Source organism: Australozyma saopauloensis, chromosome 5 (assembly GCF_035610405.1).
Source record: "Australozyma saopauloensis chromosome 5, complete sequence".
Taxonomy (NCBI): Eukaryota; Fungi; Ascomycota; class Pichiomycetes; order Serinales; family Metschnikowiaceae; genus Australozyma; species Australozyma saopauloensis.
The window spans coordinates 1-269,417 of NC_086135.1; the positions used below are offsets into that span (position 1 = coordinate 1).

The window sequence follows — 269,417 nt, forward strand, 5'->3', positions numbered from 1 at the left end:
AAAAATGTATATCAATAGTGCAATTCTAATCTTCATTGGTTTAGCCTCAATTTCAGCCAGTTCATTGGGACCTGAAGCCTTGTAATGACATCTGTTTAGACCCGGTAAACAAAAAGATACATTCCCAAACGAATAAAGCTCCAATTCTTTGTAGACTTGGGTGCGTAGACAAGAATGCTGGGATTTCTGAAAATAATCTGTCCGGGAGTTAATATCTTCGATATTGGACAAGCTTGATTTTCGCAGGCAGAAAAAAAACGGATAAACCCGCGAAGAATGAGAGCTATTCGAACTCTAAGAAAGCGTAGACATGTTTCACTAAATAATTGAGCAAAAAATTATGGAAATTTGAGTTTTCCTTGTCTCTCGAGTCATCTTGTGTTCGCATTTTTTGCGGTTTTAGTTCATTCTTGCCTGTACCCCACTCGGCCGTATCTGACAAATTTCGAGGATCATTCTCACTTTTTTGGTATGCAAGCCCCAAACTCACACGTACTCAGCAGAAAAATAGGAATTTCCACAATCTAACTGTCCGAATGAAATATTTGGAATCTATTGTGTTATGAATTGAATCTTTTTTTACCAAATCTTGTTGGTTGGTTGCATATTCCACTGCATAAATGAGAGATTCAACCAGTACTATGGCACTCACCTAGGATTTGAGCGGCCTCTTTTGGATTCACGCGCGCAGTCAGTAAAAATTATAAAATTTTATAATCCTTAATGTTTCTGGAGGGCTGTGGCCTCATTTTGCACCTCAAGGCGCCCAAGTTCAGTCGCTAAGGCAGTCGTCACCTCACGTCCCTGTTTGCCTTCTTCAGGTCAAAGTCACATCAGCTCCGAAAAGTAACGAACTTCCCTAAGCACTAGGGTGCGCGATAGGTTCAAAATAAACATACCGTGGTTTGCCCTAGTATTCCACCATAACGCGCCGTATCAATTTGAAAAATAGATTGGCTACGCCCAAAAGCGCCCTTGAGTTGTAGGGGCGCGTCGCAGGGTCGCATCGGCCTTTTTGGGCGCACAAGCTCAGGTATGCCGATTATTGGGGATTTTCTGATATGGTTCCATTACTGTCACCAAGGCTTGTGTCACATGCCCCTGGGCGCTTTAATATTCTATACTTGGAGGGTCACTCTTTGAGTTTTGTTTCTCAGCGGCCTTTTAGGGCGCACGACATTCAATTTTGCATTTATCTCAATTTTTAAAGCCAATAATTTATGGAATCATCTTCTGTTTCGAGAATTCCGTGATTACATGCTCAAAACTCCATACTGTCTCGCTCTACAGGCTTTTTCTCAATTCCTGTTACGACCCAGTCAAACATTGAATCACTTATGTATCGCGACCAACGAGCAACGAGTTTCAATATGACATAATTTCGGATATTCTAGACTTATTTTTTCCATTATTGCAAGAACTTCGGTGATCCACAACTCTATCTAGTCTCTTGCCAGTCCAAATCGCTTATATACAGGATCATAAGAGTTCCAAACGGCCTTTTTTGTCTTACAGTCTTCAATAGGAGACTTTTTTAGAGAATCAAACTTCTAATCGGCTCAGTTTATACACTCAACTTTTAATGATACTAAGGAATTGATATAAGATCGATTCTCGCTCAGTTTAGTGGTCTTCAATGCACTGCAACTTGGAGCTGAGTACAGCTTAAACGTAGTTTCCGAAACAATTTTGGCAGTGAGGAGGGTGCTCACTATCAATTTTTCAAAACTTTGGTTAAATCTCCATCCTCTTCACTCCAAGGTGCCGCTCAAAATTCAACTTGACCACTACTGCGCCCAAAAGAGCCGTTGGGTACTGGAGGTGGATCGCAGGGTCGCGACGGCCTTTTTGGGCGCACATGTACGCTCAGAGACTTTATTGGAGGCATTTTGGTACCAAACAAATCTTCAAAGTGGCGCAAGTTTCGTGCGCGCTAAGGCGCCTCCAGATCTCGATGAATGAATCTTCTGTTTTGTGCTTTGTTGCAGAGCGGCCTTTTCGGGCGCACAAGCTTCAGATATCACTCTATGTAAAAACCTAACTTCCTCATAGGTTGAGGACTCTACTCTTTTATGCCTCCAGATTTATCGTGCTTTTGAGAGATACCCTTTTTGTTGTCCCGGCCATGGTGTAAATGTCCTGTTGGATGATGCAACTACTGCGTGCTTCATCTGAATCAATATAAGAAACCTGCTTTCTCTCTATCACATGGCTATAAATTCACTGCCATTTTTTAACTTCGACTAATTTTCTATTGGTGATGATATTAATCGATTCCTCCTGTAACAAGTTCCCATTCTTATACACAGGACTTTGCAGAATCAAAACGGCCTTTTCTGTTCTGGAGGCTGCCATTCGGACGCTTATGGATCGGAAAACATCACAAAATAATAAAATCAATTTGATTCTCGTGATAGTCTTTAAGGCGCCGCTCGAAACTTCGAGACGAAAGAAATCTTGAGTCTTGATTTGAGCTCTAAGAAGCCATAGGGACAATTACGCGCCAATTTTTTAAGAGAAGGGGGTGCGTGATCGTAAATTTTAAAAACTCCGGGTCAAATTCTATTATATTTTAGCTGATAATCAATAAAATATTGATAGGTGAAAGGGCTGTGCCCAAAAGAGCCGTTTGGTCGTCGAGGAGGTCACAGGGTCGCAGCGGCCTTTTTGGGCGCACAGGAACGCACGTTGACTTTAATGGAGTTATTTTAGTACCGAATGATTCTTCGAAGTTGCGCCAGTTTCGTGCGCCCTAAGGCGACTCCAGATTTTGATGACTGAATCTTCTGTTTCGTGTTTAGTTGTGAAGCGGCCTTTTAGGGCGCACAAGCTTCAAATTAGAATACATGAGAACAAATCAAACGAAAATCAATTTGAAACTCCGGTCTCTTGCACATCCGGCTCTATCGTGCTGTTTGGACTTTGCTTCCTCGATGAGTCGGCCACAAAGTGAATTCCCTGTTGGATGATGTAGCCAGTGCCTGCCCCACCCAAATCTAGCTCAACAAGTTGATGCTGCTCCATCTCATGGATATTAATTCACTGCGATTCTTTGGCTAGAATTAAATTACTTTTGGCTATGCTCTGAATCGATTCTTCATTGACAACGTTCGTGTTACTATACACAGGACATTTAAGGACCGAAACGGCCTTTTTTGTTGTGTAGACCGGAATCCGGGCGATAAAGGAGCAAACTTTGTCGCTATTGAATTAAATTGAGTAAAATGTTCTATTGGTGCCGGAGGCGCCTCTTGAAGCTTCGAATAGAAAGAGTTTATGAGTCTTCATTAATGCTAGATAAAACGCTGAGGACAATTGTGCGCCAATTTTATTGGGGAAAAGGGTTCATGAACATACGCTTAAATAACTCCGGTTTGAAGTTTATTACATATAAGCTCGTTATCCATAAAATATTGATATTTGAAAGCACTGCGCCCAAAAGAGCCGTTTGGTCGGGGAGGAGGTCACAGGGTCACATCGGCCTTTTTGGGCGCACAAGCTTAATCATGCCGGTTATTAAGGAATTAACGTAATCTATCGATTACTGTGGATCATAATTGTGTCGCACATCCTAAGACGCCGCAAGCTTCTACATTTTAAGTACCTTTATTTTAGGTTTATTACTCAAATGCCCTTTTAGGCGCACAGCATTCAATTTCACATTTAACATAAATTCAAGAATCAAAATTATTCGAAAACATTTCTTATTCTTAGAAATTTGTGATGATATGCTGGAGAACTACTGCTGTCTCGCTTTATAGGCGTTCTTTCAGTTTCTATTCCAGCTCTGTTTAACATCTTTAGACGTATGTAACGCTAGCAAGGAAAGGTAGCATCGAATTTGGCAAAATTTTGAATGAGTTTGATCTTTTTTTTTTCGATTCGCAACAACTTTGGTGATTTGCAACATGATGTTGTCTCATGACAGCCCAAATCAATTATACGCAGGACAACTAGTGTCCCTAACGGCCTTTTTTTGCCTCCAGTCTTCAATTTAAAACCGTTTCGCCTGAAACAAAGTTGAATCGTCTCTATTTGTACATTTTATTTTGACTAGTACTAAGGCACTGTGTCAACATGGATCATCATTCGGTTTGCTGACCTTCAAAGAAGTGCGTCCTGGACCTTTGCAAAGCTTGAACGAAGTTTACGAATCAATATGACAGTTATAAGGATATTCAAATACAAGTTTTCAAGACTTTGGTCGAATCTTTATATTTGCCACTCCAAGACGCCGTCTGAAACTCAACCAAACGACCACTGCGCCCGAAAGAGCCGTTGGCCTCAGAGGCACCCTCTGAGGGTCGCATCGGCCTTTTTGGGTGCAGAGGTACAATTCGCAGGTTATTTAAGGGGCAGATAGTATATTCCGATTTATTCATATCATGCGCATTTGCAAGTACTGATTTGCAATGAAATTCGTATGGTCAAGTGTCAACTCCTTCGGGTTGTTGAGTTATGGCTCTTTTAGGCGCACACGTCGGTTTTTTACGGTTAACAAAAAACAATTGATAAATTCTATAATTTTGAGTTTCGATCTCAATCATGTTATTGTGGCTTCCTAATCTGTCCCTTCTTCACTCATGAATTGGCTCTTGGGTGAGTTCCTGTTCTGGGTGTTCAGCGTCATGAGCTCGGATAAATGTGAGAAACGAAAAGTGAAATCAACGATTTCGAGTCTCCTCAAACTCTTTTTTTTTTTCTTGGTCCCAGTTTATTGAGATTCGGCTCTTCCATTGGAGATCTTGATTTTGAAGTGTTATATACAAGATGTTTGCGGATTGATACGGCCTTTTTCTATTTCTAGGTTTGAAATCATGAGATTCTGACAATAATTCGATCTTTATCAATTCAATGTGGTAACAAAAAAGTCTTGGATCCATATATTGCACACAAAATGTTGATCCTGATAGTTTTAGGTGCTATGATGTGATCATCAAACAAACAATTCTCAGGATTACTCCGCGAACTTGGCAGTTTAGAGTGTATTTATTTTTTTGAACTAAAATTCTAAGATTGATTCCTATTGTTTGAGACCCATAGCATCGTTTGAATTTATTAATTACGGTGGCTGCGTTTAAAAGAGCCCTAGGGTTCAGAAGGGCCTCAAATGGTCGTATCGGCCTTCTTGGGCGCAGAGGTACTATTCGCAGTTCATTCGAGAGACGGAAAGTAACTTTCTATTTAGTTACATCATAAAACTCTGGCAAGTCCAGTTGCGCTATATAAATTCAATGTTTAAGGATTTCATATTAAGTTTTGTTAAGAGACGGCTCTTAGGGGTGCACAGGTTGGAAGATGCCTTAAAGAGTAAAATTTATTTGACAATTCGATGACATTGAGTCTCGGAATTATTATTTGCTAACAGTGCCGTTATGTGTTGGGTTGAATTCCATGCACTGGCCCTATTCCTCATTTACTAATTTTTACAAATGGCACTGGAAGACGAGATATTCAGACTTTAAAAGGAGGCTAAGAAGTATTCACAGGCTTGAAGAGGCTAACTTGTACATTTTTCAAAACGGTCATAGCACTTCGCGTCTTGGTTTTCTGGGATTTCGATGTGGCTTGGTTTGAAGGTCTACACACAGGAGGTCTGGAGGTTGAAACAGCCTTTCTCTGACCCTGCCTTCTCAAGTTGGTACTAAAAGCAATGAATCGCTTCAGATCAAATTATTTTTGCTGTTTCAATGTATATACCTCTGATAGGCTGTACCAGGCAGCGACAATGGTGGTTCCGGAGGTTAAGAGAAGTCTTTCAGCAAAACACTTTTAATTTTTTATTTCACTCATATCAGTAATTGATAAACAACCGTTATCTTTTGAATTCCGGCATTTTCTTTCCTAGCCTGGGCACCAGAGATCCGTATTATAAAAAATACTTCGCCGGCTACGCTCAAAGAGCGGTTGGGTTCGGAGGGCGCCTCTGACGCCGCATTGGCCCTTTTGAGTACACTCGTGCACCATAAGGGCTGATAATGATACAATTTCTATCGTTCCATTGCTTGGTAAAGTGCTGGTGATCCACACCTCAACACAATCAATCCATATTTGAGGGCGTTCATTACGTTGCGGGGAGCTTAGCAATTTTTGGAGGAATGTATCAATTGATGTCTCCCGAAACAATAATCCATCTCTCAAAAATTTTTTGCAATTATTCAAATTACTCACAAATGGTTTTATTATCTAATTTCTATTCGATTGGCCCATTTACTGTGTGGAACTGGTGTTGGATGGCTAATAGTGAAAGACGACCTTTCTGAAGTAAAAGTTAGAGCAATATTCTTCCTTCTGATGTTGACGACAAGTTTCACCTCCCTCGTTCTTAAAAAATCAAGGTCATATGGTGCTTTTCGAATTTTTACAAGCACTTGTTAGTTCTGTATGATGTACGCAATCTCTTAGAAATGTTGCGAAACAGAAATTCAAAGCAGCATTTACCATTCACACTCATGAGGAGCGAAACACGTATTTCATTTTAGACATTAAAAAAGCGTTAGAAATTGACAAACTGTGTTCTGTTTCCAAATTCAAGCCGAACACTGGAACACGCTTGACGAGCCACCCTTCTAAATTCTTCTTTCAAACGCCTGGACGATCGGCAAAGATGCATCCGTCTAATAAAATAACAATCCTTTTTCTCAAGATAAACGAATAATTGGGTTTTCCAAGTGAAATCTTGTTTATGAAGAGCATGTGTTCAATGAGGCAGAAGGCACATATCGTATCTTATAGTTCTTGCAATCAAATAATCAGGAAGATGAAATCAGTGAAATTTATTTTCATCTAATTCCTCAAAATATTTTCCTCGAAAATTCAATTGTTATGCTTGAATTTACGAGTCTTGACTTACCTTGCTGAAGGTCACACACATACCCCAACATTTCAAACCAACTACTCTTCCGAAGTTGCTGCAGAAAAGACAATGTTCGAGAGCTATTACTCAGCTGCAGTAGATCTTCTTCGCCAGTATTTGGCAGACAAGAGCGTGCCTCAACTAGTGTCCTTCTCGGATTCTCAGACTGTTTACTCTGTTAATGGGAAGCCAGTAGTGCTATCACGCAATTCCGACTCCACAGTGTGTGTAAAATTCGGGAAGGATCCCGATCTGCACTCAATTGTCATTGAAATGACCCAATTTCCTTTCAAGTTGCCTATCGAATGCATACCCAGCAGTATATTGAGTAGCTTCACTAAATTAATAGACGAGGAACTTGCAGCAGCCCCAGGCTTCAGGGACTATTTTGAGACGGCTGAGAGAAGAATGAGTAGCTCTGGAAAACCAAGATTGGGCTTGAATGAAAGCAATATAACTCCTAGTCAGCGGGATAGACTGAGTATAGGAAAAGCTCCTGATCATTGTGTGCGTGGATCTCCACCACGAGCTGGTTTCCGAAGACCTCCAGACATGCCAGATTTCGAAGATGAATATGAGACTCGCGGTAAGTCCAGGCTTTTCGGAACATCTGGATTTCCTGTCGTTGGAGATAGGGATCTTCATCCTGCTGGAACAGGAAGATATCCTTCGACAAAACCATATCTTGATCCTATGGGGAGCAATCCACATGGAGGAATGTATGTAGATCCAAGTCATCCATTCTTCGGAAATGAAGATCTGCGCTCTCGTCCAGGGGTTCCTCCAGGGGCCCGGTACGATGAGCCTTTCGGAGAAGGGAACATGGAAGACACGGGAATGGGACTTCCAGGAAATATGAGACACGGTCCTGGCCCAGGTGGCTTTGGACCACCGGGAGGAATGGGAGGACCAGGAGGATTTGGCGGGCCAGGAGGATTTGGAGGCGGCAGTTTCTAGTTACTCATCAATTCATGCTATTTAATGTTTTCAAAATCTATGTATCACTTCATCTCATACTACCCGATCATAAGTCTCACCATCTACGTAGGAACCGCGCATTGACAGACGGACATTCTTCGTAAACATCTGTGGGTTCTTCACCAACATATTGGCAGCATCCTTGTTCAAAGGATCGTTGGGATTTGGCTCCAAAAATAGAAAGTTCAACCCGATCAATACAGAATTGAGTGATAGCACCGGCAGCCAATCCTCACGCAAAATATTGAGACACACGTTTCCCTCCAAGTCTATGTTGGGATGGTAGATTTTCTGTAAGCATCGAATCTTAGGTGGGTCAATTGGAAAATTCTGTGAAATCTCTACCACAAATCGGAACATTCCGCCATTATAATGTCCGGTGGTTGGACGGATCTCAATATCGAAATTAAACAAGTTGCTTGGGTCCGGAAATGTAATCCGCACCGTCAGTGGAAGCTCAAGCTCAGTCACATCTTTCTGCAAACGAATATATGCAGCAGAGGCCTGGCCATGGCCTGGCTGAGGCTGGGCGGATGCGTTTTCTTGTTTCTGTTTCTGGAGCTGACGGATTTTAAGCTGATGTTAGTAAGCAAGAACACGAGAGAATCGTGAGAGTGGAAAGCACCGCACAAAAGAACTACGAGACACAAAAGGACATACCATAGAGAGAAATGGATTTCACTCAAGTTGTGAAACAGCCGAAGTTTACAGAGGTTTCGTTTGAAGATGTACAATCGTAGATAACGAAATCCGGGGACATAGATGAGATGATGCGTGTAAATAAATGCAAGTATAGAAACGGGAATTATCGGTGCAGATTGATTAGATTACTATGTGAAACTTATTTGGGTATTCATGAAAATTTGTATGTTTTTTGCAACGTAGCAAGTGTCCGTTTGAATGGTTCACTGACAGAACTGGACAATTTCATCTGAACCTGGGCAGGAAATGAGTCGGGGACTCCGTTTCGAAGAAGTTGTAGGTAAGGAGTTTTATGTGGAGATTCAATGGTGAGAAGCCACGTTAGTAGCTCATTGGCGATGTCAGACAATTGACTACTCTTGAAGTCACCACCACAAGACGCCACCACTGAGGGAATTTGATCAATAGAGTCGCTCTCAGATAATTCGGATATGATCCTATCCCAATCTCTCTTCATGTAAACGTTGGTTTTGCCTAGAAGCACTGTTCCCATAAGCGTCCATAGTGAGATATCGGCGACGTTTCTCATACAACAATCCTTAATCATATTGAGCATGGCACCTAGGGAGATTGAATTCTCTCGAGCAACTTCAATGAGCCATACGCCCATGAACCCCGCCGCATAATTGCAGAAATGCGCCTCCATGGATCGGAGAACCTGCTCCATTACTCTGTTCAATGTGCGTTCATTCACCTCACCAAATGCACCCAATACCAAAAGTTTGCGGAGCCATAGAAAGAGAACCAGGCATTTGTTGATGCGCTGGAATCGAGAGGTCGCAAGGGCCATGAAATACGTGGCTTCGTTATGGAGAAAGGACGGTCCTTCACTTCGATAAAGAGCCCACACCACCTCCCTATGAATCTGCCAAGCCATCATATGTTCATTTGTGGTGGTAAGTAGAGCAATGGTGACATAATAGGCATTCCAGAGCTCGTCAGTGGTGCACAATTGGCTATAATTTTGTACAAGGTCTTCAATGTGGTCATGGCCCTCTTTGAATACAGCTAAATACGTTTTTTTTGACAAGCCTACATCACAGCAGTCCTCTTCATGACAAAGAATGTCTACGTCGTTGCCAGGAACAAATTGGAGACGTGCACTGGGTAGGGTGGTGGAGGTAATAACACTATACAATTTTCGGGTTAGAGCTAGCTTCATCGAAGTCTACAAGTTTAAAAGGTAGGCAATCGTGATAATATGTGTTTGCAGACTTCTCAGTTCCACGTTTAATGTCGCTACTATGTGGAAATTCGAGATGATTACCAGATATGGAACAGTATGGGGAATTACCATCTCTTACATATATACAGGCCAGTCAATAATCCTTGAATCTGCTACAACTACAAATCAAACCCATAAGTCTTCCTATCCGGGTATAATATCATTGAGAGCGGAGAATATATTCTATTTCAACTTGTCTTTTGGTAGCTACATTGACTATCGCTTATCATGGCTTCTCTACTATACCCTGATGAGACACTACTACCCACAGATGAATTCTCGGAACGCATGTACTTGAGCAAAAAGCTCGAGATTTACGACGGTCAGAATCAAGTTGACCCACTGGCGAGTTTCTCCGACTCTACAGCTGTTATTGGTGCAGAACCGGACCTCCTCACAAATGATGAGATCTCTAGCCCCAGAAGACAGCCTAGCAATTGGAAACCACTCCGCATCCTTGCCGGTGCACACCAAGGATGGGTTAGGAGCGTTGCTGTGGATCCAGGGACCAATCTGTGGTTCGTTCTGGGTCTGACAGACGCCCAGATCAAGGTTTGGGATCTAGCATCAGGGGACGTTCGAGCAACCATTTCGGGCCATATCATGGCAGTGCGCTCGCTTGTAGTATCGAAAAAATACCCCTATTTATTTTCAGGGTCTGAAGATAAGACCTTGAGATGTTGGGATTTGGAAAAGACAAACTCAACGTCTGGATGTCAAATCCGAAGTTATCATGGTCATGTTGGAGGTGTGTATGCTTTAGCCCTCCATCCAGAGCTCGACGTGTTGTTCAGTTCGGGTCGAGATTCGGCTGTTCGAGTCTGGGACGTGAGGTCTCGAGTTCAAGCAATGGCATTGACAGGGCATTCAGGCGATGTCACAGCATTGTTTGCGCAAACGGGCGATCCCCAGGTGGTCCTGGCTGGAATGGATGGAACGATTCGTCTTTGGGATCTTCGTAATCAGAAATGTGCGCTCACCCTAGCTCAACATTCGAAGGGTATTCGTCTGCTAGTGAAGCACCCACACGAACTGACCATGGTATCTGCAGACGCCACGGGAACAATAAATCAGTGGGTGTTGCCTGGAGGTCAACTCCTCAATAGACTTGTGACTCCAGAGAGCGCTCAGCATGACACTAATATAATCAACACTCTCGCGATCAACCCAGACACCAATGACCTTTTTGCTGGCTACGGCGATGGTCGCATGAACTTTTACGACTATGAATCTGGGGAAGTGATGCAACAAACAAAAACAAAGCCTACGGAGGGCACCCCATCATCAACCATCTACGCCTCGACGTTTGACATGCTGGGCATGCGTTTAATTACGTGCGAGAACGATAAAAGCATCAAAATTTGGTCCCAAGAACATCATTAATTGAGAAATATATAATACATTTAGGTCGAATCTCACCATCCGAAACGCAACTGGTTTGCAGTAAAAGAGGGCGGCGTCCATTGTAGTTTCTCTGGATCGAGCTCATGCTTCTTCTTATCCTTGATCTTTTTGATGAGTTTCTCATACAATGCCATTATATGGTCGGTGATAACCACAACGTGCAGCCCTCTATAATATTTGGTGATTTGGAGGGTTGAAAGGGTGTGTAATACATCGGTGGTGGTCATGTTGAGGGTGTTGGCGATATCTTCGATGGTCATTTCCAGCAGACCTGCCTTTGGTGGTGGCAGATCCGAAGAGGGATCCGATGCGGCCGGATTGTTTTGTTTCCAGAGATGAGGGTTTGCAGCTTCCACAAGAAGTTTCACAAGAACATCAGTCCAGTATGCACGGTATGACAAGAGACCTAAGTCGGATAATGGTTTTTCGGGCAGACCGTTTTTGTTCTCCACCTTGGAGAGCATGTACAGAAATTGGATTAGCATCTTACCATATCCCTTCTTTTGGTAGCAGGGTAGAGTCAAGATACATGCAACATTGTAGCCATCTGCACTCTCTTTCTCTTTGGAGAAATAGCCCACAACATGATGGCCCTGCGCCAGTCGCTTTGTCATGACGTAGAACAAAAACGGGTCAACATCATAGTACAAGGTCTTGTGATCTAGGAACAACTTCGACAAAAGACATAGGTTTCTGCACCACGTGCGCTGTCTACGGCCATCAATCTCCCAGAAACTGACCACGTCGTCTCGATAGATCTCATTTCCGGGCGGATGCTTCATCAGACACTTGGCACGGTGTCTTTCGAACTGTTTTCTTGATCCGAAGTACGAGAGCGTAAAGTCGCAGATATATATAGTGTCCTCCTCCGTAAGCTCAATTGGATACGGGGAGAAATACCATGGTTCGATGATGTGCTCGCCTAGAATAACTGTATCTAAGTTTCTCACCCTTGAGACCTCGCTGTAGTTTTGGGTCATAGAGCCACCCGTTCGGAGCTTTTTGAGCTCGTCTTCACGTGTCAACTCCTCACCCGGTCTCTTAAGACCTTGAACATTCAAGTTATCCAAGTCAACTTCTCCATCCTCCAACGTTTCTGCTGTGGTTGGCTGGGGAGTACCTGCGGCACTTGCACTCTTTGAATTTTTCAGATTTTTCAGGCTGCTTTTCGTGGAGTTCTTCTCCTCCACCTTCTCCTTAGCATACTCTAGTTCTTTTGAGTAATCGATGCGGTCTGCGCCAATCCATTCATCCAATCTTTTGTTGTAATCCTGATAGTGGACGTAGAACCGCTGGTTTCCCTTTTTGACATGCTGCTGGAGGATCTCAGCACGCCGCGTGCCACCTTCTTTGTTGACCCAGACTTTGCACCCGAGAACGATATCCGACACGGCGAATTTGGGCGTGGTATCGTTTTTGGTCATCGGGGGATGTTTGAGGGCCTAAATGTTGGAAGTTTGTAAAAGTGAAAGTATCAGTGTATAGCTACAGGCCAGGATACAGCAGAGAATTGAAAATGGTTTGAATTAAATGTGTTGGAGGGATATGATATGGAGTTGTATGCCGTTGTAGTCAAGTAGGTGAGACTGAAAAGTTGTGGGGAAATAATGAAGATAAACAAGATAATTTTTTTTAGTTCGGAGGAACACAATAAATATATTTCTCACTGGATTTATATCATATGAATTCCTGTTATTGTCCTTCCTTAGTTATTTACAGTAAGTGTAGTATCCACTTGGTCCTGGTCAAGAACAGTCTAGCAAAATTAAAGGCACCGCCTCAAAAAACTAGCGTCTCCATTCGAGCACTGCCTCGGTCTCCGTCTCGGGAAGCATACTCTTCACTGCCAAGTATCCGACATTGCACAGCTCAAAATTGGCGATGAACAACAAAAGATCGAGCCGCATAACATCCATGAATTTGCTCAACTCCTCTGGGGTTCCATTGCCGAATATCCTAGCCGCTTCTTTGGTGTCTTCGACCAAGTTTCTCTCCAAACAGGCTAGAAGAAGCTCTTGAGGTGTCAAGTCCCAGATGTTGCCATTGCCGTTGAGCCCGCTCAAATAGTAATTGTCAACCAACAAGTACAAGAAGTGTGCCTGAAGTCGATTACGCAACACCGAGTCTGGGAACAACGCGGAGGGAATGTACTTTGTTTTCAACCGGAGACACAGCGCCAATGCTTGGAGCACTTTGGAGGGAAGATTGTATGCGGTACGCATGGCGAAGTCATCCACAGAATCCCTTTTGATGGACTCAGTGACGGCTTTCTTCAATGACTGGCGTGCTTGCGGTCTCCAGATCTTAGGCAAAAGAGACGGAAGAATGCATGTCAGCGGGGTCACTTCAGGAAACGCATAGCAGAAGATTGGTGTCAGCTCCATGAAAATGGTGGCAATCACTGCAAAAAGCGGAAGCCGCACAAAGTCCGCTGGTGTTCTTCGAAGAAGCTGGTACTCTGCCCGAGTCATGGTATAGAGAACCAGCAGAGGGGCCGTCAGTGCCAGATCTCTACGCACCAATTCGCCAGCCTTTGAGTCTGCGTATGCTTTGTTCTCCATCGCCCGTATGTACACCAGTTGTGCCATAGCTTTGGTTAGTTCTGGAAAGGAAGGGACCGCTATTTCCGTCTCCACGCCCTTTCTATCCAAATAGCCTCCCAATTTATAGTCTTTTCTTCTGAGCTGACGCACTCGCATCTGGTTCCGCCACACTGTCATTACGCCATGCTTGTAAAATCCAGCTAGTTCCTTTCCGTAGGCAATGGCCAGCTTTGCAGTGATAGATGCTGAAAATGAGCCCTTGTTTGCCTCAGCCACATCGGCCCGAATTTGTTTCTTTGTCCGGATTGGTAAAGGAAGGGTTTCTGCGCAGTTTATCTGGTGATTCTCGCAGCTTTGGTTTTGCCAAAGACTATTTAGGGTGGGAGACGCCGCCACGCGATCGAGAAACGGTCTTTTCGAGGGACCAAAGGAAAGTAGCGCTGCACGGTTCATTGTGATTTGGTTTGGATGTGAATTTTTTGGTTGCTGGTGGTGCTAATCGGCTTTGAATGAAGGAGAAAGTAGTTCAGTCTGAAAAAACCCGTACACCGAAGCTTAGTGAGTGATAACCGCTGCAATTTAGTATGGGGTTATAAAGAACCAGGGCTCTTTCATACAAAACCCATATTCACAGAATTTAACAGAATCAAAAAGAAACAGTATTATCCGCTGATCATAAAACAGTTTCTGAAATTTTCGTTAGTCTAGTATTGGTCGCAAAAAGTACACCTTCTTACTAAACACAATGCTCTCGAAAAACATCGTCCTGAAGGATGATCTCGAGAAATGGACAAGTTCTGCGAGCTATAATAGCATAGTGCAGTACATTCTGCTGCTTCAAAATTCCGTGATTGGCTTGGCAAACGATGCAAACGTCGTTGTTCTGCCAAAGGTGCAACAGATCGAAGAATTGCTAGCGAAAGTGGACCAGACCATCGAGAAAAACCCCATAGTTAAGGACGCTGCATTGTCGCGGTTCGGAAAACCCGAATTCCGAGACTTTTACGATGAAATAGCGGCCAATTGCGGTCAATGGATAGCTGAAATCGTAGACACATCGGCTGAAAATATCGAAGAATTGGGTGGATACTTTACAGAGTCATGGGGGAACCGTACGCGTATCGACTATGGGTCCGGACATGAACTCAATTTCATTGCCTTCTTGTACTGTTTGAATGGCCCTCTAGGAGTTCTCTCTGCAGAAGACTACCCGGCGATAGTGCTTCGAGTATTCACACGGTATATTGCAACTATGCGTAGGCTACAGAAAACGTATTGGCTCGAGCCAGCGGGGTCCCATGGAGTTTGGGGACTTGATGACTATCACTTCTTGCCCTTTTTGTTCGGCGCGGCTCAACTAGCTACACATCCACATATGAAGCCGACTCTGGTGCATAATCGCGAGCTAGTCGAATGTTACTGGAAAAAATACATGTACTTGGAGTGTGTGCACTTCATCAACTCCATCAAGACTGTTCCTGGCCGCAGCGCTGAGGAGGTTAGTCTTCGTTGGTACCTGCCCATGCTAGACGATATTCTGGCCGCGAAGTCGTGGCAGAAGATCTGTGATGGGATGGTTAAGATGTACAAGGCTGAGGTTTTGGGAAAGTTGCCCATTGTCCAGCACTTCTTGTTTGGACAGCTCATCCCTGCTCCAGAAGGTACATCTAACCATGACCAACATGAACAGACTACGGACGCATGTTGCAGCACTACAGAACACAGAAACACATGGGGCGATTGTTGTGGCATTAGTATTCCTAGTGCTATTGCCGCTTCACAAAGCACACTGGGAGTTCCCTTCGATTAATGGTCTACTTAATGAATGCATTGATTTGATTTTATATTTGGAAATCATCATTATATTCCTACTATCGTAGTTTTTTGTTCAATGGTGGCTCACTAAATACTTATCTCATTCAAGTGTCAGACTCTGGTATGTAAATCCTACTCTACTGAACTGACAACAATATAAATCTACAAATACGATATTGTAGTCATGCAAATAATGATTCTGTAAGTATAGAGCCAGTTCTCTGTTTGTGTGATTGAGGTCATACGAGATCTCATGCTAAGTCTTTACTCCATGTATCCGATATCGGTGGCAATAAGAACATGGCGCGGAATGTTGTTTGATGAAGGAAATAACATCGACATCTTCTGCTTCGCATCGTCTACTTTCAGGACATGTGCATACCCTAAGACACTGGAGTCTAGAAGTTCCAGGGGCAGTACAACACCGTTCGCAGGGACTGGCACCAGCGTGATGACAATGATGGAATTTTCCAAGTTGGAGCTGTTGGGATCGTCGAGCTTGACGAAATACTTTTCGAGAGACTCCTCCTTCTGGGGTGCTTCCTCACCTTCAACATCAGCAGTATACGAGTCTCCCGACGGAAGAAATGCCATCTGTGAGGTGTAGTCCAGGAGGCGAGCCACCTTGTAGATGACGTATGTTTTCATGTCGACATCGAACTTGAGCGGAGATAGACGCGTGCGGAAATTACCGTTAAAGTACTCACGGATGGTGTCCTCCTGACATTTACGCACAAACGACTCTTCGATCTCGGTCACGGCATTGCAGCGGCTGATCTTGACAACTGCAAGGGCGTTTTGAGAGATTTGCAGCTCGAATTTCCGGCCTAGATCCACGACCAACCGGTCGTTTCCGGCCACCACTATAAGGTCGATGGAGAAGCTCAGAACAATGGTTTCGATGACATCGATATCCTTCATTGTCAACGGAGGGGTGTCGACCACAAGGCCACCCACACGCGCATCGTCATCATCCTTGAGTCTTGCAAGAGTAGCTCTACCTAGCTGTTCTAATTGATACTTGTATAGCTCGACGTTTTCGGAGACACCCACGAACCCGTAACTTCTCACAAGCGGCTGTTTGGGGATATGCGGCGTGGCACCGGTGGTGGGCGAGCCACCCCAGCCATTGACACTTTCTACATCTAAAAAATCACGGACGGCCGTAGCTGTGAGCAGCCCGGGAAGCGAAAATACGCCCTCTTTAGGGTCCAAATTGACAAGCACAGGCACACGCTCCATCTTGGCCGCATATGAGACCAAAGTCTTGGCCGCAGCCGTCTTTCCCGCCAAGCTGTTTCCCACAATCAACACCTTTGGTCCTGTTTTCTGTCTCAGACGGTCTGCCGCCGCCTGCAGACGCACCACCTCGAGCGCAAAACTTAGGTTGGCAAGCTGAGGCACGACCGTATCGGTGCTCACGTATTGGTGTACCAGCTCGTCCTCGTTGGAGGTATTTATGTTGTCTCTATTGGGATGTGTTTCGAATTGGAGCCGACAGCCCGAGGAAAGCGGCGCGTAAACGGCACCTTTACGTCCGGTGAGCCGAAGAGCAACATCGTTTGGAAGTTCAGTGCCGAAGATCTCGCCTACGCCGTCTTTGACGGTGAGAGTCATTATGGTTTTGTAGGGGACCTCAAACCGCCATTCTGCGCCGTGAGGAATCGAGATTTCGGTGGGAGCATTTTGATCTAGGTATGAGGGCACAGACATTCTCGATTTGTGAAAATTGAGAGTGTGTAGCGATTGGTGTGGGATTATAAGTGAAAGTAGTAGTGGTAGGACTGAATATTAGTGTGTAGGACTGAAAAATTATGTGGGGTATGTCTGATTTTAGAAAAAGTATGTTTTTGATTACTATATCGAGGATAAATAATTCTTTCCCGTGCGGAGAATTTCTTTTTGATTAGTTTGTGTGCGTTTGGTGGGTGCTCTGCTTCATCGTAGAATCCACTTGTCAGTATCCTTGTGGAGAGAAGGAAAGTCTATAAATGAGACAGAGGAATATGTCATGACAGGCCGATGGTCCAGCGATCGACTTGTATGGGATGAATAAATAGGGGCAGCTGAGCGACACGCATAGATGTGTGATTGAGGAGGGAGACCGCATTTGGAGACATAAGATTGATAATCGTGATAATATCAGACCTAATATCAGACCTAATATCACAATGAGTCCATATTGCTACCTCGTAGCATGCATTTAGCGTTCGAAGTGCTCTCAATGCATGTATGGAGCTCAGATTGCGCTGAAGTCGATTTTACGAGGACGGAGTTGTTTCTGCTCCGGAGAAAGCTCCTCCACATGCCGTTCGCCCGTGCGATGGTTGATGAGTTCGATGTGTGTATCGAAATTGACCAGGTCCATGTTTTGACCACGGGTCTTTCTGGAAGGGCTTGAGGACGAGGACGAGGACAAAAAAGGATTTCTGAGGGTATTCTTCGGGCCAGCCCAGTCTTCCTCGGTCAAAAAGTCGTTCTTCTTCTCAGGCAAGTGCCATTCGCGCGCCTTCTCCTCGGTTATCATCTGTTTCTGTGGAGTGGAAGGGTACACCTCAGGCGACGGCTCCAATACCACCGCCCTACGGGCAGCACGCGGCTTCCGGCTCGGACTGGCCATCAAGCTATCGCCATAGAACGAGTCCATGCAAAACTCGGTGTCGCTGCCCGTGTCTACATTGGATTCATCGTCGTCTTCCTCAAACGCCAAGTTCTCATTCAACAGCGCCAATTCGTCACATGCAAGCTGAAAAGGAGCCTTCAACAGACGGCCACCACCAAAGGTTTTACGCCCGCTGCCAGAAACCGCATGGTTTGGCAAGAGAACCGAGACAGCATCGGTGTTGAAGAGCTCACCAGGAAAGACGCGTCTTCTCCGGTGATGGGGCGATTTGTGCGGCGTGAACTGCGGCAGCAACGGGAACGCGTCTTGTGTGGGCGGCGCAAGGTCCACCACGCGACGGAGGCCGTGCAGAGCCGGCGTTTCGAGCTGTTTATGTGTTTCGTCTTTCGGCAAGCGAAACACGGGCAATTTCTGCAGCCCCGGTTTTTTCGTGGAGGTGGGCGGCGTCGAGGGGCCTTGGCGGCGGCTCAGGCGCGGCGTGGATGGGTTCAACATTGAAAAATTTTCTGGGTTGTGGTTCTTTTTGGCACTGATTCAAAACTGAAGAAAAGTCAAATTACACGGCCGAAACGGGAAATACCGAGCGACAAAAGCAGATGGTTGTCAATTTCGCAAGCAGAAGTTTAGAAATGTTTAATGGAAAATTTCTTTTTTTTCTCTTTGTGGTGTATTTTCCAGGACTCCAGTTTGTAGTGTGGAAATATTAGTAGCGCAAGTGTGATTCTGGTGCGTATTCGTGAATAGGGTGGCTGGCTGTAGAAGGATGAGGAAAAGCGGGTGGAAAAAGGATGAAATTGGGATTTTTTTTGGAAAGGTTTGTGAAGTTGGAGTTTCTGTATTTTCGTGAAAATATTTTTGGTTTGGAAAATTTCTGGTTCTGCGTTGTAGCCACCATTGTAGATTGGATATGAGGTAGGTGCCAGGGCTAAGAGTGAGAGTGGGAGTGAGAGTGGAAGTAACATGAAGATAGGAGTTGGAAATTGGGTTGAGAATTGATTTTGGAATTTATATTGTGTTGAGATTGTTCTAAGTGTATATGGTTGGAGAATAGATGGGGATCTGGCGGGACAAGGTAGCGCCCAATTATAAGCCCGAAGCTTCAAGTGAAAGTGGCTGAACAGTATTTGTGGTTTATGAACGAAGGATAAAATAATTTGGTTTACTAAACTTGAACTGATGTTGTATGCCTTGGAAAATTTCGGGCTACTGAATGACCTGGAACAGTACATATCCACTATGAAGCCATCACTCACTTTTAAGATATTCAAGGCATTCAAACAGATAAGATTCGAGGCGAAATTGAGTTCTTGTATGTGGTGACGAGCCAATTGTTTGGTCTTCACTGCCACTCATTCTACCTAGTAATCTGTATTTCATTTAAAATTCACCTATACCCAATCCATCAAACTTCTACCTCAACTAAAGAAATTTTCATCTTTCTCAATAAGTCAATCATTTCAAATCTGTCTTTATCTATTCGTGAGGAACATTGCTTATGTCACTTGGTAGTCTTTAAATTACTACAAGACTCCCGTCTGTCTTCTCCACGAAGACCCGAGAATATAGACGAATCAATGAATGACAAAACATTGAAATTTGCTCTGTAGTCTTACCGAATTGAGCGGTTCTCCTTGACTGCTCTGAAGGTCTGACTTTGCTACAACTAGACACAACTCTATTCCAGCCACGGAACTGCATTTCCATTCAAACTCTGTTCAGAATGTCTCAAAACAGTATCAAAATTAAAAATTTATCTACTATCAAGTAATGTTTAGCTCTACGGCAGGATCTATAGTCTTATCAATGACATACCGTTTACAATGAGCTACGAAAACACAGACTTGAGCCACAAAAAACTCAAGCAATTCCCAAATAACAAACACTCACAATCAAAATAATCCAAAAAAATCTCTTTTTCTCGAAAATTCCCTTTCGTATCCTCGACTCGTTCCTCCCAAACCGTACTCCACCACTACTCACTCAAAAACAGCCCAAAAAAAATTCCAAAAAATTTCCAACACACACAAAAATAATCTCCATCCAATACAACCCCCATTCCCCCACCTTTCCTACTTATCCATTCCAACACCCCCACAATCTGTAACATTGTCCACCCTCAACACTTCCAACAACCACCCGTTTCTTGCACTCTGCGCTCCGAAACATCGCTCCGTGCCCGCCAATCGGCTCGAAACCTCTCCAATCACTCGCTGACCAAGGCGTGACCCGCGTGCCCGCTTTTTCCCGGTCTTTTTTCGGCGGTTTTAGAGCGAAATCACGTCCTGTCTCGCTCGCCCGAAACCAAGCACCACTTTTGCGCCAGAAACACATCCCAGGTCCTACTCGCCTGTTTTGAGCCCCAGCAGTGCCTCCGTCGTTCTTTTCCGAGTCTGCTGCGGCCTTTTTTCGCTCTTCTATCGGCCTTCCTTATAGATTTACCCCGATAAGCAGAAGTCACCATTTATCGTGGTTTGAGGTCGTGTTACAGCCATCTAGACATCTTTAGCTGCATCTGGTGAAGTACATTCACAACATCCGTGCTTTTTACTCGTCTTTTTTCGCGAAGAAATGGGCATTTTCTCGTCGTTACTCTGTTGCGGCAGCGACACCAATGACTCGGCAGACGATAAGTATAAACAGGTCCCGCGTGCGTCGCTGAAGGAACCAAAGTCGCGTGCAAGTGCCAATGCATCGGCAATTAATGCCGAGTCCGAACACAGCCTGTCTGAAATGGACAAACCTCATGGCTCAGTTCCCGCATCTACAGCAGCTGTTGCGGCTGCCACTGCTGCCACTGCTGCGTTGGAAACCCAAGCGGGTTCAAAGTCAGCCAAAAGACGTAGTGGTCGTGCCTCCGGAGGCGATTCGTCCGACAAGTTGCCGAACACTTCCAATACCGACAACATCACTACCGAGAACAACAAACTACATACCGACCGCACGGGCACTCCAAAAGCAGCACCTTCCGTGGGTGTTTCTGCCACCTCAGTGCCCTCTGCATCTGTAGACCCTGATGCTCCCGTATCCCCCACTGAACAAACCAAAGAAGCTTCCACACAGTCCGGCAGGCCCGAGAACGCTGACCCCACAGCCAACAACACCGCAGGCACATTAGAAGACGGCAGCGCCAAGGAAGATTCATGGATTCACGATGAGGAGGACCTTAAGCATATGTCTGATGAGGAATCATCGCTTGACAATGACATCGACAACGTGATTGCGAATGCCGACGGAGAAGGCACAAATGAAGCAAGTGCAGGAGCTGTAGATCGCGACCAAGGTGAAGAAGAAGACGACGAAGACGATGAAGACGACAGTTTGCTTGACTTGACCAAGATCCAAAAGGACCAGGCGTTCAATCCAGAAACAGGGATGCTTTTGGGAGTGAAGGATGTGAAACGGTTCGGCAAGAAAAAGTGTCTCATTCTTGACTTGGATGAGACCCTCGTACACTCTTCGTTCAAGTACTTGCGCACGGCTGATTTTGTCATTCCCGTTGAGATCGACAATCAAGTTCATCATGTGTATGTGATCAAGCGGCCTGGTGTCGACGAGTTTTTGAGGAAAGTCGGAGAGTGGTATGAGGTGGTGGTATTCACTGCATCTGTGGCCAAGTATGGAGACCCCTTGCTTAATAAGTTAGACATCCACCAAGCAGTTCACCACAGGCTTTTCCGTGACTCTTGCTACAGCTACCAAGGAAACTTCATCAAGAACTTGTCGCAGATAGGGCGCCCACTTCAAGACTCGATTATCATTGACAACCTGCCTGCCTCGTACATATTCCACCCTCAGCATTCTGTTCCCATCTCCAGTTGGTTTAGCGACACACATGACAACGAGTTGTTGGACTTGCTTCCATTATTGGAGGATCTTTCGAAGCCAAACGTTGACGATGTGAGTCTCGTTTTGGATATCTCCATTTAATCTGCGTTCATTTTCCACCGTATGTATCATTATCATAATCAATTAATCAAAGAATTTTGTAAAAAAAAATCAAGAAAAGAAGTTTATCAGAGCCCAAATTGGATTTGGTATAGGTGTTTTCCTTCATTCCCAAAAATCCATTTGGTTCCTATACAAAAGAAACCAAAACCCTCAAGTATCAGAAGACAAGAGAAACAAACAGGAAACAAAGGACAAGAAGAGACAAAATAAAAAAAAAAATCAGTTATTTCATAGAAGCGTTATTCCTCCTTCATCTCATCTTCCTCATCACCCTCATCTCATCACTCTCATCTCATCGTCATCTCATCACTCCTCATCGCATCTCATCCCCATACTACTAAGATAACCCCAGACAAAACCAATTTGCACACATACTAATCATCGAGAAGACCCAAAGCAGCCACGGGATTAATAACAACAACATAGAGATTATTCCCCATATAAGAATTTATAAATAGGACAACTTCCTTCTCATTGAAATCCTCCTACTACAAAAAGCATGAAGATTAAAACAATCAGCAGATCCGCTGACACCTACGTTCCGGCAAGAAACACACAAGAATCAGCAATGCCGCGAAACCTTGACCCAGCTCTTCACCCCTTCGAAAGAGCTCGTGAATACACCAAAGCAGTCACAGCCACCAAACTTGAAAGAATGTTTGCACGTCCCTTTGTAGGACAATTGGGCGATGGACACAGAGACGGTGTTTACTGTATTGCCAAAAACTACAAGACAACCAATCAGATTGCGTCTGGTTCTGGTGACGGTATCATCAAGTACTGGAACATGACATCTAGACAAGAATCGCTAAGCTTTAAAGCGCATTACGGAATGGTCACGGGACTTCTGATCACTCCAAGAAGAGGCATGCTCAGTTGTGGTGACGACAAGAGTATCAAGTTGTGGTCTTTGGAGTGCGAGGACTTCGGTGAGGAAGTAGATGATTTGGACGTTTACAGAAGTAACAAGTCTTCGCAAGGTTTGCTCAAAGTCTTCGACGGAGAACACGGATTCCTGGGACTCGACCATCACTTCACCGATGACGTTTTCGTGACCGGTGGTGCTGCAATCCAGCTCTGGGACATGAACAGATCCAACTACGTTTCCAACTTGTCTTGGGGTGCCGACAATGTGAGCAACGTGCGTTTCAACAAGACCGAGACAAACATTTTGGCCTCGTGTGGGTCCGACAACTCCATCGTGTTGTATGACATCAGAACCAACACCCCAGTGCAGAAGGTAGTCACTGCGCTCAGAGCAAATGACATCTCCTGGAATCCAATGGAGGCTTTCAATTTCGCCACCGGTCACGATGACCATAACGCATACTTGTGGGACATGAGAGACTTGTCCAAATCGCTAAATATCTACAAGGACCACGTCAGTGCCGTGACTTCGCTAGATTTCAGTCCCACCGGACAAGAGCTTGTCACCGGCTCTTACGATAAGACCATCCGTATCTACCGTACCCGGGAGGGCCACTCCAGAGATATCTACCACACCAAGCGTATGCAGCGTGTGTTTGCAGTGTGCTTCACCACTGACAGCAGATACATTCTCAGTGGTTCGGACGATGCGAACGTGCGCTTGTGGAGAGCCAATGCATCGGAGAAGTCGAACGTGAAGTCTGCCCGTGAACAGGCCAAGCTCAACTACGACAACAAGCTTAAGGAGAGATATAAGTACATGCCTGAGGTGCGCAGAATCGCTAGACACAGACACTTGCCGATTGTGGTCAAGAAGGCGCTGCAGATCAAGCGTGTTGAGCTTGAGAGTTTGAAGAAGAGAGAGGAGAACAACCGCAGAAACACCAGGGAGGGCAGTGTGCCACGGGTTCCAGAGAAGGAGAAGCATATCCGCGGCACCGCTATCAAGGAATAAGGATTGTGTTAGGAGTCTTTTAATTCATCTCTTTACTGATTTGAAATAGAGTTCATCGTTTCCCATGTTTACGTTAGAACTAGCAATTTCAGAGAGTCTTCACTTGAACTGAGACTAAGATCGCACAGGTTTCACATGCACGACAGTCTCTCTATATACTTCTACGGATTCATGTTTTCTGGATTTCTGACGTTCCGTGTATGGACAGATATTCAAGGGTTCTTCTCAGATTGCGCCAAGTGCAAATAGCCGCAGAATCCGCTTCTGAGCGCCGCAAAGAAACAGGCCCATACAACCAAACAACGACTTTCTAGTTTTCAATACAAAATTAAATTTTAGAAGTTTTCACCTCTCCCTTTCCACACTCAAAATCTCCCACTCGCCTCACACTACCAAACCGAAACAAGAAAAATAAATAGACCTAAATTACCCAATAATTACCCTCAAAAAACCCACAAACAAAATCCCAAACACTCCGAAATAAAAAATCCTTGCGTTCTTTTTTAGTGCATGCCCTCACTTCTAGCAACGAAAAACCGCATAAAAAACATCCGTGCCTCCAGCAGCCAGTCGTTCTCCCCAATCATAAATCCCACCAAGACGTCCTCGAAACATAAACAAACCTCCACTGCCGAAACATCAATTGCCCGTGTTTCTGTGGTGTTCCCCGCGTCCTGTCTATAGACACACACAAAACTATATAAGGAGGCTGTTTCCCCCCTGAATTTCCACCTTCCGGCGAGATTTCCGAAGTCTGCCCAACCAATCAGGAACCGACCTCCCGTGGCTTCCCATCCACCGTCGCGTCAGTGAGTAGCCGCCGTCTCTAGTGAAGAAGCGGAATTGGTCCTTCTGCGCTTGTAAATCCCCCGTTTAGGCGGCCCTTTGAGTATATACTAGTAGCTTTCCCAGAATGCCTGATCGACACAAACTCAAGCTCTTTTCGCACTTCAAGCCCGGCCATTCGGCCACGAACTCGGCCTCCGACGAGCAGCAGCTCAACACCTCTGTGTCCAACCTGCTGTCGCACGGGCGGAAGTTCTTGGGCATCCATTTGGGGAAACACGACTCGCTGGAGTCTCTAGCTTCTCCCACACTCACCAACTCCTCCGATAGGCGCGAGCACGCGGCCGGAGGTGCGAGCGGCGCCGTGCTGCTGCTGTCGCCGAAAGCGCACGCTCCGGTGGTGCCTGTGGGTGCAGCATCCACGCCGCATCTGCCGATGAATCCGGGCGCACAGGCGTTTGACGATGCCCACGCCCCTGTAAACCGTACGCATAGCATGGCCGAACTCAAACGGCTCTTTAAACCGACCCGCAAGCTGTCCAAGCTGCAGATCGTGTCTCCCACCGTAAACCACGTAGCAGTCTCTGCCCAGACCTCCCACACCAGCAGCAAGGACCCGGCACAGCTCTATAGCAGGGAGCCGCTGTCGACGTCCTTGGCTGCGCTTATCAACAACACATCCACGCAGTTTCTCCACCAACAGCAGCTACAGCAGCATTTGGCCAAGAAACTGAAGGACGGCGTGGTGCAGGAGCCATTCACCCACGACGAGTCACCGCTCACGAAGAAGTACGGAAAAGTCGAAAAAGAATTGGGGCTGGGCGCCGGCGGCTCGGTGCGGCTAATCGTGAGACCGCTGGACGGGAAGACGTTTGCCGTGAAGGAATTCCGCCCCCGTAGAAACACAGAGTCCTTCAAAGATTACACGAAAAAGTGTACCGCAGAGTACTGTATTGGCCTGACGCTCAAACACCCCAACATCATCAAGACCATCGATATCATCCACGAGAATAATCGGTACTACGAAATCATGGAGTATGCGCCGATCGATTTCTTCGCAGTGGTCATGAGTGGAGAGATGTCGCGCCAAGAGATCAACTGCTGCCTCAAACAGATCTTGGAGGGCGTCAACTATTTGCATTCGCTTGGGTTCGCACATAGAGACCTCAAGCTAGATAACTGTGTGCTCACAATCGACGGTATCCTCAAAATCATCGATTTCGGCAGCGCAGTCATTTTCAAGTACCCTTACGACCAGTATGGCTCCAAGCAGGACCTGATCCACTATTGTCATGGTGTTGTTGGTTCCGATCCATACTTGGCTCCAGAAGTCTTGACGCATCTGAACGCATACAATCCACAACCAGTTGACCTATGGTCGATCGCAATAATTTACTGCTGCATGACTCTCAAGCGCTTTCCATGGAAAATCCCCCACCCTGACAAGGACAACAGTTTCAAGCTATATGCCATGGAAGACGACAATTGGCATGACTACGACATGTCGAATGAGTGCCACAAGTTGCTTCTAAGACAGCGTTATCTCAAGAACATGCTTGCACGTCTGAACAAGAAAAAGAAGCTTCTCAAAGCACAGGCGGAGCAACAACAACAACTCGAGTTGGAGGGAAACACGATTGAATCTCCAGCGGATGCCCCAGAATCTGTAATTCCTTCAAATGATGCAACGAGAGCCTCTCTGGCTGAAGTTGAGGAAAGACTCCAGTCTCTCTCCACCGTTGAAGTTCTAGACGATGAACAAGCACAACAGCTCAATGGCGAGTTGGAACAAATAGACAAGCAATTGGATGAGTTCGAGGACATCAAGAATGAGATGCGTGCCAAGTTCTTGGAACGGAAGCGCCGCAACGATTCGTCCATGGAGAGTGACCCTCAACAAGCTGGAGCCACCACTGCTACCGGCGCCGAAGAAGATGAGCACGGAGGAGCCAGCGATGCTGCAGGACGAGACGAAGCCTCGGTCAAGCGTAGTAAGACCCACAAACAGATCCATGGTCCGTACCGGTTGATGAGACTCCTACCACATGTGTCGCGCCCAATCATTCACAAGATGCTCTTGGTGGACCCAACCCGGAGAGCCACCATCGAAGAGATCATGGAGGACGAGTGGATCAGCAGCATCAAATGTTGCACGTTGGTGCTGGCGAACGAGAGCGAAGTCGACACTGCCTTTGACGAGGAGGAGATTGTGAAGTTGGTGAAGGGTCTGCCTCCACACGAGCACACCCTAGTGATGGACGAGGAAGAGAAGTAGTAAAAAATTCCCCTCTTTCGGCTTTTGCACATCGGTGCGTCACCACACGAGTTCTAGTACGTTTATGGGTATAATCCACAGAAGCCTGCGGCGATGCAAGCACAACAAAGAACGTGTAGACAGAGCCTAAAAAATGGCTGTTTTCTTTTTTTGTAACTTATTTATCTTCTCATTTGCAATTTTTTCATTTTTGTTCCACCTTTTTTCTTATCTTTGGCAGATTACCTATGCACATTGAAATTCCTCCATATAGTCTCCTATATTCCAATCAAAACTACTCAATTCCCACCAACACACCCATCTCAAGAGCTACCGCCCATTGAGTCACGCCAATTGATTTTTCTTGGCACGTAATATATAAGGAGCCCTTTCCCCCAGCAAAAAATCTCCCCGAACCGTGACTTTTCACCGGTTTAGCCCACTCGAACTAAAACCACAGAATGCCACCGCAACAGCCACCGCAAGTGAACGCCGTGCGCCTCAAAACAACGCTCAAGATGGCCATCTCCAAGCTCCGCTTCTTGCAGGAGAAAAAAACCGCCATTGCCAAGCAGCAGCGGCGCCAGTTGGCAGACCTCCTTTCCGCCGGGAAAGAGACCAGTGCCAAGATCCGCGTGGAGAATATCATCCGCGACGACATTGCCGTGGAGCTCATGGAGTTCTGCGAGTTGTATTGCGAGCTCATGCTCGCACGGGTGCTGCTCATTTTGGATCTTCAGAGGAACGAAAACGAAGGAGGGCTCCGCGAAGCCATCCTGCTGATTGTGTACTGCTGCGGCCACACCGAGATCAAGGAGTTGGCCACGTTGGGCGATCTCTTGAAAATGCGCTATGGAGGCGACTTTGCGCGGCGTGTAGCCGAGAACATAGCGTTTGAGTATGTTCCCGAGAAGATCGTCAAGCGCTGCGACTTTTCGCCTCCGCTGGAGACGCTTGTAGACATGTACTTGGTGGAGATTGCCCGCACGTACGAGGTGCCGTATCTGGGGCTCCCAGTGGAGGAGTTGAGCATGGAAGACACGCTCAAGGGAGAGGACGGTGCAAGCGATGACGATGGGGAGGGAGACGGCGGCGTGGGCGAGCTAGAGGCGCCTTTGGCGGCGGGAGATGCTCCTAAGCCCGTAGCCAGCCGGCCAGCGACCGCGAAGAAAGAGGTCAGTGATTTCGACGCCTTGAAAGCCAGATTTGCTGCGCTCAAGCGATGATCTGGCCGAATTGAAACTTGGCGCGAATTTCAAGAACCATAGAAACGCAAAAAGCGGCCAATTTTTACACTGCTTGGGTCCATATGATATGTTTCTAAGCGATTACCACTTAAAACTGAACCTACAACCGCAACGAAAACGAACAAGAAATGCCGAAAAATAAGGCGACCACAAAAAATGTAAAATCCCGAATATCTGAAAATTTCAAAACCTTTCCGGCAAAAAATCGAGTCCAGTCTTCTCATCCCCAGATTTCCACTCGCATCCCCCACCTACTGTTGACATCTTCTATTGTCTCCAAACAAAACACGACTGAAAGAGTCGCTGGGCTCAAAACCACTACCAACCAATACCAGAGCTCGAAACCAACAGCCAATCAGATTGCCGCATCTCAATCCGGGCTATGTTCGGCTCAATCTTGACCTCTCGTCAAACATCAGAACTCCACAAAGCCATCGTCCAGTACCTCGAACCGCTTCTAGAAAATGACCGTTCGGCTCTAGATACCGTGTCACGTGTACTCGACGTTTCCCCGGCATCAGGGGCTGCTGACGACGGCATAATCCCTAGATACTTGGAAAAGAAATGGTCTACCGTTCTACGGCTCCAGAAGAAGATTCTAGACTTGGAGAATGAAGTAAATAGCTACAAGGTTCTTATAGAGGCAGGTGCTGGAAATTTGAGCGGATCCAGCGGCGCTGGCGGCGATTTTTCAGGAAAAAATAGACTCAATTGGCTTCCGAGTGCCAGTACCATCCAACTCCCCACGCTTTCGACTCAAACGGTCAATTCCGTGGCAGTTCATCCGTTGCTACCGGTGGTGGCCGCTGGATGCAGCGACGGGTCGCTATTGGCGTGGAACTTGGCGGCAGAGGATCATGTAGGTGGCCAGAAACAGATAGCAGCCCATACTCGAGGAATCAACCGCGTGAGGTGGTCAGTTCTCCCAATAGATCTCACGCGCGTTAATTCCGAGCAGTATGTGCTTGCGTCGTGCTCTCTGGACTTGACCATTAAAATATGGGAGGGCGATACGCTCAAGCATGTGCGGACGCTCACAGGACACGACCATACCGTTTCCGGGGTTGCATTTTCGCCGGAAGACTCCAAGATCTTGTATTCGGTCTCGCGCGACAAGTCGGTGAAGATCTGGGACTTGTACACGGGCTACTGCATCCGTTCGTTCGTGGGCCACAGTGATTGGGTCCGTGATTTGGACGTGGTGCTGGTGAACAACAGCCTTGGGCTCGAGACGATGCGGCGGTCCACCTTGGGCGAGTTTGTGCTCACCTGCTCCAACGACCAGTCAGTACGTCTTTCGCACGCGCTGCTGGGGGTCGGGTTGGCGCTCTTGTTGGGACACACACATGTGGTCGAAGCCGTGCGTTTTTTGCCGATGCGGTCCAACAAGTATGTGGACAAGTACATTTTGGAAAACATGGACCGCTACACGTCGTACCTTCTGGACGCCATCGTCAACAACACTCTCTACGCTGATAGTTTGGGCTTCAAGTACTGTGTCTCCGCTGGCCGAGACAACGTCATGAAACTCTGGCTCCTCCCGCCGCCTGTACTCACACCTAATAGGGCTCCGCTCCCTTCTTCGCATAACAGCTCGCAGGGATGGCACATTGCTGATCTCTTGGGGCATCAATCCTGGATCAGAGCGATCGAGGTACATCCGAACGGACGCTATCTCCTCACTGCATCTGACGACAAAACCATCCGAGTTTGGGACTTGAAGAGCTTGCCGGGGCTGGGGAAGCAGACGTGTGTGCGAGTATTACAGGCACACGATGGTTTCGTAAACTCGATCAATTTAGCCAGTATCCCACAACCAAAGAAAAAGTTCCTGACAGCCGAGGACGCAGAGAAGTGGCTCGAGTCCAACATGCGCTGTTTGTTGGCGTCTGCTGGTACAGACAACACAGTGTCCATCTGGTCATAAACCTCCTAGGTCGAAGCTGAAGGTTCTGGTCATCTAATATTGCAGTTTAATTGGCCTAATTGTTAAATTAATGTACGTACACCAATCCTCTTGCCGAAAATCGAATTATTTATTCATCTTTGTCAATGTAGTCTGGCGCCCGCTGAGCCCACTCGGTCCAAGACCCATCATACACCCGGACAGGAATCTTCTCGTCGACCACTTTGATCGCCGTGCGAAGAATGACCGCAGACACTCCGGTGCCGCAGGAAACAATGATGGCTTTCTTTGCGAGCGGCTTCTCCAAGTCCAACCCAAACTCCTCCTTGAACAACGCCACGAGCTCCTCTCTCGACTTCATGTGGCCGTCAGAATCGAGAACCTTGGAGAATGGAAGCGACTGCGAGCCCGGAACGTGGCCGGACGAGATCTCGGGCCGTGGTTCCGGATCTTTACTGGTAAATCTACCATGACTACGAGCATCAAAGAGGTAATAGTCCTGGGTGAGGGTCTTGTTCTGGACCATATCGTGCAACTCCTCGAACTCAATTACTTGGTTCCGGTAGTTGTCAAAAAAGTCGTTCTGGCTAATTCCCTTGTATTCTACAGGTTCGGGAACAGACGTCACCGCGCCAGTTTCGACCTCAAACTCCCGCTTGAAAGATTCATAGTGATCCAAGAGATAGACGTTCTTATGACCATTTAAAGAAAACGTCCATGCGGCTCTAGGGCCAGAAAAAACTCCACTACGGTCATACACCAAAACTGTATCTGAAGCGCTGATTCCCAACTCTCCGACAGCTTTTTGAAACACCAGCTGCGAGGGGAGCATGTGTGGAAACCGGCTGGGCTTTGAAACGACATCCAAGTCGAAGAAAACGGCCAGTTTGATCCTGTCGTTGTTGGAATACTCGTTTTTCGCATTTCTCGGGTTGTTCGGCATGAACCACGACGCGTCGACCGGCACAACGCGTGCAGGGCTTCCTAGGATCTTGAACGCGTGTCCAGCATTGATTAATCTCACTTCGGACATTGGGAAAAGAAGAGATAGATTGGTATTACATAGATAGCGGGAGTGTACATAGGTGTCTGGGGTTGGGCCATTCTGCAGGAACATACCTCTTATGATGTTTCAGATTTGAAAAATCGGCATAAGGGCTTAAAACTGCTGAAAATTTAGAATAAATCGTAAAATTGTACTTTTGTTTGAATTTATTGTTTTGGGATATTCTAGTCTATTGTGCTTTCACGTCGAAATTGGCACTGAACCGACTGGTATCTGCCCTCATAAACTCTCTCAAGGCCATGGTGGCATAGCAGCTGACGCCCAAACGCATTTTCAAAATGACGGCGGTTCTCTCGGCAGCGGCGTCTTCGTTCACAACCACACGCTCCAACTCCTCGCCGGTCTCCAACTTGTGGTCCAAGATCTCCAAGTCGGTGCGGAGAATTGGCGCAACAGCATCATTATACTTCACAATTTGGTAGCTGAGATCAGTAGGCTTCATCATGATCAAACGGTACAGGCCAGAGAGAGAAAACTCCTTGATACGACGGGCCATCTTGTGGGGATCAAGGCCATCGCGCGCCATGACTGTCTCGTAAACCTCCATGAGTTTTGGATTGCTTGGGTATGTGATATCGTAGCCAGGGGTTGGAAGAACAATATCGAAGATGGTGTATTTGCCCAGCGCGACGTCTTCTTCGGTCAAAGCACGTACCTTGTCAGTAGTGGTACCAGCAACGTCCTCTGCAAACTCCTCTCCATCAACAATCTCAGTGACGATCTTGCTCTCGGATGACTTTTCCTCCACCATGATGAGGTCTCCAACTTGCACTTCCAAGCCGAACAATTCAAATCTGCGCGAAACGACGAGGTTCCAAATGTACGATTGGTAGGCATGCACGTAGATGAGACGGAGGTTACGGGGGATCTGCATGATGGCTTTGAAATACGAGTTGGCGTTGTAATTGCCATCTTCGTTCTTCTTCTCTTTGGCGAGCTGTGTCAAAACGTTGTGCTCAGCCAGACATCTACGAGGCATCAATTTGGCAGCAGCGGCAGCATCCTTCAGCGTGGCCCACACACGACGCGCCTCTAGCGAGTCAGGGAGAACACGGTCTTGCTCGGCAAGAATCAATTCGGCAGCGCTGGCCCAGTCGTCTTTCAAAAGATGGATTCCCAACACATGGGTGGAGATGGAAAAGGTACCGAACCGTTGAAGACCGAAATAGTTAATGAAACCATTCTCGGAGAGACTCTTGTAGGATTGCAGAACAATCTGCTCCAAGTTCTCTGCTGGTTCTCCCTCAGGAACTCTAGCGTCACGAATCACGATCTGGAACTCGTTTCCCTGCAAGTCGCCCAAATCGAGTGCTCTGTCTTCGTAGGAAAATGCTCCAAGAATAGCACCGTTCAATCCTTTGGTAAGCGTCGTGACACGTGCCACCTTACCCTTGTGAATACTGAAACGTTGACAAGTGACACCACGACGGTCCTTTGTGCCGGCGTACTTAACAGCCTTGTTTGGCACACGCAAGAACTTGGTGATAGTGGAGGCAATTTCCATGGTCTCACGGTTCTCCTTGTACACGGTGAAATGCAAGTAGTTTTTGAAGGGACCAAGGCCATAGTTGATGACACCCGAGTCATCCACATGGTTGACGTGGTTGTTTCGGCGGGTGGTCGAGTCAGCCTTAGCAAGTGCAATCTTGAAGGTGTTTTCAGGCGACGTGTGCGTTTCAAGCTTTCCCTGGAATGCTTGACGGAGCAATTGATGCAATTGTGTACGACTGGTCTTCTCGCCGAACTTAGATGTCGTCTCCATGTTTCCGCCGTTGGAAAAAAGCTCCTCAATGGTTTTGAGCTCCTCCTCAGTAACATATTGTAGAAGACGCTCGCGATGTGCTTCTGAGAGTTCATATTTAGGAGTTGTAGATGGACCTTCAGCCTGAGCAGTCTCAGATTCCTCGGTTTTTTCTTGCGCAGATCCTTCAGCGGCCTCAGTCTTTTCCAGTGTCTCTTCCTTTTGCAATTGGTTGCCTTCAACGTCTCCTTCTTTCTGATTCTGTCTTCTTTCGGCTCTTCTATCCCGCTTATTGGCTCCAGTATCCACACCCTTATCAGTCAAATGGGCCACAGAACCGTCAAGAGCAACCTCGAAGACCTGGAAATCAGCATATCTCTGCTTCACTGTACCGAAAAAGCCCTTTCCTGCTTCCAATGCGTTTACGTATTGTGTGACACCGACGTCTTGTTCCAGAACCACCTTTCCGGGCTTAGAGACGTTTGGTTTTTTCTCAGCAGGTGGAGTAGCTCCAGCCGCTCTTTTCAATGATTCCATTTTTGGGAAGAGTTTGAATTTATGTAGTATGGATGGGAGGTTAAAGAGACCTCTCATTATCTAGACACAGGAGATGCGATGCGATGAGAAGAGATGAGATGAGATAAGATGAGATGAGATAAGATGAGATGAGATCGGATGAGATGGGGTGGAGGCTACGGAAACAAAAGTGTTTGTTTCAAATTGTTTGAGAAATCTAGAGAATTTGGAAGCTTACAGCTTTAGATTTGGTTGTGTGTTTGCGTTTGTTTGGATTTCGTTCATTCCATGGAATGCTTGGAAAATGTTGGACTGATGCATTTTGAGACTTGGGTGCGATCTTTAATCGTGTGATTTTTCTGCTTTGTTGTTCATTTGAGAATACATCCCCTGTTCACTCTCACCTTTTGAGTATCGAATCAAGGTCTTACAGAGTACGTACCAATGGTGAGTAGAGTACTGTGAATTCGACGTTCATGCGAATCTATGGCGAGTTCCATAGAATTTGACCAAATGTGTTCAAAAGAATCGTATGTATATTCCGTAGAAAGGACATTCTTTGGGCTTCTGGCTGTATCATGATAAAACGATCCATCACAATTGCGTAGACTCCGGAATTCAAGGACTGCAATGAAGTTGAAATCTATCATTGATATTATTTCGATCCTCGATACACGTCAGCCAATGCTGTCCCACTCGGAACCGTAACACCAGTCCACAATCGTCGAAGCACATACAAAAGAGCAAGATCTAACTATTGGAGTATCAAATCTTCTGTAAAGGATCTCCTCTAAATTTTCTTTCCTGCTTCAAAAGTATAGAAAAAGCGAATCTATGTTGTCTTGCACTCTTTGAAGAAGGTGATCATATTAATAGAACAAGAACAAACCGTTCCAATCAAAGAGATCCCAAAAAACCTACTGCATTTAATAAAACCTTCCAGATTTCCGACCCAGATCTTCCTCGCATAACAATTTCAACCCGACCAATCTATACCTCTTTTCTAGTATGGCATAACGCTTCGGCACAATATATGTAGATGGCCTGCCGAAACTAGCGGCGCCTCAAATCGTTGCTAATATTTTGTCATTATTATCCGCACAGAATGGCCAACACACAGAAGGGCCCCAAAGATGTCTGGTGGTCCACTTTCACAGGCCATAGTAAGAAAGAGCGGGCCCTGACTGGAAGAACCGACGTCCCTAAGAAAGAAGCGCAAGCTGAGAAATCCGAAACAAAAGAGAAGCACAAGAGTGCCGAAGTATCGAAATTACCGACACCGGACCGGGAGCCTGCCCATGTTTCCACTGTATATACGCCTCGGTCTGTTCAATCCAACAACCAGACAATTGCCCGCCCGTTGTTCACCCTTCCAAATGGCCCGATTGAAAACGAAGTTCCCCGAAACAATGGCGGAGAAATATTCTACAGAAGAGCCATCAGTTTGAGCGGGTTCGAGCCGGGCACACTGGTGTCCACCATCATGTCTTTTGTAAGAGGTGGGCCATTAGAGAAGATCCTAGATGCCGAGTCTACCATTGCGTCAAGATTTGTGCGGCCAAATGCATACAAAAAGTCTCCGTATCTCCGAGCCCCCATGTTTGTATTCTTCATGACTCCTCAGGGGGCCAATAACTTCATGGCCTATGCTACCAACAATGCCCTTCTCACGTTCAACGGGTTGCGTATCCAGGTCGCTTGGGCCAACGATAAGATTTTGCTCAACGAGGAGTTGGACCCGCATGTGGCCGAAGAAGCAAAATATTATTCTGCGTCTCGGGTGATTGTGTTGAGCCACCCAATCAACAAAACTCCGCCAGAACCACTTGCGTCTCGCAAAATCAACATCAATGCGCGGGAGAACTACACCAGGTCATTTAGCTGCGAGTCGCTTAAACGAGACTTTGCGCAATTCGGCCAGATTGTCGATGTGACGCCGGTATGTTCGTCCAAGCTTTCGGTATGCATTCAATTTGCCGATATTCGGAGCGCAATGCTTAGCATGCGGACCCTCAACGAGAACAATTCGGTCATGAGAGCCAAATACTCTCTTTGGCGTGCTCGATACGTGCGAGATGTGACTTGTCGGCCCTGCTATCCAATATAGATGGGTTTGGAGATTGGGACGGAGAAGTGAGCTGAGTGAGCCTAGAGGTTGGAACCATGATACTCAGACAGCACAAAAGGGAATAAAAAGCAGACTGCTTCTGTGAATATCATAATAATGAAATGCTGCATTATACTTTCTGACACCATCTGGTAGTAGATGTCATATACCCACTGTAAACAACCGATCCATGAAACTTTCGCAAAACAAAACTACATAATCGGAACCACATACAAATGGAATACCGAAAGAAAAAATTTAATTCTCTCTTATCCCACTCCCAACTTGTCTTTCCTCGTCAATTCTACTTTTTTTGCACCCATTCCTGCAGCTAGCACCGCACATTATCTCATCTATAAACAATCCCCATTTCTCTGTTTACATCTACTGCAACTCCACAAAAACACACGCTAGCCGCCTCCAGACCCACCCAAAACCTTCCAAAACAAAAGTTCCGACCATGCGCCTGAGCTCCTCGCTCTCATTTTCCAGCCCGGGCGGCCGAACCACGCCAAGTTCGCGATCTTCATATTTGGACTTCAAAAGACCCAATTCCGCCTGGGACACCCGGCCGCTGTCGCCTAGAGGTATTCCGCCCAAGTCCAGACCGGGCTCTTCATGTGGGAGTCGTCCCGTGACTCCCTCGGGTCGTGTTGACTCGTATACGGGCACTATTAAGGTTAGTATAAGACCCAATCCATTGACGTATAACCCGCAGAACCGGCTGTGGGAGATTGACGAAACAGATAATCTGATTGGAAACGTGCAGGACGGCGTTTCCTATTCCTTTGATAACGTATTTTCGCCCGTTTCGGTGTTGACGAACCAAGATGTATACCAAAGAGCATGTTCGCATTTGGTGCGTAGTTTTTTAGAAGATGGATACAACTGTACGCTCTTCGCGTACGGAATGACCGGTTCCGGAAAGACTTACTCGATGCGCGGTGAAGACCATGACCCAGGCTTTGTTCGATTGGCTGTAGACGATATATTCTCTAAGATCCACGAGACCGCAATGTCCAAGAAGTACGAGTTGACGGTGTCGTATTTGGAAATCTACAACGAAAGAGTAGTCGACCTCTTGGGCCAGGGCCCCTTGGCGCTGGCCAACTTGCAGATCCGAGACGACAGTGACTTTGGAACCAAAATAATCGGCATCAACTGCCCTGCGATTCTGTCTAAAGATGATCTCTTGCAGCTCATCAAGCTTGGTGATGCAAAACGTAAAACTTCCAGTACAGATTATAATATCCGCTCGTCGCGTTCACACGCAATCGTGCAAATACGCCTCAAGACAGTGGATCTCATCTCCAATACAAGCATCAACTGCACGCTCTCGCTTTGCGACTTAGCTGGTTCTGAGAAAGCGACACTGAGCGCCGAGAGACGCAAGGAGGGTGCCTTCATCAACAAATCGCTTTTGGCGTTATCCACTGTGATCAACAAGTTGTCTCTCTTGTCCACCTCCGGTTCTTCTTCCTCTTACGAGCACATTCCTTACAGAGACTCAAAGCTCACTAGACTCCTTCAGCCTGCTCTTTCTGGCTCGTCTCTCATTCTGATTCTTTGCACTGTGCATTTGGGCCTGAACAACCCGTCCATGAGTCTGCAGTCCGTATCCGAGACCTACAACACCTTACGCTTCGCTGCGCGTGCTAAGGATATTGTTATGAACGTCAATACGAACAAAAAGGTTAATTTGGGTAATCCTGACAGCCAGCGCATCATCGAACAGCTTCGGGAAACGATCGAAAACCAGAAAAAGGAGATAACCACTCTCAAACTTACCGCTCAAACTTCACCGGGAGACCAAGAAGCTCACAGATCACTTCTAGCTGACCTACAAGCTGAGCTTAGGGTACAGAATGACCGTATTGAGCATTTGACAAAGCTTACCGATATACAGGCCATGGAAACAATGTTTCTACGGAACGATGTCATCAAGGAGATTTTGGGAGGTGAGATAGACAAGGAGTTTTCGCAAAAAATGATGACCAACCTAGAGGAATTCCATGGCCGTGTCAACTACGAGCTCGAAGAGAAGAAGCGCTATATTCAACAGTTGGAGACACAGCTCAAGTCTGTACAGCAACAACTTCTTTTGATGGACAAGCCTGGTATGTCCGAATTCTCGTCATCTTCCAATCACGTTGAAAAACTCTTGCAGGAACAGGAGGAGGAAATTTCTCAGCTCAGGGAGACCATCAAGGATAAGGATCAGATCATCCACAGCTTGATGAAAACGTCGAAACTCCGCCGGTTGGTGGATCAAAATGCCAATAGGGCCTCTGACCAATACAAGATTCCTGTCAAGCGTGCTAGTGTTCTGGAACACTCCAATGCTGCAGGAAAAGAGAATTTCTATTCAGACCCACGAAACACGACAAGTAATTATTGATGCTGAACATCTGATTGGGATCTTAGAGAACTACTAATTGTAATAACATTGTATTAATTGAGAGAAGTGAATGGTATAAAGTTGTACATACTTTCTAGTGCAGGTAGTATTAAATGTGCATTGGCGACCAAAATCAACACCAAGAATTAGAAGGTCTTTCCTGCCCGCTATGAAGCTGGGCTCTTTTGGTCAATGCGATGCGATTGAGGTCGGACTCACTCACAGACTGTGCAGCTCCATGAGAGGTTATGGGTTTAACGTCTTTTTCGGATTTCAAATCGATCCCATTATGATCAACCGCCTTTTCTTCAAGCTTCAGTGGTGGATTTTCAAACTTAAGCGGTGAATCGAACTCTGCGGGATCAGACTTATTACCGTCAGAACTTTTTGCCTTAGAAGACTCAGATTTGAGAAAAACAGTGGGCTCAGACTTGATGGGCGTACTTGTTTTAGACTTGGTGGAATCAATAGGCTCAGATTTTGACAATTCGGTTGCGGGTTCAGTTTTCAACTCTGGCTTTTCAACCGTGAAGTTTGAATTGGACAAATCTGATTTGACACTCTCAGATTTTATATGCTCAGATTTAACATGCTCAGATTCTTTAGCTCCTGAGTTGATTGGTTCAGACTTCAAAGCAGGCTCCGGCGTTTGTTCAGAACTTGCAACAACTGGTTTTGCAATGACACTTCGTCTGACAGAGGACAGCGCCAGGACCTGTGACAGAGGATGGAACTTGAAGTCATTAGTATCGAATTTCACGACGTTAACCAACGAGTGCTGATCTGGAAGCCTTTCTCCTCCGTTGAAGAGGCCCGTGGTATCATCAATGCGGACCAGGAAAGCCATGACCTGTTTTGAAGGCCTATCAACTATAAGGTCTACTCTGTCGCCCGAAAAAATTTGGGTCTTTCTATGTTTTCCAACCCGGACGCTGTTAACGTAACAGGAATTGGTACTGAAATCCATAAACCAGATATCCTCCAATCCGTGGGCAGGACTTTCATATATGGAAGCCTCGCCAACGGGATGACGCTTGCGCGTGAAAAGACAATGCATTCTGGACAAACGGTCATCGTTGATACAGATGTTCAAGTTTCCCTCACGGCCAAGAGTAAATGGGTTTATTCCTTGACCAATGTAGATAGGCGACTTCATAATCGATTCTTGCAAAGGAACCAACGTAATAAACGTACTTCTAGGCAGTTCTGGGAACACAGACAGTTTTGATTGGAATCTCACACGTTTTGCATCTTCATCAATAAATTCCAATGAGTGTTCGCGCTTCAATTTGTTGACCGGGGCCCCGTTTTGTGTTCGTGGGACTTGAAGATTATTGAGAGGCTGTTCTTGAAGCGGTTGCGATTGTGGTAGTGGGATGACTCGTTTAGGCACTTTGAATTGTGAGTTGGGGTTCTTTTTGGCCTTGAGTCGGTCTCCATCGAGCGGCCTGGTCATGATATCGTTATCCAATTTGCTAATCGATGCATTGACATGAAGTCCGTTTTCGATCTTGCGCAGCTGTTGCGAAGTAGATTGAGATAAACTCAATATCTTTTGCGAAGGTTGTGACTGGCTATCTTGGGTGTTGCCCTCTACTCCAGAGAGCCACAGATGTCTGAGAGCTTGTTTAGCGGTGAGTCGATTCCGTGGATCAACTTGCAAGCAACACCTCAAAAAGTCCCGACCTTCAGCAGAAATTTTATATGAGTTAAGAGGCGATTCATGGTACTCACCGGACTTGATCTTCTGGAACATCTGCGTCTGAGTCTTACCATTGAAGGGAAGATGAGAAGTAAGAAGGACATACACAAGACATCCGAGCGACCAGATGTCGACCAAATTACTGTAATTGTTTGCGGGATCTACCGGTTGCTGCGTCAGTTCCTGTTTGCCAGTGATAATTTCCGGCGCAACGTAAGCCAAAGTTCCACAGAAAGTCTTCATGAAGGTAGCATTGTCACTAATTTTCGCTAGCCCAAAGTCTGTGATCTTCACTATAATTGGATCATCCTGTTTGATTAGAATGTTGTCTGGTTTTAAGTCTCTATGGGAGATTCCTAGTTTGTGGACGTACGCAATGCCATCTAAAATCTGTTTCGTGATGACTTGAGTTGCGTCCTCACCAATGGCGCCGTTTGCAGCCACAAAGTCCATCAAATCTCCTCCAGGAACAAGTTCCATCACCAAGTAGTAGTTCTCCACATCTTCGTAAAAGGACTTGAGACGGACAATATTTGGATGATCAAGTTTCCGAAGAATCTGGAGCTCGCGATTGACGCCGGCCATGGCGCCTTTTCCTCCCGCATGGATTGCACGGCGCCGATTGATGATTTTGACAGCGTAGGAGTCGCCAGTGGAGCGCTCGATGGCCTTCTTCACGGTGGCAAACGCACCTTGACCAATTGTCTCGTTTTTCACTATGAAATCCTTATATATGCCCTCGTCCTTCAGCACAGCGTCCTTATTTGGCTCGGAGGGATTGTATTTGTCAGAAAAGAGTACTACAAAGCGAATGACATCGGACGCAACTCCCTCGCCGACAGAGATCTCGTCTCCCTGGTTGATGATATAGTTTGAACCTTTAACAATCCGGCTCCCGTTCAAGAATGTGCCGTTGGTGGATGTATCCTGAATCCACATTGTATTGTCGTTGAGACTAAACCATAGTCTGAAATGCTTATTGGAAAGACGCGTGGATGTGCTCAACACAAAGTCACAGTCGGAGTTACGGCCAAGGAGCCACGTTTTCCGATTGTTGGCATCTTGCGTTTTGGTGGGTTTACTACGATTTAGATCAAAGAACTGATACTGGCCCGTGGTGCAGATCAAACGACAGATATGGTTTGGGTCCTGGATCTGGTCCACCTGGGAAGTGGACGATTTCTGCGTCGGCTGCGTTTGCGTCGGCTGCGTGGGTTCCATTGTTGGAGACGCAAAATGAATGAAAGAATGCCCAGTCGGGAGTGGAAAAGTCGATTGGATTACTCAATTAGGAAAGGTTATGAGCAAATGGAAGCTTCGGCACAGAACCAGCAGATAGAGAGCGAGTTTTGGGCGAGTTTGGCCGGATTTACGTTGCTATCTGGCTGTAGATGGAGAGAGAAGGGTAGGTGATAGTACGCGTCTGGGTTCAAGAGATGAAAAAACGGGATTCATGTTGAAAACGAGGCACGAAAAAAAATGCAGAATTTTGCGAATATAGGGCATTTTTTGGATCTGAGTTCTGATTGTGTGGAGGGATTTTAGTGGTTCATTTCTTTGGTCTTTGGAAGAGGCTATGGACAATGGCTAATTATGACCTCAGATTTTAAAATTGATTGTAGAAAATCGGAGATTCTACTCAATTGAGAGCTGGAGAAAAGTTTTTCCTGAACTTGTGGGATTTTCGTGGAGTTGACTCATGTAGTAGGACAAGTTCCTGGAGTTCGAAAAAGAAAGCTGGTCTTAAGAAACCACATAAATTATTTACATTTTTTACTTTGAAGCAGTAAATGTTCAAATTTTGAACTTTGGCAAGTCAGTTGATATATCATGGGACTATCAACTGAATGATTCCTTGAAGGGTCTTGAAATCCAGATTACTTTTGTGGGTGATATGTTTCTGCCAAACGATAACTGTAACTTGAAAATTTAGGGATCTCTATCTTAGAAACATTGACGACATTGATGATCACTCAGATCCCCGTTCTGTTTCGATGACTTGTGTTCTCTTTTGGCAAGTCGTCTTCTAAGTCTCAGGTTGACATAAACAGAGTAGAAAATTGTATTATAAGGCAAGATGTCCATGCAGCTTCCATTGGAAAATCTCCCATTTTCAGTCTTATGAATGACACATCTCAAACATTCGCAACTTTTGATCTATATCAAACACCGAGACAGGCAAATTTTGCAAAACCGAAAACCGTTCAAAAGCAACTCAATTCTGTCGAAAATTAAACCCTGGCCTTCATTTAACAAACCTAAATTGTCATTTGTCGACTAATTATCTGTGGCTTCTTAGCACATGACACAGCCCTACGTGTATAGCCTTTCGAGCACAGCCTCCGAAAAACCAGAAACCGACTCGCTCATACCATGGCTTTTCCAATCTAGCAACTCTAAACTAAATTGTCTAGCCTTCAGTTCAGCTCTGCATCTGCTATATTTCAAATCGAGACAATCCAAAAGTCTCGTCAACTCTGACTCTGATGAAACGTAAGTTGTATCACAGAAACCCCTACTTTCTTCTCTCCAAAATGACTCACTTTTAGTCCTCGCCTTTATCACGAGCCCGGTGCTCAGTGGACTTATTAGCGTTTATGTCAAGACGGAATTTTGCACCCATTCTGCAGACAGACTACAGTAGTAGCCCTGGCGCATGCGCAGACAGTCTTATTTCAGATACTGTAGTTTCGCTAAAAATTAAACTCGATACTACGAGCTTTATTTTAGCCGCATTGTTTCGGATAGCAAAGTAAGAAGAATAACGAGACGCAGAGTAGTGCTGACATTACAATTGTTGATTCAAGCATCTGTCATACCTCAGCTATGGATCTTACTCAAGTTTATTATACTTATTCCGTGAAGTGGCTTAGCGACAAGCAAGAAGGACCCCACAAAAAGAGAGAGGCTTCTAGTATTGCAGCCTTTGGATCTTGCCACTTACTCTTTCTTATTGTGGCGTCCTGGCAAATATAAAAGCAAGGGCCAATGCTCGAGTTCTTCATGGTCCAAACTGAAGTTTGATAGTGAAATAACTTCTCAAATTTGTCTGAAAGCTAACGAAATTAATATTGTGGATCGAATTAAGCTAACTTTGATCCACAAAATGAGCTCTTCTTCGGTCGACAAACATGCACCAAATGATTCATCAAACGAGTCGCTTGTAGATGAGAGCATGAAGCTCCAGCGGCGATTATTCACGCCATTCTTGCTGAGATCGGTTCCTTCTGTTCCTCTTGAACAAGACAGACCATTATATCCTGACTATCCAAAGTATACTAAACCCATCGAATGGATCTTTTTCACGTGGATGTTGCCTGTTTTGAAGACTGGTTACAAAAGAACGCTCCAACCGGCAGATTTGTTCGAATTAAACGAACATGTAAAGGTGCAACCACTTGCCGAGAAATTCCATCGCAACTTTCAGAAGCGCTTGGCGCAGTACAAAACCAAACATATCCAAACCAAAGCTGAGCTTCGAAGCGAAACCACCAACAAAAGCTCAGTACTGAAAAATGAGGAAATGCTTGATTTCGAGCCAGGGCCAGGGCTCTCACTTCTTGCTACACTAGACACCTTCCGGCTAGATTATTTTTCAGCAGTAGCATTCATGGCTGCAGCTTTGGCTGTTCAGACAACAGAGCCGCTCTTGAGTAAACGTCTCATCAATTATGTGACCATGAAAAGCTTGGGTGTAGAACTGAATGCTGGAAAGGGCGTAGGCTTTGCCATTGGTGTGTCGGCCATGACCTTTTTCACGGGAATCTGCATCAACCATGCCTTCTATTTGTCAACCTTCACTGGCGCACGGATGCGTGGTGTTTTGACAAAGTTAATTTTGGACAAATCTTTCAAGCTCAGCGCCCGTTCTCGTAAGAAATATCCTGCGTCCAAAATTACTTCGATTATGAGCACAGACGTCTCTAGAATTGATTTGGGACTCGGCTACTCTCTTTGGACAGTTGCGTTTCCAATTCCCATCTGCATAGCCATAGGCATTCTCATTTACAACATAAGAGTACCCGCGTTGGTAGGAGTTGCCCTTATGGTCGCCTATTTGGTGTTTGCTGCTGGAATGGGTACTTTGTTGTACAAATATAGAACAAAAGCCTTAAAGCAAACAGACGCTCGTGTGGCTCTAGTAAAAGAGGTGCTTAACAACCTCAAGATTATCAAGCTCTATTCGTGGGAGATTCCATACTTCAATATGATATTCAAGACCAGAACCACCGAAATGAGGTTTTTGTTGAAAATGGAAGTTGTGAGAAGTGTCATCATCTCGGCTGCCAGCAGTTTGACGGCGGTATCGTCCTGGGCGGCTTTCTTGGTGCTTTATGCTATTGCCTCCGAAACAAAACGTAATCCTGCCACAATTTTTTCGTCTGTTGCATTATTTGCTATTTTGAGCAATGCATTGACGGTTCTACCACTATCCTTGGCTTCGGTGGTTGATGCTGTCATAAGTATGGGCCGTATTTCGAGCTACCTCTCCGCAGAAGAAGACCCCGTGCAAAATCTTGAATTTAGGCAAGGTGACAGAACTCCAGAAAAAGCTCATTGTGCAATTCTGTGCTCTGATGCATCTTTCGAATGGGAAATCTTCGAAGACGAATCTGAGGATGAAGAAGATGGTAAAACCGAGGCTGAAAAGGCAGATATCAGAAAAAGAAAGCTAGAAAGAATGGAGAAAAAAAAATCAAGAAAGAGGAATGAAAGAATGACACCTCAAGTGAAAGTAAAAGATAATTCGGCACCGTTTCCAGGTCTGGAAAGTAGTGACTTTTCTGAGAAGGGCGAATCCTCCAAAAAAGTAAAAAAAACCTTTAGACTTGGGCCAATAAGTCTTCAAGTTCAACATGGAGAGTTTCTTGCCATCACTGGCCAAATTGGCTCTGGAAAATCGTCCTTGTTGCTGGCACTAGCCGGGACTATGAAAAGTACAGGAGGACTGGTCAGTATCGGAGGAGACATAATATTATGTGGAACTCCATGGGTTCAGAATGCTACAGTTCAGGAAAACATTCTATTTGGACTCCCATACGATAGAGAATGGTATCAACAAGTGATCTTCAGCACTTGCTTGCAAGCAGACTTAGATATTCTTCCAGCCGGAGACCAAACAGAAGTTGGTGAGCGTGGTATCACCATCTCGGGAGGACAAAAGGCTCGATTATGTTTAGCAAGAGCCGTCTACGCCAACCCTAGTATTCTTTTGTTGGACGATGTTCTCAGCGCTGTTGATGCCAAAGTTGGACAACATATCATGGATCACTGTATCACTGGACTCTTGAGAAACACAACTGTGATTCTTGCTACTCATCAGCTCTCATTGGTTTCTTCTGCAAACCGTGTTGCGTTCATGGAGTTGGATGGGAAGATTTCGATAGGACTGTTGGAAGAACTCATGGACTCAAACTTAGCATTTAAGGACCTCATGCAACACAATACCCATTTTGGTCCAGGAAATATTGACATAGACGGAGCGGAGGATATATACGAAGACAATAAGATAGAGCTTGACAAGAGTCGTTCTTTCAAGAAGGAAGATGGAGTTCTTGTCAGCGAAGAAGAGAAATCCGTCAATGCAATTGGTATTGACGTTGTCAGCCGTTATATATGTACGGGAGCTCGAGGTTTTGGGTTCAATTGGATTATTATCGTGGCCCTCACACTCACAGTGTTACATGTCTTCTTTGAATTGTTCCAAAACACCTGGCTATCCTTCTGGGTCGAATACAAGTTCGGAACAAAAACAAACGGGTGGTACATTGGACTTTATACTTGTTTTGTGGCCCTATCGGTGATATTCAACCTTACTTCTTTCGCTTCAGTGATATACATCATGAACAGGGCTTCTCGCATCCTCAATATCGAAGCTTGCCGGCGAGTGTTTTATGTTCCGATGTCATTCATGGATGTAACTCCAATGGGAAGAATAATCAACAGATTCACAAAGGACACCGACGTTTTGGATAGTGAGATGGGAGACAAAGTTGCTCTTGTAACGCTCTTCAGCGCATTCTTGTCGGGAATCCTCATTCTTTGTATCATTTTTCTACCATGGATTGCATTTGCTATTCCGGTGTTAGCTTTCTTTTTCTTTCTCGTTGCAGGAATATACCAGGCTTCCGGAAGAGAAATCAAGCGGCTAGAGGCCATTCAGAGGTCGAAGGTGTACAACAACTTCAATGAGTCTCTCACAGGAATGGAAACTATCAAGATCTATGGCAAGACCGACAGATTTCTCCGGAAAAATGCCGATCTCATTAACATAATGAACGAGGCGTACTATCTTTCGGTCGCAAACCAGAGATGGTTGGATATTGCCATAACAGGGTTGATGGTAGGATTCGTGCTCATTTTAACATTTCTTTGCGTTTTCAAGGTGTTCAAGATCTCACCTGCCTCTGTAGGATTACTCTTGTCGTACATCTTTCAAGCAGCTGGATTGGTTTCGATGCTTATAGTCATCTTCACTCAAGTGGAACAAGATATGAACTCTGCAGAGCGTATTTTAGAGTACGTCGAGGATCTTCCACAAGAAGCTCCATACATAATCGCCGATACGACGCCACTGCCTAGTTGGCCCGAAGAAGGAAAAATTGTGTTCGAAGATGTGGATATGGTCTACCGCCCAGGCTTACCTCTAGTTCTTAAGAAGTTCACTGCCACTATCGGAGCCAATGAGAAAATTGGAATCTGTGGACGTACGGGAGCAGGAAAGTCTTCCATTATGACTGCCTTGTACAGACTCACAGAGATGAAAGGAGGCAGCATCCATATAGATGGAGTCAATATCTCAACGCTTGGTCTCAAGAATCTCCGATCTCGGTTATCGATCATTCCACAAGATTCTGTTCTCTTCGACGGCACCATCCGAAAGAATCTTGACCCCTTTGGAGAGAAGACTGACGACGAACTTTGGAGTTTCTTGCGTCGCACAAATATCATTCCAATGGATGAAATCGATACGGTGAAGAAGCAGCTCCCAACAGACCCCGACCTTCATCAGTTCCATTTGGATCGGGTTGTTGAGGATGAAGGCGCCAACTTTTCGCTTGGCGAGCGTCAATTGGTCTCGTTTGCGCGAGCATTGGTTCGGAACACCAAAATCCTTGTTTTAGACGAGGCAACTTCAAGTGTCGATTATGCTACCGATAAGAAGATTCAGGATGCGATAGTGTCTGAATTCAGCCATTGCACGATCCTATGCATTGCGCACCGCTTGAAGACGATTTTGAAATATGACCGAGTAATTGTGATGGACAAGGGTGAGATCGTTGAGTTCGATACACCCAAGAATCTCTTCCATTTGGATGGATATTTCCGCCAGATGTGCAACAAGACCGGCATAACAGCCAAAGACTTCTGATGTTTTTGGGTTCAGTTTTTAGTTTTGAAATTGTTTAGTTTGCTTATAATCTGTTTTAGTGACCCTAACCGAGATAGCTTACATAGAATTCAACAGGAATGAATATTGGACAGCAGTTCAAGATTACTTAAGGAACTTTGCAGTAGGTTTGATGCACACTCGTCTGATCATGAAGAAAAACAGATAACATATTGCATTCTAATTCTAGTACAGTGTTTCCCTGCTCGAGAATCACTCAATTTAGCTTCAATTGATTGATAAACACCATGCAATAGAGCCAAAAAAGAGATCTGAGAATGCAGACTGGAATTTTTTGGTTGCAAAGACTTTTGGAGTCTGCTGCCTCACAACCAAAACTAAACTATATGGTGGAATTGGATACAAGCCAAAGGAGCCTTCTACAAACTTAGTAAAATAAAAGAAACATACTGTTTTTTCAATTTACATCACTTCTCTGATCGTTCCTAACAGTCCTACTAAAAAGCAGAAGAAGCATGTAGTAACTACAGAAAAGTCAAGAAGAACCAACTCCAAACACCAACGACATCCCGAAAAAAAAAGCAAAAGTTAAAGAAAACCCAAATACCCAGTACCAATCAAATTCTCAAATTTCTCGAAAAATATCTTCCTCCATCGTTCAGATCAATCCTTATCGGTATATACAAGACTTGACACATTCTTTCCTGAAACAACTCTCTTTTCTCTCCCCACAACACATTATGGAGTGGGTTCTAGTGCCTGGACAGATCTTCAGTGGCTGCTGTCTCAATGTGTTTCTGTTGGAATCGCTTTTGGCCGCTCCCTCGGACACAGGCGTCGATTATGGTCCTGTAGTGACAGCTTGTCAGTATCTACTCACGTCAGCAATAAGTGTAGTTCCGCTTTTGGATTATTCGGAGGGTCTGTGGCGTCGTGGGTTTCTCCAAGAACCGCGACTTCCGCGTAGAAAGCTCGCGGTGGTCGTTCTTATGTACTTTGCAGTGTCGGTGTTGAACAACGCGGCTTGGAAATACGACTTGAGTGTGCCCGTACATACAATGTTTCGGTCAAGTGGCACCGTGGTGCTGCTTGCGGTTGGGTACTTGTTTGGCGGAAAGCTGTACTCCAAGGGCCAGGTAGTATCGTGTATAGTTATGACTACAGGAATCTTAATGGTAGTGGCTCAGAAACATGCTGGTCCGGCTACGAAGGATGCAGAGACCGGCAAGGGAATTGTGGGTGCGCACTTGTACTTCTGGGGTGTGTTTATGTTGTTTGTGTCATCCATTATCCTGGCGTTTATGGGGCTCTACACCGAGAACATGTTTCGCAGACACGGCCGCCATTGGAAGGAGTCGCTCTTTTACCTCCATTTCTACGGCCTTCCGCTATTCCTCATCTATTCGCGGACCATCCGAGATGGCTGTGTGGCCATCTGGTCCTCGCTGCCAACATATACTATTGTTCCAGGCCTCAGCTGGCAGATCCTGCAGCAATCGCTTCTTCTTTTGGTCAATGCTGTAACTCAGATGATATGTGTTCGAGGCGTCAATCGCTTGACGAGCTTTGCATCGGCGTTGACCATCACTGTCATCTTGTCTCTTCGTAAGTTTGCAAATTTGGTCATCAGCTCGATTGTATTTGGAAATACGTTCAACTGGCAGAGTATTACTGGCTCAATTCTTTTGGTGCTTGGGTCTATCCAATATGCTATCTATTCTATAAAGGAGAAGAACAAGAAGAAGGACATGCTTGATTGAGGAGAAACTGAAGTAAGAGACTTAGAAATCAAGGAAGAAAAACTCATCTGGCTGAAACTGATGCCACAAAATATGAGAAATGATAACTTCCTCTTATCTTTTGGCGGGTTCGCTCCAAAACGCTCTATCCCATCGTGTCACATTGAAAAAGCGCAAAATCCAACCAATGCGAAAAATGAATAGCTGAAATCACATCGAACCAACTGCGATACGAATCCCGTTTTTACCATTCTGTCCCAATTGGTGTTGGCTGCAAATATCTGTTACCCCATACAGACCTGCAGACAGGCCAATAAATTTCACCTACTGAACTACACCAAACGAGAAGTATGTTCGCCATTCCCAAGAATAGAACGGTGCCGCTACTATCACGCACTCTAAGGCTATTTTCCACCTCGCCCGTGCTCTTTGAGCCAAAACTCAATGCTGTTCCGGCAGAGAAAACGAGAAATATAGGCATCATCGCCCACATCGACGCCGGTAAAACGACAACGACAGAGCGAATGCTCTTCTATAGTGGGAAGACGCTGAGAATAGGAAACGTCGACAATGGTGATACCATCACGGACTACCTCCCGCTGGAGAGAGAGCGAGGAATCACCATTCAACTGGCAGCCATTTCGATCCCATGGAACGGCCATAAAGTCAATATTATCGATACTCCCGGACATGCCGATTTTACATTCGAAGTCACTCGGTCGCTACGTGTCTTGGATGGTGCTGTGACCATTTTGGATGCCGTTGCTGGTGTAGAAGCTCAAACAGAGAAAGTATGGCGTCAAGCGGCCGCTTTGGGCATCCCGAGAATTGCATACGTAAATAAAATGGACCGTTCTGGTGCTGGTTTTAGTCGAACGGTCAAAGAGATCATCCAGAAGCTTCATACACGCGCAGTCCTTGTAACTATTCCATATTGGGAGGATCAGGGAATCGAAGACCCTCGCTTTGCGGGTGTCGTTGACGTGCTCCATAAGAAGTTGCTAAGATGGGATCCAAACGATGAGGATGGAAAGCTGATCCTGGTAGTTGACTTAGATGGGAGCGACGAGTCTTTAGAAGAGGTGTATACATCTTTAGTCAAAAGCAGAGAGTCCATGGTGGAAACACTTGGCGAGCTCGACGATCAGGTTATTGAAGAGTTCTTTGAACATGAAGAAGATTACATGAAAGTCACTGCATCGACCCTCATTTCCGCTATCCGTAAGGCTACTATCGCCAACGAGCTCACTCCTATTCTTTGCGGCTCCAGTTTTAGAAATATTGGTGTTCAGCCCTTGATGGATGCTGTTGTGAGTTTTCTCCCCTCCCCATTGCAGACGGCGGTGCCAGAAATGTCGTCGCTGTCCGTAAAGAAAGTAGGTAAGAAGAAGAAGGATAACGTTGCCAAAGAGCTTGAGGTTCCGGCCCAAATGCACCCAAAACAGGGCCTTATCATCAACAAGAACCCAAATTTGACGGTCGCCCTCGCATTCAAGGTGATTACTCATCCAATTAGAGGTCCGATGACCTTCTTCCGTGTTTACAGTGGAAAACTTGCCTCGAACTCAACAGTCGTCAACAGCCGAACAGGTAATAAGCTTCATTTGAAGAAGCTCATGCTCATGCACGGTGACACTCCAGAAGATGTCCTGGCTATTCTGGCTGGAAACATTGGTGTTGTTGCCGGTACACATGACGAAATTATCACTGGTGATACATTGATCTCTCGAGGCGCCACTGGCTCCAAAACATTTAGTGAACTCGAAGCTAATTTGAAGTTGCACCCTATCGAGATCCCTCCTTCTTTGTTCAACTCCAGCATTGAGCCTCTCACCCTAGGCGATGCGAGACACATGAACGAATGTATCAGCGTCTTGCTCCGTGAAGATCCCTCGTTGAAGGTGCATGTCGACGAAGAAATGGGTCAAACTATTTTGAGCGGAATGGGAGAGTTACACTTGGAAATCATGCGGGACAGATTGGTGAACGACATGAAGGCAAAAGTTCGCTTGACAGATGTGGCTGTTTCGTACAAAGAATCTGTTGTACGTCCAGACGGAAACCCAGTCAGAATGTTTGGATCAAATGATGAACGATCGTTTGTGGAAGTGACCATCGACTCCTTCGAGGGTGCATCGAACCAGTCCGATTTCGCCGACGAAAATGGTGCTATCCTCTTGGATCTGGAGAACAATATTGTGATTTTGGCCCCTGAGGCAGCTGAAGCGGATATGACTCAGGCTGTTGAAGACAGAAGGTGGAAAACTGAGGCGTCAATGGAGGATTTGGAAGATGCAGTTGTGCAAGGATGCCATATTGGATTGCAGCTCGGAGGGCCATTGTTTGGTCTTCCATTGCACTCATGTGTTGTAAGAGTCACCAAGTGGAACTTTCCAGTTCAAGCCAACGACGAGCAAGCATCTGTGTTGATCGATGCAGCGAGAAGAGCTGTTGTGAAGGCTATACAAGACTTACACTCTGCCGCAGAGACAAATTTTGGCATTCTTGAGCCGATCATGAACGTGAAAGTATCTGTAGAGTCCGACATGTTGGGAGACGTTGTGCAAGATTTAAACAACCGATGTCAGGCCACAATCCTCTCCATTAACGACGAGGATTCGGCCAAAATGGAGGGACAGCACTGGGCTCACGCTGAAGCTGAAAAGATCTATGTGCCTACCGACTATACCATGAAGCGCTCTGAGTACACTTTTAAGAGCAAGAAGTTGATCAGCGCGCAAGCTCCATTACGCGAAATGGTTGGATACCTTCTGAGATTAAGATCGATCACTCAGGGCAGAGGCAGTTTTGACATGACTTATGAGGGAATGAACCGAGCCACCCAGACCAGACTCAAAGCCATCAAGAGTGAATTTCTGATCTTTTGAGTTGAATCCTTGAATATCTATAAATATTGTAATATAAGTGATATAGAAACTGTTTTCCGAGAGAACGAATTGTCGTATTCATCGTCTTCAAATTGACTATTCTGATGTAAATAAACTAACCACTTCAAGCGGAGAACTAGACGCAATTAAATTCAAATAAAATAAAATTTGCCCATCCTTCTAGTACTAGCAACGAAATTGAGTGATTTGACCTGAAGTTAGTGATTCTCAAAGCGAGCAATCCTAGGAATATGTTATGCCCTTGTCTCTATATTAGGCTTTGAAAAAACACTATCGAGAGAGCTATTTTTGATCCTGCGAAACAAAAATTTCGCAGTATGTATTACCGTACAAAATTAGATTCTAAGCAAACTGACTGTTCAAGCATCTGCATTGGATGTTTGGCCGAAAGAGAATGCCGAGAGCTAGCCATAACCAATGAAGTCTCTGAGCCTCTACAGAAGCGTTTCAGCGAGGTCCCTTTTGAAGAAATTCACACTTTTGTTGAAGATGAGATTGACAAAATGCGGAAGTCTTTTGATTCAGAGTGCGAATCAACGGCCGAAAACCTGGTTATGAAGTTTGTCTATACTTGGGCTACTGAGGAACTCATGAAAAAGATAAACCCAAAAACTAGGGATTTTGAGAATTGGGAGAAAGCACAAGTGCGAAGAATGGATATCATGATGGATGGCGAGAGAACAACGCCTGCGCCCATATATTGGGTAAAGATTCTTGATCAGCTTCGTGACGACCTCACCGCCATTATCTCTACCTCTAAGGCAGATGGCGCTCCCTTGAGCCCAAATTCGTTGACCGAAACTTACAAAATGTTTCATGACGAGTTACAAAGCTTTGTTGACCACTGGCTCAGCCGACTTAGGTCCCTCTATCAAAATGAATATCAAGGTGTGTGGACTGTTTTCTATATCAGAAATGATTATGGGCATCCTGTGAGGGAAGAAACCAGGTACTATCTTCGCGCTTTGCTTATCCTATGGCCAATATTCGTGATCCTGGTCGCTCTTTATGTGTTTGATCCCGAAGCCCCGCAAGACACTTACGAGCCACTAAAAATATCCCTTCTTATCTGGATATTCTTGATTTTTTGCTTTTGGAGGACTGGTACTGATGGCCGCGCTCTGTTTCTTTTGAGTAGTTATATTAGGAGAGATATGAGTACATACCACAAAGTGACAAAACTTATTGAATGTGCTCTCTCAAACTGGTCTACTGTTTTATTTGGAGAGCTACCCCCTGGTTGCTTCGGTCATGTATCTTGGGGGCTGAGATATTACGGAAGTTATGGAAGGACTCGGCGATAAAAGGCATATCAAAAATTACATCAAGTTGGATACTTTTCCTATTTACTGTGTAGGATCATCAGTTCCAGATGATTCACCAGTTTTGATACTGTTCCTCTAGTTTCTATTTTGAAAGAATAATACTCTCAATCCATTCGATTTCAGTCAGGAAAAAAAATAGAAAAAGAGCTCAATAAACAATGATTTCACCAAATACGTTATTCATAAAAAAAATCAGAACTTTTCAGTCCTTAAAATCCCCCGATCACATTCTCACCAGCTACCATTTACCCCATACTTTCTCACACTCATATTGCGCTACTACTACCGAAATGGATCCATCAAAAACAACCGATCCAGCAGAAATTACACCGAAATTGGATCCAATGGACTCCTCAGAACATGGGAAAGCCAGTACATCTTCTAATGAGCCAGCAGAGCCCGTTGCTGACCAATCAGAGGCCTCGCTGACGTCATCGTATGTTCCAATCGAGAATCTGACCGCTATTCAGCTCATAGACGAACACAAACAATTCAATGAAAGTGTCTTGGAGTATATTGGAGGCACAGGTGTGTCTGCCACTGGCGAGCACCGGATCGTGGCTGTTTTCGGGTCTCAATCGACTGGAAAGTCCACTCTCTTAAACCACTTGTTCAACACCAATTTTGGTGTTATGGATGAGGCTAGTAGACAGCAAACCACCAAGGGAATCTGGTTGGCCGTGAGTCCTGGCGTCAGCTGCACTGACGAGCGGAAGGCGGGCCCTACAGATGATAAGATCGTAGTTATGGATGTTGAAGGTACAGACGGAACTGAGCGTGGAGAGGATCAAGATTTCGAAAGAAAGGCTGCTCTCTTTGCGTTGGCCACCAGTGAAGTCCTTATTGTCAACTTGTGGGAGACTCAGGTGGGCTGGTACCAAGGTGCTAACATGGGTTTAATCAAGACAGTATTCGAGGTAAACTTGTCGCTTTTCGGCCGCATTAAGCTTGATTCCGCAAGTGACCATAAGGTGTTGCTTTTGTTCGTCATCAGAGATCATACTGGTGTCACCAGCAAGGAATCACTTTCGGCTACTTTAACTAGAGATTTGCTTAAGATCTGGGATAGTCTCAACAAGCCCGCCGAATTGGCACAATTACGCTTTGAAGATTTCTTTGACTTGGCTTTCCACACCTTAAGCCATAAAATCTTCCAGAATGATGCTTTCGTATCGGATGTGAAGCTATTAGGGGACCGCTTTGTCGACACCAAAAACCTGGACTATTTGTTCAAGCCCAACTATTGCCACAACATTCCAATCGAGGGGTGGACCATGTATGCTGAGAGCTGCTGGGAACAAATCGATAGCAACAAGGATCTTGATTTGCCAACACAACAGATCATGGTAGCACGCATCAAGTGTGAGGAGCTTGCTTCGGCTAGTTTCACGGAGTTTGAGCAGACATACGCCATTTTGTACTCTGAAGCGCAAAAGGCCTCAGAATCTCAGGTTCCCTTGAACTATGTGCATATCGGCCAGGCATTGGTTGCTGCACACTTGGGGGCTCTTTCGGACTACGACATTGGCGCTTCGAAATACAACCAGGATGTCTACACTCATAGACGCGAGCTTTTGTCCGAAAAGGTTCTCGCAAAGCTCCAGAACATAGTCCTGCTTTATGCGGAGCTGCTCACGGCCTCCACAGTGTCAGAATTCGAGGCCGCCTTAACTAAGCGCACTAAATCGATTACTTTAGTCGACGCCATTGAAGCTGCAAAAAAATCCTTTGTTGCCGACTACAAACGTGACTTGGAACTTCTTTCAGTCGAGGGACAAATCCCAACAGATTCTTATACCGAACGCCTACAAGCAGAGCTTCAGAAGATTGAGGGCGAACAGAAAATTGCAGAGGTCAATGCTTTGGTGAATAAGTACCTCAGAAAGCTCCAGACGTCATTGAACAGCGCTGTTCAATCTGAAATCAGCAAAGCCTCTGAAGAAACCTGGGACAATATCAAGGAACGCTATGAGAATCTGCAAAAGACTCTCTTGAGCAAAGTCCGAAATTCAGACGGTAAATACGATTTTGGAATTGGTAGCGAGTCTCCTGTCACAGAAATCGCTAGCCAAACAATCGAGTACAAGTCCTGGGAGACGCTTCTGGCTGCCATTGCCAAGTTTACATCCAAAGAGAATTTGTTCAATGTATTGAAGGATCGCTTCGATGAGAAATTCGGATACGATGCAAATGGGAACCCAAGAGTGTACCTGAACACAACTGAACTTGAGTCTTCGTTCGTAGCCGCCAAAAACGCCGCGGCGCTGGTGCTCCCCAATTTATCTACAGCTATTCTTTCCGATGGTAACAAATTTCAGCCCACGGTGAATCTTAACAGTTCGTTTTTGAGAAGAAAGTTTGAGAGCGTTGCTTCCGCACTCAAAGCTGGAGCTGGAGCCCAGGAAGACGAAAGCGACAGCGAAGATGAAGAGAACGAAAGAAACTTCATTGAAGTCGTCTCGGAAGACGATCAACAAGAAGTGTTGCGCAAGTTTAAGAGAGAGACTGACGCCATCTTTGTAGCCCGAAAGGGCGCCATTGTACAGAGCCGCACACAGATCCCCTACTACATCTACTTGGTGATCTTGGTGCTTGGTTGGAATGAGTTCATGGCTGTCATCCGCAATCCATTCTTCTTCTCGTTGCTTCTTGTGTTTGGAGCCGGCGCGTATCTCATGTACCAGACCAATCTTCTTGGACCTGCCTTGATTGTGGGTAAAAGAATGGTGGATGAGTCTGTCAACATGGCCAAACAAAAGCTCCGGGAGTTTGTGATCGATGACCACCAGACACATGGCCACAACTTGAAGAAGATGGCCAGCAAAGAGGCCATCGAACTCGATGATTTGAGTGAAGACGGAACGAGAAAGGAGGATTAATTATTCGAGAAAGAATGGAGCTGCAAAATGAGCCGGATGCGGCTGAAAAAGAGTATAAATTTACGAGCTACTTCCCATCGATCATGCACTCATTATCTGAGACCGTGAGCCAGACCCGTGCCATGTTTCAGCAGCAAAATTGATACCAAAACATCCGGAATTTTCTGAACGTCCCCACCGCACTACGGCCCACAAGAATAAAAGAAAATTGCAGCCATTTGCTTGAATTCAATGCCAAATCGCCTTCATTCCTGTAGCTTGCCTTGCTGTCAATTGTAGCCATGCGGGTACTGCACATCGCCGACTGTATCCTTATCCACATCCCAAAAATGCTACATAGGATCTGGCATAACTGTATCTACACCCCTCCCAAACAGCACCAAATCGACGGAATTTCGGTTGCAATTTCGCCCACTGCATTCATTGATAGAGCCACGATCTCCTGCGGAATTTCGGCCGGAAAGACGCAATTTCCGAGGATTTAGTGGTGGATTCATATTTCCGACATCGTTTGTCGCCTAAACTCCGCCACAGCGGATATAAACAGAGCCGATTTTTCTTGTAAAAGCATCCCGGGCGGCCAATATTTAGGCTGGTAGCCAGAAATTTTTGATTCAAGTTCTTTGTTCCCTCAAAAATTGCCATCGAAGTTCTATCCAAATACACAAACGTCAGTTTTGGCTGCGATTCACAACAAAAACGATTTTTTTTTATATAGAGAAGCTTTGAAATTGTGGGTTATATGGATTCAAGCAATTCGCATTTCCCCAGTGAGCCAAACTTGTCGCTGAGCTTCTTGTCTTCTGCATTAAACTTTGAAACTGGGAAAGTACTCCGAAATGGCCTTCTAGAACTTTCCCGCGGTGTCAAAACCGATGTCATCAACTCTCAATCCTCTGCGATGGAGGCGGACTTTATGGAGGCCTTGGAAGAGGGACTGAAGCTCTGTATGCTACCTCACCACAGTGTGAAGCCCACTGGTCTCGAGACGGGCGATTTTTTGGTCATAGATTTGGGTGGACTGACGCTTCGTGTGGCAGTCATTTCAATCCATCCGCACTCTGGCCTTGTAGATAGTTTTGAGAATGACAATCCTCTGGAATTAGCGCCGCGTTTGATTGCACGAGGTTCGGACTCTTCAGTGGCCCGTCGGGACCGTATAGAGATTGTGGTCTCCAAAAAATGGAATATATCCAACGCTTGTAAGGTCGTGGACGCCCTGTTCTTCGAGCTCATAGTCTCCAAGATCTTTGAGACGCTTCAAGACCAGAGTGTCATTGCTCTTGATAAAACAATTGTTGTGGGCGTGACCTGGTCCTTCCCATTGGAGACCTGTTCATACAATAGTGCCCGGATCCTGCTGATGGGGAAAGGGTACGATCTTACGCCTGAGTTTCGAGGCGCAAATATCAAAGAAATCATAGAAAGCACCATGACCAGGCTTCACGGGATCAAACTAGAAATTGGAGCAGTCGTCAATGATTCATTTGCTGTTTACGCTGCCGGGAAGTATCTTGATAGCACTACAGAGTTGGCATTGGTATTGGGCACAGGATTCAACATGTGTTATCAGTTGACTTCAGCTTCTAATTTTCATGACATCAAGAGACTTGATAACGAGCCCGATATTCTTTTCAATACTGAGATGTCTTTTTTTGGGGTTGGACTTGTTGACCTGTTCTCGAGCAAGTACGACTACTACATAGATTCTCACTTCGGCGCCACCCCGAAGTTCAAGCCGCATTTAAGTACAGATCCCGCCACAAATGCCATTTTCCAGCCATGCGAGCTTCTTTGCTCCGGTAGATACATTGTGGAGCTCGTACGGTTAGTGGTAGTTGACTTAATTAAAGCTGGAGAGATTTTTCCCAACCAAAAGAACCACAGCGCCACCTCCATACCTTATGAGAGCATCACTGGAGAGTTTCTTTCTCATTTGATGGACGTTCAGGGTACAACAGACCTCGTAGAGCAGTACTTCGATTGGGCTTCAGGGCTGGTTCTTGAGTCTGATGTCACTAAGTTAAGATCGGTAGTCCAGGCAATTATTCAGCGGTCAGCTGCAGTTGTAGCAGTTGCTGTCATTGCATCAATCAGGCTCATTACTCGATGCAATGGACCTTTCAGAGGTCTGGAGATAACTATTGGGTACATTGGCTCAGTGATCGAGCATTTGGATCACTTCCGAGAAACATTGACGAAATTTGTGAATCTGAGCCCGACTCTCACTGAATTAGGCATTAGCATCAAATTGAGGCATGTAAATGATAGCTCGCTTGTTGGCGGGGCCATCGCAGCTGCATGCAGCCTCCCTAGTCATGAATAGCATTACACAGAATAAACCAATTGCATGAACACAACTTTCCAATATATATTTCATTGCGAATTAAGACTATAACTTGCTTTCGGGCAGTGCCTCTTGGTCGCACACAAGCATCACATTCGAATGCTCTTTCAAAAAAGAAGCAGGTAAATTCGAATCTCCCAGAGCGCTCTCAAGGAGCTTATTCATAATTTTGCGTTTGCTAGAGCCAAACACGACGAGCGCAACCTCCGCGGAGTTGTCTATGATAGTGGATACACCCACAGTGAGGGCCTTTGTAGGTACCAATGTGCGGTCGTTCTCAAAAAACCGAGAATTAGCTTCAATGGTACTCTCGGCCAATGCAATTGGTCTTGTTCGCGAGTCTCGCGCCAGACCTGCCTCGTTGAAGGCTAAGTGTCCAGTGGGTCCCAATCCGCCCAAGAATAGATGGATTGGCCCGTACTTCTTAATGGCCCTCTCGTATCGTGCGCACTCGGCATCCGCATCAGGCGCAATACCGCAAAGAATGTGGATGTTCTTCCGTTGGAAGTCGGTGTGGTTGAAGAGCTTGTCATACATGTAATAATTGTACGACTGGGGGTGAGACGGCGCAAGACCCACATATTCGTCCATGTTAAATGTCACCACGTTTTCAAAGGACACGCTTCCCTCTTTGTAAGCCCTGACAAGTTCCTTGTAGACTCCTTCTGGAGACGAACCAGTGGGTAGACCCAATACAAATGGCTTTTCTGGTGATGGCCCAAAGGCGTTGATCTTGATAACAATATAGCCGGCCAAAAATTCTGCAGCCTCTTCTTTGGACGAGAATACCTTTGTGCTGAACGTCATTGGTTTTAAGGCAATGTAGTGTACTTCAGAACTCTCGTACACGTTTTGATTATATCTCAGAAATCTGCTTTTGAGACTGGAATTTCACACCAGTTAATTACGGACAAGCGTGTTTCCTATTCGAGAATCCAGAATCCTTTTAATGGAGTTTTCTCCGCTTTCTCAATGATGGATTCCTGAAACAACAATTTGCCAAATTGCCCGATTTGGCTTAATTCTTTACTACAACTCTACAATTTTCCAATCGGATTTCACGCCTACAGCCTAGAAATTGGGATTCCATGTGACATGTTGCAGTTTCCGAAAAGTACCCCAGGATCGGATTTATCTGCAGGATTTACCATTCTTTTTGAAAGTGTTACATTTAGTTTGCAAAGAAATTGCGAGAAATGACGGCATTATGTTTGTCATCTAAATTTGATCCTGGAATTCTGCTGTCTGTATGTTGTATTTTCCAGTCGCTAAGAATTATCGATAATTCTGGCTCCGAGCCAATGAACGAAGGTTTCGAAAGCACAAACTTCAAATAATTCATTTTGAAAACAATTACAAATTGATGTCTTCGAATCTGATCGGCCCGAATCTCTCGATATTGAAGTGTTGAGATTTGCTTCTCCGCATCGAAGCGGTCGAAGAAGACTAGAGGTTATCTCCATCTGCTATTTATTGTTTAAGATTTGTTTGAATCTTGAATTCGAAGGCTTTAAACCTTTTTGGAAGAGATAAGTTATTCGGCTTGAAACGGAACCATTGAATTTTGAACTGATACATAATTTGGCACCATATCTGTGAAGATGCATTTTGTCAGAAACTGAGAGTTTCCATAACCAATAAAGTATGCCAAGGGTTTCAACTCTGAAGAGCAATTTCAATGGAATATGATCAAAAGACTTGAGAAGACTGAAACGAATCAGAAGCAGTTGCAAAGAACTCATTTGTCGATAAAGCACTCAATAGATCCATAATTCTTTCAAACTCATACTCATCGTCCCATTTCTAATTTGCCATTGGATCCATAAATGAAATCCCTCAAATAATTGAGAATAATCATTTGTATGTTCAGCTCCAGACTCACAATCATGGAAGAGCTCTCTGTTCCGACAATGGGACTGCTGCGTCAGAATCTGCTCTGAAATAATTGACCTCCCAATTTACATAGAAAGAATACTCAGATAGTCAAGATCGGTTAACTGCGTGGATTCGAAATTTGAACTATGCATCGATTCGACTGGTGTTCTTGCAAAGTTGAGATCTTACGCCGACGGTGAGCGGCGTAGAACTAAGATAATTTCCATTCCCGTGAATGAAACTGTATTTTCACTTCAAAAGTTATCCTCCCAAGTTTTTAATTCTTTTTTGTTGTTGTGGAGGAGAAAATGCTAGATTAGGTGTGTATAGTCAAGGCAAATAACATAAACAGCCTTTGCGCTCGTAATTAACACGAAATATAATAAATTATTCATTTGTAAACTCTATGAAACTGGTATTTGGAGGATTCATTCACCTGAACGGAGGCTTGCATCTCTACTGATCTATCATCAATCGGAGCGTTCAGCTTTCATTTACCATACAAACCAGAATAAGGTTTACGAAGGAAAGCTCCCCAAGTGGGATCTCGTCCAAAATAGTACTGCGGCCAGTTTGATTGGGCTTTCTTGACACAGCTGAGTATTTCATTGTACCTATCTTTCCTCAGTTCATTCAGGGAGCTGATGCGGAAGAGATACTGCCCTGTGGACAAAGAGAGACAAATAAATACAATAAACGCCACGATTAGTCCTATAATCAAAAAAAGAAAATGATACCGTTTTGTTTTAATAGACCAATAGATGAGCACTATTGTTAGAAAAAAGGCTAATGACCCGTGAAAAATTAAGATCTCGTACTTCATCATCTCTTTTCTGATCTTTCTCAATTTTGGGTATCCGTATTTATTTCGTATGGCAAAAACATACCACGCACCTTGAAACTCATTTTCATAAAGAGCCTTCAAGAGCTCAATGTACTTGTTCAGTACGAGAATCACTTGATCGACGAGTTGTTGAAAATCTCTCCTCAAGCTTTCAGGATCTTCGCAATCAACAGCATCTAAAGAAGAAAGACAAATGTAATGGACTCTCAGTTTCAACCGATCGAGCTGCGTGACCCACTCTTTTGGCAGAGGCTGAGAAGATCCCACAACGCAATCACGCATCGCGATCATTGAAACAACTTTCAACTTTTCCCAGTCCAGTTGTAATTCGATTGTGAGTATAACTCGTAGCAAGACTCGCAGCGCAAGGTTTAAGTATCTCGGATACAGGGGAGTATAAATGTCTCCCCGTATTGGTTTGCAAGGAGGAGCACTAATGGCTAGGATCTCATTATGCCAGCAGAGATAGATGGGATTCAAGAGCCTATAGAGAATATGTTTGACTTCAAATACTTTATCAGTCAATGTACCAAGTGATTTTGGGTTCTTGTGATAAAATGCCAATCCATCTTGAGCACTATAGGCTGACTCGTAGAATTCTCCGAATGTCATTCAGAAATTGAGTTTGTCGATGGTCTAGTTTCACTTCTGGGGTGTAAAAGTGATTATTAATGAGTGGTTGTTGGTCAATGAAAGCTTCAAGCAACACAAGGGTGGAAGTGGATGAGAAACGTATCAATTGCAATAATTCCTTGCTTCCCTATTTTCAATGCAACATGACACGATATGCTTGTACTGCCAGACAACTCTAAACAGCATAACGATTAACGCAGTGATGTGATTGATTCTTCAATTCCAAATAATCTATTTGTTTATTCCGTGTTAGGAACGATGAGAAGAATGGACCGATCTAAAATTTGGTCCTTTGTTCATGAGAAGCAACATATTCGATGTTTGTTTAACACAATCTACCTTCTCTTTCTTTGAGAAGAGTTCAAGATTTGGCTTCAAAAATTATTCTGGCATTCGAATTACTCTATGCATAGTTGGCCCCTCCTTTCAGTACCAGCATATGGTATTCGAAGGTTGTTGTTCAACAAATTCCATGGCAGTTGTAGAGCTCAGTAACAAACTCGCAGTTAAGTGAAAGATGGCGGAATACCATAACATGATACCTCGCCCGAGATGCAAGGTCTATACTACTATTATGAAGAACCAGAAGAGCAATTATGGCTGCAAATGTCATTTAATTCGTGCGCTAAGTGAGCACTTTTCGAGCATACTAAGTCGGAAGGGATCTCAAACTTTTTCTACAATAAAATTCCGCTCAATGAGCCAGAGATTCGTCTTGAATCTATAAAAATAATTGAGTCATTTATAAGAACCGATATCATGAAACGAGTATGCTGGCTTGCGCTCACGACTCTCAAATTACACAAGGCAAGGGGACATCTAACCAACTGCAAACATTGACTAAAGGGGCAGTAGTAGTTTGATGTGCCCATGGATCCCACTCTGTTCGTTTCACTCTGTTCCACCATCGAATACCGGAACCCCACGTAGGATCAAAGCCAAACGGAGCTGGCCAGTCTAATAGGGCCACCTTCATTTGTTTTGTAGTTGACCTGTAATCTGCTCTTCTCAGGGGATAAAAAGAGTACAACCAATAGACAAATTGTCCTGATGACCACGACAAAACATAGAGAACAAAGAGAAAGCCAACAACACCAAAGATAACATATGAAAGAGTTGATACGCCATTCATAAGACATGAGAGAATAAAGAGCAGATACCCCAATGAAAAACCAGCCATCAAAATAGAACCAAAATAGTTTTCACTGAACGATTTTCTGATGTCTCTCAAATTTCTGAATCCGTACTTCTCTCTGATCTTCAAAACATGCGATACGCCAGCGAGATGGTTAGCATAGTACACTGTGCGTTCTTCAATCCGATTATGGAATAGCTGAGTCAAGTTTTCGATGGCACTTTTGCGAGAAGTAGTCAAACATGGCAAAGCGAGCCATCTGAAGTCTTTCTCCGTATCCTCGAGTCTCGCATCGAGATTGCGGCGCAATATGTCTAATTTTGAGATCCAGAGTTCTGGTGGTGGTGGGTGCTCAAGTTTAGTTATTTGACACAGAATCTTCACTTCCCAAACTCCATGATCATACAAAATTTTTTCAAGGTCCCTCAACAATTTTTTTGCGATCTGATCATATGTTTGTGCCGCCTTGCGCGTGATATTTGGGTTTGTGTAAGACTCTATCACAGATGCATCGAGGATATCTTGGGCATTAAAGTTGATATCGTAGTAGAATAGCAAGTTGGAGTCTTTGACTCCATAGTCTTGTCTTCCTCGCAATATTACATGCTCTCGATCTTGCTCTATTCCTTCCTGAATAGTTGCGTGATCTTGCTCTTCCCCTTCTTCGGTAGTTCTGGGATCTTGCTCCCTTTCTTTGGTAGTTTCGGAATCTCCCTCTTCTTCTTTGATTGTTTTGGGATGTTGCTTCTTGAAAAAGAGCAAAGTTTTACTTGCACGATTGCAGTGAAATATTTTCATAATATCTGAGTATTCTTAGGAACTTCGTTGTATCTGTTCACACTACCCTGCCACAGCGAAGTTCACAATAGTAATATACCCCCTCTCTCGCTTCTTTTATTCAGTCTATCATGCCAGTGATGACGATGATAATTTTGGGGAACATCTGCACAGCCATATAACTTTAAAAAGTCTGACTCTAGTATTTCACAGCGTTTGCCTAACATTCGGGTCAGATCACAACACATGAGCGACTGAGGTCTTTCGCTTCGGCTTTATGCACTTTAAAAAAAGTTGTGTTGGCTAATTTTGAGAATCCGCCTGGATGAATCCAATAGTGTGACACACTCTGGAACTCATTCACAGCTTAGTAGTTATCTGTGCCTGCACATTGTTGTTTCAAATGCTGTAGGCAATGACGAACAGAATTTATCACTGCGAAGACACTAACTTCAGGTTGTGTATTTGTGATGCTTCGAGAACTCTGCTGTATTTGTATGAATTAGTAGTGGTTATGGGAGCATCCTGTGAAGGGAGGTAGCAAATGAACATTGGAGCTGCAGAAAACTGAATCGGGTAGATCTTTGATTCTTTTTGAATTTGGTTGAATCGGCGCTATTTCAGGTATCAAATTCCAATTTTTGTTTATGCCAGCTAATTGAGGACTATTTGTTGACTGTATCGTGCCCATTAGGTAACTCATAGAGTATTGGCGCAACATAACTGAAGTACGATTATCGAGATGGATTCCTGCGACTTCAGGATAGTACATCAACTTAAAGCTGCTAAGATGGCTAAACCTAGCCTTGGATTGATCACCAGCTGCCTAACTGACTAGCTATGAGCTGCGTTGGTTATGTATAGAGCTAGGCACGATTAAATAGAGATCAACAAGATCAAGCTTCTCAACCAAAGTACTAAATGAGCACGATAATATTCAGCAGAGAATTAAGTGTCAAACATGAATGGTCGGCTCAACAGTGTCATAGCTTAGAGGGCCTACACCTCAAACACGACCATAGGAACGGGATCATTATCAGTGGAAAGGAATTCATTTATGTTTGAAATTCTTTTTTTGAAAAGTCTTTCGTTTTATCTGTTGCCACTGTATTGACATACTTAAGTTTTCACCACATCATGTTTAAGAATCATCCTAGACGAGAACAAATTTGAGCAGCTAGATGTTTATTTTTTTTTCTTTTTTTTTCCTTTGGAATCTAGCAGAACTACTAATTGGCTGTAGTCAATAACTACAGGTGTGTCGCAGGGCACATGGACGTTAAGGATTCTGACCAGCAGCTTCCTCATCCGCACCTTTATCGGCAGGATCATCCTCAATCTCAAATCCATTATTCCAGGTGCAGTACTGTGGAAGACGCCCTAACACAACCGCTCCATAGATAACACCGTGAGGAGCCCCTGGAGTCCTTAAGAAGACCGTGGGCCTTGGGTGATTGCGCGTGTAGAGGTTAAAGTGCCTCCAGAAGGCCCACGTAGAATTTGTGTCGAAAATTTCATGGATCCATTGCTGTTTAGATTCTGTGGCGATTGCCAAATTGATATCGCGTTTATCTTTCTTCTGTTTAGACGAGCACACCGTGGCGATTCTGTAGATCCACAGACCGTTAGCGCAAGCCATGACACTGAGAACAAAAAAAATTACCAGAAGGCCGATAAAGACCCACATCCATTTGGTCAAGTCGTTCTCCACGAATTTAGTGAAGTTCATTGTGAAAGTGGCAATAGCGCAAACCACTGATAAAGAAAAACCACTGGCGAACCAATGAAAGGCTCTTCTAACTTTTGGGAACGCATATGTGAGTCTAATTGCAAACACCAACCAGGCACCCTGGAAATCTACCTGATACATTTTGACCATGCCTTCTAGCCGACCGTCGAGTAGTTCAAACAATTTTTCGGTAAATTTCTGGAAGCCATCGTTGGCGGCTTCTGGAGCGCCAGGTAACCAATCTTGCAAAGTCCAGTCACGGTAAACATAGAGGTTATATCTCAATGCATAAGCAGTAACAACCCATGTTTTTGGTTGCGTTGACCAGGCACCCAGTTCCCCATCCCTCATTTTGAGCATCAAGTGTAATTTAATACTTTCACCCTTTTCATGTTTACTAATTGAGTTTAAGAACGCCAAACCGATAGTAAGTGTTGCCTGGCACAAAGCTTGATAGGCTTCAGCATCGAGTCCTCGGTTCCAAGCCTCTAAATTTGACACCCAAATCAATTCGTTGATATCATTATCCCAGTCCTTGTAAAAAGGATTAATGCTGTTCTGAAGGGACCCGCTCACACTGGCGAGCTCTACTTGAACTGGATGATTTTTATCTTGACCTGGCGCCACGACGTCAAGCTCCCTTGGCACGTCAAATGGAACAATTTCACCTTGGTCTGGCACTAAGACGCCGAGATCTCTTGGCTCGTTACCTGGAATAATTCCACTTTGGTCTGGTATCAAGGCGCCGAGGTCTCTTGGCTCGTTACCTGGAACAATTCCACCTAGGCCAAGCTCCAACCCGCCGGGCTCTCCCGGCATGTTAATTGAATTTATTCCTTCTCTGCGAGATAAGTCCGCAACAGGAGGACTTGAACTCATTGATGATTGCTTCTTTGCACTCGTTTTGTTTGCGTGGAAGAAAAAATTGGTGGTGTAGCTGTAATTTTAGGAGACACAGACATAAATTTGCAGCCACTATGCGCGAGCGATTTCAGAATAGAAGCCATTGTGTAAGCAAACGCAATCCAGAGAACTTGAAAAATGATTTCCAAATTTCTTCTAGGACTCCTAGTCTATCAAATAGGCCATCGTCGCTGAATGGCCACTTCTTTTTCCATGTAACCTTTCGTTTTGCTCGTGGCTACCCTAGCTTCTTTGAAAACGAGATGCAAATTTGAAATGAAAAATTCGGGAACTCTTAGAATGAGACATTTTCTCGTTTTCTTTCCCAATCTAAAAAAAACAACCCCAATCTCTACCTCTATTTTTCGCCCTATAAGCACATTTCTGTCGGATAACTAAGAGGCCCGGGTATTCGCGGCAGTGCGTTCTGCATAGTGGGTACCACAAAGCTCATAGTTAAGGTCATTCGAACTATGGGTGTGTCTTATCTTGAGGGAAAGACACTTCTCTGTCCTCTAAAATAGGAGGAAAAGGTCATAATTATATAGTTTTGGTAGCGATGTAAATACACGTAACTAATATAATATTAATTAGCACAAGTGCCACACGAGCGGAAGGAATGCGTATTTTAGGTATGAGGCTCAGGACTCCCGTACCTCCTAAACCTAGGATTGAATATCATATTCAGGTTCCAACATAGGTAACTCATAGAGTATTGGCGCAACACAACTGAATTAGGATCATCGAGATGTATTCCTGCGACTTCAGGTTAGTACATTAACTTAAAGCTGCTAAGATGGCTAAACCTAGCCTTGGATTGGTCACAAGCTGCCTAACTGACTAGCTATGAGACTGCGTTGATTATGTATAGACGTAGCTACGATTAATCAAAGATCAACAAGGTCAAGCTTCTTAATCAAAGGGATAAATGAGCACGACAATCATCAACATAGAATTAAGTGTCAAACATGAATGGTCGGCTCAACAGTGTCATAGCTTAGAGGGCCTAGACCTCAAACACAACCGTAGCGAAACGGGATCATTGTCAGTGGAAAGGAATTCACTTATGTTTGAGATAATTTGGCCTCTTCTTTTGAGACATTCTTTAACCAAATCTTCTCATTTGTTGCTACTTCACTGACACTTATTGATCCTAGACGAGAACGAATTTGAGCAGGTAGATATTCATTTTTTTTTGTTGAACTCGTACAGAAATGCTTATTGGCTGTGGTCAATACTAAAGGTTAGTTACAGGGCACATGAAGGCTAAGGATTCTGAGCGACAGGTTCATCGACAACAACTTCGAGTCCATTATTCCAAGTGTAATATCGCGAAAGGTTCTCTAATGGGCCCATTCCATAGATCTGATTAAGAGGAGCGCCTACAGTCCTCAAGAAGATCTTCCGTTCTGGAATTTTGCGGGTGTAGAGGTGCCAGTTTCTCCAGACGCACCACGTTGGGTTTCCGCCGAAAATTTCCCATTTCCATTTCTTTTTAGCTTCCTTGGCGATCTCCAAATTTATGTCGCGTTTCACTCTCTTCTGTTTTGATGAAAGTAGTGTGACCACGTTGTACCACAACAGACCCGTCGAGCAACCTAAAAGAACGAGTATTAGAAAAAATAACAGAAGGCAGCAAAAAACTATTATAAAAGGGATCGGATCTGTTTCGAAGTATTCGGTCTGTTTCCATACAAAAGAGCCGATAGCGCCACACATTGAGAAAGAAAAAAAAACGAGCACATAATTCAACCACTTTCTGATTTTTGGGAGCGCATAAGTGTTTCGAATTGCAAACACCAACCAGGCACCCTGGAAATCTTCCTGATACATTTTGACCATGCCTTCTAGCCGACCGTCGACTAATTCATACAACTTTTCGATGAATTTCTGGAAGCCAGCGTTGGCGGCTTCTGGAGCACCAGGTATCCAATCTTGCAAAGTCCAGTTACGATAAACATAGAGTTTCTTTCTCAACACAGAAGCATCGGCAATCCACGTTTTTGGTTCCGGAACCAAGTCAACAGAACCTCCATCCCTCATTTGGAGCATTAAGTGTATCTTAATACTTTCCAGCTGTGCATGTTCAGCAATTAAGAATAAGAATACAAAAGCGATGATCTCTGTTACCTTGCACGAAGCTTGATAGCTTTCATCATTAAGTCCTGGGTTAATAGCAGCCGCTAAATCTGAATTGCGGACCAAATCGTCGATATTTCTTTTCCAGCTTCTATTGAAATGATTTTTACTGTTCGAAAGACGGTTATTCACATCAGATACCGCTACTGGACTTAGAACTACTCTTTCTAGGCCTGGCGCCAGCGTGCCGAGCTCTATCCGCTCGCCAAATGGATTAATATCGCCTCTGCGAAATAGATCCCCAACAACAGGAAGATCATTCATTGATGATTGTTTTTTTTTGTACTCTTTCTGTTTGCACGGAAAAAAAAGTGGTGGTGTAGGTGTATTTCTGTATCAGATTTGCAACCATTATGCGCATTGCAGAACAGAAGTCATTGTGCAAGCAAACGCAATACAGAGAATTTTGAAAAAAGTCTTTCAAATTATTTCTAGGATCAAATTTATAAAATCGTCCCTGAATCTTTACTAAATCGTCACTTCTCTTTCCGTATACTCTTTCCTTCTGCTCGTGGCTACATTAGCATCCTTGAAACAACAAGCAAATCTGATATGGAACAGTTGAGAACTCTGATAATAAAATCTTCTTCTCGTTTTATCTTCCATTCGAGAAAAAAAAAACACAATCTCCATCCCTATTGTTTTGCCCTATAAGTGTACCTCCACATCCCATACAAAACCCTACTCTGTGACAAAGCACATCATATTCTTCCACAACCCACGCCAACACAAGAACATAACCGCCAATTTAAGAACACATGATGCTCCGCCGCCTCTATGCCACCTCAGCGCGGAAACCGCTCTCGCACGCCGCTTACAGCCTCCATCCATGGCCAGTTCCCATAAACCCATCTCCGCATGAAATCTTCGATCATAGTGCCAATAACTATAACAATACAGATGTCAAGCGGGGCGTGCGTGCTACCTATAAGAAGTTTGTCAAGCTCTACCACCCCGATTTGGCGGTGTCCAATGCTGTGGTAGACAACGACGGAAATGTTCTACTGATGGTGCCATATTGAAATTTTGACCACACTAGCACACTCAGAGGGATTTGGAACGGTATGTAGAATAGACTGTCCAAAATGATGGCTGTTGACATTGCATGGCCAAACAAAGTGGAGCATTCAATGAGTTTGTCTTCCAAAGCCATTGCCATCGGCTCTGTCAATACCGTCACTATAATGCTTGTTTCTCTTTTGAAGGGCATACGACTTGGTGACATCAAAATCACCATGCTGGAGATGAATAAGTGCATTGGCTATTTCCCATGTTGCATGTGAATTAGGTAATTCAGGACCATTTGAGCATAATCTTCGCTATAAATGGCCCTACGGAGGTCACTTTTCTTGCATGTTCCGTTGAGTTTGCACAGATGTAATTGTATGAACAGTTTAATTCTGAATTGGTAAGTGTTTTTCGGCTTTTCGCGGTTATAGTGGCTGCTAATCGCATAGTTGATACTGCAGATAACGCTGGCTGCAAAAAGGCGAAACAACGATCGAGATGAAGCAATTATGGGATACATTTTACATTGAAATTGATTTTTTATCTTCTGAGTTGGTCTTGAGGTGGGAGGCATTGTTTGGGAGGGAACACTTTCGGAATTGATGGAGTGCAGAAACTAGTTGTGAGATGGAAACAAGAAGATGTGTATTTGAAAGATTTATGGTTTTGAGATGAAATTCGAAGCAGGTTCGAATAGCTTTTCGTGTGTTTTTGTTCTGAACTGGTTGGGTTAGAGGTGGTCCGAAGCCTAGAGAAGGACGGTGCCATGTATATTAGAAAGGGATATACCACGAGAGGAAATATGAAATAGAAGTACGAAATTGTATGAATGTTGCCGCATTTGCATAGAAGGGGGACTAAGGTAGAACTATTACTAATAGACTAGCATTCCCCATTCACTGTATTAGAGTGACAGAAACAGACTCAACGGCACCGAAAAGAATAAAGAATGAAATCAGTAAATGTTAAAAACATTGAGTTTGGCCATACAAGACGTTCACAAGTTTTTGAGTCACCTCTTAGCAAGCACAAAGCAAAACAGCAACGGTCACCAGAACACACACCAAGCCAAAGAGAAATCAGAGGGAACTTTGAGGAAAGCTACATCATGGAAAAAACAAATCACTAAATACAAACGAGTCAACAACGAACCACAAATCAGTCAAGTGAATCTATCACACCGCATTTACCACAACTTATGCCACGACTTACCACTACTTATACCAATGCCTGTACCACTTCTTACGCCATCACCAGAGTATTGGATAGTAAAACAAAAAACAAAAAACAAAAACAAAAAGTTCCAATCTAATTCTACACCAAAATTCATGCCCCATTCTATTTCTCCCCCACTTAATTCTTATCTAATGCGGCACTGCATACAGTCTCGCCAATCTCACTCAACCTCCACACACCACCCCTAAACTACTCCAACCTCTCCTCCAAAACCCACCACTTCGTCCCATTCCCCCTCCCCATGTCGAAGATCGTGCGTTCTCTTAAAAATGTGGCCAACGGCTACTCGTCCACACAAATTTTGGTCCGAAACGCCACCTCTAACGACCCCTCCGGGCCAACCACGTACGATATGGAAGAAATAGCGGCAGCAACCAACACTTCGCAAACGGATTTCTTGGAGATTATGGATATGCTTGACCGTCGGTTGAACGACAAGGGCAAGAACTGGCGTCACGTCGCCAAATCGTTGACAGTCCTTGATTACTTGGTCAGATATGGCCTGGACAAATGTGTGTTGTGGTCCAAGGATAACTTGTACATTATTAAGACGTTGCGGGAGTTTGTTCACTTTGATGACAGTTCGCAGGACCAGGGTGCTTTGATCCGTGTCAAGGCCAAGGAATTGGTGGCCTTGTTGCAGGATGACGAGAGACTTACCCGCGAGCGACAGAATGCGCGCCAGAGACACCGTGGAGGCAATTCTTCGTCTGGGACTCCTCAGCGCCGTCGCTCGGATCCTTACGATGCGGAGTTGCAGCGCGCGCTAGAGCTTTCTCGCGAAACAGCAGAACAAGAACGTGCCCGCAACCAGCATGCACAGAATGCCGATGAGAATGATCCAGATTTGCAGGCTGCGCTCAAGCTCTCTATGGAGGAGGAGGAGCTTCGTAAGCTTCGCACTCAACGGAACGATAATCTCTTGGACTTGAACGATTATGCTCAACCTCAGCAACAGTACTACCAGCGACAACAACAACCATATTTCCAGCAGCAAGTTGACCCTACATTCTATTACCAACAGCAGCAGCAGCAGCAACAGCAATATGATATGTTCGGAAACCCTATCCAGGCTACTGGTTATTACCAGAACTACGGCCAGTTCGGTCAACCTCAAACGCAGCAATGGCAACAACCTCAGATTCCCCAGTATACTGGATTTGTGTCATCTACCGCCACTGCTGCTCCGGCTCCAGCAGAGGAATTGAAGCCCCTTAAAACTGGCTCCAATAATCCATTCGCATTACAGCAACAACAACAGCAACAACAACAACCACAACCACAACAACCTTCACTCAATACGTTGGCCCAGAGTCAAAGCCAAAGCCAGTTCGACACTCAAACGCCATTCTTCACTCAACCTCACCAAAACCAGGAACTACAACAACCTCAACAACCTCAACAGCCTCAGAAGTCCCGTTTCAACGACAGTCACGAATTAAACAACCTCTTGGCCTCCGGTACGGGTGTGGATACCTTCGGAAACACCGGCTCCTCCCGTATTCCTCATCAACATACGGCTAGAGGTAGCTTCGTTGCATCAGGTGGTGTAGACACAAGAAATAATGCTGACGTCAGATTGAGCTCCAACGCAACTGGAAACCCATTCTTGAACACTGGTATCGGTAACACCGCCACGGCAGCTCCTCACATCAATGCTGCTCCTACTGGTTATGGATTTGGCAACAGTAAAGACGAGCCAAGTTTGATTGACATCTAACATTAGAAATGTATTTAATGGATATTATAAATATATGTACGAGTCTAGGGTCCTTCTGTTCATTGGTATGGCAAGATTTTGCCATGGAATATACACTTTACGCACCAATTCCAATCAACAAGAACAACCCCTTCAATCTGACACTTTGGATCTTTTTTCTTGTTTGTCACGATCACCGCGTTACCATCAGGTGAGGTGAGCAATTCTCGTTTCGACATGGATGTCAGGACTTTGATGGTTTTAGAGGCACGCAATCCGTGAGCCCTGAGAATACTTTCAATCAAAGCGGGTCCACCATTGAGATTGGTAGAGAGATTAAATCGGAGTTGGTCGAAAATGAAGTTGCCGCTCTTGGCGCTCAATAACTCCGTTAATCCGTTCCCCGACCCCTCATACCCTAACTCTTCATTTACTTGTTTCACTGATAAAACTTTATCCAATGAGTAGTCATTCACACTGATTTGATTGTGTAAATCGTCAGCAATGACTTGTGTTCCGTTTACAGCAATATAGGAAAGAACGTCGGTCAAATAATTGGGGTGAATAATTCTGTGGGCTTGACTGAGACTCTTGAGAAACTTTTCGGTTCGTAGAACCTTGGGCGCAACGATGGTATCTATAACTTTTTTGGAAGAGTTAAAGTCGTTGACTATAGAAATGCCAACTTTCGCCAATTTAGCTGTGTCGGCTCTTGATGGAACAAATATCTGCTCACATCCAGTCAAGATAGTCACATATTTCAGTGCCAAATCTGTCTTGACTTTTTTCTTCGAAGGAACCTCTTTGACCTCTTGGATAGACGAATCATCTACCTCACTGGGTCTCTTCTTTGCCTTTTCTGAGGCCCGCTCGAGTTGATCCATGTAATCCTTCATCTTTTTGGATGATTTAGAGATGGTCATGTACTTATTGAGATCCTCCATGTCAGAATGCAATTTGAGAGAAGCTTTCTGCTTTGCAGAACGGCTGGCTCTAGCATGGATTGGTGAAGAGGACGTATCATTCAACTCAACCACGGAAATTTGTTCGGGGTTGGTTGATATTTCTTCAATTTGTGAAACGTCGCTGAATACCTTCACAGCTGCATTACTTTCTTCTTCGGTTTGGGAGACAACTTTAAAGCTCAAGCTCTCGTTGTCTTTGCTAGCGATATCTACCGATGGGACTAGTTGCTCTGTTTGAGCGCCATTCACTGCATTCGAGACCGAGTCCTCAGCGTTAGTCTCTTGTTGCACATCGTCTTCTATATCTTCTCCGATTACATTGTCCCTAGCAGCATTTAAATCTACTCCAGTAATATTGTCTGTAGCAATTCTCACATTCTCGTCAATATCCTCGGCAGCGCTATCATCGATGCCCAGGAGATCAGACGCTAGGTCAGTACATTTTCTGACAATTTCAGAAGAAAGTGTGGCATCTCCCAATGGTTGTTGTTGATTATCAAACAGCGAGTATCGATCTGCGGAAAAATCCATATACTTCCAATTGGCAAAACAATCTTCGATCCAGAGGTAATTCACTAGTTTAATATTAGACCAACGGTTCTGCACAGTTTGATGCTTTTCGCTAATTGCAGAGCCGCTTACGAGGATGTCGTTCTTGGCATCTAAGGTTTTGGTAAAGCTGGCGCCCATGGCTGTGATCAATGAGACGAGGTAATATCGGGCGTCGCCGTTGATGCCTGTTATGCTAATGCGGAGGTTTTTGAACTCGGGGATATGAGTTTTGGGTATCGGGTAGTGCAAAAGGTTCAGCAGCAATGGATTTATGTATCTTCCGCTACTGATAACATGGAACAACCACAGAATCAGGCCAACGTCTATTCGATCATCCGCGCAACATTGTTTGAAGCGGTCTCCGTCTCTATACTTCGCCACCAATATATCGATATTGTCTGGATCAAATTCGGAAACCACAAGACCACCATTTGAGGTGATAAGAGCCTCTACAGAATCCAGAAACATCTTGCTTATGTCGAAATCCGTGGAGATATGTACTCTTTTTCCGGCCAAAACATGAGAGCTGGAGACAATCTGCAGCTCATCTTCGAGAAGCAATCTACTGTTTGGCTGTCCCAGCTCGGAAACTACGGGGTCCAGTAATAGATACGGCTGGACTGAAACTATCCTCTGTAGCTCAAGACATCTCGCAAACCACGACGGAAGCACCACATCTATGGCCATATTTCTCTTTTGGACCAAGTGTGCAGTCACCAATGCCTTCCCATTTACTTGGTCTACCGAAATGAGATGTGTTGTGTGGCCGGAGAGCATATCTAGGTAATGGCCTCCAAACAGCCGGGTTGCAGTGTACATCAAGTCCTTATCGCCCTGTGGCAAGTTGTTAGCAGCACAGATCAAGATGCCTGCCATAGGAGGTGCCGGTGTAGGCAAGTATAAGCGGTAGTTTTTTCTCTGTTTGATTGCAATTGAGTCCGTGAGCCATTTGAACGATGTTATGGGCACTAGGCGCTTGCTGGCCTGCAAGTAGCCTGCAAAATGGTATGACTGTGTAAGAACATGGTTGATATTGTGGTCAGCGATGGAATTCAGTGAGTTTTCAGCTGTTTCTGTCACGAATGTGCCACCATTCGATACGATGAGATTCTCGATCTCTGAAAGGGACAATGGCAATTCATATGGGGTATCCGGGTCCGGAAGAACAACGAGAAAATGGGAATCCAGAAGCAATTGCGTTGGCGACATGTGCTTTTGTAAGTAGCAGGTGTTTCTTTACTTTGGATAAATAGACCGCTAGGAGAGGCAATATAGACCCTAGAACCGTTTAAGAAAAATCAATAGAATGTAGGAAACTATTGAAATGCAATGGTACTGGATTCAACACGAAAAAAATAGTGACAACGCGTTTATCTTCAGTATTGTTGGTGTAGATAGAGATCTATATGACTATATGAAGGAACACATAAATACTGGGGTATTCTTTCAAAAAAGAGCAAACGAATAAGAAAGCATGGTGTCTTGTTTATTTTAGCATGATACATGTGTGAAATGACTAATGAATCAACCCTCTTCTGTGCATGAGAGTCGATGTATGAGAAGTGAATATGCAAGGACTATTCCATCCCACGAAAGATCTGGTGTCAAATTACGATGCGCCCGGATTCTTCCGACAGGAGGTATTGAGGAGGTTTGGGATAGGGAAATTGATGCAATGAGAACCTAACTCGGAATGGTGGTGGTGAGAACTGCAGGGTCAAACAAGTCTTTGCGTTCGTTGACAAACTTCTTGGCCCAACTACGACACACCACACTGGCCTTCATGAATTTACGCGACGAATACTTCTTGTAGAACTCGTCATGCTCAATGGGCCCAATGAGATAGTTGAAGAGAAGCTCGACGCATTCCTTCATGTCCTCAACTCTGTAACCACCAGAGTAGTGGATGAGGTTCCCGTTCCAAACTGGATCCTTCCTTAAAATGAGCCGTGCAATATACATGGCAGCAGCCGAACATAGCGACGGAAGCTGGCCAATGAACTTGTGGTCGACTATGGTGACCTCAAGCAAGAACTTGCCCAAGGTACGCAGTTGAACGTCGTAGTCATCAGCCTTAGAAATGCGACGCAAAAAGTTCATCGGGTTCGGGTAGCTCATGTCGAAATTGAGAATGGTGAGAATGTATTTTTCAGCCTCCAAGATCTCCTCCTCAGTGTAGGAGCCGTCGGTGAAGTACGCGTAGTTCTTTACTGAGGGAGAAAAGACCTCCTCGTATTTAGCAGCAATGAACAACAGGCCCGTCGCCAAAAGCTGAAGCTTATCAATCTGCACCACCTCGACAGACATAAATCTGTCCATGATGTTAATGGCCAAGAACAAAGTCTCGGGTAAAAGACGAAAACGTTGATGCATCTCCACGAGCCAATCTACGAGGATGGAGCGCATGCGGGGCTTCATATTAGTTTGTTTGAGCAAGTAGCCCGCGTCGGGAAGCGTTTTCTTTTCTAGCTCGTGCAAGTATGGGAAGATGTCGTTGACATACTCACTGACCATGAGCGGGTCATCGAAGTCTTCCTCGTCGAGGTCCTGCCATTCGTACTCGGTTTTCTTCGACTTTTTATACTTTCCGTGGGTCAAGTCGCTGTTGATGATGTCGGCGCCACTGGCCCCACGGGTGTCATGGCTGTGAGTATGGTTATGGTTATTTGCTGGATGGAGTTTTTCTACTAGGTTATAGCTCGACTCCGACGCCTGTCTCTTCTGGGGCAAGCGGTGCTGAATAGGTTCCAAGGGCGCACGAGCGTTATTTACGGAGATGGCTTTTTTACTTGAAACTTTGGAGGACGCCTTTTGATCCTCAGGTTCGATGTTTTCCATGTCAACGTTCTCTGAGTCGGAGCCACTGATCGAGCCGCCAACAGGACCGCTAACGGAACTGCCACCACCCAACTTGGTCCCAGAAGAGCCCAATTGTCGTTTCTTTGGTGGCTGGAGCGGTCCTGTCTTCGCAATGCCAAATTGACGCGAGACATCTCGCAAATGAGGACGGCCATTCGCACCTCCAGCAGTGTCGGCGACAGCCGCAGCGGACCCTTTTAAAGAGGCTGGCTGGGAGTCTCGACCCCGCTCCACAAGCGACTCTTTTGACGCATTGGAGGCGGAAACGGACCCATTTCTGCCGGGAAGGGTATCCAAATGGACCAGTTTTGGATGCGATGGGGCGATGTTTTCAGCGCCTTTTGTTCGTGAGCGCGTGACCCGGAACTCATTTTCGTTGGTGAGCATGGACATTTTTTTTTTCGGGCGGTGGGCGAGAAAAAAAGTCTATGGTGGTGGTAGGGTTAACGCGTACAAGGAGAAGCAAGAATGTGAGTTCGCGAAAGTATAGGATGAGAGTGTGTGGAGGGTGGGACAAATGAAGGAAATGATAAACACGGGGAACGGAATGAAATTTGGGAGGAGCGAGTGGGCAATTTTTTTTTTGCGTGTGGATTTGGGGCTTTCCGCACGTAATTTTTTTATTTGATTTGGTGCACTTTGGGGGCTATTGTTTGGGGGCTCTTGCTAGATACTAGGGCTAGCTACTAGACCGTACTGGATGACGTAAGAGTCCGGGACGATGGAGAAGAAAAGAGAAAAGAGAAAGGCGTTGGATATATTTTGGGAGGATCGAAAAAGAAATTGGTTCTCTATCAGTTTTGCCAAATCTATTAAGTGGATCTTCTAAGTGAGCGTCAGAGATGAGTACACAGTGAGTGACGGCAAGAGACGGTCACTGGGAATGGCAATGTTCAACTTTAACCTCGAAAAGGCGATGGTTCTAACACTAAAAAAGTCACAGAAATTAACGCTGGGGCCGCGAACAAGATTCGAAAGCCAATTCTATTGGGTGCAAATTCTGAAACACCGACTGGAAACAGACACGAACGAGTGGACAAGAAGAAAAAAGATGGCACGAAAGTCAGGGTCTCGGATTGTGGGCCCAAAATGCGACACTAACGTCCAGGTTTTTTTTAGTTTTGTTGACGTCTGTGGGTTCCGCTCGCGTCCTGTCATTTACACCCAATCGGGCCTAGACGTAAACAAACCAGGTGAGGAGCCTTGACGCCTTATGTTTGGAAGACGGCCGCGAATGGGAAAAACCCTGTGCACAATACTGCTCGAATTCTTCCTCTTCCACGGTGTTTAGCAATGTTTTAGTCCTTTTCGTGTAGGAGCGCTGTGTATTTGTTGTGTTTCGTGTGCTTCGTATATTCTAGACAATGCCAGACTTGGCGCTCCAACGTGCAACATCAGAGTTTCGGGCAACTTGCGGGGCGTCAATATTTTTTTTTTTCATGCCTTCGATTTGCTTTAGCCGCGCCAACATACCTAGATCCCCCGCCTTGGCCTCATTGTTAACCATTGGATGTGTGTAACTTTAGCCCATCCCACATAGCGCCGCACTAAATCTCTGTTTCCAAAGAGCACTAAAATTCCGCTTGTTTGCATAGAAGATGAAATCTTTAGCCGTGGCGTATAACGTTTACTTATAGTATGAAGTCTCTCATGAAGTCTGTTTCCGGAAGTTTGACTCTGTTCACATCACTAACTTCTATTCATAATATTGGCTCTCCGCTCATCTCAGGATTCCATTAGGTCATCGCTCACTTTGATAGAGCGCTACCGAGATTGTTAATCAGTTCAGTGATATCGACCCTGTCGATCTCGCCAAAACTGCTCTTGAACTCCCGCCAACACGCTAAATTCTCCTCGAACAATTGTGTTCCGGCCTTCACGAGCGCCAACATTACCGTAAGCCATTTTTTCTCCATTTTATCCTGATATTCCTGTAGGTTGATCTCCAAAGAAGATGTGAGTTTACTCAAGTCGCCATTAAATAGATTAATGAGTTGGTCGAGCTTGTCAAGCTCCTTTTCGATATGCTCAATACGACTCTGAATGTTTCTGTCTGGTGACCCTTCGCCCGATAGAAGCGTACTGCTTGCTTCCATAGATGCCTGTGAGTGGAGACTTGAACGATCATCTGGTAGAGTAAACGATGCTGTTTTGTTACCTCCGAAGAGTCCGTACCAAGACTTCCCGGCTTGACTGCTCTTGAGCTTCAGCTTGGACTCAATGCGCCGAATGGCTGATTGAATAGACGGACTGTCGATATCCAAATCCTTGAGTCGTTGGATGGACTGTTGATTGTATGTGAAGCTTGCAAGCTCTTGAACCTTGCTGAATTTGAGCTTGTATAGAAGCTTGTATTGTAGAAGCTTATACTTGTAGAATTTGATGAGTTGTAATGCAGAGAAGTAGTATTGGATGAATTGAGTGATGGGTTCTTCCCATGCTGGAGTGACATGAGCGTACAAGAAGTGCTCGAAGTTGAGAAAACTAGAGTCGAGAGTTGACCCGAATTTCTCTACAGCATTGGATAGCTTGTTGTTGTCCACGCTGACCATCTCATGTATCTGAAGCGAGAAGTTGTTGAGATTGGCGCCCAACTCGATTAGCACCTTGATCATCAGCTCCAAGTTGCGAACATTCTTATTGTTGAGCTTATGCATTTCACTGAGCACTCGGATATTCTGATGGAAGTTCGTTTCAAAGTTGACGAGTTCTGTGGGGATATTGCTGAAGTCTTCTGTCATGTGTTTCAGTCCACCATTGCGGGTCTCTTTCAGATTATATAGACTGACATCTCCATAGAGCTTATGAAGATCGTCATTAATTTTACGGAGCGCAGGAAGGTTATCGGGCGCATTGATATCAAAGCCAGCGATTCGGGGCATGAGATAGTAGAGCCCATTCTGGTCAGTGGGATCATTTGGATTAGCGAGCAAAAGGTTCTGGGGAAGCAAGCTCACGGGGGGCTCGTGCATCGCATTTTCCCACGCGAGCTCATAGTTAGGATCCAAGAATTTAAGAAACAATGGACATTCTTTAAGCTGTGCGCTCAGCTCCTCAAAGACCACATCCTGCAAGAACTTGGCGAATTGCCGCCGCCGCACCTCCACCACCGAAACCTCGCGCGAGCTATCTATAGAATTGATCAAGTACGTGAGCAACGAATGCTTTTCGGGAATCGGAGGCACAACCGTCGTAGGAAAGAGCTTCACCAAGGTATCTCGAAGCGACTTAAACTCCAGATACCGTCTTTTTACAATCACTGGACCACCCAATTTCTCAAGCGACAACTGTATCACATACACCATCACCTTGGTCCCGGCTAGGAGTTCGCTGGAAACTACATCTATGCTAAGTTTGGGGCCTGCTGCCAACAAACGGCGGATTTTCTGCAGAAGGCCGAGCGAGTTATTCACTAGAGCAGTACTACTGAAGTCTACAAAGCTGTCTTGGAGTGCCTGGCCCGAGGGACTGGTTGTACGTGTTTGGGAAGATGGTGGCGTAACTTTACCAGGAACGGCAGAGGCGCCGGAATTGGCCGAGGAGGCATGGGCCGGAGCGGGCTGATGGAGCAGCGGATTGTTGTCCTGCTCGAACTCGGGGAAGATGTCGGAATCGTCCATGGAGAAAGAAGTGTGGAGATGTGGTTAAAGATATGCCTATAGGAAGTGTGCAGGTCTTATCTGAAATGTTGCTGGGGAAAATCGGTTCGGGGAAAATTGGGGTTTGGGCTTTTGCAAATGGGATTTTGAAAAATTTAGAATTCGCGATTGTCCAGATTTGCCGATTCTGTTCTTTCCGGTCTTAAGATTTGGATCTTGTACATGTTCTTGGGAGCAATGGAAACTTTAGAGATTACAGGATCTCAATGAGTCTTTCTTTCATAATTTCTTTCGAATTGTCTTCATTTATACTTCGGCTGTAGCTTCCATTGAAGTTCTTCCGGGAAATGAGCCCGCTGATTCTTCTCGCCGTAGATGAGTGAATAGTGTCGGAGCATAAGCGTAATTTCCTCCACTTCGTCCATCATTTCGAGGCTTGATATTCTCTGCACCTCCTCTTGCGATAGCCAGTTCAGATCCGGCACGGAAAAGCCTCCAACTGCAGCCATATCTGTGAGGTAAGCGCTAAAACCCAATTGTTCTTCTAAGAGCGCCTGGCGAGACTCCAATGTCGGGAATGTCTGGAACGTTTGAAGATCAATTCCACGGTTGCTGAGATTAGATACCATAGAGTGGCCAAACCCGTCTCCCAAAGACATGGGGTCAAAGAGTATGAGCGAAGGATGTTCCAAGAAGTCTCCAAAGAAGCGGAGCACACCAACGAAATCTCCAGGTGACAAATAGCATAGAACACACTCGCTGATTATGAGTGTAGGAAGGGATGGATCCAAGAACAGGAATGCCGCAGCTGCCTGAGCTTTGTCACCCTTGGAACAGAGCCGTAGATCAAATCCGACTAATGCATACCGCTCCGTTACAAAATCACTATACATATCGCGAAGCTCTTCCTTAGAAGTCACTTCAATCAGATCAATGCCTTCATTTGCACCCACTGCAGCCTGTAGTATTTCCAGCTTCAGAATGGCCAATTTCTTGATCTTAACCAGCTCCGGAAAGTCAACCTCCATATATTTCACCTGCGAATACTTCTCCAAAACACGAAACGCTCTCGTATCCGAGCCACCGCCTAATGCGAGCACCTGGCACTTCTTCTGTTCCAGCACAAACCGATCAACAACCATGTCAAGGGCCCGCGTGCGAAGAAACGTTCCGCGGTTGATAAGGGGGAATTTTGCGGTGGAAAATGCAGCACGAAGCGTCCGTTCGGCAGAAAGTGCCGTATATCCATCGCAGAATTGGAGATTTGATTTGTATGAAGCGACCAACGGAGCTAGAAATCGGTCTTTTTCCCCGAAATAGCCTTTGGTACTAGCGCAAACCTTACAGCTGAGGGCATCTAAATCCGTTGCCCGAACAAGTTTGTCCTGGCGAGCGGTAGGCAGCAACATACTTGTAATATAATGAATAGTAGTTACTTATCAGATAAGAGGGTGAAAAGTTGGGGAAGATTGGTGGAAAATAGGTTTTGCAAAGAAAAATAGGGATAAATAATATGATATGATTCCATTGGAGAAAATTTGTTGTGTTTGATTTGATGGTGGCTGATTATTTATGGTGCTTCATGATTGGAAGGTATACCAATGAGCCGCCTGATTGGAGATATGGTATCAATTTTACAGTGAAAGTCTTCTACGAAGAGTCAGTATAAATAATTAGGAAGTTGTCAAGTTTATCAATCCCGATACTATAGACCCCAATAGAGCATATGACGCTTGGTACACAAGAAGTAATCTCATGGAAAGTTGGCGTCATAGTACAAAAGATAAGTAGACAATGAAAGTGGAGAATAATTTTTAAACGTCAACGACTCGGACAGGACCTCGCAGTTCAATCGACTATCGATCTTCAGCTATACCCGCTCAATGATAGCCCACCAGTTGTCCTTCTCATATCCATGTTCCACCACCACGCCGCCGGCCTTGACAGCATTGTCTATGAGTTCTCCCTCACGATAGAGATGGTAGTAGCGATACTTGGTCTCCTGCTCAACCTTCTTCTCCTCCTTTTCACTCTTCTCGTCCGCTTCATCGGCACCCTTCAGACTCTTCTTGGTCTTCTTCTGAAGCACCCAGGGCACAAGAACATCCTGCGCGTCGCCCTCTTTATAGCCTCGACGGGACTTCTCCTGTTCCAATGCCCAGCAATAGACCAAAAGCCGGCCGCCCACGCGGATTTTCGAGAGAATGTGACGAATGGCATCGATTCTACGCTCTTCGGTTGAGAAATGGTGGATCACCGCGATCGAAATCGCAAAGTCGAACCGCCCATTCTCATGTGGAAGATGTAGTCCGTCGGCCACACATAACGAGAACAGATTCCCACTATTTGACTGTGCACAGTCGATGAGTCCCAGAGACCGATCCGAACCAATCATATACAATTTCTTGTTTACGCCCAAATACTTCCCGTTGCCGCAGCCTACATCCAATCCAATACTGTGATCAATCTGTTCTCCCAAGAACTTCTCTACAATAGGCCATGGCTTGTACCGTGTCAGCGAAAAATGCGGTGCAATTTCGTTGTATACATCATGCACCCACTGCTGTTCGTGGTCCTTTGGCGGGGCAACCGCTTCACTGGGTAGAGAAGGAACACCCATGTTTTCAGTGAATGTAATACTAGTTGAGCAGAACCAAAAGTGCTAGAATTTGCTTCTGGCCTGTATAAATATATCAAATAGATTGTTGATGGTACGCTCTATTCTGTTTCAATTTGTGTTTAGCACAAGAAATTGCACTGAAAAGTGTAGTTCGTATTTGGTTGGAGATGAGTAGAAAGTAAGTGATTATGTAAATAAATTAACGAGGAGGAAGTGAAAAATTGGGAAATCGGGGATTGTATAAATCCGAGAATTGAAAAATTCGACTCAAAAGTGAAACAAAATACAACATAACTGCTTCCTTTTGCATGGAAATTTATTCAAACCCTTGTCCTTTTTGGTTCTGTTTCCCCAGATTTTACCTACTTCTATACTAATTTTCGGTAGGAATTGGCGATACATAACTAGTTCTATAGTAAATTCGTAAACTCAATCACGCAAATATCGGTCTTTGGCAAATGCTCATACCGTCTTTGATCTCGCTTCTTCTAGCTTGGGTACTTCTTTTATGGAGTCGCCGGCAGGCTCCACATGAACAGGCAGCGCAACTACGACAATTCGTGCAAAACTATTTGACAGTCTGCGAGGAGGTGGCTGTTGTAGCCGGAAACCGCGGACTTCTATTGCCAGATTTGGTCACTGCTGCGCAGAAACAACTAGACTATCGGCTCAAACAAGACGCAGTGAGACTCAAATTCGAATTAAAGGATGATCTTCCCACGAGGATTAAACCTGCAACCGAAACAAAACCTATTCCGGGCTCCATGGCTACGGCAACGGTGGATAATAGTACTGTAGAGTTAAACAATCGCGAGGAGAATGGTCAAATTGAATCCCAATCACCTGAGGTGCCTTCAGAACCACAATCTTTGCTGGGAAGAACTTTGGAGCTTCTCTTCTATGATGTTCCCGACATGTGGGTAGACCTTGTTGAACCCAGAACGATCCTAGTGTACAACTTGGAACAGGTGCACCAGAACGACGTTCCATTCTACATGTCACAAGCGCTCTATGATGTGTTGCTTGAACCTGACTTAAAGATGTGGCAGAGCAGTAAACTGCTTTCTTTTGCTGACTACAGACAAGAAGTTACAGTCAACTTTGTCGCAGCTGAAGAAAGTAGCGAATCCCCACAACAAATTCTCGATAGCATCAATACATACATGAAGCGGTACGAGTTCATGGCCCCATTTCTACGGATCCAGTGGTCCGTCCAGGTACTTGACGTGTCTAAAAGACGAGCAGCACGTCATTTGACACACAACACCACACAACAACTCACATTCTTCTACCTGACAAGTCTCAAGCCATACGCAGATGCAGTGCAAGGCGTTCCGTTATATCATGTCTCACCTGCTGCACCAGAAAGCCCTGCGCTCCAGGACCACTATGGAACGCAGTATGAGGCACATCAAAAGCGATTGAAGACAACCGTGTACAACATGACCAGCTTTTTTAGCGGTGTTTCCAAGGCTATAGGACAGTTTGTATACCTTCCCGAGTCTTCATCAATGAACTTGTCACTCAGAGCTGCTAGTCTCATGAAACATACTACCCTCAAGGGAATTGAAGAGGTTCTTACGACTTTGCTGGAGCGCGAAAATTTCGAACCAAAGCTCTATCATGAGATTTGCACCATTGTCGATTCTATTGCATCCAATCAAAAGCATGATTGGCCTTCACATCTACAACGAGTCTACAAGGTATTCCACGAGCTCGAGGCTCAAAGATTGAAAAATGAGAAAACACGAGAAGGATGAATAATAGCATAATAGTTTCTCAGCAGCTATGCACAAAAGCAAAAGAATCTTCGAGTCCAGCATATGTGTGAGTCTTTCCATTTACACAAAACACACCGTATATTTTCTCGCAGATGAGTTTTAACTAAATCAATACAATTTTAAATCATACAAAACAAAGTAATCATAAATCATCGTAATTCTTCTTCTTTGAGCTAAATACATATTTCACGTACTCCACATTTCACTAGTGCTACTACCTAAACTGTCAAAAAGACATCTAACGCCCATGAGCGACTCCGAAAGCTTCCAGAGTGACGTCAGTTTAGATGAAGAAGACGAGGAGTTCATTTGGAAGGTATTCTACAGCAAATTGGAAGCTGATTCGGCTGGAAATGCCATTGGTTCTGGAGATGCCAATGAACTCGATCTATCTGACATTTCTGACATAGAGGAGGCATTCCCTGAACTTGTACAGAAATACAAACAACTAAAAAACAGAGAAAGTGAGCAGCTTACGGAAGACCAGCAGAAAGCCATCCTTATGTCGTCTTTGAGTCAGGAGCAAATGGATAGATTCGAAGCCTATAGACGTATGGCTGTAAACAAAGCAGGCGTACGGAAGGTCTGCAACGGTATATTGGGCAATACTATGCCTCAGAATATTGCGGTGGTGATGGGTGGTCTTCTGAAACAGCTCTTAAGTGAGATAATCTCTTTGGCATTTGAAGTCCAGGAACGTGAATACAAGGCACAGCTCATTTTGGATATAGACGAAAAGAAGAAGCGCAAGAGAGACTCTATCAAAAAGTTGGCTCTGGGCGATGAGAGTCTACCGGCAGAACCCGAGAGAAAGTTGGAATACATGGGAGACTACAAACTGCCACTAACGCCCGATCATATACGGGAGGCATGGAGAATCTTTCAGACACAGGGTAGTGGTGCATTCCAGTCGAAGTGGAGGTCTCAGGGCGAATGTGATGGCAAGTTCTTCAGATAATACAACACAGAGTCATTCTTTAGAATTCGAAGAGGAGCACACTTAATTGAAGTCTAAGGACAGTACATTTATTAAAGAACAGAGACTACAGCACAGAACAGAAGAACAAGGTCTGTTGAGGCCTTTTTCGATGTCTCATATTAACAAAGTGTTGATATCATTCTCACATCCACAATAATAGGCTCCTTTCCCAGACCACATTGACATAATTCAAGAAAAAAGGCATCCTACAAAGTCATATCTCAAATATGTATGCATCAACTATATACTTGTGCATCATCATAAGTACAGCTCTAAATCTTCAAGCTGCTCATACGACGCTGGGCCTTAGGAGCCTTAGGGTCGTCTTGCTTAGTACAAACCCAAGCAGAGGCATACATGTTGATTCTGTCAATAGACTCACCTGCATGTCTGATTCCGTGGGGCTTACATTTGAAGCCACATGCCTCAAAGGTCTTGATGTACCATGGGTATTGAGCAGCTGAACGGAGCATGACACGTCCACCGGGGACGAGACACTCCTTAACGGCCAAGATCTCGTTCTTGGCGTCATCCTTCTTAGGGTCGAACCAGTCCATGTGGTCCATAATAATGGCAATCGTGATAGACTTCTGGTTCAAACGAGAGAAAACATCATTCAACGTGTCGGTGTGAAGACGAATGTTGTCAATTGGGGCGGTGCCGTCAGCGCGTTTGGTAGTAAGGTTGCGGAAACCCTTCTCAGTCAAGTAGTCGGGACAGTTGTTGCGGGCGTACTTGCCCTTCAAGCACAAGTAGTAGAAGTAGTTGTCAGTAGAAATCAACGAACGGTGAACAACAGGATCTAAAGTGTCGACGACGTACTTCAAAACAGAATCACCGATCAACTCAGCCTGATTGGCTGGCACACCAAGAGCCTTCCACAAGAAAAGTGGGTTTCCGACAAGAAGCGTAGCCACAAATGGGTTGAACAAGGTGGGTTTTACTTTAGTCTCCCACACACGAATTTGGTCCCTCAAGTTGGTGCAGCTGCAAAGCTCGTCAATGTAGCTGTTGATTCCGAAGAAGGTGAACACAGCGCGAGCCAATCTCAACGCCCAACGAGTGGAACCAGTGTCGTACAAGCCTCTGCCTTTAGGACTCAAGGCCTTCTCACCCTTGTCCATCCAGTATTGGAAGGCGTTGGAAGACATTTCGGAACTTAATTGGTTGATGAGGAGCTGGCGGAAGTTTTGGATCTTACCTTCACCGAAGATCTTCCAGATCTGATCTTGAGACAAACTCTTGAAGGAAGCAAGCTTCAACTCCAAAAGATGGTTCTGACATGGGTTCAAGTCCACAGCGTGGATCTTGCTAGGTGGGTCAGGCAAGCAGGCATAGGCCAAAATGTTGTCACCGGCAGAGGTAATGGCCAAAACGGTATCCTTGCTGGAGAACTTCAACATCTCATGGTCCTCACGAGGGTCCTCCCAGGTGAAAGCGTAGATGTATTGGTTACGGAATTGGTGGTACAATGGGTTGATCTCGTTGAAGTACACTCTCCATGGGTTCTTCTGGTAGTAGATCGAGGGGAAGGGCAAGTTCTTGCGGATGTTGCTCAAAACAGCCTCGTGGCCCTTACTGACAGGAATGTTGTACTCGATTCTTTGCGTTTCGTCGGAGGGAGCAAGGTATGGAGATTCGGTAGCCAAGCAGTTGATTCTGTGAAGCAACGAGCGCGAGCGGTCCTTGTCACAGCCAACCCAGACGTAGTATGGGATTCTGCCCAACATGTTGTTGTAGGTGTTGAACGATTTGAGGGTTCCAAATTTATACTCCAAGTAGTTACGACGAGCCAGGTCCAAAAACACCTTGTCAGCCTCAAACCAGATACGCCAGAAGTTACGCAAGAACCAGGGCATGTTACGGTTAACCAAGCCTCCCACAGTGTTGATACGACCAACACAGGTGTCCAGACTCTGGATACCGAAGTCCACACAGGCAATGACACCGGCAGATTTCTCCAAGAGCGCCAGGGCATGGTCAATGACAGAATTAAAGGTAGGAATCATCAGCAACGAGTAGGAAAAGGTGATCAAGTCGGCAGTAGCATGGTCGATGGAGAAGTCGCAGGCATCGGCCTCCAAAACAACCACATTCTTGGCCCAGGACTTGCCAGCAAATCTCTGGCGGGCCACAGCACATAGCGACGACGACAAGTCCACAAGGTAGACGGCAGCAAAGTGCTTCTCGAGCGGCAAGATTTCGTTCATCATCTCGATGTTCTTACCGGTTCCTCCGCCGATGTCGACCCACACCAACCCCTTTTTAGTTTGGGGAAGATGGGAAACTGCCAACTGCAAGCACTCCTCGCGACCCTTCAACAACAATTTCCGCGTGGAATCGTAGATGTGGGCCTGGTTGCCGTAGAACAGCTCCAAGGCGTGCTGCTGTTGACTCTGGCCCAGAGTCTTGTCCGAGCCAGCCTTACCAAGAATAGGCTTGATGAAGCAAGCCCAGGCAAACACAAGCACAGACATCACCGCACGGTTGATGCGCGACGACACCATCATGAGCGCGACCATAGTGACGCTGCCGCCCAAAAAAATCCGGGAAATTCCGCTGTCAAAGATGAATTCTGACATGGCGGCGTTTGGTAGTGAAGTTCACGGACTCTATAAGAATGTAGAGATCTGAACAGCAGAAAAGACGAAAATACAAACGTGCAGAAAGAGAGATCTAGTATCGAGATTTAAGAATGTTGAGATTCCGATAATTTTCCAATTCTGCCAGGTCTCCAGCGTGTGTATTTATATGTTTTCCAGTAGTCCACGTTTCATGGACTGTATGTGTGGAAGTGGCTGCAAATTGATGGTGCTTGGACCTGCAGACTGCCTGGACCAACGTGTGCTGCCACATGGGAGCTAATACTCGTCAGATAACGAAGCGGCCCCATGAGAGAGTCGTAGGTTGGAGAGACGTGTGGGGCATGTGATTTGTGTCTGTAATTTCAGGGGAATTTATGATGTGGGCGGATGGAGGTGTGGTAATTGGTCTCGTGGGGGTAGAAAAATGTGAAAAGGGGAATTTTTTAATTATTCAGGAATAATAACATATTTTCTGAAAAGATTTGTTAATTGTGTTTGAATTCCAGGATTTCTCATATTTTTGCTGTTCATTGTTCTTACGGTATTGTTAAATGGTCCTGTAGATCACAATCTTGGGCGATTCCCCAACGTTGGAACACGCGCCGTGCTGTTCTGTGTCTGTCGACAATTTCCCGTTCTGCATGATGACGAAATTTGATGAAACACGGCTGTTCATTAACTATACATATGGGCCGGGATCTGGCGACTGTCAAGCCATTGGCGGGCCAGAATGGAGAATGTGGACATTGTCTCTGTAGTTAAAGAAGAACACCCGTTCAATTCGAGTAGTGTCTGTCTGTGTCGTGTTCTCAGTTACAAGGTCTTTGTAACCAGGATCTCATCCGCTGCATGGAAGGAAGAAACACACAATCTGCCCTCAGTCTCTGAAGATTTCAACATCCTGATGCAATGCCCCACAGAATCATTTCTAACATTCAATCTCAATTGTTGTCTGGAAGTCTACGTAAAAGATAGTCCACCTCGACCTTCTTGGTCAATGGAATGACATAGTCTCGGTACAAGCCAACGATTAGCTCCGGCTTGACCTTCAGTTGCTGTTTCTGCGAATATTTCAAGCTGGGATCTGTGCCGAATGTTTCGCACTTGGTCTTGATTCTCTCCAAGATCATGGCCTCCACGGTGCTGTTGGTGATGGAGCCTTCAATGCCTTCAACGTCGCGAGCAGCAATCAAGCGGTCGTACAATTCAGGATCCGCTCTGTACTTGGCCTCGGCCACAAACTTACCGAAATGGATTCTTCTGGAAAGCGCCTGTAAGCATTCCACATCACACACAGACACAGAGCCAGAGTTCTCCTCTTGGTCACCCTGACCACATGAAACCTCAGGAACAATGTGTTTAACGTAGAAGTCCAATATTTCTTGATTGTAGTTCACTTCAGAACTGTACAGCGCCAATACTGGCGGATATTTCAACGATGGAAGCAATGGCTTGAGAAGCTGGTCAGGAAAGAATGCAATTTCATCAGGAGCTTCATAACGACGCACCTGGGAATGAACTTTTTCCGTCTGGAGCAAAATCCACTCCATGAATGATCCGCTATATCCTTCTATGGGGTACTTGTCTTTGACATACACACTGGGCAGCAGAAAGAACTGGGATCTTTCAATGAGATTAAAGACAATGGTGTCTTCCATACGCACGAGAGAGGTACGAATGTTGTTCAAGTTGAGTACTGTCTCTGGTTTCATGAAATCCATGGTGAATGGGGATTTGGGGGACAAGTTGGAATCTGGGGTGCTGAGATGGGAGAAGAGGGTAGATAGGCGGAGGTCACGTGGCGAGGGATTGTTTGGAGGAGCATAATAAAAGTCAAAGACAAACTACCTTATTCAAGTAATTGTGTGAAAGCAAGCAAAACCTATTGATATTTCTTTTCTGTTTCATGGTTCTCGTTTTTCGGGTTTCGTAATTTCCTTAGTTGTCGGCGGTCAAGAGAAACAAAGTGTCTCAAATGACTCACTAATCCATACAGAGTTTTGACAAGAATATTGGTTTGGATCTTCATGAGTAAATCGATTTGATTTGCTTGAAAAGTGATCGGTCATACGAAGACGTCATTCAAAGTATTTAGTCTGGATGATGGGATTTAAAACACATAGCCCTCCGACAGACATTGCGTGGCCTACCGTTTAATCTTCATCACGATGTGACTTCTGCGCATATTTCACCAACATCTCATCATTGACCCGCATCCTCTCCTCATCAGGAAGAGTCAGACTACGATGGACCAAGAACCGCTTGATTCTGCCTAATTGTGTCAAGTCACCATCTCCATACAGATCCGCAAGCTGCGCATTTGCCTGGAGGTTCATGAGGTACGTCTGGCGATTGAACTCTTTTGCCCGTTCCACGGCAAGCATCATCTGAAGTGCCAGGTACACTGCCGCAAAGGCCACCACCCACTTCAAGATCTTCCATTTGTTAGCCTCGAGCTCCTCCATCGTCGGAGGCTCCCGCAGGTACTTCATCCGGTAGAACTCCTCCCATGTACCTGCGCGCCAAAAGTCCTGACTGCTGTAGTAAGCCGAATGGCGTGGGTTATAGGTAGCCTTCCGGAACGCATCAAACGTAGCTCCGGGGCCGTATTTGGTCTGTGCCGAGGCACCCTGCGTGTACCGGGGCATAGGCCGGACGTTTTTCTCGCTAATACACTCGTATGCGTGTCTTATCGCATCAAAACGAAGCCGTTTTTGCTCCATCAGTAGAATATTTCCGTCGTTGTCTACCACAGCATTGGACACCGCCAAATCGGGGTGGTAGAGCTTGACAAACTTCTTGTAGGTAGCACGCACGCCCCGCTTGACATCCGGATTGTTGTAATTATCATTGACGCTAAGATCGAAGATTTCATGTGGAGATGGGTTTTTGGAAACCGGCCATGGATGGAGGCTGTAAGCGGCGTGCGAGAGCGGCTTTTGCGCTGAGGTGGCATAGAGGCGGCGAAGCATCATGTGATCTGGAATTGGCGGTTATGGTCTTGTGTTGGCGTGGGTTGTGGAAGAATATGTTGTGCTTTGCTATAGATAAGGGTTCTGTATGGAGTGTGGAGATGCACTTATAGGGCGAAAAATAGAGGTAGAGGTTGGGGTTGTTTTTTTCGATCTGAGAAGAGAACGAGAAAAAGGTTTCAACCCGAGAGTTCATGATTTTTTTATGTCAAATTTGTATGTTGTTTCAAGGATGCTAATGTAGCCACGAGCAGAAGGAAAGAGTATACGGAAAGAGAAGTGACGATTTAGTAAAGATTCAGGGACGATTTTATAAATTTGATCCTAGAAATAATTCGAAAGACTTTTTTCAAAATTCTCTGTATTGCGTTTGCTTGCACAATGACTTCTGTTCTGCAATGCGCATAATGGTTGCAAATCTGATACAGAAATACACCTACACCACCACTTTTTCTTCCGTGCAAACAGAAAGAGTACAAAAAAGCAATCATCAATGAATGATCTTCCTGTTGTTGGGGATCTATTTCGCAGAGGCGATATTAATCCAGTTGGCGAGCGGATAGAGCTCGGCGCGTTGGCACCAGGCCAAGCAAGAATACTTAAAAGCCCAGCAGCGGTCTTCGATGTGAATTACCGTCTTCAGACCAGTATTAATCATTTCAATAGGACCTGGAAATATAACATCGATGATTTGGTCTGCCGTACAACTGTAGCGGCTGCTATGAACGGACTTAATCATGCGACCCATCAAGCTTTGTGCCAGGTAGCACATACCGTCGCTTTCGTGTTCTTAACCTTAATTGCTAGACATGAACAGGTTGAAAGTACTGATCTAAACTTGATGCTCCAAATGAGGGATGGAGGTTCTGTTGACTTGGTGTCGGAACCAAAAAGATGGGTTGCTAATGCTTCTGTGTTGAGAAAGAAACTCTATGTTTATCGTGACTGGAATTTGCAAGATTGGTTACCTGGTGCTCCAGAAGCCGCCAACGCTGGCATCCAGGAATTCATCGAAAAGTTGTATGAATTAGTCGACGGTCGGCTAGAAGGCATGGTCAAAATGTATCAGGAAGATTTCCAGGGTGCCTGGTTGGTGTTTGCAATTCGAAACACTTATGCGTTCCCAAAAATCAGAAAGTGGTTGAATTATGTGGTCGTTTTTTTTTCTTTCTCAATGTGTGGCGCTATCGGCTCTTTTGTATGGAAACAGACCGAATGCTTCGAAACAGATCCGATCCCTTTTATGATAGTTTTTTGCTGCCTTCTGTTATTTTTTCTAATACTCGTTCTTTTAGGTTGCTCGACGGGTCTGTTGTGGTACAACGTGGTCACACTACTTTCATCAAAACAGAAGAGAGTGAAACGCGACATAAATTTGGAGATCGCCAAGGAAGCTAAAAAGAAATGGATCTGGCAAATTTTCGGCGGAAACCCAACGTGGTGCGTCTGGAGAAACTGGTGCCTCTACACGCCCAATATTACAGAACGGGCGAGCTTCTCGAGAACTGTAGGCGCTCCTCTTAATCAGATCTATGGAATGGGCCCATTAGAGAACCTTCCGCGATATTACACTTGGAATAATGGACTCGAAGTTGTTGTCGATGAACCTGTCGCTCAGAATCCTTAGCCTCCATGTGCCCTGTAGCTAACCTTTAGTATTGACCACGGCCAATAAGCATTTCTGTAAGAGTTCAACAAAAAAAAATGAATATCTACCTGCTCAAATTCGTTCTCGTCTAGGATCAATAAGTGTCAATGAAGTAGCAACAAATGAGAAGATTTGGTTAAAGAATGTCTCAAAAGAAGAGACCAAATTATCTCGAACATAAGTGATTTCCTTTCCACTGACAATGATCCCGTTTCGCTACGGTTGTGTTTGAGGTCTAGGCCCTCTAAGCTATGACACTGTTGAGCCGACCATTCATGTTTGACACTTAATTCTATGTTGATGATCATCGTGCTCATTTATCCCTTTGGTTGAGAAGCTTGATCTTGTTGATCTCTATTTACTCGTAGCTAACTCTATACGTAACAGATGCAGCCAAATAGCTACTCAGTCAGGCAGCTGGTGATCAATCCAAGGCTAGGTTCAGCCATCCTAGCAGCCTTACATTAGTGAACTGTCCTAAAGTTTCTCCAAGGAATTCCATCTCGATAATCCCAATTCAGTTGTGATACGGCAATACTCTGTGAGGTTCCTATTGGGCACGATCCAGCCCATGAACAGTCTTGAAATAGCTGGCATAGACGAAAATTGGAATATAATATCTTGACTTAGCGCCAATTCAACCAAATTCAAAAAGAATCAAAGATGTACCAGATTTAGCTTCCTGCAGCTCCAATGTTCATTTGCAACCTCCCCTCACAAAGTGTTTCCAAAACCACTAGCAATTTATACAAATACAGCAGAGTTCTCGAAGCATCACAAATACACAACCTGAAGTTAGTGTCTTCGCAGTGATAAATTCTGTTCGTCATTGCCTACAGCATTTGAAACAACAATGTGCAGGCACAGATAACTACTAAGCTGTGAATGAGTTCCAGAGTGTGTCACACTATTGGATTCATCCAGGCGGATTCTCAAAATTAGCCAACACAACTTTTTTTAAAGTGCATAAAGCCGAAGCGAAAGACCTCAGTCGCTCATGTGTTGTGATCTGACCCGAATGTTAGGCAAACGCTGTGAAATACTAGAGTCAGACTTTTTAAAGTTATATGGCTGTGCAGATGTTCCCCAAAATTATCATCGTCATCACTGGCATGATAGACTGAATAAAAGAAGCGAGAGAGGGGGTATATTACTATTGTGAACTTCGCTGTGGCAGGGTAGTGTGAACAGATACAACGAAGTTCCTAAGAATACTCAGATATTATGAAAATATTTCACTGCAATCGTGCAAGTAAAACTTTGCTCTTTTTCAAGAAGCAACATCACAAAACAATCAAAGAAGAAGAGGGAGATTCCGAAACTACCAAAGAAAGGGAGGAGCAAGATCCCAGAACTACCGAAGAAGGGGAAGAGCAAGATCACGCAACTATTCAGGAAGGAATAGAGCAAGATCGAGAGCATGTAATATTGCGAGGAAGACAAGACTATGGAGTCAAGGACTCCAACTTGCTATTCTACTACGATATCAACTTTAATGCCCAAGATATCCTTGATGCATCTGTAATAGAGTCTTACACAAACCCAAATATCACGCGCAAGATGGCGCAAGCATATGGTCAGTTTGCAAAAAAATTGTTGAGGGATCTCGAAAAAATCATTTATGAGCATGAAGTTTGGGAAATGAAGATTCTGTACCAAATAATCAACCTTAAGCACCCATCACCACCGGAACTCTGGATCTCAAAATTAGACATATTGCGCCGCAATCTCGATGCGAGACTCAAGGATACGGAGAAAGACTTTAAATGTCTCGCTTTGCCATGTTTGACTACTTCTCACAAAAGTGCCATCGAAAACTTGACTCACTTACTTCATGATTGGATTGAAGAACGTTCAGTTTACTATCATGATCATCTCACTGGCGTATCGCATGTTGTCAAGATCAGAGAGAAGTACGGATTCAGAAATTTGAGAGACATCAGAAAATCATTCAGTGAAAACTATTTTGGTTCTATTTTGATGGCTGGTTTTTCATTGGGGTATCTGATCTTTATTCTCTCATGTCTTATGAATGGCAAATCAACTCTTTCATATGTTATCTTTGGTGTTGTTGGCTTTCTCTTTGTTCTTCATGTTTTGTCGTGGTCATCGGGACAATTTGTCTATTGGTTATACTCTTTTTATCCCCTGAGAAGAGCAGATTACAGGTCAACTACAAAACAAATGAAGGTGGCCCTATTAGACTGGCCAGCTCGATTTGGCTTTGATCCTACGTGGGGTTCCAGTATTCGATGGTGGAACAGAGTGAAACGAACAGAGTGGGATCCATGGGCACATCAAACTACTACTGCCCCTTTAGTCAATGTTTGCAGTTGGTTAGATGTCCCCTTGCCTAGTGCAATTTGAGAGTCGTGAGCGCAAGCCAGCATACTCGTCTCATGATATCGGTTCTTATAAATGACTCAATGATTTTGATAGATTCAAGATATATTTCCGGCTGTATGAAGCGAAATTCCACTGTAGAAAACTTTGAGACCCCCTTTGATTCAGTATGCTCGAAAAGTGCTCACATAGTGCACGAATTAAATGACATTTGCAGCCATAATTGCCCTTCTTGTTCTTCAGAATAGTATTGTAGACCTTGAATCTCGGGCGAGGTTAGCATTGGGCCGTCTTTTTCTTAACGGCGAGGTTGTTACTGAGCTCTACAGCTGCCATGAGAATTCGTTGAACAACAACCTTCGAATACCATATGCTGGTACTGAAAGAAGGGGCCAATTATGCGTAGAGAAATTTGAATATCCGAATAGTTTATCAAGTGAGCCTTAATCTCTTATTGAAAAAGCTAGGCAGTTTGTCTTGTTTCCACGAACATCAAATATGTTGCCTCTCATGAACGAAGGACCAAATTTTGGATCGTTCCATTCTTCTCATCGTTCCTATTTTGGACTAAACAAAGAGATTATTTGTAACCGAAGAATCAATTACATCACCGCGTTAATCGTTATGCTGTTTAGAGTTGTCTGGCAGTACAAGCATATCGTGTCATGTTGCATTGAAAATAAGGCATATTCTCTCTCTATAAAAATTGGAAACAAGGAATATTGCAATTGATGCATTATTCATATACTTCCACCCTTGCCTTGCTTGAAGCTTCCCTTAACAAACAACCACTCATTAATAATCACTTTTACACCCCAGAAGTGAAACTAGACCATTGACAAACTCAATTCCTCAATGACATTCGGAGAATTCTACGAGTCAACCTATAGTGCTAAAGATATATTGCTTCGTTATCGCAAGAACCCAAAATCACTTACTATATCGACTGATGATGTATTTAAAGTCAAAAAACATTCTAGTCATGCTATCTATAGACTCTTGAATCCCATCTATCTCTGCTGGCACAATGAGATCCTAGCCATGAGTGCTCCTCCTTGCAAGCCAATATGGGGAGACAATTCTACTCCCCTGTATCCGAAATACTTAACCCTTGCACTGCAAGTCTTGCTACGGGTTATACTCACAATTGAATCACAGCTGAACTGGGAAAGGGTGAAGGTTCTTTCAATTATCGCGATGCGTGATTGCGTTGTGGGATCTTCTCAGCCTCTGCCAAAAGAGTGGGTCACGCAGCTCGATCGGTTGAAACTGAGAGTCCATTACATTTGTCTTTCTTCTTTAGATGCTGTTGATTGCGAAGATTCTGAAAGCTTGAGAACAGATTTTCAACAGCTCATCGATCAAGTGATTCTCGTACTGAACAAGTACATTGAACTCTTGAAGGCTCTTTATGAAAATGAGTTTCAAGGCGTGTGGTATGTTTTTGCCATACGAAATAAATACGGATACCCAAAATTGAGAAAGATCAGAAAAGAGATAATGAAGCTTGAAATACTTGCTCTCCACGGGTCATTAGCCTTTTTTCTAACAATAATGCTCATCTATTGGTCTATTGAAACAAAACGTTATCATCTTCTTATTTTGATACTGGGATTCATTGCGGCGTTCATTGTATTTATTTGTCTCTCTTTGTCCACAGGCCAGTATCTCTTCCGCATCAGCTCTCTGAATGAACTGAGGAAAGATAGGTACAATGAAATACTCGGCCATGTCAAGAAAGCTCAATCAAACTGGCCACGGTACTATTTTGGACAAGATCCCACTTGGGGAGCTTGCCTTCGTAAACCTTACTCTGGTTTGTATGGTAAATGAAAGCTGAACGCTCCGATTGATGATACGCCATCGAAGGCAAATAAATCCGGACTGCCAAGCGAACTCTTACAAAATTTTTAAATGAACCACTTTTATAAGCTTCCCAATTTGAGAGGCACAAGAGTCCTCATTATACATATCATGATATGCATTCTGTCCACTTGAAGTGCTAAATCACATCACGTCACGTTTAGTTACGTAATTGCTAATACTATTTCATTATGATCTTTTCCTTCTCTCTAATCAGGCAGAGAAGTACCTTTCTTTTAGTATAGTGCATGAGTCTCTGAGAATGCAGGACGCGCTAGTAGGCAATGTGTATTCAACATGGTCCATTTGAAACAACAATGTGCAGGCCACGGGAAGTACGAAGCAGTGAAACAGTCCCAGAATCTGTCACACTCTTAGACTTAATACAGGCAATTATTCATGATTAGCTTATATACAAAGCCGAAGATGAAGACTCCCAGTCGCTCATGTGTTGTGGTCTCAATACCTCTGAGGTCGAAGGCGAATCCTCTTCAAAATCCACGATTCATCATAAATATCAAGGATCGAGAAAATCTTCCATGGACACAGCTATAGCTATACAATAAAGAAAATTGGAGTTACTACCGGTAAATTTCTTCTTAATGTCTCGGGTACTTTGCCTGGCCATGTTTCCATAGAAGTGGTTGTTATTTGAAACCACAGAGACTCATGGATCTGTAGTCAAGCAGACGACCTCAACTCAGACTCCGAAATTATACACCAAACCAATCCGTCCCTTTCTTTCGATGTTCGTTCCCACAATTTTGAAACTTGCAATTCAGGGTCGTGTCCTTCCCATTTTCCATCCTACTACCACTGCTACTTACTAATTTCAACTCCACAAAACACAACCAATCGTTCGTAAATACGTCTTCGAACCGGAATCCTCATACTATAGGAAAACCTATACCCCAGAATATTGGAACCATAATAATTGAAACCGTTTTATCTGAGATTCTGGCTGAATATCGAATCTTTTCAGTATTGAAGAAAAATCAACTGCACAACCTCTCTCTCCACTTAAAGATCTGCCTCTCTTTCTCCCCAATACAACTCTCCCAAGATGATGATCTATGATGATGTCAGACGGTGTCGCCGTTGCAAACGTAGAAGAATGGACGATGAGCCACCAGAAGTACAACAATACAAAACCTGTGCCAAGTGTCGGATCATCGAACGCACAAAGAAGAAGTCGCGCAAGCCGCTAGCCGAAGAGACCATGCGTTACGGCATGCGCCAGTTCCAGGAGCAGAACCAAAGCACAGAATTCATGGGCGATGACATGTTCGCCAACGATCCATATAATGATATAGATACGCCCGGAGACTCGGTGGTGGGAAGTCCGCAGCAGCCGTACCATTCTAAAACAGGCGACATTCTTCCTCACCAGGACGGGCATGTAGGAACCAACGGGAACGGATATGGGTATGATAGTTTACCTCCGCCACCACCGCCTCATTCTACGACATCAGCGTCTGCAATGCGGCCAGCAACGGTCATTTCGAAGCCTGCATCCATTGCGCCTTCTGGCCCTCAAAACACAGCTGCTTCGACTGCTTCCACTGCAATTGGCGGATTGAAGAACCGGGGCGCCGACTTCCTGAATAGACCAAAGCCGGTTCTGCGCCAATACAGAGACCCATATAAGCAATTTCTGCGGCTTCAAACCCCCGATCGGTCACGGCTTCCTCAGGTCTCCAATTGTGAGATCTGTTCTGCCCTGGTCAACCCGGATGTGCCCTTGAGTGCCATCTATCGATTATGTGATGCGTGCTACGCAGATCCATACTCACAACCTTTGGTTTTTGACGATTTCAACACGTTTTTGCTGAAAGCTGTCGCGGACAGAGAGTATTTGTCCTACAAGTATGTAGCTGAAATCCCCAAGGAGACTGTAGAATCGCTACTCAATGGTCGCCATATCGGGTCCGAGGACCAGTTCCGAAAAGCTCTCATGGAGTCGTTTGCCCTGATTTACATGGACCCGGTGTTGGCGCTGTTGGCACCGCTCAAGTTCACTCGTCTCGTGCAAAACGTCGGCGAGATGAACAGCATACGGCCTGTGGTTCTGCAGTACAGCCAGCAATTGCATTACCCCTTCACACTGCCCTTGCGGTTGGCTTACGGTGTCAATACCGATTCGGAGAAAACCCGCGTGGACATGCTATTTGTTCCCGAAACGAACATCATCATAATTAAAAAGAAGACCCAGGCCATTGCGCCCACATACAGCTCGTCGTTCTTGAGGAACTTGGATGAGCAATGGAAGAACTCGGGTCTTGGGTTCGATGCTTCTCCGCTAGACGTGTTTTCGGCGCTTAAAATCACTATAAGCCGTGACCAGTTCGTGCGTGATTTCCACGGCTTGGTAAAACAGATCAAGGCCCTTCGAGTTGCAGAAAACGGTGTTCACAACAAGCATCCTGTGGCCAACACTGTTGTCAGAAGTGAAGAGCTTGTCATTTAAGACGACTACCATTGTGATAGAGGAAGAATCAAGACCAATTCTCAGAACCATCATGCCTTTGAACTGAATAATTGAACTTATGATTCTCGAAGTAACTCTTTTTTTCTATACGAAATAATCCCAGTCCATCCTGCCCAAGAAATGAATTGTTTCAATAATGTCTAGTAATACTGTTAATACTACTACTATTCCTATCCCTACATCACCAAAAACCAAATAAATTTCAAAACATTCTCTCGAAAAATCTCGACTTATTGTTTCACACAAAAAAAAATACACTTTTGTGTTTCTTCTTTGCGCGTTCTTCGCTCCTTAATTCACGTCTCAGATCCGCGCTACCTTCTAGAAGTACGTCTGTTTTCCACCGCTCACAGCCCGAAAAATACATCAAAAGGCTCGCAGCTCTCGCCCGTTCGTGCACGTTTGCTACTCTTAAATAGACTTTTCACGTGGTGTCTGTTTTTTTGTGTCTCTATCGCTTTAAGCAGTGTATCTTTGGTCTGTCATCTCTGATCATCTCGGCCAAAACACAACTTTTGCGACCAATATTGGTACCATTGGAATCTTCGCGTCTGTAGCATCACGCTCGTCCAACTTTCATCTCGATAGCGCACTCTGTTCTCGAGCTAGTGCCATCTCTATACAAAAATGAAGCTCGCCATTTTCCTCCCCCTCCTTGCGGCTATACAAGTAGCGGCCATCCCGCTCGATACAAACAACGTCACAAGTATCAAAAACGCCTGCGCGTTGATCGCAGATGGTCTCCTTGACTACTACGATGGTAACAAGTATGGCGGTACAGTAGGTATGTTCACCTGGCCCTACTACTGGTGGGAAGCCGGTGGAGCGTGGGGCTCGTTGCTCGACTACTCGTATTACATGGAGAACCACACCTACGACGAGTTGATCAAGACCGCACTCACGTACCAGGTCGGAGACGACTACAACTATGTTCCACTTAATCAGACCACAACGGAAGGTAATGATGACCAGGCCTTCTGGGGAATTGCTGTGATGTCCGCTGCGGAACGTAACTTTCTGAATCCTTCCGACCCCAAGTTGGCCTGGCTTTCCTTGGCCCAGGCGGTGTTCAACACCATGAGTTCCAGATGGGACATGGGTGACTGTAATGGTGGACTCCGTTGGCAGATTTTTCAGTGGAACACTGGATACGACTACAAGAACTCTGTCTCCAACGGTGCGTTGTTCCACATCGGTGCTCGTTTGGCGCGGTACACCGGAAACAACACCTACGTCGATTGGTGTGAGAAGGTCTTTGACTGGATGTACGGTGTTGGATTGTTGACCGAGGGCGAGTGGTGGTTTGTGTATGACGGTGTGAAGATCTACAACAACTGTTCCAACATCACCAAGTTGCAGTGGTCGTACAACCAGGGCCTCATGTTGTCTGGATGTGCGTACTTGTACAATTTCACCGGTGACCAGAAATGGTACAACAGAACCATGAGTCTCTTGCACGCCACGACCGTGTTCTTCTACAATAAGTCCGAGGACGCGCAGATCATGTATGAAGCTTCATGCCAGCTGCCTACCTCCAATTATGCTACATGTAACAATGACCAGCGGTCATTCAAGGCGTATCTCTCTCGGTTCTTGGGATTGACGTCTATTATGGTTCCTGACACTTACGACATCATCCGCACCTGGCTCGTGGACTCTGCCAACGCCGCTTCGTGGTCTTCTTGTTCCGGAGGAAGCGACGGCCACACCTGCGGACTTTCGTGGACCAACACCACCTGGGACGGTTACTACGGCTTGGGAGAGCAGATGAGTGCGTTGGAGGTGATCCAGAACTTGCGTGTGCGCGATTTCCCTCCTCCATTGACTGCCAATACTGGTGGTTCATCTATCGGTAACCCAGCCGCCGGCTTTGGCTCGTCCAGCAACAGCTTGGCTCCTCTTACGCTCAGCACAAAAGACAAGGTTGGCGCTGCGATCATCACTGCGGTTGTAGGTGTGGCAATCATTGGAACCACTGCGTGGTTGCTTATTTAAGTTCAAACTAGGCCAGATCCCAATGTCATGTTTTTCTTGCCGGTGTAAAGGTTTTATCTAAACACCGGCTGTTCTTTATACATTCAAACAAATTAATTTGCTCTTTTTCCATGGGTGACGTCTCGAAGTAAATACAACAGAAGAGGCAATGAAGCAGGCAAAGAAGAAGAAAGAGAAAAAAAATCCAACGTGATGATATTCTCTCGTTTTTTCTCTTTATTTGATTTTCTTTCTTTTTTTCATCTTCGCTTTTTCCATAACTTTCTTCTCTCAAATGTGGCTCGCCCCGCTTTATCTCTATCACTTATCTAATCTCTACTTTTACCTGCTTCTTCTATAGCAACGCCACAACGCAATTGCACACCCGGAGAAACACATACAGTTTTATACCGCATTAGGAAGCGTTAAGCCGTAGCCGAATTGCTCTTTCAGGAAGTCAAGCGCATCGCTCGAAACACCTTCTGTTCTGTTCTCGAATCAACGCCTCTGTAATCTCCAATCTACCCCCAATCTCGCCACCAAAACTCAAGAATTCGTGGTTATGAGCTCGGACGACGCCTTTACTTCGGTCCAATGGGACCGTGAAGAGGCCCAGCCTCATGTTTCTGACGTGTCTCCCATCGCCGAGGAACCAGCGCAATTGGAGCACGATCTGCGGTCAAAAAGTCCCGAGAATACCACAGAATTGTCCCATGAGGCCACATCTACATCTTTAGGAGTCAAAACTGCTCCAGAAAATCATAAAAACGCCGAGATTGTGGGCTCAACACCTGAACCCAACAACTCGGCCAGAAATAGCTACGAGCAGCCTCCTCCCAGCTATACCCCGGAGGAAAGCTTCGGATATAACGAAAATACCGCCTCGTCGCCTGTAATTACAGCCGCTCCACAATCTGACCGCGTAGATGTAGAAATAGGTCAGACTCAGGGTGAAGGAGCGGAAGGAACCGCCCGCAACGACGAAAACGACGATAAGAAGGAGTTGCGTCGCATGGAGGATAATTTCAAGAAATACAAGTTGCAGCTGGAGGTCAGCAATCCTATTTTCGACAAGGATCCGCACGGAAAACTGTATATCTCGTATCTAATCATTACCAAAACAGACCATCCAGATTTCAAGAAGCTTCTGGAGCAGTCTGCAAAGACCGAGGGAATTGTTACGGTCGAGGTGAGACGGCGGTACCGAGACTTCCGCTTCCTCAGTGCATGTTTGACCAACGACTTCCCGCTGCTCATGGTGCCACCACTTCCTCCCAAACTGAACTTTAAATACTTGACGGGTGATACGTTCAGTGCGCCGTTTGTGAACAAAAGATTGTCGTCGCTTTCTCGGTTTGTATCCTTTATTTGCGAGCACAAGATCTTGTCGCAACTGGCCGTGTTCCACTACTTCCTCAGTAACTCGGCTGAATGGGGCACATTCACGAAGAACCTCAAGATCCTGAAGAACAGTGGCTCTGCGCCCGTTGGAGAGAACGATGGCGAGTCTTCGCTAGTCGGTAAAGTCGTCAACGAGGAGCTTTTGACCGAGACAGTGATGAACTTCTTCACATCCTCCAAACACAAGAGAGAAACAAACAAGGATATCATTGAGATCAGCGACAAGCTCAAAAAGCTCTACGAGAATCTAATCAAGCTCGACAAGATCTTTGCCCGTCTCAACAAGAAGAACAACGACCTCAAGAGCGACTACGAACAGTTTCTGATCCAGGTCAACCGTCTCGCTGCCATCCAGATCTCTACAGCTCGAGCCAACGACGGCGGTAAAAGCGACCCCAATGCTTCGTTCACGACTACCACCAGCTTCGATGGCATGCTGTCGTACGCAGCCAACTGCCGAGTATTTTCCGATTCACTTCTCTTCTTCTCCAACCGTTGGGGCAGCTTGCATCAATACATCGACGAGACCTTCTTGGTGCTGTTGAAGGATTGCGCCAAGTATATCATCAAGTTCACCGACTTGATAGAGTTGCAGCATAACAAAAAGATCGATCTACAGGTTCTCCAAGATTACTTGGTGAAGGCCAGGACAGAGTTGGCCAATTTGGGCGGCGCCACCAACAGTGCACTTGGCAATGCCGCACATCATGGACATGCTCCGTCGCCAGCGCTCATCAATCATAATCGCGGCGGTCTAGTCAACAATACTACGCAATTGATTAAGGATACATTATCGACGTCGGCCACGCCCAACATCGGATCTACGCAATCGGACCTGAAGAAATACAAGCTTGAGCAGCGGATCGCCAGTCTCGAAAGCGAGATCGCGGCCCAGACCACGGTGGTGAACGCAGTCACCAGTCAAATCATCAACGAGGAGTATCCCAACTGGGACCGTTACAACAAGAAACAGTTGAAGCAGTCAATGGTGGACTTGTGCGACCGCGAGATTTCATTTTACAAGGACTTGTTGGAGAATTGGAAGGGAGTGGAGCTGAAGTTAACCCAGAGACTTGATGAGTTACAGTAAGCCAGCTGCGCAGTAAAGAAAGCCGGCAAAAGGCCAGCAAAAGGCGAGCCCAAAAGAAATGATTAAAAAAACACAAATATTTTGCTATCAATTTGCAAAAAATATCTTTCCCGTCTCTCCTTTTTTGACTGAATCCCTGTTCGGCCCGTGTCACGTGACGCGCCTCACACACCCCCAGGTTCTAATTCCGGAAATCCCAACTGCTCACTATCTCCTCATTGATCTCACGCCAACACTCCGCTACTCCACAATGCAACGGTCTGGACTCAAAGCACTTGCGGTGTCGGTGCTCGCAACCACCGTTCTAGCGAATTTCCTCCCCATTGACGGCGACAAAAACCGTCTTGTCTGCGAAGGAATGTATGCCAAGAAGGACTGGGGTGGATCCATTGCGCCCCATATCGAGGTGACAATCAATCAAATTGGCGATAAAAAGTGGGATGAGAAGAATCCAGACGCGGACTTATCGGCCGACCACAAGGTCAGCTATGTTTTATTCGAGTTTAAGGATATAGATCGGTTGGGAAAAGATTACGCTAAAAGCGGACGTAGAAAGTATATATGTGACGATGTGGCGGTCAGTGCGGGCCTCTGTGAGCAGAGCGAATATGGCCAGTTCTTGTCGAATGGCGATTTGCTGAATACAACGGTCAGAATTGCCCAGTTTGACAAATTGGGGCCGGCAAAGCTCGAGTACCCCATTGGCCGCACCGGATACTACTGCTTGTCGACGTTTGCCGTCAGCGGTCTGTCCAAGTCCGATGAATTTAAGTATAGCGGTAAGATTGATTTCCAGAATGCGTTCGGTCAATTGAGTGCCTCGGAGATCCCCAAGTTGACTGCGTACGGGATTTTGACCGTTGCGTATGCGGTGACGCTTGGATTTTTCGGATTCCAGTTCTTTAAGAAACGTGACCAGAACCAGATCTTGCCCCTTCAACGGTACTTGGCGGGCATGTTGGGTCTTCTTACGTTCGAGACCCTTGTAGTGTGGTCGTACTATGACTTGGTCAACCGCACCACTGGAAAGAGCTGGTTTGTCAATGCATACGCCATGTTTTTGTCTGTTTTGAGCTCGGTGAAGATCACCTTGTGTCTCTTTTTGTTGATGCTTGTGTCTCTTGGGTATGGTGTTATCTCGCTTAAACTTCCCAAGAAGGTTATGCTTAGAGCCAAGATCTTTGCTGCGTGCCATTTCACCGCCACCATGATTTACTTGTTAGGAAACTATCTTACCGGTTCCGGTAGTTCGTTCTCCTCTTCCAACGGTGATGTCGAAGATGCCAGCGCCGAAGGCACTTGGATCCAAATGCTCATATTTATTCCAGTCACCATCACCTTGAGTGTGTACTACGTCTTTATCTTGTCGCACATGAGGGAGACCTCTGCCAAGTTGCACAAGCAGAGACAAGTGATCAAGTTGAAGTTGTTGGATAACTTGTTTAGTTTAGTCATCATGGCGTGGGTATTATCCTTCAGCGCGCTCTTTTTCCCCGTGATCTTCTACTTCAGCTACTCGGACACCGACGGTCTTGAGAGCAAGTGGAAGTTCTGGTTTTTCTTTGCCGACTTCTGGCCCAGTCTTTCGTTCTTCATCATCTTCCTCGGAGTCTCCTGGTTGTGGAGACCAACGGAAACCAGTTACATGTTGGCTGTTTCTCAGCAATTGTCCACCGCTGGCGAAGAGCCGGAGGAGGGCGCTGAAAACGGTGAGTTCCACAACCAAAATGAGTTCGAGCTCGACGACATCTCCTTGATGAGCCACAGTGACGATGAGGCCGCCCCTCGTAGAACCAGAGACAGAGACAGCTTCGAGCTTGAAAACCACCCTGCACCTCCAACTGCACCTCCCAATTACAAAGAAGTGGTGGACCCTGAGCCTCTGCACGAGCACGCCAGCAACACACTCTTCGAGCTCGATGACGACGAGAGCGTCCCCGCGAAGACAAATGCTAAGGTCGACTCCAAGTAAATGTAAATATAGTGGGCTGATTTTTATAGGTTACAAATATACTATTCTTCCGAACATATCTATTCATGTATGTGCTGCATGGAAGCTCATGGGCAACCAAATCTCTATCGTTTTTTCAAATGGCTCAGCCATCCGTCTATGCAATAGCCCACAAATTCCCTCCGCTCGAATACACCTCCTTGGACAAACCATCCACCTTGGAGTTCCAGTCTACCAAGCGGCTATACAAGTTCTTGACCTGGTCCAAGTTCAAGACACGCGGCTGCAACCAGGTGACGACCAACGTCTGCTGCAACTGGTTGATGTGGCCCTTGATCAAGCCCAAGGAGAAGCACTTGATGATGGAGAACTCGACGTCGTCCAAGGAGATGCCGGTGGCCGAGCTGATCTCCTGGAACAGCAAGGTCTTGTCTGGGGTCAGCTTCGACAGAATTAACTCCAACAATGCCATGATGACGATTTTCTGGTGCAAGAAGTCGCGGTGGCTCCAGACTTGCGGAGACTTGGACTGGGCGTCCTGGTTGAGCCAGCGGTTGAACTCGGCCAAGTTGCCGCAGTTGAGATTGAGAATAAGGTTGTACAACCAGAAGTAGGCGTTCTGCAGGTCGCTGATGGACTGCAAGATGTCGTGGAGGATCAACTCTCCAAAGTTGTAGATCTTGTCGCCCAACAACGCAGCAATGCAGAGATCGTAGCAGAACAGCACCCGCTGCTCGTCGGACATGGCGCCCTCCACGGAGGAAAGATAGAGCAAGCCGTTTGTGTAGAACAAGTTGTAGTTTTCGTAGTACTTGTAGTACTGGCACTTGGTCAAGTAGAACGCCGCATTGATCTGCGACGTGTAGTCGTTCTGCAACGTGGTCTCGAACTTTTCACTGATGGAGTCCAAAATCAGCTCTGCGCTGCTCAAGTCGCCCAACAACAACGCATGGCGTGCGATCTGGAGACGGATGTAGACCACCGCCTCATCGCCATTAATCTGCGACTCTGGGTCGTCCAAACGGCGCAGCGAGTATCTCTTGCCCAACTCGGCCACAATGTCCGCCTGCAACTGCTGCAACTTGGCCAAACACTCCTGTGGTTCTGGAAACGACAGTAACAAGAAGTCAATGACCCGGAGGTAGTTGAGCTTATTGTGGCACTTGGACACAAACAAGTCGAAGAGCTTAGCGCGTAAGGGGCCGTTCTGATTGGCCGGCGTCTCGTAGAACTGCTGGAGGGCCAACGTCAATTGGTTCCAGAGTTTTCTTTCGTAGAAATCCTCCAATTGGTACGAGAGTTCGAGGATTTCGGGCGCCTCGGTTTCCTGGCGGATCGCCGCAAGCACTGTGGAGATATCGGTGTCGAGATCCATGGCAGACATGGTTTTTTGGGGTGTTTAGGTGAGGAAAAGTGGAAGTTTGGAGAGATTTGGAGTCGGTGGTAGTGGAGGGCAATATGTGGAGAAGAATATGGTGGTGGGTGCACGGGTTTTCTGGTTTGAGGAGGTTTAGAATTGAGTGAATTTTTCAATTTTCAGGTTGGTTTTTTTTTTAGGAATTTTGGATGGGTGTGTGGTGTGGAATGGAGGTTAATTCTGGTGAAAGATGATGGTCTGGGGAGTGGAGTCATTCAGTGAAAATAGTTTTTGGTAAACTGTGATTAAGTAGGCGGGCAATTTTTGGATTGTTTTTGTTTTTCTCAATTTATCTCGAGGTCGCTCGGAATGTTGGCTATTCGCTGACGGATAAGGGTAGACTAGTCAATACTGCAATAACGAATGATTCAAAAGTATATAGCAAAATTTAAGTTGAAATACATAGGATGACGAAAGTCTACTGTTTGGGAAACTTGGCTGTTGTATCTCTCCCTTTCGTTTGAGACGGTCCATTTCAGAGGTATACCCTAGAGGAGTCGAGATGGTCTAAGTATTACAATGTGTATACTTTTAAGTTTCCGAATAAAAAGTTTCACTTCTATTTGTTGACAATTATTTCTTGTTCCTCTTCTTATGATCAGGGCCTTTGCTTTTGAAGATTCTTTGTTATTCTAAAGATTGGGCTTGCTTGTAAGAACTGGACTAGAGAAGTTTTGGAATCCAATTTGTTTTGAGTATTCCTCCATTTCTTGAGTTTTACGCCCCATTTTTGAATATTTTCATAACTAATCCAATACCCACTCATCTGAAATGTCTATTTGCCAATTTCTTCAATACTTAACTACTCAGAACCTCAGCCAAACAATACGAAATTCCGGTCCATACGATATAAAAGTTTGAACAAGACTCTCTAATCATTAGTATAAATTCACAAACCATACCTTCTCGACATTTTACACCAAATACAACAATCAGGACCTATATCACCAATCCTATCTTTCAACAAAATCAAACAACACTTCAAAACGCTCTTTCACAAAACATTAAAAACATTATGCCTCCCAATCTCAATACATTTCTCTAACTTGAATCAAATTTCCCAGCTCCATTTTTTTCACCGATCTGTGTCCCGCACGACCTCGGCCTATATAAGGACCCGTTCCCCCAGCCCTTTCCGGTTTTTCTTTTTTTTCTCATACTTACCTTGAGATGTCACAAGAGATCAAGTAGTCTTGTGACCGTAGGTTCTTGTTGGCATTGCACACCGCTGCAAGGTCCTGTCGCCAACGACCCTTTAACAGATGTCATTTTTCATACCCGCTTTCGATAGGTTTGGACAGGTGGCGTTTGTGGGCCGTGTGGATCTTTCAATTTTTGATTTCTCTCATTGTGGACTAGAATTGTATTCAGCCCTCTTTTAGTTGGATGCCGTCAGGTGATGGTTGCCGGATAAAACTGGAGAATGCACTTTTGGAGCAGCAATGGCTGGTAAATGCTTGAACTGTAGGATTCCCATACTTTTCAGAGTTTAAGAGCTCTCAATTGTAGTTATTATGTTGTCATTCTAAAGAATTTTCCTACTTCTCCGTGATAAAATGTTGATATAGTACAGAATTACAGAATCACTAAAAACCCACCCACTACAAAGTGATGCAGATAATTCAAAACATCTTTTGGGTCTACATCTAGCTTCTTTTTCGAAGACTCTCACTGTATTACTACCGGCTATGTCTGATACGTTCTAGTAATTCAATTGGTCTTCTTCCGTTGGTACATCAAAATGTAAGCGCTCTTGTCCCGCTCCGTCATCTCAAGAACATCCTCCGCATCGATGGCTTCAACAGCAGTGTCGTCAATGCGAAGCCATCTTTTGCCGGGCCGTAAGACGTCGCATGTATAGTGTCCGCCCTCGGCGTTCCGTCCGTGATGGTAGATGACCGCCGTCAAGCTGTAGTTATTAGTGTTCTCTCTTTTGAGCGAGCTCAGGAGACTCTCCGTAGGCACAGACAAATTGAGTCCGTACAGAATGTTCTTCATCACCTTCTCAATGGTGCCATACGACCGCAACTCGGGCTCCAGGCCGTTGTTGTCGCTTCCGTGTGGCTGCGTCGAAGATGAGGTGTCGCTCAGGTACGAGAATCTCTTGAGGTGGAGAATCATCACCTCGGGCAACTCATCAATGAATGTCTGCTTTTTGGCGACAACCTCTCTGTCGGCGTCGATTTTGTAGGGGATCTTTTCGATCTCGTTGAACTTCCAAAGGGCATCCTCGACTTTCTGGACATCCTCCAGCGAAATATCCAACAGAATGCATCTGAAGGGATCAAGGGTGATCAGTTGTTGCTCTTTGCTCTTGGGGACGGTCAACACACTGCGGAACCGTCCCCCAAACAAGGATGTGATGGGCGAGGGCTGCACCTCTACTACCCGCTTTTTGCAGACCTTGCGTCCACTGCCGACTTCAGACCATCCGTTGCTGCTGTCGGTTTCGTTCAGGACTTCGCTTTCTTCTACATGCTCCGATCCGCTGGATCTGACGAGGCGTGCTGCCTTGAGAATCGATGCCTTCAAGGTGGGCGCAACAACCAGGTTGGCTCTCGTAGCATAGATATCGGAGATCTTCTCCATCTGGTCCAAGGGTATACTGGCCTCCGCTTTTACAAACTCCTCGTGAAGCCCATCCAAGACATAGCCCAAAAACTCTTCTGCATCTTCCTGTTGTCCCCAAGAAAGGTGTTGGAACTTGGGGTTTTCGATTAATTTCTGATAGAATGGCTCGGGCGAGAGTGGTTTTCCTACCACAATACCGTCGCTGTTGAAGGAACCTCCACTGGATTTCTTGGCAGGAGGGATGGTCGAATAGTCCTTGAGGAAATTGATGGTAGCATCTATAAGAGGTGTAGGAGAGTCTGCACCCATGCTGCCAATGGATCTGCTTTCTATAAGGTGAAACAAAGATGCAAAAGGCTCAAGGAATATAAGACATTGGAGTATAACGTTCATGTAGCAGATGTTACCTGAGTTTGTGAGACCACGGGGCTTTTGAGAGAAGATGTCATGGTGATCGAACTTGAATGTAGGATCGAATATATATTGCATCATGAGCAATCCGAGTGTTTGGGGTGCGTCGGAGTCTTCAGGTATTATGCTGCTTTTCAGGGCCGATTTGGCTACCAAGGAGGCCTTGGAAGCGTGGCCGTTGGATGTGCTTGCCAGTTCGCCTTCGCGCCGTTTGGTCTTGTTGTCTGCGGACTGCAAGACGGCGGACCATGCAAGAGGAGCTTTTGGAGTCGAAGCGGCAGAGGTGGATGCGGAGTCATTAGTGTCATTAGCGTTAGAGGAGGGTTTGGAGGTGTCGTTGCTTTCGGCGTCGTGGATGTGTTTGTAGTACTTGCTACCAGTGTCATGGTTGACGATGTATTCCAAACCCTTGGCGTTGATGGCGAAATGGTTGTCTGCCACGAAGGTATCGAAATAGGAGGTTTTGGATTTTAGAAGCTTGCGGCTGAATGCAGCAGCCAACTCGTGATCAGCCAAAAACTCGTCCTTGGAAGTCAGAAAGAAAAGTGGGAGGGTGACATCAGAGCCATTATTGACGTTTTCCGGTGACTTTTGAGAGGACTGCGTTTGGTTTTCGGCTGGAGTTTGGGCGTTTGCTTCTGAGACCGAGTCTTTGGTCTCTATGGTAGCGTCTTTTTGTGGCTGAGAGGATGAGGATGGCTCTGCGGGCGCTGAAACGGCCGATGGGGCCAGTTTTGGTGGTGCAGCAGTGTGGCTCTTGCCCTCGGACAGAGGCCTTAGAGTCCCCACGCTCAGACCGGAAGCAGCCCCAGAACTAGAACCAGGTACAGAACTAGAGCTGGGATTTGACACGGGCTCCTTCGACAGTATGCCTGCCTCTTTCGACGGTATACTGTCAGACGATGCAAGTGTCTCGGAACTATGGTATCCGGAAGAATTATGATGGTAGCCATCTTTAGAGTACTTTTTACGAGGAGCCAGAGAGCTCATGTTCGGACTGCCGGAATAATACACCGGCAGCCCCATGTTCATATACCCCTGGCCATGGAACTGGTTGGGCATGGGTGCGTAATACATCGGCTGGGGATACGGATTATAGTCGTAGCCTACGGCCATGGGGTAGTACCCCATCATCTGGTTGGTATACATATACGGCTGCTGCGGATAAAACTGCTGCTGCCGCGAGTGCTGCGGCAGGTTCTGATACATCTGCTGCGTGTAGATCAGCGGCAGGCTGGGATTAAAGGCCGGCACATCTCCTCGGAACCTTCTTGGGCCCAGGGCGGAACTCGACGCCGTGGACGATGTGCCACTACTCGTGGCTGTGGATGGCGTGGATGACGCGGATGCTGTGGTTGTGGTTGTGCCTGTGCTTGAAGTTGTATTTGAGCTTGTGGTTGTACTTGAACTTGTGGTTGTGGTTGATGCGGATGCAGAATTGCTAGTCCCGTTGCGATTGGAACCCTTCGAACCGGCCGGTTCGGAGCTTGGCGCAGTGACAGGTTTGCCCATTGTTTATAGAAGAAATTGTGTGGATGACGGTATTCAGTCGGCCATGAAAAAACGACAGAGTGGAAAGTATAGCCCGCAGCGATGGCTTGGAGTCTACGAGCAATCTGATTGGCTGATGCTACGAAAAAGATCGGTCTGGGGAGGAATGCAGGGGGCCGAACGGACGAAAATAGCGGCGGTGGTGGAGAAAGTGGTGGTTTTGGTATGTGGAAAAGTGAGGAGTGGATGGAGATTTTTTTTCGCGGTGGACGTTGGGTGGGGGGAGGTAGGCGGTGAGGTGGAAGTGGGCGCCACGGGGCTGGAAATGGTGGGAATTGGGTGGGGAAAACGCGGAAATAATTTTCTGGGGGACTGGGTTTTTATGTGTAGTTTTTTTTTTTTTCGAAAAAGTCGCTGGGGCCAGAAATCGGCTTGTCTTGGGTTATGCTTATGGAAGCGTTGGCTGCAGGAACTCGCTTGGGAGAGTCGAGGATAGATATGGAAAAACGGGCCGAATTCGGGGCGATAAGGCATTGGTTTGGTGGGTGTAAGCGATTGTGGCTATTGTGTTTTTTTCGTTTGTTATGTTTTTTGAAGTGTTTTGTTGTCGCAATGCGTAGGTGAATGGCCCATATTCCATGCTCTTACGGAGCGCATAGCTGTAGCCGATGTATTTGCAGCCAGTGATAAATCAGCCAGTGGTAGTTCAGCCAGGCATAGAGGTGAATAAGCGTCAAATTTGATTTATTAATTTTCACTTTGGTTATGTTTTGAATTAAATTGTGTATTTGGATTGTGTATTGGTATTGATATTCGAACTGTGTTCGGAGTAATTCTGTTTGCCAGGCAGTGTTAAGTCCGGCGGCAGTAGTGGTGGAGCAATGGAAGAGTTGAATTTAGTCAATTCAGCCGTCGCTCAAGGCAATGTTTTATCTAAAGAATTTCCACTGGACTCAACGCTAAATCGCTCTACATGATGGCGCACATCCCTCCAGTTAAGAGCGGCTAGAAGTACCGCCAACAAGTGCTTACACATCGGAAGCATTTCATCAAACAGACACGGCAGATTCTCTAGGAATTTCACTACGAGATTGCTCGACAGCTCGTATTCTCCAGCGAGGGTGGACGCAGAATGGTCCCAGCATACACTATCTACGATCGCCGAATGGAACTCCTCACATGAACAGTACCAGTAGTATGGATCCGTAGTGGTATATAGTCCGCTCGGAAGCAGGGATCTGGACAGAGGTCTTGACAGGTTGTTTGAATTGCCTTCCTCTAGTTTCGAAACCTCGCCGAGCTCGCATTTGTAGCCCAAAGGCCGTAGTAGACGAGAGAGATGTTTGGAGGGATCAGAGATGGGCTTTTTTCCCTTCTGGTCCAATTTCACGCGCACAAATACTGGAAAGCTCCCATCTCTAGCGGTCATATAGTCATCCACAGCCTGCTCTTCTAGATTCTCTCCCCAATATTCCAAGACTATCCCTCCATCTGTAACAAGACATAGCGCATCCGTAAATAGTTGCGGAAAAGCGTGTGCGAGAAGAAACGACTTTTCTGTATTGATGCCTAGAACCGAGCTTGGAGCGTCACTCTCAATTTTCGAGATGAGCTCAGCGCTTGCTTGGAGTTTGCGTGCCGTGTCCGAATCAACGAAGCCTTCCTTGCATATGTTTTTGATGTAATTGAGGATGGCGACCGTTGAAGATTCCGGATGGAAGAGGCCGGGGCCTGTGGATGAGAGGATCGCTAGGATCGATGCGTTTTTGTCAAACAACATTGAGCCGGTGAATTATTTGGATTTCGGCCAGCGACTGCTACTTTGTAATTGTAGTATCGATAGCCACGAGCGTTTGTTTGTAGGTCCTTTTGGATCACTCTGAAGTTCACCTACAGAGCAGATCTGTCTGGTTTTTTCCTCTCAATTTGAAAATTGGGGAACTCGAGTGCGTTTCTAGCTGAGACAGAAATTCAAGATGCGTTCAGTCAGATTTGGCACGATCAGAGCCTACCTTCTGCTTCCTTCGTCGAGAATGAAGGTGCCAATCAGTAATGTTTACCAAGACCGTAGACTAGCCCCAATCTTCCGATGACCAATAGAACTCTTTTGTTTATGTTCGTTGGTACCAAAGCCTACCTTCTGATTCTTTCTTCAAGATCAGGCTTCTTGTCTGTTTCGTCGAACCAGACTCTTTAGCTTTATTATCGCTCCTGAGCAGACCCAACAGCCAAATATAATGGTCCTCGGTCCCTTCTTCTCAATTGACTCCTACTGAGAACAGATACAAGCGTCGTTGCGATCTAAACCCAAAAACGACCGAAACAGAATAATGCAGCCTAGTTCAAATCGATAATTTGCGAGTTCTATCCGTCAGCTCTTTCATGCACAAGTCTTAAATTCAAAAGGCACGATCTACAACAACCAGACACAATTGACCACCGATATCTACTACAGTAGTCACTATACTACACTATATGAGCAGAGATGAGAATAGGTGGAGACAAACACACGAAGCGAGCTGAAAAACGAACAAAATTCCGAAATTACTGAAACATAATTTCGAAAAGAAATAATTTTCACTCCAAAATCGTCTCTTTTCCCACACCCACCGCTTCAAATCTGCTCGAGTTTACGAAACCAAAGAAGCCCGCCAAACTCCCAATTCCAAAGCACAACCCCATACAAAAAACACACCTATAAAATCTCTCAATTTCCACCATTTTTTTCATCCCCCCACCCAAAATCTCCCCCCGCATTCCCGCACCCTCGATCTACCCTTCGCTGTGTTTTGTTTTCTTCCCCATATATCACCAATTTCCACTATCAACAACATCTCCAATGTGGTTGTCCAAGTTACCCCCGAGCCTCCAGACAAAGGTCGGCGACTACGTGGCACAGAACCCGGCCAGCGAGCCGATCTTCGGCGAATTGGTCAATTTTTTGTCGCCGGATCCACCCAAAAAACGGAAAGTCGGCAGGCCCAGAAAAGACGAAAACTCCAGAACACCTCCACCGTTGATGGCCTACGATCCAGAAGCCGTGCTGACCCACACGATGGACATCAAGCTGCCCATCGATCCGAGCGAGATCATCTTCGAGATGCCCAGTTTGTCGTTCATTTCTCCGTACCGAAGAAGAATGAACTTGGTGTTCCATTTGTTGGTCAGCAACGATGCCGCCACACAGCCGCTTCTTTCGGTGGCCAGCGCCACGACAAAAATCCCGGAATTCACCATCAAGGATCTCCTGGAGGCGGTCAAGTTGTGTGTGATGATTCCGATGTTGGGAAACTCCACCGTTTCCACGAAAAAAGACACGGCCATGCTCTGCATCTGGCTCCACGACGGCGCGTTTTTGACCCAGGGAAAGAACGAGCCCATCATCTGTACCATCAACCTCGACGCCGTGAAGAGACAGCTTATAGACGAGGGTAAGCTTCCAGAAGACGCCGATCAGGCCCTCTCGCCCGAGGAGCTGCGGTCGATCGCCATCAAGCCCGTCAACGAGATGATCATCGAGTTCTTGGAGAGACAGTTCCAGCTCTGCGGCGTGCGTCTCGTCAACTACATGCCCTCGATGGATCCACGTAGGAATGCGTTGAACATGAACGAGGATACGGCCATCTGTATTTCTCGAGGCGCCAACTCTGTTAATGACTTTGTTAATGTAGCTGCGTACCGTGGCGCCAAGGAGGGTGCGCTTGTGCTTATTGCAGATCTGGAGAACTCTGCCTACTTGTGCTTTGGATTCAAGAAGCCCGTGTTGCTTTATGACTTTGGCAAGGTGGTGCATGTCTCCTACAAAGATATTGCCAAGTTTACGTTTACGGTGCTTGTGACGATTCGCTTGCAGGACGACCACCAGGAGGTGTTGGAGTTCACGATGGTGGATCAGCGGTGCTTCCACACTTTCGATGAGTTTTTCAAGAGCAGGCAGATCACAGACGGCTCGTTCGACGAGCAGCATCGAGAGAAGCGCGCCGACGACAAGAAGAGCGTCAAGAACGAAGAGGCGGGCGAAGGGAACTTGGGCGAGCTTGCGCTTGACCAGGATGACGGTGAAGATGAAGATGAGGAGGAGGAAGACGATGAGACGTATACTGGGGCCGTCGAGGGTGAGGGCAGCAGTGGATCAGAGTCTGGAAGCGAAGATGAAGACATGTCAGACGACGAGGCAGAGAAGAACGGAGATGTGAAGGACGAGGCGATGGACTAGTTGATAAACATAGAGAATTAATTATAGCGTATTTGAGAGGAGTGTAAGATGGAGGTGTTGTTGGCTTGGTTAGGTTAAGACAAACCTAGGGATGGAGTGATATCGAGTAACAAATTTTGGATTTGTTGATGTGAGTTTTCCGTTAGAACGGTATTTGCTTTTACTGTTCATCAAAATTTCCTTCTATTGAAAAAAGTTACTTAGTGTTTATTAAAAGTAGGTAGTTCTACTATTCATCAATGACATACATCAGTGCAATTTGAAGCAACAACTTCGATGTGCTAAGCAAATCTCATCAGCGACAACTACACGGTTCCCACCAACAGCTTCTCGTACGATTCTCACCACTGTATCATCCCTTCTGATCCCATTACCATCTACCTCTATAGTTCTATATCAGCCTCTGTATCACCCCTACATCACCCCTACATCAGACTACATTCCGTATCCAAATTTTCTCTATTATACAGCTACATCATCTACTTATAGTCCTTTCCGTAGGAATCCACCAAGTCAAAGAACACCTTGCTTCTTCTGGCAGCAGTCACACGATACTCGGCCTCGTGGTCAAACTGATGGAACGCATCCAGCTGTGCACGTTGCTCACGCAATTGCGAAAGTCTTCTCTTCAACAAAGCCAGGTTTTGCTGCGTAAATTGGTCAATGATAAGATATCCACCCACAAATGCTCCTACAGACAAACCGTAGCCAACGAGACGTTCGTACGAAGGAGGGAACTTTTTGCCGATGATGCGCACTTGGAGACCTCTGGCAGCAGCACCGAAGAAGGCGCTGAGGGCGAGTCCGGAGATGGTAGGCATGGTTGGTGGGAGGAAGAAGGGTTATTGGTTGGGAAGTGGGTGTAGGTGCAGGGCGGAGAGGAAGGTGAGGGTGGGAAAAAGATGGAGGTGGAGATGTGTGTGGTTTTATTTTTTTGTTAGTTTTTGTTTGTTTTTGTTCGTGTTTGTATTTGTTAGTTTTATCTGTATTTGTATTGGTTGGTTGAGATAGGTGGGTTGGTTGTTCATTGGGTAGTGTTCTTTGGTGTAATAGATTGTAGAGAAGGTAGGGAAGGTAGGGGACAGAATGGGTAAAAAAAGGTAATCACGATTTAAAAGTATTGAATTTTGATTTCAAAGTTATCGTATTTATATGTGTATATCTGTGTGGATGTATCTGTGCATGGTTCTGATCGTTGTGGCAGGCTAGCGTTTGTTCCATGGAAGAGTTCTAGAGAGTAGAGGATGATGAGTGAGTGAGAATTGAATCGTTTCTCTTTCTGAGAGAACTCTGTGTGTAAACGTACGTATTTCTTCTTTCCTTTGATTTGTTGCTCAGCGTATTTGGTGGATAAGAGCTGAGAAGGTAGCAGTGGAGAACTTTGAAAAAGAGACTCTTAAGATCATAACTTCTCCAAAAAAACATTTATTCGTACGCTTCTTTGTTCGTTCATTGCCCTGGCGGGTTCTCCGTGGTGTGGATCTTTAGTGGTCTATGGGATGGTAGACAATATGAATGAATGTGGAAGAATGGAACTTTTTGACGAATTTCCTCATTTTTCTATTAAATAAACTTCTCCTTCATTTCATTTCTCCAAATTTGATAGATTCTCGAGAAGCTGCCCTACTTTTCAAGTTGACCTTGCTACTCCAACGAATCAATAAGAATCCACAAGGTACCAACACCACATAGTCAATTTCACAATCATGAATTTTCAACCTCAAATTTCGGGCTTGTAAATTCAATTCAATTTACTCATCGACCAATCAGCCATCACCCTTACCCGCTATCTTCGACCTTCTTCACTCACAAACCCTTCCCATCCAAATAACTCCATTCCCACCAATTTTTCTTCCTCTAAACACCCTCGCAAACATATCCAAAAAAAAATTAATTTTTTCGGAATTTGTTCCCGAAAAAATCGCTCTTTCCGCTAATTCCCCAGACCGCCGCTCTATATCCACTCCTTATCTCGGAATTTGCAACCACTTCCAGAATCCAACATCAAATCCTTTAGCGCTTTCGCTGCGGAGATCTAAAACCATACATTTCCTTTTTTGAATCTCCTCTTTGAACTACACCTTGTGCCGCCGCAAGAAAAGCAAAAAAATGTCCGATTCTATCAACTTCTTCAAAGGACATCCAACGGTCGAATTGTTGCCCAATCGGGAACTCGCTGATGCTTTCAAAAAGGTCTTGGTCGACACAGACTATCCCGACGCAGACTACGAAAACGATCCCAACAATAGGCATCCACTCCAGTACGGATCGGATCCCGGAAACTTGACTGTAAGGCAGGAAGTCATAAACTGGAGCAGTCGGAAGTATGGCCGCGTTGATGGTGTCGATGCTGATACTGTCAATTTGACCAACGGATCTTCTTTTGGTGCGTTTTCCGTTCTTTCGGCGTGCACCAGCCCAGCAATAACCAAACATGCGTTCTTGGTGTCTCCAACGTACTTCCTCATTAACTACTCGTTTGCCGATTTCGGTCTCGATGGCCACATGTCAGCAGTGATGGAGACTCCGGGCGCCGAGTACGAGATCGACTTGGCACTGCTTGAGTCGAAGCTTCACCAGCTAAATGAGCAGTATGGTTTGGAACAGGTCTCGGACAAGGAGATCAACGTCGTTGATGATCCAACCTCTCGCGGACCTCGGAAGTTCTACCGCTATGTGATGTATTTGGTGCCAACGTTCTCGAACCCTGGTGGTTTGACGTATAGCACGAAAACCCGCATGAAGCTCTTGGAAATCGCCCGTAAGAACGACTTGCTTATCATTTCCGACGATGTCTACGACTTTTTGGGCTACACTGATGCCAAACCGCCTCTCAAATTCAACCATTTGGACGCCGATACGCTTCCATCCGGCTGGAAATTCGGCAACACCGTTTCTAACGCATCCTTCTCGAAAATCATTGCGCCGGGCCTCAGGGTGGGCTGGCACGAGTCGCCCACAAAATATTTGGCCCACCAATTGGCTACAATTGGTCCGGTGAAGTCGGGCGGCACTCCATCGCAGCTCAACACTTTCGTAGTGCAAGAGTTGATTCGGAGCGGCAAGCTAGACACTATAATCACAAAATTGGTCTCTGTTTACAGGGCAAGGTCTAAAGTCATGTTGGATTCTCTTCGCAAGTACCTTCCCCAGAAATACACCGAGATTTGTGGAGGACAAGGCGGGTACTTCGTGTGGGTTGGACTTAGAGCAGAAAACATCAACTTGGCGGATACGATTACAAAATTGCATAAAGACTACAATGTAGTCATCGCAGACGGCTCGAATTTCGAGGTCACCGGCGACGACAAGGGCTGGGGAAGAACAAACGCCAGGCTATGCGTTGCGCTTCTCTCAGAAGAACAGATCGAACGAGGAATAGAGTTGTGGGGCAAGACTATCCGGGAAATGTATCCACATTTGTATTAACTGTTGGTTAGCAATGCTTTTCACTTGGGAAATGTGTGTTTTCAGCGTAGATCTTGGTGTAAACTTGTTAAAATCTCATGAATTTTCGAAAAGTAGCGAAGTTTTTTCATCTTGAAACACGGCCGACTATACATACTCTTAAAAAGGAGCGACGTATCGATTTGGATACTTTGAGAAGGTGAAAAATTAGTTGCCTATATATGCTGGTGTTACCCGCCCATATAACCAGATAGATAAGACTAATGCATTGGCCCTAGAGAAGCTAGCATCTTTTGAGTCAAAAATTAGAGTAAAGTTGAGTAAAGATTGGCCTTTATTGCCTTCCCCTCTTCGTTAACAATCTGTAGCATATAAATTTTATGCTACTCTTGGAGTTACCTTTTCAAAGAGTGACAGACGCGAACGTCGTAAATCTTTCCCCAGAGTTGCAATCAACTTTAATTTGTGTGCGGCGCATTCCACAGGAGAATCCATTCGATAATTTTAGGATACATGATACCACCACTATTAATAGGGTTCTTAACTTCATTTTGCTGTCTCGTAAAAGTGCTGGAATGGTCGCAAAATGATATATCCTGTAGGTAACCCGAGTGATAGACTGGGTATACACAGGACTGTTTCCCCAACCTTAATCTATACCCACAGAAAAGAGGCACTCCGAGTGGATTTTGACTCGCGAAAAGAACGATTAAGTCATGAAAAGAGCCTGTTTGGTGGTTATGGCTTTTTCCGACTTTAAAATCTTGAGGAATCACCGAATTGAGCCAAATCCCAAAAGTAGTATCCCTGCACCTCGCCTATATCCACCTTCAGATGCGACAACTGAAACGGCTAAATAGGTATCTCTGCATGAAACCCCACTGGCTGCAAAAAAAATTTACAGAAGCACAAACCACGAGTATAAAAAGGGCCCACTTCGGAGCTTTTTCTGAAATCCTCATCACATCAACAACCACTTCAAACAACCACCTCCAACAATGAAATTCACTCTCGCCACTCTTGCAACAATTGCAATTGCATCCGCCGCCCCAATTCAAGTCACTGGACCAGTCCAAGTCGCCGTCCTTGACCCTATTGGAAACAACATTGGCTACCTTAGCACCAAGTTCGGAGCCAATTTCGGTGAAGGTTTCGTGGACTCCACCCCCTCCACCTACGACATCTCCGACAGCAACATCCTCACCTTCACCCCTGAAAATGGAAACCAATATGCCTTGCAATACCTGGGCGATGCCGGTACTACAGCCAACCTCATGACATTCGCCAACAGATACTCGAACCCAGTTCCACTCGACATCGGCGACAATGCCAAGATTGTGAACTACAACTGGTGGGCATGCAAGAACATCAACACTCCGGGCGCCATTAGCGACACATACCCTGAAGTTGTCGGCACCACCGACGACGCTGCACCATTCTCCACCTGCGAGAAGGTGCAATTGGCTTTGATCGGTGTTATTGCTTAGGGAAGGATCGAGGAACACCAAGGTGAACATTATTCAAGTGTTTGCGAATGCAGTCTTTGCATGCGCTTGGTCTCGATTTGCTATTTTTGTCCGTCCTAACTTGGATTTTAAACGTATTTCTTTTATAGCGATCAATCGAGAAAATCAACGAATAGGAGATTTCTTTTGGTAGTGTTAGATAGTAGAAATCTATTCTCTTTCGGTATCTTTTTGTATAGTTCGAAATCTGCTCAGTCCTCTCGTTTTCAATGTAGTCTAAACAATCATCCGATCTTCCTCGTTCGACTACGAGCGTTCTCGAGCTTCCCTCTCGAAGCCTCGACTTCAGAGTTTAGCTCGTCTAAGATCTCGTTTTGTTCAGAAACTTCCTTGTTGATTGCCTCGCCGATGCGGCGCTGGTTAGCAATGGCGCGCCGAAGCTCCTCCAATTCCTGGTCTTGCTCGCGGTGCACTTGCTGCTGCTTTTGAAGCAATTCTTTGTTAGAGAGTGCGATGGTATCGTTTGTCTCTTGGATCTTTCTAGCACCGCCCAAATCTCTGCCAGAGCCAGGATTGGCTGACCACGACGACGGAGGAGCAGCCTTTGCCGCGAGCAAATCCTGAGCCTCGCTCTTCAAGGAGTTTATGTTGTTGAGCCGCAGCTTATATTCGGAGGACGAGATTTCTTTGCTCTTCATCAATGCCTCTAATGCTCTTCCTAAATGATCAGCCTGGGGTATGATCTGAGAATTGATCTGGGTCCGTTCAGCAGTTTTCGACTTCATATCGGTCGTTTTGCCCAACTGGCTCATTGCGCCGCGCAACAAGCGTAAATGCGAGAGCCAGTTGGATGCGGTGATGTCGTCGGAGTTCAAGACCTTCTTTTCTTGGTCATTTGAGCTGCTGAACTTGAAATTGCGAGGAAGCTCCAAGAATTTGTGGACCGCAGCTCGATTTTGTAGGTCTCGGTCGGCCACGACGCCGTTGAGAAACTCTTCGAGTGGTTTTATGCGAGACGCCGCCAATCGGCTTTTGCCCGTGAAAACACCACCTTTGCCGGGTAAACTGTACGGAAAATCGGCAGCTGAGATGCCCACATCGCTGCATAGATCATTAAAGAGCGAAATGAACTCGGAGAAGCGGCGCTGGACGAGTATAGACCGGAGAGGAAGATTGACGTTGATGTTATAGAAAACGACACCTTTCTCCTCGGAGAAATCGGCAATGGACACCGACATCGTTCAAGCGTATGAATATATCAAGAAAACACACCAAAACACCCTGCAAAACGCTGAAAACCGTGATCAAAGCGTGTTTCTAGCCGAAATGTGGAGAACCTAAAAAACCAAACCAAACACCCAATTCAAGCGACAAAAACCGCCAGCAAGTCTATTTATAGATAACTTCTAACTGCGCACCCGATCGACTACAGCAAAATTTCCAATTCTCGGAAAGCAGTACTCGTTCTAGTAGTAGTTATCTGGATTCTGCTAGGACTACAAACAGGACATTTTCAGCCCCACCACGGAAGATAAGAAAATCGAAAAGTAGCAAATTTGTGAAAATTTCCAATTTCAAAATCCAAACTTTCCCAATTTTTTCTTATCTTTCCTCTCCTTTTCGGAGCTTCTGCACATGGTCATTCAGTTGTGCATCGCATCCCCCATCACCATTGCTACCACTTGAAATTCTCTGGAAAACACACTTTTTGCGGCGCTTTTCGAGAGACTGAAGAGTAAAATTCGTTCTTTTCGTTGAAACACACTGTTCGGTACGTGCACAGACCAGATTCTCCTGCTGGTAGTAGTTTTGAATTTGCACCCAATTCCCAATCGAACTTGCGAGATTGGACGGTTGCGGTATTCTCTCGAGAAATTTGAGAACGGCAGTACATACTTTCACGTATTCTAAACCCATTGGCCTGCGAAAACCGGCCTTAATTAGCTTCTTTTTGGGTTTCATTCGCCATGGTAGACTCTCCAAAAGGCAAGCAGCCTCAAACTGAAGCGCCGGAAGCTTCTGCGAGCTCGGAACGGGCAGCACGCGAAGTGGGCCGGCCGCGCGACGAAAATTCGCCCTTGTTGGATCCTCGGAACAACTATCTTGACCCAGATGATCCGCAGGTATCGCCGTTGAGATTGACCCGGATCCGGCTTTTGCGCCAGTTGTTGGTTCTTGTGTTGATGTTCAACCTGGCCCTCTTCCTCGTCATTCTCGTGTCGCAGTTCATTTCGATCCCGGGCTTGGGCACGCAGGCGGCGCTGTTCTTGGAACTCAACCTCATCCTATTGTGTATCTTGACGGGCCTGGTCACCATCTGGTGCTTTGCGGTGCCTAGTTACTATGAGCGCGTATTGGGCTACGTCTCTGGTGCACTCATTGTATTGGATGCCATTGTGGTCCTTTGCGTGCCTCTCTTGCGCCGCCTGTTGGGTCTCTTTGGCATGTTGTTGGTGATTTGGACCGCAATTAATATCGTGTTCAATTGTTTGGCCGATTATTTGGTCGAAAAGAGTAAAGCGGCGCAGGAAATCAAGTACACTGGCCGTGTTGAGACCAGAAAAACGGTCTTTGAGATGTTTGTCACTCTTTTCAAGGTTTTGGTGAAGTTTATCTTGCTCCTCGCCATTTGGAACATCAGTTTGTCCATTTGGCTTGATGCTTTTGACTCTCACGAAAAGCCTTGGGGTAAGCTCATTCCAGTCAATGACAATCAATTCCAGGTGCACTTGGCCTGTTATGGCAATGTGCACGCAAACTCCACTGTTCTTGGCGACAAGAAACCCGGTGATGATGAGCCCAAACAGCCGATTGTGTTGGTCGAGGGTGGGCAGTTGTCCTCGGCAGAGCTGTTCCAGGAATGGATCCAGGAGTTGTACAACATGAACAAAATCGAGCGGTACTGTGTTTGGGACCGTCCAGGCTACGCTTTTTCTGAAGGTGCCCCTTCTCCTGTCTCACTTGGTTTGGTGACCGAGTATTTGATGGAGGCCTTGGCTAAGGAAAACATTGAAGGCCCATTCAGTGCGGTGGGATTTGACATTGGTGGATTGTATTCGAGGGTTTTTGCGCTGAGAAACCCGGGACAGATGCACTCTGTGCTTTTGGTCGACAGCTGGCATGAGGACCTTTTGAAGCATTTCCCATTCAGTGGCCCCAACAAGAAGAACGAGAAGCGGAGTGTATTCCGCCACGACTTGGAGCTCATGGACTCCTTGCAAGGATTCTTGTTGTGGCTCCGCGGCCTCGTCTCGCCATTGGGAGTCACCAGAAGCTTCCATTGGTTCTTCCACCCACAGCGCTTCCTGTCGAAGAGCCGTATTTTCGGGTCCGATATGGTCCACAGCCCCAAGTACTTGCGGGCGCGGTTGCAGGAGCAGATCACGGCGTCGATTTTGTCGTACAACGAGGTCCGGACGGCCGACATCAAGAAGATTCCGTTGGCCGTGATTCTGTCCGATGTGATGATCAAGCAGTCCCTCAACTGGGGCAAGTGGCAGCGCGAATTGACGAAGCTCAGCTCGAGACCCTTGGAATGGGTTGTTGCCGAGAACGCCAACCATCGGATTTGGGATAGTCCCAAGGGACGCAAGGAGTTGCAGCAGCTTCTTTTGCGTCTTGTGAGCGAAAAGAGCAACTATTAGGTGATATAATTTGATTGCATCGGCGAGCCATGTGAATAATTAATTTGTAATGATGATGAAGAATGGATGAGTGTAGATTTCGTGAAGACCTTCTCTGGAGGCTTTCTATGGCTAAAAGATTGATTAGAAAGATAGTGGTTTGTTGGAAATGGTCGCGATGGCACTGTTGGGTCTATTATCAGTGATGTGAGCTTCTATGTCTCTGTACTTTCTGACTCTAATTCAATTTGAGCCTGGAACCAATAAAGTCGTAAACCGAAACCCACGACAATCCCAAAAAAACTCTCAACATAAAATTTACAATTTTTTCTATCTTTTCAATCAAGTACCGTTTCTGATTTCCGTCATTCATCTATATAAATGGGAGCCACCAAGAAGCATCTAAAGAGACAAATTCTCCTCAATGAACCGCAAAAATCTCTCCAATTCATTTGTGTTTCAAATTCAAGAAAGAGAAATTCTCAAATTTCCCCACGCTCCGCTCGCCTCCTCGCTTTTCCCCGGTTCCCTATTCGGAGCTGGCTGCAAATTCCCTTTACCCTTTCGGGCAAGCAGGCCACTTTTAAGGTTGTCAGTGTAACTTTGGCCTCGGACATTGAAGCCCGAGCTCCAATACACCAAAATTTTCTCCGAACACACAAGACACGGAAAATTCTTTTTTTCCCTATTTTTCCGCCCATCGGGCCTCTATTTATCCGTCCAGACTCTGTTCATCCTCAATACTGGCACCCATGGTCCATTCCTGCACGCGACCCCTCTCTTTATTTCCCACCAAAACAACTACTTCTTCCACCGACGCACGCATTTGTCGCTGGACTCTCGAATCTGGCGCACTTGCATCTTCGCCGTCGTCTTCCAATCAGATCGGTGTAATTTCCATCCGCGCAGCTGCTCTTTCCGTGGAGTTATTGGCTGTCGTCTGTGTTTCAAGAAACACACTCTAAATCGAAGGTTTCGTGGGGTAAAGAGCCCATTTTTCGCAGGCGGTCCCCTGTAAACACCTTGTTCTGGCCAGCTCTGCCTCTTGGCCGTTTTCTTTGTGGTCAAATCGGCTCGCATTCTGGCAATGGACTCCGTATCTCCGTCCGCAAATCCCGCCGCCATCTGCGTCGACTTCAGAGACCATTCTGAAACAACACTGTCTTCCGACAGCTCGTCTGACTCGCCCCGTGACGCCAAGTCCATGGCCCTTTCTGCTCGCGCTGTTGCGGCGCCCGTATTGACCTCGCTCTTTCTGGACGACGAACATGGTCCTAGCGAGGGTATGGACACCGCCGAGACCGCGGGAGCTGCCGAGACTGCTGTAACTGGAGGTCTGGTGCCCTCGGAGGGCAGCCCAACTTTTGGCGAGCTCATATCCCCTCCAGCAGAGACCATTGACAATGTTGCCTCTTCTGGGTCTACCGGCGATAACAACGAAGATATTCCTGTTGGGCGCAGAGACCATGGTAACGCTAGCGGTTCTGCTAGCACTGGAGCTCAGGGGAGGGGAGAATCCGCTCAAAACGCGCCTGTTCCCAGTCGCATGCCCGTGCGCCGATCGTCCCTCAGTTTCTTGAGCAACTGGGCCAGCAGCATCCGTGGCACTTCACAGCAACAACAACATCATCAACAACAATCACAACAACACACTCCGCAGGTTGCACGCTCAAGCGCGGCTGTTCTAGCACATGGGGACACTTTCATGTCGAATAGCCCCACCATAGCTAATTTGAGCTCGATGGCTGGTCCAGGAACGACTTCAAATACTCTCGATAACCATATGGAAGAGCCAGAGACTCCTTCTGCCACCTCGTCGGAGCCAGTCGCACAGCTGGCCGAGGCGCCAACTGAACACCAAGAGACTGTTGCGGGAAGCAGCTCCAGCAATGTGGCTAATAATAGTGGCGCCGACGGCCTGTTTTCTGTGCGGTTGACGCCCATCATTGACCATTCCACGTCCAACTCGGGGCTCTACTTTGCACCCGTGATCCGCCGTATCCAGCCAGATGAAACTATTGCCATTGGGCGGTACACGGAGAAGAATAAGAGCGCAGCACATGCGCCTCAAGGCTCTTCGCAGCCCATTGTGTTCAAATCCAAGGTTGTGTCGAGAACGCATGCCCTGTTGCAATGTAGAAGCGATGGGCTGTGGTTCTTGAAAGATTGTAAGTCTTCCTCCGGCACGTTTCTCAATAACGTGAGGCTTTCTCCTGCCACATTGGAGCTGTCTTACTGGCCTGTTAGTGACGGAGACGTCATCCAGTTGGGATTGGACTATCGCGGAGGTGCCGAGGATATCTATCGATGTGTCAAGATGAGATGCGAGTTCAACCATAGCTGGCAGCGAAAGGTGAACCAATACAACCTCGAGATCCACGAACGTATGAAGAACTTGCATCTTGACAGCAAGAGCGAGGATGGCAAACGCCAGGTGACCGAATGTGCCATCTGTTTGCTTACGCTAGATCCATGTCAGGCATTGTTTATAAGTCCGTGCTCGCACTCGTGGCACTACAAGTGTATTCGGCCGGTGATCATCAAGAGTTATCCGCAATTCTACTGTCCAAACTGTCGGTCGATGTGCGACCTTGAGACCGATATCGAGGATGAGATGTGAGTTGTTGTAATCAGTAATATATTTCAGTTCTTTGGAACCTTATGTATTGATTTATGTGGTGTATTAGTCTGCGATAGGTTTAATTTCATCATGCGATTGATTTGTTTGATCTAGCCTACTCTAGCACAGCACATCAAATTTCAAAGAAGTTTAAAAGAGACATTGTTTTCTACCACCGACATACAGACAACCTTCGAACCATTGACTATCCTATTCTAATAAAACTACAAAGTCACCAAAATAAAAAAAGCTACTGTTCCAATATCGCTCCTATAAACTTCATTAACCTAATAGACGTACGATTTACCCAAACCCCGACGAAATTCAACCAAAAAAAGTCACCAGACCCAATTCCATCTCATCCCCATCTCCCCCGGAAAAGGCCCGATGATCCACGCTTGGTCTGCATTGACAAGTGGGGCTGAGCGCGCCTTCGGATAAACCCCACCGGAGCAACTAATTAAACAATTCGGTGCGGATAAAGATTGCTCCATCATCGCATGCTGCATCGCCATTGAGGTAATGCCATGGGGACGATTTTGTGGGAAGCACCGCACGATTGCATTAATCGTGAAACACTTGGCGTCACTGGTTAGGAGCGCCGGTGCATGTTCGTCGCCTAAAGTGTGATCAGGATATGTAGCCCTGGTTCATGCAGTCGCATTAAGGCGGGAAGGGGAAAGATGCCTTGAAACGGAAACAGAAGGGGATTTTGAAAGTGGAGACGAAAGAAAAGAAACATTTTGGACGAGGTGAGATTCGGGGTTGGCTTTGGGATTTTCTACTGGGAAAAATGAACAAGTTCCGGCGAGGAAATCGGTTCGGGTAGTGTTTTTGAAAGGCACTATATTTGGGTGCAAAGGGGAATTTTCGATGCTTGGTGGCTGTTTTGAAGAATAGGTGTGTATTGTGTTCAGTTGTCTTGGCTACGGAATCTTGGTTCTATTGATAGTTTGGTGTATTCAATGAGTTAGATTTAGCGGTGGTTGAATGAAAACGCTATAAAATTGATTAACAGCAAAGTCAAAATTGTGATTTATAGGAAAGATACAAGAGTGAAGAATTGGATGTTACAGTGGTGATTCTTCGAAAATGGTATAATTGTAATTAATCAAATGTGAAAGTTGAAAATCAAAAAATAAGTTCATCATTAAATGAATTCATCGAATCAGTGATTTTTTTGGCCTACACCAACACTAAGACTATATCATTGTATTCATCATTAACTATGTCTATTCCAACCATGATAATAATTATTTTTTTACCAAGAAGTAAAGTTCGTAAAAAAGAGCACTGCTCTTAGAACATCAAGCAGCGGAGATTAAGCAGACTCAATGTGGTGGCCCTCGGCCTTCTGGTCCTCGACAACTTGTCTGATACCATTCTCACCAAGCTTCTCCATCATGTGGCCAACATCGAAGACCTCGGCCTCGGTGGTCTTGAACTTTCTGGCCTTGACACCTTGCTCGAACAAAACGTCCAACTCGGCGAAGGTTCTGCCCTTGGTCTCGGGCAACTCGAACCAACACCAGACAATACAGACGAGCGAGATACCGGCCCAGAAGAGACCGGTCTTGGCCTTCCAGTTCCAGGCGGTAGGGTTCAACATGTATGGCATGACGATGGCAATACAGATACCGGAGATGTTGTAGAGGTTTCTGGACAAGACAATGGTCTTGGTTCTCATCTTGGCCGAAGGAATCTCGGTGACCAAACAGTAGGTGATAGGACCAATGGACAAGTCGTAGATGAAGGTGAAGACCAAAAGCAAGGTACCGATGGCCCAGGAGACACCGGTGGAGTTGGCGAAACCAAGACCACCGACAACAAGCAAGATGACGGTTTGGATGCAGAGACCGCCGAAGAAAATGTCGAATCTTCCGAGCTTTTGGGACAAGAACCAGGACATAACAGTACCGATCAAACCCAAGGCGTACTGGATGACAGAGAAGGTGAAGGACATGGAGGTGGACAAACCGGCCTGCTTGTAGAAGTAGGTGGAGTAACCCATGAAAGCGGAACCAGTGACGTTTTGGACCAACCAGGTGACACAGGTGACTCTGGTTCTTCTCCAGTTGGTCTTCTTGAAGGCGTCGAAGTAAGAGATACCGGCCTGTTCAGCCTCTTCCTCACGGATGGTCATGTGGATCTTGTCGACCATGGCGTTGGCCATCAACTCCTTGTTTGGCAAGTGCTCGTTTTCGGACAACAATCTCATGATGGAGTGCTTGGCCTCCTTCAACTTACCGACCTTGACCAACCACCATGGCGACTCTGGAGCAAGGTAGATACCGATGGCGATAGGAACAGGCCACACCCATTGCAAAGCGAATGGAATTCTGTAGGCGTGCTCCATGTCGGAATTGACGAAACCCTTCAAGATGGACGAGGCAATCAACTGACCAATGACCCAACAGGCGTTGACGTAGGTGGTCAAGTACAATCTCAAAACAGTAGGACAGACCTCGGAGGCGTAGGAAACGGTCAAGGTCTGGAACGCACCCCATGGCAAACCCAACAAGAGCTCTCCGACAAGCAAGGTGGCGATGTTAGGAGCAAAGAAGACAACGAAAATGAGACCCACAACCATGACCAACGAGCCGATCAAGGTCTTTCTGTAACCGATTCTGTCGGAAATGATACCGGCCAAGAACAAACCGATGATCTCACCGATGTTCACGGCCATGGACAAGGCCGTCTGCCACTTGGCGGGGATCTCGTACTTGTCCTTTTCCGGGTAGTAGGTACCGAACTTCTTGACGAAGTCGGGGAACGCGTAGAAGGCATTCAAAAGCGCAGTGTCGTAACCCTCCATAATAATGGCGGACGACAAGATGATGGACCACATGGCAGCCTTGGGGAAGGTCTTCAAACCCTCGCTTAAAGACATGTGCTTGTCCTTCTTGTCGGAGTCCTTAGCGTTGTTGGAGATGTCCAAGAACTTGGCAAGGTAGTCTTGCATCTCGGGCTCCAACGACATGTTGGAGTTGGTGTCGTCCTTGGTGGAGATCAAGGGGGCATCCTTAAAGTCGGTCATTGTGGATTAAACTGAGATGAGTATTCAGTGAGGATTCAGGACCGGAGAGTTTGGGGGATGGAGGAAAGAGATGGAACGGAGACTCTGGGTGAAGGTGGATCGAATGAATGGAGAACTTGGAGAATCCGGGGCGGATCATGGGGGTATTTATATCTGGGAGGTGACACCCCATGTTTTTGAGAAGAGATGGTGGTGGGGTATATGGGGTGCAAGATGCGGCCTTTTTCCTGCAGGAAGGTGCGCGTCTTGTTTGCAGGCCCATGGGTGGGTGGCCGCCTGAGAGTGATCGATGATAGCAGTGATTTGTGCGAGAATTGAGGATAGTGCATGGTCGATCGTGCGCCGGTGCGTGCAGGCCGTGCAGGCCGTGCGTTCGGACCAGTGCTTCAGTGGCGCGGGGCTGCGTAACCGGACGTTTGGTTGGTGGTGTAATCGTGGGAGACGCCAGAGCCGATGCGACGGTGTGAGGGTTCTTTTGTGGTGGTTTGCTTTTGGTTTGATTTGTAGAATCGTTCTTATTGTAATTTATTTTATTTGTGCTTCTTGTTTTTTTTTTTGTATTACTTCTTAATTCTGGTTTTTGGTCTGGGGGCTTCAAATCTCTATTATTCCGTCGGTCGTCGTTTCTTGTTCCCTCTAACCCTCGATCCACCTCACCTCACCTCACCTCCAAATCTGTCACTGCAAAATCGCCCCAATCATTCCTAACCTCCCGCTTCCTAACCGCCTATTTCTCGCACTAATCCTCTGCCAATGCCCGCAGTAAACACTCCCGCGGTTTCGAGCCCGGCTTAGGCGGAGTAACTGGGAATATCTTTGCATTGGCACACAGGACACACCCACCCCAGTGTTCCTTTTTTCCACGCTGGCAACCGCAATATTGGACGTTATTCCTGTACCGGCCTCTGCGCGGTTGGTGTTTCGGAACAATCCCCAGCGTCATTCACGAGTTATTGCGGCCTCGCGAAAACTGAACCCCGCTGTGCGCCCAGCATCCACCACCTCCCCCAGTCCCGACTCCACGTCGGAATAATCTATTTTTCCCTGGCTGTTGCGGCGTGGTGCTCCACACAATTTTCCGTTTTGAGTGGGCAATCTGGGGTAAAGCTTTGCCGCTGCCACGTCAGGTGTGTTTTTGTTTCTTTCCTGGTCCGCTTTTTTCGGGGCTCGTAAATTCGTTCGCTTGGTGGCTGTAGTTTTTCGGGCGGTATGGGTGCTGTCATTTCGCGCTGCAGCCGTGGCTGTAGCGGTCGCTGCACCTTTCTATGTATAGATGGCCTGGTGTGCAATTCCATCGACACCTGGATCAGCACATAAGCGCCGATGGTGGTGCCTACTTTTTTTTTTCTTATCTGCGGAACCTCGAAATGAGTGGCTGGGAACGCTCGCCCCAGATTCTTACATTGTTTTTTTCTTTTTTTTCCTGTCTAATGCCGCCTTGTTTGAGCCTTAGGGCCTAATCCGCTGGCAAGCCGCAGACCCGCTCACTGTGCATGTCTGGAATTGGCCGTCACTGCATGCCTATTCAGGGCCGGATGTGGGGTGGTGCTTTTTTTTTTGTGGTTGCAGGTTACGAGCGTCCTGCGACTGGGGTATGGGACCAAAAATTAGTTGTTCCTCCTCAAATCGGCGGCGGCTCGCAAATTTTAGTTGACGTTGGGCATTTCGCTCGATGGAGATTTGGGTTCTTTTTCTAAATCCTCAATTTTCTCGGGGCCCTGCTTTGCGGATTCGTGGTGGCCGCTGTTTTGGCCAACTTTCAAAAAAGCACCTGTGCTCGCAAAATCTCAGGTTACGGTATCTCGACACAAACCGCATTATTGCGAGATCGCAGACGTCGCTCTCAATAATAGGCCTAGCTGCTCTTTTGTAAATTATTGTTGTCAAATTATGTATATACCTTGTCGCCTAACGTATTAGCATGGTGTGATCATTACACACCAGGAGCTGATGATGCCTTAATTTTTCTGCATGCGTGCGCCGTGTAGAATGTGAAGAAGAAAAGAAAGAAAGAGAAGTTAAAAAAAATCGCCGTGCGGTCGTAACCTGTTCCATTATGTTTCCGATGTCATGCAATTGCCAGACTTGCCTGTGAACCCTGCCAAAAATTCTTCCAATGCCCCTCCACACTTGTCCTGGCCCTGCGGCGTTTGCGTCATGATCATGTTCATCATGTTGTTGAGCGAGACGCTGCTGCTTGCTGTCGAGATCTTGCCGGACCGTCTCATTTCGGCCATGGCCTGATTGTATTGGTCGAGGTTTTCTCGGAAATCCATGCTGGGCGTGGCCCCGAGAGAAACTCCCCCGATCCCATCGTACCCGGCATTGAGATGGAAGCTTTTATACATTGGTGTCTCCGTTCCAACAACTGTCTGTGGGGTGAATCTAACGCAATCGTTGTCGTCTCCTTTCGCCTCTTCGCCGTCAACATCTACGTCGTCAATAAGTTCTTCAATGTATGGGCCGCGGTACTGTTCCGTAGGATGCATGAGTCGGGGGATCGTCTTTGTTTTGAAATATGAGATCACGTTTCCGATCTTCTGATACGTGTCTAGTGGGAGAGTCACATCGTTTTCGCATTTGGTGATGATTTGGAAAAGGCTTTCCAACACACTTAATGAGAATGTCGATGGGTTCTCCTTCTGAATCGTCTGTGTAACCGATGTAGCAATCTCCAACAATTTGAGGCATACACCGGGGCCGTTGGCCTCGAATGCAAACATCGGTAGATCTTTTGTTTGTGCCAAAAAGTCTTTGGCTATAGTCACGGGGAACTCGAGGTCGAAACAGTTGTCGGCGTTACCCGTCGCCATCACAAGTCCATTTTCACTTGTGAGATGCCATGCCAACGCACGAAGCCATGATCTTGAAAGGAGAACATCAAGCTTTTGGGAGTTTGCAATCTTCTTAATTCCGAGGGTTATGTTCCAGAGTTTCTGCTGAACCAGTAGGATACGCTCCTTCTTTTCAGTGGTTGGAGCTTCTCCGTGAGCTTGTTTGTTGCTCTTGAGGCCAATTTCAGCAAAGAACTCCTTCGTTGGCACAGAGAACACCCGGATCAATTCTGTGAAACCAACCAACAAGCTTGGATACTCTTCGTCGTCGAGGTTGGGGAATGCAATGCACGGTTCAAGAACGACAGGCATGCCGTCCTCGAAGCACATAAATCGTTCAGTTATCAATAAAGTGTAGTATATTTTTCTCCACCTGTGGATCTCCGCTCTCGTTTTCCCCTCGTAAGAAATCTCTTCATGAAACCCTAGAAGTTGCGCGATAGTGATCGCTTCACGCAAGTAGATGATCGCCTGCAATGTTCTACCTTTATTGTTCACGTAGTGTGCGTATAGGAAGAACGACGACAAGAGGGTCTGGACGTTGGGAGCAGCACTAAAGTCAAAGAGGTTCCGCACGCGCCGTGCCTCGTCTGCGTATTCGGACGCGGAGAACGTGTTGTAATCGAGAACGGTGTCTTTATCGGAAACGAAAGAGATCTGGGTGGTGATGGCGGCGCACACCGAGCAACAGAGGGCATACAGCATGGCGTTCTGTTCCGTCAAGCGGATGGTGTTCTTCTCATAGCGCATCTGGGCGCCGTCCAGTATCGTCAGGATCAACTCGGCGACAGATAGAACAGGCCACGAGCCATAGAACCACGTTTGGTACACCTGGAGCCGAGGAAGAAGATGGTCTACTGAGAACTTAGAGAGGTGGACTGGAGCGGTCAGGAACGCTTCGAATATATCGCCCGTCTCGGGCGCTACAGGGCCGGTGTTCGCCGTTGCTGTTGGAACACCTCGGAGGTTAGGGATCCCACCATTGGGCACGGTGGGAATAGCCAGGACGTTGGGCACGCCGTCTCCTACAACAGAGGCCGCCAAGGGAACCAGCGGCACCGAAAAAGAAAGCGCAGCTTCTGCGGCAGCAGCCGCGACCACCGTATCGTCAATCTCGGCCTGTCCAAGGTCAAGGTCGGCCAGAATTTTCATGGCACCACTATCCATTGTGGCAGAATACCCGTCCACCACCGGAGCCATGGGCTGCAGCAGCGGCAGCACCATGTTTTGGGGCGACTCGCGCTTGATCTCGGGCTCGCGTTTCCTAAGCTTGGGGCCCGACTTGTGTCTCACGCGATTATGGGTACATTCGATGTTCATGTTGGTACACCCAACGCATCTTTTGCTGTTTGGCAGCGGCATACAGCGCACACGGCGGGACGCACAGCGGTCACAGGGCCGGCCGTACTTGCCTCGACGTTTCGGTTCTTCTTTCATGTCCAGCATGAGGATACAAGACGTTATGGAGATGAGGTTGTGTCTGGTGGTACTCCACACATAGGCTGCAGGAGCTCTGACTGACAGAGCGTGAGTGGAATATGGGGACTTGGGTCGAGCGACAGACTAGGACAAAATAATTGGAGCGGAAAATTTCGCGAAGAATTCGGGCAAGTGGCTTTTAATATTTCTGTAACTATTTCTGTTTGCGGGAAAAAAAAAAACTTCAATTTCGCAGGTGATTTTCCCACCACTTTTTTCACATGTTGTTTTTGTTCGCCCTGGAGATTAATTTGCTCTACAGCCCATAACTTTAGTGTCCAGTGCGCATCCGCCGTTAGCGCCATGCGAAAAAAAACAAGTCCAGTTCGACAGAGCCGCAACAAACAGAAAAAAAAATACGAAAAAAATGATAGAACGTTTCTCCCCTCACACAGGAGGGTTGTTTTTTCGTAATTGACATTTACCCCAATCCAAATTACTGCGCACACACCTCCATTCCGTCACCGCTGTAATGACTGACATTGACTCTCACGCATGCACTGTGCATGGGGCGTCCCCCTGGTGGGTGCCTCCAACTGGCATTTTTGCCGGAATTTCTGGGCTCACAATTCTGGGGTGTGATTGGCTTGTGTCCACGTCATCGCACGTCGAAAAAACCCTTTTCTGCGGTGGCTAGTATTTTTTTCTAATCACAAAATTCGTGAAAAACATTTCCGTTGAATAGAAGCACCGTGGATAATTAGTCGCCCGTACGGCTGCGCTCGTATTCCTGTCTACCCCAGATGGCTCCCCACCGCGAGTTTTCTCTAAAGCCTCGTCATATGAGCCCCTCTCCGTCAAACGGCCAAGCTGCACGCTTAATGCGAATAGCCGCCCGCCCTCTGTCCGATATGAGACAAGATTACCCCAGACAGCGCCGGGTCATAGTAGGTGCCAGCCATCGAGGGCGCTGACTCTGAATTCAACTTGCAACTTCTTCTGGACCTACGGATTTTGTCGACTCATTTTTTTTCTTAGCTGCCATCTTCTGTGTCCCAATAGACCATTATGACTCGGTTTCTAGTATGAGTAATCGCTTGTTACTGGATTCAGTAGCTAATTCCGCACCCGCTACCTTCCTGGATAAGCAGTTCGTACCGCAATCGGGCTCCATATATTAGAGTCAATTGTCTCTGTTTTTGAAGCTATTGTATTTTACACATTATGAGTTTCTCAATTAGACCAATCCAGGCTTCCGACAAGGACGAGTGGCTTGCCCTCTGGACCGGACCAGACTCCTACTTGGAGTTCTACGAGTCCATTGACAAAGTTACCGACGAGGCAACAAACACAACCTTTGACAGATTTCTCGACGACGCCGAGCCTGTGTGGGCTGCAGTGGCTGTCAATGATGAGGGGAAGCTCATTGGGTTTGCGACGTACTTGACCCATAGAAACACATGGAAGGTGGAAAACACCCTTTATCTCAATGACTTGTTTGTTCATCCAAAGGTGAGATTGGGAGGAGTTGGAAGAGCCCTCATTGAGTACGTTTACAAGAGAGCGGATGAACTTGGATGTGGAAAGACGTACTGGAACACTCAGTTTGAGAACCACAGAGCGCAATTATTGTACACGAAGGTTGGAAAGAAGAGTGGCTTTTTGCTGTACATTCGTCCATAGGTTCTGTGCCTTGGCTCTCTGACAAATCTATCGTTACTGACGGTATGATTGAGTGTTCTCAGTCAGGATCACATCCCTCATTTGTTGAGTATCTTGAGCAGCTTGATATAATTGTTTAATCTAATTTTAATTTAATTGGTAGTCTGTTTCAAAAATAGTGCATTTTGCTTTAAAGAGAATGGATTTTGTTTGGTTTTCGTTGTGAATCGAGTCAATTGCTGGCCAATATGTCAGTCTGTTGTTCCACAATCATTGGATATCAAATTAATTGGTACGATTATTGATTCTCAAGACCCAGTTCCCCTGAAAAGCTCTGTTTGGTGCATTTGTTGGCATTCGTTGTTTTGCACTTGTCCCTGGTGGCTCATGAAACCGTGACTCAACTCACAATTCATAGCTCAGATATCGCTAGTACTCATATGAATGATTTATTCCTAGCTTATAAATTAAGATTAGTCTTTTCGTGCGTGAGAAATAGACGCAAACGCCGCCTTCAGAACCACATCTGATGACTAACTCTGACTCTACTGCTATTTAAAAGGCACAATGGAAAACTGCGTGATTCAAATGCAAATTCTAAAGTCTACCCCCAAGTCTAGATGCGGACGTTAGATCTCTTTCAAGCTACCACCGAATGTAACATACGCCAGTTTCGCAATATATGGACCAGGTATGATCGAGAAGCTCCGATTATATGGTTTTAAAAGCAATTTCCTGTCTTTGTCAACTTCTACTGATCTTAGTTCCAGATCCTTAGTATTATAATGAGGTGCATTGATTTAAATTACTTTCCACTGTCAAAACACTTACCTAACTGAACCTGCAAAATCAATACAAGCGCAATTTTGTTAATGTGGCTTCTTTAGTGTATTGATTTATCATTTTTAGTTTTCTACGTATTCTTAGATCCCACTAACCTGTTACGATTAACAAATTCATACAGCACTGTCCCAAGTTGAAGAAATGTGAAAAAGTGCAGAATAAAATAGTCGTGGCCACAAATTCACTCCAAAAACCCAACGTTACAAAACAAAGTCCCCTCTTAAAGTTAGAAATACATCTATGTCCACCTATCGCAAATGTCTTCTCTATCTAGATCGTCTACAACCACAGATTAGGCGATCTCACCACAACTAGAACCTAAAGACAGGCAACAACGACAAGCCAGACCATGATCCAAAAATGGAGATAGCATATATCGTCTACATTTCATAACCCACCAAATTGCTTTTGGTTGCTCTCACAGTCTTGGCACTTGGCACCCAAAAACGATCGAGAACAAGATGTACGAGACGTACCCCAACAAAAAAGAAAACCAAACCGAACGCAAACACTTCTTGCCTCTTGAATCAAGATCAACCAATCAGCGGAAAAAATCTTCAATATTGCCTAGTTTATCACTCGGCTTATCTGAAACGCACACGTGACCAAGTAATCTAATCGCATTATCGGCAGAAAAACTCATTTCCCATCACTTATACCGCACAAGATGACTAGAGAAATCGTAGGAAACTCAGACTCTGGAAAGATCCGTATTTTCGTGGTGAGACACGGCAAAACTGACTGGAACGCCAAAAAAATCCTCCAGGGACATATCAACATCGATATGAACGATGAAGGAAAAGACCAGGCAAGAAAATTAGGAGAACACTTTAAGGAGATCCAACTAGACAATGTGGTCAGCTCAGATCTCTCGCGGTGTGTGGAAACTGCGAAATTCATCGTGGATGAACAAAAGGGCCCAGAGTATCAAGAAACCACTCATCTTCGTGAAAGAAACATGGGAAAAGTACAAGGGATGCCACTCGACCAGGCACTTGCGGAGTATGGAGAAGATTTCCGGAATTTCGGAGAAAAAAGCGACGCTCTCATTCTGCGAGTATCTGAGGTCTGGAACGGGGCTATTAAGAACGCTAAAGTAAAAGGCCACAAGAATGTCCTACTATGCACCCACGGAGGTGTCATTCGCGCCTTCATAAACCATTTGCACGATGGACTTCAATATGGCTTGGGTAATGGTTTGTACAGAGAGGACTTGCGGGTTCCTTACAACACCTCCATTTCCGTGATAGATATAGATGTGGCCTCGGGCCAGGGAACAATTCAGAAGTTTGGTGTTACCGAACATTTGGGCGGCGATTTTAGAGTCACTAACCAACTTTTGAGATAGAGACGACAAGAAATGCTTGTATTTTATAGAGAATAGAAATCGTGAGCCTACACCGTGGATACGTATTTCAATAAAGCTAATGTATAATAAAACTGAAATCTATGAAAATGAAAGTATGATTGAATGATAGAGAGAGAGTCGACCACAAAAATTTACGACAACTTCTCTGGGTCAATGGTGTTGGATCTCGAGAAAGAGGCGTACTTTCTGAAGTGGTCCTTTCTCTCCAAGTCGTATTCAGGGTTTCTGGCCTTGCGGGACCATTTACGGCCATAAACTCTTCTGGCCCACTTCCAGGCCTCACACTCAAGAAGATACAAGAGAGAGAATGCAATAGCAAGACCCCACTCGTAGGAAATAGGGCCATGCAAGAAGACTTTGGTGTTAATGACAGGGATGTAGACAACTGGGAACACAGAGAAGAAACCTCCGAAAACAGACCAGAACAAGAACTGGTTGCCCCAAAGGTCAATGGCAGTCTGCTTAAACCAAGAGTTGTCAGTGTCTTGACGCATGTAGAACAAAGAGTGAAGAGGGTGGATACATTCCCAGGCCAAAATAAGAGCACACCAGGTCATGGTTGCAAAAGAGGCAGATCTACCTCTGAAAACAAGATCACACACATCATGGTTGGAAGAGGTACTGTTACAGTCGTAACCCAAGTCACCATTTCCGATACCGTAGACAACAATAACGAAGCAGCACATACAAGAAGCAGCCATCAAGAGACCGTAAGCAATCATGTCAACAACCAATTCTCTAGTGAAAATCTTTCTGCTAGGTGGTTGTTCCAAGATACCGTCCATGGCTTTCTCTTGACCCAAACCCATGGCTGGGAAACAGGAAGTGACAACCAAAATCCACAAGACTTCGACAGGAGACAATGGGAAAACAGAGTATCCGGACTCATCAATGAAGGCCAAACCGACCATCAAGTAGATGGCCTGGGCGACGTTCTCAGCCAAAAGTTGCAAAATGAACTTTTGAATGTTGGCAGTCATACGACGGCCCTCTTCAATGGCATGCAAAATCGAGGCAAAGTTGTCATCAGTCAAAACAATATCAGAGGCATCCTTAGCAACATCAGAACCGTTAAGACCCATGGCAATACCGACATCGGCCTTCTTCAAGGATGGAGAGTCATTCACACCGTCACCAGTCATGGCACAGAACTTCTTTCTACGATGCAAAGCATCGATCATTCTGACCTTAGTCTGAGGAGCACAACGGGCAATAACAAGAGGCAAAACAGGCAAGGCATCGATTTGTTCATCAGTCAAATCGTCGAACTCGTTGGCAGTCATACACATAGCTTGGACGACATCGTCACTGTAGTGGTACAAGTTGTGTGGCAAAATACCGACTTCTTGAGCAATAGCCTTGGCAGTAGATGGATGGTCACCAGTCACCATGTGGACATTGATACCAGCCTTGTGACATTTCTTGACGGAACCAGCGGTCTCAGTACGAGGAGGGTCGTAAATACCAACCAAACCGTGGAAAGTCAAGTTGGATTCAATGCCCTCTCTGTCCAGCAAGTCATCTGTCTTGTCGTTGAATTCTCTGGAAGCAAAAGCCAAGACACGGAGACCTTGAGAAGACAAAGCGTTCATGTTGGCCTCGATCAAAGTGATGTCATCCTCGGTCATCTCTTGCAATTCTTGAGTGTCGGTCTTCTCCTCAGGGTTACCGGTCCAGTGAGTACATCTACGCAAGATTCTCTCGACAGCACCCTTGGTGAAAATCATGGTCTTTCCATCCATTTTGTAAATGGAAGACATTCTCTTGATGGAGGAGTCAAATGGGTACTCCTCAATGTGCTCAAAACCAGCAGAGACTTGCTCTCTTTGGTATCCGACTCTGCAGCAGAAAACTTGAATGGCGACCTCTGTGGCATCACCGTGTCCCTTCCATACGAGTTCACCGGTCAGCTCTTCTTTGCTTTGAGCGACAGTGGCAATGTTGGCCAAAGTAGCGGTGTTCAACCATTTCTTGAAGTTCTGAGTGTTGTCCTTAACGGTGGTCTTGTCCACTGGAAGGTAGTCAATTTCCTCATCGGTCTCTTTGATGAAGCTTGGAGAGAATGGAGAGAAGGAAAGGTCACCCAAAGTTGGGTCGAATGGGAGGTTAAAGTTGTCCATGGAGTAAGAGCCCACAGATGGAACCCAGACCTTTCTGACCACCATCTTACCCTGAGTCAAGGTACCGGTCTTGTCGGAACAAATGTCATCGATACCACCCAAGGCCTCCAAGGAGTCCAATTTACGGACAATGACATGCTTAGAAACCATGACTTGAGCACCCACAGCCATTGTAATGGTCAAGACAACAATCAATGCAGAAGGAATCATAGACAAAGCCACACAGATGGCGTAGATGGCAACCTCCTTGTTGACGTGCATCTTTTGGGAGCCCATGACGACAATAGCGAACACAACAGCGATACCGAACAAGTAAATGGCCAACCAGGACAAGTTTCTCTGCAATGGAGTACCCACGGTCACACCCAAGAAGTTACCGACCACATCTTTGATGGTGCCGAAACCAGCACGAGAGTAGTCCATGGCGGTAGCCTTACCGTCGTTCGACTTTTGCACGGATCTGATCAATTTAGTGTCCGATTTCAAGGAGCTGGCAATCTGACCGATTTCAGTCTCCATACCGGTGGCCACAGCAATACCAACACCTCTACCCTTGGCAACCACGGAAGAGGAGAAGGCCATGTTCAATCTGTCACCGACTGGAATACGAATGGAAGCATCCGGGTAGACCTCCTGGTGGTTCTTTTGGACGGGCAAGGACTCACCGGTCAAAAGAGCCTCGTCGGTCTCCAAGTTCATGGTGTCGATCAATCTCAAGTCAGCTGGAACGGTGTCACCGACCTTGATGTGCACAATGTCACCGGGAACCACCTCTTCGGCGGCAATGGTGATGTCGTCACCGTTTCTGGTGACCCGCGCCGAGGGAGACGACAAGGAACGCAAGGAACCCATGGTTTTCTCGGCCTTGACCTCCTGGATGAAACCAATGCCGATGTTGATGAAAACAACACCCGCAATGACACCTCCGGAAATCCAATCCTTGATTGCGAGAGCGATGATCATCGAGATGATCAACACCATGATCATGGCATTGAACGCCTGGTGGGCCAAGATCTTGCTGTAGCTGATGGAGTCCTCGGCACCCAAGGTGTTTTCGCCGTATTTCTTCAAGAAATCTTTGGCGGTTTGCGATGTGAGACCATTGGTGGTGTCTGTGGAATACCCGTTTGCAACCAGTTGTATCAGAAGACGGTATGGCTCAGAACCACCGGGAGCCAAGTTGGTTTCGGAGTCGCTGGCCAAGTTTTTGGTGGTCTCGGCGCTTTCTCCAGTCATTGACGATTTAGACATTGGGAAAAAAAATTACAATTGGCGGTTTAAATGGGGTAATTGGAATGGAACGTCTGGCACACAGATAAGCAATGATAAGAGCGATGAGCGTTACAAGTCGAGGAGCAATGGACACAGGTGTAGCTGCAACTATGCTCGGAAGACTTTTAATATTCAAATATTGAAGATCCAAAAGCCAATGGTGCGAACACAACTGTATTTATAGATGCCTGCTGCACTTGCTCATTTTTGCTTGACAAGAGCTTAGATATCGGTTTGGAGTGCACTTGCCAAGAGGGGCCAAGAATACATCCACATAAGAAATGATAGATTTTTTTGGTGCTGTACACACTACGGGGAAAGTGTCCTCGGAGATGGAGTTAGGAGATAAACCCTCGGCCGGATTCTGTGGATGGTCTTTCAATTAAATTCGTGGGCTACGTCGAAATGAAGCTTGTGTTCTGCTGTGCTGGGTCCCCGGACTAGCGAAAACCAGGGTCGGTAGCCGTTCGCCAATTGGCGCCCGTGCGTTTCGCCCATCCAATATGTATATTTAAGGTTACTGCAGGAACAGCGCTATCTGCAATCCCCGTTCCTCATGTGGGTGGGAGGGGCCCATCTTCCACCTGCAGACAGCGCCGATGTTGCAGCCATACGAGAAATAGAGTCTCATCAAGGTTGACTACTCGGTTTCAGATTCAAGTTGCCGAGCCTAGTCGGTATATCCGGATGCGTGAGGGTGCAATTACTTCCACTTTTCACGGGCCAGCAGAATTACATCAATGCCGATCCCTGCTACGCCCCAAACCGGCGACAATCACCTCCTACAGCTAACCACGGCTGACCATCGCTGACCATCGTTCCCCCTTCTGTTATCTGGCAAAAACTCATTCGCAGCGCTTAGTTGCAGGTCATAACGCTATCCTGCCGTTTAAACAGATGATTGTATGGCAATTCTTGACGTCCTTCGTTTTGGACACCCAAATCCAGTTCGGTAGCGGCGTGCTCCTGCAGACACGGCTGCAAGCGGTCTGATCAATCCACATTGTGACGGATATTCTTGGCCATAATTAATTATCTCCTGCAGAGCCTGCCTAATCTACGAGAATGTGGAGCCCACGTTGTGATAGGAAATTAGTGGCAACAGGTAATTAGACAACTTGGATGGACTGGCCACTGCGCCTTCTAGAATCCGGTTATTGGCGATGGCCGCGTGGAACAACGAGCATCGAAGCTTTCTTGACACCCGAAACGGATGGGGGGTGATTCGGGTTTCGGCGAGGTTCGGCTTGTTCCGGTGCGGAAAGGTGTTTCTTGAATTCTCGAGCATTGTGCTGTGGTTGTGGGGATCACTGGTGGAATTGCATGGTGAACATTGGAGATAGTCATAATGCCTTGGCTGGGAAAGCGGGTTACAATGGGAAAACGATTGATTTGCAAATTTTTGGTTATTTTCTTTTTCTTTCTTCTTTCTATTTATTAGCCGCTTTTTGTATGCTGTGTTTGTTGTGCGCGAAATTGTGTTTCTCTGGTGAGCCTACTGCTGAAAGTGTGCTCTGTTGTAATCAATTGCGTTCATCACTATTCTTGCCGTATTTCATTTTTGAGCGTAGAATCTGTTTCGCCGGTTTTTCAATACCCTCCGCCCAAAAATCCCCAACCGCTTTTTCTCCACATTCTACTCGCTACATCGTTCACTTCATCAGTGCACCACTCTCAGAAGTACTCCAAAAACTTAAACGATGAACGACGATGACATCATAATTGCAATTGAGGAGCGGCGGTTCGCTCTGGCCAAACGCGAATTGGACAGAAAACTAAAACGCTTCCCCACGAAATCCTTCTACAAGGCTGCATCGGCCTTCTGTGCCTTTACTATGGGCGACGCCGTTAAAGCCACCGATGACGCTACCGCTCTTGCCAAAACCATTCCGAGCGATCCCCGCACATTGAAGCTCTTGAAGACCATTTTCGAAGGTGTTGGCAAACAAAGAGATGCAATTGACGTCTACGCGAACGCCGTACGGAAGTACCCCAATGCGGAATTACTCGAAACATGGTACGATGATTCGTTCATGGCCTTTGATACGCCTCTGATGCTCAACTCAGCAAAAGCGTTGTATTTGTTCTCGAAATCTTCCGCTGATTACGTCAGCAAGTTCGCCATGGCTCAGCTCATAGCTGGCGGTTCCGCCGAAGATATTTCGCTTGCAGTTCTGGCATTGCACGACTGTGACTTGGAGAGGGATAGTCACTTCTACTTTTTGGTGGGCCTGTTGCACAGTCAATTGGATGAGCATTCCAAGGTCATTGCGTTGCTCAACCCCTATCTGCCCAGAAACCTTGACTTGACAATTCTCTATCTCGACTCCTTGAAAAAGAACCTGGACTGGCAGGACCTCTTCGAAGAGTGCTCTCGTCTCATCTTCGAGCAGAATTTCGATGATTACGATAGCTGGAAGCTTTTGGTCACTGCCGCGTTCAAATTGGGTAAACCAAAAGATGAGCTTGCCAGTCTTATAACCCAATCCTCTCGTAATGCACTCCTTGCAACCATATACATGAATGTGACATATGGAGATGATCCATTGGAGTCGATTGAAGCTTATTATGAAGCCTTCAAGACAAAGCCTTGTTGCTTCGCAGACTTGAGCGCCTTCGAATTACCCGAGAAGTTCGTTCAAGTATTGATGAATAAACGCGATCTTTTCAAAAATCACTCCAAACTCACTGAGGAAGATATCGCTGAGTACAGAAACCTTGAGGTATATTGTTCTCAGGTGAAAGCAGATCCCTTGCAAACCTCAATTGAATCCAACCTTGAACTCTCTGATTTCGCCTTGAGGGATATTGTGCAATCACTCAATACTAAAGTGGCTTCACCTGGCTTAATTAAATATGTCATGTGTTTAGAAAGTCTTTCGCAAAAGGATCCAGAAAATTTCTGGTTCAAGAGCTGGCTATTGAACTTGTACAACATGTTGGGTATATCGCCTCTCGTTTCGGCGAACTACAAAGATCTCAAAATTAAAATGATCCAACACGATACGATTTCCTATAAACTTTCATTGGATCCCTCTCTAGCCAATCTTAAACAGCTCATTGATATTTATAGGTTCTATCTTACCAGTGACGCCGAAGTCAACCATTTCTTGAGCAAAGCAAAGGCTGAGGGCCTTTACACGCAAATCAAGGATCTCTATCAGTTTGGCCAGAAGTTGCAGTTCTCGCTTTCCAAACATTTGTTAATCGCCAAAATTCTTAAAATGTCGCGGATGCTCAATAACGACAATTACTCCTATTTTGTGAACATCATCAACACAAATAAATGGAAATACTTGAGCGATAATTTCGAGACATTCGACAACAGAGATTTCGAAGTTGACTACAATTTTCAATTTAAGATTGCTCGCCTGGAACTCTTTGCTGGCGAGATGAGTCAAACAACAAAATATGTCCAGCTCCTTTACGCAAAAGAGCTACTTTTGTCATCCAACGATGAAGACCTTAACTTGAAATTAGTCAAATTATTTGAGAAATGGCTCAGCCAAAAATCATACCGCTCCACGTTGTCTGACCTAGAACTTCAGGTCTTGAAAATCCATTTGGCTTTGTTCAAAGTATGCAAGATTGCTCCTACAAAGGACAGAACGGACCAGTTGAACTTCTTGGTGAAGCAACTAGACTTCGGTAAGTTCAAGAAGTCTTTCCTCGACCAGGCTGATCCCTTGTCTAAACGCTACAGGGAAACGATTACAGAATTGGTCGAATTGAAAAGAAATTCAAGAGCTCTTTGCAAAGAATCTCGTGTGGTCAGCGCTGTTAAGCAGTTCAAGACAGATTTGAGGGGTTTTCTTGAAGAAGACACACCAAAGAAGGCATTGAAGGAGATCAAAACATCCTTCGACAAAACCCATCTTGGTGAAAGCTTTGTTGAGCAGCAATTCAAGCGTATTGAAGACTCATTGCACACTTTTGACGTCTAATTTCTTTGTTCATCTCAATTGGCTTAACCTTAAACCTCTCAGAATCAAAGCTTGATTGTCCATCCCATTGGGGTTGCCATCATATTGATGCGTCGGATGCCTTCACTCAACATATATTTCCGTTGACTTAATTCCATTCCTGCGCTGTCAATAGTGAATTCCTGTTTAGCGAAGTTTGCCAAATCTACCTTCTCATGGTGCTTGTAAATGGCTCGCATCAAGGAACGGTATGTGGACAACACCTGTTGGCGAAATAGAAATTCCTCCAAGGATAAAAACTTCTTTCTAGGAGGTTTAACGGCGTGTAAGACTTTACTTAGAAGAACCATTGGTGTATTATAGAATCGAATTGTCTTTACGCAGGACTAAATGGGGGATGCTAATACAAAAAATAAAACCACAAAAATGAGGCTCAATTTTGACTTACCGTGTAAACTGATTGTGTAAACTGTCATTATTGTTCGTAAATTAAGTTAATGCTATATATGCTACAACCGTCCCAATTCCCATCCGCTCTCGTTATACATCCTCATCATGAAACAAGAGCCGCTGCAAATTTCCCCAATTAACCTTGCTTCTTATTTTAGGAAACCAGTCCTCACGCTTCTTACCTTGGTCGGACAGATTGCTCAAGTTATGGAGACGCTCAAGGAGGTCTTTGGAGAAGTGAGCGCTCTTGCGCTTCTTGTGTTTTGGAATCTCTGCCAGCTCAGTTTTATTCATATCCTGGAGTTTGTGCAATATGCTCAAAACATCTCTCTTGGCAATTGGCGATTCTTTTGACATCAAGGTGTTATCGCCGATGCTTTCGAGATTGTGGAAATTGTCATTCACCTCGTTTAGAATTCGCTCGTAATTCTTTATGCAATCCGAGCAAACTAATTCTTTGTACAAGTCCATTCTACTATTTGTTTCGTGCTCGTGCCCATGTCTAATAGTAGACGCATTGGTGAGGATAGAGCTAATCTCATACAATGGCTTATCACACAAAGTACAGTACTTGAGCTTCTCGGAGCCTGGAATCTCTCCAAAGATGGCTTCTAGATCCTCTCGTTGGTGATTTGAATGACAATCAGCCGATTTTGATGTCTCCAAGGCGCTCTTGGGCGCATTATTCGAAAACGCACTTATTTCACTGCGCTTTTTGGCAATCTTGCGCTTGAAATTAGCCAATGATTCCTTCCGGAAAAGTGCCATGGGCCGATCCTGCTCAACAGGTTCACTACTTAGGTAGTCTTCTACAAGAATAATCGGATCCGGACACTCATCGTCTAGGTTCTCACTACACTGCGAAATATCCGCTATAAGGTCTCCAGTATCAAGTTTGGACTCGCAAAAATGCCCCAGTAGATTCAAAGGGTCCAGAGCAGGATTGTACACGTTCGTTGGAGACACCTGACCCAAAATCTTTCTCCGATTCCTGGGAGCCGCTGGAGGCGGAGGTAATGGAAGCGATGTGAGTTTGGTATCATCAATGAGATCTAGCTTGGACCTCTGGTGACGCACCAATTGCCGTTTCGAGGGATGTTGTGAGCTGAGATCATAGCTTTGTTGTCGTATACTGCCACCATGCAAAATATTTGACGTGGGGCCGAATAGTTGGGACAGTTGCGTATATACAGAGGCCGGGAGAGTCTTGCTGTGCTCAAAATTGGGTCTTTTTGGCCTTGACATTTGTTAACACACACGAAATGGGGATATACGAGGTGTAAATGTAGTGATGCCTTGTAACGGTGTGGGGTGCATATTGGTTTCACAACAAGGGCTATTCCAAGAATGGAAATATTAAAAACACATCCAGAACGCGAATATTAGTGAGTTTTCTATTTCAATTTACTTTTGCGAATTGAGGTTAATACTCTTCTTGCCATTTTTTTTCTTGTGTTTTATTTGTATTCCTTTTAGTTATGTATGTGTGCTTCAAGGTAGGTTGAATGCAAATGCGATGTATTGTAAAAGAGTGGCATGTCTCGTAAAATTATATGATAATAGACGAAACTGAAGATTCATTTCTTAGCGATCGGAACGCAACTTTCCGCGTTCGCGTAAGAGTTCAATGTAAGACTTGTCGTCGTCTCCTTCGTGGACCCACATGTGGATATCCCTGCGGATCAGCTTCAGGATCAGCAGATCTAATTTGCGCTCGCATTCCTTTAGGTGGAGCGCTGTTTCCTCGCTGGACTCTATCCACATAATGACACCTCGAAGGGCTTGGTGTCTCTTGAAGTTCACAATCAGAGCGTAGTTTTTGATACCGGGGACGTCTCTCATTTCGAAAACCGACAACTCTGGAACATAATTGTGCGAAAAAACTTTCGAGATCGAGCTATCGGTAACACCGTGGCAGCCATTAATGGATAAACGGCGGAGAGATCTACCGCAGTTTAACGCAAGCTCCCAAATGGTCACATCGGTGATAGCGCAACCAGCGAAGCCAACAGTTTCAAGGTAGGGATTGTTTCTAACAAGAAGCGCAGTACTGTTATCGGAAATGAGATGGCCTTTTCTCTTCCTTCCGAGATTGACTTTGACAAGGTTCTTACAGTTTGAGGCAATCGCATAAATCCCAGAGTCTGTGATAAGGTCACACGCCCTGAGATCAAGATCTTTCAATTTGGGGCAGCAAAGTGCTATGTTATTCAACAAAGAATCGTCAACAACCCTCGAACCTGCGACGGATAAGGATATTAAATTAGAACTGAAAAATGCTATTGGGGGTGTCAACTTTGGACACATAAAAAATTCAAGCGTGTTCAAGCGGGAGGAGTCGATTCTTTCGGATATGGTGTTGAGCGTATGCTGCTTTGCATGATAGAGACTGTTTAATTTTAAGCTCGATGGTCTCGCACTGTTGAGACCAGAACTATTTGTTTCGGCGAATCGTTCAAAAAGATGCTGGTTTTTGAAGCATAAACGTTCGGTGAGTATATCTTTGGTGACCTGATAGAATAGTTTGTTTACCTGCAAACAAGTAGAGAGCACACTAGGCAGTTTGGACTGTTTAGAGCTCTGAGACTGAGCATGAGAGTACTTGGGTTTCTTCACAGCACTTTCCAGACACAGGGAGGCCTGCAAATCTGCAAACGAGATGATTTTATAGACCAATTCAGGTATATCGAATACTGACACAGGCTCTACATCAATCTGCATCGGAGACACACAGTCATAGGCCGAGTTGTCTAGCTCTTGCAGGAAAGACACATCGTTTTCAGAGAAGACAAACTTGTGATCACCAAACGGGATGCCATTTTGACCTGGGAGAGTTGCTACGGATGGCTTTGTTGGAGTGATAGGATAGTCCGAAGTGTCTGTGACTGAGCACGAGTCAGAGAGATCGGGCACATCAGACGACGCACTTGAGATCAGAGAGCATGAAGAAGATATACTCAAAGAAGGCCTATGCGCGCTCGTTTTGAACAGGGTGAAGTAGTCACCCTCGAGATTATAGCCGCTGTAATCGGTAGCGGGCTTGTTGCGTTTGAATCTTCGGGACTCAGAACCAGTGTACGGAGATGACTTGGTTCGAATTGGAGAAGATTGGTTTTGATATAGCATGTTCGGAATATGACATAGAATTGTATATTCTGTTCGGGGTCGAGGAACGGTGCCAATGACGCAACTTATGAGGACTCAATTGACAAAGCAAGAGTCGATGCTATGATTAAAGAAAAAGCAAACAGATACGAGATGAGGTCGGGTTCAGCAAAGGAACTGCTGACGGATTATGGACAATGTACTTCCAACCACAAGAGTCAGACTCAAAATCCAGCGAGCGGGGAGAAACAACAGTATATGTATTAAATGATTATAGCAAAACGTCCAGTCAGTCTTGAGACACAGCTAGGAACAACCAGCCATGTCTCCTTCTTCCAGCAGCGAATCTACGGCATGCTGTCAAAAGTGACAAGTGAATTGGGTAGATCAACCAGCCACCTTCCTACAGTGTGGGCTGGAGTGCATGGGGGAGGCTGGAACTGGCTGGTTTGCAGTCGAATGTAAGCCGCTTTCTCTCAATCGAAATAAATAGTCTGAATTAAGGTTCGGAACACAGTCGCTGTGCATATCGTTGATCTGTGTTTCTGTGTTCGCTCCGCTGGCTGTCTCAGATTGGTCTCGATTGTGTCCGAAGAAGGTGCGTGTTCTTGCAAAGTACTAGAAATGGAATAGTGCAGATTAGAATAGTACTTAAAGAAGAATAATAGGCGCACTTTTCTAGCGCAAATGTAATTGGCGAAGCAGATCAAGATGATTGCCTCACTAAACCGTAGTATTGTCCAATTGAAGAGTTTCAGTGCTGACTATGGCAACTTCTAATTAATTGATTGTATGTGCGAGGATATTCATGGACGAATTCTGGTTTGAAGAATACTAATTCCATCTTTAATGTTCTTATTTTGCTTCTCGTATTCCTTCTACTCGAGTCTTACAATAGCTACAGTAAGTGACGCATAAACGCTTCTTCGACAATAAAAAAAAAAACCCGCAGAAATTTTGAATACATCTTTCAAACACAAAAGTTTTTTTATCAAAAAAATTGCATAAATTTCTTTTCCTTTTTTTGTCCTTTTAGACTATTCTGGGTGACACTCGACACCTAAAAGCTTAATTAGCAAGGACATAGTTTACCAAGAAAGAAAGATAAAAATCGACCAAAATCTTACAAATGTCTCCCTCAACCCCCTCCACCCATAATCTCGTCTCACCACCCTTCTCGCACACCGACATCTTCTCCCCTATTTATATGTGCCAAATCAATTAGGGTACAAGGGGTTTTTCCGAAGATGTGCACGCCTGTATACAGCCGGCACTGTAATCGCGATGTGAGCCGTTTGTGCAGCGTTTATCAGTACTGTTCCTGTGTCTTCGGGATCCTCGATATCAGAGAAATTGCTTTTCATCGCCATCGACGACATCTCTGCAATGGTGAAACCCAAGTCAAGCAGCAGGCTGACTGCTCTCTTTGACATCAGATTGAAAAACTTAGAACATGACATCATCGTCTTGAAAGGTGATGAACAAAGCGCCGCTTCCACCTACATCGAGGGTAAAATTGTTCTTTCTGTCACCGAACCCATCTCTGTCAAGAAAATCTCGCTCAGGCTCTTTGCCACTCTCAGACTACGGTATGGAGAAAATGCCAAGCCTCTGCAGAACGTGAGGCCCACCCGTTTGGATAAGAAGGTGTTTGAGCATTACTGGGATAGCACTGACTTCGCAAAGTACCTCTCTGAAATGGACAACACAGCCGCTGCGACCTCTTCGATGGGCTCGAAGCCTCACAACTCGCTTCACATGAGCAAATCGAGCTCACTCAAGGGCTCCACGACATCATTGAAGAACTTGGGCTTGTCATTTCGCTCGAAGTCGTCCACGTCCTTGAACACTATCTCCAACAACAACTCCTCAACAAACTTGAGCGGGAAAAACGCTCAGATTTTGGTCTCTGGTAATTACGAAATCCCTTTCAGTGCCATTTTGCCCGGCGACATGCCGGAGTCTGTCGAAGGATTGCCAGGCGCAAGTCTTACTTACAAATTAGAATCCACGATTGATCGCGGTAAGTTCCACAACATCATGATCGTCAAAAAGCATGTGCGTGTTGTAAGAACAATGACCACAGACGCTGTTGAATTGTCCGAAACGATGGCTGTTGACAACACATGGCCAAACAAGGTGGAGTATTCATTGAGTGTGCCTTCTAAAGCCATTGCTATCGGCTCCGGCACTCCCGTCAGTATAATGCTTGTTCCGCTTTTGAAGGGCTTGAGACTTGGTGACATCAAAATGACTTTGGTGGAGCTATACGGATACATCGGCTATCTCCCACCTCCACATCTGGGAGAACGTGTTGTATGTGAAAAAGATATTCCAAGACCATCTGAGGATGACCCTCGCTACCAAATGGACAAATGGGAGCTCACCCATTTCTTGCGCGTCCCGTTGAGTTTGTCTAAATGTACTCAAGATCTCGAAGTGCTGCCTCATTTGAAGGTTCGTCACAAACTCAAGTTTGTGATCGGCCTCATAAATCCAGACGGGCACGTTTCTGAACTCCGCGCGTCTTTGCCTGTACAACTATTCATTTCCCCCTTCGTTACAATCACAGGCTCAGTCGACAATGAAGACGATGACGTTGCATCATTAGAAGCAACGGGAGAGCCTCACGCAGAGGAATTTTTATTCCACTCGGATTCGCACAATGCTTCTATGACTGACCTACAGGAGGCACAGGACAATGGTGAGGGATTACGCTCAAATCCTGGATCTGTATCATCGTTCAGCGGTTTGGCCGCTCCTCCAGTGTATGAGCAACATGTTTATGATAGATTATGGTCTGACATATCGCCAATAGAATCGCCTATGACCTCAGGTGCAGCAACTCCTAGATCGATTTACAGTCGACCAACTGGCGAGGTCCTGCAATTCTCAATGTCATCAATCGACACTGCTAAGTTGACAGAAAACTTGAGACAATTGAGTGTTCAAAGACAGCAACAAGAGTCCGGAGAGGTTGCAAGATCGAACTCCCAGAGAGGCATGTTTGAGATTGAAGGGGATAGCTCAAGAAATGGCGATTATTTCTCGAGATCTAGAGCTTCTCTTTCCCCATCCATAAGTTCTCTACACATGAATGCCTTGATGTCTCCTCGAGTTGGATCCCCCGTTCACCTCTCCCGAAGTGGATCAGATTTCAATGTAGACTCTGTCAGTAACAAAATTCCGACTTACAACGAAGCTTTGAGAGCAGGAGTCGAGGATACACTTTCACCTGCCTATCTACCACCATTACCAGGTTCTCATATTGATCTCACAGAGGTGAACAAGAGATTTGAGGAATCAGTGACTAAATCTCCGGCAGAAAGTCCATCAAACTCTAGAAGCAGACTGTTCCTCACTCGTGGTGCCAGTTCTTTCAGTTTGAAAGGATCATCCAACAACTCTTCTGCAAACTCTTCACCAAGCGCATCACGAAACGTGTCGCTCAACAACTTGGAGGCATTTGGACTGGAAGCAAGTCGGTCAGCAAGTGGAAGAGCTCCTAGAGGATCTGGCTCAGCTACGTTTTCGATTCCTCAACTGTAAATTACATGAAAGCAATGTGTCTCACTACAAAAAATTTTTTAGAAGAGGAACAAATTCCACAAATCTCATACTTTGTACCGCACGAATCAAAATGTATTATCTAAGATAGTTGTAAATGACAGTCTTGTTATGCCTCCAATCTAGGACTACCAGACAAAAGTTCTCTACGGATCTCTGGGCCAATAGCGTGGTGGAATCTTTGTCTCACAGTTTCGAGTAAGAAATCTCTTTGGTCATCAGTAATATCGTTCTTGTATCTTTGAGCAAAAGCCAAGAATGCCTTGTGCCAGACGACAGGTAAAGGAGGCATCTCATCAGCCTCAACTCCGAGCTCTTCCTGTGCAGCTTGTCTGAATCTCATGAAATAGAAAACAAGCTCATCTAGAGTTTGGTAGGGTAGAGCATACTTCTTTTCGATCAAAACTCTGATGAATACGGTGGCAGCAGGCTTGAAATCTCTTTGGACAAGCTGGGTTAAGGCCACAGAGGAATGCAATACTGGAACAGACACCTTTGCCAAAACAGATGCGGCAATAGTCGCTTCTCTGACTGTACAGTGGCTGTCGACCAATGGAAGAAGAAATCCTTTAAAGAAAGCACCCGGCTTATATAAAGATTTTCTGATGGCTCTGTAAATGTGGTAGTCTAAAGTGTGCTTGTCACTATCCTCAATGGAGGTTCTGAATTTCTCTAGAAGGACCTTCTCTACGAAACGTTGAGCCTCATTAGCTTGCAAGTTCGAAACAAACAACTTTGTGGCTTCGTAAGTTGCATGAGGGGTCCATCTCTCTGGATCTGTGACATACAAAACGTCTTCCCAATTCTTCAAAGTTGGCAAGACTTTGAATAACTTTGGAAGCTTACCATGCTTGTATGTAGAAAGAATTTGCCCGATTTTTTGATACGCGGCAATAACCTTTGGTGGTAAGAGAACAGCGGTTTGATCTTCGCCTGGATTCAGGATTTGATTTGCCTTCATGTCTTCCTTCTCTTGAATCAAGGACATGATCTTGTCTCCAAGATTGAAGTTCAGACCAGAGTTATTGGTGCTGAAATATTTTTCGAATAACTCAAGGTCTTGGTCCTCGACCTCGTATTCTTCTTCCTCTTCTTCTTCGAATTGACCCTCGAAATCTGAGTAGTTCTCCTCATCTTCATCACTCTCAAGCGTCTCCTCCACTTCTTCGCTGACTATTTGATTGAAGCTAGTGGCTGGTTTGATTTCATCAGATTCGATCTCATTTTGCTGCTCGGCTGCAAGTTGTAAAATCTTTCTGGATGTGGTTGCATCTAAGTACTCATCCTCTTGTTCGTTGTCAGAAACATTGCCATGCCCGTTTGATTTGGTGCTCTTGAAAGTTCCGTTAGACGTTGTGATATCACGGTCTAAAGGATTGTGGCGCTGTTTTTTTCTAGCGTCGTTAACTACTTTTCCCATGGCTAGCTAATCTTGGATTGTAAACTGAAGTCATCGCATCGCATCTCTATACTATAATGTAATCCTGCATGTATCAAACGGTATCAAATTCGATCTTTAAAAGTAAAGTCGAATTTAAAAGCAGTTCGCCACAGCTATCTCTCAATTTCAAATATCTAAATCCTTTTTTTATGTCGAAAATGTTAATGATTGATGTTCCAATCTCCTTTGGACTATCAGGTTCAACTGGAGAGGCTGAAGTCGAAACAACAAATCTTGCAAAAATAATTTCGCAGTCGTAGTGAATAGTTCCTGAAAATGTTTCATTCCATATGGGGTTGTACCCATTGCCTGTTACAACTTTGGTGTTTGAGATCGACGAGTCCTTAGACCAGTCAATTGAAGTGGCACCCATAATTTCAAAAATCACAAAGGGATTCAATGCGTCAATATTATGTGGCCGATGTAATTGTTGCGCGCTTACAATCTTGATGCTAAACTTCAACTTTTTCTGGTGTCTCTGTATGACTCTTCTCATTGTCGACTTTAAAGTTGGACGCCTTAAATCAGACGGTTTAAGAATGTACCCATTCCCTGACACACCGTCGAAAAAAGCCAAATTTATTTGTTGACCAACATCGAATGTTTGCCAATTTGTCGCGACCATTTGTACACCATGGGCCCAAAACTGGGTTGGTATGAAATTGGATGAACTCAATCGGTATTTGGATGGATATGTTCTCATGAGAAACCTTCTATTGTGTTTATCTACTGCCTCTGCCTTGCTGGGATCCTTCACCATTGAAATTAAGGCTTTTTCATTTAAGGAAAAGCAGTGATTGAAAGTTTTGGACTCTGGTAAGGAAAAATTCCTGAATTTTAGGCCTTGACAGTACACACCGAGATTACTCAACTCCTCCATAATCAGTTTATCCTTCTTCCGTCTCATTTTTGTTGATGAGCTCGATGATGTTGATCTCGCAACGAATGACTCGGCACTCTCAGAAAACGAATTGCCTGTCGTTGACGTTGTGGTGAAGCTCCCATTATCGTCGATTGAACTTGGGAGATTACTCGTTTTTTTGACTTTAACGAGAACTTTATTTCGAAGCTCTTCGGGGCTCGGTAAAACATTTCCTCCCGTGATGGCATTCGTCACAAGCGTATCGCCGAAAGTTGATTGCAAGATCTCCACAGCCTTTAATTGGGCCGCGCTAGAACAATGGATTTCTAAACTTAAGATAAGCGGAAGGTTGGAGCTTTGAAAAGCATATCTTTTTATGGTTGAGAGAACGTCTGCAAGCTTGATACCTTTGGTAAATGTGCGGCCATGAGTCACGATAGGCTCGATATTGTCATCAGGACTATTCCAGATATCGATTTCGACACATCTACAGCCTCTTTGAAGTGCTCTCACGTATCCACTAACAGATGATTCGCCTGCGAATTGTCTGCCTGTGAGATATGTGTTGTGAGAGGATAAGATGTAATACTCACTCAAAGGATGGGAATAATAACCCTCTCTACGGAATGTCTCCTTTGTATAGCACAGGTACTTGGAATTGAGAAATAAGTTAAATTCTTCGCAAGTCCATGTCAGCTCGTTTGTATTGCAGAACTTCCGAAAAATTTTGCTCACTTCATCTGTCGAAAGATGCTCATCTTGTACATCTTTCAAAAAAGAACTGAATCCCTCCAAATTGAGTTGGCCCTTTGAGCCTGTCAAATGTTTCCAAATGGTGGCTAAGTCGCTTCGATACCTGAGTGACTTGACGAAGACCTTGAACTCTTCGAAGTCGAGACCATTGTCATGCAGCCTCTTTGCATTATTGAAAAGGACTTGAAGCCTTTTGGAACTCAAATTTATATTGAGTCGCTTGCAATATTTGAGAATATCGTCAAATAGAAGTAATTGCTTTTTACTTTTGTCATTAAAGACCGATTTGTCTGAGATGATATTTCTTCTCACTTCATCTAAATCTGAAGCATCAACGAGATACGATTTAAGTAGCAGCTCTTTAAGATTTTTGAATACCTCAATTGTGGAAAGGAGTTTCTTGAGATCATGGCTTGTATCTGCGACCAAGTGCAAACACTTAAGCTTTTGCTTGACATGGTCAAAATAAGTAATCGAGATCCACCTCCTCTCACATTCTTGTGATAGGCCGAGCTCTTCTCTGTAATGGCGAGCCACCTCTCTATCACTTATATGACGTACATCATCTATAGAAAACTCGTGAGACTTGGCTTTTGATATTTGCTTATACGAGAAGCTGAATTGAATTACATCAGCTGTTAACTCGATTCTTTTCTTTGTCTTGTGAGAAAGTTTGGTCATTAAAATAGGTCTGTTCAAAATACAGTGGGAATCAACGACGTGATTAATACTGCTCTCATTGCCCTCGTTTTCATCATTATGACTGAATGAATCATTAGCATCGCTGTCGTTCTTATAATCACCCATTGAGACTGAGCTGAATCCCTTAGAAAGTTTCTCCACACTTGAGGAGTCCAATCTTTTCGTAGGGTAGGCTAATGGTGAGCAATACGTCATCTCCGAAGGACTTTGAATGGGTTCTAGTTCTGCCATGGTTTCCAAATGATTGTGAAAGTAGCTATAGTATCAATTGAATATCAGACAGCTAAACATCAAATGATTTGCATGGCATCAATACTCTAAGTATAGAGATCATTGTCCTAGATACAGAATGCTTCTATTTTATATGCAGTCTATAGTTCTTAAAATTTGGTCTATAATCTATCTGACATTAATATCGGAGTTCTCTCTCAAATAATCTTTTACAGAAGCAATGTCATAGTCACCTCTGTGGAACATTCCTGCTCCCAACGCAGCATCAACTCCACAGTCCAACTCAAACACATCTTTGAAGTGCAAAGGAACACCAGCGCCAGAGCTTGCGATAACAGGTATGGACACCGCTCCTTTCACCTGTTTCAAGAGCTCGAAGTTGAAACCCTGATTCGTTCCGTCATGATCAATGGAATTGAGCAAAATCTCGCCGGCTCCCAAGGCCTCACAGGCTTGACAAAGCTCCAATGCGCCAAGTTCATGAGTTTTGCGGCCACCTTGCGAAGTGACTTGGTAGTAGCAGAACTTCTCACCATTTGGACCATATTTCTCGGGGTCCGAAATCTCGATCACAGCCATGTTGGTCTGTGAAGGGTCATTCAAGTATTTTCTCTTTGGGTCAACGGAAATCACGACTGCTTGAACACCAAATCTTGCTGAAATAGCCTCAATAGCGCTCTTTCCGCTTTTGCTCTTATTTGATGCGTAATACTCTTCTGCAATGCGCACAGCATCTGAGCCAATACTGACCTTATCTGCTCCTGACCGGAAATATAAATCTGCAACTGTCACAGCAGGGTAAAGTTCACCAGATACAGGGTCCACTAAATCTTTAATACCTCCTCCCACGGTCAAGGGTACAAAAATTTTTTCGGCGGCCTTTCTCAAAACTTCCAACATTGGCAAGTCCTTGATAGGAGATTCACGAAACGAAGTGATATTGAGAAATGTAACCTCATCAGCACCTTGCCTATAGTATTTAGTGGCCAACTCAACTGGTTTTCCCAAATTTCTCACCTCGTTAGCTCCATCATCGCTCTTTTCACGTACATCATATTGATCACCTTTGGTAACAACAAGGTCGCCGGCGTCATTGGAGCGAACGTCCAAACACGCGATGATACGTCTTGTCAAGCCGCTGGAGTTAGCTGTCAGACTCTGAGAACGAGACGAGTGTCTTTCTCCGTCCAAAAAAGCCTTGATTATTGAAAGGCCAGCTTCGCCAGACTTCTCGGGGTGGAATTGTGTTGCAAATAAGTTCTTGTAGGAAGCACAAGCAATAAATTCTTCAGAGCCGTACTTGGCTATGGCAAAGGACCATCCTTCCTTCTTGGCTTTCTCAATCTTGGCCCTCACATTGTCATTGCTCAAAATAGCGGCGTAAGAGTGAACAAAATAGTAGCTATCTTCAGTGTTTGTATTGTACAATGCCTCAGTTGACGAGAGCTCTCTTGGGCCATCAAAGATCTTCTCATTTCTGTTCCAACCAATGTGTGGAACTGCTTTCACGAGTCCCTTCGACTGGTACAATGAGTCGTGATTATCAAATTTGGTCAATTCAAAATCAAGGAGCCCGAGGCCAGGAACATTGGGGCTCTCTTCAGAGGAGTTCATGAAGGATTGAAGACCCACACAAATACCCATTATTTCTCTTCCACTGTCAATGTAACTCTTGATGTGAGTATTTAAACCGCGAGCGGAAAGTTCGTGAACGAAATGGCCGAAATTACCAACTCCAGGGAAAAAAAGTTTCGTGATCTGATCATTGTGCTTTTCGAAGTCTTCTCTGTCCCGAATGAAAACTACTTCATAGCTGCCGATGTATTTAATGGCGTTTGCGAGTGATTGCAAGTTTCCACTTTCTACGTCAATGATATAAACTTTTTCAGACATTGGTCTCCTAGACTTTGGTAGTAGGAAAACTATTCACTGGTCCTCTATGAGTCAAATCTAAGGTTTGTTACATGCAGGTATCACGATTGAGTCAAGATAATTACAGAAATTAAGGAAAAAATGTCGTTCTAGACTTTTTCAGCTTGAATATAAAAGTAGTAGTGGCAACAAACCTTATGTTCCTCTTCAAATTTGTTGAATTGCTCACATAGCTTATCAATCTGGCCAAACATCTCATAAACAGACAAAGCTGTCCAATGAATTAAAAAATTGTTCACATTTTGATGGTTACTGAGCATAGAAGAGGAGAACTTGATATTCTTAGGTCCAAATAAAGTGCTGAGCTCTTGAAGCAACACTTCGAGAAATTGTGGTATGAGACTTAAGTTGTCCTTTATTTCTAAGCCCATAAAAGTAGACGGGTTAGGAAATGTTGTGACAGATCCTTGAGGAATTGAACCATTTGAGGCATCACCAGAGCGGAACAATGGTAGCTCTAAGATACCACCAATTTTAAGTAGGCGATGTAATTGACGGAGAACCACTTTATAGTTGTGAGTAGTCAACTGGTAACTGAGATCTCTGCTTTGGATAACATGAAATGATTCAGAAGCTAAGAAAGTAAGCGGTTTTGTGTAGTATTCGAAATTGCATGGCTTAAGAATTGGTCTGTTATGCTCTGATTGAGACATCTTTGGTTGATTAGAGGCCGCATCCTCAGTCTGAAGGGAAGCTAAATCTTTGCTAGTCTTGTTAACAAACTCTTCGAAGGTTCCAAGATTCAATTTGCTAAAAAACTCTCTCCAGAGCTTTTCATCACTAGATTTCAAATATTTAGAGCTTTCTTGATATTTTTCAGGAAGAATAGAGGGGTTTAGAGCTCCTTCATCTGCTAAGTATTGGTCACAGCAAACATTTGTTTCGATAATTCTCAAAAATGGGAGGGTTACCGCTAAGAACCAAGAGTACTGCCGACTGTACTTTCGATTAAATATAAGAACTTTCAATGATTCTTTTTTCTCAAGTTTGATGTTGAGCTTGTGCAACCCGTAGAGGTATTTTGTGAGTCGGTAGTCGATTAAAAATCCGTTCGTCAATTTTACCATGATGTGAAACAAGTAGCATTCCAAAAGATTGAATTCATTTGTGATCTTTATAGCTGCAGTGATTAGCGCTTGTTGACTTTGATCTGCAACAGACATTTCATTCATGAATTCACCCTTTCTGGAAGAATTCAATTTTATGGCCATAGCTGAGAAGAATCGTTTAAAGCGATAGTGCTGTTTCAAATTTTCGTCAAATGACACAATCTCATTCTCAGTTGCCTGGGGTAATATCAAGAGGTAACGGATGTAGTTTGTGACGTTGCTTTGGATAATTTCTTCACTAGGATACCAATCTTCTCTACCAAACTCCTGAATGATAATCTTCCTTAGGAAATCACGGCATCGGAGTAGTTCAAAAGATATAAGTGCTTCATGATGGTGCTGGTCACTGTTTTCTAGTGATTCGTCGTCGAAGCTTTCTGTTAGGGAAGGTTTGTGACGATTGATGAACTTTCGTAATGAATGAAACCTTATGGTCGCGAAATTAATGGGATCACTCACTTGATGATCACTTAAACTCTCTAAAAAGGCTTGAAATCGCAGACTCAAGAATTTTGGCTTATAGAATACTCCTGTCAAGCCTTCCTCACTATTAAGTAGCTCAAGATCGAAAAAAGGCACAAAATCGTAAACAGTTTTTGAGGGATTTAGAGGATGGACGAGCAGATTCTCGTATTCAGAGCCTGGGTGTGCAGATTTCGCGGAGCTTTCGTCGAGTATACTTTTAACTGAACGCAGACTCATCATTCCACCTGATAAACTCTCTGACCTGTGTTCTGCTCTAACGGGATTTCCAATTGACTCATTTTGACTCAAAACTTCTGTCTCTTCTGCTAATGAGTGTTCATCTAGCTCCGTAAAGGAAACCCTTGAATGTGACTTGGAACTCCTAGATGTTGTGTCAGGTGTAATGGAAATAGAACCTTTGCTCGACCTGCGGCTTGGATTCTTCTTGGATTTACTCTGCTTGACCTTTTGCTGTTGCTGATACAGCATCGTGGGGACGATGTAAAAACTCATGGTTCTTGGTTAGATACTGATAGTTCGCTATCTGCGAACTGTTTAACCCCGAGGATTGGAGATACCGGATTGTGCATGCGGCTGGATTATGTCATCTTGGGGTGCAATAAAATATGCAGAGAAGGGAAAATTATATGTTCATTTTATGATAATATCTTCTCAAATTTGATGGAATTTCTCGCAATACTCTTTTGTATAGGATCATATGCTATTTTCTTTAGAATTGCGCACGTTGTTTTCCACGTTCTCAGCGAAACAAATCAATGCATATCTTGTGAGAATAAATACCGTGGCAATTCAAAAGTTCTTTGCTAAAAAATTTGCTGTAAAACACTGGAGAGAGGAAAAGAATAAATTTGCTCCATATCAATTGTTTGGTTCTGAGACTATTCTGGTGCAAGTCAACTGGATTCGAAGCTACTTCGAAATCTGGTGATATGACGCGGTTGGATTTCAGTAGTTGAAAGGAACTTTATTTTTCCGATCTGTCTTCTTGTTTGATTCGTTTCTGCACCTATCTCCGTGTACTCTGAAACCACTCTAATGCGTAGACCAACGGGCAGAAAATGATGAATTCCTTATCTGAAATTCAATTTTGTTCATTGGAGAGGTTGTCAATTGAAAATGTCCACGGGCCCCGATTTTTTAATGCGGTTCCTCTGTAGAATATGTTTTATCAAAAAGTGGCCAGTTCGTGAGTAAATGAGGAACCGATTTGAGGTGTGAACATGAAACTGTTGGTCGCACATTTATAAGAAAGTGTTAAGGGTATAAAAAAACAACACTAAAGTGTAATTATGTAAATGCTTCATAATCTGGCCTCTTGGGTTTCTGTTCACGATCACCTACAGTTCTTACAAACAAAAAATCGAAACTTTGAGATAAGCGTGGAAAGGAAGCCTTTTTAGCTGCAACAGCTTTCCATGTGTCGATCAATTATCATTGTGTTGTATAGTAATGCATACTGCCTCTTGAATGTGGTAAATGATAATCACCGAGCTTCGCTCCAATACAGTTCTTGGGCCCTACCTTCCAGCAATGAAATTTAATGATTCCACAAAACCGATTCATGACAGGCACATGGTAGTTTGTGACTCACCCTCAAACAAAATGTAGGTGAATGTCTGCATTTATGTATTCCACAGAACCTCATATCACGCTAATTTTAAGACAATATAGAATTTCTGCATCACCTGCAGCTTCGTGTTTCCTACAAAAGTTTTGGTTCCCCAACAGAATAGCTTCAAAACTTCGCCACCGAAAAATGATATACATATGACAAGCTTAAAATCATTTGACAGCAATCATCCCTGGAGTTACAGATAGTAGCTCCAATTACAAAAAATGGCACCAGATTTTATCTCCGTTTATTCACCATCAAAACACATTTGAGAATATTGAAGAGTTTTTGCTAATCGGAAACAACGCTGATGTACAATAAACAAATTCTGTACAAAAATTATGCTTTATAAAACAGAATTTAACAGAATTATTTTTTTCTTATTTTACCCAAACCCGAACATGAGTAAGCATAATCTATTTTCTATACCTCGATTTTTCTTTGATAATGATGACACATGATAAATAATTAGAGTTTGAACCAGACAAACCAATAAAATCTACCACAAAAAAATCATTACTCGCAGTACCTCTAAGACGTGCCATTGAGATATTCGCAAACTTCGCTAAAAAAATGCAATGCACGAGATTTTTTCAAAGTCAATTTATAAATGTTACACTTCAACTACAGCTTCGCAGCATAGGCAACATTTTTGTACCAGAACAAAGTTAAGATTTAATACACCACTAATCACAGGTTAAAAAAAGATCTAAAATTGTAAAATCTTTTCTTACCTGACCATTTTCCGTTTAATGGGGTCTGTGGGTTTTATGAAGTTTCTGTTCATCCAACAGCGCACTTACACACGAACAGATAGCACGGACCTAAAAAAAATAAAACAGCTACTACAATATTAGAACAAATCAAAACGAACAAATTGATAAGAGCAATTTATAAGTCTGCTACAATTATTAAAAAGTCTAAAATTAAGTAAACTTTTGCAACATCTGGAACTCTAAATGTTAAAAACAACTGGTGATCGAGAATACCGTCCAAAGTTCTACGCGTGGCTTAAACAACAATTCATAAAAGAGAAATACGTTTACACAGAGAGACATTTCTACGAAGATAAATAAAGCAGTACAGGCCAATTACGTCAATTTGTTGTAATCTAAATAGAATACTAATTTGATACAATCATTCGCTATATCTAACCTACTCCTCCAAATCATATTTGAGCTCATGCGAGAAACAAATTGACATTCTCTTACGTTTCATAAGTTAATACTTAGAGATGACGAAAAAGAAGCATTGTCAAATCAAGCGGTTCATGACTTCAAACGTCTAAAGAGACCCATTTTTAAAGTTCTCTTATCAGTACTTGTAAGCAATCTTAGTTCGATTTAATTTCAAGCGGTTGCCCAAAATTATGAATATCCAGTTACTCTTCTTACACACACATATGTGCTTCACTGCAAAGATATTACTCCTACATTCATTACCTGTATTAAATAACATGATAATTGTTGACACAGATACTAAAGACATACGAATACTTCTTGTGTCATTATTACAAAACAAAAGGTCTATCAAAATACATGAAGTGCTCGTATATATATAAATTCGTCACTTTTGCTCTACCTAGACATTATGTATTTCGTCGAATTATCAATTTCTAAGATATAGAATAATATTTAAACGAACTTTCGTTAACGAAATAAGAAAATACATGGCATGTATGTATTGCGATATTATGGTGAACAAATTTATCTCGTTAGTGGCTGCACAATATGTAGCAACAAGTGATATTGTCTATGTAAGAGGTTTATAGGACAAACTTGTTGCAGTAGAAAGATATGGATGTTAGATAAACCTTACTCAACCATTTTGAGTACTATGAAACATTATTTTCCTGACTCATCAGCATATCAATAGATTCTTTTGAAACTGACATTATAACATATTATTAAGGCAATGAGCATTTAACGACTAAAATATTTGTATGTATTTGGACATTTTTCACATAATCTTTTTAATTTTGTATAGATCATCATGAACACTCTCAAGCTTCAGAAACGCTTTCAATTGTAAAGTACTGGCGTAAGTAGAAGTTCGTAAATTTTACTGTCCTTTTTGTTGCTAGATTAACTTACTAAATAATTAAGCAAAGTTCTTCTGAGTATCGTGCTAATTCCATCTAAACTTATACAGAGAGATCATGTGGAGAAATAAATCAAAACTATTGTTTTTCTTTTCAAGTGTTGAGTGGGTCTATTCATATATCCGTAAGCTTAACTAAAGAAATGATTATTTCGAAACTATTTATGGTCTATGGTGAATAGCGTATGTATGAAACAGTTATTTTCAATCATTAGGTATATGTATATCGCTAATCTCGTTAATTTTTTTTGAAATGATTTTCTTTCTATCAGTACTGCTGAGAATGAAGAAAGGGTTTTAAAATTCACAGAACTATATTTACTTGCAAATTGCTATTACTGAAAAAAAGGTTCTTGGAATTACTACCTCAATTAAAAGTGTATCTTGGCTTAATTATACTGTTATGTATTTGGGTGAAAGTATATTTAATTAGTTTTACTTTGTTCATGAAGGTCAGCTCAATTAATTTTTGTTTATGATTTTGTTCCTGTGACACTGCGTTCTGATTTTCAGGGGTTCAACATTCCTTATTTGACGTGCCAATTGATATTTACTTCAAAATCTATATTGACTGTACGGGTTTGACGATATAGCACGAGTGGTTTGTCATAGAGCTCAGGCATGAATATCAGATTGATTTTCTTTTGCATTTATAGAAGGTATCTAAAATAGCGTAATTACAATAGAATATCTAATTCTACTCAATAGCTGAAAGTAGTACGTCAATGATAACTTAATTTTGAAAATACCTAGATACCTAAAGAATATGCTTGCACTTTTGGGTGGGGTATTATTTATGATACATTTATAATTGGCACAACTTGTAAAAAATATCAGAATATACATGAGATCGTCGGTTAAATAATTAATTGCTGTAAATATCAATTTTAGTAAATGTGGGAGTTCGCCGTATTTGGGTGACCAAGATGGACAGCGCAGTGTTGTCATTACGCCCTTGCAACACTCTGGACTTTAATAAAATCATATAAATTCATAAATGCGATAATAAATACTCTATTTATAATTAATTTTTTAATAGTATTCCTTGAGAGTATATTTATCTGAGTATTGAGATTTTTGACTTTGCAGAGAATCGAGATTCAGCAGTTTTCTTAATTTTATATTTAACTCTGTCATTTAGTGGCAATGTCATGTCCTTCGAGCTATGTTTTTGGTTTTGTTTTAAACATATATCATAATTCTTAATACATGCTCCATTGCTTGTTGGAATACTTTTTTTGCTGCAATCATATTCTTCAATCAGTGTCAGTCATTTAATAAAGTTCTGGGTATAATACGGCTCGAAGCTATACAGATTTACTTGATAATTTTGTAACACCTGGGTGTTAAGTTGTCCCCCTTTGCTTTTGCCTATCTTCATTTATTCTAATTTTTTCCAATGGGTCCCCCTTTATCTCTTGTCAAAGATCTTTATTTTAAAATTCGCTCATTTAAACCCTCTAAATATGTAGCTATCAGAAATTGGCCGGGCTACGATCTTCGAAATTCTTCAACTGGGTCTTCTGTCTTGTTGTTCTGCTTAACTCAAAATGCTCCTGTATTCTCTGCAACATTATTTCGTTGGTGCCCCGTTAAAGGAGCATGAGTGCTAATTGAAGATGCAATTTCTGTCGCAGCGTTCTGAACAATCACACCGTTTATTTTCTCTATCTCATCAGAGTTGTATATCCGTGTGTTTTTTAATGTCATTATTGGATTTATAATACGATTTCTCACGAGAAATTAATGGATGAATCTAGAAATGACAAAGGAGGGACTCCTTCAGTTTAGTAAAGTAAAAGATAGAGGATCAATTTTTATTTTTTGCTTGTTGATTTGATTTGTGGTAGGCACCATTTTGCTTGCATTATTCTAGTCATGAATAGTTTTTGCGAAGCGTGCTCTCTCAAGGGCTATTTTGGAGGTACAGTGAACAATGTGTTTTTCGCTTCGGTAGCTACTGGCGATATGGCCTGAGACATCTAAGTCAGCTCAGTCCCTATTTGAAATTAATTTTTTGCTTGAAACCATTGTGATTTTACAGACTTTTGATATTCTTTAACGATTGATGAAAATATGAAACGATAGAAGTCAACAATGTCCCTCTGGTACATTAAAAGAGGAGGGATTCGGATGTGCGCTTTCTAGCTTGGTCGCACAAGTAGTCGAAATCAACATGCAAGGAACAGTAAGTTTGGACAACTGCAATTATAGTCAATGCAGTTGTTGTTCCAATCCACAAACCATCCAATGATCCTTTCCATGGGGAGAAAAAGGAGAGGTAAATGGACATTGGGATTCCAATTACATAATAAGAGACCAAGTTCACAATACCTCCGATCTTGGTTTGTCCTTGACCTCTCAAGCAACCAGCAGAGTTTGCGTTCATGGAGTCAGAAATTTGCATCAAAGCAACAAGCCACATGATGTCGTGAATGATTTCAATGACCTTAGGGTCTTTTGTGAACAACTCAGCAATGGGCATCTGGAAAATGTACAATGTGAAGAAGTTCAAGAGCGAGACGACAAAACCAAAGCAAATTGCGACCTTTGTTGTTGTCTTTGCGGATTCGCCCAAGCCAGCACCAAGGTAGTTTGCAATACGAGTGGATGAGGCAATACCAATAGCGAATGGAACTTGATAGGTCAAAGAGGCAATGGTCAGACCAACAGCTTGTGCTGCTAACTTACGAGTGCCTAAGTATGAGGCCATAAAGGTCAAAATTTCAAATGCCAAAAACTCTGCCTCAAGCATAATCCAACCTGGAATAGCAAGAGAGACCAAATTACGCCATCCCAGGAAGGCACGACGAACGCTCAAACTGCTCCAGCACTTCATAGGGGTATCGGTGTCTGATTTGCGGGAAATGTAGAGTGTAGAAAACAACAATCCCAAGAACATAATCCAGTAGTTGATCGATACAGCGATTGGAGCACCAATGAAGCCAAACTTCTTGACAAAAATAAGGTTCATTACAAGGTTGCAAGGAGCGGCAAAAAGCAAGACAATTGTTGAGATATGGTAAATACCTTGAGCTTGCAAAAATCTCTTACCACACTCAAACATAATGTATGCTGGGATACCTGGACACAAGTAAAACAAATACTCACCAGCAAAAACGGCAGTATCTTCATCAGGAATAATATGCTTGAGAATCTCTCCACCGAAAAAGACCCAAATGACGAGAACAGGGGCTATGATAACAAAATTAAGTGCAATACACTTTTGCATGTACTCGCCAACTAAATGATACTTCTTTGCTCCAAAAGCTTGCGGACACAACGTATCCAAGGCGGTGGAAACACCTTGAATTGTTGCATACCCTGAGATGTTGGCAGTCATAGCTCCCATAGATACAGCGGCCAATTCAGCAGCTCCAAGGTGTCCAACAGAGAAAACAGATACTGTTGAAAGGGAATTTTGGAGAAGGAAAGTCATCACAAGAGGAATAGATGATTTCACCAAAGCGACCAACTCATTGAGTGGTGTAGCTTTCTTGATCTTTTTATTAATAACGGCATCTTCAAATGCTAATGCAATATTGTTATCATCAGTCTCATCGCATGGGATTTGATTGTTGATGAGGATGTCACGCTCTTGTTGAAGGAGCTCCCTTGCGACACTAGACTTACGGCGAGGCTTGGTGGATTGGTTGTTGGGCAAGCCTAACAATGGCTCATGTTCGTTTTGTTCGGAAGAGTCTTCTTGCTGGGCACCTAAATGCAAGAAATCTTTTGGAACAAATAAACCCTGTTTGCCCACAGATCCGTAGACAATTGAGGCCCTTCTCTCCACATTGGAATGAGTAAATTGATTACTCTTGCTATCTACTGACATTTTGTGTTGAAAAGATCTCAAAGAGAAACAGAGTAACGGTTTCTCGAAGCTCTTCGCGAAGGGCAGAAGTTATCTACGAGATGATTTCATAATGCAATATACAGTATATTTCGTTACATGCAAGCTAGCGCATATCCTATCTTCTTCGCACTAAGGGCTATTGAGAGCGAGAAATGCGATATCAAGAAGCTCTAGAGACCATTAATTAAGCTTCACTGATGTTTTGCAATAATTGGGTCAAACATTTTTTGGTGGCTGGATCATCTTGAAGTAGAGTAGAAAAAGTTCCATCTCTCAAAGGCTCGGGCAAGATATTCGCCAATGCTTTTCTAGCCTCAAGATTGTCAGATAAGCGTAAGTAGCATCTAACCACATGCTTGAGCAAGCGTCCAGAGCTTCCCAGTGGACTTGGATGTGACACTGCGAAATTAGAACCAGAGTCTTGGTTTTGTTGGTTGGATCTGTCGGCTGGGACATTGAGCTGCTCAATCATTTTTGACAATACAGAAGCAACTGTATGAAATCTCTCGTAGGTGGTACAAATATAAAATAAACCTTGTTGGTCCAAAAGAATTTTTTGCAAGATAAAAATTGCAACTGTCTTCGATAATTCTGACGAAATCTCCATTATGTTAAGACAAAGAGGAACGATTTCGGTCGTCAAGAGAAAATTAATAACATCAGGAGTATCGTTTTTAACAAGTGCTCCAATAACACCCAAGCTTGTTAAGCGTAAATATTCAAATGATCTCTGTCTGGCGCTGGTGGACAAGAAGGGATACAAATATAACGGAAGGTTTGCACTCAAAAATAATGTCCTTGTATGGCTATTTGATGCAACACATTGAAGCAATGCAAGGGCATTGCAAACTCTATTGGAGACAGAGGCTGTGAGGACAGGCGGGTTGAGAAACGGATATACTGAAACAATCTCTTCCAAAAGCACAGCCATAACACCATAAGAGTTCCATAATACAAGAGCAAGGTCATCGTACTGCTCTCTTTTCTTTCCTAACTCAAGAAGAGCGCGTTCTCTGTTGTTCCCGGTTACAAGTTCTGAGAGCCATTGATAGATTTGTTCGTCACTGAGAGCCCGTTTTTTGCTCTCGTTTGAACCAGAGTTGTTGGCAGTAGTGTTGTTGTTGTTTGGATTGAATGGAGCTGGAAAGTTGGGTTGGGACGATGCGCTAAGCATATTTTGTTGTAGAAATTAGGTGGTTGGGTTGTGAAGTTGTTCAATTGTGGAGCGCCGCGACTCGTCTATTCAAAAGCACAAGGGCACATGTTCGATGTTCTCTCAGAACAAAACACCATTGGCAATTATTTACTGCTTTTTTTTAGAATTATTTTATTATCGTCGATGCTTCATTTTTACCTCGTATTTCCATCACTAAAAAAATAATCTATTGTTTGGCAAGAATGCATTTCAAACCTCAAGAATCAGTGCAATCAAAACATAAATACAATTCAACAATACTTTCGTAAACTTTTACATGCGTTCAAAGGGGTTTACAGCTTTGCTGGCTTGTTGATCTACTGGAAAAGCGCTGCTCGCGATACCAGGCTCCAGAGTTGGCATCAGCGGTCCGGCATTCTGTTGGATAGAGCTCTGTTGCGTAACACCACCAGAAGCTATATTGAGAGTTGACCTTGTTCCGTCATGCGCGAATATGTCCCCAGTGTTGGAAGATGGAGTATGGTTCGATGCAGAGGGTGTTCGCACAGATGAGATGGGATTGAAGAGTTGTTGAAGATTAACAGAAGAAGTGAAGATCAGATTAGACAGCTGCCCTTGATTTAGTGAAGCATTTCCAAGCAGACTGAGGTTGGAGCTCAGAGAAGATGTCGAAAGCTCTGTTTTTGTTTTAAATGACGATGCCTCAAGGAGTATAGTGACTTCTTTTGTAGACTTTGTCAAATTTGCCATGGATTGTCGAACATCATTAAGTACTGGTGCCTCGTTCATAATTCCCTTCACTGCGGCGAAAATTTGAAGAATGGCCTTCAAAAATGCATTAATATCGTCCCATAGAAGTTTCTTGGTTTGAATGGTTTGCTGCGTTCTGAAATTGCTTAAGTTGATGGCGAGTCTGCGATTTATCTCGACTGTAGCAGAGCACACACTGCTAAGATCTTTGCATCTAGTGGTGAGTGTAGGTGTCATAGTAGGCGCCATCATCAGGTTGAGACTCAAGAGTGAACTTATCGTTGTTGTTAGTTCCTTGAGAACAATATGAGCGTCCTTGGCCGAAAATTCAAGGGCTCTTAACAACCTGTTGTCTACCTCATTGTCGCTCACAAAAGTTTCAGTACTCAGGTCCTTTTGTGGTTGTGTTAAAGAACTTTTTGCTCGTAAATCCTGCAAATTTGGGCTGGCAACATTGATGCCTTTTCCAATTGTGCTGAGCGCCTTTGAAGTTGACATAGTCAATTTATACGTGTTTTGCAATTCGCATACAACACCGTAAAGCGATAAGTAAATGGCCCTGAGATCAAATATTTGTGAATTTACACCCAAAGTTTTTGAATTTTCGGCAAAAAGACTAATGAGTTGTCTAAGCAAATTGGTGCATCCGTGTATCAAAAAGGTTAGAGAAGTGCTGGAATCATCACTTGATTCGCAGAGGCTGATTTTATCTTGGATCAGATTGATCTCGGTATTGAAGGAATTCAACTTCACTAGCACAGGCGACGAGGGCTGTCTTTCTGACGAGAATCGAGCAAGAACGCGGCGGAACTCGTATAGACAATGAATAAGCTTCTTACCAATTGTCATCGTGGCCAAAGAGTTGCGAAAGTTGTATGTGCTTACGTTGGAAGGGGGAGAAAGTTGTGTTTGAAGACCATTTGCCGATGCAAGCGAAGTCGCTTTGCTCATTTTTGAAGGGGAAATATCGAAAGCAGCTGCGCGATCAGGAGTACTTTTAGATTCCTGCTCTGACCTTGGTACTTCAGTATGGCGATCTCGCTGCTGTACTCGTGCGAGTTCATCATTTGGGCGTTCTTGTAGGGTCGACAAACGCCTTGAAAATGTATTCAATTTGTGATCTCCATCGAAAAATTCTCGTGCTTCACCTACGTGTTCCTCTCTATACGTGTTGGCTCGGTTACGTACAAATTCGGGAACTTTACTCGTTAACGAGGAATCTATAGTCTTTGAATTGCCAGATCCAGCGGTGCCAATTTGAAGCTTGGAGAACTCAATGTGCGAATTTGTGTCTCTTTCATCATCATTTGAGTAGTCGAGTTTCTCATTTGGAAGCAGAAGTTTCCGCTCAGGTTTACTTGGAGTGATAGAGTCTATTGACACGCCTCCAGCTGAAGATAGTGTTCCATCTGGGGTAACCTTACTGCTGTTGATGATAAGACCCATCCTCCGTGAAGCTTTCAGCGATTTTGACCTGGTGTCAGACAAAGATCTCGTTCTGACAAAACTTGGTGTAGATGGAGAGATCTGCTTGGAAATGACATGGGCTTGACTATCGATATGTTGGTCTAAAGCAACACGGTTATTGAAGAGGTAAGATTTTAGCTCGTTCGTACTCGAGATTGATTCGTAAAATTCAATAGGCGGTAATATTAGAGGGTTTCCAGTCAAAACTATGGTTTCTAGAGACAAAATGTCACACAACGAAGGTGTTGTGAATGAGATCTTATTGTCTCTCAACAGCAAATATCTCAAAGACAATAACTCCACAAACTCCTTCAGTCGAATGAACTTAATAGAATTCTGTGCGAGGTTGAGGCTCTCCAAATTGGAACATTGACTTAGTATCAGGGGGAATGACGTGAGTAGGTTGTTATGTAAGTCCACAACTCGTAATTTCGGTGAAAGAATCAACCCTATTGCATTAGGGAGATGCGTTAATCTATTATCTGAAAGACACAACTGCTCGATGTAACCAGGGGGACTTAGATTGTCCAAGACCTGAGCAAGTGCTTCTAGGATAACCTCAATAGTGAAGTTGGGAGGGAAATTGGAAAGCTTGATCGCCACCGTATTTTTATTTACAATCAGGTCCCATTGGTCTGCAAAAAGGCTTTTCGCGTCGTAATGTTTGTCATGTTGTGGTATGTGGGACATTGACGACTGTTATTTCTGAGTTATTTGATGTTTACACTAGACCCCACCCTTTCTGGCGAGACTGAAAAAAGACAACATGAAAAGGAGTCAAACTCGACAAAATTGCTAACTAATTGTAGACTTAATTTTCTATCCATGCTTTTTTTTTTCTAGCTTCTTTGTTTTGATGCTTCTGGTTACTTGCTTTCAGCTTTCGAACAGATTAATGCATAGTCTAGACAACCACTATTTCGTTAGGCGCTATGTGATTTTGATCGTACATCGTTTATTAAAATAATCTGTCATGAAGTTTTACGCACTTACTCTTTGCGAAGGCTCGTTGCATCGTAGCCCTTCCTTTACGAAGTGATCCCTTTACCTAAGGCATCCACTCGCTCTTGCCAAATTGTCTTACCACTACATGTACAGACGTACTTGTCATTTTCCCAAGCACCTGCGCTTCTAGCTATGACTCCGCAAAGCGAATCCTCAGTCACATCCTCCTTGTCCTTTGATAAAACAAAGCTGCGTCCAATAATGTCCATGATACGCAAGCGCGCTTGTAAGAATTGTTGATGCGAGTCACCAAGAGTACTGCCGGATGAAGCGGCGTTCTGACCCGATACCACGAAAGGTTCAAAGCTGTGGAAAATTTTGCTGGAGGAAAGCCCATCTTCACTCAAGTCACCCGAGGCTCTGATTTGGGGATAGTATGTTCCTTCAGCCAAGTTGCTCAAAGTCAAATCCACAACGAGGTTCTCTTGGTCAACTGCAACAATTCGGGCCAAACCTTTGACCGACTGGTTCTTCTTGAATGAATGGAAACACTCCAAAATTGACACGGCGGCAGAATTGGGAGCTCCGGTTCCTCGGATGATAGCATCCTTCCCTATTTTCTGGAGCGAGCTCACAATTTCTGAGGGCGGCACAAAGCCGATTACGCTCACGACATTCGACTTCCAATCAATGTTAAGCTTTTCTAGACCCTTGGTGTCTTGCAATGCGTTCTTGACAGATTGTTCGCAACCGTCACATTCCATTGGAACGTTAAATACCATTTCGAACAGCTTCGTCATTGTATAATTATCAGTTTGATGTATTAATGCAAGGGTGTAAGAATTGTACGTAGATCAAGTGAGTAATTTCGTGTGGTAAACGCGAATGCTGACTAAATGCAAACTCGGAGAAACGAAAACGAAGAAAAAAAAACAGGCATTGTCAAATACAAAGATAAAAAAAAATTTTTAGGAAAGAAGCAACAATTCTTATCGTGTGGCCCCATTTGCTCGGTCTTGCCCACATTTGTTCATTTTGGTTATTGGTCCCGACCGGATGTGCCGCGGGACGGTTATCGGCTATCGCCGCATACTGCAACTGATAAGGTTGCCACTCCACATTTCGAGAAGTATATAAGAGACACCCAATTGTGTTTGATCGACGCAATTCCTACATTGAAAAGTACAAAGAAAGAATTGAACATTGGAAATGACAGACTCTCTCCAAGTAAATCCCTCCGAAAATGGATTTGGATGCACAATCCACTTACCTACTTATGCCCAGAATGATCCCTCCAAATTGAACGAAGAAGACTTTAAAGCATTGTACGAGGCTACGCTCACACATCTTGTCGTGGTGATCCCCGGCCAAGAAGACTTAGCTCCTTCCAGTCAATATATCCTCACCAAAAGATTTGACCCCTCGATTCCTGAGCCAAAGAAAGAGGGATTTGCCGGGTATGGACACGGAAAGGAATTCCGTCACGAGAAATCTGTATTGAGAAAAGACGGAACTAGTGTCAAGAGCCAGCCTCAGGTCCAAATTTTGGGACAAGGTGTCTTTGAAGCTGATGAGCCTGGAAATGAGAACGGTGAGGCCATTTCTCTCACGCATCCATCACACACCTCGTTCCACAAGGACCCATTGACAGAAGAACAAATTATCAATGAAAGAAAAACAAGATTCTACAGATGGCACATTGACTCTGCTTTGTACGACTTGTCTCCTCCCATGGTCACCACGCTTCTCGGAATCAAGGTGCCTCCTGCGACACAAACACAGTTCATCGATTATGATGATGGAAGTGGGGATGTTTTGGAGTTGACACAAGGAGCAACATGTTTTGTCAGTGGAGCTGCAGCTTTTGAGCGTCTCTCCGACGAAGAAAAGGAGTTTGCCCTCAACACAATTGTAGAATACGCTCCACATCCATATATCTTCATCTCGCCTGCAAAGGCCAACAAGGATGGATTAGTGATGGTCTCCGAGGGAAAAGAGACAAAAATGGATGAATTGCCTGAATGGGAGGAGCTGAAAATCAAAAAATTACCAATGGTATGGACCAACCCAGTCACTGGAAAGCATCACTTGCAGGTCCATGGATGCTGCCTCAATAAACTCCACACCAAGACTGATTCAGGAGTGAAGACCTTAGACCTTGAAGAAGCTCGTAAGAAGGCTCACTCGATGATGAGACCAGCTATTGCTTCCAAAAATGTTTTGGCACATTCTTGGAGCCAAGGTGACTTGGTGATTTTCTTCAACCAGGGTGTCTGGCATTCGGTCACTGGTGAGCTCAAGGGAACCCACGACGGCATGGATGAGAAGAGACTCATGCACCAATGTAACATCGCCAGTGGCAGAGATCCCATCACTGTCAAGGCCTAGGCTGATGATTACCTCTTACAATCCACACATATTTAATTAGCCAGGAAATGGCACACGTCTAGGAGTTTCACTTCTCAAAATTGATAATTCCAGAAATTTTATCCGAAATAAAAAAAGATTTCCAAAAAGAAAATGTAGCGCCCCAGCCATTCCCACCCATACCCGCTCAATCACCTTTGATTCAGTTAGGTACAGATCCAACAAGCCAACTTTGTGGACGGCACTATCCGATAAGCCCATAAACTCATGAAATGACTGATCAAAAGACGTCTTCAATAAATCAAATTAGAGCCATTTTTTTCTCATTTTTAAATTTTCCGGAACAAACTTTTTGAGTCGGTTCTTACCAGTGCAGGACACATTACATTCACTCTAAATTTCCCTATCTCCGCCCAAAAACCGAACAAAACCCAGCTAAACCCGTAGATATGGCACATTTCGTAACAATTGCTACATGCAACCTCAACCAATGGGCTCTCGACTTCGAGGGAAACCGTGACCGTATTTTGGAAAGTATCCGTGTGGCTAAAAGTAAAGGTGCTAAACTCAGAGTGGGCCCAGAGTTGGAAATATGTGGTTATGGATGTTTAGACCACTTTGGCGAGAATGATCTCTACGAGCAGTCATGGCAGATGTATGGCGAAATCCTCAACCATCCTGATACCGACAACATTATCTTGGATATTGGTATGCCTATCATACACAAGTCGATCAAGTACAATTGTCGTGTGATCAGTTTCAACAAAAAGATTCTTCTCATTAGACCGAAATTGCATCTTGCAAATGACGGCAATTACAGAGAAATGCGGTACTTTACTCCTTGGAACAGACCCAAGTATCACGAAACGTTCTACTTGCCAAGGGAAATCAAGAACATCACCCACCAGACCTCTGTGCCAATCGGAGATTGTGTCATAGAAACCATGGACACCAAGATTGGAGCTGAGACTTGTGAGGAACTTTTCACCCCACAATCTCCACATATTGCAATGGCCCTTGATGGTGTCGAGATCTTCACCAATTCTTCTGGATCTCACCATGAACTCAGGAAGTTGGATGTCAGAATGGAGTTGATCTCTGGTGCTTCCAAAAAGTGTGGTGGAGTCTATGTGTATGCTAATCAAAAAGGGTGCGATGGTGATCGTCTTTACTACGATGGATGCGCCTGCATCATTCTCAATGGTCAAATTCTTGCACAGGGTCAGCAGTTCTCTCTTGATGATGTTGAAGTTGTGACTGCAACTATCAATCTCAATGACATTCGTTCTTACAGGAATCAGAAGTCAGCAGCTCTTCAATCAACCGCAAGTGAAAATCCTTACCATTCCGTCTTCGTTGACTTCGAGATGTCGCCTCCTGCTCTTGTGTTTGATCCTTCGGTGAAACCTACCGAACCAAGACCGGCAAGATACCATAAACCAGAGGAAGAAATTGCTCTTGGTCCAGCATGCTGGCTTTGGGATTATTTACGTCGTTCCAAGACCGGTGGATTCTTTCTTCCTTTGAGTGGAGGCATCGACTCATGTGCAACAGCAGTCATTGTTCACTCAATGTGTAGATTGGTTGTTAAGAGCATTGACGCCGGAAATGAACAAGTTCTCCAAGACTTAAGGGCCCTCACGAAATCTAAGGACTTTCATCCAAAATTGAGTCAGACTGTTGCTAGTCGCTTATTTTACACGTCATACATGGGGACTGAAAACTCGTCGAAGGAAACTAGAGAAAGAGCCAGAGATTTGGCTGCCAAAATCGGCGCAAACCATGTTGATTTGAACATGGATTCTGTCGTGAGCTCTGTCGTCAGCTTATTCGAGGTTGCAACCGGTAAGAAGCCCATTTTCAAGATTTTTGGCGGCTCACAAACTGAGAATTTGGCACTCCAGAACATCCAGGCTCGCTTGAGAATGATTCTAAGCTACCTCTTTGCTCAATTGTTGCCTTGGACGAAAGGAAGAGAAGGTGGTCTTCTCGTTTTGGGAAGTGCGAACGTCGATGAATGCTTGCGTGGTTACTTGACCAAGTATGATTGTTCAAGTGCGGACCTCAACCCTATCGGAGGAATTTCTAAAACCGACTTAAAAGCTTTTATCAAATGGGCCGAGAAGAAATTCAACATCCCTATTTTGAAGGAGTTCATTGAAGCTACTCCTACTGCGGAACTTGAGCCTATCACAAAAGATTACGTTCAATCAGACGAGGTGGATATGGGAATGACATATGAAGAATTGTCAGCATTCGGAAAACTCAGAAAAGTTGATAAGTGTGGTCCAAAGGCTATGTTTGTCAAATTGTACCATGAGTGGTCTCGTCCACCCTACAACTACTCGGCAGAGGTAATTGCAGAGAAGGTGAAAAAGTTCTACTTCTTCTACGCGATCAACAGGCACAAGATGACCACTATGACGCCTTCATACCACGCAGAGCAATACTCACCAGATGATAACAGATTTGATTTGCGTCCATTCTTGATCAACCCAAGATTTCCATTGGCCAGCAAAAACATCGATAGCATTGTATCGGAGATAAACCAGAGAAACAGATATCATGAGCCTCGTGCGAAGGTTGAGGAAAAGAAGCAAAATGGTCTCTTTGTCCCCAAGAATGAGGAAGTCGACTAGGGTCTCCAGTTATTCTCACTTCGTAGCTTATTAGTTAGCTCGATCCGACGAATAAAGTCCAGTATACTCAATAATGTTTGTTTACATGCGTCTTCCTGAAGAAAATGGCCTGTTTTGGATGATTTGTTGAAGACAATGAGTTGGTATTTGCCCTGCATTTGCCCAATCATCAACTCTTTATCTAAAGTCTCGTTCGTTGATAGGAGTAAGAGTTTAGAAACGGCACCGTTAGTGCTCACAATGAAGTTTTTTGATAAGCCTGGGAACCATGTGTTCCAAAACTTTGGAAGTTGATTAAAATTGCACTTCCAGAACAATCGCTCACCGCTTCCACGTTTGAGAAGGTGACATACACTGATCTTGGCAGATTCATAATTGTTAAGTAAGCGCGAGTCGAGATGCCATTGTATCGAGTCCGTATATGTAGCAAACGACCTAGGCATTCTTCCAATGAAAGATTCCGTAGTGAGCAATGCTCGTATTGCTAGCTCTTCTACTATGTCGATTACCACCAATCCACTTACAACAACGCCATTGAATTCATTGGGATCGTATTGGGTAGTCAAGAAGTTTGTAAATACGGCACCACCCAACGAATGGCCTACAAGTGTCAAGATACTCTCAGGTTTATGACGTCTGACAAACTCCTGAAGAACGAACTTACAGTCATTTGTGAGCGCCTCTAGACTCAAATCCAAATGATCCGACTCAGTCGAATCTCCATGGCCTCTTGCGTCATAGAGAAACGATCCATAGCCTAATTCATTGTAAGCATCATTGGCCAAGTTCCAGAACGTCATTGCAGACGATCCAGCGCCATGGTGACAGATAAGTATTGGAGCCGACTTATTTTTCGGCGGACGATAAAGCGTTTTAATCTCTATTTCAGTATCCTCAATCCGATAAATATCCTGGATCAGGAATAGCAGCTTGGCTTTCTCATACTCTTCTATCAACACAAGATCGTCCTCAAGATTTGCCATTGACGGCACATCAGACTCTTGATTTCCGTCATTCCCATCTTCGTCTATCGGAAAACACGTCAGCATTTTTTTCTTTTGCAGCCAAAGACTTTTCGCCAAATTACTCATGTTACACACTTTACTAAGAGTTAATGTGGGGAGATCACTATTTACATTAGTCCTGAGAGCATAGTACATCTCGACCAGTGACAGGTGAAATAAAATTTTTTTGGACACAGTTTAAGAATCCAATTGTGTTTGCTGTGACATTATTATTTAGCCGCTAATTCTTAAAGCATACTGGTGGAAATTTACTGATTGATTCTTTGCGATGACCGATCTACAAAACCACTTTCTGTACATGGCTGCGGCTACATTTGTGGCCTATAGGGCATTGATGATTGGAGAAACCCCAGTCGCGTGTATTTTTGTCGATAATCGTACCGGAAAGATCGTTTCGTATGGCTGCAACAATACTAATGAGTCTCTCAATGGAACTAGACACGCAGAGTTTGAAGCCATCGACAAAATCATGAAGAAGGAGAATCTTTTGGGTGCTGATGCTGGTGTTTGTGCCTCTCACTTTGCAAATTTGACCGTTTACGTGACCATCGAGCCGTGTGTGATGTGTGCACTGGCTCTCAAACAGATTGGAATCAAAAAGGTCTATTTTGGAGCCGCCAATGAGAGATTTGGGGGCAATGGAACCACGATCAAAGCCCAGGGTGAGAGCTACGACAGCATCGGAGGCATCATGAGAATAGAGGCCATTCACCTTCTCCGAAGTTTCTACATCCAGGAAAATGAAAGTGCGCCTACTCCGAAAGTGAAAAAGAATAAGGAAATCCATGGGAAGGAGTTTCCGCCCAATCTTGACTTCCCTCTATACATCTCTGCAGAGACATTCAAGACTGAGTTTGGTGAGGAAAGATACGAGATTTTCTATGGAGCACAAGCCCTGGAGCAAGAAATCAGTCCGAAAATTCATCTGGGATACAGTTTTGTGGATGTGTGTTCGAAAGACATTCTCCTCGAACTACCTAGTTTAGATCAATTGTACCTCAACAAAGTCATAAATGTTGACGAAGACATTCTGGCAATGGCAGAGCTCCTTCCACGAGTTGACGACCAAGGGATGCCATATTTTTATTCACTTAGTGACACGAAAAAGCGGAAAATAGATTCGAGCGCATTATAGGTTTAAGGGACATATAGCTGTGGCCTCTACAACCCTACAAACACCAAACACAAACAAAACACCCCTTTCTCCAAGATCTATACCATGCGCCCGGCAAAAGTCATAAAATTCCAATGTATTTTTTAGAAATTCGGCGCTGACTTGATACACCGATCTTCAGGCCCATACCAATACGGTCACAATGTGGCCCAAAACGCAAAGCACACATTCCACATTCCGGAGCCACTGAAGTCCAAAAAGTTGCGCAACCCAAGAAATCTTAGCGTTTATAGTTTGAGGGGCTCCATTTCTAACGAATACCAACCCTTCTTTACCTATGCCTGCACACTTGGATGACTGGCTGAAGTCCCAAAACGGTCAGCTTTCGACCAAATCTATCGGTTGCCCTTACGATCGCTACATTCCCAGATTTTTGTTTGCAAAACATGACATTCCACAACGTTTCAGGAGTGTTTTCAGCCGCATTGCACATCGAATCTACGTTCCGCTTTTGCTTGTATTTACATCACGACCTCCTTCTGAAAGCTCCTTCAGATCACACGATGCACGGGCGCCTAAAGAGGCAACCGCTGCAGGAATGATGCGCGAATCCGGTGCCTGAAACACATCCCTTATGCAATGGGTGCAAATACCACCCAAAATATTTAAACCCGTCTGAATCCTGATTTAGCCAGCCAGTCTAAGTCATTCCTTGCCGCTCCTTTCAGACCCTTCACATTCCTTTATAACCGTTTTGCGTCCCGCACAGTCTGGACCCTTGAAAAACATAATCTTCTCAGTTCCTTAACTACGTTCCTTTGAAATGAGATTCACCTATCTTCCAGCGGCGTTGGCTGTTTTGAAAGCCGTTAATGCTTCTCCGGTGCCATTTATTGAGTGGGTCACTGTGACCAAATTTATCACTGAATCTTATGGATATGAGAAGTATACTGAGGTTTTTCCACAGACCTCTATTGAAACTCCATCTACGACTCCATCAGCAACAACAACGCCAACCTCTACGATCCCTGCCACTACTCCTACCACCTCTAGTACTCCAACTACTCCAACTACAACTTCTACTACACCAACTACAACTTCTACTACACCCACTACAACCTCTACTACACCCACTACAACCTCTACTGCTCCAACTATTACAACTTCCTCAGCTTCTAGCTCACCTACTCCTGCCACCTTCGACATCTTCAATGGCCAAGGTACCTACTACGACACCGGACTTGGCGCCTGTGGAATTGTAAATGTCGACACCGACTACATCGTAGCCCTCTCCCACGAATTGTTTGACCAGTACACCCCCGGTGGAAACCCTAACCGTAACACCTTGTGTGGAAGAAAAATCAACGCCCAATACCAAGGGAAGAGCGTTCAAGTGACTGTCACCGACAGATGTGAGGCATGCAAATACTACGACTTGGACTTCTCGCCTTCTGCATTTTTGCAGCTTGCAGACCAGAGTCTCGGCCGCATCGACATTACATGGGACTGGGCCTAAGCATAAGCCTACGTCTTCTCACTCTACGTCTCTTTGATTCTCCTACTGCCCAATTCACCAACACAACTTTATACCTCAAACCGTACCACAAAACGAAAAAGAGTAAACGGAATAAACAAAATATGCAATAATAAACAATGTAAAAGAATAAATAACATAAAACAGTAATCAACAAAATCCCAAAGTCTTTCAACAGTTCTTTATCTGAGATCTGGGGAAGAGCTCTTCTCCACACAGGAACAACACCTTTCCAACCCACCTTTCCTCACCGCAAATGGACTCCGATGAGGAATTCGTCGACAACGGTTCCGGAAAAGAACTGAGGGAACACCTGTTGAGTCCCGAGCCCGACGGAACCTCGAAAAGAACCCGCTCAAAAGTCGCCATCACAAGCCTAAAAGGTGCCAATGGTGGCTACAGTTGGGAAGATGAATACCAAAGACCATGGGAAATCGTCAACAACAAGGCGGAGGGCGAACAGTCGTTGGTGTACTTGGTGCAGCAGATGATCGAGGCGCGGAAGAAGAAAATCCTCAAGAATCCCACCACTCCGTTCCAGCGTGGAATCATTCGAACACTAATAGTCATAATAGATGGATCTCTGACAATGTTGGAGAAGGATCTTCGGCCGACGCGATTTGGTGCGATGCTTAACTTGCTAGGTGAATTTGTAGATGAGTTTTTCGATCAGAATCCGATCTCTCAGATAGGAATCGTCATGATGCGCAATGGTGTAGCACAGGTGGTGTCTGAGGTCAGCGGGCTGCCAGAGCACCACAAGGATAGAATCAGGGGTCTTAAGGCCCGTCAGCATGGACGGATCGAGCCGAAGGGTGACCCTTCTTTGCAGAATGCGTTAGAGTTAGCACGGTCATTGCTTGGCTCGAACTTTGGCGACCCGAGCTTGGGATCTTCGAAAAACTCAAAGGAGATCTTGATCATCTTTGGTGCGCTTTTCACGTCCGATCCAGGAGATATCCATCAAACGATTGGTGCTCTAGCCAAAGAAGACATCAAGGTCAAGATCATTGGTCTTTCTGCGCAAGTCGCTATATGCCAAGAGATTGTAGCAAAAACAAATTTCCTGTCCAGCTCACAAACACGTTCGCTCGGGCTTTCTCGACATTATGGTGTGATCATGAATGACGCCCACTTCAAAGAGTTGCTCATGGACTGTGTCGAGCCGTTGGCAGTCACCAAAGAGTCACCAGAGGCCAAGGTCGAAGATACTCAGGGAGTTCCAGTAATCAAAATGGGGTTCCCGCTGAAACATTCTATTTCTTCAACAACAACAAACGGACTAGTCAACCCCAACTTCCCTGCCTTGTGTGCTTGCCATCCTACAAGAGGATCCAAGGACTTGATGGAGCCGGTCTCGGTGATACAGAACCAAAACCCGAGCCAATCTCCAGGCGCAACAATCGGCTATGTCTGTCCACAGTGTCACAGTAGGGTGTGTCAATTGCCAATTGTTTGCCCAGTATGTGGCATTATGCTCATCTTGTCTACCCACTTGGCAAGATCATATCATCATCTTGTTCCGCTCATGGAATATATAGAGGTTCCAGTCAGTGCGCAATACGACAGTTCGCATTGTTATGGATGCCTTCTTCAGTTTCCAAATGGTTCTGAGGATACCCTGAAGGGCGCTAGTTCCCGCTACCGATGCAAGAAATGTTCGCAAGATTTTTGCATTGATTGTGATGTTTTTGTGCACGAGACCCTACATAATTGTCCTGGTTGCGAGAGCATTCCACGCTAGCCACTCTTCATTTGCATTTACAGATTCACAAAATGAATAGATTGATGTATAACAAACTTTCATGTAATTTCATTCTGTAAATGCTTGATTGTAATTCACGTTTAACTAGAAGATATCTTTATCTCATTGATTGTTTGATTATACAAATACAGAACCTCTAAGAGGCTGAACTATTTTCTTTTTCCTACTGCTGGCCCCACGACGACCCACCTCCGTTTCCACGCCAAACATTTCTGTTGCCAGTATTATTATCTCCCCACCCGGAAGAGTTATCTTTCTGGGCACCCCACGACGAGTTGCCTCCTTGTTTGTTGTTCGAGCCCCACGCCGAGTTGTTGCCTTCGTTGTTGCGGCCCCAAGCAGAGTTCTTTCCGTCGCCCCACACCGAGGCTCTGCCGGATTTACCCCAAGCCGAGGAGTCGCCTCCGGTACGTCCCCAAGCCAGGTTGCCTCCTTGTCTTGAAGCGTCCCACGAAGACCCAGCACCCGAGTTGTTGCTAGCACCCCATGTTGAGTTACCTCCAGTGGCACCCCAAGTGGAAGTAGCACCACTAGAGCCCCATGCGGATGATCCTCCACTAGAGCCCCAACTAGAGGTGGCGCCGGCGCTGGTTGAAGGTGTTTTTCCTTGCCATGCCGATGCAGCACCTCCGCCCACGGCTGGAGTTGCGCCTCCCAATACAGAGCGGCCACCCGATGAGAAAGCTGGACCCAGAGACAAATGTGCTCCTCTGCCACCGGTTTCCGAAGCCCCGATGAAGCGCAAATAAGGAATGGATTCTCCACGAATTAACACACTCAACTTGGTCTTGTTGACCTTGATCTTCTTTGCCTTCGTATGGAGCTCGATACGTGCGTCGACATCGTCGGTTTCAATGACTTTACCCATAAGACCCTTGTGGTTTCCACTATTGATAACAACATCCTTGTTGATCAATTTGTCTCTACCTCCAACGCGCATTTTCGTTGCTTGCGCAGCGATTGGAGCGAGCTTAAGGTTGGGGTTCATGCGACTGAGATCAGGACCTAGATTACGGGACATAATCAGATCTTTGGTCGAGACTGTGCTCACATTAAGAGCATTAGTGGCGAATATACCGAGATTTTCGGTCAACTCACGAGATTCGATGAAGAGAATGTTCTTGTAAATATGGAGAATTGTACCCTCTTTCTTCTTGTCTCCTCCTTTCTCCTTGACAGAGTCTCCAACTTTGATGGTCAGACCATGCTTATCAGTAGCCACTTGCTCTCTGCTTGAGAGTTTGAGCTTTCTGGAGATACCTGTAGGTTTCACATCCACGACACGGCCATCAGAGGTAAGAATACCGTAGAACCCAGTCTCAGCCTTGACAATGACACCGAATGTAGATGCATTTAGCTGCACGAGATCCTTGATTTCATACATACTGTTGACCATATCCGCACTCGTGGAAGAGTCTGTAGCCTTAATAAGGTAGTTAGCGAAAACACGAATATCTTCTCTTGTTTGATCACTGAGCAAAACCACAGAGTCACCATCAAGTCTTATGACCAAACCAGTTCGGTCAGTGTGCTTACCCTCTATGACTTTAACGTGATCACCAAGGGCAAAGACCTTACGTAAATCACCGCTAGTGACTGTAATTTCACGATTAATCATCTGTTTGTCACCGGCATCGACAACAACAATGGTGACTTCATTCAACGATACACCCACCACCTTACCAACAGTCTTAGCTTGCTCACCACGACGGATCTCAACATTATCACCTGGTTGAAAAGCACTGCTTTGGCCACCATCTTGAGTTTTACTGTTCTTCAAAGTGGCTGCAACGTTAGCGAGATCCATACCGTCGCCAGTTCTGGAACCACTCTGGAACAAGTCCAACTCATCTAGACGAGGGTGGATGTCCTTTGTTTGTATGTACTGCAACTTGAAGTCCTTGAAAAGGAAACCATCCTGGTATTCGTCACCTCTGTAGATGTAGGAACGCAAGCCTCTTCCAGTTTGCAAACCTTCTTGATCATAGGTTCTGGCTTCTTGCTCGTTGAAAAGGTTGGGCATAGGTCTGATTTTCAGTTTGATGACCTTACCATCATATGTCGTTTCGTCATTTTTGCCGTAGTCAAGACGTGGGACCAACTTACAGCGGACCTCCAAACCGTTCTCAGATAAATTATCGACAATGGCCAAATCGTTCTTGTACTTTCCTCTTGTGATTCTGACGTAAATACCTGGCACAATCTCAACATCTGTGGACTTCACCTGCTTAAGCAAGTCGGGATATTCACTCACAGGCACAATGATTCTCTGGTTGGCATAGACATTGACCATACCGGTCAACGCCTGTTGGATAGCCTCAGGCTTCTTTGCCTCAATATAGATGTAACCCTTAAAGGCGTCTCTTTGGAACACCGACAAAACTTCGAGAGGGCGACCCAGACGAGCCAAAGTACGTTTCTTCTCGTACAACTTTCTCACGAGCTCCTTCTCACGACCTGGAGTGCATCGGATGGCGAAAATGGCAGGGTCATTGATGGAGGGCATCAACAACTTTTGGGATACAAGACCACTGGCAGCAGTGTCACCACGGTAGACAGTATGTGTTTTTCTGTAACGCTGCTTCAAGGTCTCGGCCAATTGCTCAGCATCTTGATCCTCAGCCTCTTGACGTCTTTGATCATATTGTCTATGCAAACGGTCATCGTCGTGGCCCGGGATATTTGCCTCGCGCTCGTTGGGGTCGTCGGAAATGAATTGTTCACGCAAAAGCTCTGCCTCCTCATCGTCCTCGTCGAGTTCATCTTCTTCCTCATCATCCACCTCGGCCTCGATATCAAGGAACTGGTTGGCTCTTCTTCTTTTAGATTTTTTAGAGGATCCTACATTATCATCATCGTCATCTTCTTCGTCGTCGTCGTCATCTTCATCATCCTCGTTCTCGTCGTTTTCGTTCTCGTTCTCATTCTCGTTTTCTTCTTCTTGTTGTCCCTCATCGGCACCGGCTGGAGCAGCAGAGTCCAGACTTTCAACCTTGGCAGCAGTGGCAGCAGCCAGCTCTTTATCGGCCGATTCATCTTCGTCCGAGACATCGTTTGGTTTATGACTTTTTGAAGGTTGGGGTGATCCCTCATCTTCCCTCTCACGCTTGACGTTGAGTGGCGTGGAGTCACCTGACTCGTTCGCAGAATGTATACCCGTGTCAGACATAGCGAATCGGGATTCTGCGTCTGATGAGTATGGCGAGTTTGGAGAATTGGTGACGATACGTTTCTGAGGGGTCTAGGATAGGGACGTGTCCATACCAAGGAAAATAAATATGGGATAAAGAAATTTTTGGAAAGTCGGGGAGGAAATATTGCTTGATTCTTTTGAGTATGTTTTTTAGTATTAAAGAATTGCTTCTTTGTTTGTGGCTCTGGTGTTTACGGTCGGTGGTGATGTGTATTGGGAAGAGATATAGGTAGTGAACCTAGAGCAGAGTGAATTCACTGGTGTTTTCGAAACTCGTGGAATTTTATGAATTCAGGGCCGTGATCCATTTTGTGTACTGTTATTTTCTTGCTTCGTGTTTGTTATGAGAATGTGATGTTTGACCACTACACATGTATCTATTTGCTGCAAATTGTCTTGGGCTGCATTGAAGTCTGGTTCGCAGATCATCACATGAATGTTATGAAATACTCAAGAGGCTTTTAGCATCAAAATCCTCAATCTGTGTCGTTCGACAGCAGGCGTCTTGCCTGGCAGAGTAAAACTCAGAACCAGTTCAGGCAGATCTCGATCCACCGCAAAAAAATTACAGATCAATGCTCCTTTTCTACCTCATTTTGATTAATGGCTGCTTGGCGTACATGAGCAGATCGGCCATTTATTGCCATGACTTGGATTCACTGCTTCTCTCTGAAGAAACAACTATGTATGAATGTAGCGAGAATGGCAATTTTATCATCCACACAAACGCACTCAACTACTCCATCCCATCAATGACAAAACATATGGATTGTGGCTGGATGGAAATCAAGCCCGGTCTGCTCCACCAGAAGCCATCTGTCCTTGAGCCTGTTTCGTCATGTCTCTCCCAAACCCAAGGAGCGGGCGGAACCAAGTCGGTCACCAATACCGACGCGCTCTACTTTGTTCTCTCCGGCACATTACGAATTCCGTTGCTCAGCGCATTATTTCTCCAGTTTGGAGCCACTCCGGGAGCTGGTCTGAGAGTCAGACTATCCCGAATCATGGAATATGGATGTACTGCTGCTGCCGGGCAAACCGTTCAGATTGTGCAAACAAGAGATGAATATTTGCTCAAGGATTGGGAGTTTCGGCCCATTTCGGAAGACCAACACGAAAACAGGCCGCTAGTGTATGGTCTGTGGGTTCATTTACCAGATGTAGAAGCCACAGAGGAGACTGAAACCATAGCATGTGTGACAGACCCCGATCGGATCCAGTGTCGGCCATAGACAGAATGAAAACCAAAACCAAGTAAAAGAAAATAACACAAAAAAACAGAAAAAATACCTTTTCATAGCAGTTTATTCAACGCCATTCTTTGATTACCAATGACAGGAGTGCACACTACTGGCTGCAAAATTATCCATGGATGGAGGCACGGACCTACATCATACATATCAACGTGGATCCCAATCAACAAAAGATATCCCCTCACAAAGAACATTATGTCTGACAGAATCCAGGAGCTCGCCGGAGAACTCAAGCTGAGCCTCAAAAAGTTCCCCAACTTCCCCTCGGAAGGCATTCTTTTCGAGGATTTCTTGCCCATTTTCGCCAACCCAGACTTGTTTGCCAAACTCCTCGAGGCCTTCAAATTGCACTTGAAGGATGTCAAGGTCGACTACATTGTTGGTTTGGAGAGCCGTGGGTTCCTTTTCGGCCCAGCCTTGGCCTTGCAATTGAACGCCGGGTTCATTCCTGTCAGAAAGCCAGGAAAATTGCCAGGTCCAACTCTCTCTGCGTCGTTCCAAAAGGAGTATGGAAGCGATGTTTTTGAGATCCAGGAGGGAGTCATTCCTGAAGGCTCCACTGTGATCATTGTCGATGATATCTTGGCTACTGGTGGTAGTGCTAGTGCTGCAGGTGAGCTCGTGACCAAGGCTGGCGGTAAGATCTTGGAGTATCTCTTTGTGATGGAGTTGGACTTCTTGAAGGGCCGTGATAAGTTGAGTGCTCCTGTGTTCACCTTGTTGAGTGGTCAACCAGAGAAGTTGAAGTAGGAAGTTTTATAGGGGGAGTGAATATACATGCAAGATCTTAAGCGGGTGTGTATTTGAGTAGATTTCTGATCTTTTTGAATCCTGTTCTGTTATCTATACTTCCTTTTTTTGTGACATTTACAGCACACATTTACAACACCGTAGTATGTACAACACCTGGAATAAGAAGCCAGAATTTGGAATCTAGGTCCTTCACAAGTTCTATTATGCTTTCACAATTCTAATTATCTTTACCTCAAGCCTTGAAGATTCTCCAAGCCATCTAAGTGAACCTACACTCGCCATCTGTTCATATCGTTATATTATACATGCTTACATAGTCCGTGTACCTCCGGAATCCTCCACCAAAGAAGTATCGCCTACAGACTCTTGAAAACAAGAAATGCAAGGTCGTCCACGTAGAAATACGCAAAGTAACCCTGTTCATGGGTCACATACAGCCCAAAAGACTTGCCGACAACCACATGCCATGGCGCACCGTATAAAAGGTCCAATTCCTTCTTCAAAAATGCGGCGATTTCTCGCTCGATCTTGTACAGTTTCCGGGCCTCCTGGGCCAACTCTAATACCTTTGCTTCGATGTTCTCTGCAAGATCGGACGCTTTTAGGACAACTGCTTGTTAATAACCACTAGACAGGGAAAGGGACGAGTACAACAAACATACCATTGGCTTCTGCCGTCGGAAGATTACTGGCGTACATGTTTGATTTGGAAATGGGTGATAGTAATCTGATAATGTGGAGTAGGTACAGGATACAGAAAACAAAGACCATAAACGGAAATTTGTGATTGAAAAAGTTCGAGAGGGAAAGCAGTGAGAATAATTCTGATTTGTTTGAGCGCGGTTTATCTAAGACTTGTATTTGAATTAAGATATGAGGTTACAGTGAATATGAAATGATCCCAGTACACGAGAGATGACATTGACAGAACAAGTGTCAAAAGACCACATTCCTTGTATGAAACCAATGGAAGCTCGATTCAAAATTTGGAAATGTGGTTGAACGCTTAGATGTTCTTGGGTCTGAGTTCGGCCTTAAGTCGACTACATGCCAGATGCTATCACTAAATGCATCAAACATATTACATTCTTTTGAAGCAAATTAAGATGCAATGATTCCACAGACTTCTGGTTGTACTTCCCATGATGACTTTTCCTGCAATGAAGCCTTACAACAGATGGTCAATTCTCGTTCTAGAGTACAGAAGGCCTTCTTAACTACATTTCTAACGCAAATAGCTCCAACTTGGTGCATGTTTCTTACTCATTCGTAAAAAATCCTGATGTAAAATTAGTAGAAGAGAAAGGCATTACTGAATGGGAGATAGGTTCGTGCCAGATTGCCCATCTCCAGATGATTCTTGCGCCTGCGGCGAGACGAGGACTCGCATTTTTTACAACATCAAAGCCATCGTGATAGATCAGATATGATTGAATATGAATTGTAAAAATGTAGGTCAATTCAGCGAGACGGCTCATTCTCGTCTCGAAATCGAAAGCGGTATGACCCATGTAATCACATCAACACACGGCTGTAATTCCTGCAATCGTGTCGAAAGTAACAATTTTATGAATTTCATCCCCTTTTAATATGACTTTTGCTCAACAATGCGGTTCCCCGACTCTATCCAAACAGATACATAACTACTTGAAGTCAATTGTAGCCAAACCAATTATGCGATAGCCGAATATTTGCGTCTCAGAATTTCAACGATATTAATTCAAAATCTGATAAACATCTTGCCATTGTCTAATATTGAGCGCCTTAACTTTCAGAGACTCACCATTATCGTACCCACATCTTAAACCTTCTCCGTCAAAATTTGACATATTCGCAGAAAAAAATCACAACATCTCACCAATTTCTCACAATTATTTTCTGAAATTACCTTTAAAATTCCCACACAATTGTTCTTCCACAATAATCTCACCTGTGCTAGGCAGTACTGAAAAATTCACATCTGCCTCAAAAAGAAGCACACTTGACACTACAATTTCCACAAATAAAATTGTAAACGTAGCCAATTCAGGCCACACTCAAAGAAAACAAAACCAAATTTCCACCAAGTCCCCTCCAACATCCATTTTCCAGACCACACCCTAGATCCTTCCCTATCAACTTTACCCCATACTCGGAGCAAAAGCGACCATATCCAGAAAGCCAATTGCAATGATGCGCTCCAGCGTCGCCAATAATCCACGGCAGGCATTGAAAATTCAATCTCATTATCATAAATTCGCACATATCCTGCTGGTGTCGTTTCTGGTCTATGCGTTAAGAGATGACGTGCTGGATCTGTCACTTCTAGAATTGGAACTCGAGATTCGTGCCCGCCATCCTCGAATTCTCATAACTTACTATAATAAGCATCTCTATCACTTCCGTTTGGGTCATTGGGAGACCCCTGGCGCGGGCGGGATTGACGAATCCGATGCAGATATCGAATCGCTAGAATCGTCTTATCCGCAGCTAGTCCTCAAACAGAAAAGAAACGTTTCTGCCAGCAAATTGGCCAATCCCGTGCGAGCGTCAAAGACGGCGTCGGCCAAAAAGGATGGCCAAACAAAGGAGGATTCTCCTAACGACGAGAACCTACCCTTTGCTAGCTTGTCGTTTCTCAAGGCAGTCAAGAAATCGTTGATGTACAACTTGTCTCTACAGGGCGAGATGGTAATATTTGGCAATTGTGTGGTTGGCCGCATTCTGGGCACAAATTATCAGTATCGTGTCACTCAAATCGATCCCATTCTCTTGGCCAACGGTGATATAATCGCTTCGCTCACGCAGCGGAATTCTCTCATTCTCTTCCACTCGAGCATTCTCAATTTGGAAACTTCCTTTAATGATTTCCTGCTATCGTTCGTGGTGTATGTGATTCCTTCCGGCTTGAGATGCCACCTCTACGACACTTCGAATATTTTGGCAAGCTTTACGAAAACGCCTCCCAAGGGCAGCGAGAAAGTGATCCGGCTACTAGAGCTAAGTACTGGAATCAAGCTATCTCCGGAAGATAATCAATTGTGGGTCAAACTCATTCCAAACCTACAGCATTTAAATAATCAGACCTCCAAGATATCACGCTTCATACACAGCGTCGATAACAAAAAATATATCTTGTGGCCTTGGAAGCTCTGTCTCTTACAATTCGGAAGCGCTGAGGTCGCTGAACCCGAAGAATTTCCAGTACCGTCCATCGACCCAATGTCGTTGATATCGGACTTTCTACAGTTCTCTTTGAGCAACAATGAAGAGCGAAAGCAGAAGGAAGACTCTCATCCTGAACAACAAAGCATTGGCCATATGAATACTACCACACCAAAGTCGTTTTTGAATGATTTCGATATCGCTAGTGTTGGGAAGACTTCAGAGACACAAAAGAATTATCCGGAGCAAAGCATTCAAGAATCGACACATGAGCACAGCACCTCAAAGTATGATATTCCCAGCATCGAAATGTATCCTACGTTTCCAGATATGATGGCTGAGGGAGCTCTTGTCGATGGTCAGAAAAACCAGGAGCATAGTCTCAGCAATAATGAGAGCGAGAAAGATAAAAAGAACGATGAGATTGAGGACGTAGACATGGACGAGGAAGATGACTTGTTCGGAGAGAGTCTGGATCTGGAGAAAGAATCTGAAAACGTGAGTGAACTGCAACCAAACCTTGAACATGATGCTACTTCGGCACTTGACCTCGAAGAAAACAACGACAAGAAATCCCCTACGATCGACATTGACGATTCATTCCAAATCGAGCACGATTCGCAAACGGAAAAGGAATTCAATACTCCAGGGCTCGACATGAAGTTTGACTTCAAGACTGCAACAAGTCTCTCTCCAGAACACTCCACAATCATAGATATTCCTCGCGACCAAATGATCTCTTCCATGCAAGAAAGCCAAAGCCCCTCTTCGTATGAAGATCCTGGAGCTCCTCCTCCGTTAGCTCCCACACCTATCATCCCTCAAAATCCAAACAACCCGCTGGCCGGGTTTGATACTCCCAAAAATCCGTTCAAACTTCAAAGAAGAACCAAACCATTTACTAGCTTTAGCAAAAGTCGCACCTCCCTGAGAGACGACTCTCTTGACAATAACATGAAGTACATGTTCTCGCCAATCATATTCAATCCGAAAATCAAAAACAAATTGGACACAAAGTATGGTAAGGGCGGAAAGTTTTATGTCGAACGTGAAACAGGCTCAGACAGCGAGAACCCTAAACTACACCAGGATCGTTTGTCGTCAATCACAAACATCGAGGACTTCAATAATTCTCTCAAGAACAACAATTCGAGGCTTGATCAACAATCAATCTCCGATGTTTCAGACAAAATACCACCGGCTACAAGTAATATGGAGGATATCAGATATCTGAGTATAGACACAGGTACCGGGATAACAAAAGAGCAAAACCTGGAAGTGCAGGAGACCGACTTGACACTGATAAAAGCAGAGAAAGACTTTGATAACACTCTTTTCGAGAATGCCTACTGGCTGAGTGACCAGGACCATGGCAACTCTTTATCAGAATCGGGTAGAGGCAAAAATGTAGCTCAGATGGAAGAATTTGAGGAGGAAGAAGAAGACGACGAGGAAGAGGAAAGTGATGTTGATGAAGAATTCCCAGATTCTCGAGAGAGTCCGCTCAAACTCAATCTATCTTTGCCTCACAATTCTCAGTCCAGCTTACCCCTTGGCCCCTCTTCCAGCGACCATAATAAAGCACAAGAACTTACGCCACACCAAAGAGCCTTTTCAGTTCCGTTCTCTTTCTCTAAATTCCCATCTAAAAAAGCTCCTCTAGAAGAAACAGAGTCACCATTCGAAAGCAATCTCGGACAGAGCTTTGGAAGTATCTCATTTTCTCCAATCACAAGTACTGGAAACAAGAGATTGGATACAGAAGAGCTTGGGGATCAGTCTGTGATGCAAATAGATGACGCCAATGGACCACAAATCAGTGCTTCTAATCAAGCATCACCAGGTACTCTAATCTCAGAAAACAACAACGACGAGTCCGAGTCTTCAAACTGTCTCCCATTGATTCACAGAAGTATCAATGTCTTTAGTATACCGAGCAAATTCCTCATACGGGAACAAAATGACTGGGATCCGGCATCTTCCACTAGTGGATTCGCAATCGATGTTGACGAAGAGGAAGATGACGACTTTCAGAATAAGGATCGGGGTCTCTCAGTCAATGGGTCAAATATAGAAGGGTACTTGAGCAATTTGACACCTAACCTTACTTTCGACGCTGGATCGTTCTCGATCTCTAGCCTTTTGCAGCTCAAACTCCCTGACACTTTCAAAGAAGAGGTAGTCGAGGAGGTAACGGATGGGCTGGTATCTGCTCAAAGTCTCAAGGTAATTTCTTCTGTCTTTCCTTATACCTACCCTATTGATCTCGCAGAATTAGTTTCGGAAGACCAAAAAAGCTCATCAAATTCTCCCTCAGAGTCCGCCGAAGAGCAGAAAAGCCAAATGTCATTTTTGGATGAAATTGTCGATGGAAGTTTACTAGACCCAGTATCCAGCAAGAAGGGTCCAAATGATGTCTATTGGGACACATTGATTCCCAACAAGAATGGAAACGGAGAGAACTTTCAATTGTACTGTGATATTTTCGATGAACAAAATAACTGCAATGTGAGCTCGACCATTGAAGACAATTCAATCTTTTTGCTCAATAACGTGAAGTCAAAAGTTCAGAAAAACGACAATGAGATCATCAACTTGGATTTCATCGGAACACAATTTTGGAAGTATCTCGACTTTTGCCCGATTAATGGTCCCAAGCAATTTCAAGTACTTCTTCTCACGGAGAATGATACCCTGGTAAATAATGGCCGAATCTATGATTCCTCGAACCCAAGCTTCATAGAGCTCTTGAAACACAATTATCGCAACAACCATCTCGGAAACATGAAGAGATTGCATTTGCCAGCTCCAGAAACAAGACAAGACTTGGATGGTATCAGCAATGGTCTCATTGTCTTAGACAAGCAGCCCGGAAATCAGGCTTACCTTGACTACTACAAAAAGCTCAACAAGAGGCTTAAAGATCTAGCTGAACTCATAAAGTTAGATCTCATCAACAAATCTAACCGTTTCGAATTTGACAGACCTCTCTTGCTTTTGTTTGTCAGCAATGACACCAGCATATACTCAGTTTCTCAAATTTCGAAGATTTGTCGCAACTTCCAACTCTTCCTTCAAAACCATCAAGTTTCCTTAGTGAATGTATTCTCGCACATCATCCCTGGGGCATACCTCTCTCGCCAAGTCGGAAACTCTTGTCGTCTTAAGATCCTCTCAGACTTAAAGCTCTCAAAACTTTCCATGATGTTGTATAACAAATGTCCCAGCGAAGTATCGCATAGCTCAAAACTAGTCTCTGCAAGGTTGAGTCCTCAACACAACTTCATGACAAAGTCTCTCTACACTCAATTAGTACAAGAACCACCCTCTTCATTGCATTTCAAGGTGTTAAACAAGATAAATCGAGAGGGCTCGAGTTCTGCTTTCTATGACGATTTATTTCTACATGTAGCATACGAGAGATCAGTTGATAAGGAATGGATGTCAGCAGCCTGGTCGGACCCTTCTGGAGCTGTCACACACGGAAAGTCATGGTATTGTCAAGGTAGGAGCCTGGAGCACCGCGCCATTGAAAATAGAGACTTGGGTTCAATCATCAATGACATCTGGACCATATCAAGCATTCTCTTCGCCAAATTGAATGAAGACCCTCTCCAACAGACGTTTGGTTCAGGTAAGAAGAAATACTTGGTTCTTACAAGAATCAGTAGTATCATTCCGGATGATGAACTCATACACTGGAAGAGACTTACAACCAAAGACAAGGATATTTCGTTGGTGGTCCTCTCTACCAACAGACTCCCCAAAATTTTATTCCAGGCTAAAGCAGGTGATAAAAACGAAGAGCTCAATGCCCGCCCCGATGCGAACGGTTTCAAAAATGGTAAGGGCCAACCAAGCGACAAGACAGACAAAGCCAATGCTGAATTTATAAAATCATTTGATGGTGCCAATGCATCTCCCACAAGTGCCTTGAACTTCACATCACCCCTAAACCAGGGAAATGGCTCACAATCGCCTAGTCAGTTCTTGAACAATCTGGCGAGCTTTCTTTCGCCGATGGATGTATCCACGACCACGTCGACCAGCTTTTATGAACAAGAATCAGTGGTCAAGCCTCCGTTCTACGATATTTTGGCTGTATTACCGAAAGTCGCACTTCCGTCATTCAATTCTCCAACGAGGTTGGGAATGCTGATTGGATATCTACTTAAAGAGTTACCCGAAGAACAAGACAGCGATACACAAAAGTATATGGTGTTCGAAGTGACACTTCTCAGCTGTTCCGCGTACTGGAACCTTCGGTCGCTCATGAAGATATTGCTCAACCACTACAAAAAAATGATTGTGTTGAATGAGGTTGTGGGAACCTGTGACAGGGAAGGTGCCAATTGCAACGATAAAAAGGAGGCGAATTTGAGAAGTCTTCGAAGCTTTGTACCGTGGCATATTTCTGCCGTTGGAAAGACCCTTGAATATCTTACTCATGTCCATGTAGATGGAATCGATCCGTGAAGATCTACGGCTGCAAATTCAGGAAATAGGAATAAAACAACTTCGAAGTGTATACACTTATTCGTAACCATGTTTTATTTTTAAAAGTCAAAATTTTTTCATTACTATGTGATTGATGCGGAGCTCACTTAACAATTATGTATTAATTTTTAGTATTGTGTAGACTAGACAACGCCCACTGCAGAACCACTAACTCTACCAATTTCACCACCAGTTTCACCTCAAACTAACCCATCCATATCCAATTCTCAACAATATCCGAAAATAAGTTTTCACTAATGGATATATACCGCGAACCAATCCCATTCCCATATTATAAGATATCGTTCCAATCTCCGATCTCCATAAGGAAGGCGAGCGCGACGGCAGCGCCTAGCTGCAGTACCAACATCACCCGTATCCTCCACTATATATATGGACTGAAAAATCCACCCCACATCAACCACATCTACCACTAATACACACCTTATCACACACAAAAATGGCTATTCAAGACGGATTCACCCTCGTGGTTATGGGCGCCGGTGTCATGGGCTCGGCGTTCACTTCCGCCATCCTCAATTCCTCGATCAAGCCATTCCCCGGCAAAATCCACTTGTGCGTCCACGACGGCGCCAACACCGACTCCTTGAGAGAAACGTACCCACAGGAGTTTGTGCACGTGTGGAACGACGTCGAGAGCAGAAACAAGGCTGTTGCCGAGGCTGACGTCATCATTTTGGGATGCAAGCCATTCCACTACAAGTCCATCCACGAGGAGCTCAAGGGATCTTTGGGCCACAAGCCATTGCTTCTCTCGTTGTTGGCCGGTATCACCATCGAGCAATTGAGCATCTTCACCCCCAACGTGGCTCGTATCATGACCAACACTCCTGCCAGATACGGCTGTGGTATGGCCACTGTAGCATTCACTCCAGGCACCGACTCCGAGAAGAAGGATCTCGTGTTGAAGCTTGCCGGCACTCTTGGAACCGCCATGGAGATTCCAGAGAAAAACATGGACGCTGCCACTGCATTGGTGGGTTCTGGCCCTGCCTTCTGTTTGCTCATGATGGAGGCATTGTACGATGGAGGTGTCCGCATGGGCCTTCAACATGACGTTGCAAGAACTGCCGCAGCCAAGGTCATGGAGGGTACCGCCAAGATGGTGTTGGAGACCGGCGAGCATCCTGCCGTGTTGAAGAGTTTGGTGTGTACCCCTGGCGGAACCACCATTGGTGGATTGTTGAAGATGGAGGACAGCGGTGTGAGAGGTGCCATTTCTAGAGCTGTGGAGGAGGCTGCTGAGATTTCTGCTTCGTTCTCCAAGTAAGGAATGGACCGGTGATGCAAATTAGAGATGTTAATGAAGTTTGAGTAATGACCGAGTGTAGTGAGGTAATGACTAATAATAGAGTACCATTTTGAAAGAATTTATGGAACTCCAATCATAGACTACAAATATGATTTGGATTGTAGATTGGTCTTCCGATAAGATGAGTAGATAAGGTCCTGCTTCGAAAGGAACTCGGCACCATGTCGTATTTCTATAGATGATAGTTCATTCGGCGCACAAACAGAATAAATTCTTTCCTCATGAGTTGTTTTCTCATAGGTCCTTTTCTCACAAATTGTCTTCTCATAGATTGTCTTCTCATAAATTGTCTTCTAAAGACACTATCTGGTCCTTAAAAGCCTAGCACTATCAAAACCTCTCATACCATTCTCAGACAAACATATTTTCAGTCTGCCTCCAATTAAATCAAACTACAATTCTTCAAAGTTCATTTCCTTCATGCTTCATATTTACACTGTCTAACGCCTTACTTCTTAAATCCATTCATGAACAGACCAATGTGCTCCGGCGAAAGCACAATCCCAGCCTCATCCAACTTGGCCTTCAACTCACCAGCCTTCTCCCGCACATCCTTCTGTGAAAACAAACGCATCATTTCCATCATCAGAGGAGGACGCAGAGCATCGAATCCCTTGTCTACGATCATTTTCTGGAAATCCTGCAAGATGGCGGTGATTTCTGGGTTGGCCTGGAGCTTCTCGACAATCTCCTTGAGTTTGTCTTCATCTGAAGGAGCAGAACCCGATGCAAAACGGACTGCCGCAGGACGTACAAGCGGTGTTCTCAGGGAGGGTGCCACGAATTGGGCAGTTCTCCGCGAGACAAGGCGAGACGAAAGGTTGAGCATACGTGAGTTAATTCTGAACATGATGTATTTGTGCAATTGCAGTGTTCAAAATGTACAAATTGGCAGCTGCAAATGTAGAAGTACTACTAATTCGCAGCAAGTGTGAAGAAGGCAAACAGGTGGACGATTGGAGAGATTCGCGAGACAAAAATGGAACAAAAAAAAAAGAAGAAAATGGAAATTTAATTACAAAATCTTTCTCTCACCAAAAAAAATTACCCACACCCGAAAACATCTTTCCTTTCTTTACATAGTTCCATTTCGCTGGAAAATCGCCCGGAGGCACGGGTGCAGCCTGCAGACCAGCCGCCCTTCAACACCCCCAATATTTCAACCACCAACTCAACCTCAACTCCAACCACCAACACCTTTCCCCACACAAAATGTCTCACGAGGGCCAAGAAGAATTATTGGACTACTCCGACTCGGAGGAGATTGCCGTCCAAACCTCTGCTCCAACCGACGACTCCGCCGTCGCCAAAGAGGCAGACAAAAAGGGTTCTTATGTGGGTATCCACGCGACCGGTTTCAGAGACTTCCTCTTGAAGGCCGAGTTGTTGAGAGCCATTGGAGACTGTGGTTTCGAGCATCCATCGGAAGGTTCGTATATCTCTTCCACTGGAGGGACTTTGCAGTGTTTGCAACAGATGGGGTAGAATCTGTAGGAGCACGCGTGTTTTTCGCGTGAGATCCATCATGATTAGAGTGGGATTCATCCCGAATTGCCAAATTGTTCGTTTTTTTCAGAATTATTTGAGCAAATGAGTGGCTATTGGACTAGTCTTCTCGTGTTCCAGGATTATACCATACAATCCAAACAAAACTAGACTCGGGCCTGTAATTTGGTTCGGGCCTCCAGTTTCCACAGCCCTTTCGGGTCCTTATTCAATTCATTTATTTCTGAGCCCGAAATTCTAAATCGGGCTCTTCTTTGCAGCTGGCTGCCTCTCTGTATCCCCATCACTCATTCCCTCCATTTATCCACAATCATTCACTAACATTCCAGTTCAACAAGTCTGTATCCCCCAGTCGATCTTGGGTACCGATGTCTTGTGTCAAGCCAAGTCCGGTTTGGGTAAAACCGCCGTCTTTGTCTTGTCCACTTTGCAACAATTGGAGCCTGTTCCCGGTGAGATCTCCACCTTGGTCATCTGTCACACCAGAGAATTGGCTTACCAGATCCGTAACGAGTACGCTCGTTTCTCCAAGTACATGCCTGACGTCAAGACCGATGTCTTCTACGGTGGTACTCCAATCGCTAGAGACTTGGAGAAGTTGAAGAACAAAGAGACCTGTCCTCACATTGTAGTCGCTACTCCCGGTAGATTGCACGCTCTCGTGAAGGAGAAGGGCATTCGTTTGAACAACGTCAAGTCCTTCGTCATCGATGAGTGTGACAAGGTCTTGGAGTCCTTGGACATGAGAAGAGATGTCCAAGACATCTTCAGAAACACCCCTCACCAGAAGCAAGTGATGATGTTCTCGGCCACTTTGTCCCAAGAGATCCGTCCTGTTTGTAAGAAGTTCATGCAAACCCCATTGGAGATTTACGTCGACGATGAGGCCAAGTTGACCTTGCACGGTTTGCAACAATACTACCTCAAATTGCAAGAGGCCGAGAAGAACAAGAAGTTGGCTGACTTGTTGGACTCCTTGGAGTTCAACCAGGTCATCATCTTCGTCAGATCTACCCAGAGAGCTGTTGAGTTGAACAAGTTGTTGTGTGCTTGTAACTTCCCATCCATTGCTGTCCACTCCGGTTTGAAGCAAGAGGAGAGAATCGCCAGATACAAGTCCTTTAAGGAGTTCAACAAGCGTATCTGTGTCTCCACCGATGTCTTCGGTAGAGGTATCGATATCGAGCGTATCAACTTGGCCATCAACTACGACTTGCCTGCTGAGGCCGACCAGTACTTGCACAGAGTCGGTAGAGCTGGTAGATTCGGTACCAAGGGTTTGGCCGTCTCCTTTGTCTCTTCCAAGGAGGACGAGGAAGTTTTGGAGAAGATCCAGTCTAGATTCGACGTCAAGGTCACCGAGTTCCCTGAGGAGGGTGTCGATCCATCCACCTACATGAACACCTAAAAAGTTTTGTAGCTGCTGTAACAAATAAATATATGTATGTTTTACTATGTGTGCGGCTGTTTGCTGCAACAGACCTGGTCGATGATTCTATAGACGTCGTCTAATTCCTTTCTTGGGACGGGGAACCATTCATTGTGGATATTATAATTTGCGACTTTTAGCTCCTTCGCACGGAATACGTTCCAAAATTTGGAAGTGTCAGATTCGGGAGCAGGCTTCTCAGAACAACCAGTGCAATGGATCTCCCCTCTTCCATACTTCTGTTTGAGCAAGACATGAATTCTCCTCTCTGCAATGGCGACACCTTTTGGAACATAAAAACCTTTCCGCAGGCTATCGTAGGAATCAAAATTTTGTTGCGCGCCAATTGAAAGCTTCTTGAATGCAGCCAAGAGGGAACTCTTGTCCTGGTTGTGTTTCGTCGGATAAAGACAGGCCAATTTGTGGTTGCACTTTTCTTCCCACTGCAGAATGCGCACTTCCGGAGTCTTTGTGGTCATTCCAACCTTGACAAGCAAGATCTTCAGGGATTTCATGTCTACATCAACCCACTCGTTTCTATGATTGTTCAGATTGACCAAATTGCGAGTCTGGACCCATCCTCCATGGCCAGATTTCAGAAGAAACGCCGAAAGCGTATACACATAGATGTATCCGGGCTTCAATAACTCCACACTCGGTAAAGGTTTTGCACCTTTGTTATCAGAAGCGATGGTAAGACCTCCAGTACGTACAGAAGTACCCTTTTGGCTATAGCCAGGGTTTTGGTTCTCATGGTATACGCACCATTGACCATTTGCAACCTTTTTCAAGCATCGTGTTCCTTTCCTTGTGGTACCTAGACATTGAGTAGATGACATAGATCATTGAAACCTGGAGAAGAATGGTTTGACACTACAAAACAGAACCTCAAGAAGACAAATTGAAGGATATTTTTGCGGCATTCCTGCAAAGTAGCCTCACCCCGTGAGAAGTTTGGATATGCTCATTTTTCAGTTTCTCCGACGATTTGAGAGAGACGAGACCACATCTGAGAGCACAACTCCTCTCATTAACAACCCAAATTGCAGCCAAAGAAAGTCATTCTCATCCAACAGAAAGTCTAATTCTTCGTGCCGGGAAAACGCAAATCTCACACTTTGATAAAGAGTGGGTATCTTTTTCCGAAACAGAAGTTGCGCACCCCCCGATCAAAAAGTCTATAATGAAATGCAATTCGAAACAAACCAAAAAACATACTCAAATACTTACCCTCCATCAAAATTCACAAAAACGAACATCTCATAATGTGGTCCATTTCTCACACCATGGACCTGTACAATGGCTCCTGTCAAAATAGGCTAGATAGCCTCACATATTCGACATCAAGTAACCGCCATACCATCTACAGAAGCCCATCGCCAAGAAACGGGCCAAAAAAATCTTAAAAGAACCAATCTCATCTGCAAAAGATTTGCAACAATCAACAAATTCCACCAAACGCATCTCCTATCCCACCACGGAGATAGCACCAGCGCTCGTGACATGAGCCCAGGTCACGTGAGCTTGCACTATAATTTTGCAGCCAATATTGACTCATATAAAGTCCGATCCAGCCCTGGATCCTACTCAATTCCATTTTTCTCCCCACATTTTTCATTAACCGGCCATGCCTTCCCACTTCGACACTCTTCAGTTGCACGCCGGCCAAGAGGTTGAGAAGCCTCACGGTGCCAGAGCCGCTCCAATCTATGCCACCACCTCTTATGTGTTCGACAACTCGAAGCATGGAGCTCAATTGTTCGGTTTGGAGACCCCAGGTTACATTTACTCGCGTATCATGAACCCTACCAACGACGTTTTCGAGAAGAGAATGGCTGCTTTGGAGGGTGGTGTTGCCGCCTTGGCCGTTTCCTCGGGACAAGCTGCCCAATTTCTCGCTGTGGCCGGTTTGGCCCACGCCGGCGACAACATCGTGTCCACCTCGTACTTGTATGGAGGAACTTACAACCAGTTCAAGGTTGCTTTCAAGAGATTGGGCATTGAGACCAGATTTGTCAATGGTGACGAGCCTGAGGACTTTGCCAAGTTGATCGACGCTAAGACCAAGGCCATCTACGTGGAGTCCATCGGTAACCCTAAGTACAACGTTCCAGACTTCGAGAGAATCGTCAAGATCGCCCACGACCACGGTGTTCCTCTTGTCGTCGACAACACCTTCGGCGCTGGTGGTTTCGTTGTCAACCCTATCAAGCACGGTGCAGACATTGTTGTTCACTCCGCTACTAAGTGGATCGGCGGTCACGGTACCACCATCGCCGGTGTCATCATTGACTCCGGTAACTTCCCATGGGCCAGCTACCCTGAGAAGTTCCCTCAGTTCTCCCAACCTTCTGAGGGTTACCACGGCTTGGTCATCAACGAGGCCTTGGGCAACCAAGCCTACATTGGCCACCTTAGAATTGAGTTGTTGAGAGACTTGGGTCCAGCTTTGAACCCATTCGGTGCTTTCCTCTTGCTTCAAGGTTTGGAGACCTTGTCTTTGCGTGTTGAGAGACAGTCCTACAACGCTTTGAAGCTTGCACAATACTTGGAAAACTCTCCATACGTCAGCTGGGTCTCGTACGTTGGTTTGCCTTCCCACGAGTCTCACGAGTTGGCCAAGAAGTACTTCAACGGTGCTAACTTCGGTGGTGCTTTGTGCTTCGGTGTCAAGGACACCGAGACCGTCCCTGCCGACCCATTCGAGCAGGCTGCTGCCAAGTTCGTCGACAACTTGGAGATTGCTTCCAACTTGGCCAACGTTGGTGACTCCAAGACCTTGGTCATTGCTCCATACTACACTACTCACCAGCAATTGTCTGACGAGGAGAAGCTTCAGAGTGGTGTCTCCAAGGACTTGATCAGACTTTCGATTGGTACCGAGTACATCGAGGACATCATTGCTGACTTCGAGAAGTCTTTCAAGATTGTCTACGGTGCTTAAACTGAACGATGATGACGAAGTTAGAGGACCAAGTGTCCGATGTGAATTATTGAAGGGGCAGTGCCCTGAGTATGTATTAAATAATCAATTACTTGAAGTTTATTAGAGATATTATACTCGCAGCAGTAGACAGTTATCCATCAACTTTCTGGAAATTGAAGTACAAGATACGAACTCAAAATTTGTCCAATTTCAACTTGATTTGTTCTTTACTACTATCACCGCTGCCTAACTTGTGATCGTTTATTCATGGAGAACTAAAGGAAATGTATGAGGTGATTTTTTATCATCGGAAAAGAAGAATCAAGTGTGCTCGATGAAAGATTAATCTGTTTTCTTGTGAGCTAAAGTCGCCGGGTTGGGTCTTTCGTTTTCTTCACCTTCGGCTGATATGTTCACGAGGTGTGAATATTGGAACGAAAGTTCTGTTGTCAGATATCAATCACCAAACACTCTCGATTATAAATAGAATCTAAATGCTCATCCCGTGAAGTCATGAGACAAAAAGCTATGCATAGCTCATGTGCTTTGATCGGGGTTTTTTATTGTCAGCGCTCTGGTAATTCTGCGTACATGTGGTCTATGAGACAATTGATCACCTAATTTCCGGAGCTCTAACTCGCTTTGTTCACGGTTTGACATGGAGAAAAGATCACCCGAACTTGAATTGGTGGAATCTTGTAATAGAGATAGTTTCGGGTCCTTCGCCGCAGTCGAGCTTGCCTCATCTGGATTGGTGGATGTAGATGTTGAGGAGTAGCCCTTTCGTTTAAGTATGCCGAATCTGTGTCTCGAGGGTTTTGACGTGGCCTGAGTTTCGGAAATGGACAGGGCAACCAAAACTTCAGTTTCGTCGTCAACATCCACAGGGTTAGAGCACCAAACAGGAATCATCCAGAAGAGCATCGTGAGGGCTAAAAGAATGAATATTGTTACTTGTAGGCCAAAGAACAACGGGCCGAAGGAGAGGCTCATTCCGAAGCCACCAAACAGATCCTTGACTTTATTCTTGCCGTCCACAACATTCCGGAATATAATCGCAACAGAAGTGGTGATCGAGGCTCCGGAAATTACAGAAAGGACAAGCGGAATATGGACCAACCATTTCGAGACAGAAGACAAGTCGGACGCTCCTTGGCGATAGCTGTACACGAAAAGAGTAGCAAAGATCAACAAAGGAAGGATTGCCAAATTGAGATTATTGACAATACTGAAAACTCGAAGATCACGAGCCCTTCTCTCATTTTGGGCGGTATTGTCGTATGCAGCCAGAGCCGAGTAGTCAAGCACGATTCCGAACCCCACCGAGGCAAGGAGGTCGTTGAAGTCAAATGCACCAAAATGAGCATAATCTTCACACAGATAGGTGACGTTGATATGAGGCAGGGTTGGATTATCGTAATTCGTGTCGTATCTATACGTGCAGTAAGACTTGAACCCCAACAAAAGATACTGCGGCGCCAATTCGGCCTGCTGTTTTGCGTAGTTGTTCATAACTATAATGGTAGAGTCCGGAATGTAGGGATCGAAATAGTATGGGATATCAGCGTTGGGATTATCCAAGAACACAGTTCCATCAAACCCACGAAGAAGCTTCACCAAACCGTTGATCATATCCAAATGGTCGCAATTGAGTTGCGCAAAGTAGCCATTTAAAGGGTCATTCTTGACGATGGCCAATGCAATCAATAGTATGAACGAGATGACTGGAAAGCCTAGACGTACTATCTGTAGAATTCTTTGGTGAATCGATAGGTGTCTGAAGGGATTATGTAGGTTTTTCACAACAGCGAGCATTTTGCAACTACCAAGTGATTGTGCAACCAGAAGGTGGGGTGTGTGGAGAATATTTAGACCGTTGGGGTGACTAAGTGGTAGTATGTACGATAAGGATGGCCTATGTAATATCTGAGGAGAGAGTGGTAGATGTGTAGTGTGGAGATGGGGAGAGAAATGAGGAGGAATATTTCATGATATCTGGAAATCTACGAGTTTTTACGCCAATTTCTATTTCTGCGTTCCATTTTGGATTTCCGTTGAGAATTCAATTGAGCTTTCGTTGGAACTTCGTGATGGAGCGATGCGAACTGTGAGAAATCACAATTTGAGACTTTTCATTTTGAGAAATGTAGTGAAGAAAAAATGAAGGAGATTATTAAATTTGTGTCTGGTGACGATTCGAATACTACCCATATTCTCCTCTCTAACTCCTAACTCCCTTGTCTAATGGACGCTTCCGTATTCAATACGGATTTTTTTCTGAATTGCAATGTTTTTTCGATCGGGGTTTATAACTCCACAACCAATCTGTCCAATAGTTGCAATGGCTCAATGAATGGTGGACAATTCGGTTCCATTTCACAGCAGTCTACCTCATTATCGAGGCTATGGCTCACCCGCAAATACCCGGAGCCGCTTACACCAACGGTACTGTCATCCTGCGCAATTCGCTAACAGCATGGAGTGATGTTTGGCTGCAACTAATTAATTTTGAATTAAGCTTAATCATCAGATACGAATCGTGCAGGTAGGAGGCCATCGGATCTGTGCTACTGAAAAATGATGAACCTGATCTGGGGAGTAATTGACCAAAATGAACGGCGAAATTATTCAATTCATTTTCAATTGTATTGATGGTAATCGAATCCGAAGTTTCCATTCGTCAATTGTCTTTCCACGGCCAAAAAAGATGAGCTTCTGCCCTTCCGTGTCCTGCAGCCGTGCGGCCCTCTCCATTATTGAAACTGAATCGGCTATTAAAACCGATGAGTTTGCTTCACACGTGCTAAAATTCAATTTAGTTGAAAATGGTAATCGTCAATTCCCCTCTTGAATAAGTGCTCGTATAAAAGGATCCGAACATCCCTGCGGCTTCTATTTCATCTCAAAACCAAAATTTGCAGCCAATGACTCCATTAGCACTCTTGTCACTTGCATCCCTGGCGGCTGCATTGTCGTTACCATTCAGTCTTGGCATCGATACTAAGCAAACAAATATCAGACACCTCGACTACAACGTGCAATCTTGCGCCTGTGCACCTGAGGCCAGATACTTTACCTGTGAAAGTCCTATGAAGGTTGCCAACACAAGCTGCTGTTATGAGGATTATGGTATCATAATGCAGACCCAATTCTGGGATTTTGACACCAAATACTTGGCGCAGATCAAGGGCAAGTCTAACGCTACCTTTGAGCTTGGATGCCAGGAAGGTATTGATGAGTACGAAGAAGAAAACGAAGAAGACTTTGAGGGCTATCTCCATTCTTACGGAAAGGGTTCGGTTAACACCAGCGAAGTGTTCACCATCCATGGACTCTGGAACGACTTGTGTAACGGAAGCTACAATCTGTACTGTAACATGGACTTAGTGATTCCAGACAGCACCAACCTCACCGGACTCATTTCGAAGACGTTCGAGCGCCCAGACTTGTACAAAGCTATGACCAAGTACTGGATCAATTCCGGCGGCTCAAATGTTCTTGGCGACTCTTTGTCTCTCTGGCAACACGAGTACAACAAGCACGGAACCTGTTTCAACACCATGCAGCCCAAGTGTTTTGTGGGTCCATACAACAAGTTCCAGGCTGCTCTTGCCTACTATCAAAAAGTTCTTGAGGTGTGGAACACCTTGCCAACCTACAAGTTTTTGAAAGCTGCTGGAATCACACCTTCTGTTGAGAAGCCATACGCATTGTCAGACATCGAGCAGGCATTGAAGGTCTCCCATGACAACAAAAAGGTATATATTGGCTGTCGTAACGGCACCATCAACGAGATTTGGTACTACTACCAGGTCAGAGGTAGTGCTTTGACCGGAGACTACGTTGCAAGAGATTCGTTGACCAACTCTCTGTGTCCAAAGTACGTTTGGTATCTTCCAAAATAGGCAAAGAACTAGGGAGATTCCGTATCTTTAGAGCTTGTTCAAAAATTTATACCTTTAATGCTTTTTTGTAATCAAGTGTAGATCAAAGGCCAAGATTCAGAGATACTAAATCATAAAAACTATCAACTTTTTTGTTTCATTTACAAAAGCTGAGACTGCAGAAGTTTTCAGATCATCTTCTGTACACAAGTTCACTTCAATGATACCCAAGGAAGTGTCACTTTACGACAATGACTGGTGATACCAGACCACAGAGGATACACTCTTCGAAAATAAGGAATAGAAGAATTGTATTAGAATATCTTCTCCGTATCACAATTTGTACGCTTATTTACTAAATATAGTGACCCTTGAATGATCTTTAAGTAGGGCTCATACACATAAATGACACACAACTTACTACACAACATCACGATTACTATCTTCATTTTTTTACTATACGCGTCAAATCAATCGAATCGCACAGTCTTCCTTAGTTGGACACACCAATAACACCACAAGCGGCTCTGCCACCAGCGTTACCAGTCTTCAAAGAGTCGGCGTGGCCACCCTTACCCAAGTCATCGGTGGCATCGTGAACAACCACAGATCTACCAACGACAGAGTGCTCACCAAACAAGGTGATCAAAGTGTCCTGCTTGGTGCCCTTGGCAACACCGTTGGAGTCGGTAGCGATGTTTCCCAAGTCTCCGACGTGTCTGTCGTCATCCTCAGGAGCACCGTGGTTCTTGCCCTGTGGGTTGAAGTGAGGACCAGCGGAGGTACAACCGTTGGTGTTGTCACCGAACTGGTGGATGTGGAAACCTCTCAAGGCGTTGGCACCGTTACCGGTGATTTCCCACGAGATGGTGGTTGGAGCGGACTCGTTTTCCTGGGTGAAGGTAACGACACCGTTGACGTTTTGGTCGCCTCTGAGAACTGCAACTACAACGTTAGTAACTATTGGTAGCACTAGACAACTGAAACAGAATCCATCGACAGAAACAACTGACAGAAACAATTGACAGAAGCAATTGACAGGAAACAGAAACAATTGCCCGATTGGGAATGGCTGCAAATAGATTTAACTTCTTCTTTTTGTTCCTGTTCCTAATCGAGCAACTAAAATGGATGAATCGAGGAAAGAAAAATGCTCACCCGAGTGGTTAAAATAGAACTGGCTGCAAAATCCTGGCGATTGGAATCAATTGCGTGCCGGAATACAACTGCCCACTCCACTACATCCATTTCTAAATTGTTTGAGTTGGTGCGTTTACATACCTGCTTTAACCATGATAAATTGTTAGTTGGGGTGAATGGACGGACGAAGATGGAGGCTTTTTATAGGAGATTAGTCAGGACCGGGGTTGTTATCTGCAGGTGGGTTGCCGTAGTGTGAAGCCACAGTTATTTAATTAGGTGAGCGGGGCCGACATTTATTAGGGAGATTTTAGATTGCGTAGGGGAGTAAGTGAGAGAGAAATCGATGGGTTTTTTGGTTTTTTTTTTTTGAATTTGTAAGTTTTTCTCTTGAAAGCTCCTTTACTATTTCTTGTTTTTTCAATTGTCCTTTTGTCCCTGTTTCTGCTTGGGTATTGACTTTATGACTCATCTAGGTGGAATGGATCTATAAAATACTGCTGATTAATAAATTCATGATTTGGGGGCTGGATTTATTTGATTTGGTGAGTCTGAGATGAACTGCGAAATCGCCATGTGGATAGCATCAGTTAGTGAATGTGCCGAGGCTTGAACCGGAAATTACAGGTCCTCCGAATTCTCCAGCAGAGATACTCTCTATCTGCTGAAAATTCAATGGATGACACACAAGAACGTTTTGGATTATAGATTTATGGACTTTGGTAAAGAGTAACGTCACTTGTCCAATATTTATAGGATGCTAACAAGACTCATGGCTTGTTGTATCTATACAGATGAAGTGTTCTTTTGTTCTTGTCAATCTTATAAAAATTTTGGTCTTTGATCAATTTTATCATTTTTCCGATTCAAACTCTAGATCGGGAGTAATGGAGAATACCGCCTAATCAAATTCCCGGTGTCAAGGACTACTGGGGTATCTACAGAAATATCACGAAGGTATTGTTAAAATCAATTCAGTTTAAGATCAACACGGCGAAATGATGTCATTCGATTGCTTTTCATTCAAAAAGTTAGACTGGTGTGCCAAGAGAAAGCTATGGAAAAGTTCAGTATAAAACTCCAATTGCCCACCATTGGCCCAAACGCAAAATGTCAAAAACCTGAAATCTAATAAAAGACACAATTTGCACTTCTATCAGAAAATCACTCTGTCAATATCCTACCTTCTCTCTGTTTGCTCTCCCATTCCAATTGCAGAAAGACGGTTCAAGCCAAATCTCAAATTCTCAATCGCAAATCAAGCAAAAGCTTCCAAAGCATCAAATTCCAAAATATCACCATATTTTCTTAATCGTTCCGGCAAATTTGTCCCCCCTCTACCTTATCAACCCCACTCATTATCTACCCCAATGCTCATCGCTGGGACCTCATAATATATGCCATGACGGCGCCAAAAAAAGCTCTCAAACCTGTCGCACCGGTCCCAATCTCATTGGTGGAAGGGGCTCTTGACCACTCGCATTTCTCTGCGTCTTCACACATCACGGACGTTCTCGTTGGGGAGTATCATAACATATCAGGCGATGGCCTTTCGGCTTCCTACATCGCATGGTCGATCCGGATTGTAGTAGATGATGCTATGCATTCTCTGATTCTAATATACAAGCGGTACAGAGATTTGGAGGAGTTGCGGCGGAAATTGGCCAAGGCGTTCTCGAATGAAGACATTCCAGAACTACCGCCAAAAGATAACTTGAGTGTTCAAAGAATCTGCGGACTGGATCTGTGGCTAGAACATAGAAGAAAGGGCTTGCAGTGGTTTCTTACGAATGTGCTCTTGAATCCTAAATTCCAGCACCACGAGATCATTACTGATTTCGTTTTGGGCTGATTCTAATCGACTGTTGTGGATTCACTTGTTCTTCTCAAATCAGTCAATCATAGGAAAGTTGGATTTCTTTTGGAGGCTACAGTACCGCGGTATTTTGTGTATTGAGCTTACATAAGGGTATCGTGGTTGTTCGAGCAACTGTTGTGTCACCACTGGTGGCTTCGCGGGTGCCCAAGGCGAAGCTATTACAGGAATGAGTCAATTTGTTGTGTTTGTTCGAGAAATCACTTTTTGATGCATTGTATCTCCTTCATTGACTGTCTGCTCCTTTCTCTGTGAAGAAGGTTATTTGATGGAATCAACATGATGATAGATAGTCTTGATCTGCACTAACAATAATGCCCTTTTCGGAGATCTGATTTTTGAGCAGTAACATTATGTTCTTTAGGACAAATATTATTTCGGATTGCCTGAACTAGCTCTTCTATGCCTTTGTTGTGACCATGGATTTGATTAAGTTCTTCTCTGTGGAATGTGGCCAGGACCCACTTTCCTAACTAGCAAAGACGTATGAGAGTGATTTTAAATCCTCTTCGACGTAAGGAGTTATAAATGCACAAGAGACCGATATTCGGATTCAACTCATGACATTGAAGACTCGTGAAGACTGATCCAATACGTTGCAGTTAGTCGACCCTCTACAAGTATAGTCCCAAACTTCCGTATAATAATTTTAATTAAATAATTAGAGCTAGTTCTTGTACAGAAACTAATGATCTACCAAAAGATTGCAATGACTTAACTCACCCATGCCTTTTACAAAAGACTGAGTCGAGCGGCTATGAATGTTGTACAGCCCACATTTCTCACATAAACGACCTTCGAATCCCTAAGTTGTGCGCTCACAACACCTATCGCGCTGGGATTGCCCAAATGCTGATTGAATAGAGCAGAGGTCACAAATCCAACCAAAGAGTCGTGTGAAGACTCGTTTGCACGAGAATAAATGCGAGCATTATTCTTAATCGTTCCTCTCTTTGTGGGCAAAAGAGCTATTTGAATGACCGGAAGAGCGGGAAATTTAGAAATGTCAGGCTTGAAAGAGCCTTCAACGAACGCTTTATGTATAGCGTTCCCAGCATTGAAAGAAGCTACCGGGATATGTACATCGTTCGGACGACGAAGAGAATGAATTACGAGCATTAAGTCTTTGGAGTTGCGCACAACTCGGTTGTGCTCTCCATTAAATTCTCCGAAATTGAAGGTCTTGTCCAGCAGGCTACCAAGAAGCATTTGGCCAAAAATCCATTTTTGCAAAGACCACCAATCACAACCGGATGAGATTAAATCCTCTGTCTTCTCGTGACATGATTTCTTACTGCTTGGAAGTTTATCGCGGGCAATCTGAATAGAGGTTGAGTTTAGTTGATGTTCCTGGTAGCCTGCAACAGTGAATGGAAAGTCATGTGGATAATGTGCACGCATGGCCTCGGTGTCAAGTTGGTGCATCTGGCGATATCCAACAGATTGGAACCGGTTCAGAGTGGTTTCTTGAAGTCTCATCCAAAGAGGCTGTATGAAAAACCAGGGCATGATGATGCACCAGGCGCCCGAACGCAACTTGTAGATGAGAGCTGGTGTCAACTTGGATTGTTTTTTAGAACCTGTTTTGCGGGCAGCCTTCCATGCGTGCATATTCTCGTAAGCCTCGGATCTCTTCTCTGACACTAATAGCGCCTCAGAGGCATCGTGGTCGACTGTCGAAGACATTTCCACAAGGAGTTGTTTGAATTTTGATTCGGTTTTGCTACTAGAGGTTTTGTGCCCAGTATCGAAAGGTACATGCGCAGCTCCAGTCAGTAGGCTCGGGTCTCTCACGAAACAAGCTATGACCGTTCCGACTGGTACCAAGTTGGAGTCAAAATGTTTGCCATACTCAAGAAGGGTGCCCAGGCTGCCTTCGCTTGTTTGACCACATGCGATCTTAGCAAGGTAGTTGAGAGCAGCCGGTCCCCGAAGCTCAATGCTACCAAGGGCATAGCGACAATCGTCTACTTCAACTCCTTTTTGCTGCTGAGCCCACTCCAATATGGCTTCAAAACAACGCACATAGTCGGCAGGATGGAGTCTTATCAAGAGCGAATTTTGGCGTGGTTCGAAAAACCCAGAGACAAGAGCCGCCTGCTTTTCGTCTAGGTAAAGCCAGTCATTGTAAGCTTTCTCTCCGCCCAAAATATCACTGGGAATGGTTTTGTTGTATACTGTAAATGTGTTGATGGCTGTTTTAGCAGTTTCAAGGTCAGGACATCGAATCACAAGAGAGCCATAATAAGATGTGTCGCAACCTACCGCATACTCTCCGGAAGCCCGAGTCACAGCTCGGAAGCACTTTTGATTGGGGGAGAGGGGCATATGCCATCCCCATCTTTTGAACATATGAAATCTTTTGGCATGCCAGATGTGATTTGGCGTCCAGGCAAACTTTCTCTGACGATTGCCATACTTGACACCAATGCGTGGAGCGCACAATTTGTTCGTAGAAATATTATCATAAGCTCCATTTGTATTATTAAGTCTGTTCTTTGTCTCCTTCTGGGCGAGGTTCAACTGTCTATTCAAATCACTGATTCTCTCCTTGATGGTCCCCTCAGAAGACGAGATCGGAGCCTTCAAGCGACGCAATTTCCACGCGATCTGAAGAAGCTTCTTTCTCGTTTTCAAATAATGCAATTGTCTTCCTGTGCGCCGCTTCTTGGAGACTTTCGATAATCCTGAAGAATTCATCTCATGAAGCGCACGCTTACGCAATCGAGGCGGGATTCGTTTGACATTATGAGAGGCGGTTCTACGACGTAATGTACGAGGTAGACTTTGAAAAATACGGGTGGAGGCTGCATTCCGAGTGTTGTGCTGAGATACCTCGAACGATCGGATCTCGAATTCACGGGATGTGATGTACTCAGAGGTATTTAGAATACCATTGCGTAAACTGGGGTCCGCATTCTCTGCGCGAATGGTTCTACTGTTATATAGTTTTGCTTTTTTTGTAGCCTGTGGCTGCTCTTTCGAGGGGGCCATTAGTAGTTAAGTATGTATTCGATGAGCATCGCAGTGGAATGGGAGATCAATTGGGGATGGAGCTGGAACTACAGTGAAGAATTGTGATTTGCTATTAAACGATCGATAGGATATTTAGGCATGGTTTTTTGTTTTACTTTTCGCGTTTTGAAGTCATTAATTGTGCGTAAGTTCGGTTTTGTCCGATGGGTAGTTTCTAGTGGATATAGCTGGAAGCACATTTTATGATTTTATTCTGTATGGGACTCGCCGATTATAATTGGACCGCCGACTCAAATTCGATTGCGTATACATTTACGAATTACCGTAATGCTTCTATTTGAATCCCAACTATCCGTGTTTGCTTCATCGGTGTGGATTCCACAATTAGTAATAAGACACACTGTAGAGGGTAGGCAAATGTGTGTGCTCCTTCTGCCATTCGGTCAAGATCTTCATCATTTCGTCCTCGAGAATAATTGGATATCCATCCTCGTCTATTAGCGCCTCGCCGGCCTCCTGTTTCCTCTTCGAATAGTCGTGGATCAGACGAACCAATTTGACAATACCCTTGCCTCCAATCTTCGCATTTTCATTGTCATCTTTGATGTCTACGTTGATGATATGCACGGCTTGTCTAACGTCTAGCAGCTCTGCCTCCTCAGACTTGTTATTCATTCTCTGCAATAAATCCTCAAGCACAGAGTCAAAGCATCTCTCTTCACAAGTGATCACCAAATCGAATTTACCAGCGCCTGCATTGTTGTGCCATTTCTCAGGCGCTTTCTTGACTTTTTTGTTCCGTAGAAGCATCGAGATCAAGCCCTGGGCCTCATACATTTTCCGATGCTCCAGCGATATCAAATCCTGATATATATCCTCATAGGGCGTTCCAAATGGGTAAACATTGGGTTTGTCAGCCGATGGCCCAGGAAGTTTGACGGAAGATCCTGTTCCAAACGATCTGGGCGAAAAGCCAGCTTCTAGAAGCTGTTTATGAGCCTCCATGGATCTGTTGTTGTTGGCTGCACACACGGTACATAGTCTTAAATCGTCCAATCCCATTTTGTTGGAGTATCTAGAAAGAACTGGTGATTGATACTGCCGAGTTTATGTGGGGAAAATACGAAGGTAGATATGGAAAACCTGGATTTTTAATTCGAATCCTTGGGTAATTGTTTCTTAAATTTTATTTGAATGCTGCGATTGAGATTTTTCACGGTCATGATTGTTAATTTCGTCTATGATTCTGTGTTTGAGTTCGATAGCATGCTAGTTCGGGTATGAGGGTATGAAGATTGTGAACAAACATTTGAAGACTAGTTCAAATATTATTAATATTGTCTTGTTTTTGTTCTATTTGATTTTTCGTGATGTCTATCGCATGTATGGGGCTATATGATACACATATTCAGGACTAGAGCCATCAATTATAGTTGAATCCGAATAAAAATTCGTGAAAGAATAGAGTAAACTCACAATATTAGTAATTGAGTTTTATAAAAGAAAAAAAGCCAGATTCGAGCGTGCTGTGATAAAATGTCTAAAATTTCCGCCTATACGCACTGTGGCATATCGGTGTGCACATCAGTCTAAAAAGTCAGCCTTACTCGCTGATCGCAGGTTCGAGTCTTGTCAGAATCCTCTAAAAACGCTTTGTTTTATGAAATGATTCTATAAGTATTGCAATTTTATTGTTTGTTAGATGCTATTTATAATTTTTTAGTTAGTACTAGCGGTAACAAACACACATTTTTACTCAATTGTACCTGAGACGAGTTAAAATCGAAATTGATCTCTCGATCGAAAGCTGATCTCATATTTTGGACGCAAGAATAGTTGTTATACATTTATCTATTTCTCACAATCCTTTCATTCATTCATTAATCGTTCAAGTACCTCCAAACCGCATGTGCTCTGAAGACCAGAAGTTCAGTAAATCTTCTAATCAACAAAATACAAGAGATACCAAAATTATTGTGATTTCGAGATATTTCATTATTCTTTGATTTACGAACATGGTGGAGTTTTAAGTGGGCGAGTTGCAGTGGTCTCTTCTATTGCCATTTACCTCCGAGAAGGCTTCGGCGGACAGAAAAACCACAGTTTACAAGCAAATGTTTGACATTTTCCCTCCTTTTCGTTTACGATGACTCTAGAAAGGTTGAGTTTCCAGTCTAGATGTTCCACTTAAAAAGGGCCCAATGAACAGTTCTTCAACAATACACAAAAAAAATACCTCCCGAAGCCTGATACTTCAAACATGTTTTTCTGGTGCTTTTAGCTCCTCCTCCAAAAAAAAGTCACTATTGCTAGTAGTATTCGTAGTGAGCACGTTGCCCCTCTATACTCACACAGCCCATACCCAAAGACCTAAAACCTCAACAAATAAGATTTCCAAACATTAATTTCAATCATGGATAATCAATTCACCTATATATTGACATACATTTCCCTCCTTGAGCGAATTCAATTTAAACTTTCTATGAGCCTTCAATACACCAACAAAGACATAACTAAACGTCACAAGAACCATCAGTTTCACAACAAAAATCACTCCAAAATAAACTCAAAACCCCATTAAAAAAATTCCCTTCCAAAGTTTCGTCAAAATACCCCATCGCCACAAACCCACCCTCACCATATTATTTTCCCATCCACTATCACTTATCTGTGCGACTCCCAATTTCCACTTCCAACTACTACCACCAACACTATCCCTCTTCTCCCACCACCACAATGGAAGGCCTCTTCTTCAACGTCGACTACGGATACATCGAGGGTGTTGTTCGTGGCTACCGCAATGGTCTTTTGACCGGAAACCAGTACGCCAACTTGACCCAGTGTGATACTCTCCAGGATTTGAAATTGCAACTTTCGGCCACCGATTACGGAAACTTTTTGGCCTCGTACGCCGGCCCATTGTCGACCTCCGTCATCCAGGACCGCCTCTCCAAGAAAATGTACGCAGAGTTCCAGTACTTGCGCAGCCAGAGTCTGGGCAAGTTGACCAAGTTCTTGGACTACGTATGCTATGGCTACATGATCGATAACGTATCTTTGATGATCACCGGAACATTGCACGACCGTGACTGTGCGGAAATTTTGCCCAAGTGCCACCCATTGGGCTGGTTTGAGACCTTGCCCACGTTGTCCATTGCTACAGATATCGAGTCCTTGTACAGCACTGTGTTGGTGGACACGCCGTTGGCTCCATTCTTCAAGGACTGCCTTACCGTAGATGACTTGGATGACCTCAACATTGAGATTATTCGTAACAGATTGTACAAGAACTATTTGGAGGCATTCAAGGAGTTCATCCAGAAAGAGTTTGATGGACCTGACTTGGAGATCATGACCCGCTTGTTGGACTTCGAGGCCGACAAGCGTGTCATCAACATCGCGCTCAACTCTTTGAACAACCCGGACTTGTCGCCGGAAGACAAGACATCCTTGTTCCCACAGTTTGGCCGCTTGTACCCAGTGTACCACAAGGACTTGGCCCTGGCAGAGGATGTGGAACAGATCAAGTACATTGTAGAGTCCATTGGTGAGTACCTGGAGCTTTTCAGCGATGGACACGACGCCAATGGCGGCTCGAAGAACATCGAGGACTGGTTCTATTTGTTGGAGATGCAATACAACAAGAACGCCTTCACCCAGCAATTCACCTTATCTGCGGTCTGGGCCTGGTTGCGCTCCAAGGAGCAGGAGGTCAGAAACATCACTTGGATAGCCGAGTGTATCGCCCAGAACCAGAAAAACAGAATCAACAACTACATCTCTGTGTACTAGACATCATCTCGTGCGCGTATCTACTCAATTAATCAAATACATGAATAAGAATAATTTTTGCTCTTTATCTACTTTCAAACCCCTTGCTTCTTCTTTTTGTCGCTCTTCCATTCTTAAATTGACTATAGCCTCTCCATCTTTCGTACTTCATCTCGACTCAAGGTAAAATCGATTATACAACATAAGGACATAAGTTTTCGGCCAATAAGATACCAAAATATCATCTTGCGGTGTAATTGCGTAATATTCCAACTCTGGTTTCCCAATGTCACATCTCTTTGTCCCGTCTCTGCCTTCTTCCGTTCCCACATCTCAACTCCAACGCGGCCTGTTCGCCGCTTCAACGACACATGTAGCACACTTAGCCGAGATGTTCAATGCTTTGGCAGCTATTGATCGATATGCGCTCATTACAATAGGCGCAGATGGTATTTCGGTGTTCACGGAACACAACCATATCCTCAATGCACTTGCTAATTTCGAAGCCACGTTGTTTTCGACATATAAGTTTGATTTCTCCTCTCAATCGAGCGTTTTGTTGGGTGTAGATATACTTCTATTGAGCGAGCTGTTTGCGGCAGCAGCTTCCACTGTAGTTCCTAAAGCCAAATCGACGTCCGGAGGCCCTGCCCAGCAGCCGCTCGTGGAATCTGTGGTTTGCTATTTGAAATACGAGGACGAAGGTAGCCCGCTTATTGTAGAATTCGAGGATCAACTCATAGTGGAACGGTTGGAGTTCAGTACCTTCAATCTAGACCTAGAGAACCCTTACTCTAGAGAGGCCGAACTGGAAGACTTGGGCGGGCTCATAGTCAATTCGGCCATGCTACAATTTGCAGTTATTATAAAAAGTGATATTTTCCATAACTTGCTTCAAGATATACAGGTTCTAGATACCGAGGAATTATACATGTTCGTGAGCAATGTGGACGACGAAGACCTGCTAAACTTCGTCTCCAAAAGTGTCTTGGGTTACTCGAAGCTAATATATCCAAACGCAAAGTCGTCTTTACAGAAGTTAGAGGTCTACTCTGAGTCTATGGAGCAGATCGCATCGAGTGTGGTGTCCGTGCTAAATTTCCAAGTATTTGTCAAGATCCTTCGGGCTGTGAAACAATCCGTGAAGTGCAAATTAATAAAAGATTCCGAGGGAGTCATTTCGGTGCAACTTTTGTGTAAAAATGTCAACTGTGCTGGATACCCTGGTACCATGGTCACATTCAATATGTTGGAGAAAACCACAATGCCAACAGAGGCTACTGCGGCTGAAATTGCTCGGGCCTTCGATGAGGGTGCATGTGAGTATATCAAAGAATATACTGTTCTGAGCGGAGGAGCAGCGCCAAAACCGCAGCTCGCGATCGCCGATGTTCCAAATCCATCTGCACCTGGTCTATCTTATGCATCGTTCAAAAAGGGTGATGACCAGGCCACAGAAACAAAACGGAACGAAGTACAGCCCAATTCTGAGAGTAGTTCTGGCTCTGGTGGGTCTCTCTTTCAACTCTTCTTCTAGGCACTTACAAGTATGTGACCTTCATAGCCATCAGAAGAGTTTCCCTAAGTTTGTCGCGCAAGCTGATTTTTTTGATGCTAGTCACTCTTAGAATGATGGCCAAGAGTATGGCTACTGCTGCTAGCACTGGAGAATATTTCTGCAAATAAGTACGAGTGAGTTGGTATACTTGCATAACCTTTTGTTTAAGCTGCACAGCAGAAAGAGAGACTGAGTCGTGGCTAGAAGATTCATAGTCGGACTTCTCTGCCTTCTCAGTTTCCTGCCGGATTTGCTTGAGGGACTTGTACTTGAGGGACTTTTCCTCTCTTTCCTTCCGTAAACGTTCTCTCTCTTGTTCGGCCAATTTCTCCTCGCGAAGTTGACGCTCTTTCTTTTTCTGCTCCCCTAGTTTCTTCTCTTGCTTTGCTATTTTTTCTGCCTCTTCCAAACGCGCAAGAGCATCAGTTCTGTCCAAGTAAGGGTTTGTCTCAATCACATCACGAGCTTTCCGCCACTGTTCAGATTCTGGAAGCACATTAAAGACATACATATCCACAAGTCTTTTCATGTACACATCATCTAATTTGCTCTCGAAATCGATCTGAAGGTAGACGTGCTCAAACTGTTGCGCTACGAAACCCGGGTGGTCTACCAAAAGATCCCTACAGGTATAGTAAACCAAAAGTAACAGATACAAAACATTCAGTGGTATGTCCTGTACTGAATCAAAAGCAGTCAAAAGCTCTTTCATTACACGCTCCTCAACTAGTTCTGCCACCAATCTCTGTTTGTCTTTCTTTAGCAAAATAGCTCCTTGAGACTCCCTGGGAGTGAGCACAAGTCCAAGCTGCGTCAAGTATAACACAACAATCTTCACAAAAAGTTCCTCTTCGAGATATCCCTTGTTAAAACTGTTGTAAGCCAGATCTGAAGCCTTCTTGATAAGCGGAAAGGACCGCTCAAACTCCTTGTTCATGAACAATTTGAGGGCAAGCTTGTAGTCTGCGGCTAGAATTGATTCGGGAGCAGACGACTCCATTTTCGTTTTTGTTTGAATGGTAAAAATAAGGCAGTATTGGAGAAACAGAGAATAAATCTGGGGTTGAAATGTGGAGTGCCGAGGGTAGTGTGATAAGAGAAGTCGAAATGAAATAAAAAAAACAAAAAATGGAAAGAGTTTGGGAATTTGAAAAATGACGGATTTGTTGAAATTAGTATATGTTTGTGTTTAAGAATTTTTTGTTTCTCTTCAAATATGCGTGAACACTGGCTTCATGGGTTTCACCAATTGAAGAGAGATCATAAATTCCTTGATGTCCATAGTTGAATATTAGATGGCATGACAATTATTAAAAGAGAATTTTCTCTTCGTAGGAGGGCTCTTGCCAACCCATAAACTTGTAGTATCTTTTCCTACCGTAGAAGAAGACTGCTCCCATCAATAGACATCCAGTGCCTACAGTAGGGAAACACCAATACGGAATTGAACCCGGATCTCTGGAGCCGGTCGGAGGAGGAACAAATGGAAAAACGGCAAGAAATAAGTTTGCAGCGAAGAATACAAGGATGCAGATCCACGGCACAGAGAATGTCTTCAGGTGCTTGGTGGTGGCTCGAGACGCTTGCAGTAGAAGCAGATCAAACTCGGTATAACTATGATCCGATGCTGCGTCTGCGTCTGCATCGACTGTGTAGCTATGGATTGAAGTTGCTGACGAGGCCAGCGAGGACAAAGAGGCGGTTTCAGTAGTAGCAGGTTCAGGAGCGGTCTCCTCTTCAGCTGGCTCGGGAACATCCGAAATTGTAGATTCAGGGATATTCCACTGTTCTTTATCGCTATTGAGCTTGAGATAGATGATTCCAATGGTGATGAATAGATTGATCCAGGTTCCTGGGTAGATGTATAAGTTGACGACGAATTCGTAAATCTCCGAGCTTGGGGGACCCACAAGGATGACCACAGTAATGAACCAATGAAGAATAAGTGAATGATTGATGTCTTCGAAGTAGTGAGAAAATGGGAGATAATTCTCACGAGCCAATTCCTGATTGACGTGCGAATGAGCAAAAGACACCACCATGACGTTCCCAAGAGTCAGAAATGATATAAGAACAGGAAGCAACCGGGAGGTAATAGACTCACCAAAGACCTTGTTAAAGAAAATTCCTGCCACCAAGACACCACTCGATAAGAGCTCTTGTTTAGGAATCACTATAAGGTAACTCACCACCACCAAAAAGTACAAAGCCGTCACCTGGATGACAGATATCGGTGCGATGAAAGTGAGCGCACGATAAGGGTCCTCTAGCTCTTGTAAAACATAGTTTACATTTTCCCACCCCTTGAATGAATAAACCACTTCTAGAAGTGCCACAGCCACAGAATACAGATTGTTGTCGTTCAAGTCAGAAGGAAGACTGACTGTGCTTTTTGGCACAGTTATGAGGCCCACTGCTACGAGAAAACCAATTCCTATAATGAGAAGTAAGATGAAGATCTTAAACATTCCCAAGAAATTGAACAAAGCTGTTCCCTGGTTTGGCCGCCTGATATGAAGCCACGTACAGAATGTAATGCAACCCACACCAATGAGTTTCGAAGGCCAATTGTCCTCCGATTCAGCTTGGTTGCCAGAAATGGCGTACCACAAATACTTACCAAATGCGAACAGATTGCCAGAACTGAAACCCAAAAACACAATTTGAAATGCGTAAATACATCCACTCAAACCTTTTGGGGTCCGGAATACCCGTAGCAAGTAGTTTTTTTCTCCACCATTCTTGAATGGAAGCTTCAATGCATACTCCAAGTAGATTAGGAGACCAGATAAAGTAATGATTGCACCCAAAAGCCACAACGAAAGAAAAAGGGGCACATTTCCGTTACAGTATTTAAAAATAATCGATGGTGTACTAAAAAGACCGGTACCGATCATTTTGTTGGTAATTAGTGAGATACATGAAAGCGTTCCCAACTTTCGGAACTGCTTTTTCGCCGAAGGCGTGAGACGAGCAAATGCCTGTGATTCCGTGGAGATGACCGGAATTAGGGTTGGCATTTTGGATTTGCTGGTGCAATTGGTTGTAATTCAGAGGTAGGTATCTGTGGATTTTCGATTATTAGGGGATTCTTATCAGTCACGTGAGATCAGTCAATACTGGAGGGTTGCAATGATGGTTTAATATGGAGAGTTTTACTGGAAGGCGCATATTTCAATGAATTTTAGATTATATTCTGATTCACATTTTTGAGGGTGTTGGATGTAAGATGAATTTCGGTGATGGATGTGCTTCAGAGTTGAGAGAGGACAAGAGGTATGGCGAGGGATGATCATTTATAATTCATTAGATCTTAGTCTTCGTTTTATATCGCTTCTTTTTTTACCTTTCGACTTTGATTGGCGAGTCAAGCAAGATACCTGCCTTTCCTGCAAGTTTTGGTAGAAACAGAAGAAACACCTGTGTCCGGACGTATAGATTTCGAATGATATAAGTGAAATTTGATAGGGTACTTCTTTGAAAATTTCATACTTGAAATATTCGGTCATTTGTGCATAATCCAGGGATACCCAAGAATCTAATTTCTTTAGGTGTTGGAACCTGTTGATTCTGAAAACCAGGTTTAGGAAGTACGGGGTCTTGAGCCTCACGTACCAAAGTTATGCAATGCATTCCGCTTGTGTGGAATGTGAGCTAATAAGATGATGTCATATCACGTTTAATATCATTGTCACTATTCCTATATATTTAAGACATTTTTCTCCTATTTCAGAGGACAGTGAAGTGTCTTTCCTTCAATATAAGAAAAACCTATAGTTATGAGTCTGATCCATCCTGAAATGCAGGCTGCAGGCGTTGTATATAACATAGTCCAACATTACCTTACTCGCGCGTCCTGCATCTTCTCATGCACTATATTCAAAGAAAGGTACTTCTCTGCCTACTTAAAGAGAAGAAAAAAGTCTTAATGATATAATCTTAGGGGTTATATAACTAAACAACGGAAGCTTCTATCTCCAATGGTCTATCATCGATCGGAGAGTTCAGCATTCAATTGCCATACTACCCAGAATAAGGTCAACGAAGGCAAGCTCACCGAGTGGGATCTTGTCCAAAATAGTATCCCGGCCAGTTGGACTGGGCTCTCTTAACACAAGTCATTATCTCATTGTACCTGTCTCTCCTCAGCAGGAAGAATTTGTTGAGATAGAAGATAAAGTGACCTGTTGACGAAGAGAAAATTAGAAATAGAATCAGTATCCCAATCAATATTGGTATCAAGACGAGAATAAAATAGGTTTCCTTAATGAAAGACCAATAAATCAACATCCATGTGAGCAAGATAGCAAATGATACGTAGAGAACAAAAAGCTTACCCTTGAACGACTCTTGCCTGATCTTTCTCAATTTAGGGTATCCATATTTATTTCTTATGGCAAAAACATACCACACGCCTTGAAACTCATTTTCATAGAGAGCCTTCGAGAGTTCAATGTGTTTGTTCAGTACGAGAATTACTTGATCGATGAGTTGTTGAAAATCTCTCCTCAAGCTTTCGGGCTCTTTGCAATCAGCAGCATCTAAAGATGAAAGACAATTGTAATGGATCCTCAGCTTCAACCGATCAAGCTGCGTGATCCACTCTTTTGGCAGAGGCTGAGAACATCCCACAACGCAATCACGCATCGCGATCATTGAAAAAACTTTCATCCTTTCCCAGTTCAGCTGTGAACGAATTGTATATATAACCCTTAGCAACACTTCCAGCGCAAGTTCTGAGTATTCCAGATGCATGAATAGGGAGGCATAAGGATGTTGAAGACTTGGTATTAAAGGATATGGATGCATGGCTAGGATCTCATTTCGCCACCTGACATATATGGGATTTAAAATTTTGTAGACAAACTCACTATTCTGTAGTTCGTAACTATTGACGTTCGGTTCGTTGATTGGTGGTTCCGAATGGCAGCTTTCCAATTTGGTGACGGCATGGCACCCCCTTGCTTGAAAAGGTAACTCTCCAAATATCATTGAAAAGATGAATATTCGAAGTGCTTTTGAACAATTCCAGAAGTGAGGTGAATTTAGCAAGTTCTTGTTAGTCAGCGAAAGCTTCAAATCCGGAGGTGAAATTGGATGAAAAATGGTTCACTTTGATTCAATTGCATTAGCATACCTCTTTTTATATATAGGGGAGCTGATTATGTCTCATGCTCAATGCGCTATAAAAGGATATGCTTGTACTGCCAGAAAACTCTAGACAGTATAGTTATTGAAGAAATGATAAAATTGATCCATCGGTTCAAAATCATGCCCCCGAATTAGTTAAGGTTAGTAAAGATAAGAATGTATATTCTTACATTTGCTCCTTTGCCCATGAGAGGCATAGCATTTGATGTCCATGAATACTAAAACGAATCGGCTTCTCTTTCTCCGCGAAGGGTCATTGTATGCTTTGAAAATTTTGGCATGTAACCACAAGTTTTGAACGCAAAATTCAATGCGAACACATTGTGGTTGTAGCTTGATGTTCGAAGATTATTCAGGGTATTTGGTGGGTTCAGGAACAAGCTCACCAGGAAGTGAAAGATGGCCATTAAAATCAACTCGGAAGAAATTTTGTAATCACCCCAAAATTTGGGCAAAGTTGTGGATTTTTGGCTGCAAATGCTCCTTAATCCGTCACCTATGCGAGCAACCTTTAAACATACTCAATCTAGAAAGGACTAAAAAGTTCTACAGTTGGGTTTGGTTGGTTTCAGCCAATGATTTGTCTCGAGTCTATCAAAGTTACTAAGTCAGTCTAATAGAAACGGTATCATCAAACGAAATGTTGAATCCGGCTCACGAATCATGAGTTATACTAGGCAAAGGGACATCTATCCAACTGCGAATATTGACGACATGGGCTGCCTTAGCGTTTTGTGCCCATGGATCCCATTCCGTTCGCCTCACTCTCTTCCACCAACAGTAACCGGAACCCCATGAAGGATCGGGGCCAAACTGAAGAGATGGCCAGTCTGATCTAGCCACATTCAATGCTTTTGAAGCGATCTCATAGATTTCTTTTCTTGGGGAAAAGAAAGAGCACAACCAATAGACAAATTGTCCTGATGACCACGACAAAACATGAAGTGCAAATAAAAAGACTAACGTACCAAAGATAATATACAAATGGATATCTATGTTATCCAAATCCGGCTGGAAGATACAAATATACGCAAATGGTATGATGAATGCGTCTTCACCTTTGACAGGGGAATTAGCGATCAGTTCTCTGATCTGCCTCAACCGCGTGAATGTGTACTCACTTCTGATCTTGACAATATGCGACACGCCTGCGAGATGGTTAGCATAGTACACTGTGCGTTCTTCAATCCAATCATGAAGTAAGTGAGTCAAGTTTTCGATGGCCCTTTTGTGGGAAGTAGTCAAACATGGCATGTTGAGCATTTTGAACTCTTCCTCCATATTCTTGAGGCTCTGGTCAAGATCGCGGCGCAATGCGTCTAGTTCTGAGATCCAGATTTCCATAGGCGGAGGGGGTGGAGGTGCATACGTGAAAGACCTGTTTTTGAATTGAACCAATTCACACAAAGTATCGACTTCCCAACTTTCATGTAGGGATATAATTTGTACAAGATCATCCAACAAATCTTTTGCAAACTGACCATATGCTTGCGCCATCTTGCGCGTGACATTTGGGTTCGTGTAAGACTCTATCACAGATGCATCGAGGATATCTTGGGCATTGAATTTGATGTCGTAGTAGAATAGCAAGTTTGAGTCCTTGACTCCATAGTCTTGCCTTCCTTGCAATATTGCATGCTCTTGATCTTGCTTTATTCCTTCCTGAGTAGTTGCGTGATCTTGCTCTTCCCCTTCTTTGGCAGTTTTGGGATCTTGCCTCTCAAGATCGGGCAAAGTCTTACTTGCACGATTGCAGTGGAATATGTTCATCATATCTGAGTATTCTTAAGAGTTTCGTTGTATCTGTTCACACTACCCTGCCACAGCGAAGTTCACAATAGAAATATACCCCCTCTCTTGCTTCTTATGTTCAGTACATTATGCCAGTGATGGCGATAATTCTTTCGGGGAAATTTTGCACAGCCATATAACCTCTAAAGAGTCTGACTCCAGAATTCCACAGCGTTCGCCTAGCACTGTGGTCTGACCACAACACATTAGCGATCGGGGTTTTAAGTTTTGGCTTTGTTCACTTTAAAGAGAGCCTAATTTCGAGATTTTGCCTGGACATATCCAATTATGTGACACATTCTGGAACTCTTTCAAAGCTTAGTATTTACCTGTGCCTGCACATTGTTGTATCCAATAATTTATGTAAGAACTATTCTCGTGGTACGGGTTTTGTTGGCATAAGTGATAATGGACCTGTAGGCATAGAGGTGAACGTGCCCCGGAGTTTCATTCAAAGTGACCTAGTTCAAGGGATTTAATTACTGTGTAATTGGTTCTCTATGTTTTAATCAAAAGGACAGTAAAATTAGGCAAATAGCTAAATGTCCTAGTAAACATGGCTGATGATCTCCCTGTGGGACATCCTATTCGAGCACCAATGCAAGAATACAAAGACTTTAGACAATGCCAGGCAAGCAAACCGATACAGTAGATCCAGAGAAATTTGGATTCGGGTGGTCTTATATCAATTGATCAAATACTTGACTGAAGCTTATTGTGTTCTCAGGTCATCAGCGATTTTGGATAGTCGACTGTCAAAGTGGTTTGACATCTGTCGTTTGAGCTACAGGACTTTTGAGACAGGAAAGGATTACATTTGGTAAAATAAAGGCAGAGAGTGAGCTAAAAATACGTGCCATCGCTGAGTGTTCTCTAGTCGGCTATTCTGTATTGTGTATATCCATATCATGGGATACTTCAGAAGCGTTTGCTTTCTTACATTATCTTAGCAACGAGGGGGCAGTGCTCCTAGATGGATTCGTTGAATTATCTTTCACATGCTTAGTTCTGAGACCTCATGAATGTGGTGGTCTCTTCGACCTAGTGCTACTGCATTGACAGAACGAAGATTCTACAAATAAAGGATCAGTAAGATCAATCCTGTGCTATTTTTATTAAAATCCTGTTTGAATGTGATCAGTAGATCCTTGCAACTCTCATGGCCGATGCGGGATTCATGTCCTCAAGTGGAGTCCAGTAGACCGAAGCACTCAGGTTATTCGAACCGGTTCTTAACCCGCGTTCATCATCAGCAGGGTTAATTGAGGATTGATCCTTCAATGGTATTTCCTCCCATAATTCGCAGGCCGTTTCATTGTATACGTTCGCCTGAAGTGAAGGGTCCTCTAGCTTACCGTGCCACCAGAAGCACCACGTAAAACTTTTGCCATATATATCAGAAAGCCAGCTCTTTTTAGTTTTATCGCTGCTCTTCTTATTCATAAAGAACTCTTTTAGCCCTGAGGTACCAGATAAGAGACAGGATACAAAGTACCATGTCAGTCCCGTTGAATAAGCTAAGACTGTAAAAAGCAAAAGAGCGAGTGCAACATAAAATTTTATCCTTTCTGCAAGCCTCGGATAGTTCTCAGAGATTGACAGGATGTACTCGAGCCCCACAGTGGTCAAATATACCAAGGTCCCGGATGAGACGATCAGTTTGCCCCAAGCTCTTAATTTGGAAAATCCAAATCTAAATCTTATATAAAAAGTCACCCATGCTCCCTGATAGTTATCTTCATAAAGCTTCAGGAGAGCATCAAGCCGACCATTGGCTGAACTTAACAACTTTTCAAAGAAAACATTCAATTCCTGCTTAGCGCCATATGGCAATTGATCTTGCTGACGATTTGAGGGCAGAAAGCAAATTTCTTTGATATCGTTTTGCAAGTCAATGAGTCCCTCCCTCCAAAATTTGGGCTCTGGTACTGTAGCGCCACGTACCGAATTTCGCATTTTTCCAAGCATGTCCAAGTTGTCATCTTCAATTTTTGCGTGTTCAAGAATTTTACCCAATAATTTATCCCGACCTTTGTCTATTACTTCAATCATAGTTCTCCGATCTGTCTCGGAATAACATTGCCTTTCCCTGATTGACCTTTTTGTGTCCCGGGCATTTTTTAGAATTTCCTTCTCCCAGTGCATGTACTTCTTGTTTCTATGATTCTTAAGTGTAACAGGTTTGGTGCCCATCTTTGGATTGCTTTGGCGTGTCAACAAGCCGGGGATTAAGGCCATGAAGGACATAATCATATCGATTATGGGGAGCCAACCCGCAAAAAAAACAAATGGGTTCATTGGAGATTGTTTTTTTGTACTCTTTCTGCTTTAGTTGAAGTAAAAGTGGTGGGAAAGGTGTACTTCCAAGACACAGAAGTAAATTTGCAGCCAGTCCGCGCGGGTAATTTCAGAAGCCACTGTGTGCAAGCAAACACAATCCACAGAACTTGGAAGAATGAATTTTGCTTTTCATGAGTATTTTCAAGGTCAACAGAAAAGAAAATCGTCACTGAATTGTTTTACCAAATTTGAAATTCTACTTATTAAGTGATTTGTCTCAAAAAAGTACTTGACTGAAAGACTCTATCCAACACCATCATGTTTCGCTTGCATATATCTTTGTACTCCTAAACTTGAGCCAAAGCGAACGACGAGTATCATTCATAAGGATCTCACTACAATTCCATTTTGGTAGCTAAAAAATCTGTTTCAAAAAAAATAACGGTAATAAATATCTACCTTTTCTTTTCCGTCAGATAACTCTCGGTGGCCAAGCTGGCTAAGGCGCGAGACTGTAATGTATTGTAATCTTGAGATCGGGTGTTCGACTCACCCCCGGGAGAGTTTTCTTTTTTTCCATTTTCCATTTTTTCTTTCTTTTCTAAACTGCTGGATGAAAACAAATTCATTCTCGTTGTAAAACTTTATTTATATAAACCCACTACCTGAGTTAGACCAGACTCCCACCCACCCAATGAGTACTGAGAAGATTAAGAGAACCAACGGCACCCGTCTACCAAGAACGTTCTAAAAGCTGTTCCAAATAAGGATCATGGGATCCTCCTTGATTGTCCAAGCCCAGAACAGCTTCAGTTAAGCAGCGCAAATACTCAATGTTCTTCCCGCTAGGACCCTTGCTTGTCCGAATCACCTCTGCCGTTTTGGCAAGAGATTCTGGCCCAACGAAGGATTCATTTTGTATGGTGCCAATATATACAGTGGACTCGATTTGCAGTTCGCCAGTGATATCTTTAGGAAGCTGAGCCAACACCTCAGAAGCAATGGGACACATATCCGGTGCTTCATGAACGTTGAAATGAACGGTATGGGTAGAATAGCCATCTTGTTCACGCACATCCATATACTCTTTAACTTCGTCTACATTTTTTGGTTCTATATAGTAGGCCACACACCACACGGTCAAGTCCAGTTCCGACAACGACGCGAGATCGGTCTGCTGCCCCGAAAACTCAAATTCATGAACATCGTCGTGAAATTGAGGATTCTCCTTCAAATCCTCCAACGACACTAGCGTTACCACTCTTCCAGGAGCTTGCGGAGTACCTCTATGGTCAGATGACGACTGCCAGAACCGTCTGATATAGCCATTGAGAGTGCCAACCACCCGGAATGCATATAGAGGCGGCGGCTTGAATATGAGCGAGCCATATCCGATGATCCAAAGGCCTGATTGAGTCATTGATGGTGTTTCAGGTTGAAGACGGGAGTGAATGTAAGTGTTACAGACGTGGGCCACCTGCAGGACACTATGTTCCCAAAGAGTTCCGTGATTGATCAGGTACAGACAGATCATTGAGAGAATGGACAACATAAAAAATCCCAGATTAATCACTACTGTTACAAGTTGTTTAAGAAAACAGATAACAAAACCAATTTAAACAAATCCCCTATTGATCATATACCATCGATTGGACATCCATCATCCTGTAGCCAAGACATTTCCATAGATGATTGGGCTCTGGGCTTACAACCGCCCTGGAAAGTATCTTGATCTTGCGCTATTCGAAAAGAAAATGAAACGGAAGTATCGCTAGCGATACTTATTTCTAAATATTTTTCAAGACCTTCTTATTTCCACTTTCTCCCGCCATTGCCCTCTAGTATCTATTGTCTCAGATAAGAAAGCTTCGACTTGCGCCTGCACAATCAGCTACTCTAATTTCTCTATCCTACTTATTCTTTTTCCACAAACACCATGTGGGATAAGCTAGAAGTATGTACTGGCATCAAATGATAGGCATGGGCTCATTTACATAGTCCGATTATATATAGAGGCTCGTTTCCGCCGTTCTTTTCCCGCTTTTGAGCGGATGTTTGTCTGTTTATACTAACCAAAGGTGGAACAATCGCATATCGTCTATGCCTGTATCGGTATTTTCTGTACGCTTTTTTCGTTGGCGTCTTTGTTCGTCAAAGAGAAGTTGTATATTGGCGAGGCCACTGTGGCAACCATCACAGGTCTTATCTTGGGTCCTCATTGTCTAGATTGGATTAATCCGCTCTCTTGGGGTAACCTGGACTACATTACACTAGAAATATGTCGTATTGTGCTTTGTATACAGATTGTTGCCGTGGCGGTCGAACTTCCGCGGAAATATATGAAGAAACACTGGGTCTCGGTGGCTATTCTCTTGCTACCCGTGATGACCGTGGGATGGCTTGTAGTGGGTCTCTTCATCTGGGTGCTCATTCCTCACTTTGACTTTCCTTCTGCGCTATTAGTTTCTGCGTGTGTCACCGCAACGGATCCTGTGTTGGCTGCTGCAGTGGTGGGTAAGGGTAAGTTTGCCGAGAGAGTTCCTGGCCACTTGAGAAACTTGCTCACTGCAGAGTCTGGCTGTAATGATGGAATGGCATTTCCGTTTATCTTCTTGTCTCTTTATTTGATCACATACCATGGCCAGCCGGGCGAGATCGTGAAGCATTGGTTTACTTTGACTATCCTCTGGGAGTGTGCATTTGGAGTGGTTTTGGGTGTCGTCATAGGATATCTCCTTAGAAAGGCCCTCTTTTACGCCGAACGCTGGAACTTAATCGACAGAGAGTCCTTTTTGGCGCTCTTTGTGTTCTTGGCCCTTACTTGTGCCGGTGTAGGCTCGATGTTGGGTGTAGACGACCTTTTAGTGTCGTTTGCTGCAGGTACTACGTTCGGTTGGAATGGTGATTTTGCCAAAAAGACAGAAGAATCGCACGTTTCCACAGTCATTGATCTCCTTCTCAACTTGACGTTCTTCGTCTACTTTGGGCTGATAGTGCCTTGGCCAGAATTCAACGATGCCTCGTTGGGCCTCAATGTCTGGCGTTTGATCATTTTAGCTGTCGTGATAATTTTCTTGAGAAGAATTCCCGCAGTTTTGGCTCTAAAACCTTTCACACCTGACATCAAGACTTGGAGAGAAGCCTTGTTCTGTGGCCACTTTGGTCCAATTGGTGTCGGTGCCATCTTTGCAGCTATTTTAGCTAGAAAAGAATTGGAAGATCATTACACCACTGAGGAAACTCCTTTGGCTCACTTGCCTGATATCAACTTCCCTCATTACCAACTAATCATGGCAATATGGCCAATGGTCTGTTTTATTGTTATAACTTCCATCGTTGTGCATGGATCTTCGGTTGCTGTGTTAGCTCTTGGTCGCCGTTTGAACCGGATGGCCCTTACAATGTCTTTTACGACCACAAACACTCACGACCAAGGCCCATCTTGGATGTCGCGTTTGCAAAAATTGGAACACACTTCGACCCTGTTTTCATTGCATAGAATCGACACTAATTATACTACAGATGAGACCCCAGCTCCCGAGCTCCCACGCACAAACACCATAGAGACTTCAGGAGTCAAGGTCAGACCTGCTGGAGGTGCTCGCCGGAAGAGAATGAAGAAGAAGCTGGTCAAGAACAGAAACCCTCAGGATGGAGAAGATGTTCTGAATCCAACCACCGAGAGACAGAGACCTGCAACCGAATTCCTACAGCTCGGACGGGTCAATTCACAAATCTCAAGTCAAAAAGAGCAGGAAGGAGACGAAGAAGTCATCGACATCGAAAACAATACCTCTTCCTCGCCTTCATCCGTTCCACAACTCAAAGTCACTGGAGCTGAGAAACCAAGCCCAGAAACTAGCAAAGATTTTGGTGATTCTATGGATAGCGAGACCGAATCTATAGCCTCAGCGCCTACGATACAATCCATATCGCATTCAAAGAAGGAAGAGATTGCTCAAAATGCAACCAATATCTACGAAGAGGGCCTGAAAGTTATTTTTGAAGACGCGCATGGTGAAGTCATCAAAATCATCAAGACCAACCAGGAAGATCGTGATGACTTGTCTGATGACTTGGTCCCTCGTGACGGGCAGGACATGAGTATACATTCTATGGGTCTGTTGAGAAGGCATATGTCTAATTACCTGGTCCTTTCCGATAAGTCGGAAGATGATGATGCAGATCTGACCAACATTGGCGGCCTCAGAAAGACTTTGGTTCGCAAGGACGAAAAGGGTAGAGGTAAGCGTTTCTATGCTCACCAAGTCGATGATATTCTTATGGTTGAAAACGAGGACGGTGACATTGTGAGACGGTACAAATTGAATCGTCATACATCCGCTAAGACAAAGGCACGGTCTGGACTGATTGTCAATCGCGCCTTATCTATGGTTGGAATCAAGAACAAGGATAAACCTCCCGCTAATGATGCAACCGATCCTGATACCCCTAAAGCTGTGGCGACGAGTAACGTGTATGCTGAGCCAGATATGCTGGGCAACGCTGATCCGCGTATGACGGAGAAAGTGAATGCTTTATTTGATCCGAATGCACAGGCGGCTAGAAAGTCAGCCAAGAAGTCTAATAGAAGTGCTCGTAACAAGGAGAGCAATTCTGAAAACGAAAAAGTCGAGACAGAAGTCGAACGGAAGCGACGCCTCGCTGCACTCGGAAGAATCGATGCCGATAGAGATGAGGAAGACGAAGAGAAATGAGGATACAGCTGATTAACATATTTCATAAGTAATAATTGCATTTTTGTGCAGCCTTCAAAGAGGCTGGATTATATATATACGTAAGTAGTACCAGACCCATTAATTACTGGTTAAACCACTTAATTTTTCAGAAACCAGATTTCACACGAAATCATTAAATTAATTTTAGTAAGTCCTTCCCAGATAAAGCAAGCTTAGGCGTTGACGAAAAGAGCCAAAGCAGCCTTGATGGCTGCGACACCCTTCAACAAGTCCTCCTCAGAGATGACCAAAGGTGGGGCCAATCTGATGATGTTGTCGTGGGTTGGCTTGGCCAAAACACCTTGGTCCTTCATCAACAAACAAAGGTCCCAGGCAGTGCCCTTGGTCTTAGAGTCATCGATAACGATGGCACACAACAAACCCTTACCTCTGACTTCGGTGATGACACCGTTGGACTCAGTCAGCAACTCGTGCAACTTGGCGCGCAAAAGTTGACCCAAGGACTCGGCTCTGGCAGCCAAATCCTCGTCCTTGACGACCTTCAAGGCAGCCATGGCAACGGCACAAGCCAATGGGTTACCACCATAAGTAGAACCGTGAGAGCCAGCAGGCAAGGTCAACATGATCTCCTTAGAAGACAAGACGGCGGAAACAGGGTAGACACCACCAGAAATAGCCTTACCCAACAAGATAATGTCAGGTCTGACGTTCTCGTAGTGCTCGTAACACAACATCTTACCGGTTCTAGCGACACCGGTTTGGATCTCGTCACAGATCAACAAGACATTGTGCTTCTTACAGAGCTCCTGGACCTTGGTGAAGTAGCCCTCAGGAGGAACCACAATACCGGCCTCACCCTGGATTGGTTCCAACAAAAGAGCGGCGATTCTGTCACCAGCGTTGGCGAAAGCCTTCTCGACGTCCTCAATGACACCGTATCTCAACAAAGTGCCCTTTGGCTCGCCAGGAATTTGTGGGCCGACACCGTTCAAGTATGGACCGAAGTCGGTGGTGGCATCTGGATCGGTGGACATGGAAATAACACCCAAGGTTCTTCCGTGGAAGTTGTTGACGGCAGACAAGATGATGGCCTCGTCCTCCTTGATGCCCTTCTTGACGTAACCCCATTTTCTGGCCAATTTCAAACCGGTCTCGACGGCCTCGGCACCGGTGTTCATTGGCAAGAGCGACTCGTAGCCAAAGTACTCGGTGATGTACTTGGCGTACTCACCGAACACATCGGAAGAGAAAGCTCTGGAACACAAGGTCAATTTCTGAGCCTGCTCGGTCAAAGCAGCCACAATCTTAGGATGGCAATGGCCCTGGTTGACGGCGGAGTAAGCGGACAAAAAGTCCAAGTATTCCTTTCCCTCAGGGTCCCAAACGTGGGCACCTTGAGCCTTGTGGAAAACCACAGGCAATGGGTGGTAGTTGTGGGCCGAGTACTCGGACTCGTATTGTTGTGCGGTAGCAGAAGAAAGCATTCTAATTAATATGTGGATGGGGGTGAAAAACTATGAGGGGCAGGAATTGGTGAGGGTGTACCTGTCATATTTATATTCTCAACCATCGTGGGGTCGGGTCGCTCTATCTTGCCTATAGGGCGTGGGGCGGCGTGGGTTGCCTATAGCGTAGGACGATAAGCGGGTGCCGCGAGGATACGGAGTGTGTGGTTTTTGGAGGGCAGCGGAACCGGGGCGCGAAATGGGAGATTGGGGGATCGAAGAAACTAGGGAGAAAAGTGTGGGCGAAATTTATTCTAGTTGGTCAAATTTCTGTTTTGGGTGGGAATGGTTTTGGGTAGCGTTTTGGTTTTTTTCTGTTCCACTTCTGTTGCTTGAGTTGGTGGAGTGGGTGGAGCTTTTTGTCTGGCGCCGGAATGGACCCTGGCTCTGGGGCCAAGACTGGAAGATGATATAGGTGGTGATAGATGGGCGCAAACTGATTGGTTTTTGGTTTTTTTTTGGTTTTTTTTTGAGAGAGATTAGATCGTTTTCGCCCGATGTTTGGAGCTGTGTTGAATTCGAGTGCTAGATTGGTGTTGAGATTGTATTTTGCTGGTTTCGATTGAAGTATGGGGTCTCTGGTCAGAACAAGTTTTTGCTCATTTTCTTTCACGAAGAGCAAATTCTGTATTTCCACAGACTCTCAATATTGGAATCTTAGCTTCCTTGCCCAGTTTTCATTTTTTTTATTAGCAGGTGTTGCTCCGTTTTTGCGCTTTCCCACTTCTATACCTCCGGCTGCAAATCGCAAAAGAGGGGTGGAATGCTGTTTCATATCTGAAACCTCTAAAGGCAGGAGCATACGAAGTGAAGAAGGAGAGTGATCTACAAGCAATTTTAAGCCGAAGTTTTCAAACTTAGTCATATTCACATTTTGTTATCATCGAGTATGTTTGAGTACTCCGATGCAACTTTTTTTTTTTTCGTTGAACGTTATGTGTCATCTAGCGGAAAACGGCTACCATGTAAAATAGACGGTATGATAGATGTCGATTTGGGTCAAAATCAACGTTTCAAGAAACAAATTTCTTAAAAAAATCCAAGATCATTATTCAAGAAAATCTGCGACACAATATTCCTGCTTTCAATTGGTATCATACTGCTTTGTCTATAGGTAAGGTTCATAAGGTTCAGCAATCCAATTTTCTACTGTGGTAATCAATTTAAATACGATAGCAAAGCGCATCACAAGGCTTTCCGAAAAAGTGGAAGTAAACCAGTTGGAAATGTGGCCTACTACCAATCTTCGTATGTTCATCAACAAATGGCAAGCTTCTTGAACATCCTCCATCAGCATCCTTTCATTACAGCAATATCATTGGCCAAATGTGATATTCGTTTAGAATGATTCTCATCAATTTTAGTGAATATCGTTCTGTACCCAGTTAACCTCTCTTCTGGCAGAACGACGGTCCATCTCCACTAAGAGAAAGACTTCATTTTAATCACAATAAAATACATTTTTAAAAAGTACAAATCCAACATATCTAGACTATCAGGAAAAAACTCATATTTCATAATTCTCACACTCGACGTATTCCCCCTTACCGCCTACCAATCGCGGTTTGCAAAATTTTATGAGCCCATCCCTTCGCGTGCAAAAATGCGAAACACACCAATCAAATTTTCACACACTAAAAGAAATGCAAAACCAAATTTTAGAGATGAGGCCCCCTCTACACCAATTCCCAAAATGTTTCTTCCTAAACTGCTTTTTTCTCCCTCCACACCATAGATCCTCCCACTAAATCTTCAAAACTCAACCTTCAACCTGACATCATTTTACCGTTAGATAGTCTATATACACACACACACAAACAAACACTGTTTACTGCGCAAATTTTTTATCACATTTCTTAATAGCATTACCGATTAGCCCACTTTGGTACTGCAGACAGACGGCCCCTTCATCATACCTTCTCCTCAATAGCACCTACAACTAATTCTTCTTTAAAACCACACATTCTTCTTCATTCTAGAATCAGTATTCGTCTACTTTTTGCTACTTTGAACAGGTCATTTTCTACTGCTCCTAGATCCTGACTCTTTCTGCTTTTTGTCTAGAATTTACCATCTTAAACTCGAAACTATGGAGAACCCATCGGTTAAAAGACAAATGAACAGGGCATCTCAGCCCCAGGATGTTAACCCTGACGTTGCTTCGTTGGCAACTTTGGGTATGAGAATCCGTAAAGCCGTCGCTGATGGATATGCTCTGAGAGACAACTCCCATTTGTCCTATGATCCACAGTACTTCAGCCGTCCTCAAACTTTCGACAGAGTGGCTTTGCCAAGTGGAATGGATGCCCCTCCATCCTTGTCCAATGACGGTCTGACCTTCCAGTCTGGCCTGAATGTCAGTGAATGGGGTGCACCTCAAATGAACATGACCACAATGCCTTTCAACGCAGGAACTAAGAGAAGGGCCGACGATGAGTCCGTTGGTATGTTTGACAAGAACTTCTTTTTGCCCCGTGCTGAGGTCCAATTCCCATCGTATGAGGAGTTCAGTGCTGGAAGCGGCCAGCTCAGCTTCAATGAGGACTTCTAGACTGGCTCTAGAACCAATGGTATACATTCTCGATGCGTTGCGTTTATTTTCTACTTAGTTTTTGTTTGTAATTGATATCTTTTTTTTTGTGAAGCTGTTTTGTTTTAGATAATGCCTTGTCATGTAATATTGGTCTCGAAGCTATAAAGAATAGATATTCTGGTGAGATTGATCGTAACAATTACTCCACGGCAAGCTTTTTGAAAACAGGGGTGAGAAAATAAAGCTTTCAGTAGAATTTCACTTCTTCCATTTCCTTGCACTGATCAATCATACCTCGACAAGGCTTCTTCACTTACCTTTAGCAATGACTCCATAATTACAAGAAACAAAGCCTCAATTAATTCAAAAAATCAACCTTAAAGTTTGAGCATATTTGTAATTAAATTAAAAAACTTCTCTTTGAGCTCTATTGCCTTCTCCCAGATACTCACTGTTTCCCCAGAGTATCCTTCTCCAATATACACCTACCAATGCCGTCGAAAACATTGGAACTACACATTTGGGGTCGGGAAAGCGAAGTAGCGCTAATTGATCCCGAATCGCGTGCATGTGTATGGCTTCTTTTTCTCCATTTGACGCCGTTTAATACCCAGTTCAGTGTGATTACGTCGTGCAATACTAATCTTGCCGACACTCGCAAACTACCGTTGTTGGTGGTGAAAAATGGGAATGAAATAATGAAACACGAAGGGTTTTACTCGATTGTCGAGTTTGTTTCCACGTTGCACCCTGCAGATCTGAAGTTCATCCCCAACACAAGAATGAACTCCACCGAGCTGCTAGTGAACCTCACGCTCACAAAATACATTCAAGATACATTTCACTACATTAACCAGTACAATTTGTACGTCAATACCCGCAATTACGAGCTCTACACACGCAAGATGTTCTCTTCTTTGTTACCTTTTCCAATGTACTACAATCAGCCATTGAAGTTCCATACCCACGCTTGTGATCAGGTGAAAGTAGTGGGACTCTCCTCTAGTCTGGCTGGCTTCTTGGGCTTATCTGGTGGTGTCCCTGATACTGACTTTGATGAAGAAGATGAGTCAAACACTGTTGCGATAAGCGCACTACACGAGAAGGTCTTGTTAGCCAAGGATAAGGACCGGACTCTTCTACGAGAGTCCAGAATGACCATCCGTTGTCTCAATCTTTTGGATGGTTATGTGAGCCATGTCATGGCCTTGTTCAAGGAATTGAATCCAGACTCACCTGTTGAGTTTGCCCATTTGTTCCGCCCTGCAAAGATTAGTGCCTCAGAGCTCTTGCTTTATTCATATATATATTCCATGACCCATGACGTTCTTCCCGATCGGTTTGTATGGAAGTATTTGAGCGAGAAGTTTCCACCCTTTGCTCGCTTTTCGGCCACGATTACAGAAGCACTCAATGAGTCAATTGTCAAGGATCATTTCCGGGCTGCTCGCGATGCAGAAATTCCCAGTTTGTGGAACGAACTCAAGTTCATGGCTCCCTCTTTGAAGTGAGCGCTACTGAAATCAGTACGTACTTCAGAACACAATTGCTTTGGTCATAAGAAGATTTAAATCAATTTCTTGCCGGCATTTCAGAAAAACAACTCCAGAAACAATTTCAGAGTGATGGTGCTATTCCGTAAAGTAACCGGACATTCTACTAGGAGAATAGATGGACAGCATTACACTAAATTAAATAAATAGACAAACAAACAAACAAGCGAGAATAAACAGATCGTAAACCTATGAGGTTTTCTGAAACATTCAACTCAAATCTAAGATTCTCCTTGTCAGTTTTCGTCCAGCAGTTACCCGCACTAGTCTATATCATGAATTTTTCAAACTAAATAATTCCATAACCACTGGCACTTCAGCATAGTTTCTTCACACACCATGTCCATGCTTGTGAAGATGGATATACTGTGCCATAGAGCAACGAAACATACCTTGAAGGCATTAGCGTTCTTATCGGAAGGCTGAGTTTTTCTGTTTTCAACGGCGATTTCAACAATGTAGACTGTAGATAGTAGCACTTGATCCTGCTGTGCATTGGGCAAGGGAACATGATAGTTTGATGCGGTTTCACTTTGTTACTTTCCATATTTCTGTGCTGGATCCACGGAGTTGTTGGTGTCGTGTGTCGTGTGTCGGATACACCGGATAACTCACTCCAATTCTATGAATGAGGGGAGACAATAAAGGAGCTTTCAGTCTATGGCGATAACATGATTCGGAAAAATATCAATGTAAAACCTCAGAGAATTGAAGTCACCGCGTTATTCAATAATTCATTCTGTCTTCCGGCACCTCCAGATCTAGTCAATCAATCAGAGGTCTGAATACTTCCAAAACAACGTAGAAGTTTTCTTTTGCATGAAAGCATCCACAAATTGATAACCAAAAAAATAAATTAACAACTATTTTCTATGATTGTTCGGCTCAGAATCGATCCCGTCCGGAACCACTATCTGCACTCCCAATATTATCCTTCCCATAGATTCTAGCTACGATTCTAAATACCCATCGCCAAACACCCAGAGAATGAAGATATCCACACTTGGCACCGCCCTTGTCCTAACGTGTAGCGCATTAGCCCACCCAGCCGTTGCTGCAGTCGATGCAAAAGTGACGTCATCGCCCCAGCTCGAAAAACGTCGTAAAGAAGTTGTCATAAACAAAGACTACAAGAAGTTACAGGATTTGAAGAACGGCGAGGCCGAAACATCCGAAGCTCCAAAGCCATGGGTCAGAACTATCTACAAAGACAAGGTTGAGATCGTGACGCCTACTATTATCGCTGGAGTTACTATCAGTGCTAAACCTCCAACAACCACTGATGGATTGGAACCGTGGATTTCTCTTAATGCTGATGGATCTCCCAAAACCATCAACCCAAAAATGAAGAATGGAGTCATCAAAAATAAGAGTCCTGACTACTCGACATGGTTCCAGGATGTAAAGACTGTTACTTATAGCAAGGAGGAGTTGCGTGCGCACAACATGGAGGAGGATGAGGTGTTCGTGGAGGAGAAATTGATCCCGGAGGATCTCACATATAGGCTGTTGAACCCTATTGTTCGTTGTACTCCGGACTTGTACAAAATGAAGGGTGTGGGTAAAGATCAGACCCCTGAGCCGTTCTGCTTCCCTAGAGACAACAGCCGTCTCTACATGGACAAATCATATTTCATTACATGGTACTATCCATTCTTCGGCAAGGATGTTGAGAAGGTGCGGGTCCATTTATCATATGTTAAGGAGAGCTGGAAACAGAAAGGAATGAGAAAGAGAGACCTTGACGCTTCAGAAAACGTTGTTGAGAAACGGTCTGAAGTGATGCAAAAGGGCGGCCAGCTCAGTAAAAACTCGTTCTATATGTCAGAGTGGCTTCTCAAAGAAGAGGGTATGTTGCCAATTACCATTGATCCCGAGTGGTTTAACGACGGCGAGTACTACCACAAGGTCTTGATCTCGCTCCAGCCAGACAACATGACTGATGATGAGTTTGACCACTTGGAAAATTTCGTGGTGGTGGAGATCGCACAGAAGGCGCGTGTAGCTAAGGGTACCTATCTCGACTTGAAGGAGCAAGAAGAGCTCAATGAATTGAAGGCATTGCATGGCGAGGACTACGACATTGAGGAGGGCCTCGACTTGGAGTTGTACATGACCATTGTGACGTTGCCCACATGTGTTTTGGTGGCGGCAGTTTTGATGTACTTGTTTGTTTCATACAACAAGAGACAGTACGACTTGGGATTCTTGAAGAAGGTCAAGCTTAACAGAATGAAGACCAAAACCAAGAAGGGGCTGTACATGGAGTTGCCTCAATGGCTGGGAGAGAAGAAGGATTAGGGAAGAAACATCTATACATAATTGCACCAAGAATCAAACATTGAAGTTTATTGATGAACCAAATAATATAATTAGCTTTTGAGAGAAACCTATCTTATCCAAAATGTCAATTGTTCTCGTTTTGCAGCCAATGACTAGGAGTGCAGTCTACTACGACACCCTGTAAATGCATACCTGAAACACCTCCATCAAAGTCCAGCAAAGAACATCCAGCAAAACAAACAAAAACAAAAAAAAATACTCACGGCCCACTGAAACACCGCCAAATTCTTCCGCACGGAAAAACTACATCTAATTAACCTATCTCATCCCCTATGCATATTCACACTATCTGCGCCTGCACACAACCACTCAAGTATTAACCCCAGAGGTTACTACCCATATATTCCCGTTTTTTTCTTGTATCATTAATGCCACCACCATGTTTTTTTTAAATCCCCCAATCGAAGATATGTCGCAGGGCTGGCTCCTCACGATTCTATCGTCTGCGCTCTGTGTTCTCGGCTGTTTTGTCATCTTCCTCGATGATATCTACTACTTGATTGTTCCCAAATGGGTTTCTTCCCGGTATCCATTCCAGATCCGTGAGAATTATGCATTTATGAATGGGCTGCTTGCGTTCAGTAGTGGCTGTTTGCTTCTCACGGCGCTCTACCGTCTTTTGCCGGAGGCCATGGCGCATTTCAAGATGGGCGGCTCCAACGATAATTACAACATGGAATTGGTCGCCTCATTTGTGGGCGGCATCACCATTTGCGGCTTGTTTAACCAGGGCTTGCACATGTTGACTACGGAATCGGTGGTGCACTGTTCTCACGATGGAGAGACTCATGGAGATGAGGAACTGGGCCATGATCATGGCCACAGTGAGACTCATAAACATAAACATAAACACAGCCATAGCCACTCTCATGATGAAGAAAGTAATATCGGTGATGAGACCCACTCCCATAGTCATGGTTCGGAAGGCCTGACTAGTTCGGAACAAATTAGTACTTTCCCCAAATCAGCTTCTGCTGAGGATGTCAATTCTCACCTGCACCACCGTGATCATACTGAGTCCCACGAGGAGTCAGAAAACTCGCCATTGTTGGCCCTGGATGGTCCTCCTCAACTCTCCAGGAAAAAGTCCTTGATGCACTTTTTGGCTCACGGCTCAACTGAAGAAGAAAGCCTCTTGGGTGAATGTAAGGGCTATACCTCTGCGGAGCTCTGCCATTACGAACAAAATGGAGGGCTCCATTTCTGCGAGGTTCCACAGCTCCGTAAGTCTGAACTTGCAGACGACCCGAGACTTGAAAGGGTTCCTGTCGAAAGTCACGGCGCCAATGACTCCCTATGGGATCGCCACTCACACCATAAGGCTGGTGAACACCATCATCACCACGTCAACTCGCCCATGTCGCGGCTTCTTCTCATTGGAGTTCAGACCATTCTCGCCATCACGCTCCATAAGTTTCCCGAGGGATTCATCACATACATCACGCTGAAGACAAACCCGCAATTGGGAGTTTCAATTTTCCTAAGCTTGCTCATTCACAACTATACGGAGGGCTTCTCCATGTGTTTGCCATTATACTACTCCTTTGGTGAGTCCAAGTGGAGAAAATGGAAGGCTGTGGGTATAAGTGCATTTTTGGGTGGTTTGTCACAGCCCGCTGGTGCATTTTTCGGGTATTTGTTTTTGAACCACCTTGGTGAAGGTAATGTTGACGTGGACAAGTTGAACTTTGTCTTTGGTGTCTCCATGGCCATGACGGCTGGTTTCCTCACTGTGATCGCATTGTCCATGTATGGTTCTGCCGTCTCATTCAGCGGGCTGCCAAACTTTGTCTGTATTTGGTCGTTGTTGGGAATGTGTACCATTGGCATTCTGACTATTTTCACCGGTAGTGACTGATTTTGTTTTCTCTAGCACATGCCTCTACGGCATGGAAGGTAATTGATTAATATTCTTGCATGAAATTTGTAGATTTTTGAGCGACCTCCTTTATTGGGTAATCTCTAAACGAGCTGCTATTTGGTTGGGTGATCCATGCTCTGTGTCTGCTTGACTTCCGATTTTGGATACAAGATACGAACATTCGAGGGAATGATTACGGAAATGCGATGAGATTTCTTTATTTTTTCTAAGAAGAGAATTGCTCGAGTTTCTGTCAATACTAATACATTACGTCTTTCAAACGCAAGGATTTGCAGCCAGTCAAAAAGAAATGGGCCTGCACCTACATAAATGTAGCCTTTAAGAAAGACCCCTCTAAATGGGAACCAAGAGCAGTTTTTTAACCAATACTTCCACCAGAAACAACTCAAATTTGACGAAAAAGAACAAAAACCTTTCTCTCGTAAATATCACAACCCTGCCCAAGATTCTATCAGAATATTCCCCTTTGACACCTTCCAGTTTCATACCTGCAGATGAGAGAAGAAGGGGAGTGACTGAACCTAAAAAAGCGAGTGGTAAGTGCACGACCGACCTACACCTGGACGTACTTGTGCCTTGTGCACACTAATTATTGCCAACTACTACTTTTTTTTACTCGATTAACGTTCAAAATGATGGCCCACGAGCTCCCGCTACAAGCGCACGGCGTACCGCATACAGCGCCTGTAAGCAAGACCAAAAAAGGCAAGCATCACCAAGCGAAAATCCTGTTACCGAATGGGCAGAAACCAGATTTCGGGCCGGGAAAGGAGAGACTGCCACAGCTTCCAAATGGGGCCAAACCAGATTTCGGAACCGGTGAGGTTCCCAAGAAGGGCAAAAAGTCCAAAAAGCTGGGTCAAAATGGTGCCCTGAAAGCTGCTGGTGGCCAGAACCAGAACAAGGCTCAAAGCAATGGCAACGGACCAAAGAATACCAACACGAACAACAACAGCAAAAGCAACAACAACAGCAACGACAATACTGCCAGCTCTCACAACGGGAATGGTATCAGTATCGGAAACAGCAATGGCAATGCCAATGGCAACCGTAGAAATGGTTCTTCTGGAAAGAACCTAGACTGCTATGCTGGCTCATCCTTCCACTCCTCGCCTGAAGCCTTGGCTTTGCCCAAACCTTCGTTTGCTTCTGCTTCTCAATCTACTTCTGTTTCTGCGTCGTCGCCTCCCCGCAACGACCCTGCTGGCCTGCCTCTCCAGATGCAGCCAGTGTTTCACTCTCCAGCTCCACAGCAACAACTTCCTTTCACCCATCCATCAGGACAGTATAACTTGAATCCAGCATTCGTGTATCAGGGTGTGCCTGGAGCCGGACCTCCTCGGTATCCTATCACTACTTACCCTCCACCTCCCAAGCAGAACTACTCATACGGAGGTATGATGCCAGGGTTTATGCCTCCTGGACCACACATGCACCATTATCAACACTATCCCATGGCGCCACCGCCACCACCAATGCCAGTGGCGAGCCACCAGCCACCCCAGAACGGACAGAAGATTCTGTTCAATGATTTGATTGGCTCGTCCAAGTGAGGTGGACACGGAAAGTATGGCGCATAGGCGCGCACTTCACTTCGCTGACTTCGCTGATTGTTTCCGAAGATCTCTTATTTGTCATGTACTTCTAGACTCCGAATATGGAGTGTCCATTTTCAGGTTGGGCAGTTTCGGTATATTTTTGGGGTTAATTTTCCCCTTTTTCCACTTTCTGCCTTTTTTTTTTTTTTTTTTTCTTTTTCATCTCTACTCTTTCACTCTCGTATAGTTTTGAATGTATGATTAGGTTGAATTGAGCGTCAATGAGCGACGCTATCGAATGATAAGCTTAGCAATTAGCAATGTAGAAGGGCCAATTTGGTAATCGTTAAGAACCAACAAGGTTTTGCCTGTCACTGAAGGAGTTCCTTCTCTCTCATAGTAGTCCATGCAATGACCAGAGACTGCCTTGATCGGAAACCACTTGGTCACAAAGATCATCTCAAAACATTTCTCAAATTGCCCTCTGGATTAATTTTTAACCGCCGTTGACTTTATCAACCGTTTTTTGTTAGCGCCGTTTTTTCAGCCGCACCCGTTCGTCAATCTGCAATCCCACTAGTTGACATAGCAATACTGCCACCAAAACGGAAAATAGAGACAAAAAACAGAAGATCATCAAACTATCACACCCATGCTAACTTGAAAATCCCCTCCATAATTGTCTACTTCCCATATTTCACCGCAATTCACAACTCATCACTCATCTCTTCCCGGAGTGTTCCTGCATGCACAGTAACCACTTTGCACCTCCATCATTTCAGCCTATCTTCTCCATACTTCTGCCTCTTCCCCACCTTCCACCAAAATGAAAGGAAAGGAAATCAGAATCATCTCTCTTTTGGTGCTCGACACCATCTTCTTCCTTTTGGAAGCCATCGTGGGATATACGGTCGGCTCGTTGGCGTTGGTGGCCGATTCGTTCCATATGTTGAACGATATCATTTCGCTCTTCATTGCTCTTTGGGCTGTCAAGGTCAAAACTCTGAAACCTGCCGACGGCAAGTACACCTATGGCTGGCAGCGGGCGGAGATTTTGGGTGCGTTGATCAATGCGGTGTTTCTTTTGGCGCTTTGCTTCACGATTGTGATCGAGGCCGTGCAACGGTTCTTTAGTGCGCCCGAGGTGTCGAACCCTAAACTTATCTTGATTGTAGGAATCGCCGGATTGGCCAGTAATGCCATTGGGCTTGTTTTGTTCCATGAACATGGCCACTCGCACGGCGGAGGTGGAGGTGGTCACTCCCATGGCCACGGCCACAGCCACTCTCACGGTGGCGACGAGCCACAAGAGGATGAGGAGGCTCAAATTGGCGGAGAGTTGTATACCGAGAACAACGGTTCCAGCAACAGCATTTCGCAGTACATGCCTAACAACGTGGTTGGTCGCATTGATGAGAACAGCCACCTTTTGCCTACCGAACACAACACTCACTCCGGCGAGAACTCCCACGCACAAAAGAAGAAGACAAAGTCCATGAACATGGAGGGTGTGTTCTTGCACGTTTTGGGTGATGCTTTGGGTAACGTCGGTGTCATCATCACTGCTTTGTTCATTTGGAAGACTGACTACTCCTGGAGATTCTACAGTGACCCTGTGGTGTCGCTCGTGATCACCATGATTATTTTCTCTTCTGCTTTGCCCTTGTGCCGTAAATCCTGTAAGATCTTGTTGCAGGCCACTCCACAGTACTTGGACTCAAACAAAATTGTCTGGGAGATTGTTCAAATCCCCGCCATCAAGTCCGTACATGACTTTCATGTGTGGAACTTGGATGAGGACTTCATGGTTGCTTCCTTGCATCTTGAATTGAACGAGGAAGAACCAATTAATCCTTCTACCAAATCTCAGATTGATAAGTCTGCGTTCATCGACACCGTGGCTAAGGTTAGACTGATCCTCCACAAATATAGAATTAACAGTGTCACCATCCAACCGGAGTTCCTGGCCAAGGAGGATGGTGCTGTTTTCGGTGCCAATGCAACTTCTTGTCAATAGACACACACATACATACACACTTCCTCTCTTCCGTTTACAATTTATATGCAAAATAGTGACAGATTTATATTTATTATCATTTCTACATCGGGATCTCATGAGTCGTAACTTGTAAATATTTATAATACAATGGGCATATTAGTTATGTATGAATAAGGTCCTTGATGTAGATGGTCTTGTAAGGAACCTTTTTGACGAAGTATTTGTTGCGCTTATCCTTATCCATACCAGCGGCCAATGGCTTGGTGTTGCCTCTGAAAATTGAGTGTGATGTCTTGGCGTTGCTTTGATACGATTGAACATCGGACATGTCAAACATTTCGGAGCGGGCCAAAACAGTCGACTTTGATCTAATTTCAGATGAGGAGATTCTGGAGGAATAGCCTGCAGAAGCCATTGAAGCATTGGCGTTACCTGAAGTAACTGGAATTGGTGCAGAGATGGTTTTCTTCTGAGCGGATGAGGAACCAAATATTGAGTGAAGTTTCTTGAGGAAGCTCTTTCTCGTGGACTTGGTTTCCGTTGTCATAGAAGCTACCAGTGTACGATCATTGGCCAAGGGCTTGCTCGTCTCTTTTTTAATAAGTTCAACCTTTGGCGCCTTAGAAGTAGGCTTATGGTCGAACGAGGGTATCTTTGGAGGAGGCGCAAATTTGTAAGGGTTCTCCCGGGTTGGCGGACTGTTATCTGGCGGCAACGAAAAGACACTACGAGCATAGCTGTGAGGCTTCGATACCAGTCTGCTGCTGTAAGCAATGGAGGCAGCGTCACTCACATCGCTGCTCATGCCCTTCTTCAAAACGTAACTGCTCTTCATAAAACCAACTGAAGCACGCTTACCTTGATCAGAACCACCAAAGTGAGGCACGGAAGACAGATATGCTTTGTTTGCATATGGGCTATCATACTCCTTGGCGAGGAATGGAAATCCATAGGATCTAGGCTGAGGGCTAGCCACGGCAGCACCACTAGACTTAAAGTTGTTCACATGGTCGGAGTGTCCGGAACCCGACGAGATAGACGACTTGTAGTCCAGGTTGTGCAAAGATAACGAAGATGTGCCCGATGAAGCTTCTAATGCTGAATCGTCAATTCCATAACGGGAAGAAGCGGTTGAAGTAGCGTCTCCATAGCGATCTGGTTCGGATTCAGCAATTGGAGCCAATGCAGCTATACCGAAGCTCTTGGAGTCAAAAACGCTAGCCCTGGGCTCCTCGGGAGAGCTGAAATTAATTTCATCCTCTAGACTTATGTCATCTACAGTGCTGATGGAAGATCTTTGGGAGTATGGTCCATCAGGAGTGGAGATTGACAGAGTAGCATCCGATAATGATCTTCTGTGGCTTGGCTTGCGGCGAGGATCAAATGGTGCCGCTTGGCGGCTTGCCTTTGAGCCAGACAAATTCTCAGACAGAAGCCCGAGCTTCTCCATCATATGCTCGGTGTTACGTCTGCTGGATCTTGGAGTCAAGTGAGGCTCTACCTCGTATTCCCGATAAGAGGACTTTGCTGGTGACATGGCTGGAGGAATCACCAAGCTCAAAGTTGGGCCTTCCAGCGCCAGCGAGTTTCTGCGGAAGCCCCTATACTTTTCGTTTTTGTCAAGATCGATAGTGAGCCTGCTCATATCGGGACCGACAAAGTCATTTTTAGTAGGGGTGTTGTACACCGAGGGCAGTCTCAATGGCGCCACTGGTTCAGTAATTGATTTCTCTTCTTCGCTTTCAGAACAGGCGTCGTCGTTGAGTAAGATGCTGTTCGCAATATATATGAAGAGTTTGACCCACAAACCTTCCAAGTCAGTATGAAACCGATCGCTTCCCAAACTGCGACGCAATGCCTTTATGAGTACGGTTCCCAAGGGTTCTAGATAGGTCACACCGTATACAACCACTGAAGGGTTTTCTGAGATGAATTCACTCATACACTCATCGAGCAATGCCTTTTTGTGAAGATATAACATGGTGTTCTTCAAAATCATAGCAAAGAGCTCTTTTTGTTCACGAAACACTTGTGGGTCTTCCAACAGTGTTCTGGCCTCGACATTCTCAACCATTAATTCAGAAAATATGGTATCGACAAAATCGCAGTCTTTGTAGTAGTTGGCGGCAACAACATCAGTCCACGAACTTCTGATTTTAACGATTTCTGCATTAGTCCATTTATCCATTTTGGTATAAAAGTAAATAGTTGAAGAGTTGTTGGATAAGGAAAAGCTGTCAATATATAAGTTAAAGCCAATAACTCATGAGTGTTACCGGAAACAGTCATAGTTACTTCTGTCGGGAAGTTACCTACTATGGTAGTTTTGCTGATATTGCAGATTGTTGGCTGCAATTACTATACCGTATTAGGAAGGAGCGAAGGTTTACCTGCAGTACAGAATCGAGGAATTACTCTATGTAGAAATGACTGAAGTGTGCCTGTAACGGGAAATTCCCATTTGAAGAAATAATGATGTGATTCGTTATCGATTTTGGTGAACCACAGGGGTTGAGACGTGCCTTCCTGACGCGCTTCAATTAAGTGGAATGTAACGATTCTACGTGCGTGGATGGAAATGACAGATTAGTATAATGTATTGCAAAAATGAATCATATTGGTTTCTCAGCAGGCTTCTCGGAAATGACTTCCATTGCATCGGAGAACTCGCTGGCATTGGCTTCCTTTTCGTTTGAGTCGGCAGCCACGGTCTCAGGTCCATCGACCCAGTTTTCAGCTTTCTGCAATTGTTCGTTGAATACATTTGTCAACAGACTGATCATGTCTAAAGACTCGCGGGCAAACTCCATGACACGGTCTTGACAGGGCAGAGGCCCACTATTTGCCTTCTGGATTTGGTTGGGTAAATTCAAAATGATGCTCCGGATTGTAGTTTTCAATTTGACATCATCGTCTCTAGCGCCTGGAGCAGACTCCACGCCCTCCTCGCTTCCGTTAAGTGAGCTTGGACGGAAATTAGAAATGATATGGATGATCTTTTTGACGGTCTTGACGATCTCTGTGTTAGTCTCCTCTGGCACAGTGCTGGAAACCCTGGTCAACTCGTTGTCCTCAAACTTCTCAGAAGCAGATTCCGATTTCACATCAGTAGATTTCAATGGAGTTGCAGCCAGGACCTCCGGGGTCTTGGAACGGTCGCCATTCTTCTCGTTTGCATTGTTTTGAGCCTTCTCCTTCTCTAATTCCTTCTCCTGTTGAGACTCAGTAATTCGTAGTTGAAGCTCGGACACTTTAGAACTAATATTCTCGTTTGCAAGTTTGAGGACGTGCAAGCAAAACTTAAGTCTCTTTTTTGTTTCATTCTTATCCTTGGGATTGCTTGCGTCTAGACGACGCTTCTTCTTGGCCTTCTCTTGTCTAGCCTGATGAATGTTGTTGAGGTTGACCTCGATCTTACTGAACACAGGAATGGCCGCCTTCTCGACAAATGCAGCAGCATAATTGAATGTTGCATAATTACGCTTCGACGTTTCGTAGTACTTGACCGCATTGGTGACTATGGGAAGTCTCGTCATGGCGTTGACCAGCAGCACAATAGGATGCACCTGTTGGTTGACATCGGTTGGCGACAGCACCGAGGGACTACGAGAAAGCATATGGGGTGTCAGAGCAACCAGGCCATTCAGCGTGTTGAGCCTTGTGAGTGCCTCTGCTGCCGAAAAGAGATCAATGTCTTGTGGGTTCGTTGGAGATGTTACCGACAGTGATGCTAAGGGCGAAACTGCATCTTCATAGCTTGGAGGATGTGGCAGCGCGGCCTCCAGCAACTTCCTCTTCATTTGCTTGGAGTAGGTCATTGCATAAGATGGTCTTTCGTGGATTGTTGGGACTACTGTAGTTTCAGATGGGAGATGAGGGAAAATGGTGATAGAATGAACTGAAGTGGAAAAAAAACAACGGTGATTACAAAAAAGACACTATCGAGTTAATTCTCGCTGCTTCCTCAGTTCTTTTTCTACCGTTGGAGGTGTCTTCTGGGATGGTGGTAGAAGAAAAAAAAGTGGTATGTAGGGTAGACACTTAATATAAAATAGCCTTTGTGCATGTGATGGATGGACACTATCACGCATGCGAAGTGCAGTTTGGAGGAGGATGGGGGAGGTGGGTCGCGAGAAGTGTTTAAATAGCTGGAAAATGCAGTATATTTAATCTCTTTAGCGCCAAAATATACTGTTCTAGTGCGAATTTTGAATTTTCCCGGCTTTTTTGGCTCAAGTTTAGTCGTTTTTATCGTGCTCTATTCCTCTCAGTCAGATCCCCATGGCTGCAAATGCGGTACTCCACATGCACACTAATTGGGCTTGTGACACTTGACACAGTAGAGGGGTTGACATTGGTCTGGCTTCTTTCGATCCCACTATGCAGCTCGAAAATGGTTTGGATACACCGAATCGGTCATGACCCTTCTTGTTTTTTTGGGTAGTCCTAATGAAATACAACGGGTTTCAATTTTGGGAAGAGAAAAGCGGAACTCCTCGTTTAGGAATTCATGCTGGTCTATTGGCGAAATGGGTGAGAGCATGAGAGGACCGGTATTATGGAATAATTGAGAACAGTAAAAGAATACAAGTATTAAAAAATTGAGACTATAAAGAATGAGAGTATGGAAAGCTATAGAGTATGAAAATGCTCATTTGGGTCTTGGATTGTTTGATCCAGGAGTTATAGCACAACAACACTACCACGTCACACTTTCAACTAGAAAACAACATATACTAAGAATTCTATGAAGGGATCACGAACATTTGGAAGCCATTAATTTGGAGGCCATTTTTATCGCAAGAAATTCTCGCATCTCCGCCCTTCCTTGTTCAGTACAGATATTGAAGGATCTCTGTGAGGGTAATGGGGTTTTTTCGGAGAAGGTCATTATTGATCTTTCTTCAGAGACTTCTGCATCTGGTATCTTTTTTTCGGCTTTGATTGCATCGCTTGAGAAATCCTGATATTCATGCCAAACATTTGCTGAATTGAGCTTTGTCTGCTCACCGCTTCCGAATCCCAGTTCTAAATCCTCTTCAATTTCCATTGTAAAATCCACAGCAGCATTGGGCTTCGTAGTCACCCATCGTTCTGCTCCCGTCTCCGTGTCAGAAAGGTGGGACAGCATTGACTGTTGATCTGTAGTGATAAGACCTTCCAGGATGACTCTATTGTCAAGACTCGATTTAGGTAATGATATAGAGTTCTTCTCATGGCTGAAATCGAACACCTTGTTCATGGCGCCTAATTTGCTCATAAAGTAAGAGAGAACGCCCATAAGAACAAGTGAAATCGAGTGATATATCAAGAACATCCGATTTTGCGTGTTTTGGGTGAATCTAAGCTGACTAGTATCAATTATTTGTGCAATTCCCAAACAATTCTGGACACTGAATATCAAGTTGCGATCGCTAAATCCCTGCTGCTGGAGCAGAAGGAGACAAAACCGGGTCGCTTCATAAGCCACAGTAGTCAACTCTCGTTTTTGTTGTTGCAACAAGAGATCCATACTTTTCGTAAGACATTCATTTGGATTTCCGACGCGGGAACAGGAAACTAGCCTTTCGAAAGGACTAGAGGTGTCGCTCTGACTAGACCCCCCGAAATGGAAATAAAAAGCGACGCATAGAAGAAGAATTGTCCCAACTACGCGCCGAAAAATTGTCAAATTTGTCGTGGCCATAATTTGTTTTCTCAGAAGAAGTACTTGTATATGGTCTAAATGCACAAGTAACTAAATGTAGCGCCCGCCATGATGGAACAAATGTGAGCACAAGTAAATCGAACAAAAATTTACAAGAAAAAAATTAAATGAAGGGAAAGCAGAACTAGCAGAAACGATTCACAACTTTGAGTCAAACAAGAACCAATGATTCATACTTGCATCTGAATCAGAAATACTCATCGTATTCTGCATCCAACCGAAAACCGATAAAAACTTGCATTTTGACATGCTTACTTAAGATGCTTACTTGACACATTTTTTTTGTCCGAGCAGCATCTCCGAGATTGGTTCGGGTCTGATTAATACCATGCTCGGCCATATCGGCCATATCGGAAACGGCTGCATGCACGTCAACTCCACAGTCGAGTAAGCAAGAACATTTGTAATATTCGAGATGTAAAATTACTATATAACGAGGTCGGATTATCGTTCAATTTTTCTTTCACCATCAAACAAACAAACAACCAAGCAAAAACAAATACTATCATGTCTCTTCAAGGAAACGTCTTCAAACTCGCCAACGGTACTACTATTCCAGCAGTCGCCTATGGAGCCGGAACCAAATGGTTCAAATTCGGCAACCCTGAAATTAGCGAGCCTTTGATCCAATCTTTGAAATTTGCTGTCAACAACGGATTCACTCACGTCGATGGTGCCATGATCTACGGTACCGATCGTGAAGTTGGTGCTGCACTTTCTACTGTGGACAAATCCAAGATTTTCCACACAAACAAGTACATGGGAAATTTTGGCACCAACAAGCTTCCATATGAAAATCCTTTGGTTTCTTTGAGAAGCCAATTAAAGGACTTGAAGATGGACCAGGTTGACTTGTACTTGCTCCACCACCCATTCTTCACTAAGGAGAACAATGGCTATGAATTGAAGGATGCCTGGAAATTCATGGAGCAAATTGTAGACGAGGGTTTGGCCAAGTCCATTGGTTTGTCTAACTTTTCCGTCGAGGACATTAAGACTGTTTTGGAGAGTGCCCGCATCAAGCCTGTTGTCAACCAGATTGAGTTCAATGCCTACTTGCAGAACCAAACTCCTGGTATTGTTAAGTTCTGCCAGGATAATGACATTTTGGTTTCGGCCTACTGCCCATTGGCTCCAATTCTTTTGGAGGAGCGTGGAGAATTGAACGATTACCTTGACAAATTGGCTGAGAAGAACTCCAAGACTCCAGGTCAAGTTTTGTTGAGATGGGTTCTCCAGAGGGGCGTTCTTCCAGTCACTACTTCTTCTAATGAGGAGAGAATCGTTCAGTTGAACAACCTCTTTGACTTTGAGTTGACTGCCGAGGAGGTCCAGCAAATCAATGACTTGGGAAACAAGCACACAACTTTGAGAAAGTACTGGAATGAGGAGTACGATCAGTACAATTAGATTTAAATTTATAGCTAAATGATTAGTGGGAGATCATATGAATCTGTTGTAGACGTCGGCTTGAGGCCCAGAACTCATGGACGGATGTAAGAACTAAAGAAAAACTGGCTTTTTTTTGGAATTTTGGGATTTATTTGGATTGTATGCCTTTGTGTGCATGAGAAGCTTGTTAAATTCAGAATGATATGAAACTGAGAAGAGATAAAGCTGTGATACTCAGGCCAATATCATAGCCGTGAGTGCTGTTCTCACGGCAGTTTTGGTGGATTGATGCTTTAGTCGGTACATATAATACCAATTAGATTATATGACGATTCTTTCAGGGGTACCGATATTGAATGGATGGGTAGGTCATGGTCGAAGATCGTGGCAAACCGGAGGAAGCATTAATTCCGGTCCCTATACAATCAAATACACTGTAAGAGGATGCTTATTGTATATATGAAATATAAATTGGTGATCTGAGCGTGAACTGTTGAATTGTGGTAGATTCTCAGCTGTTAGTGAGTGCAACATGACAAAAGAGGGCTATTTGTCATCCCGAATTAAAACATACAATACTATCACCAATTTGATCAAACCTAAATAATTATCAATAAGTCTAAGACACACCTCAATGCTCTATTGTCAGTCCAGTTTACCCACAAGAGAGAACCGCTGAACACGCTCAAAACGCCAAATACAAAAAGAGGGACAAATGAGTCTCAAATAAGAACGGCTCTCTACCATATTTTTACCTTTTTAACTACTTGAATGTGTAGCACTGTGCTTCAGAATCAAATAACTCAATCCAAACTCTACCATTCGATTACTCCGAATGACCGCCAAAAAAACAATAATCAATCAAAAATCCAAAAACTCCACAGAATCAAAAAGAAAACCCATACATCTCTCCCAGGCTCGGTCCTCCAAAAACTACCTGTCAAATCGTCTTGACATCAATCAGGGGAACCTTCTCGCATCTGCAACATTCCCTAAACCTTAAATTTAGCGACTCAAACTTGAAACGAAACAGAATCTGGAGAGAGACCCGTGCCTTCCCAATAGATTGAAGAACAAAAAAAAAATTCTGAAATCGGCACCTCCACTTTCCTCCATCTTCCACAGAATCGACACGAACATTCCTCCACATGCCTTATCGCAGCATTGCCCCGTCACCAGCGAGGAAAAATGCCATCCACAACTAATCACCGGCTCCTGCAGGAAAACCGCCTCCGCTCATATTTAAAGTGGATCTCCTATCCACAATCCCGCCGTTTCAGATATCAACAGGCTTTTTTTCTCCAATTGACTTCTGCGCCCAGAAATAGAAAGAAGCGACTTGGCACTGCAATTGCATTGATAAATAGTCCGATAACACCTCGAAAGCTACACCACTCGTAGTGACTTTTGATTGCTGAATTTCCGTTTGAATGGCCAATTCTCACAACGATCCAAAGAATCCACCCAAGGTTCCTACCGGGTGGGTTGCCCAATTCGACGACAAATACCTGACATGGTTCTATGTCAATTTGGATTCGAAAAAATCCCAATGGGAAGCTCCTGAAGGTACCACTTGGGAGGAGCCAAGAGCGGCAGTAGCACCTCCTCCATATGAACCTCAGGGTAGTAGCAATAGTGTAAACAACACCAACGGCAGCAGCAGCAATGTTGGAGGGCCAGCTGCTGGTTCTGGTAGTGGCAGTGCAGCCGCTGGCGCACAACGCACCGGGCCCGATTACGGAGGCTATGGTGGGTACCAACAACAACCACAACAAGGATTTCAGCCACAAGGTGGCTATCCTTCTGCTGGAGGCTACGGCGGAGGCTACGGCGGAGGATATGGCGGTGGATACGGCGGCCCAGGAGGCCCAGGAGGCTATGGTGGTCCTCAAGGATATGGAGGATACGGCCAACCACAGGGAGCTTACCCTCCACAGGGATATGGCGGATACCCACCTCAACAGCAGTACATGCAGCAACAGCCTAAAAAGAGCCGATTTGGTGGAGGTGCCGGTATGGCCATGGGTGCTGGTGCCGGTTTGCTAGGAGGAGTCTTGATTGCCGATGCCATGCACGACTCACAGATGAACGCTTACGAGCAAGGATACGATAATGGGTACGATAATGGATACGATAATGGTTTCGATAATGGAGGAGATTTTGGCGGCGGCGATTTTGGAGGAGATTTCTAATCAGTGTTCGGTCCAGTTCTACATAGTAATGAGTACAACGACAAAAATGGAATGTGTAGAGAAGGGGGAGATGGAACGAAAAGCACTCGTTGTTTGCTTTACAAACCAAATCTACCAGACGTGAGAGCAGCACTACCGACTATCATTAATAGCAGCAGTAGCCATAACCCAACGACAATGAAAAAAACCTACAGAGCCCAAGGACAAGGACATTCAAGCAAAACACAAACAGTAAAATACAAAGACAAACAGCAAAATCAAAAATAAATCACATTAAAAATAATCAAAGCCTGTTTTCCATTCACTTTTCCCCAATCCCTCGCTTTTCCAAACCCGCTCCTGCACCCACCCCCTCAACCAACCATATTCCTATCATTACTTAAACATCTATATCCTCAATGAAGTTCTCCACCGTTCTCAGACAGGCTGAGCAGGTCCTCGTCAGAGCCGCTTCGGGTTATCCTACCGGTCTTACCGGGCTCTACCAACACCCAAACCCCCGTCCTGCCCTCATCTCGCTCTATGAAAACACCCTCAAGGTTTTACAAAAAGACTTCCCAAAGGAGTCTGTTTACAGACAATCCGTGGAGCAGATGACGAAGAACAGATTGAAGATCGTGCAAGAAAATGAGATCACCGAGAAGATCGAGGCTCAAATCGGTGGTGGTTTGATTGAGGAGATTGTTGTTCAGGCAGATGAGGAGTTGCATTTGGCCAAGGAGTTGGGAAGTCTCCGTGTGTGGGAGGAGTTGGAGGAGCAACCATTGGATGACCAGTGGGTTTACTTTGGCAAGAAGATATAGGTTGTATAGGAAATATATTCATCATTGAGGGGGTGTGTAGGGAGTATTTGAGATGTGGAAGTGACTGTGGTGAGCGGTAGGAGTGGTAGACGTGCTAGTATTCTAAGGCCATTTGAAGAATACTCCTGACTGTCGAAATAACTGGAATTACAATACTATCGGTGCTACTAGCACCACAACTAGTGCAACAACTTGAGCCACTACTGGACCGATGATAGTACAACATCTCTTGTAACTACTAGTGTATGAGATAGACGGCTAAAAAAGATTGTCTACTAGCACAAGGTCTCTACCATTAGTGTGAAGACTCCAAATCAATTAGTACCGTATCTAAAATCACATCAAGCACTCCATAATCAAAAGCTAAAAAGTGGAATAACAAGGATTAAAATTGCATTGATTGCCATAAACTTTGACTTTCCGAGCGGCGACCATTTTCTCGAATGTGTTCGAAGAGCTTCGTTTCGTGCGCTTCATAGAATGATCTCGTAATTGTGTAGTCACCATTTACACAGACTTTCATTTTTTGTCGTTCCCGAAGCAATTAAACTCCAACAAAATCTTTATAGACAATCGAGAAAAGAATGAATATTAGCATCTATTTATCATCTCTGTCACTACTTCAAAATACTCGTCTCTAGATTACTTAAAGGTTTAAACGATCAGCCGTAGAAACGATTCTACTTAATCAATACAAAAAAGTGCTATTCTAGACAGAACTAAGTGTTTACCAACCTTTAAAAAAAATGTCAACGACTCTTTATGATTGTTGCTACTCTCATTCTGCGTATTCAATTTCAGCTCACTCATACAACAACACTACAACCTCGAATTAAGAAATGTATTGGTAGACAATGGGCGTCTCATCAGCAAACAGAGACACATGGTTACTAGAAAGAATTTGAACGGCGCGTCAACAAAGTGCCTCAAGGCAATTTGAGGCCTTGCGAAGCACTTCATTGGCAGTGGTCACGAGGCAGAATTAACAGCAAGAACTCTTCAACGAATTGCCAGACTGCGACACGTCAATGCCGCCGGCCAGCTTAGGCTCTGTCTCCACATGGTTTTCCTGGATCACCGAGGCCAACTCGTAGAAAATCAGGTCAACATTGGCGTTGGTCTTGGCAGAAGCCTCCAAGAAAGGAACGCCCAACTTAGCAGCCATTTGCGTACCCTGCTCGTATGTAACCTGTCTGTTCTCCTCGTCGTCGCTCTTGTTACCGACCAAGAAAATTTGCGCGTCTTCGTTGGCGTGTTCGGTAACGGTCTTGTGCCATGTCTCGACGTTCTCAAAAGTACGTGCGTCAGTGACATCGTAAATCAAAACAATGCCCATGGCTCCACGGTAGTATGCAGTGGTGATGGTTCTGAAACGCTCTTGACCGGCAGTGTCCCACACCTGCAACTTGATTTTCTTTCCGTTGCTTTCAATAGTTCTAATTTTGAAGTCAATGCCGATGGTGGTGATAAACGATGGGTTGAACTTATCCTCAACAAAACGCAACAACAAACACGACTTTCCGACACCGGAATCTCCTACAAGAAGCAATTTCATGATCATATCGTATGATCTGGAGGGGGCACTCATTTTGGGAGGCAATGGAGGGTTAAACTAAGGGGAAAGTGGGGACGAATAGGAAATAAGTGTGAGATTAGATTTAGGGGATCTAGGGCTCTTTATGTATCCGAAGTTTCTAGGAGGTAAGGGCCTGGGCGGGGAATTTGATCCTTGGTTGGAATAAGTAGTAGTGAGTAGTAGGCGGTAGATAATGTGTAGAACGTATGTATTGTAGGCGTTGGCTGCAGGAACACTCTTTTGATCGATCAGTGTAAAATAAAAAAAATAGAAAATAGCCGAAACTGAAGAGCCATTATTGTATTTGAGAATTGCTCTGCTTTTTTTTGCTTGAACTGAATTTTTGTGCTTCCAGCTTGCGTCAGAAATGTCACTGTTGGAGAGAAAAACTAACCGGAGATTCTTCTTCGTAGGAACTCGAAGGAAGTTCATATTTAATAGAGATTAGAGAAGCGTTCACGCAGAGCTCTCGCCATTACCCATTAATATATCTATTTCTATACAGCGCCGGATTACAAGAAAACCTCAGCATTAATCTCAACAGAAGAGGCAGCATATGGGATCTCAAAGCTGCTCATAACCTCGGGATGCAAAACTCCAATGGCACCAATGTGCTGCACCTCGGCATCCTCAGAAGCTCTGAAGAATACCTTGGCTCCTCTTCCTGGGAAGAAGGTGGCATTGTCCTTGTCCTCTTCTATCCAGTATCCCCTCTTGTTCATGTTCTTAGGATCTTCGAGCCATGGAGTTCTCATGGTCTGCATGATTTTACCCAACAAACCTTGAACGAACTCAAAACCAGAGGTCTTACCAGCGTAGATAGCACACCAGTTTCTTCTGTTGAATGCTCTTCTCTCCAAATCAAGGTTCTTCAAAACAATGTCACCACACTCGAAAACCTTGATTGGCAAAGAGTGCTTTCTGTTCTCCTTGATGGTTTTGAGGATACCAGGCACCAAAGTAGTTCTCACAACTTGGTACTCGATGGTCTTTGGGTTGGCCAAGCTGACGGCCTGAGTGCCATCATCCTTTTGTCTTAAGAATTTGAAGTTCTCGTCGTGAGAGCACAAAGTCAAAGGCAATACCTCCAAGTAGCCGGCCTGGGCAGAGGCGATACGGAGAATGTCACCAACCTTGTTAATTGGCAAAGGAGCAGCAACAAGAGAGTCACTTTGAGCCTTGGTCTTCTTCAAATTGTTGAAACCGTAACCAATAGCAGCATCTTCCATGATGTCACATTGATGCAAGATGTCAGATCTGGTAATAGGAACCTCCACGTCCAAGATCTTGGCATCTCTAGGAGTGGCCTTCAAAGACATTCTGGTCAACAACTTGGCGATTTCCTCACCGGAGTAGTTCAAGCCCAAACAGGAGTTGATGTAGTCAATCTCGGCCTCGAACTTCTTTGGTGCGATATTAGGGCTAACTCTGTCTTGACCATTGTGCTTGGAAACAATCTGGACAGGCTCGACCTCGAACTTAGTCTTGGAGTAGGCAGAGAACATGGCCACCATCTGGTTGATCACAAGGTCTGTCTTGGTCTTGTCAGTTCCAGTAACCTCGATGAAAATGTTCTTAGTGTTCAAGGTGATCTTAGAGTGGTTGGAATTAATAATAGGAGGCAACGAACAGACAGTTCTACGGGCATCAAAGATCACAGGGTACACAGGCGAGTCACGGATGATGTGCAAATACTTACCCAAGTTCTTGTCCTTATCGTAGAAGTCCATGAGCTCTGCACCGTCCATCAACTGTGTCTGGTTCAAAGGAATGAATTTGATGTCTTGTGGTGGCAAAGCCTCGTATGTGAATGGAGGGGTCAATGTGTCGTAGTCATGAGTACCGATGGCCACCAACGTTCTGTTACGGCACAAGTTTGTGTGCAACTTATCTTGCAAAGCAATGAACGAGGCGTACTTTCTGTCGTCGAACTCTACTCCGCGCAAAATAGCAGCAGCAGCGTATGGTCTGATCTGCTCAGTGGACTTGTCAATAGTCATCTTGACCAGAGGAACTTGAGGGTTCAAAGTGAAGTTTGGACTGGCAGAGCGGCCCAAGAATTCGTTGAGCGCCTGGGCAATACCCTCAATACACAACATATCATATCTGTTGGCGGGGATCTCGATTTTCAACTGGGGTCTTTCGTCGCCTACACATTCATCGGTTGTGTCTTCGTCGAGCTCGATTCCGAAGTCAAAACACAACTCGTCAAATTCCTGCGTGGTGTACTCTCTACCCAAGAGCTGGTAGAGGTCTGCCTTGTCGACTGGGATGGTAGGCATTGTTGTTGGAGAAGGAAGTGGGATTGGAAAAAATTATGGAGTTAGTGATTGGGGTTACGCTGGTGAGGTTGGGGGTGCGTAAAACAGGGCACGCTGTGCAAAATAGATTAGGGAGATAACAGGGAAGGGGAATTATATTAATGATTAGATTGGAATAGAGATTCTTCCAAAGATTTTCTTATTCGCTTGGATTCAAGAACTTGAAAGTACTTGCTTAGTTTAGTAGATGTATACTATCTTGTACTCAAGAATGCATGTCAGAACCAAAAAGGCAGCGCTTTATCCTATATTATTTGAACCGCAAAATTCCGTTTATTTTAGCAGGCTTCCTATTAGGAGTCATAAATTAAAATTTCAGACATCGAAGCCGTTGAATTGAGAGTATGCGTATCGTATTTCTAAGATTGATGTATAGACGGAAGTAACTCCATAAATCTCGGGTTTACGTAGTATCGTTGGAGCTGAAAAAAAAAATCACGAGTGCTCGGAATCACCTTTTTTGGCTTCCGCGGGTGGCTCATGCGAAATCTCAGCCCCAAGCTTCTCGATGTCCTTTACTTCTTGCATCAATGCACCAACATCAAATACACTATCAGGCTTTGTTTCTTCATGAGTGCGCTGAGTTCCTGTAGTCTGAACATTGTACTCTTCGAATTCTGCAGCTGGTGCTGCGCCTCTGCGTTCATCGTCGGTTTCCTTTGGTTTTTCATCAATAACATCCCACCAATTCTTTTGCTTTGGTCTGAACCAACTCTTCCATGACTTTTCTTTCACCATCTCCTGTTCTCTTTCTTGCTCCATTTTAGCTCTAGCCTCTTCGAACTCACTGAGTAACCTTCTTTGCCTCTCTCTCTGTTCGATATCTGGCTCTTCAATTTCCGAGAACTCTTCACTGAGCACTTCCCAGTCCAAAGCCTTCAAAATAGAGGGAATGGCTTTTCTGTACGACATGTGTCCATCTACAAACTCCGTGCAATCAAAATTTTCAACACCAGGAATATTCTCAATGGGTGAAATACCAGCAACACTTTGAAGCCCTCCGCCAGTAGCACGGAACAAATATCCCAAGATCCAGTCGTTGCGGATGTAACCATTCACGAATCGACCGCTAACAACCGATCTGGCAAGAGTAATCTGTTCGTACTTAACACTCATCGGATTACCCAATAAAATGACATTTTCTATCAAGCCGAAGCCACCACGGGCTGCCAATTCAATAAGGCAAGAGTAGATGAGCCTGGATCCCAAAGAAAATCCCACAAGCGTGACTGGTCTCACTCCCAAATTGCCAGAGATTAGTGTGTCGGCTAGAATCTTTCCAGCTTTCCATGCACGGTCTAGAGAAACATTCCAGGGATTATCAAGCAAATAAGAAAGCTTTGAAAGTGCCATCGGAAGCTGAATAGCCGACATCAAGGCCGTCAATAAGGTAGCACCCAAGATTTGTTGGATAGAAGTACTGAGGGCTTCAGAGGCAAGAATGCCAATTGTTTGACCCATAGACTTCAACATCTCGGGCTCCCAAAGTAGAGAAAACATATCTCCCATGACAGGGTCGACAGTGGAGAACGGAAGTCTGACATCATCCATCTCACCATTCATCCAACCGGAGACGGTGACAATCAAGTTGGAACGCTTATTGTTATGAAGTGGTTTCATTTCGAAAGTTTCCACATTTCCCAGTCTTCTAGCACCTGCCTTGTTTCCAACCTTTGCACCAATTGCAACACCACCAGTAGTAATAGCGACACTTCCTCCAACACCAGCAAGAAAACCACCAGTTCCTGTGATACCAACAGTTGTAAGACCAGCAGCCAAACCCGCACCAATCACTGGCGCTAATAGGCCCGCAGAGAGACCTATGGCCAATGATCCACCTAAGGTTGCGAGACCCACGTATGCCAAGCGGCGCTTCCTGTTTTTTTGGATGTGCTTTTCGATAAACAGACGATCTCTAAGTTTTTCATCCTTGTTCTCTATCGTCTTGCTACTGGTATCCATTTCCAAGCATTCAATGAGTCTTCGCTCGAATTGTCTGACCTCGAGAGAAGAAATATTGAGCTGATCAGCAAATTTGAACAATAAGGATCTAGATCTACTATCATAGTAGCCGTCACTCACGAGAAGCAAGAATAAATCACAAATGAGGACCCAGCGTAGATCAAAACCAGGAATGGCCTTCTCCAAAGCAGCGTTGCGAATGTCAGTCAGGAGCAAGCTTTTCACAAGATCATCGACTTGCAAGCCATGTCTACTGAGCTGCTCAATCATGACACCTTCTTCCTTGCTAATTTGGAGATGATCAATGATCTTAGACATGATGTACATTGTCCAATTTGCGAAATTTTTCTGGCTAGCTCCGAGCTTTTTAGCAACTGCAGTGTTTGTACGTTGGTTTAGAAGAGCCAAATCAGTTGCCATTTCCACTGTCAAGAGCTTGACAATGCCCACATACGCAAACGTTTGGGAATCCTTCAACATGCCCTTAGTTCCAGCTAAGGTTTCGTCTGAGTCCAACGCCTCGTCGATCTTGTCAAATTCTTCATCACTGCTTGCTTCCTCATCCATTTTATCCTTTTCACCTTTCGTAGAGTCCTTCTTGTTATGACTTTCAAAGAGGAAATTGGTCTTTTTGTCAAGTTCGGCGTACTTATTAAGTTGATCCTCTGTGTCAATCTTCGTGTATCCTCTGACTCTGTCATTGAAAGTGTCAAATCCATTGTCACGTTCGAATTCTAGATTGCCAAGTTCGTCGTAGTAGTTTTCCTTTGTCACTTTCTCCATTGTCTTCCAACCTGTCTCGTCGGGAGAGAAAAAATCTGCGCTAGCAGCGGAGTTATGTCGACGTTTACTAGGAGATCTATTAAGAAGGGGGTTCACGGGGTCAACCTCAGTGACTGCTGACTCAGGCTCCTTTAGTGTTTGCTTCAGAGGAGACGAAATGTGCACGGTTTTAATGACATCCTCCAGCTGGTTCATATGACTGAGGTCAAACTCGACGTACGACTCGCCATGGGCCGAGCCAAAAGAGTGATCTACATTTTTGGTTGCCTTCAGGTCTGAAAGAATAGAGCCGACATCGTCCTCCAAATGTTCATCTGGAATTCCCAGCTTCAGGAGCTTTGATTTGTGATTGAGGTCGTCAAGTGACGGAAGAGATGGCAATTGCGCAAGGCTCGTTTTCGAGTGAAAGGTCGATGATTCGGGTGAATCTCGATTGAGAGCTCTACTCAAATGTGATGACAGCCAGGGCTCCATTCTTAATAGAGGCGCACAAAAGCAAGACTTGGTTTGTCAATCTGTTTGTGAAGGTACAACCTTGGGCTGTTTTGTTGGCTATTGCAGAATGTTGCTTTGTGGTTGGTGATAATGTGGGGAATAGCGGCCTAAAAGAAGCAGTTCCACTGGCACAAAATCAGATCTTTGAAAATGCTTCGGTCTCTTGACGTCACTGGTTCAATTGGTCTTCCTGTGATATACCTAACCCGCTTGTTCAGGGAGCTTTTACGAATTAAGATAAGGAAGTAGTGTTGTCTATAGGGCTGGATACAGGGCGTTTGATAGATGCCAAAAAGCGCAAACCGTCAATAATTTTTGACTGGCAAAAAGTTAAATAAGGCGAGTATGAAATAATTGCTTTTTGTTGTTCGAGTTTTCTTAATCTATTCATTGCGTTCGTAGGTCTTCTTTGAACCCAATCTGTTCAACCACGAAAGTGGTCAAAAGACGTACTTTCTGTGTGTTTTCTTCATAACCAATTACTAAGAAAAGGATCAATATGCTGTCGTTTGAACTTGTGGTCTCTCGAACATGAATTTCACATCATTCGGTCTTCAGGTCTCACTAAGTCATGCCAATTGGAACCATCTGTCATGATACATTATCATTCCAGTTAAACGAATTTCATCATCAGGGGACATTCTCTTCCTACAGATTGTTCTACAATTTACAGATGTGCGCAACATGGTTTTACTCAAACGATCACAAGCCAAATGGCCTTCGTAGAGTACAGGAATATGTCGCCACGAATCATCTGGCCGAGCTGCAACCCAGAGGTTGTGTTGCCACAAGTCTCCAGGTGAGCTCAAGACCGATCCGCTTACTCTCCAGTCTGTCAACGGAGCTACTCTGTCCCAATACCATGATAGATATAGATGTACGTTATCACGTTCTGATCCACAAATACCTGGAACCACCCGCAAAATCCGCTCAACCCCGAAGGGGACCAGCTTTGCAAATGGCTCGTTAACGATACCTACGGTGGTCTTGCGACCTGTCAAAACAGACAGAGGTACAAACATCGGACTTGCTTCACGAGCGCCGATCTGCTAGACAGCGCACCACAGCTGTATCCGAACAACCGCGAAGGTTTAGCTCGGGCACGTGCTGGGATTGCAGCCTAACACAGACTGGTTTGGTGAAAAATTCTGGGTGGGATCACAAGACCCTTTTATATAGTGGACGGTTGGTGTGCATACTGTATATTGCATGTTTATGTGCAAGTGCGATGCCTGCGATGCGCTTCAGTCTTACCATCAGTCTAGGGCTCTTACTTAAGTATTGGCTAATTGAGTGCTCTGAAAGTTAAATTCTATTCTTGTGGTTCTGCAATTGATTACTTTAGCCATATAAATATTTAGCACGAAATGTCCGGTCGTGGAAAGAGTGCCAAAGGTGCTGCAAAGCCAACCAATGATATTATCCCAGCCAATCATCCAGAGACATATACCACCAAAAAGGTGATTGAACTTTTTTTAGAATGTTTCAAGTATATCCTTGCGTCTGAGGAACTCCCTGAAATGGTTCAATTGGTGAAGGGCGAGTTGTTTAACCGAAACTACATCGAGGCCTTTAATTCAGAAGACAAAAGATTGGCATATGTAGCGCGGTGGGTACCCGCACGAGCTTTGGCTTATGCATCTTTGTTCGCATCACTTGATGAGGTCCTACAGATGTTTCGTGATCCTGTTGAGGAGAGACGAGTACTCTGTGTTGGAGGCGGTGCGGCATCAGAGGTGGTGGGTCTTGCATCGTTATTCAGTGGAATTAAGCTGAAGGATGGAAATTCAAGTAGCTCCCTCCATGTTGATGTAGTGGATATTGCCGATTGGACGAATATAGTGCACAAAGTATCGCTGCATGTTCAACAGAAATGGCTTTACGATGGCACAAGCTTCTCTTCATCATTTGTCTGTGGAGATGTGCTTCAACTGAGCGCGGAAGAGTTGCATTTGGCGGAGCAGAATTTGGTGACGCTTTTGTTCACCACTAATGAGTTGTTCTGCGAGAAAAGAATGGAGACCGTTCGTTTCTTACAACTCTTGAGTAAGAACTGCCGCAAGGGCTCCTACTTGTTGATCACTGAGAGCGCTGGTTCGTATTCTCATATCACCGTGGGCCTGAAGCAGTTCCCGGTTCAATTCTTGATTGATACGATCTTAGTCGGCAAGCCAAGTGAAAAGAACGGACCCTGGGAAATTGTGCAGCTGAGCGAGAGCTGCTGGTATAGAGTGGATGATAGGGAGATTGATTATCCCGTAAAACTAGAGAACATGCGGTTCTTCTATAGGTTGTATAGGAAAAAGTAGATTACACGGTCAATTTCTCGAAGTCTTTTTCTAAAGCCTTTTCGTCCTCTGTATCCTTGATGGCTTCTGCCACTTTCTTGGCCATTTTTTCGGAAGCGTCCAATTGACCGTCGGCTTGACTTTCCAAAGCGTCGACGAAGGCCCCTGAGTCAGTCAGTTCAACACTGTCGTCCAGTGCTGCTATGGTAGTTCTTGAAATGTCACTCTTGGACAAGAATTTAGCCTTTTCTGCTTCGATGAGTGTATCTAACTCATCGTTCCACCCCAATTCCAGCGCAAGAAGCAGGGCGATTTCGTCGCAGGTCTTCTTCAAGATGATATCAGACTTTCTGCGGCTCAGCTTGAAGTCTCCAACTATTTCATTGTTGATTAATACCCGCAAAGATGACTTGGGACATTCTGCTGGCAACCCGGCGAAAGGATACACCGTCAATGACGTTCCAGCGACAATGGCTACATCTACATTGGCAGAGTCCTCGTCCCAGTTATCGAAGAACTCTACTGGCAAACCTTCACCGAAGAATACAATGTCGGGTTTCACATAGCCTTGACATTTTTTGCAGGTTGGAATGCCGTCGTTCTCTGACTTTTTGCTCATCTGTGCCTTCAACACCTCGGGCGCCATACGCTCCTGACACTCGATACAATGGTTATCAGCAAAAGATCCGTGAGCTGCAATGATTTTTTCTGGATCGACTCCAGCCAATTGCTCAAGAGTGTCTATGTTCTGAGTGTAGACCTTTTGCAAGAGGTCCTTCTCCTGGAACAATCTTAGCAAAAAATGGAACTTTGAGGGAAAAAACTTTCCCGGATAAAGCTCCTCGCATAGTGTATAAAACGCCTGTGGGCTTTCACGGAAGTAGTCGATGTCGAATACTGCTTCTGGATAGGGAAGCTTCAAACGTTCCAATTGAGCGTATAGACCTGTTTTGGGACTACGAAAATCGGGAATTCCGCATGACGTAGATACTCCGGCACCCAAAAAGAAGACGGCTTTCTTGCCCAGTTTGAGGGCATCGACCAATGGCCTCACTTTGTTTTCCATAGCAAGAGATGGTATAGAATTAGCAGTCAATTGTGCGATGATGAATCAATTGACCAGAATTACCAATTGAGGGAATGTTGCAAATACTATGTAGTGTATCTAACTAGAATTAGAAGTAATTGTACCTATTGTAGTAATTCTTAATGTAGTAGTTGTGCCTATTGTAGGAGCTAGTGTACTTCTAACAACAGGAGTAGTTCGATCTGATCTAACATGATCAACCCAGTGATTAATGACCAGACAGGTAGAATTTGAACCAAAATCAAAAAATCATTCGATTCAAATTCCACAATTTCAAGTTTCATTCCTCATAAATCCTGTCGACGTCATACGTCCTTTCTTCCCACTTCTCAGCAACTTTTCACTTCCTTATCCTCTACACAGTAAATTCACCAAGACCTATATCTTTCTTTGTTTGCCACCATGAAGGTATGTCGCCACGCTTTAATCATGCATTGAAGATCAAACTAACATTCAGCAAAGAATCACCGCCTTAGATCTTCGGATATTGACTGCCGAGCTCCAGGATACTGTGCTCAACTATCGGTTGCAAAATATCTACAATGTGGCCACTTCCACCCGCCAATATGTGCTCAAGTTCGCCATTCCAGACTCCAAACAATTGGTGGTAGTTGATTGCGGAAACAAGATCCATTCGACCGACTTCGAACGGCCCATGGCGCCTGCACCGTCTGCGTTTGTTTCCAAGTTGAGAAAGCATTTGAAAAGTAGAAGGCTCAGTTCCATCAAACAGGTAGGCAACGATCGTATTCTTGTATTTCAGTTTTCAGATGGCGAATATTACCTCGTTTTCGAATTCTTCTCGGCTGGTAATGTCCTTTTGTTGGACAAGGAGCGGAAGATCCTTGCACTCCAGAGACTCGTTAAAGACTTGGGTCCTGACCATGCCACATATGCCATCAATGAACCTTATCGCGCATTTGATGAGCTGTTGTTCACAGAGTCTCAGCTGAATGCTCAAGAAGAGTCCCCAGATTTCGTAGAACTGGACGTTCTTGCCTGGGTAGCAGCTCATAAAGAAAAGCTCAACGAGACCGGTGAGAAAAGCAAAAAGGTCTTCTCGATTCACAAGCTTTTGTTTATCAACGCGAGCTACCTTTCCAACGATTTGCTTCTCAAGACTTTGGCAGACAGTCCTGTAGACCACACTCGCAGTTGCATAGATCTTGAATCAGATTCTTCTGCCTTGTCAGAGACACTCCAAGCCCTCAATGACACTAAGAAAGCGTACTTTTCTCTACTCCAATCAAGTCGTAATGGTAAAGCCGTTGGCTTCATTGTCGAGAAGAAGAATCCATTGCATAAGCCTGATGATAAAGACTCATTGGAGTTCGTTTACGATGAATTTCATCCATTCAAGCCATACAAGAAAACAGATGGTTTCCGCTTTCAGCCTGTTGAGGGTTATAATAAGACCATAGACCAATTCTTTTCTACCATTGAATCTACCAAGCACTCATTGCGTATTGAACAACAAAAACAGCATGCTCAGAAACGTTTAGACAACGCCAAAAACGAGAGAGATCGCCAAATCGAACGTCTTGTTAATCAACAAGAAGCAAATGAGAAAAAGGGTGAGGCTATCCTACATCACGCTGAAACCGTGGAGGCATGCTCCGAGTATGTCAATGAGATGGTCAAGAAACAAATGGACTGGACGGATATTGAGAATGTAATTAGATTTGATGCGGAGAAGAATCGCATGGAGGCTCTCACCATAAGATTGCCTTTGCGACTTGAAGAAAATCTTATCAAGCTCTCTCTTCGAGATCCTGCTCACATCGCCGATGAGGATATTCTGAGCGATGAAACAAACTCTGATACCTCCTCCAGCTCGGAATCAGAGTCGGAAAGTGATGCATCGGACTCTGATTATGACTCCGATGACTCTCTCGTTAAAAAGCCAGTAAAAACAAAGGCTAAGAAGGCGCGCAAGCCAGAGATCCCTACCCTCAATGTTGACATTGATTTGGGACAATCTGCCTTTGCCAATGCTAGTCTCTATTTTGGACAAAAGAAAGAGGCATCTAGCAAACAAGCTAAAGTCGAGAAAAATTCTGACATGGCCATGAAGAACGCCGAGAAGAGAGTGGAACGTGATTTAGCAAAGAAATTGAAGAATGAAACCGATGCGTTGAAAAGTATTCGCCACAAGTATTGGTTTGAAAAATTCTTCTGGTTTGTTTCAAGTGAAGGCTACTTGTGCATTGCCGGGCGCGATGAAATCCAAGTTGACATGATTTACTACCGTCACTTCAACGATGATTCATATTTCGTGACCTCTGATATAGAGGGGTCTCTCAAGGTTTTTATTTTAAATCCATTCCCACATGAGGATATCTCACCTACTACCTTGTTCCAAGCGGGAGTGTTTGCTCTCTCAACTTCTGTTGCTTGGAACTCAAAAGCAAGTTCATCTGCATGGTGGCTCAAAGGAAAAGATGTTACCAAAAAGGAATTTGATGGGTCCTTACTAGGACCTGGAAGGCTCAACTACAAAGCCGATAAGAACTTCATGCCGCCTGCTCAATTGGTTATGGGCCTTGGATTGTACTGGTTAGGAGACGAGGAAACGGCAAAAAGGCACACGGATACTCGTGTAAGTCGCCAGGAGGAGCATGGCTTGAAGGTTAAAGTTGATAGGAAGAAAGCTGATTTGGAAGGCATCGACTTAGAAAAGCTAATGCTGTCAAAATCTACCAAAACAGACTCCCAGACGGATGCTGCAGGCACAGAAACTCCAAAATCGGACGATGGAAGTGAAGCACAAAGTTCTGCTGCGACCGATCAAGAGCCAACAAGTTTCGATCCTCTTCTGGGAATCGTACAAACCAAAAACGTACGTGGAAAAAAGGGAAAGCTTAAGAAACAAAAGGCAAAGTATGGTGATCAAGATGATGAAGAAAGAAGATTGAGAATTGAAGCATTAGGAACCTTAAAGCAAATCGAAGCATTACAAAAACAAAAAGCCGAAGAACAGCAAAAACAGGCAGAGGCTACAAAGAACAAGTACAATCAAGCCCGGTCTGCGGAACAGCGTGATCGGAAAGCTGAAGAACGTGAGCTTCAAAAGTACTTCGAAGACGACGAAGATGTTTTTGATGAGTCGTACTTGGCCATGCTCGATTCGCTCATTGCCAAACCATCAAAGACAGACAGCATTGCTACAGCCGTTCCTGTTTTCGCACCCTGGTCTGCATTAGCCAAGTTCAAGTATAAGGTCAAGGTGCAGCCAGGAATGGGCAAAAAGGGAAAAAGTATTAGTGAGGCATACAATTTTTTCTCGAAGAGAAAGGTGGACAACTCCAGAGAGGATGCCGATGAGGATTGGCCTGAGGAGCATGCTATTATCAGTACATTGGCTGCCAACGACGCTATTGGTCTCATTACTGTTGGAAAATTAAAGATGATGTTACCTGCACTGAACCAGAGCAGTAACGGCAAAAAAGGACCCAAAAAGGGAAAGAGATGAAGATCTAGTATATAACAGCGGCACTCTGTATACGGCTCCGCCTTGTCAATTACGAATAACATGTGGTTTCAGGGGCAACTTGGGTCACTGTAGTCATAGACATCAAAAACAGGAACTAGCGTTTTTACAATTCACATCTTTCGGTATCGCTAACGGCTTTCTGACGGGAAAAGTATTCATTTTCAATTAGGTAATGTAATTATCTTGTCTAGACGTCATCGCCATGCATTCCAGTTTGATCACTCACATCGCATC

General features: G+C 44.6%; 116 protein-coding genes and 1 non-coding gene across 117 annotated transcripts; 58 read left to right on the forward strand and 59 right to left on the reverse strand.

The window, feature by feature from the left end:
* Positions 1–6,925: 6,925 nt before the first annotated feature.
* PUMCH_003896 (uncharacterized protein) lies at positions 6,926–7,813 on the forward strand (the record flags this gene model as incomplete). Its single annotated transcript, XM_063022849.1, has 1 exon — positions 6,926–7,813. One exon carries the CDS (start codon positions 6,926–6,928, stop codon positions 7,811–7,813), a length of 888 nt encoding a protein of 295 aa, XP_062878919.1.
* A 54-nt stretch (positions 7,814–7,867) lies between these two features.
* PUMCH_003897 (uncharacterized protein) lies at positions 7,868–8,194 on the reverse strand (the record flags this gene model as incomplete). The annotated part of the gene is made up of 1 exon (XM_063022850.1): positions 7,868–8,194. The coding sequence occupies one exon, from the start codon at positions 8,192–8,194 to the stop codon at positions 7,868–7,870; it is 327 nt and encodes a 108-aa protein (XP_062878920.1).
* A 493-nt stretch (positions 8,195–8,687) lies between these two features.
* On the reverse strand, positions 8,688–9,698 carry PUMCH_003898 (uncharacterized protein; the record flags this gene model as incomplete). The annotated part of the gene is made up of 1 exon (XM_063022851.1): positions 8,688–9,698. One exon carries the CDS (start codon positions 9,696–9,698, stop codon positions 8,688–8,690), a length of 1,011 nt encoding a protein of 336 aa, XP_062878921.1.
* Positions 9,699–9,989: 291 nt separating this feature from the next.
* PUMCH_003899 (uncharacterized protein) lies at positions 9,990–11,144 on the forward strand (the record flags this gene model as incomplete). The annotated part of the gene is made up of 1 exon (XM_063022852.1): positions 9,990–11,144. One exon carries the CDS (start codon positions 9,990–9,992, stop codon positions 11,142–11,144), a length of 1,155 nt encoding a protein of 384 aa, XP_062878922.1.
* Positions 11,145–11,176: 32 nt separating this feature from the next.
* On the reverse strand, positions 11,177–12,589 carry PUMCH_003900 (uncharacterized protein; the record flags this gene model as incomplete). Its single annotated transcript, XM_063022853.1, has 1 exon — positions 11,177–12,589. The coding sequence occupies one exon, from the start codon at positions 12,587–12,589 to the stop codon at positions 11,177–11,179; it is 1,413 nt and encodes a 470-aa protein (XP_062878923.1).
* A 363-nt stretch (positions 12,590–12,952) lies between these two features.
* On the reverse strand, positions 12,953–14,161 carry PUMCH_003901 (uncharacterized protein; the record flags this gene model as incomplete). Its single annotated transcript, XM_063022854.1, has 1 exon — positions 12,953–14,161. One exon carries the CDS (start codon positions 14,159–14,161, stop codon positions 12,953–12,955), a length of 1,209 nt encoding a protein of 402 aa, XP_062878924.1.
* Positions 14,162–14,453: 292 nt separating this feature from the next.
* Positions 14,454–15,518, forward strand: PUMCH_003902 (uncharacterized protein; the record flags this gene model as incomplete). The annotated part of the gene is made up of 1 exon (XM_063022855.1): positions 14,454–15,518. The coding sequence occupies one exon, from the start codon at positions 14,454–14,456 to the stop codon at positions 15,516–15,518; it is 1,065 nt and encodes a 354-aa protein (XP_062878925.1).
* Positions 15,519–15,787: 269 nt separating this feature from the next.
* On the reverse strand, positions 15,788–17,236 carry PUMCH_003903 (uncharacterized protein; the record flags this gene model as incomplete). Its single annotated transcript, XM_063022856.1, has 1 exon — positions 15,788–17,236. One exon carries the CDS (start codon positions 17,234–17,236, stop codon positions 15,788–15,790), a length of 1,449 nt encoding a protein of 482 aa, XP_062878926.1.
* Positions 17,237–17,762: 526 nt separating this feature from the next.
* Positions 17,763–18,641, reverse strand: PUMCH_003904 (uncharacterized protein; the record flags this gene model as incomplete). The annotated part of the gene is made up of 1 exon (XM_063022857.1): positions 17,763–18,641. The coding sequence occupies one exon, from the start codon at positions 18,639–18,641 to the stop codon at positions 17,763–17,765; it is 879 nt and encodes a 292-aa protein (XP_062878927.1).
* Positions 18,642–18,769: 128 nt separating this feature from the next.
* PUMCH_003905 (uncharacterized protein) lies at positions 18,770–19,375 on the reverse strand (the record flags this gene model as incomplete). Its single annotated transcript, XM_063022858.1, has 1 exon — positions 18,770–19,375. One exon carries the CDS (start codon positions 19,373–19,375, stop codon positions 18,770–18,772), a length of 606 nt encoding a protein of 201 aa, XP_062878928.1.
* A 1,339-nt stretch (positions 19,376–20,714) lies between these two features.
* On the forward strand, positions 20,715–22,073 carry PUMCH_003906 (uncharacterized protein; the record flags this gene model as incomplete). The annotated part of the gene is made up of 1 exon (XM_063022859.1): positions 20,715–22,073. One exon carries the CDS (start codon positions 20,715–20,717, stop codon positions 22,071–22,073), a length of 1,359 nt encoding a protein of 452 aa, XP_062878929.1.
* A 520-nt stretch (positions 22,074–22,593) lies between these two features.
* On the forward strand, positions 22,594–23,976 carry PUMCH_003907 (uncharacterized protein; the record flags this gene model as incomplete). Its single annotated transcript, XM_063022860.1, has 1 exon — positions 22,594–23,976. One exon carries the CDS (start codon positions 22,594–22,596, stop codon positions 23,974–23,976), a length of 1,383 nt encoding a protein of 460 aa, XP_062878930.1.
* A 913-nt stretch (positions 23,977–24,889) lies between these two features.
* PUMCH_003908 (uncharacterized protein) lies at positions 24,890–27,037 on the forward strand (the record flags this gene model as incomplete). The annotated part of the gene is made up of 1 exon (XM_063022861.1): positions 24,890–27,037. The coding sequence occupies one exon, from the start codon at positions 24,890–24,892 to the stop codon at positions 27,035–27,037; it is 2,148 nt and encodes a 715-aa protein (XP_062878931.1).
* Positions 27,038–27,477: 440 nt separating this feature from the next.
* On the forward strand, positions 27,478–28,242 carry PUMCH_003909 (uncharacterized protein; the record flags this gene model as incomplete). The annotated part of the gene is made up of 1 exon (XM_063022862.1): positions 27,478–28,242. One exon carries the CDS (start codon positions 27,478–27,480, stop codon positions 28,240–28,242), a length of 765 nt encoding a protein of 254 aa, XP_062878932.1.
* A 403-nt stretch (positions 28,243–28,645) lies between these two features.
* Positions 28,646–30,190, forward strand: PUMCH_003910 (uncharacterized protein; the record flags this gene model as incomplete). The annotated part of the gene is made up of 1 exon (XM_063022863.1): positions 28,646–30,190. The coding sequence occupies one exon, from the start codon at positions 28,646–28,648 to the stop codon at positions 30,188–30,190; it is 1,545 nt and encodes a 514-aa protein (XP_062878933.1).
* Positions 30,191–30,299: 109 nt separating this feature from the next.
* PUMCH_003911 (uncharacterized protein) lies at positions 30,300–31,286 on the reverse strand (the record flags this gene model as incomplete). Its single annotated transcript, XM_063022864.1, has 1 exon — positions 30,300–31,286. The coding sequence occupies one exon, from the start codon at positions 31,284–31,286 to the stop codon at positions 30,300–30,302; it is 987 nt and encodes a 328-aa protein (XP_062878934.1).
* Positions 31,287–31,404: 118 nt separating this feature from the next.
* On the reverse strand, positions 31,405–33,570 carry PUMCH_003912 (uncharacterized protein; the record flags this gene model as incomplete). Its single annotated transcript, XM_063022865.1, has 1 exon — positions 31,405–33,570. One exon carries the CDS (start codon positions 33,568–33,570, stop codon positions 31,405–31,407), a length of 2,166 nt encoding a protein of 721 aa, XP_062878935.1.
* Positions 33,571–34,597: 1,027 nt separating this feature from the next.
* PUMCH_003913 (uncharacterized protein) lies at positions 34,598–35,599 on the forward strand (the record flags this gene model as incomplete). Its single annotated transcript, XM_063022866.1, has 1 exon — positions 34,598–35,599. The coding sequence occupies one exon, from the start codon at positions 34,598–34,600 to the stop codon at positions 35,597–35,599; it is 1,002 nt and encodes a 333-aa protein (XP_062878936.1).
* Positions 35,600–36,059: 460 nt separating this feature from the next.
* On the forward strand, positions 36,060–37,997 carry PUMCH_003914 (uncharacterized protein; the record flags this gene model as incomplete). Its single annotated transcript, XM_063022867.1, has 1 exon — positions 36,060–37,997. The coding sequence occupies one exon, from the start codon at positions 36,060–36,062 to the stop codon at positions 37,995–37,997; it is 1,938 nt and encodes a 645-aa protein (XP_062878937.1).
* A 133-nt stretch (positions 37,998–38,130) lies between these two features.
* PUMCH_003915 (uncharacterized protein) lies at positions 38,131–40,920 on the reverse strand (the record flags this gene model as incomplete). Its single annotated transcript, XM_063022868.1, has 1 exon — positions 38,131–40,920. One exon carries the CDS (start codon positions 40,918–40,920, stop codon positions 38,131–38,133), a length of 2,790 nt encoding a protein of 929 aa, XP_062878938.1.
* A 1,885-nt stretch (positions 40,921–42,805) lies between these two features.
* PUMCH_003916 (uncharacterized protein) lies at positions 42,806–47,071 on the forward strand (the record flags this gene model as incomplete). Its single annotated transcript, XM_063022869.1, has 1 exon — positions 42,806–47,071. One exon carries the CDS (start codon positions 42,806–42,808, stop codon positions 47,069–47,071), a length of 4,266 nt encoding a protein of 1,421 aa, XP_062878939.1.
* A 719-nt stretch (positions 47,072–47,790) lies between these two features.
* On the forward strand, positions 47,791–48,810 carry PUMCH_003917 (uncharacterized protein; the record flags this gene model as incomplete). The annotated part of the gene is made up of 1 exon (XM_063022870.1): positions 47,791–48,810. The coding sequence occupies one exon, from the start codon at positions 47,791–47,793 to the stop codon at positions 48,808–48,810; it is 1,020 nt and encodes a 339-aa protein (XP_062878940.1).
* A 329-nt stretch (positions 48,811–49,139) lies between these two features.
* Positions 49,140–51,677, forward strand: PUMCH_003918 (uncharacterized protein; the record flags this gene model as incomplete). The annotated part of the gene is made up of 1 exon (XM_063022871.1): positions 49,140–51,677. One exon carries the CDS (start codon positions 49,140–49,142, stop codon positions 51,675–51,677), a length of 2,538 nt encoding a protein of 845 aa, XP_062878941.1.
* Positions 51,678–52,015: 338 nt separating this feature from the next.
* On the forward strand, positions 52,016–53,002 carry PUMCH_003919 (uncharacterized protein; the record flags this gene model as incomplete). Its single annotated transcript, XM_063022872.1, has 1 exon — positions 52,016–53,002. One exon carries the CDS (start codon positions 52,016–52,018, stop codon positions 53,000–53,002), a length of 987 nt encoding a protein of 328 aa, XP_062878942.1.
* A 179-nt stretch (positions 53,003–53,181) lies between these two features.
* Positions 53,182–55,902, forward strand: PUMCH_003920 (uncharacterized protein; the record flags this gene model as incomplete). Its single annotated transcript, XM_063022873.1, has 1 exon — positions 53,182–55,902. One exon carries the CDS (start codon positions 53,182–53,184, stop codon positions 55,900–55,902), a length of 2,721 nt encoding a protein of 906 aa, XP_062878943.1.
* Positions 55,903–56,644: 742 nt separating this feature from the next.
* On the forward strand, positions 56,645–58,228 carry PUMCH_003921 (uncharacterized protein; the record flags this gene model as incomplete). The annotated part of the gene is made up of 1 exon (XM_063022874.1): positions 56,645–58,228. One exon carries the CDS (start codon positions 56,645–56,647, stop codon positions 58,226–58,228), a length of 1,584 nt encoding a protein of 527 aa, XP_062878944.1.
* A 6,564-nt stretch (positions 58,229–64,792) lies between these two features.
* Positions 64,793–66,121, reverse strand: PUMCH_003922 (uncharacterized protein; the record flags this gene model as incomplete). The annotated part of the gene is made up of 1 exon (XM_063022875.1): positions 64,793–66,121. The coding sequence occupies one exon, from the start codon at positions 66,119–66,121 to the stop codon at positions 64,793–64,795; it is 1,329 nt and encodes a 442-aa protein (XP_062878945.1).
* Positions 66,122–70,769: 4,648 nt separating this feature from the next.
* PUMCH_003923 (uncharacterized protein) lies at positions 70,770–72,248 on the forward strand (the record flags this gene model as incomplete). The annotated part of the gene is made up of 1 exon (XM_063022876.1): positions 70,770–72,248. One exon carries the CDS (start codon positions 70,770–70,772, stop codon positions 72,246–72,248), a length of 1,479 nt encoding a protein of 492 aa, XP_062878946.1.
* Positions 72,249–72,307: 59 nt separating this feature from the next.
* PUMCH_003924 (uncharacterized protein) lies at positions 72,308–74,953 on the reverse strand (the record flags this gene model as incomplete). The annotated part of the gene is made up of 1 exon (XM_063022877.1): positions 72,308–74,953. One exon carries the CDS (start codon positions 74,951–74,953, stop codon positions 72,308–72,310), a length of 2,646 nt encoding a protein of 881 aa, XP_062878947.1.
* A 474-nt stretch (positions 74,954–75,427) lies between these two features.
* On the reverse strand, positions 75,428–76,996 carry PUMCH_003925 (uncharacterized protein; the record flags this gene model as incomplete). The annotated part of the gene is made up of 1 exon (XM_063022878.1): positions 75,428–76,996. The coding sequence occupies one exon, from the start codon at positions 76,994–76,996 to the stop codon at positions 75,428–75,430; it is 1,569 nt and encodes a 522-aa protein (XP_062878948.1).
* A 1,355-nt stretch (positions 76,997–78,351) lies between these two features.
* PUMCH_003926 (uncharacterized protein) lies at positions 78,352–80,223 on the reverse strand (the record flags this gene model as incomplete). The annotated part of the gene is made up of 1 exon (XM_063022879.1): positions 78,352–80,223. The coding sequence occupies one exon, from the start codon at positions 80,221–80,223 to the stop codon at positions 78,352–78,354; it is 1,872 nt and encodes a 623-aa protein (XP_062878949.1).
* Positions 80,224–80,504: 281 nt separating this feature from the next.
* Positions 80,505–81,611, reverse strand: PUMCH_003927 (uncharacterized protein; the record flags this gene model as incomplete). Its single annotated transcript, XM_063022880.1, has 1 exon — positions 80,505–81,611. The coding sequence occupies one exon, from the start codon at positions 81,609–81,611 to the stop codon at positions 80,505–80,507; it is 1,107 nt and encodes a 368-aa protein (XP_062878950.1).
* Positions 81,612–82,072: 461 nt separating this feature from the next.
* On the reverse strand, positions 82,073–82,822 carry PUMCH_003928 (uncharacterized protein; the record flags this gene model as incomplete). Its single annotated transcript, XM_063022881.1, has 1 exon — positions 82,073–82,822. The coding sequence occupies one exon, from the start codon at positions 82,820–82,822 to the stop codon at positions 82,073–82,075; it is 750 nt and encodes a 249-aa protein (XP_062878951.1).
* A 458-nt stretch (positions 82,823–83,280) lies between these two features.
* PUMCH_003929 (uncharacterized protein) lies at positions 83,281–84,582 on the forward strand (the record flags this gene model as incomplete). The annotated part of the gene is made up of 1 exon (XM_063022882.1): positions 83,281–84,582. The coding sequence occupies one exon, from the start codon at positions 83,281–83,283 to the stop codon at positions 84,580–84,582; it is 1,302 nt and encodes a 433-aa protein (XP_062878952.1).
* A 268-nt stretch (positions 84,583–84,850) lies between these two features.
* On the forward strand, positions 84,851–85,561 carry PUMCH_003930 (uncharacterized protein; the record flags this gene model as incomplete). The annotated part of the gene is made up of 1 exon (XM_063022883.1): positions 84,851–85,561. One exon carries the CDS (start codon positions 84,851–84,853, stop codon positions 85,559–85,561), a length of 711 nt encoding a protein of 236 aa, XP_062878953.1.
* Positions 85,562–85,854: 293 nt separating this feature from the next.
* PUMCH_003931 (uncharacterized protein) lies at positions 85,855–88,164 on the reverse strand (the record flags this gene model as incomplete). The annotated part of the gene is made up of 1 exon (XM_063022884.1): positions 85,855–88,164. One exon carries the CDS (start codon positions 88,162–88,164, stop codon positions 85,855–85,857), a length of 2,310 nt encoding a protein of 769 aa, XP_062878954.1.
* A 944-nt stretch (positions 88,165–89,108) lies between these two features.
* PUMCH_003932 (uncharacterized protein) lies at positions 89,109–89,888 on the reverse strand (the record flags this gene model as incomplete). The annotated part of the gene is made up of 1 exon (XM_063022885.1): positions 89,109–89,888. One exon carries the CDS (start codon positions 89,886–89,888, stop codon positions 89,109–89,111), a length of 780 nt encoding a protein of 259 aa, XP_062878955.1.
* A 432-nt stretch (positions 89,889–90,320) lies between these two features.
* On the reverse strand, positions 90,321–91,142 carry PUMCH_003933 (uncharacterized protein; the record flags this gene model as incomplete). Its single annotated transcript, XM_063022886.1, has 1 exon — positions 90,321–91,142. The coding sequence occupies one exon, from the start codon at positions 91,140–91,142 to the stop codon at positions 90,321–90,323; it is 822 nt and encodes a 273-aa protein (XP_062878956.1).
* Positions 91,143–98,056: 6,914 nt separating this feature from the next.
* Positions 98,057–99,460, forward strand: PUMCH_003934 (uncharacterized protein; the record flags this gene model as incomplete). The annotated part of the gene is made up of 1 exon (XM_063022887.1): positions 98,057–99,460. One exon carries the CDS (start codon positions 98,057–98,059, stop codon positions 99,458–99,460), a length of 1,404 nt encoding a protein of 467 aa, XP_062878957.1.
* A 648-nt stretch (positions 99,461–100,108) lies between these two features.
* Positions 100,109–101,476, forward strand: PUMCH_003935 (uncharacterized protein; the record flags this gene model as incomplete). Its single annotated transcript, XM_063022888.1, has 1 exon — positions 100,109–101,476. One exon carries the CDS (start codon positions 100,109–100,111, stop codon positions 101,474–101,476), a length of 1,368 nt encoding a protein of 455 aa, XP_062878958.1.
* Positions 101,477–102,017: 541 nt separating this feature from the next.
* Positions 102,018–103,946, forward strand: PUMCH_003936 (uncharacterized protein; the record flags this gene model as incomplete). Its single annotated transcript, XM_063022889.1, has 1 exon — positions 102,018–103,946. The coding sequence occupies one exon, from the start codon at positions 102,018–102,020 to the stop codon at positions 103,944–103,946; it is 1,929 nt and encodes a 642-aa protein (XP_062878959.1).
* Positions 103,947–104,004: 58 nt separating this feature from the next.
* On the forward strand, positions 104,005–105,918 carry PUMCH_003937 (uncharacterized protein; the record flags this gene model as incomplete). The annotated part of the gene is made up of 1 exon (XM_063022890.1): positions 104,005–105,918. One exon carries the CDS (start codon positions 104,005–104,007, stop codon positions 105,916–105,918), a length of 1,914 nt encoding a protein of 637 aa, XP_062878960.1.
* A 136-nt stretch (positions 105,919–106,054) lies between these two features.
* Positions 106,055–107,281, reverse strand: PUMCH_003938 (uncharacterized protein; the record flags this gene model as incomplete). The annotated part of the gene is made up of 1 exon (XM_063022891.1): positions 106,055–107,281. The coding sequence occupies one exon, from the start codon at positions 107,279–107,281 to the stop codon at positions 106,055–106,057; it is 1,227 nt and encodes a 408-aa protein (XP_062878961.1).
* A 1,743-nt stretch (positions 107,282–109,024) lies between these two features.
* On the reverse strand, positions 109,025–111,808 carry PUMCH_003939 (uncharacterized protein; the record flags this gene model as incomplete). The annotated part of the gene is made up of 1 exon (XM_063022892.1): positions 109,025–111,808. One exon carries the CDS (start codon positions 111,806–111,808, stop codon positions 109,025–109,027), a length of 2,784 nt encoding a protein of 927 aa, XP_062878962.1.
* Positions 111,809–112,703: 895 nt separating this feature from the next.
* PUMCH_003940 (uncharacterized protein) lies at positions 112,704–113,567 on the reverse strand (the record flags this gene model as incomplete). Its single annotated transcript, XM_063022893.1, has 1 exon — positions 112,704–113,567. The coding sequence occupies one exon, from the start codon at positions 113,565–113,567 to the stop codon at positions 112,704–112,706; it is 864 nt and encodes a 287-aa protein (XP_062878963.1).
* Positions 113,568–114,626: 1,059 nt separating this feature from the next.
* On the forward strand, positions 114,627–116,003 carry PUMCH_003941 (uncharacterized protein; the record flags this gene model as incomplete). Its single annotated transcript, XM_063022894.1, has 1 exon — positions 114,627–116,003. One exon carries the CDS (start codon positions 114,627–114,629, stop codon positions 116,001–116,003), a length of 1,377 nt encoding a protein of 458 aa, XP_062878964.1.
* A 2,109-nt stretch (positions 116,004–118,112) lies between these two features.
* Positions 118,113–119,432, forward strand: PUMCH_003942 (uncharacterized protein; the record flags this gene model as incomplete). Its single annotated transcript, XM_063022895.1, has 1 exon — positions 118,113–119,432. One exon carries the CDS (start codon positions 118,113–118,115, stop codon positions 119,430–119,432), a length of 1,320 nt encoding a protein of 439 aa, XP_062878965.1.
* An 809-nt stretch (positions 119,433–120,241) lies between these two features.
* Positions 120,242–120,928, reverse strand: PUMCH_003943 (uncharacterized protein; the record flags this gene model as incomplete). The annotated part of the gene is made up of 1 exon (XM_063022896.1): positions 120,242–120,928. The coding sequence occupies one exon, from the start codon at positions 120,926–120,928 to the stop codon at positions 120,242–120,244; it is 687 nt and encodes a 228-aa protein (XP_062878966.1).
* A 233-nt stretch (positions 120,929–121,161) lies between these two features.
* On the reverse strand, positions 121,162–122,115 carry PUMCH_003944 (uncharacterized protein; the record flags this gene model as incomplete). The annotated part of the gene is made up of 1 exon (XM_063022897.1): positions 121,162–122,115. One exon carries the CDS (start codon positions 122,113–122,115, stop codon positions 121,162–121,164), a length of 954 nt encoding a protein of 317 aa, XP_062878967.1.
* A 729-nt stretch (positions 122,116–122,844) lies between these two features.
* Positions 122,845–124,521, forward strand: PUMCH_003945 (uncharacterized protein; the record flags this gene model as incomplete). The annotated part of the gene is made up of 1 exon (XM_063022898.1): positions 122,845–124,521. The coding sequence occupies one exon, from the start codon at positions 122,845–122,847 to the stop codon at positions 124,519–124,521; it is 1,677 nt and encodes a 558-aa protein (XP_062878968.1).
* Positions 124,522–124,881: 360 nt separating this feature from the next.
* On the forward strand, positions 124,882–125,394 carry PUMCH_003946 (uncharacterized protein; the record flags this gene model as incomplete). The annotated part of the gene is made up of 1 exon (XM_063022899.1): positions 124,882–125,394. One exon carries the CDS (start codon positions 124,882–124,884, stop codon positions 125,392–125,394), a length of 513 nt encoding a protein of 170 aa, XP_062878969.1.
* A 193-nt stretch (positions 125,395–125,587) lies between these two features.
* PUMCH_003947 (uncharacterized protein) lies at positions 125,588–127,120 on the forward strand (the record flags this gene model as incomplete). Its single annotated transcript, XM_063022900.1, has 1 exon — positions 125,588–127,120. The coding sequence occupies one exon, from the start codon at positions 125,588–125,590 to the stop codon at positions 127,118–127,120; it is 1,533 nt and encodes a 510-aa protein (XP_062878970.1).
* Positions 127,121–128,441: 1,321 nt separating this feature from the next.
* On the reverse strand, positions 128,442–130,157 carry PUMCH_003948 (uncharacterized protein; the record flags this gene model as incomplete). The annotated part of the gene is made up of 1 exon (XM_063022901.1): positions 128,442–130,157. One exon carries the CDS (start codon positions 130,155–130,157, stop codon positions 128,442–128,444), a length of 1,716 nt encoding a protein of 571 aa, XP_062878971.1.
* Positions 130,158–132,211: 2,054 nt separating this feature from the next.
* Positions 132,212–134,437, reverse strand: PUMCH_003949 (uncharacterized protein; the record flags this gene model as incomplete). Its single annotated transcript, XM_063022902.1, has 1 exon — positions 132,212–134,437. The coding sequence occupies one exon, from the start codon at positions 134,435–134,437 to the stop codon at positions 132,212–132,214; it is 2,226 nt and encodes a 741-aa protein (XP_062878972.1).
* A 1,197-nt stretch (positions 134,438–135,634) lies between these two features.
* On the forward strand, positions 135,635–136,093 carry PUMCH_003950 (uncharacterized protein; the record flags this gene model as incomplete). The annotated part of the gene is made up of 1 exon (XM_063022903.1): positions 135,635–136,093. One exon carries the CDS (start codon positions 135,635–135,637, stop codon positions 136,091–136,093), a length of 459 nt encoding a protein of 152 aa, XP_062878973.1.
* Positions 136,094–137,582: 1,489 nt separating this feature from the next.
* PUMCH_003951 (uncharacterized protein) lies at positions 137,583–138,263 on the forward strand (the record flags this gene model as incomplete). The annotated part of the gene is made up of 1 exon (XM_063022904.1): positions 137,583–138,263. The coding sequence occupies one exon, from the start codon at positions 137,583–137,585 to the stop codon at positions 138,261–138,263; it is 681 nt and encodes a 226-aa protein (XP_062878974.1).
* Positions 138,264–138,415: 152 nt separating this feature from the next.
* PUMCH_003952 (uncharacterized protein) lies at positions 138,416–141,655 on the reverse strand (the record flags this gene model as incomplete). Its single annotated transcript, XM_063022905.1, has 1 exon — positions 138,416–141,655. The coding sequence occupies one exon, from the start codon at positions 141,653–141,655 to the stop codon at positions 138,416–138,418; it is 3,240 nt and encodes a 1,079-aa protein (XP_062878975.1).
* A 1,721-nt stretch (positions 141,656–143,376) lies between these two features.
* Positions 143,377–145,620, forward strand: PUMCH_003953 (uncharacterized protein; the record flags this gene model as incomplete). Its single annotated transcript, XM_063022906.1, has 1 exon — positions 143,377–145,620. The coding sequence occupies one exon, from the start codon at positions 143,377–143,379 to the stop codon at positions 145,618–145,620; it is 2,244 nt and encodes a 747-aa protein (XP_062878976.1).
* Positions 145,621–146,139: 519 nt separating this feature from the next.
* Positions 146,140–147,294, reverse strand: PUMCH_003954 (uncharacterized protein; the record flags this gene model as incomplete). Its single annotated transcript, XM_063022907.1, has 1 exon — positions 146,140–147,294. The coding sequence occupies one exon, from the start codon at positions 147,292–147,294 to the stop codon at positions 146,140–146,142; it is 1,155 nt and encodes a 384-aa protein (XP_062878977.1).
* A 339-nt stretch (positions 147,295–147,633) lies between these two features.
* PUMCH_003955 (uncharacterized protein) lies at positions 147,634–149,175 on the reverse strand (the record flags this gene model as incomplete). The annotated part of the gene is made up of 1 exon (XM_063022908.1): positions 147,634–149,175. One exon carries the CDS (start codon positions 149,173–149,175, stop codon positions 147,634–147,636), a length of 1,542 nt encoding a protein of 513 aa, XP_062878978.1.
* A 1,365-nt stretch (positions 149,176–150,540) lies between these two features.
* PUMCH_003956 (uncharacterized protein) lies at positions 150,541–152,703 on the forward strand (the record flags this gene model as incomplete). Its single annotated transcript, XM_063022909.1, has 1 exon — positions 150,541–152,703. The coding sequence occupies one exon, from the start codon at positions 150,541–150,543 to the stop codon at positions 152,701–152,703; it is 2,163 nt and encodes a 720-aa protein (XP_062878979.1).
* A 127-nt stretch (positions 152,704–152,830) lies between these two features.
* Positions 152,831–154,141, reverse strand: PUMCH_003957 (uncharacterized protein; the record flags this gene model as incomplete). The annotated part of the gene is made up of 1 exon (XM_063022910.1): positions 152,831–154,141. The coding sequence occupies one exon, from the start codon at positions 154,139–154,141 to the stop codon at positions 152,831–152,833; it is 1,311 nt and encodes a 436-aa protein (XP_062878980.1).
* Positions 154,142–154,214: 73 nt separating this feature from the next.
* On the reverse strand, positions 154,215–156,710 carry PUMCH_003958 (uncharacterized protein; the record flags this gene model as incomplete). The annotated part of the gene is made up of 1 exon (XM_063022911.1): positions 154,215–156,710. The coding sequence occupies one exon, from the start codon at positions 156,708–156,710 to the stop codon at positions 154,215–154,217; it is 2,496 nt and encodes an 831-aa protein (XP_062878981.1).
* Positions 156,711–156,878: 168 nt separating this feature from the next.
* On the reverse strand, positions 156,879–158,603 carry PUMCH_003959 (uncharacterized protein; the record flags this gene model as incomplete). The annotated part of the gene is made up of 1 exon (XM_063022912.1): positions 156,879–158,603. One exon carries the CDS (start codon positions 158,601–158,603, stop codon positions 156,879–156,881), a length of 1,725 nt encoding a protein of 574 aa, XP_062878982.1.
* A 128-nt stretch (positions 158,604–158,731) lies between these two features.
* On the reverse strand, positions 158,732–160,729 carry PUMCH_003960 (uncharacterized protein; the record flags this gene model as incomplete). Its single annotated transcript, XM_063022913.1, has 1 exon — positions 158,732–160,729. One exon carries the CDS (start codon positions 160,727–160,729, stop codon positions 158,732–158,734), a length of 1,998 nt encoding a protein of 665 aa, XP_062878983.1.
* Positions 160,730–166,062: 5,333 nt separating this feature from the next.
* PUMCH_003961 (uncharacterized protein) lies at positions 166,063–167,787 on the reverse strand (the record flags this gene model as incomplete). Its single annotated transcript, XM_063022914.1, has 1 exon — positions 166,063–167,787. One exon carries the CDS (start codon positions 167,785–167,787, stop codon positions 166,063–166,065), a length of 1,725 nt encoding a protein of 574 aa, XP_062878984.1.
* Positions 167,788–167,992: 205 nt separating this feature from the next.
* PUMCH_003962 (uncharacterized protein) lies at positions 167,993–168,982 on the reverse strand (the record flags this gene model as incomplete). The annotated part of the gene is made up of 1 exon (XM_063022915.1): positions 167,993–168,982. One exon carries the CDS (start codon positions 168,980–168,982, stop codon positions 167,993–167,995), a length of 990 nt encoding a protein of 329 aa, XP_062878985.1.
* Positions 168,983–169,276: 294 nt separating this feature from the next.
* PUMCH_003963 (uncharacterized protein) lies at positions 169,277–171,871 on the reverse strand (the record flags this gene model as incomplete). The annotated part of the gene is made up of 1 exon (XM_063022916.1): positions 169,277–171,871. The coding sequence occupies one exon, from the start codon at positions 171,869–171,871 to the stop codon at positions 169,277–169,279; it is 2,595 nt and encodes an 864-aa protein (XP_062878986.1).
* Positions 171,872–172,209: 338 nt separating this feature from the next.
* PUMCH_003964 (uncharacterized protein) lies at positions 172,210–172,926 on the reverse strand (the record flags this gene model as incomplete). Its single annotated transcript, XM_063022917.1, has 1 exon — positions 172,210–172,926. One exon carries the CDS (start codon positions 172,924–172,926, stop codon positions 172,210–172,212), a length of 717 nt encoding a protein of 238 aa, XP_062878987.1.
* A 409-nt stretch (positions 172,927–173,335) lies between these two features.
* Positions 173,336–174,514, forward strand: PUMCH_003965 (uncharacterized protein; the record flags this gene model as incomplete). The annotated part of the gene is made up of 1 exon (XM_063022918.1): positions 173,336–174,514. One exon carries the CDS (start codon positions 173,336–173,338, stop codon positions 174,512–174,514), a length of 1,179 nt encoding a protein of 392 aa, XP_062878988.1.
* A 428-nt stretch (positions 174,515–174,942) lies between these two features.
* Positions 174,943–177,132, forward strand: PUMCH_003966 (uncharacterized protein; the record flags this gene model as incomplete). Its single annotated transcript, XM_063022919.1, has 1 exon — positions 174,943–177,132. One exon carries the CDS (start codon positions 174,943–174,945, stop codon positions 177,130–177,132), a length of 2,190 nt encoding a protein of 729 aa, XP_062878989.1.
* PUMCH_003967 (uncharacterized protein) lies at positions 177,129–178,292 on the reverse strand (the record flags this gene model as incomplete). Its single annotated transcript, XM_063022920.1, has 1 exon — positions 177,129–178,292. The coding sequence occupies one exon, from the start codon at positions 178,290–178,292 to the stop codon at positions 177,129–177,131; it is 1,164 nt and encodes a 387-aa protein (XP_062878990.1).
* A 133-nt stretch (positions 178,293–178,425) lies between these two features.
* PUMCH_003968 (uncharacterized protein) lies at positions 178,426–179,292 on the forward strand (the record flags this gene model as incomplete). Its single annotated transcript, XM_063022921.1, has 1 exon — positions 178,426–179,292. The coding sequence occupies one exon, from the start codon at positions 178,426–178,428 to the stop codon at positions 179,290–179,292; it is 867 nt and encodes a 288-aa protein (XP_062878991.1).
* An 802-nt stretch (positions 179,293–180,094) lies between these two features.
* On the forward strand, positions 180,095–180,787 carry PUMCH_003969 (uncharacterized protein; the record flags this gene model as incomplete). Its single annotated transcript, XM_063022922.1, has 1 exon — positions 180,095–180,787. One exon carries the CDS (start codon positions 180,095–180,097, stop codon positions 180,785–180,787), a length of 693 nt encoding a protein of 230 aa, XP_062878992.1.
* A 274-nt stretch (positions 180,788–181,061) lies between these two features.
* Positions 181,062–182,549, forward strand: PUMCH_003970 (uncharacterized protein; the record flags this gene model as incomplete). Its single annotated transcript, XM_063022923.1, has 1 exon — positions 181,062–182,549. One exon carries the CDS (start codon positions 181,062–181,064, stop codon positions 182,547–182,549), a length of 1,488 nt encoding a protein of 495 aa, XP_062878993.1.
* A 184-nt stretch (positions 182,550–182,733) lies between these two features.
* On the reverse strand, positions 182,734–185,739 carry PUMCH_003971 (uncharacterized protein; the record flags this gene model as incomplete). Its single annotated transcript, XM_063022924.1, has 1 exon — positions 182,734–185,739. One exon carries the CDS (start codon positions 185,737–185,739, stop codon positions 182,734–182,736), a length of 3,006 nt encoding a protein of 1,001 aa, XP_062878994.1.
* Positions 185,740–186,338: 599 nt separating this feature from the next.
* PUMCH_003972 (uncharacterized protein) lies at positions 186,339–186,995 on the forward strand (the record flags this gene model as incomplete). The annotated part of the gene is made up of 1 exon (XM_063022925.1): positions 186,339–186,995. One exon carries the CDS (start codon positions 186,339–186,341, stop codon positions 186,993–186,995), a length of 657 nt encoding a protein of 218 aa, XP_062878995.1.
* Positions 186,996–187,094: 99 nt separating this feature from the next.
* PUMCH_003973 (uncharacterized protein) lies at positions 187,095–187,766 on the forward strand (the record flags this gene model as incomplete). The annotated part of the gene is made up of 1 exon (XM_063022926.1): positions 187,095–187,766. One exon carries the CDS (start codon positions 187,095–187,097, stop codon positions 187,764–187,766), a length of 672 nt encoding a protein of 223 aa, XP_062878996.1.
* A 2,172-nt stretch (positions 187,767–189,938) lies between these two features.
* Positions 189,939–195,389, forward strand: PUMCH_003974 (uncharacterized protein; the record flags this gene model as incomplete). Its single annotated transcript, XM_063022927.1, has 1 exon — positions 189,939–195,389. One exon carries the CDS (start codon positions 189,939–189,941, stop codon positions 195,387–195,389), a length of 5,451 nt encoding a protein of 1,816 aa, XP_062878997.1.
* A 481-nt stretch (positions 195,390–195,870) lies between these two features.
* PUMCH_003975 (uncharacterized protein) lies at positions 195,871–196,701 on the forward strand (the record flags this gene model as incomplete). The annotated part of the gene is made up of 1 exon (XM_063022928.1): positions 195,871–196,701. The coding sequence occupies one exon, from the start codon at positions 195,871–195,873 to the stop codon at positions 196,699–196,701; it is 831 nt and encodes a 276-aa protein (XP_062878998.1).
* Positions 196,702–197,191: 490 nt separating this feature from the next.
* On the reverse strand, positions 197,192–197,593 carry PUMCH_003976 (uncharacterized protein; the record flags this gene model as incomplete). The annotated part of the gene is made up of 1 exon (XM_063022929.1): positions 197,192–197,593. The coding sequence occupies one exon, from the start codon at positions 197,591–197,593 to the stop codon at positions 197,192–197,194; it is 402 nt and encodes a 133-aa protein (XP_062878999.1).
* A 1,191-nt stretch (positions 197,594–198,784) lies between these two features.
* On the forward strand, positions 198,785–199,657 carry PUMCH_003977 (uncharacterized protein; the record flags this gene model as incomplete). Its single annotated transcript, XM_063022930.1, has 1 exon — positions 198,785–199,657. One exon carries the CDS (start codon positions 198,785–198,787, stop codon positions 199,655–199,657), a length of 873 nt encoding a protein of 290 aa, XP_062879000.1.
* A 44-nt stretch (positions 199,658–199,701) lies between these two features.
* PUMCH_003978 (uncharacterized protein) lies at positions 199,702–200,517 on the reverse strand (the record flags this gene model as incomplete). Its single annotated transcript, XM_063022931.1, has 1 exon — positions 199,702–200,517. One exon carries the CDS (start codon positions 200,515–200,517, stop codon positions 199,702–199,704), a length of 816 nt encoding a protein of 271 aa, XP_062879001.1.
* Positions 200,518–201,305: 788 nt separating this feature from the next.
* Positions 201,306–202,622, forward strand: PUMCH_003979 (uncharacterized protein; the record flags this gene model as incomplete). The annotated part of the gene is made up of 1 exon (XM_063022932.1): positions 201,306–202,622. One exon carries the CDS (start codon positions 201,306–201,308, stop codon positions 202,620–202,622), a length of 1,317 nt encoding a protein of 438 aa, XP_062879002.1.
* A 519-nt stretch (positions 202,623–203,141) lies between these two features.
* On the reverse strand, positions 203,142–204,419 carry PUMCH_003980 (uncharacterized protein; the record flags this gene model as incomplete). Its single annotated transcript, XM_063022933.1, has 1 exon — positions 203,142–204,419. The coding sequence occupies one exon, from the start codon at positions 204,417–204,419 to the stop codon at positions 203,142–203,144; it is 1,278 nt and encodes a 425-aa protein (XP_062879003.1).
* Positions 204,420–205,528: 1,109 nt separating this feature from the next.
* Positions 205,529–206,509, forward strand: PUMCH_003981 (uncharacterized protein; the record flags this gene model as incomplete). The annotated part of the gene is made up of 1 exon (XM_063022934.1): positions 205,529–206,509. The coding sequence occupies one exon, from the start codon at positions 205,529–205,531 to the stop codon at positions 206,507–206,509; it is 981 nt and encodes a 326-aa protein (XP_062879004.1).
* Positions 206,510–209,030: 2,521 nt separating this feature from the next.
* On the forward strand, positions 209,031–209,480 carry PUMCH_003982 (uncharacterized protein; the record flags this gene model as incomplete). The annotated part of the gene is made up of 1 exon (XM_063022935.1): positions 209,031–209,480. The coding sequence occupies one exon, from the start codon at positions 209,031–209,033 to the stop codon at positions 209,478–209,480; it is 450 nt and encodes a 149-aa protein (XP_062879005.1).
* A 756-nt stretch (positions 209,481–210,236) lies between these two features.
* On the reverse strand, positions 210,237–212,498 carry PUMCH_003983 (uncharacterized protein; the record flags this gene model as incomplete). The annotated part of the gene is made up of 1 exon (XM_063022936.1): positions 210,237–212,498. The coding sequence occupies one exon, from the start codon at positions 212,496–212,498 to the stop codon at positions 210,237–210,239; it is 2,262 nt and encodes a 753-aa protein (XP_062879006.1).
* Positions 212,499–212,864: 366 nt separating this feature from the next.
* PUMCH_003984 (uncharacterized protein) lies at positions 212,865–213,542 on the reverse strand (the record flags this gene model as incomplete). The annotated part of the gene is made up of 1 exon (XM_063022937.1): positions 212,865–213,542. The coding sequence occupies one exon, from the start codon at positions 213,540–213,542 to the stop codon at positions 212,865–212,867; it is 678 nt and encodes a 225-aa protein (XP_062879007.1).
* A 1,674-nt stretch (positions 213,543–215,216) lies between these two features.
* Positions 215,217–216,272, forward strand: PUMCH_003985 (uncharacterized protein; the record flags this gene model as incomplete). Its single annotated transcript, XM_063022938.1, has 1 exon — positions 215,217–216,272. The coding sequence occupies one exon, from the start codon at positions 215,217–215,219 to the stop codon at positions 216,270–216,272; it is 1,056 nt and encodes a 351-aa protein (XP_062879008.1).
* Positions 216,273–216,537: 265 nt separating this feature from the next.
* Positions 216,538–217,788, forward strand: PUMCH_003986 (uncharacterized protein; the record flags this gene model as incomplete). Its single annotated transcript, XM_063022939.1, has 1 exon — positions 216,538–217,788. One exon carries the CDS (start codon positions 216,538–216,540, stop codon positions 217,786–217,788), a length of 1,251 nt encoding a protein of 416 aa, XP_062879009.1.
* A 4-nt stretch (positions 217,789–217,792) lies between these two features.
* PUMCH_003987 (uncharacterized protein) lies at positions 217,793–218,809 on the reverse strand (the record flags this gene model as incomplete). The annotated part of the gene is made up of 1 exon (XM_063022940.1): positions 217,793–218,809. The coding sequence occupies one exon, from the start codon at positions 218,807–218,809 to the stop codon at positions 217,793–217,795; it is 1,017 nt and encodes a 338-aa protein (XP_062879010.1).
* A 310-nt stretch (positions 218,810–219,119) lies between these two features.
* Positions 219,120–220,829, reverse strand: PUMCH_003988 (uncharacterized protein; the record flags this gene model as incomplete). Its single annotated transcript, XM_063022941.1, has 1 exon — positions 219,120–220,829. The coding sequence occupies one exon, from the start codon at positions 220,827–220,829 to the stop codon at positions 219,120–219,122; it is 1,710 nt and encodes a 569-aa protein (XP_062879011.1).
* A 2,785-nt stretch (positions 220,830–223,614) lies between these two features.
* PUMCH_003989 (uncharacterized protein) lies at positions 223,615–224,733 on the reverse strand (the record flags this gene model as incomplete). Its single annotated transcript, XM_063022942.1, has 1 exon — positions 223,615–224,733. One exon carries the CDS (start codon positions 224,731–224,733, stop codon positions 223,615–223,617), a length of 1,119 nt encoding a protein of 372 aa, XP_062879012.1.
* Positions 224,734–225,888: 1,155 nt separating this feature from the next.
* PUMCH_003990 (uncharacterized protein) lies at positions 225,889–227,049 on the reverse strand (the record flags this gene model as incomplete). Its single annotated transcript, XM_063022943.1, has 1 exon — positions 225,889–227,049. The coding sequence occupies one exon, from the start codon at positions 227,047–227,049 to the stop codon at positions 225,889–225,891; it is 1,161 nt and encodes a 386-aa protein (XP_062879013.1).
* A 462-nt stretch (positions 227,050–227,511) lies between these two features.
* PUMCH_003991 lies at positions 227,512–227,594 on the forward strand. Its single transcript has one exon. It is a non-coding gene; the product is annotated as a tRNA-Tyr (tRNA).
* Positions 227,595–227,764: 170 nt separating this feature from the next.
* Positions 227,765–228,583, reverse strand: PUMCH_003992 (uncharacterized protein; the record flags this gene model as incomplete). The annotated part of the gene is made up of 1 exon (XM_063022944.1): positions 227,765–228,583. The coding sequence occupies one exon, from the start codon at positions 228,581–228,583 to the stop codon at positions 227,765–227,767; it is 819 nt and encodes a 272-aa protein (XP_062879014.1).
* A 787-nt stretch (positions 228,584–229,370) lies between these two features.
* On the forward strand, positions 229,371–231,749 carry PUMCH_003993 (uncharacterized protein; the record flags this gene model as incomplete). The annotated part of the gene is made up of 1 exon (XM_063022945.1): positions 229,371–231,749. The coding sequence occupies one exon, from the start codon at positions 229,371–229,373 to the stop codon at positions 231,747–231,749; it is 2,379 nt and encodes a 792-aa protein (XP_062879015.1).
* A 194-nt stretch (positions 231,750–231,943) lies between these two features.
* On the reverse strand, positions 231,944–233,215 carry PUMCH_003994 (uncharacterized protein; the record flags this gene model as incomplete). Its single annotated transcript, XM_063022946.1, has 1 exon — positions 231,944–233,215. One exon carries the CDS (start codon positions 233,213–233,215, stop codon positions 231,944–231,946), a length of 1,272 nt encoding a protein of 423 aa, XP_062879016.1.
* A 2,053-nt stretch (positions 233,216–235,268) lies between these two features.
* PUMCH_003995 (uncharacterized protein) lies at positions 235,269–235,814 on the reverse strand (the record flags this gene model as incomplete). Its single annotated transcript, XM_063022947.1, has 1 exon — positions 235,269–235,814. One exon carries the CDS (start codon positions 235,812–235,814, stop codon positions 235,269–235,271), a length of 546 nt encoding a protein of 181 aa, XP_062879017.1.
* A 446-nt stretch (positions 235,815–236,260) lies between these two features.
* On the forward strand, positions 236,261–237,280 carry PUMCH_003996 (uncharacterized protein; the record flags this gene model as incomplete). The annotated part of the gene is made up of 1 exon (XM_063022948.1): positions 236,261–237,280. The coding sequence occupies one exon, from the start codon at positions 236,261–236,263 to the stop codon at positions 237,278–237,280; it is 1,020 nt and encodes a 339-aa protein (XP_062879018.1).
* Positions 237,281–238,309: 1,029 nt separating this feature from the next.
* On the forward strand, positions 238,310–239,623 carry PUMCH_003997 (uncharacterized protein; the record flags this gene model as incomplete). The annotated part of the gene is made up of 1 exon (XM_063022949.1): positions 238,310–239,623. The coding sequence occupies one exon, from the start codon at positions 238,310–238,312 to the stop codon at positions 239,621–239,623; it is 1,314 nt and encodes a 437-aa protein (XP_062879019.1).
* Positions 239,624–240,044: 421 nt separating this feature from the next.
* On the forward strand, positions 240,045–241,523 carry PUMCH_003998 (uncharacterized protein; the record flags this gene model as incomplete). Its single annotated transcript, XM_063022950.1, has 1 exon — positions 240,045–241,523. The coding sequence occupies one exon, from the start codon at positions 240,045–240,047 to the stop codon at positions 241,521–241,523; it is 1,479 nt and encodes a 492-aa protein (XP_062879020.1).
* A 656-nt stretch (positions 241,524–242,179) lies between these two features.
* On the forward strand, positions 242,180–243,100 carry PUMCH_003999 (uncharacterized protein; the record flags this gene model as incomplete). The annotated part of the gene is made up of 1 exon (XM_063022951.1): positions 242,180–243,100. One exon carries the CDS (start codon positions 242,180–242,182, stop codon positions 243,098–243,100), a length of 921 nt encoding a protein of 306 aa, XP_062879021.1.
* An 811-nt stretch (positions 243,101–243,911) lies between these two features.
* On the forward strand, positions 243,912–245,102 carry PUMCH_004000 (uncharacterized protein; the record flags this gene model as incomplete). Its single annotated transcript, XM_063022952.1, has 1 exon — positions 243,912–245,102. The coding sequence occupies one exon, from the start codon at positions 243,912–243,914 to the stop codon at positions 245,100–245,102; it is 1,191 nt and encodes a 396-aa protein (XP_062879022.1).
* Positions 245,103–245,244: 142 nt separating this feature from the next.
* Positions 245,245–247,272, reverse strand: PUMCH_004001 (uncharacterized protein; the record flags this gene model as incomplete). The annotated part of the gene is made up of 1 exon (XM_063022953.1): positions 245,245–247,272. The coding sequence occupies one exon, from the start codon at positions 247,270–247,272 to the stop codon at positions 245,245–245,247; it is 2,028 nt and encodes a 675-aa protein (XP_062879023.1).
* Positions 247,273–247,696: 424 nt separating this feature from the next.
* On the reverse strand, positions 247,697–248,902 carry PUMCH_004002 (uncharacterized protein; the record flags this gene model as incomplete). Its single annotated transcript, XM_063022954.1, has 1 exon — positions 247,697–248,902. The coding sequence occupies one exon, from the start codon at positions 248,900–248,902 to the stop codon at positions 247,697–247,699; it is 1,206 nt and encodes a 401-aa protein (XP_062879024.1).
* Positions 248,903–249,840: 938 nt separating this feature from the next.
* PUMCH_004003 (uncharacterized protein) lies at positions 249,841–250,770 on the reverse strand (the record flags this gene model as incomplete). The annotated part of the gene is made up of 1 exon (XM_063022955.1): positions 249,841–250,770. One exon carries the CDS (start codon positions 250,768–250,770, stop codon positions 249,841–249,843), a length of 930 nt encoding a protein of 309 aa, XP_062879025.1.
* Positions 250,771–251,298: 528 nt separating this feature from the next.
* Positions 251,299–252,201, forward strand: PUMCH_004004 (uncharacterized protein; the record flags this gene model as incomplete). The annotated part of the gene is made up of 1 exon (XM_063022956.1): positions 251,299–252,201. The coding sequence occupies one exon, from the start codon at positions 251,299–251,301 to the stop codon at positions 252,199–252,201; it is 903 nt and encodes a 300-aa protein (XP_062879026.1).
* Positions 252,202–253,613: 1,412 nt separating this feature from the next.
* PUMCH_004005 (uncharacterized protein) lies at positions 253,614–254,375 on the forward strand (the record flags this gene model as incomplete). Its single annotated transcript, XM_063022957.1, has 1 exon — positions 253,614–254,375. One exon carries the CDS (start codon positions 253,614–253,616, stop codon positions 254,373–254,375), a length of 762 nt encoding a protein of 253 aa, XP_062879027.1.
* Positions 254,376–256,160: 1,785 nt separating this feature from the next.
* PUMCH_004006 (uncharacterized protein) lies at positions 256,161–256,766 on the reverse strand (the record flags this gene model as incomplete). The annotated part of the gene is made up of 1 exon (XM_063022958.1): positions 256,161–256,766. One exon carries the CDS (start codon positions 256,764–256,766, stop codon positions 256,161–256,163), a length of 606 nt encoding a protein of 201 aa, XP_062879028.1.
* Positions 256,767–257,266: 500 nt separating this feature from the next.
* On the reverse strand, positions 257,267–259,036 carry PUMCH_004007 (uncharacterized protein; the record flags this gene model as incomplete). Its single annotated transcript, XM_063022959.1, has 1 exon — positions 257,267–259,036. The coding sequence occupies one exon, from the start codon at positions 259,034–259,036 to the stop codon at positions 257,267–257,269; it is 1,770 nt and encodes a 589-aa protein (XP_062879029.1).
* A 474-nt stretch (positions 259,037–259,510) lies between these two features.
* On the reverse strand, positions 259,511–262,294 carry PUMCH_004008 (uncharacterized protein; the record flags this gene model as incomplete). Its single annotated transcript, XM_063022960.1, has 1 exon — positions 259,511–262,294. One exon carries the CDS (start codon positions 262,292–262,294, stop codon positions 259,511–259,513), a length of 2,784 nt encoding a protein of 927 aa, XP_062879030.1.
* Positions 262,295–262,884: 590 nt separating this feature from the next.
* PUMCH_004009 (uncharacterized protein) lies at positions 262,885–263,337 on the reverse strand (the record flags this gene model as incomplete). Its single annotated transcript, XM_063022961.1, has 1 exon — positions 262,885–263,337. One exon carries the CDS (start codon positions 263,335–263,337, stop codon positions 262,885–262,887), a length of 453 nt encoding a protein of 150 aa, XP_062879031.1.
* A 345-nt stretch (positions 263,338–263,682) lies between these two features.
* PUMCH_004010 (uncharacterized protein) lies at positions 263,683–264,624 on the forward strand (the record flags this gene model as incomplete). The annotated part of the gene is made up of 1 exon (XM_063022962.1): positions 263,683–264,624. One exon carries the CDS (start codon positions 263,683–263,685, stop codon positions 264,622–264,624), a length of 942 nt encoding a protein of 313 aa, XP_062879032.1.
* A 1-nt stretch (position 264,625) lies between these two features.
* Positions 264,626–265,669, reverse strand: PUMCH_004011 (uncharacterized protein; the record flags this gene model as incomplete). Its single annotated transcript, XM_063022963.1, has 1 exon — positions 264,626–265,669. The coding sequence occupies one exon, from the start codon at positions 265,667–265,669 to the stop codon at positions 264,626–264,628; it is 1,044 nt and encodes a 347-aa protein (XP_062879033.1).
* Positions 265,670–266,345: 676 nt separating this feature from the next.
* On the forward strand, positions 266,346–269,162 carry PUMCH_004012 (uncharacterized protein; the record flags this gene model as incomplete). Its single annotated transcript, XM_063022964.1, has 1 exon — positions 266,346–269,162. One exon carries the CDS (start codon positions 266,346–266,348, stop codon positions 269,160–269,162), a length of 2,817 nt encoding a protein of 938 aa, XP_062879034.1.
* Positions 269,163–269,417: the final 255 nt, after the last annotated feature.